This window comes from Nipponia nippon, unplaced genomic scaffold, assembly GCF_047370975.1.
Source record: "Nipponia nippon isolate SJK-2023a ecotype South Korea unplaced genomic scaffold, ASM4737097v1 scaffold_3, whole genome shotgun sequence".
Taxonomy (NCBI): domain Eukaryota; kingdom Metazoa; phylum Chordata; class Aves; order Pelecaniformes; family Threskiornithidae; genus Nipponia; species Nipponia nippon.
The window spans coordinates 92,267,920-92,556,277 of NW_028262347.1; the positions used below are offsets into that span (position 1 = coordinate 92,267,920).

The 288,358-nt window shown below is 42.1% G+C and overlaps 4 protein-coding genes across 18 annotated transcripts; 2 read left to right on the forward strand and 2 right to left on the reverse strand.

The window, feature by feature from the left end:
• Positions 1-1,111: 1,111 nt before the first annotated feature.
• JMJD1C (jumonji domain containing 1C) lies at positions 1,112-173,060 on the forward strand. 8 transcript variants are annotated; one of them, XM_087768104.1, is made up of 27 exons: positions 1,119-1,466; positions 57,534-57,698; positions 111,375-111,488; positions 128,916-129,021; positions 133,866-133,990; positions 135,255-135,398; positions 135,517-135,709; positions 135,794-137,469; positions 140,596-140,768; positions 141,099-143,308; positions 146,262-146,463; positions 148,209-148,423; positions 149,447-149,599; positions 152,478-152,567; positions 153,943-154,070; positions 154,252-154,465; positions 154,951-155,165; positions 155,476-155,754; positions 156,154-156,322; positions 157,598-157,688; positions 157,793-157,923; positions 159,110-159,232; positions 160,283-160,422; positions 162,737-162,913; positions 168,355-168,486; positions 168,835-171,543; positions 171,853-173,060. In XM_087768104.1, exons 1-26 carry the CDS (start codon positions 1,314-1,316, stop codon positions 168,922-168,924), a joined length of 7,608 nt encoding a protein of 2,535 aa, XP_087624230.1. In that variant the 5' UTR covers positions 1,119-1,313; the 3' UTR covers positions 168,925-171,543; positions 171,853-173,060. The 8 variants fall into 8 exon arrangements, with proteins under 8 accessions (XP_087624238.1, XP_087624230.1, XP_087624232.1 ...); XM_087768106.1 differs by having other exon boundaries at positions 168,835-172,014; positions 172,933-172,992; XM_087768107.1 differs by having other exon boundaries at positions 172,933-172,948.
• A 1,616-nt stretch (positions 173,061-174,676) lies between these two features.
• Positions 174,677-193,356, reverse strand: NRBF2 (nuclear receptor binding factor 2). Of its 8 annotated transcripts, none has more exons than XR_015707084.1 (7): positions 193,183-193,356; positions 181,769-181,853; positions 180,164-180,204; positions 178,104-178,998; positions 177,179-177,349; positions 176,530-176,925; positions 174,677-175,336 (listed from the first exon to the last, which is right to left on the reverse strand). XR_015707084.1 is itself a non-coding variant. In XM_087768113.1 (4 exons), exons 1-4 carry the CDS (start codon positions 193,234-193,236, stop codon positions 178,285-178,287), a joined length of 894 nt encoding a protein of 297 aa, XP_087624239.1. In that variant the 5' UTR covers positions 193,237-193,356; the 3' UTR covers positions 177,422-178,284. The 8 variants fall into 8 exon arrangements, 1 of the variants encoding a protein (XP_087624239.1); XR_015707082.1 differs by lacking the exon at positions 174,677-175,336 and having other exon boundaries at positions 176,564-176,710; positions 176,791-176,925; XR_015707086.1 differs by lacking the exon at positions 174,677-175,336 and adding an exon at positions 181,474-181,640 and having other exon boundaries at positions 176,791-176,925; positions 193,056-193,188.
• A 75,356-nt stretch (positions 193,357-268,712) lies between these two features.
• Positions 268,713-271,266, forward strand: EGR2 (early growth response 2). The gene is made up of 2 exons (XM_087767815.1): positions 268,713-269,015; positions 269,362-271,266. Exons 1-2 carry the CDS (start codon positions 268,838-268,840, stop codon positions 270,585-270,587), a joined length of 1,404 nt encoding a protein of 467 aa, XP_087623941.1. The 5' UTR covers positions 268,713-268,837; the 3' UTR covers positions 270,588-271,266.
• A 1,718-nt stretch (positions 271,267-272,984) lies between these two features.
• ADO (2-aminoethanethiol dioxygenase) lies at positions 272,985-276,257 on the reverse strand. Its single transcript, XM_087767818.1, has one exon. The coding sequence runs from the start codon at positions 276,151-276,153 to the stop codon at positions 275,395-275,397; it is 759 nt and encodes a 252-aa protein (XP_087623944.1). The 5' UTR covers positions 276,154-276,257; the 3' UTR covers positions 272,985-275,394.
• Positions 276,258-288,358: the final 12,101 nt, after the last annotated feature.

The following is a 288,358-nucleotide window of genomic DNA, read 5'->3' on the forward strand; positions in this document are numbered from 1 at the left end:
CTAAGTTGGCACTCTTGATTTATTGCTTTTGCCTCATGATCTATTTTTCAAAAGCGCACTATTCAAATTTGCTTTCTAGTGCTAGATGACAGATCATTAACCCGCTCTCTTGAGGCAGTAAAGAAAGGCAGAAGTTCGCAAAAGCTACACCTCTAGATAACATGAAGGGAAAAAAACCTCTTAAAAGGCAAACACGGCATTGCTGCAACATGACTACAGGCTTCATGGAAAAAACCCAATAACCTGATAGCAACTGCTACAGAACATGGCTTCGTTATGTGTTACGACCCAAGCTCTTGGCTGAAGCACATGTGAGTCTCTGAGGCGACTGCTCTGATGTCCTCCATCCACTTGCATTCAGAGGCATCAGAGAAAGTCTTCCAGGTCTGAAGCGTTACACCTGTAAAAGCTTAGGATAGGCTGAGCAAGCGGTGCATTCCCGTAGGGCTCTGGGGTCTTGTCTGCAGTAAGGGAAGAGGGCTGGTTGCCCTCGTGCAGCTAACACGAAGCTAACCTGGGGGGGAAGGCCCTGCAGAGGGCAGATCCGGTCCCAGCTCCCCCACCCCGCGAGGGCTGGGCTCAGCAGCACCCTGGGCGCCTGCAGCGCTCCCACCAGCCCTCGGAGCCACGCACCTCCCGTGGGGCGGGGGCGTGACGGGCAGGGGGCAGCCGCTTCCCAGCGCGGGGGGAAGCCCGGCAGAGGCTGGGTCTGAAATCCCGCCCCAGGACCGCAGCTGGGGGGGGGGGGGAGGTTGTCGGTGCCACCGCACCGCGGAGCTGCTTCCCCGGCGGGTGCCCGGGCCCCCTCAGAGCCGCCCCGGCCGGCAGGTGAGGGCCGTGCTCCCCCCGCCGCGGGGGTCCCGGTGCCGCCCCAGCCCCGCTGCCGGTGCCGTCGCGGCCGGACTCTTTGCCGCGCGGCGACGGCGGCCGCTCGCCCCCCTCCCCGCGCGCTGCCTGGCGGAGGGAGACGGCGCGTGGTGCCGGTCTCCATGGCAGTGGGCTGCGTGGGCGGAGTGGTCGGGGCCGCAGCGCGGCGGTGAGCGAGCGCGCGAGGGAGGGAGGGAGCGAGCGAGCGAGCGAGCGAGGGAGCGCGCGCCCCCGGCCCTCCCCCGCCCCTCGGTGTTTGTGTCAGGCTGCTGGCGGCGGCGGAGCGGCCCCGCGGCGCCGGCCCGGCCGAGGGGCGCCGACCCAGCCCGCCGCTGAGGCGAAGAGCCCCGCGCCTGACCCCGCTCCGCGCCGCTCCCGCCATGGGCGGCCCGTAGAGGAGCGGGTTCGGCGGCTGGTGCGGTGCCTGCGCGGCGGCGGCGGCGGCCATGGCGGTGGCGGTGGAGACGCGGCCGGAGCTGGTGGGGAAGCGGTTCTTGTGCGTCGGCGGCGGCGGCGAGGAGCCGCCGGAGAGCGGGCGCTGGCGGGCCGGGGTCATCCGCGCCGTCTCGCAGCGGGACTCCCACAGCCCCGACCTGGCGGTAAGAGCCGCGTCCCGGGCCGGGCAGGGCAGGGGGGGCTGCGGCGGGGCCGAGGCGGCGGCGCGGGGCCTGCGGCGGCGGGGGGCAGCGGGGCGCCCCGGGCGGGCCCGGCGTGACACAGCCCTTCGCCCGGGGGGCGGCGGGTGCGGGGGGACGGTGCGTGTCAGCGCCCCGGCGGCGGGGACGGCTGACGTGGAGCCCGCACCGCCGCCGCCGGGGGTCGGGGCCGGGGCGAGGCGCGCTTCCCCTCAGCGTGTGCGGCCGCGGGGTGGGGGGACGGCGGCGGCGGCGGCCCCCTTCGTGCCCCTGGCGCGGATGCGGCTCCTGGCTGTAGGGGCGGGAGGAGAGGGCGAATACCTGGCCTGGCCACCGAGGGACAAGTCGGTCTGCGCCTGGAGCAGCAGAGCTCGGGCTGGGGGGTGAACGCGCCTGTTCCAGGGGAATGCAGAAACTGTCGTCATGTAGTACGGACCGACTGGGTCTAACGTACTGGATGCGGTAGCGAACGCTGTTATTAAAAGAATGTCATTGTTTCCCTTCCTTTTATGTCCGCTGTCACTGTTTTCCTAAGGGGTGTAGGAATGTGCGTGGAGGTTAGCGAAGGAGCCGGGGTATGTTCTGTTGTGCTCAGACACACTCTCGCTGCGGGGGGGGGGGACGACGGGACACGACCAGGATTTCCTTGGGTTAGTGTTCTGAATGCATAATCTGCGTAAAATGGAGTTTTATTGTGCTCCGTGGACTTGGTCGTTATTTTATTTGTGAATTCTGTGGTCTAACGAGCGATATGTTACTGTTGTGGTTGTCTCCTTCCATGTTTTTATGTTATTTGGTGCTTCTGCAAGCACATTTAAAAATATCACGACTATGTAAATGGGCATTACGTAGGCTGAAAAAAGGAATCACCGAACTGCGCTGGGCAATCCATATTGCTGCTGGCAGGGGGGAGGCATTCACAGCTGAACGCGGTTCGGGGTGGAATGTTGCCTTTTTTACAAACTCATCAAGCAAACAATTGCCTGGTTTTAGAAATTATTGATTGCTTGATACGTGAGAAGTGCGATTCACAAAATTTAAGAATTTTTGCTTTCCTATGTCCCAGGCTTTAAGCTTTGTTTTAGAAACAGAATGTATGTGATACTTGAAATGCTACTTTTTTACTCCATTGTGGGTTGGTTTTTTTTCCGCTCTCTAGCTATAATTCAAGTAGCATGCTGTTTATGCCCTTCTTTATGAAATGGCCTGTGTTTTCAACCTTCGGTTATATGTGAGAATCATCTAGAATGCTTTAGTTTTAGAACCTATTTGGGATGTTATTCTTGTAGGGTAGTATTCTCTAGGATCTATATACAATTATGGAAACACTGAGTAAAGTTTAAGGAGATATTTACTAACATTTACAAGTCAGAGCCATAATTTGTAAACTCTAGGGGCAGAGCTGACAAAGAGAGAAAAGGTGCTAAAACAGGCGTTTCGGGGGTTGTATCTGTTATGTTAAATAGGTAATGTATGGTGCCTCTTGTAAGTACTTGCTCCTCTTCCTAACTTTGGTATCTGAGTGTTTTTCTCTTCAGATACTCTTTCATTGCAATTCTTGGTAATTTAAGGAAGAACTGTCATGTTACGGCTGGTTTCTGAGGCAGGATGACTAAGGGTATGCGTACGTGTCGTAGTGGAGTGCCATTTGGATAGATCCAAACTACCTGAGAAGCAGGATGGATGCGCCAGCCTGCACTTCAGCCTGGGTGCAGTGCAGTGCTAACGTGGCCGTATTCCTTCTGGTATTCTAGCTAGCTACGTAGCACTGCATTATGCTATGTAGATATACTCATAGTCGCCTAGGAGTGCTGGAAGCCTGGGGAGGTTTTGGAAATACTATCTAGGTCTAATGAGGCCCAGACTAGTACTTTACTGGAGCATCGCTGCCCCCTCTAAGTGCAATATTTGGTTTTCATGTTACTTGTTCTCTGTCCCCAAGGCAAAAACAAGTATAAATTGCAAAGAGAGTGGGTAGAGAAAGAAACGGTAAGGTTTCTGTTAGTAACAGGTAGTTTCTGTGAGTTAGGCTCTCCTTTTGCATTTGTAATTAACATTAACCTCTCATTAGTTGATATTTGCTAACATGAGTATCCTCTTCCCCTGCCCCCAGTGAAGGACAAAGGCATTTTTCTGTTAGCCTTGGTTCCACGTATGTTATCCTAGATGGAGTGAGTGCTATTCTTATCCTTCCGTGGCTTTCGTTTTGAGGTGGCCATCCTTGTGAATAGCTCCAGACCCTTCTGCTACTCGTCAGTGGAGTGAAATGGGAATTCTTGTTGACAGTTTCATTGCTTGCCCACAGGGTACAGCATAAAAATGTTGAAATTGACTTTTTGTCAATCCTGTATATTCCCACTCTGAGTGGGATGAATGTTGCAAAAATATAGAAAGTGCCCTCAGCTGCAGGATGGGAGGAGGATGGCAGTGGGCATTTTCAAGATGCTTTGCAGATGACCAGAACTGCGTTACCTTTTAATCCTGGCTTTGGAAGGAAGTATCATTTACGTTGCCTTTGTGTCTTTTCTTTCTTAACAAATGTGAATGCCCCTGTAAGTTTCAACCAATTTAAGAACGAGGAGGGGTCTGAGAAAGATGACCTTCCCCCAGTCTGTGAAAGCTGACATCTGAGGGGCTGTGAGAGCCCTCCTCCCAAAAAACCATAAAGGCAAGGAGGTCACAGCATTTTGTGCGCTCCTCCTGGAAGCCAAGAGGTGGTCTCCAGCTGGCCAACCAGCATGCACTGAGCTTCAGACCAGCTACAGCATATGCTGCCTTTCGCTTAGCACGGTACAGAGATAGGTAGGTGATGGGGGATGGAGCTGATCGTATGTGAAGGTGGGTTTAAGGGCATGAGAAAGAGCTGAGCATTAACAAGAGCATGGGTGAGTATTTAATATGGGAATATAGGGACAAATGGAGAGTTTTATGAGGTGAAGGATCTTAGGGAGACATGGGCAAGCTTAGAGGCAACTGACGTAATTAATGTTAAGTGGCCACAGGGCTTGTAGGAGCAAATCCGCAGGAAACCAAGCTTCATTAGTTCTGCTGTAAACAGAACTACTCATTAAATCAGGAACTCCAGACCTGAAGGCGGGACTAGCTGCTCTCCGCTGGTGAGCAGGCAAATGAACACTCCAGTTTTCATATGCTGCTATGTTTGTTTCATGATTGTATTTTCATAACTAAATTAATAAATATTTTCATAGTTGAAATTATTGTCCTGGTAAGAAAATAAAGAAAAGAACTCAGTTATGCAGTATCTTCTTCCTGATAGGTCTCTCCTACCCCAGGAAAGTATGTTAAATGACTCTTCCCTTATACTTTTGATGATTGCAACATAGCTTATATGTAGTCTCTGTTGTTTCTTAAAATGGATTTAGTTAAATTTTCTTTTTTTTTTTTAGTGAGGAATATGGTGAGAACAACTGGCACTGGTTGCGAGTACTGTTGGTCTTCTGGAATATGAATGCTCTTGCCATTACATGCAGATCCTTCTTGCCAAGATTTGGAACCCATGCCTCTTTCTTAGTCATCCTGTAATGTTTACAGATGTTTAAAAACACCTGCTATACAGGTACAATGTATACAATTTAATCCAGGAGTTTTCTTGATGATTTTCCTGGTCTGAGTCACAACTTGATAGTTAGACCTCTTGATCTTTCATGCAACAGGAATGTTCAAGAATGAAAAGCATTTATGTAAAAATACAAGCAAAAAAAAGTTTCATATACATATATATATATGTGTGTGTGTTTTGCTAGTCATTGAGAGAATTCATAACTATTTTTCTGGCTAAGTAACAGCGGGTGTTGTTAGAGGAAGCTGGGAACTCTATTTTTCCTTGCTGCTAACTGCCTGGAAAAGCCTGTGTGCTGCTCTGATTGCAGTGATAACTCTGGGCAAATAAAGAAACGGCTAGGAGGAAAGAGGTGGAGTCAATGCCATATGATCTCCCTGGTCTTTGCTGTCCCATAAGAATTGCTTTCTGGACCACAGGTTGCAAAATGTCTATTTAATCACTACTGCCAAGATTTAACATGGTGATGGCAGAGGTGTTTTCCTATATTGTGCTTAAAAAGTGATTATTTAGAGGAGTACATTTTAAAAAATAAAAATCAAATTATTAAAAACTATTTTGCTTACTGGAAGTGCTTCAGAGTTCTGTGAATTTTCATGGTCCTGCAGTTGTATATTGAATATAGTCATATATTCAGCTGTATATTTTCTCCACTTGAAAGAGAAAATGGAAATAAGCTTTTAAACACATAATGTGCAACCCTTAATAAAAAGTATAGTTGTAAGTTGCAGTGATTTGTAATTGTGTATTTATTGATGTGTGAGTTTTGCTGCCATGATGTCCATGGACTGGAATACAAAATCAAGAATAGAGTACTTTGGTAGTCTTTAATGTTTTACGATAGGCAAATGTAACATTTCGTAATTGTGCGTAGGGCAATATATTGTGGCAATAAATCACCATGGTAGATATCCTTCATAAAAACTGAAATATTAGTGGTAGTTTGAAGCAGTTGTTTGATTTTTATTTACAGTAAAATTAGTAAGATATAGTGGGGGAAATAATACATAAATAGTTTTGGTAAATTGTGTTTTTTTAGTATCTCATCTTTGGTAATTTGCAAACAAGGAATTGTTAAAAATTCATTATGTCTGGTAAAACCATTTGAAGAGAACAGCGGCAGACTTTGTGTGTCTGTTTTAACTGAATTTGTCCTCACTTAACAGAAGAATGGAAGTTCACAGAATGTAATGGAGACTTATCAGTACTGTACTACAGATAACATGAAAATAATTTGAAATAATTGCTGATAATTTGAAAATAAAAGAAGATATTTTAGAGAAGTACTCTATGTACTGAGAGTTTCTCACTAAAAGATGAAGTTAAATTTGCCTTTGCTGTGTGTGGAGCTGCTCTTACCCAGTCTTTTTACGACCTGTAATTGTTTTAATCGTCCTGCTTCTGCATTCCCAAACTTTCTGAACGCGCTATGGCTTTGTCATACAGGCACAGAATTGCACTTCCGTATTGATTTTCAGTGCAGTGTTTTGTGTTGTCCTCTGTTTTTCTTTCACTGAGTTAGTATTTAAGGAGAAGCTGAATGTATTAATTTTTTGCATGCATTTGAGCTAATGTGTTTAAAAATTAAATAGATTTTTTCACTCCTTATTTTAGAAGTACGTGCTCTGCAGCTTTTACTTGTTAACCCTGAAATAAACTGGAAGATACAGAAATATGCTTTAAACTAGTTGTGCATAGCTTGTTGGTGGTTAATGGAATGTAAAAATACTACATATTTCTATACCAGCATCTGTGTTAAAGATGAAGAACGAGTTGTTGGTGAGGAGCCTGTCACGTTATTTACTCCAGCTATTGGAGATGATGCTAAAAACATGCCAGAGTTTGTCATGTCACTGCTACCGCTGGATCCAGACAAGGAGTGTTGTTGTAGGATGCATTTTGTGTGTCTTTTGAAGCTGGTTTGAAAGGAGTGGGAGAAGCTCAAAGTGCAACAGGGATTTAGACCATTTTCAGTTGTTTCTACTGTTCTGTATCCGTATTGAAGCCAACAAGTCTTGTAAGTTTTGGTGTGTATCAGCTAGGCAATCTTTTCTTGGCTCAGCAGTAAAGAAAACTTCCTATTTCCTTTCTGTGTTTCTAATAAGATTGAGCTTGTCATCCTGTGCCTGTGAATGTCACCTCATCTGTCTTCCAGAGTTAGTTCAGTTAGTGTTCAGGAACGAGTATCTCTTTCATAGTAATTTGACAAAAAGATCAAACACAGGAGTGTTCCTATGAAACTGAATGCAAGGATTCAACGCTTCATACTCTGCCCTTCCCTCCTCATTGCTTTTGTACTAGTAGAAACCTGAATATGTTGTAGATAAGCAAGTAAATATACTGATGGATTTTGAGGAAGGTTTATTTGAATGTCAAGATTGCAAACAGAATTTAGGTGTCCCAAGCTAGGGATTAATCAGTTTATTAATTTGCTGCATAGTTGCAAAGTATGCAGCAGTGAATGAAATATGGAAAAAGGAAGGTTTGATCCAATATCAAAATCTTTCAGGAGGCTTTAAGAAAGATGTATCAGGTGTTTTCTTAATCAAGAAAGCATTCACTTTTGCCTTTTATATGCCATGCATACAAATAATGTATTATTCCACATTCGCATTACATCAAATTTTTCTTGTTCCAGAACTTTGTGTGAATCCTTGGAGGTGTCTCAAAAAAACAGGGCATAGCCATCTTAAAGAGTTTTGAAGAATGAGTAGTCATTTTATAGGAAGCCATTCTTTCTGTGCACATGCCAAGACCTCAACACCTGCTTGAGAACATCAGAACTGTTCTTTAATGTTAAATTGAGCGAATTTTAAAAGTGGTACATTTTAAAATTTGGCCAAATATGAGCTCAACCTTCTCTGGATCCGACGATCAGTGTATTGTAGAGGTGCTTAGTTCCGTCGGTGATCTTGAATTTCTGCTGGGATCAGGCTTGACCTTCCCTTTCAGTAGGACTCAGTAAGCTGCTTCTGCTTGTGCTGGAAGAAAGTAAGTATTGATCACCTGAGAAGTTTACCTGAAGTTGGCAGCAAGATGGTTGTCTCAGAAGAGACACCGCTACGATGTGCTGTTATTGCCCACTTCCATGCTTTGAGCACTGACATTCAGTGCTGCTGCAGGGATGGTTTCCCTCCTAGTCCTACTAGGTGGGGACTGCGGTGTCCTCTGCTTGTATCCAGCTGCTTCTTGGAAGCTGGTAGAGAATTCTAAGCTGAACTAATGCTATGTTGCTTCATTATATTGACTCATCCAGAAAGTTACTGTCGTAAGTTGATGTTATTCCCATGTACCACTAACTTTCATGTTGTAAGATGAAATGAGAGCAGGGGAACCAGAAGAACCTCGGGGATTTTGCTGTGTTTTGCTTTCTAGTCATTTTCTTTAAAAATATTTTCATTGATTTCTTAAATTATTTTACTTCTACTTTAAACAGCTGTTACCACTTTCCAGAGTTAAGTGGAATGGAGCAACTTAATCTGCTCATGGGGAAGTTGCCTCCATGTACATACAGAAACTGCGTTTGAGCTAATTCATGTGCTTTGTTCAGAGCTCCACGGGCACAAAAGATGCGGGGTAAGCATTAAGGCTTTTAGCTTGACCCTCCCATGGCAACATTTTTAGAAGTTTTGGAGACTGTGGTTCCACAGACATTTCTCTTGGTGGCAGTGCTGGCTTAATTTTTTTAACCCTGAGCGGTTTCCTGATCCATTCACCATATGGCACTTCAAGCAGTTGTACTGAGGCTGAGGAGGTGGTATGGGATCGATCAGAGGCAAATGGCTGAGGGTAGGAGCAGCTTAAGCTGGCACCATTTCCAGGAGAAAAGTCTCTGGACCATGGCCTGAATGAAGTGGTTGAAAACTAGCTTAAATACCTTTGTGAGAGTTGCAGTCACTGTAACTAGTAAATGTGTCCTAACCTGCTCAGCTGTAATGCAGGGATTTTGTACTGCAGTTGAATTAATGATATTTATTCACTCAGTATGAATAATTTGTTCTTTCGCTTGAATAAGGAAGTATATGCTAAAAATAAACCATAACATGATCATTTGATGTCTGTTGATGTTATACTGACTTGCAAAAGCAAGTTTTGGAAGAACAGATGTGAAATCAAATGCCTTGAGGGAAACTTAAGCATCTATATGTTAAAATGCATACACCTCTGATGCCTCAGTAAAATATTGCATATAATATTTCTGCATAAATATGATGATCTTTTTGAGTGTTCTGATCAGCACTGATGTTGAAATGATTGCGGTTAGGCTTCACTGCAAGTAACTGACTGCTATGTATGACTACTCAAGTTGACACTGCTGACATAGTAGTTAGGTTGACTCACCAGGTTTTCCTTTTTTTGCTAAGGGAGCAGGGCTCTTTAATGAAATGATGGTTTAAAATCTGGAGTGTGATTGCTCTGTGAAAGGGAGAGCACTTGCTGAGTCATTACCAGGTGGCCCAAGTCAAATCTCTTTAGTCCTGCATGTCTGGCGAGGAGGGAGTGGAAAGCTGTATTTTGGAGGAGTGTTGGCAAAGATGGTTTGTTTTGAAGCAGTCCTCCAGCTTATTTCCTTATTTTTTGCTCTTCTTGGCTTCTCTTCTTTCCTGAAACACAGAATGTAAATTTACTACCTTTCAAAACCAAACAAAACAACCCAAAAGCTGATATCAAACAAAGAAATGTGTTGGGGTAATCATAGGAAATACGTGATTTAAACTGTTCGGTTAGTATAGAAAATCTTGGAGAAAGAGTGACAGGAAATTAGTGAATTCTTAGACTGGAGTTTGTCATTAATCTGTAGTTTTTCTTGCATCCTAATTCTTCCTAAAGCAAACTTGAAGACTACAGTTTCACAGCCTTGGTCGTTATCAGAGGCAGGAGCGAATACATGCGAGCAAGGCATGGTGCGAGCAGTTTTTAGGGGAGAGGTTAATAACTTTTGGGCTATAGACCCACAGTGTTATTTAAAGAGTTAGCAGCTAACAGTGGTCTAGTGCCAACATTTCAGTCAAAAATACAGAAACTGATGTAGTTGAAGACTGAATGTCAGTGAGGTGCTGTGGTCTTAAGAGCTGCTGTTGTGACACTTAGCTATCATACATCTACAATTCTGGCACATAGCTGTACTTCCTCAGTGTTTCCTTATGGTGATTTGGAGCTCAGGGACTTCATCCAGCAGAGATCTTTGGGTTTTGTAGCCCTTGCTGAATTTTTCCTAAATGAATTTGTAGGAAACCTTTTTGAATCCCTGTGAACTTTTCTACATCCTGTGACAAAGAAGGGTCAGGCTTTAACTGCGCGTTGTACTCAGGATTGCTTGCTGTTGTTTCAGACGTGCTTTGGCTCCTGCATTGTGAGGTACAAGTCAACAGTCGCCCCTTGTTTGCCATTTGCGTGACGCTCATGATTTTATTAACTCTGCTGTACTGCTTCATACTCCTCTTTCAGAGCATATGAATGTGGCAATTTTCTTTTACTGTTTCTTAACCTGAGACTCGGAGGTATCTGTTCTGTCTGTCATTCCTACCAACCTTGTCCAAATAAATGTCTGTTTGAACCAGATTATTCCAAAGAGTGTGCAGTTTGTTTGCATATCTTAAATGGCTATCTACACCGAGATGCATATCTTCACGTTATTTCCTTTCTGCAGATTGTTCTGAATAGATTTAATACTGTCAAGTTGAGTTTAAATTTTTTTCAGGAAATAATTTAACATTTTAAATGAGTTTTAAGTTGTAAAAAATTTATTTCTCCACTGGAGTGTATTGATAATTGTTTTTTTCAGTTATGGTAACCAAATTGTCTATTGCAGGTCCATTTAAATTTAGTATACCCAGGTGTTGGTCAAACCTTGGTGGTGATCTATTTAATACCAGTTAAGCAGTGACTAAAGGTTTGTTTGTGGTGTTTTTTTTTTTTTTTTTTTTTTTAAAAAAAAAGGCAGGGGGGTGGCAATGAAATACTTCTGGCTTGCTAACTATTAATCCAGGTGGGCTGTCCTAAAAATACCTGATCCTTCTGTATACTGTCGTATTTTAACGTTTGTATATAGGTCAGAATGTGACATGTGAATATTTTTAGACAATGTCATGACCACTTTTTAATTTGATGGGTAGCTTTTCTGTATAATGGGGTACTCACCTCCTTATGCGTCATCTTTTAAAAGAGATAATCAATTTTGACTCATTGAAAGAAATTTCAATGTCTTTGTATAAATAGAAAATGTTTCAAGTGCTTTGATACTTTGTATCCTATTTTTCCTTTAGAAATTTGTAGTCTAGATTAATCTGTTCCTTTTGTTATCTATAGCTTTCTACAAAATTTCGACTTACGTCAGGTCTAAGACTACATAAAATATAAAATGAAAAATCTCATTTGATAAATTATTCATTGACTCATTTACTTTCTAATTCCATCAGATGGGTTCGTTTGAAACTGAATGTAGTACTTTCATAAAGCATTGTAAAGATGTTATATTTTAAAATGGAAGGACTTGGCTTTCTGTTGACACTCGGAAAAATGGCTTGTTCACACAACTTAATTCTTTTTTTTTTTTTTTTTTTTGAGTTCTGTAGTAGTGTCTTGTCCAGGTAAAGTGAGATGTGTGTGTACATTTTGGCGTATTTTTTTCCTCTGTCAAAATTTTTTGACATTGAATGGATTTTCTGTTATCTAATTTTGATTATTTTTAAAAAAATATTTTAGCTTTCAGATACATTTGAGCGTGGCTCATGTTTCAGTAACATGACAAAGTTGATTGCTGCTCACTGACTGGTTTCGAATGTGATAAACAGAATACAAGTTAAGTCTTAAGTTTGCCCATATGTTACTTTTCTACTAAAATAATGAGCAATGAAGAGCTAAGTAATGGCAGAACTTAATAGGGCTCTTCAGTCGGTACCTTTGAAATGGATGAAGTCTGCATCTCCAGAGGTTCTTAGGTTTGTTGGCTGAGGAAGAAGGATAGCATTCAATACCATTTTATGTATATTCTAAGGTACCTTTTATGTTATGGTAGTTTACCTGTTTCCGGGTACCTGGAACTTGTGAATTGAGGAGTGTTTACTGGTATATTTGAAAGAGTTTAGAGCTTCAGTGGAAATGAGCAATTAGTTCTAGGTCTGTGTCTTTCCTTCCTTTCTTATAGAAGTCTGGTTTTGGTCTGGAGTTTAGCATGCCTACGCTTCAAGAAGTATGTCTTCAGCTGAGAAGAGGACAATGTAAGGACATGCAGAATGGCTCTTGGGGATCTTAGGACTGAGTTGGCGGTATTTGGAGTGGGGAAAGAATGGAAAAGAACACATTTTAATTTTTTTATTTTATTTGCTGAAAACCTTTTGATCAGTTCTTGAGCTTTCTTTGATCAGTGCTTCTTATGGAAAGACTGGGCAGGCACATACAGGAGCTAGAGTGTATGGGTCAATCAGCAGAGGAGGCAAGGAAAGAAGAGGACCATGATGGTTTAGATGTAGAAACTCATACACAGTTTGATGTAAATTGCAGACAGAAGGAGCCTTCCTTTTGTCACAAAAGTCAGCATCCCTTCCTGCGAGGCTTCTGGCTCCTGAAACAGTGGGTCCATTCTCTAACACCAGGAAATACTAAGAAATTTGTAAAGAAAAAAAATTTAAATGTTGAAGTTCAGTACCTGCATTCACAGTTTTACTCAAAGCTAATGGTTCCTTAAACTCAGAAAAACAAAATCTCAAAAAGCATTGATTACTTAGAAAGCAGAGATGAAGCTGGTATTGCTGTTTCATTAATCATAGCTTGGGCCATGTGCAGTTCTTTTTCCTAAGGCTGTCAGTTTGGCATTCCTCAGGGCAGTTGTAGAACTGAGCTTTTTTGCAGCTCTTCTTGATTGCTTTGTTTCCTTCTCTTCCGAGGACTTATCTGCATTTGCTTGTTAGTTGTCAGATTTTCGCTGTAAGGGAGACTCATTTGTAACGTAGCAGGCGTGCGCTGCTCTTACGTGGGACTGCATTTACAGGACAGAGAGCCTGAACTCAAACCTTACTTCATAGCAAGGCAGCTGGGATAGATAACTGTAGGCTGGCAGTCTCAACACTGTGGAGGATACACAGCAGCGTAATTCTGGGAGTTGAAAAGTCACGTCTTTGAGACTGCTTCCCAAAAACGTATTGTGGTGGAGGGAGATGTTGCCTGATACCATGGTAGGTTTGGACTACCTGTGGATCACAGAAAAGTGTTTCTGAGCGTGTCTTTGCTAATGCAGTCAAGTTGTCCCTGAATTTGGGCTGCTTGGTTGGCTGCCCTTTCAGCTGATTTGTAACTAAGGCTGCTGTTGAATTCTGTTAGTTATGAGGGCTCAAACAGGCAGGTAGCCTTGATGGGGATTAGTTTATCAGATGTCTAGTGAAGTGCAAACTCTGACTGCAGCTTTATCCACCCTCAGGCTATTCAAACTCTCTCTACAGTGTGAGCTTATTGTCTGAACCGATGGAGCTACAGAATTAACCTTTTCCTTCAGTGTGGAGTTGGTTTGTTTTTTTTCCTTCAGAGCTTAGAAGACAATGGTGTCTAACTTAAATATGGGAGTGTATCACTGAAAGCTACTTCTAATGAATACCAGGTGCTTTTTTCACTGCATCGCTGTTGGCTTTGCCCACATCCGATACCTTTCTTTATTGGGCCTGTCAGCTGGGCAGTGGCAGCACGAGGTTTGGAACTGCAGGCATGGCAATTAGGCAAGCAGCCGGCTCACCATCAGTAAAGTGTATGGATTTGCAAGTGACTTGTTTTGCAAGCCTCTTGTAAGAAATTCACGTGTGGACAGAAACTTCCAGATCTTCTGAAATTTGGCAATAGCTTAGAGTTAATAGGGAAGTCTTGACTGGAAAACATGCTTGAAAAAATGCATAGAAACAGTAGTAGAAAGTAATAAAAAAATTGTGAGGTAGTGAGATATTGTCTATTAGTATTGGTATTTATAGTGATAAAAACTAGAGGTATTTCACAAAAAAAAAAGAATATATCCACTTTGCTACAGAACTTGAAAATTGCTGTTGTAGTACTTATACTGTGAAGTATGCAGGACTTTATCTCTGCTATGTTTTGTTGGTATTGTTGGTTGGGAGAAGAGAGCTAGGATTGTGGGTTCTGTGGTGTACAGCACTTGTAGTAGTGGTGAAGGCTGTTACGGTGAGCGGTAATGACGGACTAGGGGCGGTATATGCTGTTAAGTTGTGCTTTGAAATATTTTTCTGTTTCTCTATTGGTTGCTTCTGTATAGTCCTTTTAACTGTTTCCCAACACTTTATTAATGTTACTTAAAATGGAAAATACTTGCTCAAATACTCTAATGAAAGATTTTACTAACAATCTGGAAGAAAATAGTCCTGTAAGCAGAGTAATGCCAAATGGGTTAACAGTTTGAAGGGTGGTTAGCCTGTGACATTGGGTGAAACTTGCAGTGGTTTATAACTTTGTGTGCATTATGGGAAGTGCACACCTGGGGAAAAATATACAACAAAGTTTTTTCTACAGGTTGTAATGTATAAAAATAAATTAAAGAAATCTTTAAACATTTTCACAGAGCAGTTAATATAATTGCCATTCCAACTAAAAGGCATTGTGGAGGTGCTTTGAAATGAGTGCTATAACATCCCCATGCACCTTGCTGCGTTCTGTGTTTTTTCTTACCTTCTAATGTTAGAAATATCAAACCAATATCAAGGTAGCCAGCATGAGAAAATTGGCAATGGTAAGTGTTATGCAGGGAGAAGATGTCTTACTGTCATGTAAATATAAGTAGGAGAAGATTAGACTGTGTTCTTTCTGGATGCATGAGTCAAAATTATTGACACTGATTTTAATCTTATCTTATCCCGTATAAAACGCTCTATCTGATGTTGTCCTAGCCCTGTTTAGCATTTCCTGTTCCCTACCTACCCCACTGATGAGCTATATTTTAATTTCTCCTTAGGTGACAACTCTATTGCATCTTTCTATGGTCGGAGTACTTCAGGCTTCTCATAAACATCTTGTTCTGTCCTCACAATTGGAAGACTTCCAGTAAACCTCCCTTTTCTCAGGCAATAAGACATTGTTAGCAAACTAATAACTTCAATTTTTAATGTGAAGCTCAAACCTACTGAAACTGTTGGTCGCCCGTCTTAAAGACATCAAGGTTGCTTCTGTTAGCAGTAGATGGTTACGCAGATCTGTTGGCTGTTTGGTTCTACAGGTAATAAATGGCACAAAGATTTAGTAGTGGTGTGTTTTTGCTGAAGGTGATCTGACAGATTTGGGAGGGTTAACTTCAAAAATGGATTTGTGTGTATGTGATTTTGTTTGTCTGAAGGTAAGACTGAGATGTTCTAGGGTAAATAGACTGTGAATTGCATGATAAACTTCTGCCAAGTCTCAGTGCTGGAATTGCTGAGATTACCGTTTCTGTGTCCATGCAACTCTGTTTACTTTGTAGGACACTCTTTGACCAAGACCTCGCTGTGGTAGGTGCTGTGCAAACACAGAGCTAAAATTGTCTGTGCCTCAGAGTTTATGAAATCCGGAAGGACAAGGAGCTGAAATGAGGTTTATAATGATGTGTTGTTTGTGTACAGCAGCCTAACCTTTGGGAAATCTTGTGACAGAGAAGAGGTAGGAGAGGTTTTTGAGGTGTATAACCAAGTAGCTCTACCAGTGTTTCTTCGTTATGTGTGTCAAACATGAAGGATAGCCAGGGATGAAACTCGGAGGTGGCAGGCTCAAACTGTTTTTTTTTTTTCTTTCTTTTTTTTTTTAAAGCAGCCTACGACAGAGGTTTTGGTTAAGTATGGATCAGAAACAGGACTTGGCATTTGTAGCTGAGTCTGAAGACTTTGAAACCAAGCCCCAGTAAGTTATGTTGATAGAGAAAAGAGGCAGAATGATGTAGAAAAGACAGATGCTGTCATTGTGACGTAGTAGAATGATTATTGTGTAGCAGCGTTGTGAGAGGATGTGTGTGGAGCAGAGTTCTGTGACGTCCAAAGGAAAAAAATCATCTAATAAGTGAGGTGAGAACCTAGGTAAGACTTAAATACAGGTCTGAGGGTAGGGACGTTGGAGGAGTTGATAGAAACAGCATTGGGATGAACACTGAAAGCTCAGTCTTAGCCATGTTGTGCTTCAGGGTGCAAACTATGCAAGTCAGTGTTAGTGAGTGAGTTTAAATGGCATTTGTGACCCTAAACATAGGGTTGTTCTAAGTAGTCTGATTCAGCTCCTATTTTAAGTACGTTCTGGATTTTTTTTTTTCCGCAGCACAGAGAATGTATTTTTCATTTCCATCACACATGTTCTGTTTCTGTGGTATGAACTTGGGAAATAATTTTTGAAATGGATTGCACTAGTGATTTTTTTTTTTAACTGTGTGCAGACCATTTGTGGTCTAGGAAACTAAGTGGTAAGTGGAACCAGCATGCCTCTATAGTATTTCTAGTGAAAGTTTACGTGAATACTGATCTCGGAAAGTTTGAATGCTAACAATAGATTTTTAGTCCTAAAGGCTTTGAGATCACTTTATTTGAATGTTTTTCTGATAGAATCATAGAACCGTTAAGGTTGGAAAAGACCCTTAAGATCATCGAGTCCAACCATTAACCTATCACTGCCAAGTCCACCACTAAACCATGTCCTTAAGCACCACGTCTACCCGTCTTTTAAATACCTCCAGGGATGGAGACTCAACCACTTCCCTGGGCAGCCTGGTCCAATGCCTGACTACGCTTTCGGTGAAGAAGTTTTTCCTAATATCCAACCTAAACCTCCCCTGGTGCAGCTTGAGGCCATTTCCTCTCATCCTATCGCTTGTTATTTGGGAAAAGAGACTGACCCCCACCTCACTACAACCTCCTTTCAGGTAGTTGTACAGAGCAATAAGGTCTCCCCTCAGCCTCCTCTTCTCCAGGCTGAACAACCCCACTTCCCTCAGCTGCTCCTCATAAGTCTTGTGCTCTAGAACCTTCACCAGCTTTGTTGCCTTTCTTTGGACATGCTCCAGCACCTTGATGCCCTTCTTATAGTGAGGGGCCCAAAACCGAACACAGTACTCGAGGTGTGGCCTCACCAGTGCCGAGTACAGGGGCACTATCACCTCCCTGGTCCCACTGGCCACGCTATTCTTGATACAGGCCAGGGTGCCATTGGCCTTCTTGGCCACCTGGGCACACTGCTGGCTCATGTTCAGGTGGCTGTCAACCAACACCCCCAGGTCCTTTCCTGCCAGGCAGCTCTCCAGCCACTCCTCCCCAAGCCTGTAGCATTGCATGGGGTTGTTGTGACTGAAGTGCAGGACCCGGCACTGAGCCTTGTTGAATCTCATGCAGTTGGCCCCAGCCCATCGATCCAGCCTGTCCAAAATGATGATTTAGTAGGCCCACAGTCATTGACATCTTGAAAATACAAGGATTGGTGGCAACTTGAGTTGCCAGCAGGCTTTTTCATATATTACTTGTGATATGAGTTGTGTGTTATGTTATAGATGTGGCAAAGACCTCTTGGTTTTCACTTTACTGTAGAGATTTGAATAATTGGGAGTGGCAAAAGAGTTGAGTAATAATCAAATTAACCTGGATTGCCTAAACATGTAATAGTTGAGGTCCTTTTTCTGTGAGGAACTGACTAATTTGTCAAGATGTCAAATTGGTCAGAAGCCAAGCTAATCACTTCTGTGGGTTGCATCAAGAAAGACAGAAGAAATGCTCCATATGTTCTGATTTGTATTCATTCAGTTTTGCCTAACAAAATTTTAGGTGTTAAGTAGGGTTTGTGACACCTTCTTGTTTTAACATCTCCAACCTGTGAAAGTGGTAAAACATGATGAAATCTGGACTGCACTATCATTAAATGCCCTCATGATTTAGTTCTTAATTCCTCCACAGGAGGACAATCTTACAGAGTTGCCAGGGGAGGCAAAAGTGTCAATGTGCTTGCAGTACTCTGAGGTTTTATGCCTCTTGAACTGGGAGGGAATAGTTATCCTAATTTGATAAATTTGGAGTTGCTATGAATATTTTATATTGACCAAGTTATTGGAATGCTTAACTGTGTGAACATATTGGTTTAGTTTAATGGGGAAGAGGAGGTGGAGGTGTCTGGGGAAAATAGGCAGAACAGAAAGAATTCTGTGTCTTGACAGAGAATTTGAGTGCTGCTAAGCCAGTGACTCTGTCATCCCTTGTGTTTTTTTTCTTTGCTTTTTTTTTTCTTCTTTGTTTTTAATTAAGCCTACGGGACTGGTGTTGTTCAGAAGGACCAAAGCTGGATATGTAGAAGAAGGGGTTTTTTTCATGTTTTCAACTCCCACTCATAAGAGTGGGTTGTAATAATTCAAGGATTCAGACTGAGGTGTAGGAGTCCTGAAAAATGGGTGTGCCTGAAAAAATCAAGATAGCCTTAAGTATCATCACAAGATGTTAAAATAGACATTCTCTAGACTTATTTCTCAAACTTTCTTCTCTGTGCTTAAATAAAGATAGGAAATCAGTTTAGTCACAGGTTCCTAAAAAGATCATCTAAAGTATCAAAGTCGGTAAAGGAGGTGATGAAGGATACTAAGGACAGTTATCACAGGGTTTTGTCAAAGAGCATGATCAGGGGAATTGGATGTATGGACAGGTTCTGTTGCAGCATCTGGGTCCCTGGAGGTGGATGTGCTGAACCATGAGTGGGAGCAAAAGCTAGTTCTGTAACTAAAGCCAAATTCTACTTTTCTTGAATTCACTGCTCAGAGAATTGGTGAAGTTTTTCTGCCTTATCCTGTTATGGTGGGAGGGAATCCTCCTTTGTAAGGAAAAGTCTTTATGAACTGGATTGATGGCAGCTTTTGTATCCTCTGTTTATGGTGTGTGTATATATAGTAGGCTGTCAATTAAAAGGGCAACTGAGAAGGGAGATCATCTAGATTGGGCAAATGTGAAGAAAAAACAGGAGCCCTAGCAAGGTGGACGTTATTGCATGACTGTATTAGAGTGTAGGCAAACCAAGTTTCAAAGGTAGAGAAACTATTATTAAATGTTTTGGTGTAGGTGGTGGTGGGAACAACTAGACAAGCTTTTCGGCATCCAAGTCTTTGTCTTTGAAATGGAAGTAATGGGGATGAGGGGATGGGAAGAGAGAGTGAAAGAAGTGCTAAAATAAGTTTATCTTCCAGGGAAAGAAAAATAATGTAGTTTGATGTTTGGAACATTGAAGAAGTGAATGGAGGGGAGTAAAATTACTGGGTTTACGTCACTTTCTATCTACTGAGTTAATGGTTTTGGTATTCAGTGAAGTTTATTCCCAGGCTTATTTTCTGGAATACGTTTTGTAGGTTTCCCTTATGGATCAGGGCAGAGAGCGCAGAGATGATTATTTCCCGAGTGATGTCCCACTCTAGCAGCTGGATATTTCTGTCCTTTGTAAATGTCTCTTTAATGAGCTCCACTATTAGAGTGGCTGCTTAGCTTCCATTAGGCATGTAGTGCATTGGATGAGGAATGTTACATTCTGGAAAGTGCAGGTGCAAGATCCCAGGATTTTGATGTCTGTGTTGCAGAATGTGTTTACTGTGGTGGCATTAGATGTGCTGGCAATTCATTGTCTGGTGCTAATGTAGCCGCTAAGCATTGGGACGGGAGCCAGCCTAGTATTTTTGTGCAAAAGAGAACCCTCTAAAACAAAAGCAAAAACGCAAACTGATTTATGATCTTTTGTGCTAAGTTGTAATCTGTTTATTCACCATCAGTCCTGCTCACAATTTAACCAGTTGTCATGTATTGACTGAGAATTTTGACAAACAGTAGGTTGCAGTAACTTGTGGGTTTGAACGCTCAGGTGCTGCTCGTATTCATGTTCACAGATCGCTCTGTCCAACTGCTTTCTCATGTTTTCTTAGCTGGTCTTTGCCGACCTGTCTTCCAGGGTTGGTTTTGCTAATGTGGTACTCTAGGCTAATAAATCTGTTGCCAGTTAAGTACCAAAACTCTTGAGTTTACTTAGGCAAATGAACTGCTGCACTGCAGATGCAAGGCAGCTGCAGATCCCCTGTAATTGGCACTTGCTGGTATATTCTGTTCTGGTTTATTGATGAAACTAATCATAGAAAAGAAAATCTAGGTTTCTTATGTTAGAAATGTCTCTTTACTTGTCAGTGCAGTATATAGCACAGTGAAATCCTGAGCCGTAATTAGTATTCAGCACTGTTGGCAATAGAAGTAATCCATTTAGATGATCTAGTGATAATGATCTCTTGAATAATTGAAGCTATGAAGCTGTGTTGTAGGTTGTCTTGCTGGGTTTTCAAAATACATTTAACGGAAGCATATTTTCCAGAAAAGGCATTTAGGCTTGATTTGAATGTTCTGAATAGTGAATCTTCCATCTTCCTTTGTTAGTGATTAATCATTGTTGTTAAAATAGCATTGTATTTCCTATTGAGAAGCACAACAGGGTGAATTTCAAGTCCTGTGATTCCCCTCTCACTGCTCTGCTGCCTGCTACCAAGTCTCTGTCTGAAGTTATTGTGAGTCTTGCTTTTAGTACTTGAGCAAAAGCCTTGTGATTTACAAATTGAAAAGTCCATGAGATCTTGGAATCCTCCAGTGCTGTCCAGAGGCAGACTTTCAGTATGAAAGAAATGTAGCTGAATTTTAAAGTGAATAACGTTTCATTGAAGTATCGAGCTTTTTGAGAGAAACAAAGCATCAATGATCATTGCTGGTGCTTGGCTTGTTTTTCAAAGTCAACTGTGCTTAGTGCAGCTGAGAACTAATGGAACAGATTTGCAGCCTATTAGAAAGAAACTCAGTTCCTCAGTTCATCTGGCACTGTCTTCCCCAAACTGGAGCTCATACTGGGGCAAAACATCTTTATGAAAATTGAATGTACATGTTTGCTGTGAGACTTCCTGCTGCCCAGAGTCTTTAATTAATTCCTTGAGGATATCAATTTATTAACATTCTGCTAATGAAAAGCTGTCTGATGTAGCATTAGGTTTTTGTCATGCAAAGATGCTTTTTCGAAAAAGTCTCAGATCCTGGTGGCTCAGACAGCATTATCACTCTCTTCTCAGCAGATGATTTGTTTGGATCATGTAAACATACCTTGCCTTCACAAACAGCAAAGAAGAAAAGAATCACATACTAGTTTTCTATGAAACTTAGGTATCTGTATATATGTAGCTTGGGGGACTGCTGACTGTGCAGACACTTTATTGCTGATAAGAAATAAAGCTTACTTGTGATTTTAGGCAGAGAATAAAGATAAATTAAAAAACCAAAACAAAACCAAACCCAAACAAACAAAAAACCCCAAACAACTTGGAAGGACCCCCAGTCATGACTTTGTCTTAGTAGCCTATTACTATCTGGTGTCTTCCTGTGAAGTATTTCCTGGTAATATTTGTGAGTTAGTCATGTTTCTCTCTCTTTTAGTAATCTGAGTATATGGCACTAAACAGATTTTCCTGCCTATTTTCAGTAACTTTTCAGCATTCTTCTCCGTTCTCCTTTTTTTTTAGCATGTTTTTAAAAATGTGGATATCAGAGATGGATGCAATACAAAACATATGTTGGATAAAATAATTTTGTTGTTTTCTGTTTCTGATGTTCCCTAAAGTTTCATTAATTTGACATTGCATTACTCAGAGGAATGCTGCCCTGCTATAGTCAACTGTATAGCTCATGATCAGTGCTGTTCACGATCGTAAACCGTTTACCCACTCCCAACATAAATTTTTTCCTGTTTGTCTTTTTCCATAATGATCTCCTGTACTCTAAATATAACCTTTCTTGTGTTTGGATGCATGACTGCACTTCTCCACTGTGGGTATGTTAAAATTTTGACAAACAGTCCCTGAGCGTGAGGGCCAAACATTGAATTTGATCCTCCTGGAGGGAGTCTGCAAGCTCTGATATGGCAAATTCAGTGTTTCAGCAAACACTGGCTTGTGAGCAGCAGGTCATATCTTTTAGTGGAAACAGCTCTCAGGCCCCGATTTGGACTGAGCCTCTCTCAAAATGACTGTGCACCCACTGTTAGTCAGCCACAAGGGCAGAAAGCTGCCGCCTGGCTTCTGCTGAACTCCAGACTGGCAGAGCTCAGAGCAAGGAGCAGGTATCCACTGTCTCTCACTAAGGCAAGATGCTGTAAATCATCGGTGTCTTTTGGCGTCCCGTGTCTGTGAAAGTTGGGCTTTGGGCTCCTGCTGAGTTCCAAACTCGATGGGAATGGGAAGGTGGGAGGAAAAATATTACCAGCATGCTTAACTTCAAGTGTAACGGGAAAAAATAATACTATCCCAAACACTTTGAGAAGTTGCCAGCTTCTGTTCTAGAAACAGAAATGGAACAGTGAGCTGTGCTGGTTTCTCAGGCTGGAGAACGAAGTGGGGTTTTTTGTTGTTTTTTGTTTGTTTTTTTTTGTTGTTGTTTGTTTGGGTTTTTTTTAGATTTGTTAACGTTTACATTTTTCCAGGGTTTTTACTTTTAATCCCAGAGGTAGTGAATTGCTACATTCAAATCCCCGAATAAAACAAAACACCAGAAAGAAGCAAGTTAACACTTAAGCACATGCAGTATTTTTTTTATGTGGTTATGACTCCAGATTTATCATCTTTCTTGTTCCACTTCTGTTCTAGTAAGTGGACCACCATCCTACTATCTGCAGTTTTTGTTGTAGAACTGTCCCGATTGGCTTTCCACCCTCACATTTCTTGTTGTGGCTCTGGACACCTTTACAAATAGTTCTCTACATGTGTTTTATTTCTGTATCTGCAATATATTTCTCATATGGGTTATTTTGAAATCATGTCGTCAATTTCTAAATTATTTGTGAACTTAATGTCACTAAAAATCTTCTGTTAATGGTTCTTTACCTTTTTATTTTCTGTCTTTATGCAACACCCACTTGCGTGGACAGCCTTCTCCACTCTTTGAGAGGCTTGACAGACCAGGGCCAGCTGTGATCAAATATGCCCTTCTTACGAAATACATTCCAAACTACGAGACCCACCTCACTTGAGAAAGGCCAGCACATAAGTGGTGAGGCCCAGCACTAGGGCTGGACTCTTTAGCTCCTTCTTGCTTTGTGGAGCCTGTGAGTGGGGTGGCGGCAGGGGAACGGGACCGCACAAGTCCAGCTCTGTGAACCAGCTGCAGCAAGGACGTGGTGAGGAGAGTGGGGGTAACCGCAGCACTGCAATGGCTGCAGCTCCCCTCCTTGTAGCATCCCCACTTTGCTTCAGCACTGGCATTCTCATCCCGATTTGCTCTTTACTCTTCTCATAGCTCTGCGATGCCTGGCATTGCCCACGGTATATTCTGAAAATAGTGCCAGTGTGATCCAGCCCTTCTCCCTGCAGACAGTCTCCCCTGTTTTCCTCTATCCCTTTGTCCTCCTGTCATTCTGGAAAACAGATAGCAGTTACTGTGTATTTCACCGAGGAAGAGTGCACCTGAAAGGGCAGATCAATACTCTTTGAAATGTCTGCCTAGGGAATGGGAAGAAAGTGGGATCAGCCAAATTGATTTGCTTAGACATGAATAGAGGGCTCCACCTAGGCCACTAGTGTACTGAACATAAAAAAACCCCTAAAACACAAAACCCCACCAAAAAACCAAACCAACCCGCACTTGGCACTCAGCAAAATTCTGTGCCATGCCTTGCTTATTAATACAGTATTGACTGCTTACTGATTGCCAGTTTTCTGAAGTGAGGTGGAAAGAAGCTGGAACCACTGTCTTGACATAAGAGACTGGCTTTCACAGGACTCTTTCCAGAGGAAACTTATTTATCATTTCTTCCTAGTGAAGAAACTTCATTAGGTATGCATGACTTGCATTTCCCCTCCCTCCCCAATGTTGCTGCAGACTGAATAAGATCTGCACTTATGTTTTATTGAATATTGTCTGTAAATTGTTTGGCATAAAACATCCTGTTTCAGAAGGACCTACTTTTAAAATGAGTGTTTATCTAGAAGAAACCTTTTGAATTTTCAAACAGCTCTCATGATAATAAGTGCTGTATTGCTGGAAAGATGTGCTGTGTGGTCTTCATATAAAATTTCTCTCTGAAAGTGAGATTTCAAGGTAAGGATTCTGAACTGTGGAGCTATTACTGGTATACTGTAGTATAATGGTCTCATATGCAGTTGTGATTTAGTAAGCTGTACAAGATTTCAAGCTGTCTGCATTGCAGCCTTTTTGTTATTAATAGTTAATGATCTTCTTCTCCGGCTGTAAGCAGATCCTTGCTTTCAACCTCCCCCCCCCCCCCCCCCCCCAGGACCTTACGTTTTGCCCTTTTAAACTGGGAGGGGGCAAATAGGTACAATTGCTTTCAGAGCTATGGGAGCTGTTTTATAGGTAGTCTGAACAGATTTTGCTTGAGAACAATGCAAGCTGCCCTCTCTCAGGTCTGTTAGGCTTGCCTTGGCTGCGATGCTGGCCTGTAGGCATGCTTATCATCCAAACACTGATCATCTTGCATGGCAGTGCAGTGCGCTGGCTTTAGCCTGCTGATGACCCTGGATTATGTTCTTGTTCATGACATGTCTGCAGCGAGTGCAAGGTTCCAATTATATTTGCCTTCAGGCGGTTCTCAAGAGATGGGGGGGGGGGGGGGAGGAGAGGGCAGGGAAGAAGAGAAATCATTTGTGTAACTTAGAAAAGTCTTTGGAAAGACTGTTTCAGGGAAGAAATCTGAATTCCTAGTGGAATCCTTATCTCAGACTTGTAAATCACAAATACAAATAAATACAAAATTTGAAACGACCTCTTGGTTTTTTTGATTCTTTTTTTCCTTCACAAAAGGGACACTGCAAACTTGATCTGTTTTTGTTTTAAAGATAACTTAAGGAGAGACTACATCCCTGAAAAAAGATAATTTTAATGTCTTGTACTTTAGAAACAAACTGGACAACAGAACCCTGAACAGGAACAGTGGAAAAGGCTTTATTTTGCCACGGGTTTTTCTTTTTTTCTGATTAAATAATGTCACCAAAGCTGCTTGGCCAATACGTTCTTTTTCTTTACCTCTGTGCTTGCCTGTTATCTCTTCAGTTTCAATTTACTTCAGCTTTGCTACTGCTTTTACTGGTAAGTAGTCTCTTTCAAGGCATGGGGGCAGAGAAGGCGTGAACTATTCACATAGCAGTGAATGGGTGATATTGTCATGCCAAATGTATGACAACATAAACTATAATTGAGCCATCAATAAGACTTTGGAAATGACTATTCATAGCTTGCCCTGCAAACAGATATTAAAGAAAAAAAGACATTATGTTTTCAGTTACAGCAACGGTCGTACGAGTTTAATTTGTCTTTTCAGATAGAAAATTTTCCCACTAAATTTTTAAAAACAACATGTGAAGAGAAGAATTTTCCAAAACTTTGTTTGGAGCCTGTTGGTCATAACTTTCACAGTAGTGTTCAGGCAACTGGTGTAGTTCCTTATTTGCATTTTGAAAACTAATTCAAATGGAAAGATGTTTGCTTTGATTTTTTTTTTCAAAATATTTTCATTCTTATACCTAAAAGCAATGCAAAATTTAGAATTTTCAAAAGTGAAGTTATTGTCTTTGCTACTACTGAATTAGCAAGTTAGTCTAAGTCAAGAGTCACTGTTGGCAGACACCCTTTGCATGGGAGGTTTGGCAAGTTTTCACCAACAATACACATAAGGGATTGTGTGTGGAGTCTTCATGTCAGCGTGCTGTTCACAAGGGCGTAAAGGGCATTTTGAACTATCAGTATGTTCTACAATGCTTGGGCAGAGAGTTGGAGTGAACTCATTGTGCCCTGTATCAGGAAGGTTTGTTCCTGTAAACAGTATGGCTACAGTGAGTGTTGTTTCTTCATGTAGTTTTATGCGAACAACTAGAAAGAAATAGCCTTCTAGTTTGTAGCAGTGTACTGTTTTAGCGTACTCTGTTTAGAAGAGAGATCTGTGTCACTGGTGGGCCCCAAGAAAGCAGCAGGATGTCTGCAAAACTTCATGGCCTCTCTATTTGAAAAATAATCTAAATTTGATTAAGATGCTCTGTGGAAGACATACTGAATGCTGTCAGTGGTCCAGAACATTTGGGAGCCACTTAGATAATAAATAATTAGGCATAGCCAGTTCCCTCAGTGAGATTTTATAGACTGTTCCTCTTACTGAGCAGGGCTCCATCTATGTTTTAGGACACTTGGAGTTTAGAGGTGGATTTCTAAGGGAACATATGTAGAAGGCAAGGGAGCATTGTGTAGAAAGGTACCTCAATGGGAAATGGAAATGAAAGAATTCAGATCTAGAGAGTCATAGAAAGCCTGTTTAACTTGAACCCAAATATCTATAACCAGCACGTCCATTTGAACTCAGTGGATCAGAGGGACTTTCAGAAGCTTCAGGATGTTCTGTAGAAAGGGTGCTGTGACTGGTGATTTGATGGCTTTAATGGATGCCATCCATCATCAGTTTTTTGTAATCAACGATTCGGTTTGCTTTAAGGAGAGACAAACAATCTTCAATGTTATGAATTTTGTCTCAAGGACAAAGGAAGAAAAGACCTATTAATTGGAAGTTGCATCTTGCATTGACTAAGATAAAGAAAACCCGATCCTCTCATGAGTGTTTGCATGTGCTTTGATGTTGCAGACATCAGTATTACAGTCACTGTGTATTTGGAATTGCCAGCAAGAGAGTGCTTACTACTTATTTGCAGTGCATTGACTTGTGACATACCCTAATCTAAACCAACTTCATTCAGCAACAGGACATGCAGCTCCTTTTTACTTTGAGCAGCTTTAACTGGTACCACAGCTCTCAATACCTCATATTTTGACGTGTGGCAAAAAAGTAGTCTGCTTTTCTGGCTTTGACTCTACCTATAGCAGTGCTTTTGTTAGCTTTCATGCACAGCAGAGTGTGCTAGTGGTGTTCACTGCTAGTGGTGTTCACTGACTGAGGGCTTGTGACTTGGGGGAACGTGTGGAAGTGGGAAGTCTGAAAAAAATAATATTTATGCAGTTGGGATGTAAGAGGCATGAGATAGAAAGAAGCTTTGTATCTCTGCACTGAAGACAGATTAATAAAAGGGAGGAGAAAGCTGTTAACTTTTAAGGGTGCAGTGCTGTGCCTCAGTGCAGTACTCGAGTAAGAACTGCAGCTAAGTGACTCAACTTAGAATATAGCTTGCTTGAGATCTTTCTTTTCCTTGATGCTCTTTCAGGAGAGGAAGATCTTTAAATGCCTCTCTTTTTTACAGGTCTTAAACCAGCTTTCTGGCTGTAGCTATCAAAGCTGGCTTTTTATGGTTCCCTCAAAGTTGACTGGTAAACCAAGACTTTATTCCTTTGTTCTCAGCTATGGCCCTAATAAGAGGAGTGATATCAGTGAAGTAAAACGGGTGGTTCATTAAAGGTGTTTCTTAGCCCTGTCCTGACAGAGATTTCAATATGCAGATGACCCCTGTGCTAGGTAAGTAACTTTAAATAGAGGGCTTTCAAGAGCTATTAAAAAGAACCAAGAGTCTTTAAATTCTTTTAGAAATGGTGCAGTCCTCCTCACACCAGCAGACATCAATCCCAATGCCTTATTAGTACCTCTCAATCAGCTGCTTAAAATAGAGTAGTTTTACCATGAAAGATGGTATTTTAAAGCCTGCCAAAGATCTGTGGGCCACACTATCTTCTGTTTCCACATCATCACACCATGCTAACCACATAAATTGGATACCTTCCAAGGGGTTTGAGTATCTTTACAGTACTCTGCAATTCTTTCTAGCAGCCATGGCAATTAGAAATTAAAACAACAATGCATAAAAGAAGTTTGATCTTGTAGGCAGATGGATATCAGTAAGTTTTTTTTTTTTTTCCTCTCTTGTCTTCCTACCCCCCCTTTATTTTCCAGACAGAACAGTTTATTATTGAGCTGTACTATCAAAATTCGCTGGGGAAACAATCACTGATTCCTCTGTCAAACCAACAGGGAGCTTGATAGCAAACTTTGCCAGATTGTTCTGGGTAACCATTAATTGTCAGAGCAATGCTTCAGTCTCTTGGTGTAGCAGATACTGGTATTATTACAAAGATAAATTCCCGATGAGCAATATTTTGGTATTCCCCAAGAGATACTATGTGATAATGCAGTAACTCTACTTTGAACAAATTTTTATGTAGTGCAAAAACAGGTGAAACTTTGGCATGGTTTAAAGACTCAAATACTTTACTCATCACTGGTCTTTGTGGTTAAGCAGCTCACACAATTTTATGAGCTATCCGCTGGTAACAAAGTCTGTAGGTGTAGTTACCCATTGACATGAAGATGCCTGCATCATCCCTTGTCAGAAAAGAGTCATTTGTGCTTTGTTTTCCCTAGAGACCTGCAGGTCAGCGTTAAAAGGTCAAATCTGTCTGTCCCAGTCTGTGTAATTTTCTACAGTGGTCTTGGGGTTCCAGAGTGTAAAAGGTTTCCATCAAGGTTCATTTCAAATGCAGAGCTATTTGTTGTTAAGCTTACAAGCCACCCACAACCAGCAATAAGTAGATGTAATTGCATGCATTCAAATGTGCACATACGTGATACTACTTACAAGGATTGCACTGGTGCATCAGCCATTTTTTAAAGAAGTAAATGTAAGAGTTTGTTTTTAATGGTGAACAAAGCGAGAAAAAAATTGTCTTGGAAATGTATTCACTCTTTCATTGCCTGCCAGTCATTTGATCAATGATTGTTAAATTTCACGAGTTTTTCTTAACACAACCAACCAGTCGCAAACATGAAGATCCCTCTGTCTGATCCTGTGTGAAAAATGGAGGTGTTCTGAGGAACGGCTGGGTAGGTCAGTGTTACATGAACGGGGAAGTAAATAACTTGTCCAAAGCAGCCCAGGTGTGGGAATGGTTGTAAATCTGAAACATTTCATGGATGTGGAGAGGTTGACAAATTACATGACCTTCTTTGTGGTAGAACCTCTGGTTCATAAAATAGTTTGTAAGACAGTCTGTTCTGAGCCCAGTGCCCCTCAAATGAGTAATCCCTCAAGTAGATTTGCTGCTTCTACAGAGATCTGTATTCTGGCAGGAGGAAAGGCCCAGTGTTGGTTGTGGAGCCTGGCTCAACTGGTCTGTTACTCTTATGGGACTGTTAAAGGCCCAGGTAATCTCACTAGTTCTGGAACAGCCTCACTGGTTCTGTTTATCAGACCTTGTACAGCAAGATATCTATGGTTATAGCATTATTTTTTGACAGAGAAACAATCACACTTAAGATCTCATAAATTGCCTGAGACCCTCTCTGTCTTCAGTCCAGAGTGCTTCTCTCTTGCTCGTCAGACTGAAGCAAAATGATGCAGTTTGATTATTTGAAATGCTGTATTTGTGTAGAGCAAGATCTATTTGCTTAATGCCTAGACTGTTTTGTTTCTTTTGATTGTAGGAAGAGTAGTTTTTGGCACACCCTACTGAAGTGGATTACAGATTGAGGCATAACAACAAATGATATCAACAAATGCTCCACTGTATGTTGGAAGTTGTTCAGCTAGGTCTCAGACTGTCTTCATAGCTTATTTCAGTGAGGTTCCTGTGGTGAGGGGTTGGAGAGAGTCTATGTGGTCTTGGTGTGTGCGTTAACCAAACAATGTGCTGATGGAAACACTGAGAACAGATGCAATGAGTTAGCTCTCTGATCTTTCAGCTGAATTTCTAGCTTCCATCTCCTACACGACCAAGCTGCTAAGTAAGAGTCACGTGCATGGATACTTGAACAAAAAGCTGTTACTTAACGTAACTATTGTACTTGGAAATTTTCTGTACTTGTTGATCCAGCAACTTGCCCTCTGCTCGTGCAGCTCAGTTTATTTGCACTGGGGCCCATGTGGCAGCGCGGGTTGCCTTGACCCTTACGTGCTTGAGCCTGGGAGTGTGAGGGCAGGGAGAGTGCTTGTGTGACCTCTAATGGAGGCTGCTGAAGAGAATTTCACTTATGTTGAATGTGTACATTCATTATGAGTAGGATCCATATCTATAAAATAACCTGAATTGTAGTTACTACTTTAGCATAACTTTGAAGTAATTATACTGTGATGTAAATGTTTTTGGCAAAGATGAAGCGGACATAAATGTTTATTTCAGTATTTGAATAGATTTACTGAAACTGCAGAATCGTTCTGCTTTCATGTGATTTTTTTTTTTAAATATAATCCTAGAATGTGAATTCAATACAAGTGTACCTGAAGAAGCCTCTTGCAATTGATATTCTTTACTCCAGTAAAATAATTACATTGTTTGCTTTAAGTTATGTTATTTAAAAAGTTTAAGCTCCCTTTGACAAGGAAATACGGTCTGGTCTCTGGAGGTTATTTAGTAGATGTGGTAGACCATTCTGTTTACAAGTTCATATAGCAAACATTCACAAATTTCTATTGGTAGGGAACTAAAAAACCAAATGAACCTTGAATTATACATGTTTTTATTGCTGTCCACTTCTAGATCCCCATTTTCCCACCTTCTCAATATTAGCAAGCATTTTCAAAAGAAAATTGTGTTGCTATATCGAGTCCTTTTTTGATGAAGTCTGCATTACGCAGTTCTTTCCAGTTGCATTTGGATATACAATGTTACAGAAATACATCATTCAAGTATAGTGGATTTAACTTGTTTCTCTGCTTTAAAATGATTCTTGCCTTTCACATCAAAACCTATGCGTGTTTACTGCTTGCTTACTTTGTCTTCTTGTATGGGCTTTCCAAAACATGTTTAATTCTTTCCACTTAAAAGAAGAATTCATAGATATTTTCCTAGTCAGGTAGGCATATCTTTTGTTCGTGTTGACTGCTGTTGCATGCCTGTGTTGATTCCTAGCTGCAGGAAAATCAAACTGTCATGAGACTCTCTTTGTAGACTTTGCTTTCAGCTCTCAAGTAAGGTAGTTTGCTGACTAAAGCAGTGATGATCTAACTTTAAAATGCTAGCTTCACCTAATAATAAATTCCATTTCTTCATCGTAAGCCTATTGCCATTACGGATATTTTTGTTCTCTGGGAGAAAGTTGATCGGTAGTTTCTGTCTGACCCATTTAATTGTTGGAAGAAATCTGATGCCCGACTCTTGCCATTTTGGCAGTCTCACAAAAGGGCTAAATTATTCTGCGAGTCCTGACTTGCCAGATGTATGAAAATATCTCTCTGCACAGATAAATCAACAAGCTACTGCATTATTTTTGGATCTAGTACTGCTGGGCAGGTATGGTATTCCTAGGTAAAGAACCCCCAGTCTTTTCAGAAGGAAGCTTGCCAGGCTGTTATCAGACTTCCTTACTTCCTGAGTTTCTGGCTTTCCCAGACAGCATCCTAACCCATTTCAAAATGTTTTAGGCTTCTGTGTCCGAAGGGGGAAGTAAGTGACTTGTTTTGTGTGCATGTATGTGTATGTATGTATATATATATATATATATATGAAGTGACCTGGTAGCAGCTAGCTGTTTGATGTTTTTGCCAAGAGGCTTTTAGATGCTAAAAGATGTCCCTTTTCCTAAAAGGCTGTAAAAGGCACTCTAGCTGCAGAAGTTAAAGTTTTGTTTTACACCCCCCCCCCCCCCAAGTGTTTAAATCATTACTTTTTGTGCCCCATATTTTTTCTTGGCAGTATGTCAGAACAATTGACTGTGATCACTTAAAAAATGCCTGTATCCCTCCATCACCACGTCAGTGATGGTGCGGCACACAGGGGCTGTTGATTCCAGCTGACCCCCAGCTGCTGTCAACTCAACATGCTGTCCTAGCATTGATGTATTGCTCACATTCTTTGCAGGATCACCATTGCTGTTGGTTGACAAGCCCTTTTGCCTGCTTGCAAGGCCATACTTGAATTTTATTGGTTAGAGGAGCTTGTGAGAGATTGGGGAAGATGCTCTAAATGCTGCTTATATGTATGTCCTTGTAAAGGTTTTTACAGTGGCTTGATTACGTCTCGAAGAAGAGTATTTGAAGTGAGTTTGTGTCTCTCCTGTCAAGTACAATCCCAGGAGCTTCTGATTCTGTTTTTCCAATGTATTTTCTTGTGTTATTGCTGCTTAGACATCCCCCTTAAAATGATTAATTATATGAACTGTATCCATACTCTTCAGGAGAAGAAAAGGTGGGGTTTTTTTCCCCTTCAGTTGGCAGAAACATAATTTTAAAGGTCTGCTCTCTAGAAGTATTCGGGTGTCTGGCCAAGAGTTTGTCAAGAATGCAGAGAAACTGTTATTTCCTGCTTTATAAATGTTAACATAGGTGGGAGGCAGTTACTAGGTAGTAGATACACTGTCCTGGAAAATGGTTATATAGTAAAAGAAAGAATTGAGACCTGTTATGCTGAGTTTTTTCACTTTTCTCTTTATCCATTTTTACAGGCATTTTGATTTGTAGTAGCATGGTTTGAAGTAAAGACTGCATAGTGTAGTAGATACTGGATGGCTGAAAGTGCTTAGTCTGGTGTTGCTGCTTTAAGTCTATTGACTTTAAAAACAACTGCTTCATCTCTCTATGATTAAACTAGAAAATTGGGGAAGTTTCTAGACTTCATTGGAAAGAAAAAAACATACATACTTGAAGAACCTCATTTGCTGTGCACATCTTCCTAGATAAGAATTTCCACTTTTCTCTAACATTTAGGCTTGCTTTCTCTGCCCCTTCTCCTCCCGCTCTACCAGCTTCTCTTACTGGCAGTTTTGGAGGACTGTACTAGTGGGCACGTCTTCCCGTGCCCTTCAAGGGCAAAGCCCTCCAGCAGTTTGTCTCATTATGTTTAATTGGGTTTGTGTTCTTTTTTTCTTCCAGCCTGGTGTTAGGACAGATGCAAAGGAAATTGGGACAGTGGTGGGGAAGCTTAAGTATTTCCTTACTTTTGTCTTGTCTGTCCATCCACTCTCACTGATACTTGAATCTCTTGACCATTTTCAGTGAAATATATGGTGCATGAAACTATGATAACTAAAGACAACTTTTTTCATGCAGAATTCAATGAAAACTAAATTCAATGAAAACTAATGTTTGGGTAAGTGGATGGGAGTCCAAATTAATACTTTGCATACAAAGGCACGGGATGCTCAGCAGGTGATGATTTAATTTGGTCACAAACCAGTTGTGCAGTCATGCATGTGCTTAAGCCACAGCATGTGCCGTCGTATCCCCAGCAGTCCAGGCTGAGTAAAACTACAGGGTAGAGTGTTGTGGAGGTAAGCTTACAGGGTGAGAGGGGAAGAAACTTTGGGATGTAGTAAGAGATTGGAGTGTGTTATGGGAGGAGCTCAATTTTGCAGCTCCATAGGGAATTCAGAGTAATATGATGAGAGTATATTTGGGAACATAACAAACCATACACTTATTTTCTGCTTCTGGGAAAAAAGTTAGTTCTAAAAAAAAAAACCAAAACACCCAAAAGTCATAAGAAGGCAGTGAGTGATGTGGAAGGTGTGTCCTATATAAGCCACTGTTAATCAGTGTAAACAATGAAGCAAGATCTAATCTCTAAAGCAGTTTATGTATGTGATGTGGAGAATGTAACAGATTTTTTTTTTTTTCCCTAATGCCTGCACCCAGGTAACATGGTTCAAAATTGCACTACCACAAATTTTCTCTATACTGGCATGAAAATGTCATAGAAAGACTTTGCGAAATCTGTTCATCCTTCATGAAGTCTCAGCTGTTAGGTGATGACTAAATCACCTTTCAAATTACAGCAGCATAAACTGAAATAAGAGACTAAACAATTATTAAATGAGCACAGCCTCCTCCCCCACCCCCCAGTATTGTTTTTGTTAGGTCTTTGCCTTCTTTTGCAGGTGGAAGGAAAATTGAAATGTTTCATTGGGTTTCTGTAAGAATTAATGACCTGGAATATGTCCACACTGCTTGTTGGGCTTGAGCTATGCAGAAACGCAAGCCAGGCAAACCTGCCAAAGTAGCATTCATTGTTGTCTATGGTATACCTTAGTATTTGCATCCATGCCTTTATTTCTATTAAGTGTTGAATGCTAAAAATTTGGGAACGTAGACTTTGAAACATCAGAGTAAAGCTCCCTAGGAAAAGCCTTGAAGTACTAATTCTTTGGACTTATTTCTTCTTTCCTTTTTTTCCTACCACACGTTTAGAGTTAGCTGACCATATGATGCTGTTTTGTCTCAGCTCATTTCTTCTGTGAAATTGTACTGGCAGGCCAGCTGATAGATGAATTAAATAAGAAGTCGATGATTACAGTTTGTAGGTTTATGCGATGCTACTCTGAGAAATAATTGAATGCTGCCTGGGTATTTAATGAAATATGGAAAGGTGCTAATTCTGGGAGGTAAGAATAAAGTGAGTGTTCTTGTCAGATTTGGTAATTGTAATACTCTTGCCTGTCTGTCAAGCAATCCTGAATATGCTTGCGTTTCTAGAATAAGGGAATTGTCACAACACTAAAAGCAGTGAGGTACTTCAAAGATACGGGATGAACAGCAGTGAATCAAGAACTTATGTATTAAAAAAAAAAAAAAGAAAAAAAAAAAAGAAAAAAGCAGGCTATCTTGGGACTCTGAGTGTTTCCCCTCTGTTTTCTGGTGATGAATTACTTGAGTGGAAGAACCTATATAGCTGTGAAAGTAAGTAGCTGTTGCCATCTGGAAGCTTGCTTTATTAGTCTGAGAGAGTCTGGGTTTGATACTGCTAAGTCCCTTCAGTCATTGGATTGCAAGGGGTAGATCTCTAATTGTTAGAGTTGATCACTAATAGGTTGTGAGTATAACTGGGTATAATGAGTATAACAATTACACTTAGATATTAATGTTCTTTAGTTATACTGTAGCCATTGCTAGAGTGCATGTCAACTGTATTTAACCTCTTAGATGCTGGTAACTTGTCACCTGTATGAGATATTGGCCCTGCAGGGTCTGTGAATTACTGGTCAGATAATGATGCCAGAGCAGTGATACAATCTGGCACTTGCAAGCTTGGGCATGGTAAAACCTTTTCCTTGCGTTTCATGGGTTTATTGCATTAGTGCATCTGTTGTAACAATATATTCTTTGTACCGTGTGAACTGTACAAAGTGATAATTTAATTTCCTGATCTGCATAAGCAGAAGATGTTACATTAATCCCATTTTATCTCCAGTGAAATAAGTAGTACAGCATGTATGATGGCAGTTTCGGCTGTACCTGTTGACGTTAACAGTGCAAATACATGTTCTGCTTTATGGATTTTGCCCAGCTGTTGGACGTGCAATGTGGACTTTCTCTTAGTTACCTCGGCAGAACGGGGACTTGGGTGGTTTGGTTTTTTTTTCTTCTTTCCCATTCTGCTTTTTTTATCTTCTGAAGGAGTAAATTGGTCTAATTGTTATGTTATATGGCATGCTTGATTAACTCTACAGACTGCCGCCTTTCTCGACAGTTTTAACTAGAAATCTAACTATTTGTATGCTCATGGATTAGAATGTAATCATGTTTTCTAAGTTGATTTATTTTTGATACTTCAGTTAAACTTTCTTATAACTGAGTATTCACGGACTTGCAAGTGGGGAGAGGAGGAAGTATTGCAAGTGCTGTGTGCAAGAATATTTAATGAAACAAACCCCATCGAATTAGCTGGCTGCCTAGCATGCTTCTCAAAATGTTGAAAAAGGTATGAAACTGAAGTGCAAAAAACCTGCAGGCATCTCTGAGATAAAAGCACCTTGGAAGCTCTAGTTAAGAGTATCGTTTATGTCATTTCATAGTGTTTTGTATTCTTTGTTATTCCAGTGCAAAATGTAATTAAAGATAAAGGCTGCAAAATGAAGCACTAAAATGTCAGGAAATGGTAATGCTATCAACTCAGCTGAACAATCCTACCTGCCACATTTTGTAGCTTTAATGCATTGCAGCAAAATCTTAAGGACTACTAAATTAAGGTAGAGAATTTGATCGGTAATTTAGGATGGGGGAAGAATGTAATCATAACCCAAACAACTGGAGTAGTAAAACCATGAACTTCAGAATAGTGTTTTAAACCGACTATTGCATAGCAATTTTTAACAGAAGATTTAAAGGAAAATGCATTTGGCCACGTCTGTTGTTTAAAGCCTGCATTTACCTGACTTTGCAGTTATAGTAAGTGTAATTAATTACATATTTTGAACTTAAAAAGGTTGTTTTGTAAGTCTGTGTCATGTCGGCTGTGTAGCCTCCTCCCCCCCCCCCAGTCTTCCCCCAGTAAAATGCTTCCTTTGATTCTAAATTAGTGACTTGACTCAGCCTTTATGTAGTTCTCTTATGGCACTTTCTTTGGCTTGACCCATCTTTCACACTCCGTGTAGGCAGTGTTCTTACCCAGTTCATACAAAAGAAAATCCCTAAAGAGTGAATCGATGTTAAATAAAGTAGACTTTTAACAATTCGGAGGGTCAGATTGACTGGCATGTGATAGCTGGTTTATGCATTCTGGAGCTACAAAGCAACTGGAGAATGCAGAGCCAGTTTAGACAGATTTACAGCTGCTTTGCCTCACTGGCTCAGGGCAGCAGGACCCGCAGTTTATTTTCATTCTTGATGTTTTGTGAACTCCTGAATTTTCTCATTTCCTTTTTTCACGCTTCAAATACGTATGTATTTCCTCCTTCCATGTATCCATCTTGTTGGCTAATTCAGATGCAGCAGGTTTGAGGATGTTTAGGACTGAGATTAGTTTTTAGGGAAAGGATCCTAAAAGCGTGTTTCCCTCCATTGTGCCTGCAACTTCTCATTTTTCAGTCTGATTGTTCAGGCAGTTGTGGCTTCAAAGATGGCCACTATTTGCCTTCTGTTTTCGCTGCTGGGAATGAAGCCAATTGCCCCCAGGGGAGAAAGTGGCTTCCTATCTGTAGGGATATAGATTATGACTTTGAGAAAGGATGAAAGCGAGGTAACAGTTATTCTTTGCTGAGAGGCAGCCTATGGCATCCGTCCTTCTGAGAGCGTAAGTAAATGGCAGCTGTTGTGGAAAAAGGGCAATTGTTTTGAGAGGTTCTCTGGAGAACATTATTTTTCATTCTCTGAAGAGCCATGGGAGAAAATTGCTGCTAAATCTAAGTTTCTTCTCATAGCCTCTCCATTTCACTAAATAAACTGTAAGATATTAATCCTAAATATACATGCATGGAGGTGATTTGGGGAGCAATTCTGCACATATTTAAAGAACGTTTTACATCCTTTGAACTAGTGAACTTTTGAGAATTCTTTAAAAAAATAATCCATTCAGTACAGAATGAGTAAGTGCTGTAATTCTGTAGGGGATAACTATAGTTATGCATGACTAGAAGCTTTAAATCTTAGGTTTCAGTACTGAACTTCTTCCCTACTATTTGAAGCTAGAGTAGCGTCTATCTAATGGTGACCTACTTGTGCTTTTCTTGGCTTAGTCACTTACTGTACAGCTCTTTGGGAAGCAGCATTTAGGCAGCTTTTTTTCCTCTCTTCCCTCTGCTTAATGAGTAAATTTGTGACTTCTCTGGTACAGTTCACTCACTGGTACAAGGTGACATTGTGACTCAGGTGTGTTACTGAGGGTTGTTACTGATGACTTCAGTAATTTGCTTCTCGGTGGATTCCCTTAAAAGCAGCGTGAGTGACCCACGTTAAGAGAGTAAAGCAGAGCAAGCTGATGAGTCTCTGGACATGCACTGCAGTGCAGAGCAGATGTACTTGAGCTGGGTTTAAGCTGTCGTAGCCACGGTAACATGGAGTTCAAAGTAAATGCTTTGGCAGTTGGCCTGCGCCCATAAAACTGGTCTTTGCAGATCTTCTAGCTCACTTCTAACATCTCTCTTCCTCCTTTGTTGGCTAACATCCAAGCTGTACACTAAATCAGTAAAGGTAGTGTTGGCGCAGTCTGCGTGTGCAGTTTACATTTATCAGGCATTACAGGCACTTGCTGTCTTAACGTACTGCTTTGTGGGGCTAATATTATGTCATCAAAAAAACTCTGGAAACTGTTATTAATGGCTTAAAACCTCTCTAAGGTAGAGGTGGATCTACATGTACTGGAAAGCTGGAGAAATTAACCCTATTTGGTATCTTTCCCAAAAGTAAATTCTGCTGACTGTTTATAATACAGCTCCGTTTCAGTACTGAGAGAGAGTTAAGCATGCCTTTGTCCTCCTTTCTGTAAAAGTGTAAGTAATAGGAATGCCAGGCCAATACTCTCCCACGTGTGTGTGGAGATGTCAACTAGTGCAAGTAATTTGGGCTCATATATATTCTATATTCCCATCTGGCCAGGCTGCTTCTTGACTATGATATTTGCTTAAATAAAAACTGTACTCAAATATGTGAATGCAATTGGTAATGTTTGCATATAAAAGCACCCAAATTCTGCAGGCTGTCATGGTTATAGGATATTATTGATCTATGATCCTTATACTGAATTGCTGTTGAAGCGTATGTTGTTATGTTTCTTCCCTTATGGGCGATATGCTGCTTCTAAACATACTTTGAAGAGACCCCTTTGTAATGGCAAGTTGTCCAGACCTTCTGGAAGAAACATAGAGCGTGACAGAAACTTTTATTGGTCATTACGCACTTCCCTGAAGCATCTCCATACAGAAGTTTGTTCATTTTCTTGGCTTCTCTTGAATGGAGAGATGGTTGAATGACTGAAAGTTAGGAGACTGCTGGATCCTGATGGGCCTTTCTGGGGCTGCCTTCTTTTTTTTTTTTTTTTTTTTTTTTTTCTTGTGTGACAAAACTCTGTACCCCTAAGTGTCCCACAAAACTGGGATCCACAAACACTGACAGCTAGGTGAGACAAGAAAAAATCATGAAAAAAAGCTGCTCAAAGGAGCCGAAGGCATTTTTCAAAGATTAAGTGAAACTAGTATGGAGAAATAACTGTCTCCTTGAAATATCCTATAGTCCTATTGCTGTCGGCTTTAATAAAAGAAATTTGAAAAGTCTTTTCTTTGAGAGACATTTAAATTCAATTTTAGTAACTTCATTTTTGTGTCTTGGATAATACCAAGTTTTATCATGACATTAAAACTTTTTGGTAGGTATTTGTTGTAGCAGCAGCTTGTGCTTTTGTTGTTTTGCTGTTGCTGTCATGAAACACCACTTTCCAGTGAGCCTGGTCTTGCTGGGGGAGTGCTGGTCCCCTCTCCCATGCCCCATTATATGGGACTCTGCTGTACAGTCCTCTGCTTTCACACAGGATAATGCCTTCTCTGATCCACGGATGGTACTGATGCCTGGCGTGGTAGTTCTGCTCTGATCTGCTGAGGGAGTGGTCCCTCGGTAAGGGGGAGCGTGGTTCACCTCGGGCACTGGAGTTGAGAGGCCATTTGGTAGCTCTGTCCCAGCTGTGACAAGGAGGACTGGGGGTCAGGAGCCAAGCTGTGAGGGCCGCGGGGCTAGGACTGCAGCATTGCACAGCGGGGGCTACAGCACAAGGCTGTCGACTGTGTGGCGACATGATTAGCTAGTAATAACTGTATTTTTTTAATTGGATATTGCCTCCTCATAGGATTGCCCTGCAACCATGCCATTGCTGTATCAGCTGTTGAGATAAAAGGAATGCAGGAGCATATTTCTGCTGAATTTATTGGAGTGTCTACTGACTTATCCTTCCTTTTCTTATCCATGTTGGCTCTGAAGTTAAAATGGATTTTCCTTAACAACAACAAAAAATTGTAAAAGAAGCCTAAAATTGTAGTTTGAAGATCATTTAGTGACACACAATTAAAAAAAAATTCCCCAAATTCCATCAGATTGCTTTGTTATTGGCCCTTCTCTCCTGTTTGCAGAAGGCTTTTCTTGCAAATCAATACCAGATAATCCGTATATAAAATAATGTTTTATCTGTACAAATAGAACAAGCTCAGCTTTTCAGCAGCATCAGAATCGATCATTTATTTCTTCTGTGTAGGTTCTTCCTAAAGCATTGGTTTTATGGCATGTGATAAGCTGTTGAAATGTAAGCATGTTGTTTTTAGCAGGAGCCAACAATTCCTTAATCTGTTAGGATATTGGGATTATATTTCTGAGGTTGCTTAGTAAGGATTTTAGGGCGGAATTTTATGATTTCAGGCTGTTTTTTAACTCTAAGATCTGTTTGTTTTAGAACTCAGTAGGGGTGGGGGTTTTTTTTGAAGTCACTGAGTTGAGACAAAGTCACCAAATGTGTGAATATTCAGTTTTCTGAAATGTTGTTTTTATGATGATTAACATTTAAATAAAACCCCCTTTTGTTTAAGTAAATATACATTCATTTTTTTCCTCTGTAATGTTTCTCTGTATGTGGTATGGGCTGCACGCTATTTAACAATGCAGAAAAATGGGTTAGCGTTAAGTAACTCTGTTTCTGCTATAAAAAGCAAAACTAGAATAAATCTGAACAGCCATTGCCAGGTAGACGAGTACTATGTGGCGACGGGAGCGAGGACTTTGCTGGTAGTGTTTTGGAAGATTTCAGGCTGAGTTTCTTTGCTTATGTAAAACAGCGGTCTTTGTTTGGTGCTTCCAATGGCGCTGGGAGTGTTGTGTAGCTTCATTGATTGGTTCCATGCAGTGGAAATCTGACCTTTAGCAGATGTTTGAGAAATTGCCAGCATTCAGAGTGATCAGCAGACTAGACAGTTTTTTCCTTGTTATGTCGATGAGAACTTCCATTAGATTAGTAATGTGCGTGACAATGTTAAGCTTTTAAATGATTAGTAAACTTTCTGAAACAAGGCAGGTTTTCCTGCAGTGTAGAGCTGCATCAAGTCATTTATTTTCTCATATACGTAATTTTGCTAATTGGTTACCTAATACAGATACTTTGATAATTTAAGTGGTGTAGTGTGTTTTTGGTTTTTGTTTTTTTTTTTTTTTTGTAGTAAAGACACTTAGATTTTAAGTAAGTTTTGATTTGTCTGTATTTTTCTTAAAAGGTCAGTTTTAGCATGCTGTTATAGCATCCATTTGGGATAAATGCTTTCAAAGAAAAAAGAACAAGCTTAAATGGGCTGGGGAGGGGGAGGCAGCAGTGAAACATATCCCATCTGGAGCATTTGGCTTGGAACAGGATGTTGCATGACTCCATGTGAAGTCTGCTCTCACGAACAGTATCCTAAGTAATGTAGGAGATTCAGCTGCTTAGTGGTGGGAGTTTAGCATGAAATGAGGTCTGTTTTCTCAAACTCCAACGGTTAGAACTACAGGAAAGAGGTGGGACTTAATAAGAGATTTATGTGATGAATAACTCAACAACACCAGCAGTTGCCAGATTAAACCCTTTCCTGCAGGTGCTGGCTTTCCTCAGAGCTCTACAATTGTTTTTCAGTGTGTTGCATGTGGGAAGAAAAATTATTTAAAGGATTAGAGGTTTAATATGAAAAAAATATGACTAAGTTGCATATTTCTGGTTTTAAATTTAAAAATCAAGTAATTGCGAGAGGATTGATCTTGTCTTGGTATTAGATATCTTGCATACTTGTGTGCTTTTCTGGGGGGTGGGTGGGGTTTTTCCTTTATTTATTAACGTCTTCAGTGCAGAAAACATGTTAAGAAACCAGCCTGTATTGAAAGCAAGAGATAGTCTTAACTGAACAACCAGTCCTGCCATTGTGGACTCTTGGGCAAAATGTATCCTGTGAATATATGCGTTTTTTTTTAATCAAAGTTTGAAGGGAAGGGGTGTGATGGTAAGAGAAGCCACACACATTAGAAAGCCTGGAAATCTTTGCCCTTTGCTCTCAGTGCTCAAGAACACTTAATTTTTTCAGTGCTATGGAACTTGTCAGGTATGTTTCTTTATTTTTATGATTCCCATGAATTTGTGCCAAAATTCCTTGGCAGCTCATTTTGGTATCTAATAATCTATGTAATAAATCATATTAAGTTTTTTTGGATATATGCAATATTCTGATCCATTCTTATGAGCGAAACTAGAAAAGCTCTCCTTGCCTGTGTAGTGCATTTAATGTTACTTCTGGATCTTGTTTATTCAGCTTTCATCTCCTGATCTAAACATGAGGTAGTGGGAGATGGTAGCAACTCGTACTGTTTCCCTGAGTGGGTTCGATGTTTGTTTCTGTCAGGTTCATCAGTAATCTCCTCCTTCCCATCCTGAGAGAGACTTAAGAATGGGTTTTAGCTGTGGCATTCTGTCCTCCCTCTTTTTTTCTGTGCAGTGACTGGGGAATAAAGCATATTGGCTTTACTGGGTTTGTGGGAAGTGAAATGCATGAGAGAAGCATGGTGCTCTACCCCCGCCCTGCAGTTCGTTTTCATACATACACTGAATAAAAATATTGGTATATGTATTTGTCTGCAATGTTGAGAACTATTGCATATTCAAAGTATATTGCAGTTTCATGATTGCAGACCTTGACTATGCTTAATACTCTTAATAGGTTACAACGTGATGTATTTATTTGTATCACAGTGAAATAAATGTATCAAAAGCTGTGAGAAAGCCAATTGTTACTTTCAAAAGTATTCATTCCATATTCTTCTAATTTATTGCAGTATTAATGTTTGTTGACAGTAGAAGACAGACATTGCTGTCTTGCATTTTTGTCTTGGATGCTAAGTGAAGTTTCACATGAGTAAGAATCATTCCTTTCTGATTCACAGTAAGTTTACTGCAGCACAAGGTATATTATGCATACAATTTGCAAGGAAATGAGACTGATTGTTAGAAATAACATCCAGATTTTAAGTAGTCCATACAGTGAAGTAGAAGTCATTTGGTAAGGCAAGGCAGCAACCTTAGTTGGCATTCCCTGATATGTTTTGAAAACAGATTCACTTCTTTATCATTATCAATGAATACTTCAGTTATCTTACACCACTAAGAGTTCTGCAGCTGGTGACTCCTTCAGTCAAAAATATCTTCTTACAGTGTGTTCATTTTCCTGAAGGGAACACTTGTGTCCCTTGACTTGAAGAGTAATTTTATTGCTCCTTCCCAAGGGGAATGGGAACAAGTATGATGCGAGTATGCTGTATCTTCTCTTGCACTGATTTATCATAATACAGTAGACTTGTCAAATGTAGGTTCACTCAGGGAAGGCTGTGGTTGCTTGAGTTACCTCTGGAGGTCATAAAGGCCCTACTTATTTACTTGATTTTTTTCCGGAAGTCTTGTCTGTATTCTGTGTAACTGTAACAGTAGGTGTACAATCCATTTCAGTTCGTGGTTTTTTTTGCTTGTTTTCAAGATGTTTCCTTATTCAGAAAACTTGAAGTAGATGAGGTGTGTTAATATTTGTCACAAAAAAAAGAACTTGCTTATGTTGATACATTTCTTTAAAGATTCTGATTAAAATTTAATTTTAAGTGACTATCAGGATTACAAGGAGCTCCTTGGAAAACGTAATTGCAAATGCAGAATGAGTGCTAAAAATCTGGGGGAAGTTGTTCTGCATTTTTTGTATATAGCAATGGTTGAATCAGGGGATACATAAAACTATGTCTTAATTTTAAATCAGCAAGATGATAGTGGGGAGGTAAAGGGGAGAAAGGAGGACGTGAAGAGTACCAGTCCTCATATTTGTACTTCAGGCTTCACATTTTAATTATTCAATTCTATAAAGGATTTAAGTAACTTTTATAAATATCAGAGTTAATGCAGTAGGTACATTTGTCATATGTATCATTTCTAGCATTAAAAGCTGAGCTGCACATACAGCAAACCTTTTTTTTTTTGTTCCAGAAACTTGCACAGATGGTGAGAAAATTATGTACAGTTCTGAATTAATGCTTTTTTTATTCTCTTCTCTGCAGCATGCATTTTGAATTGCAGGGAGGATTTTTTTTAATCCCAGGCACAGCCCTTGTAGTTACAGCCTCTAAATCATTGTGCATAAACAAACTTTCTTTTAATTTATCATCATCATCTTTAAAATGCCATTTATTCAAAAATATTATCCTTGCTGCTGTTACAGGGAATGTCTGTTTGAGTTTTTCACTAGTTAAGTTACCCAGAGATAGCTAATGCAGTAATTAAGGTTATTAATTTGGTTCATTAGGCAGCTTTTGATGTATACTCATTGCCAGTGTTTTGTTCTTATGTCTTTACTTCTGGGCTTAAGCATTAAGGGTTTGATTGTGTTATCTGTTGGATCTATTGTTCTGTTGGTGTTATCAATGGATCTATTGTTCTTCCTTAAAAAGATCTTTGCAAGAAATTACTAGGAGAACAGAAAATGTGTAACATTAGGTTGTCTTCACTTCTTTGTTTGAGTTGTAGTACATTGGAGATTTCTAGGACAATTTCTAATTAAAAAAAAAAAGAAAAAGGTGTACTCTAAGCTTTTTTAAAAAAAATCTTGCAATTATGGTAAAAATCATAAACGTTTCTCTGTAGTTTGGAGAATTGTGGTACTGAAATAAATTAGTTAATACTTAGGATGTAAAAGGTTGAATGACCTTCCTCACATACTTGAGAAATTTTGTTGCAGGACAAAAAATAACGTTAGATGAGAGAGCAAAAATATATCTTCCGAAAAATACTAGTAGACAAGCATGTTGAGAGAGGGTTTTCATGTATGTATCATGAATTATTTCTGTAACCTTAAGTGCTTTCCACCCCTATATTCCAGAAGCTTTTACGCATCAATAATTCTATTCATTTGAAGCAGTCCTTCCTATGCTGTAGCCTTAGCATCAGCAACAGCAACACAGTGGGCAGTTGTTCAGAGGAGCTGGTCATCTTTGTATTTCTGTGATCCAGCGTGGTTTGTATTGTAACATCTTAGTCGCACTTGAAAACCCACTGACATTAATCTCCATTACACTTAGTATCATGTAAACATATAATTTCAGTTCCCAAAGAGTTTGTGGTCAAAACAGGCAACACTAGGTTGAAGTGATTGTATTCCTGTCCTAGTGTATGGGTACTAACGCACAAAGATTGAGACTTGCCCACTATCATGAACTGAGTGCAGAAATTCCCAATTCAATATCAATGTCTAAAGTTTGGGTTTTTTTTTTTAAAAAACAAACAAACAACTATTAGAAGACTTTTGAAGTACATTGACAAAAGATAAGTATTTGGTCAAGTTGGGATCAAATTGTCTGTGCACATTACTAATGAGTCTTTATTCTGATGTAAGACATCTCCTGAAGAGTGTGAAATGGAAAAGATGATTGCCTAAATTACTTATGGTCCTGCTGTATTTCTTTGTAATTTATGTATTATTTATAGAGTTGTGATTTTTTTTTTTTTTGTCAGAAATTTCAGATATCTGTGACTGAGGAGTGGCCATTATGGCAAAGAAGAGGTTGAGGACATGGATTAAGACAGTTGGGAAAACCCAGGAAGCCATGTTTGCGTTCCTCCTCCTGCTCCCAAGATGTTGCTTACTTTTGGCAGGATGTTTCCTGATGTCTTGTTCAGTCACATGCACCACCACCCCTGGTCTTAATCTCCTCCTTTTAATCCTTTTACTAATACTTGGAGGTAGCTCAGTTCAGAGTTAGAATGAACCTTGATCCCAGCTTGTGGACACTTACGCACTGGTGTACTGCTACTGTAATGACCCAGTTCTTCTCTATAAAGTCTAGCCTTGCAATTTGGTATCAAACAGAAAAATAAAGGAAGATCATCTACAGCTGAAAAGTTTTAATCCTTTGAAGTTTCAGTCTGTGCATACAGATTTTATTTTTCTTCTCTAATGCTGCGGTTAATCCATAGGAAAGAAGTAGACTTCTGTAAGTTTTGTTTATGAATGCTTTGTTAGCAGGTGTCTTCAAGCTTTTAGCTACATCAGAAAGATTATATGAGAGTCTATTTTTGAATGAGTGATGACTCTCCAGTGTGAAGGACTAGCCAAAGATCAACAATGTGAAGGAAACGGAGATGTAGTTTTGAAAGATGACTTGCAGTTGAGATTGAAACCCAAAGGCTGGAATGGTAACAAGAAGTCATCTCTGACTAAAACAACAATAGTAATTCAGCTTGCGAGGTAGCACTGAATACAATCACAACACTAAAGACGACGACTTTAAAGATTCAGGTTTCCAGAAATGAAAATGGAACACAACAGCAGAAGTGAAATATCTCTGCGTCTTAGCTAGGAAGAACTTAGAAACTGTTTGTCTTTATTATACTGATTAGAGGTGATTTAGGCAGTACTAAGAGAAACAGTTTGTAGACTGTGGTTATAGATAGCATGTTAAGCAGAGGAAAGAGGACAGCAAGTTACTATTAAGGCAGTAAAATGTTCTTCTCTGATAAGAGAGAAAGCTTTAAAGTAATTGATACAGAATCATAGAATCACTTAGGTTGGAAAAGACGCTTAAGATCATAGAGTCCAGCCATTAACCCAGCACTGCCAAGTCCACCACTAAATGATGTCCCTGACCACCACATCTACCTGTCTTTTAAAAACCTCCAGGGATGGGGACTCCACCACTTCCCTGGGCAGCCTGTTCCAGTGCCTGACTACCTTTTCAGTGAAGAAGTTTTTCCTAATATCCAATCTAAACCTCCCCTGGTGCAACTTGAGGCTGTACAGCCTGCATGCACTGTTCTCGTGTTTCGTAGTCTCATACTCCAACACAGGCGTATGGTCTTGATTTTACTTTACAGGAACATGATTTCCCTGCCAAAAATGTTTAGAAGATGTAACATTCAACTCCAACATGGTTCAGGAAGCACTCTGCACTCAAACCACATAAGTCTTCTCTGCAAGTTAATTTTTTAAAACTGAACAAAGAATAAGCGTGAAGCTTTTAGGCTCATGAATCTCAATTCTCATTTCAGTGGAGGAAAGGAGGCTAGAAACATTCAATACCTGAACCAAGGACTACTAATATCTTTAGCTGAAGTTTCAGAAAGTAGTCTACCAGTTTGATCAATAAAATTTAAATGTGTATTTACTTTTTAAAAAATAGCAATTAATATGATTTTCTGAACATTGTATTGTTTTAGTACTGTGCACTGCAGTCATCAACACAAGTAACTGAAATAGACATAGCATGTTCACTCAAACTTTGTGTAAAACCTCTGGAGTCAATGGGAGGTTTTCTGTTTATTTCAATGAGATCTGATTTAATTCTGGTGGAGAATAAAGTAATGCATGAAACAGTTTGGAAAAGAACAGAGAACAAATGTCAAGTGTGTTAGAAAATATGCTCGTTATCTCCCTTTAATTGGTTTTATAGCTAAAAAGGATTGATACATATTATTGCTATTATGTGATACATTAGAATATAGTTACAGGGCTACCAGAATCAAAACTATCATTGTAAAATATTCTGTAATACTTTGTGAATGATCTGCAACATACAGACAAACAACAGATTCTGGTTTACAGAGCATAAGTGTACACAAATGGAAATGTCTAGACATTACTTTCCATACATTGATAAATGCACAAAGCCCACTAACTTCCCCACTCAAATATTCTAGTCCTCTTATGAAGGAAGAAACATCTGGAAAATATCTTCCAACATTTTAGTGGATAATCAGTGAAGTAGGTAAATATTCCACTAAATTTCTTTTACCTTTCAGGATTCTTGTCTTGATGCTTTTGAAGATAATAATAATAATAATAATTATACTACTACTACTACTACTATTTTCTCATCTACTTGATAAGATTTGTTTAGTTGGCTTGTTGCTTAAGGCTACTAATCTTGGGTATAAGAGCAAATACTGCGTTGTCGTCGGAACGCAGAAAATCACCATTTTGTAGTTGATATTAATTTATAAAAAATACAATATACTGTGTCTTTTTGGTAGATGAACTTTTCTCTTGGTTTCCCAATTACTCTTTTAATAGTTCTCCATAGCTCTCTTAATTCCTGTAAGCTGACCAAAGAACAGCAATGAATTGTGCGAGGTTGTGTGATTGTGTTCCTGCTGTTGGTATGAACTAGGCCTTGAGAAAATGTCTCTGGTCCAAACAGAATCTGCTGACCAGCTTCCTCTGGTGTTGTCTGTCACTGTGCTAAAGCTTTGCTGATGTCTCTTTGGTATCCCTGGCTTTATCTGACAAAAAGGAAATTGTTTGTGAGCCCACTCCTGGTTTGCTTGGCCTGCTGTCTGGGGAATGATGTGGACACACAGAGCAGCTGAGAAGCACTTGTCTTTTTCCTTAGTCTGGATTTCAAGGTACAGGTATCAAAAGTTCAACTCAAAACCTTGCTTTTCTTTTGCTGTCTCTTCTTTGTTTGACCTCAGAGATTTGCTGTTGAAAAGTACAGTGTTTATTCAGGCTCTGCACTGTGGTTTTGGGAGGACATCACTTTTCATACCAACATACAAAACAGATTGAACCCCAGTCTGGATAGATACTGATAAATACTTCTAGGTCCAGGTCTGATCTAGGGGTTAGTACTTTGAACCTTGGAAAGGTGACTGTTTTGGCTCCTCACCTGTTGAAGAGAGCTAATTGGATTGTCTTGGTAGAAATGGGGAAAGCCTTGTGCTTCTAGCACTTCTATTGATTTCCTCTAGCAGTGGTTCAGGTTTGGGCTATTCAGCTGGAGTGAGATATCAGAAAAACTCACGCAATCATTGTAGCTTTCTCCTTAGGTCCTGGTCGTCTCCTTAGGTTATGTGCGTTCAGACTGTCCCAGGAGGACTGAAGTTGTCCTGTTTCCTTGTGAGTGGCTTTACAGCCATACCTTGTGAGCTAAGGCTATAGCCAGGTGATTCAGTGAAGTTTCCTGCCTCAAGAAAGGTAGATTTCTGTTTGTAGCTAGCTTGGATTTTGGGGAGGAGGAACAATAGCAAATCATGAATTCTAAGTAGGAAGTAACCTGTTCGTTTCACCACGCACCTTAATTCAGCCTCTTGTAGTGCTTTGTGTCTGCTGACAACCTGCTAGACAAACTTTATCTTCATTAACGAGCCATAGCACTGTAAAAATTGACTGAAAGCCGTTAACATTTAACAATTAATAATGAGTATTTTAAATGGATTTATCTCTATTCAGTTGTTTTTTAGTCAGATCTTCAAATATGAGATATATGCGGTTTAAAAACAGCATAATCTTTTTTGAATTGAGACTTAGCAATAATGTTTTCCTTATTAAATGACAGGTGTTGGTCTTTTTAGTGTGACATTAAAAATGTGCATATATGCACATATGAATTGCTTTTAACTAGCCATCTAAATAACTAAATAGTTAAATTTTTCATTGTTTTTTTGTTCACCTTCTCTAAAATCACAAATGTCTGATTTGAACACAAAATTCCCTCTATTTTTAAATTGAATATGTAGGCTTTCTATAGTATGTATGCTTCTTAACAATTTTTTAGAAATTAACATTTAGAAATTCAGATCTAGTAAGAAAAGTTTCCTAAGTTTCTGATGATGTATGATAGCAAAGAGGATTTGAACCATTTTTTTCCAAGCCTGAAGGACCAGGAATTTTTTGTGTAGTGTGTATATTCTAGCTAGTTGTTGCTATCATTTAATAGTTTATGCTTTCTTAAAATTGTGAGTCACTTCTATTTCTAATTTTAGATGAGTAATTCAGTGTATTTTTGGCATGTAAAACATTTTTAAAATGGGGCTACTTGAGTTTGGTTTCTTTAAGTCCAGTACAGTCAAGATTTAATTTCTGGTTTGCATGTCACTTCACTTTGCTGTTAAGATCTGAATTTGGAAAAAGATTTGCAAAATAGGTATGTCAAGTATTTTAAATACCAAAGGGATCCAAATAGCTTTAAAAATAAAATTTGGCAGCCCTGTGGATTATCTTTTTATCAAGGAAAATTCTTTTTTGAGAAACTCATTTAAAACTCTGAATCGCATACAAGTAGTATGGGCGGGTTTTTGTGCAAATTGATGTAGTTCATATTTTATCCCTTTAGCTTTCTCTTTGGAATATGCATTTTAAATTGAGGGATGAAAGACGCATGCGTGTGTTAAATGTTTTTCTTTATTTTTCAAAAGATGGTATTGGGGCATCCAAGTAGGATGTTTTTTTTTTTTTTTTTTTATTCTGTCGTTTTCCCTGCAATCTTACTTTGTACTCTACATGATCGGCTGGTTGCTTAGCAATCCAAGCTAGAGACTGCAGCAGGCTCTTGCAATAGTACTGGCATTTTTCTTCAGTTTTGCAACCATTTTTCTCTGCATTTCTTCTGCAAAAGCTACTTTATTGTCAGTGTTCAAGCATGTATTTCAGGGAATGCAGAATTAGGGTTTCAAAATTAACCATAAACCGTACATATTAATCATTTCTATGTTTGTTCCCCCACAATGTATTTTGAGACTGTTTGCTTGAAATAAATAATTGTTTTTGTTTGAAGGCCTCTGTGTTTGTAGGATTTTTATGTTTTAAAGCTTGATAGAAGGAAGCTACCTTGAAAATTCATGTTTATTGAAGCATGTATTTGCTACATCTGGTCCTGTTCCCTGCTGCACATGGCATATATTTGACATGTCTCCCAGCAAGTGTGTATCTCCTGTTTATTCAGAAGCCTGTTGAGAGAATAGGGTTGTCTTCCTTATTATTCCATGTACGAAGTGTATTGAGCCATGTTGGCAGTTAAAGTATGGCCTCAGCTTGAGTGTGTCACTGTGTGTCTCGAGCGTGGATACAGGCTCCTCTATATAGTTTTATAAATTGTGAGCAGATGATCCTGAGGCTGCACATTTTATTTTTTCCTCAGTAATGAGAGTAGTGGTTTTGGAGGGCTTGTCTCTTTGTATTTCAGAGGAGCTGTAGCTGGGTGCTGTTATGCAGGGTCTTTCAGTGGTTTACAAGAAATAAGTATTGGTCCATTCCTGCTGGACAGACTAGAACCATCATGCCGCAAAAAAAAGGAGATTTCCAGGCAGTTCTGAACCAACAGAGACTTAATACCCTGCAGATAATGAACTAGCCTCTTTGTACACTTCAACTTCCCAGGTTATAACTGAGGACTGCATCTGGGATAATATGCCTATTCCATTTTCTCTTGAATAAACAGAGAATTTAAGTCTTCAGAATGAGTGTGATGTCTCACGGTAGTAGTGTGCGTCAAAGGGGATTTAATCTTTGAGGAGTCGTCCTTTTGACTTCCACAACTCATCTGAAAGTAGCAGGGCTTTCTCTTTCCGTTTAAGAGAAAATTAGTTTTTCTGCCATTAAATTTTTTGTTACCACTTGCAAGCTCCACAAATAATCAAAACAGATGTGCAGATCTGAACACTTGTCCAAACATTTTCAGGTGTTTTCTTTAAGTGCTGAAATAGCATAAAATAACCAACACTATTAATTTGTCCCATCTTCTAAGGAGCTTTCAGTGTTCTTTCTTGTAAAATGTGTCTGATTCTACAGCTTTTTTCCTAGTGCTCAAGAGTTAGATGCAGGTTTACGTTCCTTAAATGGTGTAAGAATTGTAAAAATCTGATTAAGGAACATACACCAGTTTTGCCAAGAACATTTTCAGGTCTTCTAAAGACTTACTGTGGCATTGTGGGTGTCTACTCACCCCTGCTAAAAAATATACAGTACTCTTGGTATTTTGTCAAAAGTAAATACTTTCTTGTCTACAAATATAAGTGAAATTTTGTACTTAGGAATGAATGTCTGATTTGCTGTAAAAATGCTGGCAATTTTTAAGAATACTCGGAGGCAATAAACCCCATCTTTTAATCCTAAAGCATTTGATAGTTTAAGACCAGTCTATTGCCATTATTCCAGCTGATCCGGGTGGTTTTAGGCTGCGCGGACTGATGCCAGTGTATTTTCAAATACTCTTTTCCTCTACTGTTTTGCTTGTAGAGTTTGTAAAATGCAAATGTATAGCATTTCAATGTATATAGGAAAGGGTAGGATGATTCTTTTATGAGCTCTTTTTAATGTAGAGTCGCTATGAAATGCTAATGTGAAGGACTGGGGAAATTTTGGTAGCATAGAACAACATTGCAAGCCCTTTATTAAACAAAAAACCCTACTGCTGTCTTTGGTTGCTATTTCACTGCTTTTCCATGCGGAAATGGGTAGCACTTGTATAACACAGTAATAATTTTACTGTGTTAAGCTGTTTTGCTTTATAGTAAATTGTGCTTTGATTGCATTTGATTAGTTAAAGATATATTTGGAAAGACTTGACTGCTGGGTAATGCCACTTCCATCAAAGAAACAATCTGAAAAAACCTGAGAAGGCAAGGATATTGGAAACAGGATGGGAAGATTAAGTTTTATAAAAACACTCGTATTGGCTCCATTCCCTGTGTACTTACAACTAGCTTTAGTTTATACCAGTTAGATATTTGGCTGTTGCATCCATCTCAATAAGTAGATGGAGAAGTTTTTCAAAGCCTAGTGTACTTTGTTTTAATTTTCAACTTCATACAATGCTAAAAAAGCCCACTGGAGCTAAGCAAGCTGGGGGAGCTGTGTGGGGTTCAGACCTCCAGAAACCTTCCTGCCGATTTCAAACCCACGTCGCTGCCAGTGGTGGTTCGGTTTGGGATACGTGGACTCACTGCCTCCATCCACCTCTGCGGGCGGCAGGGGGAGGCACCGGCTGCTTGCTTGGCTCCTTGGGTTTTCTTTTCTGAAGGTAGATTTTTCTTTCAAAACCAGGAAACTCTCAGCACCCTCTTTACTGGGCCAAGAGTAAGCCAGAACAGGAAATATTTTTTCCTCCGATGATGATACTGTGGGTTTTAAAAACAAAACACACCCACCCACCCCCCTCCCAACTTGTAAAAGATTTTATTTATTGCCATTGAAATGTGTTTTTTTATACTTGCATATTTACAAGTAAATTTCTGCAAAGCTACATACAAGGCGTACATTCTTATAGTTACCTGACCATACATTGCAGGTTGCAAAATTGACTCTGACAGCTAGTTTTGGATGCTTGATTACATGCTAAGAGTTTTAGGTCTATCTTTTAAGTTGTGTAACTAAGAGTTTTGAATTTCATGGGTTATTTTTAGCACCTGGGTTTTGAGTTCTCAACTCTTAAAAATGGAATATAGAGTACATATGCATTATAATTGCACACAGTGTAATATTCTGTCTCTTTCTTTTAATTTAAAAATGTTATGAATGAAACCCAGTGGGATGTTCTCTGGGACTCACCTTGAAGTCAGTAGCCAAATTTGCGTAGACGAAAGACTATTCGATGTGGTACAAAAGTAGAAGTGTTTTCTTTGCTGTATTAAAAACATCTTAAGAAAGACTAATTTTTTTTTTTTTCTAGAAATAAATATTTTGCTAACAATCTTTAGGTGATAAAGGGGAAACTGTACACTCCTCCCTTAGGAAAGAAAACAGAACTTGCGTTCTGTTAAATACAAATCAGGTGTATGGATCATTTTAGCACACGGGGTTAGAAACTTAGTAAATAAATGCTGTACAGCACTCTCTTTTCTTGTTACTAGAGATTACTTTGCCTTAAAATGATGCAAGTTTTTAGTGGTTCTTGTAGCTGTATTGCCTGGACCTCTTCCAGGGCAAACCTAACCTGAAGTCAGCCTTTGGATTGTTAATACTGCGGTTGTCTTCAGCACTAACCAGCCCGTGGGCTACGCATACGGTACGGTAGCGTGGGGGAGTTACAAACAGCATCCACCCACTCAGGTGGTTTCAAAAAAGTGGACAGTGCGTGGCCTGTGCTTTTTAGCATTTTAAGTCAAATTTGCTGGAAGTCAGCATTGCTTTGGTGACAGTTTAAAGGGTTTCAGAATTTGTTTGGTCAGGCGTATTTATTTAGAGCAGAAGTTACTGGAAAACTCTGGATCACAGTGCTGCATGTAGAGAATTTCTCCATGATTGTTGTGTGTTGGCTTTGAAACAGCAATATTTTGTTGCAATTGTTTGGCTGACTCAATTGGAAATTAATTTGTTGTCTTGCTTTGCTTGGAAAAGCATGCTGAAAGCTTATGCTGCTTCCTGTTGGAAAATAGTAGTGAGTTACAAAGTTAGCACATTAATGCCAATTATAAATATAATATCATCCCAGTGGGAATTTCTCCTTTCTATGCAAGTGAATGCATACATGGTGATAAGACTTCAGCCACTCTGGGAACACAAATTTCTGTATAGCTGACAAGGCAAGGAAGCAAAATTTGGCTGAAAAATCTCAAAATCAACATTCATTCTTAGGGAGGCAAATGTTGTAGAGTTTCGTGCTGTACAGAGTTTCGTCAGTGAAGCAAGAAAGATTAAATATTTTCAGCCTTTGCACTCCTTAAGGGGTCTAACTTTGGCTCTACATTTTATTTTGCTGGCATAGGTTGCTGGATTGCTTCCTTTCCTTCTTCTCTCCCCTTTTTACTCCCTTTCATAAATTGTGCTGCTTGGAATACCGCTCTTCTCTGTGCGGTAGGTCAGTGTGCAGAGAAGGAGTGAGCCTGTGTTCTTTAGAGGCTTTACTGTTGCCTTAGAAAAAGGATTTTCCCGATTTAAGTATTTCCTAGCAAAAAAGAGAACGGGCGAAGGATTGGGCTCAGTGTTTCGTCTGTGTTGTTTCTGCCTTTCAAAAATGAACTTTGAAATGCCAGCAGATAGTTAATAGTTTTGGCATCAAAACCTGAATGTGGTGGAAGCTGGCAGAAGTAATTCCCAAGTAAGGTTGTGTGTGTATCGTACTAGAGGAGGAATATGGTGCCCTGGGCAATGGCAGACTGGCTCTGCGCCACGCTCCATTCTCCACTTTTCTTGGAACTGCTCCTTTGAAGATCTAATTATACGGTGCCAGGAGACTCTGCAGATAGCTCAGCAATAACTCCCACTGTCGTTGCACCGGATTTCAGTTTATTTGGGGTGCAAAACTTGCACACAAACACTAGATTGTATCACAGTTATCCACAAGTTTTGGCTAGTGTCCAGAAGATACAGTATGTTTTAGTGTGGCAGTTTCTAAACTGCTAACTCCGGTTTACTTATCTGTGTTTTTCAAAAACATTTATTCACTTGATTCCCCTTGCCTCCTTTTTTTTTAAATTCACTGCTGTGTGAGGTCTGGTGCTTAACCTCTTACACCCTGTTATAGTCTACCCAAGTAAAATGTCTTTCCAAATATTAAAATAAAATTATTTGCCTAGTCCAGAATAATTGAGTTGAATTTGCAGGAGGAGGGGCCAGGAGGAAGGTGACTTTAGAGAATTATTCTTGACTGTAGTGTCACTGAAGGTTGTCTTTAAATTTTGTCATTTGATCAATTGCGGAAATAAATGTCTCTTTAGAAGGGTTCAAACCAGCTGCAAAATACAAGGTACTGCTGCTAAGATGATTTGAGATATGATGTGCTTTCCTGCCAGTGCTTTAAAGCATTACTATGTTTACTGTGAACTCTGTTTTGATTGAGAAATTATTATTCTGCAACTTTATTATGTGTTTTAAAATCAATTTATAGAAATGAAGTTATTAAAAAGTGCTTTTTAGTGAAAGGTGCCAATTGACAATTTTTAGTTTTGAGGTTTTGCTGCTGTTTTCTACTTGCTTTGTTAGAATAACAGGCAACAGCTGTAATAATGAAGAATTGAGGTGAGAGGATAATTTTATATACAAACTGTTCCTGTAGGGCAGATTCTAATGCCACTGCAAAGACTAGCAGTGGTTTCCTGATGGTTTCAGTGAGTGAAATGGGCAAAGGGAAAAGGTAAAAGAGTAGTTGCGTTGATGAACCAGGTGATGCAGAGATGGGGGATGACTGTGATCAGCCAGGGTAACTGAAATGTCGGAGGAGTGGCAGCAGGCAAATGGCAGAAATTCCAGATGTTGAGGTGGTGAATCCAGAGGGAAACCTCTGCCCTTGGGAAATAAAAAAGGAACAGTATTTCATGCAGACAACTGCCCTGCGCACACTCTACTTTGACCCAGCGATTAAGACCAGGCAAGAAAGAAAATGAGTAGTAAGATGAGAGATAAGAGGTGGAACGATCAGTTGGTGGTGAATACGATATTGTGACAATGAGTGTGCACAATGACAGGGATGGTCAGGTCTCAGTATTTGGTAGAGGGGTGGATGAAAAGGCCTGGGGTGTGCAGTGAGCGATAGGTGTGGTTAGTCAGAGTAGTGAGCAGTTCATAGGGGTTGTGAGGAGGGGGAACAGTGAAATAAATGGATAGACTGAGTGTAGCTTGACAGGAGAAGAAAATACTTTCTTCCTTTTTATTTGGACAAATTTTAAGTGGAGATGCAATAATTGGCTGTCATAGAAGAAAGTAACTGCAGTAAGTTATCTTAATCTGATGCTTTAAAGGGGGAAGGGAAAAGGAAGGGAGTGTGTAGGAACAGAATGGGAGTAATATGGATTAAAAAAAAGTATCTGGGGGGGGGACTGGGATGATGAATTTTGATACAGGAGTGAGAAGAGGCTTGGTGCAAATTTAAGTTGTGTACACAGAAGGGAGAAGGACAAGATGAGAAGGAGCACTATGTAGTACACGTTTGGAAAGTGTGAGACAGAAAGTCTAGACGAGGAAGTATGTTGCAGGCCTAAAATTAACCAAAGTTAAAAAGAATATTTCTGTGGCAGTGATTTAAGTTCTCAGAAGCAGATAGAGGAAGAAACTCCAGTTTCAGAAGTTGCCTTGGGTGTGGCTGGGAGCTGAAATTCAGGAGGGTAGCAAAGCATCTTCCCTTCTTCTCCAGCTTGTGTGACAAGCAGTGATTTTTTTTTTTTTTATAATGCCAGCTGTTTTTTCTTAGGAATTTTCTCATAATTTGGAAAAGAAAACAATTGATTATGTTGATTTAAAAAAAAAAAATCTGTAATTTTGAAATGTAGTGGGTTTAGAAGAGTTTCTGTTTGCTAATGCACATAGCTTTTTGGATAGCTTTTTGGCTCCGAGTTCCCTCTTTCCTTTACAAGAGGACACAAAAGGTTTGGCGTATTTAGCTTAGTGAATGCAGCTGAGGGAGGGTATGGTTGTTCTCTAAGAATGTGTTGGGGAGAACTGTATAACCTACAAGACAGGGATGGCACAAGATCAAATAGTTGCAAACTGGCTCCAAATCAATGTAGCTGGAAACAAAAAGTGTGTCGTTGGTGGCCGCGCCCCCCCCCCCCCCCCCCCCCCCCCAAGCAGGATTCCAGAAGGACGGAAATGGCAAGCAACTGAGCTGCTTCTGTTAGGTTCTGTGTTTTGGCCTTGCTTGTAGTAGCAGGGTCTGCAGGCTCAGGATGTCCTTTCTGGTTCTGTTCCAAATGGCTTTTTTTTCTTGAAGCAGTGTTTCTTTGGTTGGTTTGTATTATATGACAAGTATTTGAACTGAGAATGAGAAGTATTCTTAAAACTTACAGCTGTATGTATTACTTGAATGATACTAGTAAATACTTAGTGTTCTGCTTTTCATTCATGAGATAAGATACCCAATGTTAACAGTAATGTTTTAGCAAATGTAACCCTCCTCTCTTCAGCACAAATGCACTGCCAAGGAAAATGTCTTCTGTGGTGCAGGAACTGATCATATAATTTAAATACTGTAACAGTAAAACGGGTAATGTTAAGCTCATGCATTAAATTTTAAAGCACATGCTTTCAAAAGCGCATGTAGATGCACACATGCTGCATATATGTAATAATGTATGTCCATTCCTGTTCTTAAATTTCCCCAGGTATATGTGGAATTTGATGACCTTGAATGGGAAAAGCGAGAATGGGTTAAAGTTTATGAAGATTTTGCAACCTTCTTGGTGGAGTACCAGCTGGTCTGGGCGAAAAGAAAGGATCCAAGCCAGACTCAGGGATCAAAGATCAAGCAAATTCAATGGCCTGCATTGGTAAGATACTTGAGCAATTGCATTTACTAAACTATTTTAATCTCTTTCATTCTGTTCTTCTTAGGAAACTGTCTAGGTTACTTAAGTGGTGGTGGAAAGTGGTGAGTACGGAGCGGGAGGAGGAGGAGGGTAAGAAAAGGATAAGAAAATACTGATAAAGCATGTTTGTGTTGAAAGGGTGGGAGTGATGTGATAATAATCACGCATATTCCTTTTTGAATCAACTTAGAGCACGGCAAAACTAGTGTCTGAGTGACATAATAGAACTAGTGGCACTTTACACTTTACTACACATGTGGCACAAAGCATCTTACAAATATGAACTTACCAGCAACACATCTTACTGCTCTATGGAGGATTGAAACTAAGGTGAAAAATAAACCCTTAAGTTTCTGATGCCTTCTTTGTGGGAGTTGAGTGTATCTAGAATTCAGGTCAGAGTTCAGAAAGGTGAGAAAAATGAACAAAGATCAATAAAGCAAATGATAATTGCTTGCTTGTTTTATGAGATGATACTTGTGACTCTTGTTCTTTCTGGATCAATGCCCAAACATTAAAGCTGCCGAGAGAACTGCTAGGAGGTTGTGTCCGTTTTCGACATGCCTTTAGATAGACCTGATGAATACTAAGGATCTGATGAGAGAATCTAATAAGCAATAAACATGTATTCCTTTTTTCTCCAAAGAAACAAGTAGTGCTCTCAAAGTCTTCAGAAGAGCGAAATACATATGAGATTTCAGGAACCTACTATATTGGATGTTTTTGCTTTGTAGAGAATTGGGGAAGATTTCTCACAGACTGGCAGGTGAAAGGGAGCTCCAACAAATTTGTCAAAATGGTGAAGGGAAGTCTTAGATATATTTGATATTAAGCTTAGTATCTGTAACTTCAGTCTTGGGTTTCTAGAAATTTTTAGTTGTAATGAATTTAGATGATGGTATTTTTTTTTTCTCTCTGGACTTCAGCTGTATCTGTGTTTCATTTAAATATTTCCTTTGTATTCTCATATCTCAACTTGATGGACTTTCTGAAATGCTGTCGCATGATTATTTTTCTGGAGCTGTGGTTGGAACAGTCATGCTGAAGGTCATGAAGCAGGCTGTTCAAGAAAGCTTAGTGGTAGAAGAGATGCATGGATGGTTTAGGATGGACTTACCTCCTCTTCAGTTAATATTCCTACTTGACTCACCTTGTTTGTTTGTGCTAATGTGCTTGAGTAAAACAAGGGACTTTCTGGATGTACAGGCTGTCTTGTATATTTACTTGTACGGGCAAATTTTCTGTTTTATGTTAGTGTATCCTTGAGCAAGGATTTTTAGTTTTAGCCAGTCACGTCATTTGCTCTTTGAAGTCATGGTTCTCTCCTTGATTGAAATGGGTATTTTAAAATCTGTTAGCAACTTAGAACTTAGTATCCAAGTACTCTGCTATTTTACATGCTTTTAATCTCGCCCTCTAGGACAGAGATCCTTCTTGTGTTTAGAAGGGGTGTATTTCTGGAAAGTATTCTAGTCTGGCTGCTGATCCTGTCCCCAAGTTAAAAGTATGTCTTTGTTTGCTAATGTGTGAAAATGTTTTAGTTGCACCTTTCTCTCAGTAGAGACTTTTTTTCAAACTTGTGCTCATCCAGCAGAAGGCAGAAACATTTTTTTTCCCTTCCATCTCCATCTTATCAATTTTTTTATTCTTGTTTTAATGTTTATGTTCTTGAGGTAGCTGATAGGTGTGAGAAGGAAGGTTTGCAAAAGATCCATCTCCTGCATTTACAATTAAAAAATTGAAATCATATAGTCCAAAGTGGGGCTCAAATAGCTTGTCGGGTCACAGTTTCCAGATGTTAAAGATGACAAGTTCTCAGCATTTGTACTTGGCCTGCCTACAAATGTTCTAGCAATTGTTTTCTGAGTCAAAGCCTCCAGTCATCCCTTCCAGAAAATCTGTATTTGAGGGAAAGTGTGGATACAGGATATTAACTCTAGTTAGAGCAGATTCCTTCCATAGAGACCTCCCAAAGTTCTGCTCTGTGTAGCTATACTGAGCATGCCAGGCCTTGGGGAACAGGGAGAGTGCTCAAATTGCCGTAATACTTTTGGGGTTTGTTTTCAGGCTATCTGAACACTCTGCTGTAGTGGGGTGGATGACCTCTATGAAGGCTTGAGGGTTTTTTTTGGTCAAAACAAGACTTATTAAAAATAGGAAAGCAATGGAAAATTGATTTGCCGAACAGCAATGGGAATATCTGCGCTTTTATGTGAAATCCTGAGTGTGGATGTGATAATGCACACTTTTTGGAAAAGTTGAGTCTTGCTGTAGTTATTAAAGGAAAAGTGTCAATCTTTCCCATGCATGCGAACTATATTTAAAAAAAAATCATTCATGTACTTGGCTATCTTGTCTTCGTATTAAATACCAAAATAAAAGTTTCTGGTACAACTTTATTTCAGATGCTAACATGTATGCAACAAAGCAATATTTAAGTATATTTTATGTAGTAGTTCTACAGGAGCTTTGCCTTTAGTGGAGTGAATGGAAGGTGCTTGTTTTAGATGGTTATCACTACCTGTTCTTCTCTTCTTTGATCAACATACTCTATATTTACTGTATGGTATTCAAACCTGATCAGAAGACAAGGTCTGTAATTTCCTGTGGGACTTTCTATGGGCAGTCATCAGTCTAGTATCTGTGTACTTCATAATTACTGATTTCTTTTATTACTCAATTGTGTGATACGATGTAATCTCCACTTTATAGATGAAACTGTTAGAATGCGAGTTGGTCACAATTGTTTGCTGTTTTTAAATGCCTGAATGCCTGTGGTATAGCTGTTACTGAAAGCGCAGTGTCCACTGACCTTGTGTAGCTGTGCTTTAAGATTTTAGGCTCTTAGGTCAGGTGCTGAGAAAGTGAGGAAATGAGTAGTATTACTTCTTTCTCCTTGTTTAGAAACTTGGTTACAGAGGAAGGATAGATTATCCCCTGAACTCAGTTTCTCCCATGATGAGGTTATCTTTTCTTTTAGTAGAGTTCCTGCCTCATTCACGCAGAAGGTGAAAAGTTGACCATAAATGAGTCTGGAGTCCTACTGGCAGCAACATGCTTCATCGTATCAGGGTCACTCTGATGTTGACTAGATACCTGTTTCTGGGCCACTGCAAATCTGTGAAAGAGAGAGAAGTGTAGTGCCTCAGCTTGTTCATGCTGTAATTAAATGCTTTTCCTTCTTGTGAGATGATTTTCTGGAAAGAGTGGAGAACTTCTTGGCTGCCTAGCTGACTGCTATAATTGGAAATGACCCTGCATGTGGGGTATTTACAAGCATAGAAGAAAAGACTCAAGAAGCATAAAGAAATGGCAATGGTGATAAGTGATGTCAGCGTAAATGTAGCCTGGATATTAGGGAAGAGAGTGTTTGGTATACAACACTTGTTTACCTCAAGTAACGGAGATGCTTTACAGATGTCAGTGCAGAAGAAAACTTCTTGTTCAAAGAGGCAGCATAGGAAAAAATGAAAGTATGGATTTTGAAAACTTAAGAAGTGTAGATAGTGGAAATGAGTAGTATGTCTTTCTACATAAAGGGATTAAGAAAAGTAGCCTAGATAAGGTGTTAAATGGAAGGCATCAGCTTAATTTGGTAAACAAGGCGGGGGTGTCACAAAGATACAAAAAGAAGAGAGTGATGGGCTCAAAGTAATGGGCTAGGAGAATTACCAGTACTTCAAAAATGAGGCAAAATTGGTTTTTGAATTCCTCAGGAAACAACTTTAAAGCAATTGAGATGATGGATAAAAATTCTTGATCTGAGGGTAGATAAGGATAGTTGTATTTTAGGGGGAGTAAATTAATCTCCCTGATGTAGAAATAGTTTGGGTACTAGGATGGTAGCGATCAGTGATAAAATCATGCCAATGATACAGTTCAGTCTGAAGTCTTAGGAGTATGATGGTATCCCCTTAGCAGCCAAGAAGGGAGATGGAAGTAAGTATGTGGGCAGGGTGACAAATTGGAGCAAAAGTTTTAATGTGGACAGAATAGAATGCTTCTCTGAGCTGTCACTTTGAATTTAATTACTGTCTCTCTAATTGAATATTAAAATATCTAGAAATAAAGTGTAGAGGGAGAAAAAGAGAAGACTAAGGACAGAAGCCGCTAGAGACATTTTAGAGAATAATAGAATAATGTGGAAGAAAAGTTTAAGGTGATAGACTAACTAGGAGAGGACACCATGGTAGAAACTTAGATAGCAGTTCACTTTTTTAAGAGCATCAATTTTATATATTTAAGGTATAGGAAGGTGTGGACTGAGTGCCTTAATTTTGTTTGGGAAGAGGGTTTTGGAAACTTCACTAATGTACTGAAATAAAAATTTATCATTGACGGTCTACAGATAGAAATAAAAGAAAGAAATTTAAGATGGGCATTTTAAGGGGCATGTTCCATCAGCTTGGAAAGAAAATAATGGAAGAAGGGTAGTTGAAAATGCAATTAAGATTATAGGCATTTAAGATGGATAGATTATGCCAAGTTTGTACTTTCAGGAAAAGGACCTAGGAGAATACAAGAGGTTGGAAAGAAAAGGATTGGAATTGGAGATAGGGAAAAGTGAATGCATTGAATGGGAGCGCGCATGAGAAACTTCGGCTCTTGCAACAAGAAAGGAAGGGACAGACTATTGTAGAACAGGGGAAGGAAAAGTATTATCTTATTTTGGCCTTTTCCTTTTGGAAGAAACTGGCGGTCTTGTGCAGGGTAGGTGTCAGAGGAGGAAACAGTATGACTCAGTCTAATGTGATGAAAAAAAAACAGGACTGGGGAATGGTACATTTAGCTGGCAGGGCAGAGCTGGGTGCTTGGGAAGGCTACATACAGCATGGGTGACGGGTCGGGGGGTTTGTGTGTTCTACTGGGTATGGTTTGTTTTGTAAAGTATGTGTTGCCTGTTGTTATACCTGTAAATAAAAGGGCTGCTTGTGAATTCAGTATGTATTCTATATAATAAATCAGAAGAATCCATACTAATTCTCTGTTGGTTTGAATATGGAGACAGTGCTTTGCTAGCTTTACAGTACTGACCTTGTCAAACACCAGATTTGCCCTATGGTGTCAACTAATAAAAAGGTCTGCAATAACTGTATCACTTCCAGTTTCAGTGCTGGCATACAGCAAGAACTCGTTCTCCTGCAATTGCATGTTTCTGAAGAGTATGTATATAAAAACTAAAATATGTTTCATGAGGAGATCCTGAATATGCTTGTCTCCTAAGGTAGGGTAGCTGCAGGAGCAACTGAGTCTCCCCCCACCCGCTCCCCCCCCAGGAGGGGGGGAAAAAAAAAAAAAAAGAGTGTGTGTCTGTTTGCCTGTCTCTTTTTCTTGGAACAAGTGAAGTCATTGCTAAACCAGTGGCTTGAGAACAATCTTTCCTGGGACTCTGTCCAGGGCTCTGCAAGAATACAGAGCTTTAGCCAGGCTTATAACAAAACCAGGGACAAAGAGTGGGTCTTCGTTGGCAATGACTAACTCTTTTCCACTGTGAGAATCTGGAGCTGATTTATGGTGGATAGTGCCAGTGGCACCTGTGGGACTGTGGGCCTTCAGTCTGACCATCATGCTAATGAGGAGGTTGTCTTGCAAAAGAATGAGATGAGGTTTGTTCTGGGTGGTAGTGGATGTGTTTATTCTGGTTAGATGTGAATGAACCCATATGTTCATGTGCTGACTGCATGTTAGGGTACTTGGTGGTAAAGTATAAGAGTAGAAGTGTTCATGGACATGTGGAGGATAGACTTGTCCTCTGACCTTATGTAGCCTTTCCCCCCTCCCTCCCTGCCCCTCTGTCCCAGCTGTCAACTGCAGAATTCTTTTGCTTGTCCACATTCTGCTTCAGCTGGCTTGATTGTATTGGATTATAAAGCAAATACTTATAAAGTGCCAGTTTATTGGCATTTGTGTCACTATTAAAGAAGAAAGTGTACAGATTGAAGAACAAGCTTCTATAGAGCTTCCAGAGATTCTTGAGACAAATCAAATTCTTTATTTTTGGCATGATGATGGAAAGTAGAACAGGTCCCTTGTTCATTCCTGTTTATACCGTGACGCACTACCACTTTTTCATTCTCTCAAGGATTTGTTTTCTTCCTTGTCTTGATGGTCTAATTTTAGCATTTCTGAGTAAGTTTCTCTTTTATAGGTTGGTCCCATGGATCAGACTGATCCCCTTCAAAGTCGGGAGTTTCTGTAGATACTGCTAACGTTCCCCCTGCATATTCAGTTACTTCACTGCAGCCTGTTCTCCTCCCTCTGCACAATGAAAAATAGAGGTGTACACTGCCAGATACTGCGATTAAATCCTCAGCAGACACTCAAAATACTCTAGCAGTAAAAAGAAATAAGTTCACAAAGGATTACTGTGTATATGGAAAGCAAGGCAGAGAGAAGACTCAGTCTCCTGAGTCCTAAAAATAACTTTGAGGATATTTCATATTTGAAGGGAGGAAGTGCTGTAGCTTCCAGGAAAAACAATCAAAAACCAATAGTGGATTTTTTCAGCTTCTCCATTCCCTGCATCAGAATTCTAGTGCTTGTGTACCTTGCTAATCAGGGGTAAAGATGAGATACACATAACAGAGGAGAAAATGGTTGGAAACTGTCAGCTTCTTGGAAAAGATTTAAGACACTTTAGAGCTTGGGGAACAGAAAATTTAAGTAACTGACTCAGCAGAGCATAAATGACCTGATTTTTGCTGCATTGTGAAAGACAGTAACATGCAGAAACAGCACTTGGAGATGGTTCAAAGATTATTTTGCTGGAGAGTACGTTACTGTAATATTCCCACAGAACATAAACGTCTCAAGCAGTACCACATCCCGCCTGTGTACTTTGGCACTTGCTTTTTTTAAACTACTGCTTACTGGGAGCCACTGCTTTCCACACAGCATTCTAAGCAGAGGCCATTACCTTCCCAGGACATGCCCCAAATGAACAGCAATAAACTGAAATCTGCCTCCCCAGATGCTCCCTTGTGAAATATGGGTGTTGTCCTGTGGCTTCCCGCTCTGGAAATGAGTGACGGAGTGGAAAGCCTCACTGCAGTGCTGACTTGGATGTGGCCCTGGTACTTTCTGTGCACTTTACACTACTGCATTGTTCCAAAGTCTTTTGTCTCAAGGTGTTATCTAATGGCAAGCTTGTACTTAATTTTTGGTTTTTACTTTCTTCTTGTTAAACTTGCACTTCTAAGCAATGGAGACCCTTTTTATTTGAAAGGGTTTAGTTTTGTAAAAGCATGCTTCCATATATAAAATTCATCATATATTTTTTGTAGTGAAGTGCTATGCCTAGAATTGTTTTTAATGTCGAATTCATTTACAGGAGTGCTAGAATTCCAAACAAAATAGAGTATTTTCTAGACCTTAGCCTTAAAATAACAGTAAGCACAAGTCATTTTGATGATACGGGCCTGGGAGTTGCCATTTGGGCAGCTCCTCTAGAGAAAGCTGCTTTAGTATGTCACAGCATCCTGGAGGTCTCGGTACTTCAGGTTCTTTCCTGCTGGTAAAGCATTTCTCCTTATTCTCCAAGGATTATGCAAATTAACCAGATATTGTTTAGCGTCCTTCAGCTGCAACACTGCACAGGACTCCCAGTTGAGTGGGTGTCTGTCACTTGCACATGTTCAAAAGACAGATAGCAATGAAATGCTGGTAATAATTTGTATGTGTTTCTGTAAAAGATAGATATAAAGCTTCTCGGAGTTCCATATCGAAGCTAGGCAGTTGAAGCAGACCAGAGCAGCCACAGTTGCAGGGAGCTCAGTGCAAGATAACTGCTTGGATATTGATTTTTATAACTGCTGCTGAAACCTATATTGGTTCAGTATATGGTTATATTCCTGTTGATACCCTAGTCAACTAGATCAAAGTTAGTGTAGGTGTATCTGAACTGCATTCATACTTCCAGCTTCAGTGTTGACCTACTCCACAGCTTCATCAGGTATAAAAGCAAAGAGCTATGCTGGGTCCTGTGGAATTGACTGGGAAGTCCTAAGTCTGATTTTTTTTTTTTTTCTCATAGCATTTATGAGAACAAATTTTCCATTTGTGCTGAAGAAAACAAATTACTTTGTAGCTCTCTAGATCATCTGAACTTCTTCAATGAACTAGAAGGATCAGCACAACTTTGGAGATACAGTGGTGAGCAGAATATAGGCGCATGGATGCAGTTGGTTATTTCAGCACAGTATTTTGGAAATTCAGCTTCCAGAGCTTGGGCTTTGGAAGAATGACTGAATGCATGCGGTGCCTTTTGTGTACCTCTATCAGTCTGGTCACTCACAGTCTGTTTGCTGTTTATATAAAGTATGACTTACAAATATATACATTTTATATATGTGTATATATGTACGGGTATGTATTTATAGATGTGTGTGTATATAGAGTTATACACACAAATATGTTTTTCTCTCTATATATTAAAAACATTTAAAAAAAAGCTCCTGACCTATACCTGTTGAGAGGCTGTACAGTGAGGGAAGGATGTCAGCGTGGTACTTGTCCTCCATCTGAATGGTGGCTGTCCAGAATGAGGAAAGCTGTGCCAGAAGTCTTCCATCCACAATCAACTGCTCAGTGTTTTTCTTGTGATGGTGGGGAGGAGCAGCTGGGCTTTACACCTGTCAAATCCACTTGGCAGCTAATTTCGAAAACCACCCACTGTTAAAATCTCCACTGCTGCTTCTGTGCATTAATGACTTGTCAGCTGTGCAGTACTGAAGCACTGCTCTCTTCATGCTGACTTGAGTAAGATGAGTTATGGAAGGCGTAATTAGAGTTTTATGAGTTTCTTGTTCTTCTTTCCCAGAATTCCAGCAGCTTCTTCTGGATTTCATCGTGAATCCCGTGATGTGTTGTATGAAGTCTCAATATCCACCTTAAACCTATAGCAGCATGGAGAACCCACCCAAAATGTGAAGCACGTTTTCTGAAAAAGTATTTCAGTAGTTTACATGTTACTGTTTGGATACACGTGGCCTTGTGGGAATAGAGTCTGTTCTCCTACAGCTGAGACATAGGAGTTTCAGGTGAAATTGATGTCTGGATGAAGTCAAAATGTTGCAGTTGGGGCCACACACTGTGATTTGCTAGGTTAGGGTGAAAGTTCTGCATTTTGCAAAGTACTGAAAATCTGAAGGAAGCTTTTTTGATGGCACTAAGAAAGCATATACTTCAGCTCCACCTAAATTTTGGTTATTGGCATGTAAACAAGGTGATTGTTGCTTCTAAGGTCTCCTTTTCTATGGAGTGACTCCAGAGAGCATTTTTGTCATGTCATGATTGCATCACGGTATTTTAGCTTCTCAGTCTACCACAGAACCGGCGCCCATGAAACAATACTCTCTTGATTTCTGGGAATTTCTGGTAGCGCTTTACTTTTTTACAGCAGTAGCAGCAGGTCTTGTCACTGGGTATGATCTTTCACAATTTTGAATAAGTTGAATAAGTGATGGTGGGGGATCTTGTGTTGCTAGATTCAAAAAGAGACTTGACAACATGGATTGGGGAGAAGACACAGAGGAAGACTTTAGTCCTTTGGGCCCTTGTGGTGTGGAAAAGGATGTTAATATTTGGGATAACAAGGAAATTGAACTGAAAAAAAGGGTCGTTTCTTCACTTCATGGGGCGAATGTGTTATTCGTGTCACTGGTTAGGCTCTTGGGAGGAAAAGGTTGTCTCTTTTATGTGATTTTCACAAAGCCTGGGGGGGGGGGGGGGGGGGCGGGTCTCACCTCTGCAGCCCAGAATTGGAGCTCAGTAGTGCTATGGTCGTAATTTTTAAAGTGCTTCTGCTTTGCAAACAGGTTAAAAACAAAACAAAAACCTAACTTCCTTTCAGCTCAATCTGTTACGGATGTGGTTGCACACTGAATTTAACCAATCTCTCACTGATGCTGAAAGGGACAGTGCTACTACCTGCCCTTTTTGATACTTTGGCTTAAAACCCCCTCAATTTCAGTTAGGTTCGCAAGCTCTGTCTCCTAAGGTGTGTACACACACTCATGCGCGCCCCCCCTCCCCCCCCCCCCAATATTCTGTTATAGTTTACACTAAGCTCTTGTGAACTAAGCAGGGATATATGTGAGAATTAAGTGCTATTGTTTATTACTATTATGTATTGTCTGTACTTGGATAGTATTGATCACTTCTGTTTTATTAAATATTTTGATTTCATTCTGTCATTCTCTGCTCTCAGGGCTCTGCATTTGAAAAAGAGTTTGAAATGAGATCTCGGTAGTTAGCTACCATTAACAGAAACTTCTTTTGCTGGCAGATGTTGCAGGCCTTCAGTTACACTAAAACAGACTAAATCAAGTACTTGGAGCAACAGATTGTCTTTTTTTTTTTCTTTGTCATAGCTGCTAGAGCATTATAAATGGGCTCTTGCATGATACATTTATCATAAGCAATCTGTTCTACTCTATGGCAGTTTCTTGAGGACCACGAAAAGTCAAATGTCCACAGTAACCTCATAGACTGCTTAAGTTGTTCTAGCAATGATTGGATGTTGTACATCTAGTATGCTTACTTCTTAAATTTATCTTAATTTCTAAGGAGAAAACTGAACATAGGAAAGAAGTTCAGGAACAGCCTGTCAGCTTCAGGTATTTAACCTGCATGAGGAGGCTAGCTGGGATAGAATCTATGTTTTATAGCTTTAGTGTCCTAAAATTTCTGGTAACTTCATTTTTTGACAAAGCGACTAGCATCCTTATTTTCTGAAAAAAACAAACTCTTGAGTAGTAAAACTAGTATGTCTTCTATTCCTGGCTTCACTGTCATAACAGCAGTGTCCTGAAGTACTTGCCAGTTCCTTTCAGGTGCGTGTTTGTATGGGAACACGTGTTACTTTCTGAATTTGATGTTGCAGCATTTATGTTGACAAGGATTTCACCAGCGTTTCTGAAGCCCTTCTCAGATTTGGTGGCTCTGCATGTGCCCCAGCTGGCCAGGAGGAACAGAAGCGTTGGTTGGCCGCAGGTCGTGCCACTCATGAAGAGAAGAATTAAGATGCAATTAGGCAATAACCACAGGCTAATTGGAATTGTGAGGGAGTATTGACGGGGAGAGAAGGAAGCTGCTGAAGGCACAGGTTTGTTTCTTCTGCTGAACAGTTTTCTTCTCTTTTTTTTGTAATAAAAGAAAAAGAATACAGTTTTTATTTTACATGCCGCATCCAATTGCCTGCAGTGGGTTCAAAATCCATTCTCCCTGTGAGCACACAGAGGCCAGGGCTGGGAGCATATTGTTTTACTACTTCCTTTCTCGTACCCTCGGATTAACATCCTTCCAGCTGCTGGCCAAATCAGGAAGTTGAGTCAAGGGCTAGAAATGGCAAATGCACTTTCAACGACTTCTTAAAAGAAAAAGCAAAAACTTAAACTGAAAACGTTTGTGTTTCTCTTTGCAATGTGTGTCCTGTTAGGATGATGTCAGTCTTAGGCAAATGATGAACAACACTGAAACCGTTTAATTTTTTGAAATTCATCAGGTATTGAGAAACAACCACTTTGTTTTATCTGTGGTTTTACAACACTTCTGCTTTTCTACCCTCTGCTGCGTGGAATATTCACATAAATGGGGGAAGGACATACAGTGAAACTTAGTTTTATGTTTGACGTTGTTTCTTCCTATCTCATCTGCTCTTCCTTGCAGTAAAGCTTGAGGTTACTTTAACAATAGTTATTGATTATTCTTTAAGATACTTTATCTTTAGTGTGCGTTGCATGTTTAAAGCGTTATTACATAGAATATCTTTAATACTGGAAAGTGAATCAATGTCAAGAACTGTAAATTTAGGGCTATATCAAGTCTTTAGGAACCAAAACAATTTCAGAAAAGTATTCATTAGACTGACTTTATAAGCAATCAAAATAGTCTACTATTGATTAGGGAATGGGTCTTTGAAAATAATATCCTTTAGCAGTGATTAATATTTTACTAGAGAAACATGGCTGACCTCATCTAACCCTGAATAAGTCTGACTTCTTATTTACAGATAGGTGAATTATTAACACAATTAACGATATAGTGTTTATTTTTTGTCTACTGACTGTCATAGGGTCTGCATCAGTCATGGGTAGAAAAAAGTATTTTATCAAGCTTTTTGGTCTCCTATTAGCTGCTTTTGTGTTCCTTTTTGATTACTTTATGGAAAAGACTTGGTCCATTAGTTAAGCAGTTGTTAGAAATTTACATGAAACCTCTCAATATTCAATTTTTGAACAGAATTGGTCGAGAAAAAAATGAACTATTCTTATGTATAATGCATAACTCTTGACCGAGTATTTTAATTTTAAATTTCTCATCAGTTTTGAGTCTAAGACATTGGGTAAGTACCTTATTTCTGTTAATAAATGATGCAGAAATTTCTGTTCATGGCTTTAGTTTCAGATGGCTTTGAAAAATTCTTACATATTTCATTGAAGGGCTTTGCTGGGATATTAAATACATATTCTGAATTGCTACAAACTGTATTAGTACCATCACAATAGGAGTAAAATACTGATTTGTAGGGCTGACTGAATGGATGCCTTTGGAATCACTGAAACGTTTAGCTGAATCCTGAAATGAGCCGAATAGTACTTCTTATTGTTGGTTGATGAATTTAGCTATTTCGAAAGTATAATAATAAAGCTATATTAATACGAATACAACCAAAATCCATTTATGCGTTTTATAGAAATTTTTTACATTAATTTTACATTTAAGACTATAACTGGCTTTCTAGAGAACAATGTTCCTATGTATTTTGGTGTCTTTGCCTGGAATAGGCTGCATTTGTTCTAACACCAGGCTCAAGCCTTTTGGTTTTGGTATTTCTATTTGTCCAGGTATGGTGTTGCTTATAGTACTTTTACTATTCTAAATTACAATGCTTTTAGTACTCATAGTACTAAAAGTATTCTAAATGATTAATAAATTTTTTTTATTGCTTTTAAATTTAAAGCCAACTTCTCTTTCATATCATGATTATCTAAAGTACTACAGAAATGCCAGGGTGTATCTTTGTAGCTTACAGAAATACTAGTTTGAAGATGCACCAAAACACATTCCCTTTCGGGAATCTCGTTAGTAGTGGATTGTACGTGATTGTAGTGTACATGAAGAGTTCTTGACACCTCTGTAAACAGCAGCTACAAGTTTGCCAGGATCAGATCCATACTGAAGTTTGAGGCAAGATGCTTATAGTTTTAATTTTGAAGACTGGGCAGCACCTCTGGCTTTCAGAGTGTCTCCTTCTGTAGATTACCTAGGACAGACCTAATCGATACTGTTTTACTTTTTGAGTAAGAAGCATTTACAAGGTGGTTTGAGAGCTGGTAAGGAATTTGCTACTGATCCTTTATTGGCAAGTAGAGTGATAGGTATTTGTGCACAGTCGTCTTCTAAGACTCATGGTGCAATTAATTCATATGGGGAGAATGAGAAATATTTGGGGCCATTTATTGATGATTGTGGGAGCATTAAATTAAGTCAGAGAAGTCTTCTGGAACTTTGTCACATTGGAAATAATGTAAAACTAAAATGAAATCACTGTACATTTTATTTATGAAGTACTTAGGGCTTTATGGATGTTATCCTACTTCCTAGTAAGATACTATCTTCTGTCCTGTGGAAAAGAAGCAGTTATGGGTTTTAGATTGCATCAGAATTTATTTGTAGCGAACTGACTTCTGTCAGGCATCACCTAGACAGACAGAATTGTATGAACCTCTGCTGGGCGCCGTCAAGTTTGCTGGTGAAGGTACCTGCAGACAGCAGCAGTATCTGATTAGTCAAGACTGGTGCAGTCCTAGCAGAATAATGTGTTCGACTTGATTTGCAGGTGAAGGGATTGCAGATGATTTTGATAAGCCTGACCAGTATGTGTAGTGCATGGAGAACCTGCTGTGACTCTTCACTTCTTTTCCTTCCCCTCCAAAATGTGATCAGGTAGAAACGCAGCTCTGCCGTCTGTCTGAATGTGCAGCAATTTGTGTTTCCTTTAGACGTGCATAATCTCAGATGACCTTTTCTTAAGGAAGATTTTATGCAGTTTTCCACATGCTCTCGTATTAAGTCTTGATCTTCTGTCCTTTACATATATAACCTATATCTTGGCAGTTAATCTGCATATATAAGCGCTGTGGTATTCATACTAGTAGAAGGTTATGCTTATGGGGGGCTTGATGGCATTCGTAACTGATCATATGGTTTTTCTGTGACGAGCTATTTTCCTGTGTTCTGTCAAAATACCCAGTGAACTGTGATTAATCATATTTTGGCACATGGCTCTGAAATTACTGCCATTGCCGTAGAATGTCGATTTTGACATCTTTGGCTGCTGCAATTGCACAGTCTTTTAATGATAGACGTACTTGGAGTTCCTTCAGTGCAAATGACATTATTGGCACACAAGAGATTATATTTTAGATAATTTATTAGAATAACCACTGTACCTTTTATTAGGCCTTCTAAACCCTCCTCTGAATATCTAACCTAAGCTTCCGTTCAAAGTGGCAATATGACCAATGCTATCTCCTTAAACATTAGAAATGCATATACCAACAAATGAAAGCAGGAAAGGTGAATGTTCCACACCTCCAGGCAGGGGAGGTTAATACTAGTGGATGTCATTTGACTGGTTCTGTATCTGCTTGCCTTTTGGTAATACGGTGTATGACATCTTACCTACCAAGAGAATTAGAAAACTGTAAGTCGTTCTGTGCCTGCCTGCCTGCCCCAGGTCTTTGTGTTATTTTAAGACAATTTTGGGTAGAAGGGGAGACAGACTGGCTTTTTCCCTGGTTTTACAGGATTCTAAACACTTCCTTTTATATATTAATGGTATTTTAACATATACTTTAGTATATGTATTTATACTGTGGCACTGATGTTTGTTGTTTTTTGTTTGTTTGTTTTAATTTAAGTAATTTAATTGTATAAAGAAAGTACAGGTCTGTTACTTAGTTGTTGGCACAGTAAGACTATGAAAGGTAGTCAATAGTTAGTTACTTTCTCTTGGGGAAATGTTTTTCTTTAACATACATGGACCTTTTTCACTGGTTTTAACCAGGGTCTTAGCATATACATTGTGAGTTTAAAGCATTAGCTGCAGTTTGCTTTCTCAGCACTGTTTCAATATAGTTCTTTCAACTAATATAATCCAGATTTTTGCTGGTTGCCTTTAGAGTTTGTCTTTGACAAGAACTAAAAAATCTGTTCATTTTCATAAGTGAGAGATGAAGATGGGAGATAACAGGAAAGTCATTGCAAGATTTATAAAACACAGTAAATTCTGAATAATGTTGTTATGTTGGCCAGCAATAACGTTTTGACTATCAAAAGTAAATGGAGAAAACCCAGTAACTGTTCATATCGAATTTCTTGTGGAAAATAAGCCATTAGGCCAAAGCAGATACTTGCTTCTCTCTTGAAATTCTGTTTTCAACCACGATCCAAAACTGTGAGGAGCCAAAGAATATTGGTAACCATGTATGCAGGTAAAAACAGTAATGTTAATTTATCAGAAACTGAGTCTTATTTTCCATTTCGAAGGTAGACGTGAGAATGTGGGTATGAACTACCCACAAATTAACTGTAATAAGTAAGGCTAATAATTTTTTTTTTAAAGCAATGTTATCTTCAAACAGCCTTTCCATCAGAGTAGTGGAAATAAGAAGTTAAAAAAATCCATATGTAAAATGATTTTCAATCTTGTATGTTTTCAACTGTTGTAATTGCAGACAAAACTTGTGTTCTCTTTGTTCTTTACATTTTACTGCTCATTGAACTGTCTTGCAGGTTTGTCACCCTCTTGAGGGATGAGCTTGCAAGTGGGAGCAGTTGTAGAGTGGGGGAAATAACGTAGTTCCTGACTGCGACCAAGTGATGAAATTCATCAGCAAAAATGTCATCTTTATGCTGTATGTGGAGAAAGGCCAGAATTTCCACCACATGGACTCAGTAGTGCTCTGCTTTGAGATTAACGGGGCAGTTTACAGATCTGAGTTGTTTCTCGAGACTCATGCAATCAACGATTTGCAGCCTGTGAATAGTTCTAGGCTCAGCTTGCAACCATGAAGGCTGGAAATAGAATTTTATTAATAAGTCATTCTCTGGAGTAGTTTTGTGGCAGGAGGTGAGTTCAGTTGTGATTTCTTATGATCCCTAGGCATAGAAATAGTAAAGAAGACACCCCCTCCCTACCCCCCACCCTGATTTTGTCTGATTTCCAATTTTGATAAGATTTTAGCAGTCATGCAAAAATTTGGCTATACGTTACTCTATAATTCCTCTTCTGTCTACTGGGATTGCTGCTCAGCCGAGAAAGGAGGATTCAGTCGCTTCTTCCTTTGCTTCCAGGATGTGCTGCTTCTTTTGAAAAAGGAGGTTGTATCTCGCTGTTTGAAAGGAGATACCATCAGTAATGGGATAGATGTGAAAGCAGTAGAGTTGTCTACTTGAACTGCTCGTATTTGGTTCCAAGCTATGACTGGTGCCTGGTTTAATTCTCCGCTACTGTTTGATAACAGTGCAAGCAATCTTGGTGCTTCTAGAGCTGTCTGAGGGGCTTGTGTTGGGACTGAGACTGCTGGCAGGGGAAAAAAGGCAATTGGGAATTCATCAGTAAAGAACAAAAAAAAACCTTGGGTGTGAGGGGAACCGGGGAAAGAATGCAGACATCACAGTGCAGTTGTGCTGTTTACCATTTCTTCTGGTTGTTTTGATTGTTTTTCTCCTGTTTCAGCATCAACTTTTGTTTGTCTAGATTGAATTTGTTAGCATCTAAGACTCAGTCTCCAGCAGCTGCTAGTTCACTCTTTTCCTGCCTGTAGCCAGAACGAGGTATATACTAAAACAGCTTTTTCAGGCAAGTGACTGCCAGAATGTAAGGTCGTCATCTACCAAATTCAGAGAACTGTTGCAGGAGCTCACTGGTGTCAAAAGGGGGAGTCTTTGTTCTCCCTGTCCTCCGCAAGAAGAGACTGAAGGTGGTTCAAATGATTCTGCTCTTTCACCAGAGCACATAGATCCCACTTGCTGAGATAAATAGAATCATAGAATATCTGGTGGTAGCTGTTGTCTCTGTTTTACCTTTGAAAGGAGGATTACTGCTGCCACAGAAGATGGCAGATCAGAATGGGATGGAGTCCAGTGGGTTTTTCCTTTTGCTCCTTTGTAGTGATGTTTTCATGCTGTCATTTTTGCCATTCTTGGAGGAAAGGATGGGAGAGAATCCCTTGCCTTGATTCTGGGTGAGGTGTTGAATAGAGGAGTGGGTACTGAAAGGAGTATGTATGTTTGTTTGTCTAGAGTCCCAGATTACCAGTGACGTACTTGTACAGCTTTCATCAGAGCTCTCGGAAGAAAAACTGAAAGCGGGAAACCCGCCACGCTACTTCTGCGTAACAGATTAAGGAACTGGGGTAGTGGTCACAGACAGAACAATGTTACCGTTTCACAAATTCTTCGTAATATAATCTGGGTTTGAGGTCCCTTTTCTGCGATGCCTACAAATTCCTCGCTTCGGACACGTATGATGCTGAAGGGATACACTTGTTCAGCTCCGTTCTCTTCATCATCAGTTCTGTTCCTCATTTTGCTAGGTCTTGTGCAAGGTTCCATTTCACAAGACTGATGACTGTAGGGAGGTCATCTTGGCCGGATTGGAGATGTTCTCCATGTAATATAGAGAAGGCTTTTCATTCCCAGTATTTCCTAACCCTTTAGGAACTGAGCAGTGAGCTGCACAACCTCTTCTTAAGTGGTTTTAGAATAGGCTAACCAGATTTCTGAAGAAATTCACAGATGTATATAACAATCTTGTGATGAGTTTCTTCCTGTGGCCATAAGAGATAAAAGGTCCTCTGGACCATGCTTTTGAATCCTGTGCCGGTAGTGCAATTTGCCAGGGCAGTGTGTAGAACATGCTCTTTGAGGTCGGGCACAGGGCTTAGAGTACGTTTAGACACCTCGTCCTCTGCCACCTCCTGATTGCTAGAGCTTTGTCTTAAAACCAAAGGTTTCTCACTAGCTTCAAATCTCCCTTCTCAAAGCACTGCCCTTGTGAGAACTCCACCGTCTGCTGAGAATTCAGCTTTAGTAACCTTAATTTTGTAAAGAAACTTGAAACCATGATAGTCTAGACAAAAAAAACTCAGACATTACAAATGTAGACACAACGTGTCAATGTGCCATTTGTTCCTTCTCTCTCTTTCCCTTTACAGTTCCTGAGAGCCATTTGGTATTTGTTCAGTGTCCTGGATCCTCAATCCCCTCTTGTGCTGTTCAGCTGTGTTTTTGTGGTGCTGGTACCTGCCGTGTGCGTAGGGTGCGTGCCCCTTATATAGCTGTGCTTTCCATGTCAGTCAGTCCAGGGACAGTGGACCGAGAGCTTTGCATTTTCTGTTGAGTACAGGATTGTTAACAACGGAATACCTCCTTTAAGTAGTCTTTGTTATCCTCAGAGGACAGGATGTTTCCGTTGTTCACTCACTCTCCACAGCTCCCTTTTTGAAGTTGAACGCCATGTTCCAATATTGCCTGTACGTGGCCAGTCACAGCAGTTCACAGGACGCAGCGTATGCAGCTGTCTCCAGAAGATGCTTCACTAAAGTGAAGCAGTGCACATTTACATGAGACAGCTTGTGTTCAGTCACCTGACAAGGGTGCAATCTCCATGGCTAAAATGCAGGCCTTTCCCATGTCTGCTGATGTGCCTTTGTTGCAGCTTTGCTGTCTGGCTAGTAACAAAGCTGCTGGAGGGCCTTCAGCGAAAGGAAGTGGGTTGTGGCTGCTTGAACCACTCTCCTATCCTGTCCCTACGCAGCTGGAGAGGCTGGCACTCTCGCTTGCTCTGAGTCACGGGTGACTTATTCTGTGATGCTCTCAGGTATCCCAGGATGGGAGCTGACTCCTCACAAAATCCCATTCGGGGCTGGTGGTGCAGTCCCCAATGTGCTGTGCTCTGACATGTCACAGGAATGAGTTATAGCTCTGGCAGGAGCATTCACTGGACCTTCTAAGAGCTTGATTATTACCACAAAGCTCATCATGCTCCTGTGACGCTGAACGCCACATTTAAGCCTCTTGTTCATCTTCAGTTTGACAGAGGGAGGACCATTATTTGGATGGGAGGGGAATAAGTTACTCAATGAGTATAAGCCACTCTCAGAAGTACATTATAGAGGTTAACAGTTTTTTGGAAGGTATTTTGCCTATGTATTGACAGTTTCTTTATGTGTTTTTAATGGCAAAAACATGGTAAATTGATATTTATTACAGTATGCAGGCTGTCTTAATTTGACAAAGTTCTTATTGATTATAAAAACAGGAAGAGGCAGGAAGAGGCTCAATAAGCTAAACACCAAAACAGCATGATGACTTACTGCATCCTGAACTTATGGAGGACAAGTTGGGGAAAGGGATTAAAAAAAATAGAGAGGTATACAGATAGATATGTAAATAAATGGATATTTCTGTTCATCAAGCCATGGAGTGCTAAAGGTCTATATATATTGGTCATGCAGTTGACATCATCCTTTAATGATAACTTTTTTTGGGGAAAAAATGAGTTCTAAATTTATATTCACGGATTACGGTACAGATCTCAAGCATCACCGGAGAAAATTGTTGTAGCCACGTAAAATGTACACACAATTATTTACTGATCTCCATATTAATACCAGTTTCAAAATATATTTTCTGTCCTCATTATTTATTGCTTTACCAGAAAAAAACTCCCACAACTTAAATCACTGAAAACTGAAAGTTAAACTCCTTGCTAGTGAAACCTTTAAATTCTAGGCAGCAAGATCGATTCTTCTAGTTTGAGAGTCTGCATTATACCATAGGAAGGGACTAATTCATCATATATAAAAATGTCAGGAGATAAAAAGACTTGGTTTGCCTCATGGATTTGTTCTTTCTTTAAGAAAGAAAATATTAGAGTTAGGAAATGCTGCTCTCTCCGGATGACAGTATTCTCTTGAAAAACACTGTAAATGATAGGTAAGCATGTAGCGGCTATTTCGAGGGTGGTAATGAGCAGTGGAAATTAATACATTTTTCATGACTTGTTTCCAGCACTGTAGGTTAATGGAGTCGATAGTGTCTCTTTATTGAGGAACCACATCCTGTCTGGTTGAAAGGGATGGGATTATTAGCCAAGTCTGTCTCTCTCCGACTTTCTCGTCAAGACAGGAACTGCTTCCTGCCATGCTGTCTGGCAGCATTGCTCAAAAGCTCTTCTGTCACATGTCCTCCTTTCTACCAAAGGCACTGGCTCCTTCTCTGAAGGGTCGAGATGAATGTTAGATTCTGTGAAACCTGAAGGTGTTTTTTGGACGTGGTTTTAACGACTTTTGATGTCAGTGCTTTCCCTGCGGTCTGCTGGTAACAAACAGTTGATGCAAAACACTGGCATCTCTTTACCTTACTTTGGGGTCAGGCATCTCTGATGTTTCTTTTGGGTGCTTACATGGTCAAAAAGATGTGTGTTTTTACTGAAGGTGGTAAATTTGTAACATCCTTACTGAGGTTGAAAGGCAAGTTGCTATACGCAGAATTATACTAGAGGTTATTTGCATGTAATATTCACAGAAGAGCAGACTTAGAATTTACTGTCTGCTAATGTTGATCTGTTCTTTTGATTTTGGCAATATGCTGTGTATGAATCATATTTAATGGCACAGAGAAGGCACTGCACTCTGCGAGGGAATGAGGCGGTGCGTATTGCATCTGTTTGAGTCAGCAGCCAGCGTGTTCTGCTGCAGCTCTTGTCGGAACAGTCTGGAGGTTATTTGAGGGTACGGTGAGTCACGGTGGTGCCTTCTTCGCTGATCATTAGTCTACAGGGTGACATGTGTCTCTAGCGCAAAGCTCTCTTCGTTTGGTTGTAAGAAAATTATTTAAAATAAAAAAGAAAGTGTGATTACTTGAAAAGGATTTCTGGTTATAAGGGGGGGAAATATCCCCATAGTATAAGTATGTCATATTTCTAGGTAGTGAGGGACTCATTTGCAGGTGGAAAGATTTCCTTAATGTGCCCCAGGTCTAGCCATTCCATTTCTATAGGACTTGCACTTTCTTTATATAAAAACAAATCTGGCTGATATATCCCTAATACTGTATATGAACTTACTGCTTGAGCTGACTAGATAGTTCTTTAAATGTAAGACCAGAATTTTGTAGGAAGCATAAGTATGAAATTAATTATGCATTAATTCTGGTTGCAGCCACCTCTCCTGTACAATTCTGTGAATAACAATGCAAGTAGAAATTCATCCCAGTTTCATTTAACCATTACGGGAAAACCTATGAGCAGCTGAAGCGAGAAGTACTGTAATTTCTCTTGCTAAAGTGGTAAGAGCAGTGAAAGCAGAAAGAGGCCAACTGGGATTAACCATAAGAAAAGCATACTTCCTTTCAGAACTAAAAATAAAACCTGTGAATCCTGAGTACCAAAACTTGTCTACCAAATAATTATGATGCTCATTTACATAGTCTTTCATCTCCTTCTAGGGACTGGTCTGAACAGTCTTCTGTTAAAAACTGTTCCAGCTTCTGTGGTTGCCTTGCAGCACAGGTTTTTAAGCTCCTTAGCTCAAAAGGCATCTGATGAGGTAGGTTGGTTTTGAGCAAGGTCTTCTGGGTTTGTGTTCTGTGGCAGCCTGCCAGAGTTTCTGGTTCATCAGTTACTGGGAGGAAGATAGCTGCTTGGCTTCTGAGCAGCAAAGCACTTGGTATTCAGTTTTGGAAGCTTAACAAGATCCTCATCTCAGGCTACCGTTTTGTTTTAGGAGTATATTTTAGAGTAAGAGAATACATGTAGTTCCAGACAGGGGCTCCATTCCTGCTGCTCTTTCGTTCACTTCATTTGGTTAGTAAGTGAAATATAAAAGTTCAAATTAGACTTGTGATCTTTGTGGGGTCAGTATACTTCCACATGATGGAGTTTCTGTAATATTGGTTTCCATTTTGAGTTTAGGAGATCACAGACCACACAACTGATACTTTTAAAGCCATTATTCAGGTTGCAAAGTCAGCCATTGAAAAATTGGAAAACATTTTTGTTTTCCTATGTGTGGATGAAGCTGGAGGATTAAGTTGCCTGTGCAAATTTTCAGTTCTCTGTTCCTGAACTTTAGAATTTTTTTTTTACTCTTAACTGAATAAAATTCTAATTAGAGTCACATATGTAATGAAAGGATGTCAGCATCTATGCCTAATGTTCTTTCTCAGTCATCTCTCAAAATCCGACTGATAGATGATCCACCAGTTTGTCTGTCAACAGTGTAAGATGGCCCTTATCTGGAGCCTAATGAGTCACTATGCATTTTCCATCTTTCTCAAACTCTTGAGTATTTTTAAATTTTAAATAATGCAGATGATGTATCTTTATTCTCCCTTCTGCCCACTACCCTGCGCTTGGTGCTGGGAATTGTCCAGAACATGCTTATTCCTAAGAACTGAAAAGTTTACTTAATAGCTAGGATGGATAAAAGATGAAAATTTCTGTGGAGTTCTACAAAACAGCATGGTGGAATATGGCAGAGAGCATTATATGAGATCTAATTTAATAACTGTAGCTGAAACATAGCTGATTAAATTGTATGTTATGTGAAATACTTCAGAGTGTCTTTCAGTTATTCTGCATAAAAGTACTTTAAATACTTAAAAAATTAAGAGTATGGATTTTTATTGTATTTTTGTTGCACTAAAAAAAAAAAAAAGCTGAGCAAATAGTATCTTGATACATGGTATATTAAATGTTAGGCAGGAACTGAGTTCTTCCGTTCCATCACTGGTGTTATAAAAATAGAAATGATCAGGTATCTTTTTAATATAAGCATCACTTTTTTTTAATGTTTACTTTAGGTCAGGAGTTATATAAGGCTTATTCCTAGTACTCCTCATACATAATTTCTGCTCTACTTTCTAATGCCCCAAATAGTTTTCTGGTTAAAAAGCATTAATTATGAAGACAGCTATACCTTGTTTTCCTCCTTCATAAAAATTCATATCAATAATGCTGTGTGTTCAGCTGAAATTGAAGTTGGGTCAATTGATTGTCTTATGCCAGTATAGCACGGAATTCAAGCATGCTTTTAAACTCTGAAAAGAAACAATATTTTTATTTATACTAAAAGCCATTGTTGGAGAATAAACTACAATACCTATGTCTCCCTTTCTGTCCAAAAGGGATTTGTTGATAGATGCTTGATGGGATGTTGTTGCCATTAAGAATGCATTCTTACAATCTAAAACCTTATAAATGCTGTCTTTAAATGTTCAGGAAACATAAAGGAAATTTTTCTCTTCCTTGGCTGAAGTGTATAGGGGTCCTTTGTATGATCTTGAAAATAATATCAGTATATCTTTCTCCTGCTCAGTCTGCATTTTGACAAGCTGCTTTGCTGGCAAACATCCTTTTGAACAGCCTCAGGAAGTATTTTCATGTGAAGTTCACCCAAGGCAATGATTCAAATTGCTGATTTGGTGTTTGTGCAGGACATCAAGGTGAGATTTATCAACACACAAAGACTTTGTGAAATAACTAATGAAACTGGAAAAAGTATGGCAGTTTCTCTGGTAAGAGGTATGGATTTCTGGTGGTCTAAAAATACCGTATGCTTGCAGATTTCCTTGTTGTAAGTCATCAATTGGTCTACTGTCTTTTTATGGTCGTATCTTTTGATACTCTCTCTCCCTATAAGCCTTGTCTGTCTAATATTTTGTCTGTAAGGCTATGAAGATTTTACAGTAAACTTAAATAAAGCTTTTGTACGGCAAAAATTACTTCAGCTTTTTTTTGCATTAAAAGTGTTCATCTAAGCCATCTTTTTAACTTTTGACAGTAACAAGGGAATTGAAAACGTTACTACAGCCTTCTTTCTCAAATAATATAGATCTTTACAAATGCAAGCTTGTTTCAGGACCCTAGAGTAATACTGTCAACTTAAAAATGTTTGGTGGTTTGTTTTTTTTTTTTTTTTTTTTTTTTTATTATTATTATTATTTTGGCTTGTACCCGTCTCCCAAATGAGGCACACATTGATTTCATACAAGTGTTGACAGTGTCAATTACTAATGGAAACACGATGTTCTGGTAGATCAGCTGTTAATCTAAAATAACATTATTTCTAATTTCAAATTGGTATGAGCTTGGAATTCCATAAAACGAAGAAATTCCTTTGTCAAACTCTCCACTTTGATGTAAGCCTCTCTGTGAAGCTCTTTCATTCAGAAATGCATTGATGGCATTTTTTTAAAAATTATTTTGGTACTGGAATACCAGTAGCCCTCAAATTATTAAGTCTAGATGCACACTGTTTACTAAGCATTTTAGCACCATTCTAAAGAGCAGGTAGTGGTCATATGCCCTGAATTGACCTTAACTATGGCTTGCTGTTTCCGTCTTGGTCTTAGCTCTAGTGATCAGCTGAATAGCAGCAAGCAATAGAAAAAGAGTAAGAACGAGGACAAAGCAAAAACAAAAATTCTGTCACTGTAGAAACTAACAGTGCATGTCTACCTGGCATAGTCAATGCAGTCTGGTTACCTCAAGGATTGTATAGTAGAACCGTAGAAGTAAAGAGGGTCAAAAGAAAATACTGAGTAGGTGGTAACTTCTCCTCAGGAGTCTTAAACAGGCTTGTGTTCTCCAGCTTGGAAGAAGGCTGATGGTGGGGGGCAGACTTTTGTATGGCAATGGATGCTATTTAGATAGCACATCGCAAATGATTGCCTTGAAGTACCAATGGATGCCCAGTGAAACATTGGAAGAGCAGGTTCACAACAAGCAAAAGGAAGTACTTTATCCACTTTACCAGGGGGAATAATAAAGTTATTGCCACATTGCCCTTGCCGCCGAATGCTGTGCTATTGTGGTAAAAAATGTACATGGATATGGCAAGCGGTTATGCTGACTCAGGGAGAGGACGATGAAATAGGATGCGGACTCTGGCTCAGGAAGTCGGTCCGTAAACCGCTGTTTGCCAGTAGCTGCTAGATCATTCTGTGTGCCCCCTTCCGTTTTCGAGGAGGGGAAAGGGGGGAGGAACTGCTGAAACCAGGTAGTGACCCTGTCTGACCTAGTGTCACTGCTCGTATTCTTGTGAAGGAATAGATGGGAATAACAGTAGTTAGTAGTTCCTTCTGCTCTTATACACCACTTAGACAAGATTTTGTTGGCTAGCTTCGTTACGAAGTATTTCTTTTTTTCCCTTTTAGGTTTCTGATTTTTTTTTTTTCTTGTAACATCCTTTGATGTGGTTTAAGGAGCTATATGTGTGGTCAGAGAGGGAATTCTGCTGTTCCATTTTGACATGCTTTTTTCAAGTCTCTGCCCTCTTGGAAGTTTCTCTTCATGCCCTCTTGTGCCCCTGCATTAAAGTGAACAACTCTCTAGTGATTTCATCCTCCTCAATGAAGACAGGATAGATGATGTTAACAGCATAAAGAAATGAAGCTGTAAAGTCAAATTTCTGGGCCTTCCCAGTTTGCTTTCCTTCCCCTTACTGGCATCAGAAGTTGATCAGCATTGCTTCAGCAGCTGCCTGGGTTGTGAACTCTCATGGCTCTCCCCAGCCCCTTCGTGACTGTCCCAGCTTTAATTGCGTAGCATGAGCTGCTACGCATGGCCGTGGGTATTTGTCAGCCTGAAGTATTTCTTACCTAAGACTTCAAAGCACGGCATGTATCTGAGAGTGGCTTTCTGACAAATAAGCTTCATCCAGATCTTCTGTGACTAGTTAGAGGTATACTGTACCAGGAAAAAAAAACACAAACCCATACAGCAAGACAAAATAGTCCGTAGTTTTCCGTTTGTGATTTTCATGGTTTTGGCAGGAAATCCATGTAATCCCTATGTTTAGATATGGTTTATTTTGAGCTTTGGAAATGCAAGGTAATTTTTCCTTTCTAGCCTGAATTAGTCTCTGCAAGGAAAATAAAGAAACAAACCCAAACAATAAAGCTGTTAATGACGTTTAGCTTCAAACTCATCATATCTCAGCCTGTGTTGAGGGCTACCACTTACATGTCTGTCAGGCACAGAGATAAAACCAGTGTTTCATCAGCTCCCTGACGGCCTTCTACACACAGAGCCTCATCAGCCTTGGGGACTTCGTATGAAAGAGTCTTTGGTTTGAACGTACAATTATCCAGTGCTACTCTGTGCGCCTTGAAGAGAAAAATGGAGCTACTTGAAGACAACTTCCTGCCATCAGTCCCTGTTAATAGACATGTGCAATCAGCTGCTTTGCAACCATCAGAAAAAGCAAAAGAATTAGTGGGGATGCCAGATGAAGAAGGTACCAGCTAACCTGATGACCGAATTAGCTGCCACAAAGCCTTGCCAAAAAGAGGGCTTGAAATCTCAGGTACTGAGAGAATTGATACAAGGAAGCAATTTTTACTTTTGCAAAAAATCAAAAGTTCAGAGTAGTACAATAACATGATACTGCCACAGAGTTTCCTGCGTACAGTCTTTTGTAAGCTGTTTTCAAGGAATGGTAGTCTGTGATCTTCCCATACGCACTTGCTGGCAGTCATTTTCAGCCTTCATCTACCCACCTGAATGTTCTCAAGTAACAGGAATATGGATTAAGCTTTTATGTTGTAGGTCAGTACTTTGAAGTCTTAGCTATAAGGTATAAATTGAGACATGACATAGGCAGTCCTCAGTTACACTTCCATACTTCAAAAATCCCCACACAAATTTGAGCACCTGTGTTGAAGGAATACAGTAGGAGCACAGCACCTGAATCCTGCCTCTACATTTAAACACTCTTCGTTTAAATGCTCAAACATACCATGTTTTCACTGGTTAGGGTTCTACGTATGTTATGGTGGAGGGAAACAAATTTTCATTGTCTCGGGTGGGTGCAAATCCAGAGACGTTTAGGTAGAGCTCTTCAGGTGAGCCCCAAGTTGTCTTCTGTGCCAGAAGCCAGGCTGTGCAATTCATGCAAGGATATGCAGGCTACTGCAGCCTGTGCACCGGGATAATGAGCACTGGATAAACTATACCAGGCACTTAAAATTTCACATGTACAGTAAGTAAACATCCACCTGGCATGCTTTGTGTTTTCTGATAGTGGTGTGGATGTTTTGATAGCAACTCTGCATGTTGAGACCTGTGATTAAAAGCTGCTTTTTTTTCAGCCCCACCCCGGGTTGCTTGTGTCAGTCAGAGTGTTTCTCATGTTTGAGGTTTCCCAGCCGGGATGATTATCTCTGTGGGGCTGGAAGAGGTTTCTCTGAATGTAGAGAAACATGCAGGGATGATGCAGGTACTGCTTTGGTCTGCTACCTCACACCTGCAGTTTTGAGGAAGACTGAATCTTTATTTTTTTCCTTTAGTAATTCTGAAAAAAAATCTCATGTTTGGAAATGAAGTCCTGAAATGTGGTGTGAATGTAACAAATAGAGGGACATCTGCTTGCTTCTTCAGAGAAGCAGAAGCAGTAGATCGGGAAGTTATAAGAGGAACCATATACTGCAATAAAAGAGTAAATGCCAAAACACATGACTTTTCAGGGAGCCTTGCCAGCACCAGTCCAACAGAAGACTTCTTGTAGGAAAAAGAAGTGTGCAGTTGCTTACCAGCCTAGCCCAGGACTTCCTAGCCTTTGCGATAAGGTTGAGATTTCCTCACATCAGAAGTGTGCTAGTAAAAAGAATGTGAATTTTTGCTACTTACAAACAGAGGAGGGTTGCTGATATGTTTAACATAAGGGCCCCGTGATGCTGTCTCTGCTTCTGTAGGAGAGCAGCACTTACTAAGGCAGTTTTAGGAACCTAGAGCAGCTTGTCACCCTGTGGTGATAAGCCACAGCATCAGAGCCTGGCTGTAACACAGGCTATGGCTACTGGAGCAAATGATGTGGAGCAGCACGGCAGACAGGCGGGGTGCGATGCCCTCACCGTGCACGCTCTGGGCATTTTCTCTGGACTGCTGTTGTCTCATCTCCCAGGCAGGAGCTCCCGGTGGCGGTGGGAGTGTGGTGGGAGCTCCTCGGGAGCACGCCTGGCATGGATCTCTCTCACAGGCATGCAGTTTGCGTTCCCGGTGCCACGCAGGGCCGAGTGTGGGGGGTTGTTCCTGACTACACCCTGGCACCAAACTGGCAGGCTCATGCAGGCACAACTGCAGTTCCTTCAGTCTGGCTCTAAGGAAATGTAAATACATTGGCTACATCAGTTGACTGCTTCTGCTACCTTTATGGTACAAGCAACTCTAAATGTAAATAGATTAATTTCATGGACAGACTCTTACCAATGCACCACAATTGTTTTAAATAACTTCTGTTAAGAGTAAGAAAGTAGATAACCTACAGTTATGGAAAATAATCTGAGGCCCAAGTTAGTTGCTTTCTAATCGCTTACCATACAAATATAGTTACATGTTAAGCTTATTTATACAGCATGTGCAAAAAAAATTAAGCTGGTTACTTCTTCCCAGACCTATGTTAGTTCAGTTCTTAGTATAGGAACAGATCTTTTTCCAGGCATGCTTTTCTGAGAAGCATCTAATCATACTTAATGCTCTTCAATATAACCTATCTTCATTTTCTTAATCTATTATGGGAAAAAAAGGGTCACTCATTCACATACATGAGTTTTAGCTAGCTAAATTGACACTATAACACAATAAGCCTTTTATTTTAATAAGTGCAAGGATCTGCATAATTTTTTCTTACTTTAACCATTAAAAAGTTAACATTTACTATTACTTTGTGGTACCCAGAAGAAAACATACTGTGTGATAATTTTATTTTAAAAAAATAAACTTAATGGTTAATTTAGTAAGTTTTGATTGGTCCTATTTCACCCCTTTTCTTTGTAAATATGAGAATTTGAGCATTTAATTAACAAACATGAATGCTTCTGAAATTGATGGTCATCTAGGCTCCACTTTTAGTGTGGGAAAAACTGTAGTAATTTCAGATGTCTCAATGTGGTAACTGTTGTCAAAACAGACTACCCACGGGAATCCTTTTGCAAAACTTGGTATAAAAATCTGTTTTCTCTGGATTAAATGCTGCCCTTCACTGAAGACTGTACAGACTTCAGAGCTGATGGCTGATACCCTCTAAAATTCAGTACTTCGTGCTGTGGAGAATAATATTCATTGTCCTAATGCAAGAGTTTTTTCCCCCAGTCAACTGTAATAATATGGTAGAGGTAGAAATAGCTTTCATTTCCAACCGAGAAGTCCATTTAAATTAGTAAACCAAATGGATTAGACCATCAGCCCTTGTTAGATGGTTGAGGTAACCACAGAAATCCCTTTCCCTGCTGGACCGTAGTTTTGCTGCTGATGTGGGAGGTAGGAGAGAGAGGTTCAGGTTCCTGCTTCAGAGGGAGGAGTAATGAAAACTGCTCTGAAGCAGACGGAAGAGGATCTTGAAACTGGGCTTCCCTTTTCAAATGTTGGCATTCCTCTACTCCACTGCCCACTTGTGCAACAGGCAGAAAAACTAGCAAGCGATTCAGTAGATGTTAGAGATGCAAAAGTAACGAAACAGGACTGATTTTCAGGCAGAAATTGTTTAATGTTAGCAGATGTCTTTTGCTAATATATAAAACCTGACGGAATCCAGACTGTACAAATGTTCAAGAATACCCCCCCATCCCAGTCCACCCCAGAGGGCATGGAGGGAAGCTCTAGAGCTTAATTGGCTGTTTTGCACATAATGGAGAATCTGGTTTGGGTGCTCCTAATCTCTGTATTGAACTTGCCTGTCAGCAAGCTGAAATTCAATTCTTGCTCATGCTTTTTAATTCCTAAAATGACAGGCAAAATATATTAATGTGTATTATCTGAGCTGCATCCCTTAGGAAGCATTCATAGACATCAACCTTTTGTATGGAGTGTCCTCCTCTTGAATGAGAGTTTGGTTTCGAAAGCGTTGCTGGGGGAATTAAAAAAAAAAAAAGAAAAAGAAAAAAGTTAATTCAGTGTACTTTCACAGCTGCATTGAATGTGGCCTGTGAGTATCCACTGCATGCTCAGGTAAGGAGCAGTGGTGAAAGGAGTGCTGGCACACCACGCTTACTGTGGGCTGACTGGCTTCTGCTTTCCAGCCACATTGCTACAAAGCAGTATGGAGAAGAGTGGCTGTACTGCTGCTCCCTGCTGTACTCCTGCTAAAAGTCAGGTTATGGTCTACCTTCTGCAGCACAATACCTCCCCAGCAAAGTGTGCATGAATATATAGATGTATTTTTCTCTTTCCCATCCTTATCAAGCTACTTTGGTCCTTAAAATGTAATTTTTAGCCCAATGTTGGAGTTCTCTGCTTGGAAAAGCTAGATAGTGCAGCAGAATGCCAACTCCAATAAAGTATGCATTTTATATTAGTAAAACTAATCTAATCTAGAGTTCAGTCTAGAGTTCAGTGGTATGTGTCTGTGCTTCATAGAGAAAACACTTTCAAAAAAGGTCTAAGTTTTTACATGTGAGAAGTAGAGCTGCAAGGTGTTACGAGACCGGAGAACAAAAAGGATGGGTTTAACTTTTTCTCTAAAATAATCATGTCTGAAAGAATGTATACTGAAATTGGAGTTGGCAGGATGGTTTAGCAAGAAGGCAGGCAAGTATTTCAGTAACTTGCCAATGTTCTGCTAAATGTTTAAACCTATGTAACAGGTCAGTTCCTCTTCATGGCTATATGGCCGCACGTTAAGATTACATGCGTGTTGCATACTATTGGGAATTACATTTTTCCAGCCTAATCAATTGTTATGCTCCAGTCTTGTGACTAATTCAATATATTTTATATTAATCCTTTTTTCCCCTCCTACTGCATGTGTATGAATCAAAATAGTTTCTAATATGAAGTTCATCACACTGTGCATAGCGCAGCTTTGCTGAGCATGTTGCATTTTTTTCTACTTATCTGTCCTAGAGGATCTGGTGTCTGGTTAAAATTGAAATGAAAATAAATGGGATGTGTTTGGAATGGAACATCTGGAGTTGCTGGATGTTTTAGACACTAAATAAATGAGTTAGGGTCACCTTGACTATTTTTAATAAATGCACACTGGGAACATTTCAGGGACAAAGAAAATGAGACGGAATGAAAGGCAAAAATGAAGTAGGAGTAATTTTCACTCATAGAGTCTACTTTAAAATACTGTGTTTCACTTGCAGAGGATCAGCTTTCTAAAGTCTGTGTCAGTGACCAAAAGTAAGGAAGTAACTGAAGTATAACAGAGTTTGGGGCAGGGGGGGGGAAATGCAATGAGAGAAAAATCCTCAATATTTTTGTGAAGTAATAGGTGGAATAAGGCTTGTGGAAGAGCTAATATATTTTATTGGATTGACAGATACAGAAGGAATTAAACTGCTAAGCTTTAATAATGCAAATTCTTCTTTAGTTCTGAAATAGAACTGTCAATCTTCATCCTTAGACCTTAATAACTACAACACCACTACTATAACAGATATCTGGTGTCATTATAATGTTTTAATTCATTTCTGTTTGAAAGGTCATAAATAAAAAGCTGATAATGGAATGAATAGCTTTGTCCTTTTAATTTCTTTAAAGATCTAGAACTTAACTAGTTAAACTTTACTTTCCAATTTTATATGCCTCCCATCTTCTACAAGATTAGTTTTAATTTTGATGTTATAATTACATTTGATACTCATCGTCATTACATATAAATTTCATTCACTTCGCTCTCTTTCGCCACCCATACTCATGTTCAGGAGCTTCTGTACCAACTTCATATGAGTTCTTTTGCCCTTCAACTGAAGCACGTTACTATCCTCAAAAGAAAGGTGGTACTTCTAAATATAGAAACCTAATTTAGATTCTGCTATGACAACTAGTGGTCCATTACTTTTTCATTACAATGATGAGGTATTTATTTCTGAAGTCCATTGATATGTTACTTAAGTCATCTTTTAGCTTGAAGGCAGAGAAAAAGTAGCCAGTGGGGGGAAGGCACAATTCTTGTAAACATACTTGAGTTTGAGAGATCTTCCATAGCTAGAATATCTCTGTTCCATCTCCCTAAACTGGACACGTATTTTCTTCTGTCATTAAAACCACTATTATAACCACTTAATACAAAGCATCTTAACTTCTGCTGAAAATAAACTCAAAACCATGGATATATTTTTCTTTATCCCCTTTCTTTTCAGGATTAGCAGACTTACAAACTCAGGCATAGCTCAGTTATAGAGAAACTTACAGAGAAACTGTTTGAGGGACTGAATAATGACTGGGAGAGAGAAATGAAACATTTCTATGCAGGTATGCCAGAGTGATTTTTTTGGTAAGGAAAAGTAGTTCTAAAAGTAGGTATGCTTCTTTCTCAAAAAGTTCTTATCTTTCATATTCATTGGAAAACATCCCCACTTCTTTTTTGTACCAGAACAGGTTGGGGCGGGGGAAGGTATGTTTTTTGCTTTTTATAGACCAAATGGCTATGTGATTCACAGCTGGGATTTTTGACCAGAAATGGGTCATTCATTTTATAGATTCTCCTGAAGTAATTCAATGTATGATGTTATAGCAGTGTGAAATAGAGGGGGGGGGTGGGGGGGAAGTGTCCTAGAGATTTAGTGCTTGCCCTGTTGTCTAGCTCCATTTGTGGGTCTTGGTCTGAAAGAGCTCTCTTTCAGAGAAAAATAAAAACCTGTCAGTGAGAGTTGCTCTTTTGTTCCCTCAATACTTAGCTAATGTAAAGCTTTTTCTTGTTACTTTGGGAGTGGGGAAGGGAGTAAAGTTCTTAAAATCATTTTACAGATACGAGAATATAAAGACCAAAGGGAGGCTTCGTTTTTAAACTTCCATCCATTGCTTGCTTTATATCTTGAATGAGCACAGCTTGAGGATATCTTAAATAGGGGTAAAAAAAACCCCAAACTTTTGAATAGTCCTAGATTTTATGCTGTTATCTGATTTATTGATAGTTTTGTATCAGTTATGCCTGGCTTGTTGGGCCAAAAAAGAATAATGTAATTTAAAAAGTCAATTGAAATACTGTTAGAAAAAACTGAACGTGATTAGGCGGATTAAAAAAGATAAATTACAGGAGCTGTACTGAGTTGAAAGGCAAAAAAAATGACAGTGTTCCTCATCCTCATGTAAGTATGCTGTATCTTGCAAATGGCAAAGGTACTGAGAAGTGATACAGGCCAGGAAAGAGAGGAAGGTGTCAGACAGAACAGCGTTATGGGGAGAGTGCGGAGAGTGCACGGGTGGTTTCTGCTTTGATGCTGTTGAGAACAGGTAGTACTTTTAGAAATAAAGTACTGCTTTATTTAACAGGAGGCCTATTTTCAATGATGGAGAGAAGGTAGTGAGGTAGAGAGAAGCCCGACTCCTCAGTTTATCATTTAGTACTCAAGCATTTTACAGAGTGAAGCTCTTTTTTTTCACACCAGTTGGCTGGTTGGTTTTGTGGCCCAGGTACAAAAAAAGCAGTAAGTCATCTTGGTAGAAAACAGCGGAATGTTGCAATTTCCAGCTTCCTAGGGGGACGTGTGATGGTAGTACACAGAGCTTTCTGTTCTTGTTAATCCATTGCCAGCTGTTGTGCCCGTTGACTCTTTCTCACCCTTCTGGTGGTTCTTTTCCTGGCCCCTGTGCCTCCTCCTCAGTTTACATCTTCCTTTTCCTTTAGTGCTGTGTGCCAGCAATGGGGGACACTTTCTGTTCTGATTTCGGAGGCCACGGCCCTCTCTAGTCAGGAACAGTGATTGCCAGGAAGGGAAACAGCCCCTTGCTTGCAAGCATTTCTCAGTTAAACATCTGTGAACTCTTCTTCCTTTTTTATTTTTTTTTTTGAGGCCTCTAACTGTGCCAAATTTGGATAGACTTCCATGGGAATAGCCGAAGCAGACATCTTTGACACGTCCAGTTTTTTATAAAGCATTGAGCTTTTAGTAGAGGTCAACAAAGCCAACATAGGACCCTTTCCCAGGGGGCTGGGATGCAAATCTTCTTTCTTGAGGATCAGTCACTAGTGTTTGATATGAATGTAATTTATGGATAGCATTTGAACTTGAGTGTGAGACTGATTCCTGCTGCTAACCACAGCTGAACTAAATGAAGGGTTGAAGTTCCTTTAGACAAAAGGTTTCAAAAGTCAAGCAGCTGATAAGTAGTTGCTGTGTAACTGGTGAGCATATCAAGGGAGTTTAGTGTGCGTCCTTTTTGAAGGCAAGGACTTGAAGGAGATGAGAGTTAATAATCAAGGGAGCAGTGGAGGAAACCTGAAAAATGGCAGATTTAATAAAGATGACTAAATATAGTATCCATGAAATCACTAATACAGTTCAAAATGAAGGGGGGGGGGGGGGGAGAAAAGGAGGGGAGGCTCAAGATGCAACTAGCGATGAGGCTGGAACTTAAACCAGATCCAAGAATTAAGAGAAGGCTCATGTGGCTGAGAAATTGCAGACTTCTTGGTGGGACTTTTGATGTTGCTGAATGGGAAGATAAGGAAGAATGAGAAAGCTGAGAAAGATCCTGAAGGGATTTGAGTGGGAGTGGGAAGGAAAGACTCCATCATTAGCCTTCATGATAGGATAAACGACAGCAAATTTTCTAGCATGTGCATACCATCTACAGATGTGCATACCGTACCAGAGAAGACGTAAGAGTAGATGGTCTGATGATCTTAAGTGGAATTATGGTCCCTGGAGGAGAGAGCCCTGAGGAGATCACTCTTACTACTGGCTCTGCCACCAAGTACCTAGAAAAATTGCCTTTAGAGAAGAAGGCTAGTGCAATGGCTGGGAACTTCAGCATAAGATAAAAAGCTTTGACCAACGTATGCAACTTCCATTCAGGCTTTAGCTCTTAGCAGAGAGCTGTTGGGTAAACCTTTGTTTCTGTCTCAGCATGTGGAGAAGTGCCAGTGCATAGGAAACTAGTACTAATTGAGAAGGAAAAGAGCTCCAAGATTAAGGAAAATGATAGTCAGGCATTGCAGCTAGGGAAGGGTTTCCACTGGATAATGGGATGTGGTTACTAAGAAACAACTGAAATGTTGTGTATACATATTGAGAGCCTGGACAACAAAATGGAGAAATCCGAGCTTCTGATAGAGGTCGGGATATAAAACATCTGAGTATCAGAAGCATGGTCGAATGCTCTTAATAACTGGACTAGATGTACTTAAAGTGCTTTGTGCTGTTCAGAAATAACCGAACAAAAGCAAAAGTTGTGCAGTAGTAATTACACAGTAGACTAGAAAAGAATACCTTGGCGTAAAAAGGACAGACCGAAATCATTTTGGCTCAGAATTGCTTTGGAGAAAGATGACAGAAGGAGTAAAGAATCCATTGTTAGCCTCAGGGTTAGACTCGAATAGGGATAGGGATCTCTGTAGTGTTGTTAGATAAACACTGCTTGTTATGAGGTGGTTTACTTTCCCAGGTAGAGATTAGAGAAGAAATGATAGGGCCAAGGTATTCCTGGGTTTGATTGCTGGCAAGTTTCTTCCTTAAACTAGTCACTGAACCAACAGGAAATCAGTGTTGCTTCAGACTTCGTTTTGAAAAGCAATGAGGATATTCTAGAAAATAATTTTGGATTGAGGCTTCAGTTTCACTTTATGCTTAATCAGCTGCTGAAAGAGCTGGCTTCACTCTTCCTGCCCCCGTCTAGCTGACCCTAGCAGTCACGCAGCCAAGGCGTGTGAGCTACATCAGCAAGGTGACTCTAGAGAAAATGAGTCAGTCGGGGTGGGGGGGTGAGCTCCGGTGGATCAGGCTGCCAGGGGAGGTAGAGCGAGTGCTTGGGGCTGGTGAGGCGTTCAGAACCTTCCCATTCAGTGGCAGTTTACAGTTAAATCAGATTAAGTGAAACTTAAAATTGCACCCTTAGTAATCATGAGTTGATTCAGTTTGAAATACGTGAAAAAATATAGGAAAGTTGGTTTGGAATTTAGATTTTGAATCTTAGTGGCAAATTTACATAAGTAAAGCTGATCACAGGTGTAAGGAGCCTGCGGATTCAATTTCTTGAAGTCACAGATATGTAAAATTTGTCTGGAAACTGAATCTCAAGTAAGGATGAGTTCTCCTGGTCTGCAAACCAAAATGGATGAATAGCCAACCTGAAGATATATAGTAAGACTAATACAGGAATCCTGTGAGCAATGGGGCAGGTGGACGGGACAGGATGACTTAATTCCCATTTCTTTGTTTCTACAAGTTGACTTTGATCTTGCAAATGATGTGAAAACAAATAAAAAGAAGAAGCTTTTGTATGGTGAGAAGGGTAGAGAATAGCAATAATACACAACTAAAACATTTAATATTTTTGGCTTAATTTTCAGTAAGGATGTTGATAACTACAGAGGAAAAGGCAAGATGCATAATGAGAATAAGAGAATGGAAATTACTACAACTAGAAGGAACTTAAGGATCGTAAAATACTTAGACCAAGAGAAATTTCCACCTCAGAATTAGGAAAGAATTAGGATTGATTGTAACTAGTTTAGCTAATCTTTCCTTCAGGGTGGTACCAATGATTGGAGAAAGCAGTGCCAGCATAAAGAAGGGGAAAGGAAGAATTATGCAAGCAATTAAAAGACTGCCAGTCTGCCCTCACAATATATAAAGTTTTGGAAGGCTTTTTTTTTTTTTTTTTTTTTTTTTTTTTTTTTTTTGCGGGGGGAGAATAATCAAAGATTTGGGAGATTAAAGAAAATGAAGTAAAATACAATATACCTACTTCAAAGAGCAAATTTTAGTGACCCAATACCTGTCTTCCAGAAGAATCAATTTTCTAGACAAGGAAGGCCAGCCTGTGGCCTTCAGGTCAGGCATGATCTGCCAGAACCATTCCCAAGGTCTGCAGGTAAATCTTCCCGTTCAGGTCCATCGGTGGGAATTTGCAGGCTGGGATTAGCGCGGGCAGGGGAGCTGGTACCTCACAGCTCTCGAGAGTGCCAGAATATTGCTGCCGGGGAGCGAGGTCTTGAGACTCTTCCTTTTGCATTGCGGCCCCCAGAGGACCAACGGTTTGTAGCTGTTGAGAGAAGCCATGAAGTAGGTGATGTTCATTGGTCAGAGAAGCTGGGCAGAGAGGCAGATGGCATAATAAAAGCAGACTTAAATATAGCATTAATTTGGGCATGTGTTTCTAAATGCTGTTTTATTTGGAGGAGGTAAGTGACCCTGCAGATACTCTAGAATCATAAGACTGAAAAAGACCTTGAGATCATCTAATCTAAATTAAGGCCGTTAAAACTTGTTGTGTCTGCTGTAGAGATTAAGAAATTATTCCTTGCAGCATCCTGTTTTCATAGCTGGAGACACACCCAGCTCTGTTTTCCCCTCCCAGTCTCTTCAGTCTGTATTCATCCATGGTATTGTCCAAAACTGTGCTCATTTTATTGCTCTCTTTTGAGCACATACCTGTCTTGAAGAACAATATCCAAAACTCTGCTCGCTTTATAGTACTCCAGCTGAGGCTTTATGAATGCTGAACACAGGTTGTACTAACATTCATATACCCCAGTACTGTGTTTGCATTTTTACAGCATGATACCGTTAACTCACAGCAGTTCATAAATTGAACCTAACTTCTCTCTTTTTCTGTGGAATTTCTCCTTAGCCAGTTGTTCGCCATTCAGTATTTCTGCTGTTGACTCCTCCTGCCTACGTGCAGTGTTTTGCATGGCATCTTTTTTTCTCACACCACTTGTCCAGTTTGTCTTTTTGTCCTCCAATATAATTTGCAGTCCCACCGAGCTGGTTGTTTGTCATTTAATAAGTGTAGTCTCTGTTCTATCATCTAATGAAAATAGCGAGTAAGAGCAGACCCAGTGTAGGTGACTTTGGGAGCTGCATTCTAGGTACATATTTTGCCAGTGAGCTACTGATGATTTCTGAATGTTTTGGCAGTTTTTTGTTTTGGTTATTCCTTTTTTCTTGGTATGCATCCACATTAGTTTTATTTGGGTCTAATCGATTTAGCTTATGTATGTGCATATCGTGGGAGACAGTGTCAAAAACCTTATTTAAGTCAGAATATAGATCTGCTTCTCAGGTCTGCTCTTCTATTTGTAAAGGAAATTTGATTTGACATAATGTATTATTTTCAAATTCATGCTGGCTTTTACTCATTGTCTGGTTTTCTTTTAAGTGTTTGCAAATAGACTGGTTGTATCTGCTGTGTGTTTCCTCCCCTTCCCCTTAACCATGGGCTATTCTTGTCATCAGCACCTTGAAAAGCTACATCATGGACCCACTTGAACAAAAACGTTCGTCGGCTTTGTTAGGAGGCAAGAAAATGCAATTAGTATCATTCATCTAGACTTTTGTAATGCATTCCACAGTATGTCAAGTGATGAACAATCAGAGGAAGATGGGGATTAGTAGTGGGAACACTAAATGAGATAGGAATTGGCTTATAAGATGTTAGCTATGTGGTGTTGAAATAGGTGGAGCAGTGTAGTGGTGAAATAGGTCTGGCTACCAATGGTTGTTCACACATTTTGGGAATGACTTGCTTATTGTTTTCGCTACAATGTTTGGACTAATTGATTAAATCTGTGGATGGTACAGAATAGGAGGAGCCCTTAACACAGAGGGTGAAGGTTTTTATGCAACTAAAATTTAATGACCTTGAGAAACGAAGTAATAGAAATGGAACAAAACGTGACTGCATAAACCACAAAGTGGTGGATTTAGGAGCAGATGGCAAATGTAGACGAGAGCTTATCCGGCAGAAGCACTGGCATGGAGAAGGTCCAGGCCTTCTGGCCAGTCAGAGGAGGACTGCGAACCTGCTGTGTGACATGGAGATGATCGCAGGTGTGATGCCGGGACGCGCGAGACCTATCTTCCTGGAATAGAGGCATGCAGGTGTCCCCATACATCTGTCCCCGAGAGTGCTTTTAAACTAACATACATAATTCTGGTCAGCCATGCTAGAGAAAGATAAATTCAAACCGAACAGGATACAGGGGAGGAGGATGATGAAAACCAGGGTGCAGAAGTACAATCTAACATGAGAGATTAAGTGGGAGTAGATAATGTAGGCTAGTAACAGTCATGTATGCTAGTATGGGAGGAATGAGGGAATGTAATTAATGCTATAAATAGATCTCAGAGGTAAATACTGTCTAATATACTATACAAACGGATCCAGAAGATCCTGAATTCACAATACAGGCCTGAGACACAAATTTGAAAAAAAGCAGAGGGGTACATCGCTTCTTTCTAGCATACCAGTAAGTTTGAACTTGGAAAAGAAATGCATTTCGCATTTAGTGGGAAACTTCTAAGTGAGACATATTTGTGTGACCTTTCAGGAACCCTAGAGAAAGGAGATGAACAAGATCTGGATCATTTCGATTTTATCTTTAAACTCACAGCTGTCACAGTTTGAAGATGAGTGAATTTATAAAAAGCGGAAAACTTGTTATCTCAGAGAGAAATGCTTTCAACACCATCTGTCCTGTGTTTTCCTGAAAGGAAAAAAAAGTGTTTGTCCATCAAGGTTGCTACTGGACAAGCATGTAGGAGGGCAGATGCGAGAATCTAAAAATAGCACGGGGGGGGGGGGGGGGGAATATCCATTATGATATCTAGGTTATTTTCTAATTTGTTTACTAGATAGACTGATAGTGTTTCAACATTATTTCAGCATTATCCTGATGCTGGGATATATTGACGAAAACCCCATCTGTTCCATCAGACTTTATTTTCAAATGTAAACTTTTAACCTCGACTTATTAGTAGTTTATGCCTGTAAGGTTTTTGTCTTTGAGAAGTTCTCCCAGACCTTTTATACTAAAGAGTCAGGAATCAAACCAGTGTATTAGCAACTATATCTCAGTGTAGGAGGCACGACAAAGTCACAATATGATTATAAAACAATCATAGCAGGAAAAAATACTGCTCAAGAAGGTTAAAAGATACTTCTGTATATAGTCTGAAACTAGATTGTATCTCTCCCTGCTGATGTAACACACGAAGGTGAGGTGAACAGTCTGATATTTTTATTTGAGTATGTACTAGCATGTTGTCTCAGTAAGATGGAGCTTTTACAAATATCTTTTAAAACACAATGCATCCATGTTGCTTATTATTTAAGTCTTAGTGTTTGGAAATATGCAAATACTACTTTTAAGATAAGATACTCTTATGCTTAAAGTGTACTTGTTTAGGATATAAAAAGGATGTATCGCAAAACATAGAGAAATGTCCAAGGACGACCTTATTCCCAACAAGCTGAGACTGAGAGAAAACGGAGGCACTGAATCCAAAACGAGTAATCCTCTCCTGCCCTGAATGGCCTTTCCCTATTAAGAGAATCCAGAGATAGCCAGATAGAAAGCCTGCAGAACTGGCAAATGGGGTTCCTGATTTTTTGGAGGCAGTGGAAGTAGAGAAGGAGGAAGGAATAGAAGTTGTAGTCTTTTAACTATTCACCAAAAAAACCCCATTCTGAACATATTGCAAATTGAATGTGCTTATTCCACAGCTCTTATTCCACCTGACAAACAGTGAAATACCTTGCTGTCAGTAAAAGAGAGTAAATATAAAGACTGCAGGAAAGGCCTTGAGGAGTCTTTTTGCTTCTCAGAAATGGAATCCAAATTTATGTGTAACAACTTCATCCATATGGTAATCTGAAGCAGGTATTTCCCTCTTTCAGCTTCTGCAGGATGTATTCTTCTAAAATACTGCTCTCTGTTCTTGATATTTTTTCAAGATTTTTATACTTCACCTTTTGTATGTTTTTGAGGCTTTTGTTATTCCAGATAGCTCCAAACAGGAGCTCCTATTTAACATATCTTTTTCTCCTGATCCCAGCTCTGTTTCAAGAGCCAATTCCACTCCCCGTAGACACTTTCTACTTAACCGAGTTATTACAGCCTACTCAAATGACCATTTTATAGCATGATATCAAGAATATGTTGTGTGCCCTGGGTGTGCCGTCAGGCATATGGGGAACATTTGATATTACAAGAGTCACTTGGTTACTGTCGTAGGGCTGTGGGAATGGAAAATACTGGCACGGGTGCATTCTCACCACTGCTGTAATGGAGGAAGTGATGCCTGGAGCGAGGCTCCCTCAGAACCGCACCCCGTTTCGCCTCCGATGGAGCCAGTGGCTTGTTTCCAGGAGGCGGCCCTGGACTGAAGGGCCTGCCGGCAGCCTGAGCAATCAGGGAGCCCGAACTGCAGCGGGAAGCCAAGTTTTCTGTGGCGAGGATGCACCCGAGTTGTTTTGGAGAAGAGCAAATAGAAAAATGCAAAATAAAATACAGAAGAGAGGAAGCTGACTAAGCTGGTGAATAAGATGCCTTAGACAAAGGAAAGAGAGAGGGAGTGGCAGGGGGAGAAGAACTGAAAAATCAGCAGAATTGAGGGGAAAAAAAGTAGTGCTCTGGAAATCAAAGTTAACAAGGATGTAGGGGGTGAGATGGGAAAAGATGAGGCAGGTATTTAAGCTCTGGGGAATAAAACCAGAAAGGGACCTTATGAAAGCTGGATCTGGGTGACTCTCAGGAAGCGAGATGTGCTTGAGAGAGGCAATTGGGAATGCGGTATGAGAGAGGCAGGAAATAGCAGGAGGGTGAAAGGTGGAGTCCTCTTCTGTAATGGACTTCGGTTAGTGGGAAGTATGAGAGGGAGGCAGTGCTGGATGCTGAATCAGAAGAGCTGCAGTTCAGTGGATGTAAGAAGCCCGAAACTGATGTTCTCAATCAGGTTGTTTTTCTGGAGGTGAGGCTAGAAGGAGGCCGGGTAAATGAGTGTTGCATCCAGTAAGTTCAGGGGCGAAAGGATGCAAGAACGTTGTGAATGTTGGCGATAGGGTTGGAAGAAGAGAGTAAAGCCAAGAAATGAGTTGGAGGGAGTTTGGCATTATTATGAGGGAAGCAAGAAGGCTGAAGAAGCGTGAATACTGAAAAACATGGATGGCACCCAAGTTAAAAAGGGTTTGATGAATATTGCAGAAGGAGTGTGGGTAAGAACATTATGATCTTGAAGCTGTTGTGCTTGCTTTGTGGAAGACAGAATCCAGTCCCAAGGTTAATGACTGTTGTGGCACATTACCACGACACTTGGAAACACATGTGAAAGTCCAGGATTTCGTTGTGCAATGAGTTGTAGAACAAACGCAGAATGAAAAGGGTTCTTTTCTCCATGGAGTTAAAATCTGAGGTTTCAGCAAAGCAGAGTTTTAAGGAGAAAATGGAAAGATGTCAATGAATCAGCTTTGCAAGCGTTCCCAGTAAACTGTTCCTGAAACTGATAAATGAGCAATAGTAGGATTGGGAGATGCTGTTTCCGAAAGCGCAGTTTGATGTGATGGGACTGCTGGGGGAAGGAGTGCAAAGAGTGGACAATGTGGGCTGGAGGTGTTTGTGACAGCATTTTGAGTGGATCTGAACATGTATGCGTTCATTAAGGCCAGAGAAAAGGAGGCTTCAGTAATCAAAATCCAGGATGAGTGTAGGCTGGTGCTCTGAACTATGGGAATGCGTAGAAAAACATATGTTTTATAAGCTTTATAAGAAAGATCTGCAAGAGTTTCATGTAACCTGGACCTAGAAGTGAGAGAGCGCATGTCACGCTTAAAGATGACATTGATGTTACTGGATTTGAGTGAGTGGCAGGGTCACAGCATTTTTGCTTGGCTAACCAAGGGAGAGGGCATAGGAAAATACAAGCCTGTTATAGTGATGCTGGGCTTGGATGACAGACATTCACAAAGCGATGCCTGAGAGACTGCTCAATATTTTGTCTTTGGACATAAATCTTGAGTTAGAGCACTGTTCTGTAGGTTTCAAATATAAGGATTTGTATCTGTAAATGGCATAATGCAGAGGCTAGGTAGAGAGAAAAATGTCAGTGACAGGCTGCTAACAGAAACTGCATTAGGGGAAGCTGTAGAAGGGGCTAGGAAGAAAAGAAACTAGGGTCAGCAGTTGTGAAAAATACTATTTAGGTAGCTTAGACCTGAAAGAAAGAGTTGAATTTGTACAAAGGATTGGGGTTTTGTAACAGGGGAAATGAAAGCAACTTAGTCTGAAATTATTTGTCAACATTCAAAATTTGTAGTTTCTGAAGTTTGCAGATCATTTAAACACTAGCAGCAAACTTCAGCAAATAAGAAAACTCACGTGATACTATTGCCTGTAATGATGACTTATTTTTTTTTTAATGCCGTGCTTCAGGTTTTTCTTTTACCAAGATTATCGGTCTCCTGTTGCAGCAGGGACACTAATTCAGCCACAAAAATAACGCAAGTTTACTAACAGAGCTTATTCCCAGAGCCGCGATTACAGTACTGATATGATGAAGTAGATGGGGATGAAGTAATGGGGAAAATTGCACAGTCATGTTGATGCATGCAGCATTAAACCCCATGGTGCTTGCCCAAGGGAGGACAAAAGTGATTTTAAAAGTTGATTTAAAATATTGCAAAGATAGAAACCATATTTTAAATTGGATTAATTTGAAATATACCGAAAAATCAGTTAGCGCCGATACACGAGTGTATTCGTTGTATTGTTGCCCATGTTCCTTCATGTACACTGTTGTCCTCAGCTTCTCAGTTTTGAAAATTACTACATACAGCCGGTGAACTTTTTGCATGTCTGGATGTCTCCAAGTGAGATTTGCCCACCTCCATAACCAAAAAGGAGAGTTTAAATGAAGAATTTGCCAAATGAACTGGCGCCTAAATGCCAGTTACTCTATTTTACGTGTTGCAGCCTTATGATGATTATTTCACACACGTTAATTCCTCCTTTGGACTTTGGCTTCTGCACTGAAGTACACCATTTGAACTCAGTTGGTTTGCACAAATATGTAATCAGAAAGTTAATTTCTCCACTAACATGAGACTGACTGTAGCTCTGCTCCTACACTGTGCTATTTCTGCAGGGGTATTGCTATGAAACAGTTCTGCTTGCTAAGCAAATGTAGGGCAGCACACACAGGAAGAAGCTAAGTAGAAAAACGCTGATTTAAATGATGAAGACTGATTTAAATAACTTTCATTTGTTTTAAAGTTTAAATATTTACTCATTTGCAATATTTACATGTGCTCTATCCTTGCCAGCAGCATCGCACACATGGGTTTCTCGGGTGAGGTGCGGGGAAGGAGCATGGTTTGCAGTTAACGGGGTTTACTACCTTCAAGCACCGTAAAGAGGGTTACAGCAGAACCCCCCCAGTCTGTGTGTGCTTTAGTTTCCCGATGTCCTTGCGGTGTTTCTGGCAGCGCGGTGCCAGTAGCCTCCCAGAAGGGCAGTGACTCATGGCCCGGGCGCTGGCTGGCGGCCAGCCCGCGAATACAAGGGCTGCAGCTGGTGGCGGCCCCGGCCCCCACCGGCCTCCGCCAGCCCTGCCCAGGCACCAGCCGCCCAGCAAACGCCTCTGTGTCGGGGCGCTCGAGTGAAAAACCTGCCAGTGTTTTAAAGGGGAAAAATAAAAGAAAAAAAGAACAGCTCTTGCAAAACTGTGCCAGCACAACCCGGCATGCCTTCCGCCTCAAAGCAAACAAAAAAACAAACCGAAAACCTCCAGCAGAGGAAGGCGAAGCTGTACACCACCTGGAATTTTTCATGCGGTCCCTAAAAATACAAAACCTGCAGTATTGCCATCCTCTCATGCATGGCCTGAGCCTGGGGTGTGCTGCTGCGGCACACCGGAGGAACGCGTTGCCGTAGTTGACGATACGACTGCGATTTTTGGAAGGGAATGTTTGCGTTTTTCCGTCGATTTTCATGATTATCTGCAGTTCTAGCGATTATCTGCAAAATAGGGCACACTGTGTTACCAGTAATACATGGATCCTGTGGCAGCGAGCCAAGACAGTAATTGAAGGTCAGGGATTGTTTGCCGAGTGCAGTTCAGTGTGCTGCCTGATTCCATAGGGGACTGGCAGTGCCAAAGAACAAAGGCAGCTCTGTTCTGCAAGCTTATAGTATGGCTTGTTTGACAGAGTTCAGGCCCGATTGTGAGGCGAAGCAAACAGTAGTTGGAAACAGCGCTAAAATAATGTGACTATTAAATAAGCCGCTCTAAAGTGTAGTTTTTTGCAAATGTCATAACCGGGCTTGGATAGGAATGTTTTCCATAGGCTTTGGGACTCTTAAGACACTAATTTCCAAAATTTTTGTTTAAAAATCAGTGTTAGTGCCTTTACATGGCAACTCTGTGTTTTGTTAAGAATACACACATACATATCGCGGTAAATTTATTAAGCTGTAATGATGTAAACGTCGTTTTATGTTGCCTTAGCATATTTAACATTAGCAATTGCACCAGTAGCAACTTCATTATTTTTTTATACTCTCAAAAGGTGTTTTCCCACTTGGCGGGTTTTTACTGATACCGTCTTTAAGTGAAACCCTTGGAAGTAGAGTTGCTGGGTTAGTATTCCACACGTAGCTGGTGCCACTTGAGAGTTTTTAGCAAAATCCCTCTGTGGTAATGAAGAGGTGGTGCTGCGCTGGGTATTAATATTCTTTGTTACTAAGTCGCAGTCTATTAATAAAGCTTTGTCCAAACAGGCAAACTTGCCTGTCCTCCAGACAGTCTTGTGATTTGTATTTTAACAGTGTCTGTCTTGGATATTATTAAGGATTGCCTGCTTTGACAGTTGCACTACATACTGCGCAGCTATCACAGCACCATTAGTTTAATAGTAGCATGAAGTATGTTGTGCTCTGTAATAGGCATTATTCGTTTGCCGTTCCTGAAATAACTCCTAGTGTTTGGACTCTTACTTTGAGAGAAATGCTAAAACAAACCCCTGAAACCGTATGAGAGAGGAACGAATTTGGTGGTAGTAGTAGTATGTCTTTGGGATGTTCGGTACTTCTTGGAGGTAATATAAAATGCACTTTAAAAGTTAAATTGGAGATCATAAGAGTACAGAATTAAGTTTGGAAAAAATACTTTATTTCTTGACTACGTGGCAAAGTCTGAGTTCAGGATATTTCCGTGTGTCAGCCATTACTGATAGGCTGAGTTTTATTTTTCAGAGGTGTTGAGGTCTCTGAACCAACCGAGTCCATGAAGGACTCCCCCACTCACTTGACAAGCTTCCCGGTTGCTGTTTGGCGGCAGAGGATGGGCACAGTGATGCAGGCTGTGGCCCCAGGCGTGGAGTAAGGATACATTTTAGTCTCTGCTACTGCCTGACCTGTCTGGGTGCCAATGAAAAGCGGCTGAGGGATTGTTTCCCCCGACCCTGGGGGAGGTGGGCCGGAGAAGAAAGAACTGGAAAGAAATCGGGTCAAAATGGTGCCACTAAGATGTTTGGTTTAATTTTTTTCTCTGGAGATGAGGAAGTGCAGCCCGGCCGCGGCCTGGCTGGGGCAGGGGGTGTGTTTTGGGGGAGCCGAGGGGGTTAGCGAGCCCCATACTCTGCTGGCGGTAGAAGGTGGCCTTTCTCTGGCTAGCCCTAAGGGCGAGCGGATCTGGTGAGGGGCTGCGGGGTTGTGGGGTCAGCGGGGCTGTGCACGGGGGTGCCGGAGACGAGAGGAGCAACTGTCCGGCCTGGGTGGTCAGGAATAGATGGAGGCTGCTCAGGGCACCTCCGCCTCCCCGCAGCCTCGCTGCCATATAAGGCTGCTCAGCAGCCTCGGGCTGGGAGACCACTTAAAAGGGAAAATCAATACAATGAACCGCCTCTACTAGTGTCCCTTCAAAGCAAAATCCAGTTTTGCAGTTACATGGTTTGGGCGTAGGCTGGGCAGTGTCCAAAAACCGCGTACAGGTAGCCTGGTTCTTGCCCTGCTTGTGTGCGTGCAGTGTCAGGAACTGTTGTGGAAGAAATCCAGTTGCCGGAGAAAGGTCCGTGGTGCGTAGAGAGCCTTCTAGTTCAACTTTAATTTTTAACTGTACTTAAGTATTTTATTATTTCAGAGCTCAGTATTTTACAGCATTCCAGTACACCTTTAAGCTTACATCATTTGGAATAATTCAAGATGAGAACAGAGAGGTAGTCATGCATTGATTTCCCATTATTCTCATACTTTCTTGGCAAACTACACGCTTTGTGTTTTTTCCATGAAATAAAAATGTACAGCTGTTTATGTTTAAAGGGTTCAGAGGAAGTAAATGCCTCTATCCCAACCTCCCTTGTGATTGTTTTTCATCCATGCTGGTGTATGTGAGCTAAACCCAAGGAATGCATTACAGGCGTTATTGCTAAATTTCTGTTTGGAAACCATTTTCTCATTAGATAGTGCACCATGCTCTTCTTTCCCCCTGGACTGCTCAGGGGAATTGATGTTTTTATGTAAACTGTAAACAACTAGTTGGTTAGTGCCATTAACTTTGTACAACAGGAGGAAAACACGTTTTGTGGTGGTTTTTTTTGTTGTTTTTTTTTTTTTTTTTTTTGTCAGCAGGAGAAAATAGGCTGTACGCTGAAAATTAGAGAATTGTGCTTGAGAATGTTTTGCACCAGTTTATGGGCTGCAAATACTTGCTGCTGGCGGCGGAGTGTGCTGTTAGTGACAGGCTTTCGGGTGAGCAGCCCCTGTGCCGGGGGGCGCGGAGGGGCGCGGAGCCGCCCAGGGCTGCCGGCTGTCCCCCGCCCTGCGGGGCGCTCCCCTCGCCGCCCTCTGCTCCGCCTGCCTCTGGACCGGCATCAGGCGCTGAGCTCATGCCTCACCCGCCCTTCCTTTTTTGTTTTTTTTTTGGGTTTTTTTTTTTTTGGGGGGTGGGGGGTGGGGGTGTGAATGTGGACAGAACGGTCGCCACCGTTGGCTGACTTCAGAAAGCCCACCCGAGGGCGGGATCGGGAAAGGCTTTCCGAGGGCAGACCCGGCGCCGCGGGGGCTTTGCGGGGGGAGGGAGGGCTTCAGGCCGTAAACTGGGCTTCAGGTTTTGCAGGGTGCCGAGGTCCGGCGTGGGCCGGGCGGCCCCCGGCTGCCCGTGCGCCGGCCCCGATCCCGGGCCGCCGCCACACGTGGCCCGCGGCTCCGCCCCCGCGGGACGTGGCCGCTTCCCCGCCCCCGCGGGCCGCGCCTGCCGAGCGCCGCCCCTTCCCGCCGGCGTGCTCCTCTCGCTCGGCTCCCGGCGGCGCGGCGCGGCTCCCGGCGGCTCGGCTCGGCTCGGCTCGGCTCGGCGCGTCCCGTCCCGTCCCGGCTCCTCCCCGCCCCGGCAGAGCGCCGCCATGGCCGGCACCGCGCACCGCGCGCTCGCCCTTATGTAAGCGGCGGCGGCGGCGCGCCATGACCCAGCAGCGGGGACGCGCCGGGGCCTCCGCGGCGGGCCCAGCTGCGCGCTAGCCCGCGCCGGCCCCACAAAGGGCGGGCGGCGAGCCCGCCGCCTCCTCCCCTCCGCCGGCCCCGCCCCCGGCGCGGCCACCCGGCCCGGCCCGACCCGGAAGCGGCGCGGCGAGAACCATTTTCCTTGTGAGTTCAAAGGCGGAGGCGGGCGCGGAGGTCCCGCGGGCCGGGCCGGGCCGGGCCGCGGGGCGCCGAGCGAGGTGCGTACCGACGGGCGGGGGGATCGGCTGGGCTCCGGCGGGGGGGAATCCGCCGCCATGACGCGGGGGGGCGCCTCCGCGGCTTGCTCCGCGGGACACCCCCCTCCCCCCGCGGACATTTTAACTTTCCGAGGGGCCCCGCGCGTCTTTGTTTGCCCTCCGAGGGCGCGGGGGCGGAGCGGGGCGCGCCCCCGTCCCCCCCAGCCCCGTCCCCGCCGTGTGCGGAGCGGCGCACGTGACGCGCGGGCTTCCGCGGGCGCGGGGCAGCGCGGAGGCGGCGCGGCACGCGGCCGGCGGCGGCTTTGTGCGGGGAGCGCAGGCCGTGGGCCGCCGAGGCGGGCCGGGGGCACCGTGAGTACCGGACGCCCCCCTGCCCCGGGGGAGCCGCGCAGGGGCGGCCTGCGCCCTTCGGAAAAACGGGAAACACCTAGTTTAAGAAATCGATTTTTTTTTTTTTTTTTTTTTTTTGGTTAGGGGGGTTGAATTTCCGCCGTTAACGCTGGCTGCTGAACTTCAGGGGCTCGTTGCCCGGCCGTTACAAAACAGCCGCGGTAGTCGCTGCAGCGGCGTGCGCGCTGCCATGCGGCGCCCCCGCCGGGGAGGGGTCCGGCGGCCGTGCCTCCTCCTGCGGGGCGCTCCGCTCCCGCGGCCCGCCGGCCGCTGCCCGCCGCTTGCCGGCTCCGACACCCCCTCCGGGGAAGGGCCGAGAGAGTTCCCCCCGGAACGACGCCTCGGCTGGAAATGGGCTCTTCCCTAGGGAACGCAGGCAACGTAGTCTGGAAATGAGAAAAGTCGATGCTCGATTTTTATGTCAAATCTGCTTTATTTATCTTCAGCTCTTTTCCACTCGGTAGTTCTGCCTTTGAGCACAAACCATGGCAACAAACAGGCGTTGGAAGAGAGCTATAGCTATTTTGAATGATTAAGTGTCATAATGAAAAGGTGCCAGTGTTTGCGCTATTGCAGACTAAACAGCGAGGCTAAAGAACAATATGTGGAGAAGTTCGCTGAATAGCACGTATAAATAAAGTTTACACGATCTTTTCGGTTTTTGTGGTTTTAAGAGGAAAACCTATACTATGTTACGGATTTTAGTTTAAGAATAGCTTTCCTGAGTGAATTTTTAACAGTTTGTTACGGTATAAATTCCTCTAGAGATATTAAAAAAAAAAAAAAAAAAAAAAAGGGTAAGTGCCGTACATGTGCATAGGAAGATGCGCTTTTGCGGTGTGAGGAGCAGGCTTCAGGCGCCGGGTGCCCAGCGAAGCAGGCCGCAAGCTCCAGCGAGGCAGACGAGGCAGTAGCGGTACGTGCGGGATGAGCCGAGCGGCAGCTGCGAGCTCAGCTGCAACCCGAGCGTTTGCTGGAAGGAGCCTGCTGGGTGTCACAGCCTGGCAGCGCCGGGCTGCAGCAGCCGGGGGCGGTCAGCAGCTCGCAGCCGAGGTGCGGAGGCTCCCGGAGCCCTTGGCCGGTGCCAGGGAACTGCCTGCTCACATGGTGGGGGCGGCTTACCACGTCTACAGCTGCTTAATTGCATTAGGCAGAGATAAAAATGCACTGTGTGCTTGCTCAGTACTGCTTCCTCGGGAAAGCGGGGCCTGTGGTTGCCATGGGGGTTTTGAAACGATAAATAAATAGATGAGTTCTGTTACTGGGCGTTAGAAAAAGCAGACTGAGTAATCTGCTGTATTCACGAGTATTCGGTGAATGCCATCGAATGGTTTTGAGGTTGTTTGCTGTGAACTGATGGTACTTCATGTTTTCTAAAAATCTGTTTGGATTTTGGCAATCACAGAATCATTTAGGTTGGAAAAGACTTTTAAGAACATTGAGTCCAACCGTTAACCTCCTAAACCAACTCTTCTTCTCAGTCTCAGAACTGTGCCAGATGCCTCCCGTAGGCAGGTTATTTCTGCATGAGCTGGGGTAAAATCATGGGGAGATGAGGGGGAGCAGAGTAAGAAATATGTTTTATTCATATCGGGGAACTTGGTAGCAAACCAACCAAAGTGTGTGTATGTGTTCGTCTAGCTGCCTTTGGCCAAGCAGGGAAATCTGGTGGAGAAAAAAATGGGATTTTTTTCAAGCAGCTGCTTAGAAGAGTGGTGAAGTCAGATGTCACTTAAAATTGAGTGCTTGAGTCCTTTGCCTAATTGTGGTCTTCAGGGAGTTGGGTTAACGTAGATGGTAAAAGGAAGTTTTATGCAAGTTTGAAAGGGAGATTTTTGTTTGAAGAGGTTCAGTTTTTTCTGGTTTCAGTAGTATGCCTGATTGTCCCTAGGGTTGTCCTCCGCTTTGGGAATGGAAAGAGGGAGCGCCTTCCTCTGAAAGTCTGCAAGGAGCTCGTTGGACCTTCTTACATCTATTTTCATGTTGTTACATGTCTCACATGCTTGCCTCTAGTAGCTGACTCTTGCCTGCTCTGCTCTTAGTCTTTTTTTCTTTGTCCATATGCGATGCGTGGTGTGAAGCTGGTCATGTCTTTCGTCTTAAGATTTTTCAAATCCCTAGCCTGTCCCGTTTGGAGTATCTCCTTGGTGGCCTGCCTATCTCCTGGAGCTGATGGAGTCTGGACTTTGCTTTCCCGAGAAGGCCTGCTTTTTTTAAAGGGTGGGGCTTTGTTGTTCTTTGATAGTGGGAATGTTTTCTAATAGCGTCTGAAAAATCTCAAGTTGTGTGCGGCAGAGCAGCCATCTGCGTATGAGGTGGCATGTGACATGGCGTAGTTTTGCTTTATTTATTTACATATTTTTCCTCTGTGCTTGTGGGACAGCCTGTGTCCTCCACATGCGTATTTTGGGGGCGTTGGCCTGTCTAGAGGCTTAGATCTGTGAAAGCAAATGAGAAGGCATTCCGTTTCTCTTCTCAGAATAATCATGCTCACAGATCTATATTTGGAACTAGTTCTTTTAATACCAGCAGTAAGATAAACCGGTGGCTCACACGTACCTTAATCTGTAGCGTTGTCTGAATCCTGAAAGATAGCTGCTAGCCACATTCCACACGGTTTCGTTTCAGCTAATGATGTGGTATGTCCTGTTGTTTGTAGTCGGAAACGGGTTTCTTGACCTGCATAATAGCACAGAAAGTTAGAAAGGAGCCAGCGTGGAAAAAGTAGAACAGTGTCTGCGAAGATGCGGGGGCAGATTAAGAACTGAAAGACTACAACGTTGACTTTTTTAAAGAAAAGTTTGTCCGCTTGCGAATTTGTACACTCAAGGCTTTGCAGTTTCGTGATGCGAACTCCACCCTCTCTTAACTCGAACCATTAGCCGATACAAGATCCATTATAGAAAAGTGATGCAAGAGCAAAGGCCCTTTCTTAACTATTAGAGGTTAAATAATTATTTACTATTCAGATCCTGTAGTTAGCATATTATCATGTTCTCCTGCCCCTCCAGCCCTTTCATCTAGTTACCCTGTTGTTGAGATGGCTGAATGGCTGATAGGGTTTTTTTTTTTTTTTTCCTTGCTCACAAGAGAAAGGGTAACAGCTGAAGTGAAACCTTAAATAAAATGGAAACAAGAATGCGGTACACTAAATCTGAGCATTTGTAGAGTTGGATGTATTTATTAGAAAGTATTAGGTATCTCCAATGAAGTATTCTCTCGTTTGTTAAGTGCTGAAGCTCCAGAGAGGCTTGAGTTATATTTAGCCTAATCACAAGGCAACACCTTTGTAAAGTAGGTAATGAAGTCTGATAAAACCTTGAGTGCATCTCTTACGAGCTGCCTGCAGACTGGCTGAGGGCAGGTCACCGACTCTGCCGCTGCTCCGCTTAGGTGACTTTTGTCAAGTTACGGGATTGCTTCGTGCCTCGGTTTCCCCATCTGTAAGTAGGCGGCCATGATCCTGCCCTCCCCTTGTAAGTACTTGGGGGTCTGTTGCTGCGGGGTGTTGCATGTGAGCTAGTGATGTCCTGTTGTGATAGCAGCACCTTAACAGATGTTGGTGTAGCATTTGCACAACGCTTCATGTGGTTTGACCTGCCCTTGTTTCTCCTCTTTGTCTTTTCGTCCTGCATTTTAAATTTAGAACCGGTCTCAAAGGGCTTTTTTCTTTTCCTGTTTTCCCTCATTACTATTTTTTTTTGTCCTGTAGAATAACTTTCCTCTATTTTTTTCTGTCCCTCCGTGTTTTTTCCCCTTATATCCTGCATGTTCTTTCTGCTGGTCGTTTCTTTTGTTCACCCGTGCCTTCCTCTTGCTGTTCCCATCTGTCTTCAGAGCGGCATTTTCTCTCCCCTCCATCCGCTGGGATTTCCTTTTCACCTGACTCATCCCCTCTCGGTACATCCCCGCTCAGTCACACTCTCCTTGCGCTTCTGTTCCAGGAAACCCAGCCAGCAGGGAAGGGGACTGCCTGCTCGTCCCCTCTCGGGGGAGACCCGCTGAAGTCATGGCTCCCTCCCCACTCGCTGCTGCATCCCACTGCGCCTGGCCGAGGCGGGCTGCTTCGGGCAGAGACTGTACGGGGGCATGGAGGAGCCCGTTATTCCCTGCTCCCCTTTCTCCGTGCCTGGCGTTTGCAGTGGGGCCGGGAGGTTTCCTGCTTCCTCCCACATGCTGGGGAAGCAGGAAACCTCCCGGCCCTGCTGCAGAAGCCTCGGGACCGGGCGCTGTCCTCTCCAAAGCCGTTGCGCCGGAGCAGCCGGTTGCTGCAGGGAGGAGCGGCTGCGGGGGCGGCAGGCAGCAGAGTCAGAACAGATGCAGAGACGGGCAGGGAAATGAGATGGTTGACTCGAGGCAAGGTGAACGATTTCAGAACAGGAAGGCGGGGAGCGTTTTCACGTCTGCAGTCGGTTTCCACTTCAGCGTCCTTACTGTAATTACCACTGCGCTAGCTAGTCCTGCAGGCAGAAGGAGAGGATCTGCGTGCTAAGCTGTATGTTTAAGATACAATCGTGCTCCTGTACTTTGAGCTTCTGTGGTAAACACTCTTGCTCAAGCACAATGAGGGAAAGGAAGAATGTATGGTATAGTTCCCTTTTCTAGCTGGTTTTCCACCAACGGCACAAAGGAAAAACGACAAACCAAAAAATCCTCCTTTCTTGTATAATTAGTAATTGTTATTCTGTTTTAACTTGTTTTGATGGAAGAATTACGTCAGTGTTTATACAGTCCTGGGGGTTTGATGTGCTGAGCTTTTTTTAATTGGTTAATTTTCTTTTCTTTTTTCCCAATAGACATTCAAGCCCTTGGTTGGAAAAAGTGTATACAATTCAATTACTGCAGTAGAATTCCTTGTGGACAAACAGCTGGATTTTATAACTGAAGATAGTGCCTTTCAGCCCTATCAGGTAAGAAATTTGGTTAGTGTATGAGTACTGTCTATTTAGCTTAGTTAAAATCCATGTGTTTATTATTTTTAAGTGCATTTTGCAGTCAAGTTCTGTGTTACAGGAACAATTTCCTATTATTGGCAGAGATTGTTGCTCATTTTGTGAAAGGTTATATTGGATACTGTATCTGATTCTAGTGAATCTGATCATGTCAAGGAGTGCTATGCAATTAATATTGAACCACCTTTAAGTAAAATACCTGAGCCCTTTAAAGGTTAATCAGTACCATTAATTGTAGGGCAGATAAAAGACAGTATCCATCCTTCTGAAGCTGGGCTTTCATTTCTAGGTCTTTGCACTACTACAGTGATATCTGACTTACGGGTTTTTTTTTTGAGTGAATAGCAGAAAATGTTAACTTTTTAAAAAGAAATCCCACTTTCTCTTGCTGTTGTTTCTAAGCCTGCTAAAATTTCCAGTATCCTCGATTTTAATGCCTTCTTCATTAATTAGAAACACATTAATATATTGCTGTGTGTGTATTTAAAGAACAAGAGGAACAATAACACCCCCCCCCCCCCAAAGGTCTAAAAATCTCTTCTGTGACAAATAGAAAGACATTCGATTCTTCAACTTGTGCTGAACTGATTGCAATTAGAATAGCCATAAATTCTTTCTTACGGTTGGGATGGTACACTGCGGTGATACAGAAATAGTACTTTGAGACTTGGAATAACAGATGGCCCTGAATAAATGCTATGTAATTTTGTCCTGACACCCCTTCTTCCCTCCTCCTTCACCAAGATGTTTTTTTCCCAATACCAAATATAGAGCTAAAAAAAGAGAAGCGACTGAGAGAGAATGCTGGGGAAAGGAGAGGGAGGCTCAGTTTGTGGAAGGGCTGGTGCTTTTGTGTGTCTGTGGTGGGGAAGCCAAACGAGTTCAACGCTTCTCATCAGGGTGAGGTTACATGTTATGACTCGAGCTGCTCGAACAGCTTGGCTCTGCTGCAAAGGACAATTCCCACTCTCAGACCCCACGCTAGCATCTTCAGCCTTCTAAACGAGCACAACCTTGATTTTCAAAAATGGGAGGGGGCGGCAGGGGAAGCGTGTGATGTTGGTGAGCTGAGCTGGATTAGCCCAGGGTGCAGCGAGTGCTGTGGCTTCCTCTAGGGAGGGGGTCAGGATGACGCAGCGCAGAGTGGGATATCCTCCTTTGGCAGCAGCGACCTCTTAAATCAGCTGAGCCGTGAAGTGTAAATTCACCCTCAGAGTCCAGCCGCAATCTTACAGATTCATTTTACAAAGCAAATACTTGTGCTAGCGTTTGCCCTTTGCCTGAGATCTATCAAGATCGTGTCTCCAATAACGTTCATTCCAGTAACAGTAATCAATCTCCTTTTGGCAATGGATCATTTCTTACGAGATGAGCTGAGCAAAACAAATTGAACATATAGAAGGACTGCCTTTTGTAAAAAAACAATCTTATTGCCAGGCCTGGCTGGCAGTAACATAGCAATGCTATATGCATTTTAGGTCCTTCGCTTCAAGGAGTATTTACTGATACAGTATTAGACACAGAAGCACCTTGATTTGGGAAGGTGCATACAAACTGAAGGTGTCATTTTTGAAAATGTCATACGAACAGCTGGCTTTATAATATCTTGGTAGATAATACCGTAATTAACAGCATTAGCAACTTTGGTTTTAAGAGATGTTGACCAAAAACTGGTACAAAGCAGTAGCTTGTGAAAAATAGTTCCAGATATAAGGTTGGTTTCCCTAGCTCCTGGCCTCCATTTTTGACATGTAGAGGGCAACTGTGTGCGAGAGGTGGGATTGTTTCCCCCTCTCATGGAGCAAACAGCTGTCTATTAAAGCCTGAGATGCAGGATACTGATCTGTATCAATCATAAGTAGTTTGGAGACAAGAGTTACCTAAATTGTTTGTTTTAACATTGCAAGAAGGCTGCTGACAGAGATTCCTTTTAAGTACTAAAACATCCAGAATTTGCATCTTAACTGGATATTGCTCAGATCTTGAACGTAGATACATAAAATAACATTGAGCTTTCATCAAATAAAGATTTCTTCATTTGAACGATTATGAGAAGTTTTAGAAATTACTTCCATAGGCATGTCTGTTTGCAGGGGTAGCGATGTCTCATTGCCAAGTTTTACGAGTTAATTGTACAAATAAGAACTTTAGTGAATGATAATGTCTTTAAGAGAACGGAAACTATTTTTTTAAAATATGCTCACTGAATTATGTAGCAGCAGTGTGTTAGGCAGAAATATTAAATTTATCATTATGAGACAGTTTTCTCCTGAAAGATACCTGAAGTGGGAGGATTGTCTCTATTCATTTGTTTTACTTGGTTTGTTTTGTTAATGCTGGAAATTCAGTCACTTAATGTAAGGTAGTTTTTACTTGCACTTTTTTTCTGGAAGGCCATCCTTTTCTTTGCTATGAAAACAGGTCCTAGCTACATCTTTGGTAAACTTCCTGTGAAAATCTACTTTTCTAAAAAGAAGAAAAAAAAATAGCCTTTTCGCTCCTGTGTTTGGTCTGGAATACTGTTAACCTGCTTTTGAGCAGGTTACAGAACTGAGGAGCCATTCTTTGCAGAGATGAGTTAACTTTGAGTCTTTCTAAATGTGTTTAGTTTTTGGTTTAAGCTCTCATGGCTGTACATTTTCAATATGAAGTCCTTGGAGACCATGGTGATCTAAACACTTTTTTATTGCATTTTGCTGTTAGTGCCTAAAATTCCAGTACCTTTCTGCCAAAACAAACAAAGTTTGAATCTGTGTGGGAAGAGTCCATTTCACTTCAGATACAATTCTTAACTACTGAGTAATTTTTCCCATTGCTGCGTATACTCGTAATACTAGTAATGGGCAGCAGAGGAGCGCTTGGTATGACTTCTGCTCAGATCAGTTCTGATCAGAAAGTGCAGTGCTGTTTAACATAACTATTGGGCTGAAGGTCTTCGTGAATAAGGTGGTGCTGTCCAGTTTAAAGGTGACAACTGCTCAAGGCAAAGAAAACAGCACACTTGGCACCCTTTTAGTCTTGGCAGGAAAAACAAAGTTTGAGTAGGCAAAGAACTAAATTACTGCCCTTACCAGAAGTGGTTCTTCCAGAACAGGAGTAAAAGAGACTTTGGCAGGACTCGCTGGGGAATCGTGAACCACAGATTCCCATGCCATGCCTGCTCTTTGCATAAATAAACATGTTTCAATTGTTAAGAGATTCAACAACCTTCGTAAGAGCTAGATGAATATCATTATTAAAAGTAGGGTATGCAGCTGCCTTTTTTTTTTACTAGCCTTTTTCCATTTTTTCGTATCTTCACAAGGTTTTCTATAGCAAGTATTGCACTTGTCAGTGAATTTGTTCTTTACAGCTAAATGTGTTATGTGATTTTTCTTTTCCCTTATGTGTGTACTGCTTTGAATCCTGCCCTGCTCGGTAAAAATTCCTTGGCTTCTGTATGTGCGGTGCCTTAAACACCAACCTACAACTTGTTTCCGGTGTCTTTTATCTCTGTTGCTTCATAGAGGATGCAAACGGTATTATTGTCTACGTGAAACTTGTGTGTGACTGAGAATGACTCATCCATTAATCTGGGATGGTCAGACCATTTAGTAGTGTAGTTCTTTTTATGGTGGTGACAAGGGGATCTTGAGGAAAAAGCAGATAGGAACATTTGCTGTGGTACTTTGCTTAGCAATGAAGTGAAAATTATGTTCCTTTGCAGGAATGATGGACGTAAAATTTACAACATGCATTTTCTATGTCAAACTAGTATCCGTAGGAAACGGAGTCTTGAAATGTGATGTGTAAGTTAGGTCCTCAATATTTTTCTACTTTACATTCACAGTATATCATGTATATTGTGACTAAGTAAAAATTGACAAATGTGGTAGGTTTTATAGTGGCTCTTGCTATAGATTGAAAATGAACCTATTTTTAAATATGTTTGTTATTAAAATATTTTAAGCACAACTACAGTAAGCCTACACAATTACAAGTGTGACCTAAATTAAACAATTAGAATTGAAATGGTTTTCTGTAATAAGTTACTTATACTATTCTGTGACAGCTATGTGTCTATTTGTTATGATACACGTAGTAAGTTCAGCAGCAGCAAAGCTGATCATGCCTTAATTTGTTTAAGCATCGTAGTTTACTTGAAGGACTATAGATGGGGATGTGAAGCATTAAAGTGCAGCATATGGTATGTGTGACCTCATCAGTGTGGTGTTTTTGTCTGGGTGGTGGTTGGCAGTACCCGTCACGGGCACTATGGGGCTGAAGTGTGTGATTCTGCTGTTACTGGCCGAAGCAGCTGGAGTCAACTGCATTACACTTTGGACAAGCAAATAAAGAATAACAAAAAGTGGATTATATTGTGTTTTTCCATAGTAAAATACACTTATGGAGAGACCTGGAAAGACTCCGCTTTGCCCAAGCAGTCAGTGCGTTTCAGCTGCCTGTCTGGGTCGGGCAGAGCAGGGTGCATGATAGTTTATATATTTCCAAATACACACGTGCACACGCACGCGCACACACACACGTGTGTGTGATAATATATTTCCAAAGGGTTTGTGAGCACACAGCACTTGAACAAATGAGCGCAGCTGAGCCACGGCAAAGAATTCAAATTAAGTTCCTTCACAATCATTAAACTTCCTGCAAAGAGGGTATTTCACTACTTGAGGAAGGAAGTGGAAAGATGTGCACACAGTCTTCAAAAAGTCCTCCTGCATACTGGGGTTAAAAAAACCCAAACAAACAACAAAAAAAAACCAAAGAAAAAAAACCCCGCTAAGAATGAGTCAAGAACACACTTTGGTTCTCTTTGGTGGAATCTTGAATCCGCCCTACTTACTCACATTCTCCTTCAGAACAACCTTTTCTTTCTTCTTTTTTCTTTTTAAAAAAAACGATAAGCCTCGTTGCCTTAGTGTTTCAAAATGGTGAGGTCTGTCTGTCTACCTCTGTGCTGAAGGTTGCAGATGTAAAGATAGGGCTCTGAAAAATCCCCTGTGGGAGGTGTTACATGCACAGTGATAGGCGTGTGTACTTTGCTCTTTTTGTAAACGTGCATTGCATGTCTGAGAGCTGACAGGTCAAATGTCTAACACGCCTTCAAGGTTGTTGAAGTAATAATAATAAACTTTCTCACTAATCATGAAATAGGTACCTTGGATTCAGGATCTAATGCTGCGGCTAATCTTACTTGATCTGTTACAAATTCAAGTTCTGTATGCCACGAAGTAAGGCTTGAGAAAAGGGCATTGTGCAACTCTGTTACTCTCCTTTTCTGTTTATTATGGGCAGACGTTGGGTATTTCAGGCCTGGATGCTTTGGGGTTTCATGACTTGTTTGCTCATAAGAGCAAGCCAGTCGTGTAACGTGGCTTGTCTGGTAAGGACATGTACACAAAAAATTCTTTAAACATCTTGAAACAGGGATAAAATAATATTTTTCTGTCTGTATTTTAAGCACCCCGTAATCATACAGTGCCCTCATCTTTCAGACTTCTCTTACTTTAAACTTCAGGCTTAAAAATAGTTACTGCAGCTGAAAACTGCTTTTCCCATAAACTTGTACCTCCACTGACCAGGCGGGCAGCAGCTTTTGGGTTGGTCCCACCCTTTGAGGTTGACAGAAGCAGCTCGGGAACTCCTGGTGCCGGCCAGCTGGCAGCCGCGGCCGTCATGTGCTCGCCTCCCGCTTTCGTTTCCTCCACGGGCGACAGAGGCACGCATGACTTTCTGCATCTTTAACTCAGCATCGTCTTTGAGAGCCGTCCCTATTCTTCCCTGTGTCTCTGGTGTCTGGACCACCCATAAGCAGTCCAGCTGGCTTCTCTGGCAGCGTTGTGAAGAGCAGTGGTCTAAACAGCTTGTTACTGACACATCTATGTTTAAGTGTATGCTTCCAATGTGAGGGGAAGCAAAAGGCTGCCTCCAGCTAGAAGTGGGTCAGATGAGTCATACTAGTCCTTGCTCCCAGTTACACGTGTGGGTCAGAAGAGTTTCATGGGAGTGCTCGCAAGGAGAGAGGAATGAGGGAGGAGGGATTGGCACCCTCCATTTGTAGAGCCCCAGAGGGAGACGTACATCATCTCTCCTAAGCCTGTGTTTGTGCCTCCCTTTGAAAAAGAGCTGCTTCCCTGAGGATTTCATCTGTCTTTTTTTCTCAAAATAGATTTCTTAAGAAATAAGGGCTTTAGTCACTTTTTTGTCTCTCTCAGGGAGGTTTGACACAGGAGTGGAGTTCTTCCAGATCTGACAACCCTTGGGGAAATGAGTGGCATGGAGGGGAGGCCATCAGTCAGGAGGCAGGCGTGGCTCTTCCAGGTAGTAGGAGTGAGTTTAGGTGGAACAGCTGAAGGCTGTGGGAAGGTACATGAGGAGGAAGGGGAAAAGAGTTGTGAGGTCCCTGGGATAAGCTGAGGTTGCTACAGTGGAGGTAGGTCTCAAATCCATAGGAAAACAGGTTTCCTTCCACTGTTGTAGAGAAACTTGTTTTACTCGTCCTACAATTTTTCAAAAATCATGGTCGGTTAAGTGATTTGACTTCATTAATCCTACTCCAGGAGATAGCATTGAAATAAATAATTTAAAAGTTAGAAATTCAAAACAGAACAGATGGAACAAAACTTGTTTCTTCTTTGAAGGTGAAGATCAAATCCTTTCACTGAAGTATCTTAGTACTTCTCAAAAGAAGTCTTGGGATTACTGAATTTACAAATCCATCCAGTGTTTCTGGGTAAGGAGCTTCCTGTGTTTGATCACAAATGATTACTTTTTTCACCAGTAAAAGCCCATGGAAAATACTGCTCAGTAGTACCAGAAGGGTGCCTATCCTTGGTTCCGTTTCCTTAAAATTTCCAATACTCACATTTGATTTATTAAAAATGAAAGTTTAAAGTATTTTTCTTATGCGATGTTCTTGACCAACAGTATTTTCATAATCCAGACACAAAGTCAGCTCCTAGAGTAATCTGTTTCACTTTATAACCAGATGGTGCTTTGCCAGTATCTTGCTTTCCCAAATAGTTGCTGTATGTTGGAATTGGGAATCCTTAGTGCTTTGGAGAACTCTGAAGCGTCAATGAGGGTAAAATCCCGCAGTCATTGCATGAGAGTGCTTACCCAAGGAGGGAAAAGAGTAGGCCTTCCTGCATTTCAGGTAGGGGGGAAATTGAGTTTCATTGAAATGTATTGTTACCAGAATTCAGCTTTAGCTTGATGTGATAAACATAATAGCTCATTTGATGAAGTGCTCATGGTTTTGTTTGCGTTCATTCCGTCCTGTGATACAACATTGCTTTGTTCAAGGCTGCTGCTCTGTAACTTTTTATTACAAAGTGTATTTTTGAAATTACACCTAATTGTAGTCTAGGGTTAGTGCTTCATGAGAACTGCTCCACAGCCTTCAGCAAGCTGCAGTTAGTAGAGGTTGAGAGCTGTAGCAGTTCCAGGTGTGTATATGGAATTCCTTTTCCAGGCCAGGCATCTGGGGAGAAACTCAAGGAATTTTATACAAATTTTACACAAACTTGAATTTTTTTTCAATTAAAACCAAGTATGAATCTCATTATTTTCTTAGACATTGGAATAACTTTACTAGTAAAACAAAAAGTGCAGTAGTTGTTTTGATGTAGAGGGCTTGGTGTACAGTACATTGCCTGATCAAACTTCATGTCTTCTTGACAGTATACTACATAATTAAATATAGTTCTGAAGGTTTTTTTACTACCATGGTTTGTAAATACTGATCCCCCCCTTCAATCTAGCAAATATTTCCTGTCTTTTTAATTGAATAAAAATTAACTATTCCTGTTTTTCCCCTGCATCCCCCTCTTCTTGTGTGGGTCTGCCAGCATTACTGGGAGTAGTATTTTAGTATGCTTTTGCTGAGCAAATGGGTTTGAAGCACAGTAATTGTGCATCTCAGAAATTAATCTGCATTTTATGATTTTAGTAGTGAATTTTAAGCATGCAGTTCAGAAATTATATTTCAACCGTAGAGGCTGAGTTTTTACCCAGTGTGAATGTTTTCTTCCCTTTTGCTATCTTCTTTTTACCACTCCATGCCACTTTGGTATACAACAGATAAAATCAGGTTAAAGCAGATTTTGGTATGCATAAGACTTGGTGGCTAAAGTATGGTGCTTGACAGGCTCTTCTTCCTCCCCCCCCCCCCCCGCCAAGTGATGTAGTTCAGTCTTGAATTATGTTTTTAGTAGGAATTTTTTGGTTCTGTGTGCTAGTAGATTTATCGATGGAAAAAGTATTGTGAAATAGACGAGCATTGTATCAATTTTAAATACTGAATGACTTTTGTAAGTTTACCCCAAGGAACTTACTGGAGCAACAACTGAAACATCCCTGTTTTCTGGTTAGCAATTTAATCTTTCCTCTTTGCAAGACCATTATTCATCTGTTCTATAAAAGGCACAGCCACTGCTTTCTGCAGAGTTGCAGAGAGCTGTAGTGTTAATCCAAATATGACATACATCCCAGCTGGTCAGGCCTCTTGTTATTTATAGGGAAAATTCCTCAAATGGCTCCAGCAGGTCAGAATGGAGCTCTTGGCAGAGAATAAGCACGTGATGATGGCTGCATTGCTTCTGATGCTGTCTTGGAGCAGAAGCAGCATTTCCACATTTGCACAGTGATGGGCCAGACGGTCTGCACCGTATCCCTGAGACCAGAGAAGTTTGTTCTTCTGAATGAAATTCTGCAAGAAAATGTGCTAATTGTTTTTCCAACCCAGATGTATTGCTTCTGTGCAGTGCTGCCTTAAACCCTATTAGAAATTAACTTTTCAAAGTTCTGTGCAAATACAGCGCTACTTGTTTAAAACGTGAGAGAAATGTGTTTTATTCTGAACTACTTCCATATTATCAGCATGTTGGCCAACACTGTTAGGTAGCACTGTTGTAAGAGACGCGTTTACAAACAAACCCCAGAAAACCACTTGAAAATAAAACATTAGTGTAATAGTAATTAAGTGGACCGATCTCCGCTGAAGCTGGCTTTCAAGAACATTTTGAAGTTATCTGATGTGTTCTTTCCTCTTGACAAAAAAAAATGGTTAAGATATTTTTATTGTTGGGAAGGATTTGAATCTGCCCATAACCCTCACGAGTTATGGGGAGGGAAAGAAGCTGAAAAGTTGTATGTTCCCAGAGCTCCTGTTTGATAAATAGGATTAAGGATATTTGCGGAAGAGACTGGGTAGCTCTGTGACGGCTGGTAATCTAAGTTGGTGGTAGTTCAGATTACAGAGCAGAGAGTCATTCACGAGAGTGGGATACTCTGATGCGGATTTCTAAGAGGTGGTGTTGATTCTAGGAGCTGTTGTCAGTCTGCCACGTATTGGATAGTGTTTTTACAGTTTTCTTCTGCACATTTGAATTGAGAGACCTTTGCTCTTTAATACAGTAAGCTCTTAGTTATCAGTAGTCTCATCAAATAACACTGTGTTGCTGAGTAATGCAAGTGATAAAGGATTTGATGGAGGTAACTACCATGAGATAAGAGATGAACTATCCGGTCTATTATTATCTGTGGTGGCGGTATACTTTTTCCAACTCTGCCAGTTCAAGCTGCCGCAAGTAACTTCTGCCGTCCCTGATGGAAGGAAGATGTGTCTTCTGTAAAACGGTCAGCCTCTGGGCAGGAACTGATCTCTTGGCTTGATTTCTGGGGGCGTTATTGCCTTTATAGCAGCCCACTAGTCCAGACAACAGATGATGAACAGAATGTACTTTATTTTTTGCTTAAAGACACCTCCATCCATACAGCTCGTCCTTCAGCTGCTATGATTTGGGGAGTTGTTAGATACCTTTTGAAAGCTGTTCACAATTCACAGGGTGTCTGGGTCTCAGTTTAAATTTTAATATCAATGTACAAAAGATTTTTCTCCAATCTACCCACTTAGCTGCTTCCCTTGTTTAGCATCAACTTCACTCTGCTAATTGCTTGCTTCAGGGAAATGTCTGCACTTTGAGGTTTCTTTTCCCATAGTGGCATTGAGTGGCTTCGTAAGTGACTCGAAGGCTTGTTCCAGTATCACCACATGACTTGGGAGTTACTGGTTGAGTGGGGTAGGACCAGTACTCCCTCCCTGTTTCTCTTAGGAGTAGATAAAACAAAATGCGAAATTGGGACAAAGTTGCATATTGCTGAGATGGTCGTGATAAATGTACAGAGCCTGCAGTGAGGAAGGGGAAGGAAATGTGATTCAGTGGAAAACAAAAGCAAACGTATGGTTGTGTCATCAAAATGAGGGAGAAGATGGACATGGAGCAGTGCCTTACACTTGACCTTTCATTTGCTTGTACATGGAGAAGAACCAAACACAAACGGTCACGGCGCTCTAAGAGGAAGCTGACAGCCCACCAGGTTTCCACTTGTTTGGGGAAGTCAGATCAGATACTGAAAGATACATCTGTCACTCCACGAGATTTTGCTTTTCTGACCCAGATTGTCCCAGCTGCTCAAGGAGAGAGTGACATAACCCGTGAGCATAAGGGTCATCTATTTTTTTTTTTAAACCTCTATTTTCAAATGCAAATGCAAAACTATTGTAGAAGTCACTAGAGCAGTTTTTGGGTTGTTCTGTGACAATATCTGCCTGGCCCAGGTTTGGTTTTGCTTATCCGTTGGTGGCTGCTTGCTTCCTTGCTGCATGCTCGTTCCGTATGCTGCTCTCGTTTACTTTCTGCCTTTCCATACCAGATTCTCATCTACAGATAGAGGAATAACGAGCCAACTTGTAAAAAGCAAGTTTTCTGGTACCTGTGACATTGGTAGTCTTATAGGAAGGCAAATATCTCTTGTTTATTTTTGTGTTTGTGAGTTAAAATCAGGGAAAATACTTGATTATGAGTCAGATTTTTTTCCTGTACATTTATGTTCCTAACTTTAGTGTATTTTCCGTAGAATAATCTTTTATATTTTTAATAGAAATTTTCTGGTATTCTTAGGGGTGTGAGTTATTCTTCCAGAACTGAACTAATTGGTGCAATGATGCTTCTTCAAGCCTGAAATCATCACTTGGAGGAGCGTACGCAGCCCTGCTCCCCTAATTCTCAAACCTGATAATTAGAATTTTAAAATCAGTGTCAACTCTTTAATTATTGAACAGGTGGAATGAGGAAGGAAGTAGGAGTGTGTGGGGAGAAGTATTAGGCATAGGGAAGAGTGGGAAGCAAAAGAAAAATCGTTGATAGCTTTTCCTGAGAGATGTTAAGTTTACTGACAGTTGGAAAATTACTATATTTTTAGTGCTCATCTTTTTTTCCCTGTAGCTTTAACTTTCTACTTACAGAAACAGTTGTTGCTGTTAGACACTGAAAATAACCCCTGATCTTAAATGTTTGTGGTCTGAAATGTCTATAAACATTTGTCCTTTTCTGAACAATGCATTCAGAGCCCCTTGTTGGGAAGGGATTAGTTATCCCTGTTCTCTGGCCTGGCCTCTGCACGCAGGGAGAGCATCCCTGCCCCTCCCTGCCTTTTCCCATGCGGCGTGCCTCTGCGCACGTGCGAGCAGGGCTGACCTCAGCTCGACTTTGTTTCTGATTTAGGGGTCAGGGTTGTGCCTTCAAGCTTGACTTAACTGGTTCAGATGTAGCCCAGCAGCTGCCGGGTTTGAATGAGGTAAATTGTGACCGTGCGCTCAGAACAGCAGAAAATAGGTCAAGTGTGGGCTGGGTTTACATAGAAAGCGCTAGCGTCGCCTGGTAAGCCTAAGCCTCTTCTCTCCGCTCAGACAAAGCCGTTTAAGGTAAACTGGGAAGTTACCATCTCCCCAGAAAACTTTCTAGCCTTCTGTAGCCTTGGTGTTTCTGGCTAGCATTGCCCTTCACGAGAAGCCTGGAGCAGGAGGGAGGCTGCCCTAGTTACAGGGGCGAGCGGCAGGTCGGGTCGATGTCTTCCCCCTGGAGCCGTCCCCTCTGGAAAGGCATTTCTTGGCTGGCTTGTGCGGAGCAGCACAGCCCTGCAGCCTTCAGCGCCTCTCTGACCTCCTGCCCACCAGCTGCGGTGGCGTGGCAGCTGGGGTAGCCTTTCACTTGTCAGAAAGGAATAAGGAACATACTGTTTACCAGCAATTTATGCATGCGTATGTGTCTAGAAAGGTGGGTGAAGCAACAGAAGATCTGTATATTTTAGTCTCGGCTAAATTTTGATGATTTCCCTGTAGGGTTTTGGTGTGGTCCGTGTGGCCTTGGCAGCGCTTGCCTGGTGATACCCTTGGGGGTGTCAGTTCCTGCCAGTTTCTCTGTGTTTTAGTTAGATTCTCATATTTTGCAACTGGAAAAAAGTCTTGTAGCATGGCAGAGGGATAGTACCAACTAATAGGTGATGATGTTGTTAAGATTTTTCGTATTCTGCCTATTCAGATTTTATGTAACTGTTTTGTTTTGTGGGGTTTTTTCCCTGCTTGCTCTGATGTCAGGCAGGACAATATTAAGATTGAAGGTTTGTTAAAAAGTTATAATCAGTGAAAGAGATTACAGATCAGTGATACAATCAGATATGTCAGGTGACACAATCAGTGAAAGATAAAAAAGGAAGAAGAAAGAAAAGGCAGGCTAGTTACCAAGGAATGAAAATAATAATGAAAGAAATTTTTTTATGGGAGAAAATAATCTTCTAAAAGATGGCATTAGAGGACTAGTATAAATTCTCAGCAGTCTAGATTTAAAAAAAAAAAAAAACAAAAAACTTTTTGCTGCCACTGCTCTCTGAAGACTGTTGGGGCAATTGGTAGGCAGGTGTTGACTTATCTTGCTCCTCGTTTTTCAGACTGCAATTTCCAAATTGAATTTCTATGCAGCTGAAGTTCCATGCAGTTGTAAAAATTATTTGGTGCAAAGGGGGGTGGGGGCGTCAAGTGAGGGGACTAATTTTATAGAAACTGATTTCAAGATATTCACTCATGAAACAAGAAGAAAACTGAAGGTTCAAGCTTTTGACACTTTGATGTCTGAATTTTTCACTTGCATCGTTTGAATTTAAATGAGGTCCCTCTACCATTAAAGTACTAACAAAATGCTTGTTTTCGTGTGCAGCATATACTGTATAAACAATGTAAACAGGACTCTCAAGTTGGTTATGTACTAGTTTCTGTTTAATTCGTGTCCTAAATTATCAAAACCTCTAAGCAGCCAGAGGAAGCTATAGTTAATTAAGCCACAGATGGTGAGGACTAATGTGGTGTTGACCTTTGCGAGGACTGCAAAATCTACTTAGTCTTTCTCTGTAAAACACCAGCTGAAATGAGTTCCTACTGATATTAGAAAGATGTCCTTGATGCATTGAAGCCAAATGCAGAGACGCTGTGGCCAAGGAGGCACTTTCCCAGATAAACGTTTGCCGGTTCTAATGCATGGCATCTGTTGAGGCTTGGTCTTCAGGTCTCCAATTTAAGCCTTTCTTGTGGCAAAAGTCACTGTTTTTCCAGGACTGGTTTTCGTGGAATGCATATTGTCAGTTCCTCACTGAAAATGGAGCGTTGACAGGTGACTGGAGTTTCTGTACCCTCCTGTAAGCAGCATGCAGGCTGTGTGATTTGGTTTAGGGGCAGCTACTTGAATCTGCTTTTTAGTTGTTGCTTTGTGTTCCAGGGTTTCATCTCTCGATTTAATGAACTCATTTCTGCCCCTAAAGTTTGTGAAGAATGACTGGGAGAAGTATTTTAAAATGCTGAGGAAACATCTTGCTTCAATAGTGCAAGTCTTGTTTGGAAGGCAGAGAGCTGTGGAAACATGCAGGCATTCCCACCACACACGTGCCCAGCGGCCCAAAGTGGAAAAGGAGCTTGTGGTCATTTGTGCCTTTCAGAAGGCACTTTGTATGGTATTTGGGCAACATCCAGGTTTGGCTCATCCACGGATGCCTCTCAGTATCTTGGACAGTATTTTGTTTGTGGATGGGGCTTGAGTAGGAGAATTCTGTATTTATTTGGATTTTGGCTTGGTTTTCTGTAGGTACTGTCTTTGAAATTCCTGTTTGTTTTGTGACTTAAAGGAATTTAGAAGCATTATAAGTGATCTGGACTTGTTCACCTGTGGCTTTGATAAATTACAGTTGTCCAAACAAGCTTTCTGAAAATGCTTCTTTGAACAAATATTTTTGCTTGCTGGTTAGAGCGGCGTAGTATCTTAACCTGATGGTATGGTCTATAGTTTCCAACCTGTTCCATCATTTTGCTCCAGAAGAAAGAACAGATATACTCAGAAAAACACTGAATCACTTTGTTATTTGGGAAAATTTTCATTCTTTATTCTTCTTAGGACTTCCTAGGAGTCAAGCACGTCCCTAGCAGGTGAGAATTCTCACCTAGAGAGATGTGCAGCCGACTCAAGTATTCTTTGGATAATTACAGCAGGAAGTCCCCTGCACCTGAAGTGAATTCCTCTTCTGGTCTGGAAAGAAGGAAGAATAGCAGCAAAGATCTAAAAAACCTGACATAGATTGGCAAGCTTCTGATAGTCATGTTGCTTCACGTGACTGTCTTCCAGAAGGGCAGGAAGGATTATCTCGACCATATCTTTCTAGCCCATATGCCCTTTGTCTGCTCCCCAGTATTGCATATAGTCACTTGTCGAGCAAGGGGCACTGCCGTATGAAGTACATAAAGAACTTTCTACAGTAGATTTAAAGAAGAAAATTGCAGTCCTGTTTATTTGATTTGCATTTCCTAAGGGTTTCAGACCAGCTTTAACATCCTCCTGGAGGAGGTATTCTAGGACTTGTGGAAAAACTAGTCTAGGAGAGGGTACCATACTTACTTTTGTGAGTGAAACTACTTTCAGATGAGGAAAAGTCTGGAGGAAAATCCTACAGTGCATTTAATTCTTCTGTTGGTTTGTCTGTCAGTCTTGCTGCTTGGACCAAGGAGGGGAAAACTGAAGGCCGTAATTGCCAAGGTTCAAATCTGTAGACAGAGTTGTTGATTCTTGAGCAATACAAATACAGGGTAATGAAAAAGACTGGGCGCTGCAGAGTCATCTGCTCGCCTTCAGTGCTAAGACAGGGAAGAGACTGCAAGTCATCAGCCTTGCTTGTTGCCCTGTCTCCTTGTTTTTGCCAGAGTTTGTGGTATGTGCTAAAGCAGTGTGCTTAAGGCCATCTTTGAGATGAGCTCATCTTTCTCCAAGAGTGAGGAAAGAAGTAGAAAACGGACTTTGCAGCCTTCTTTTCTAAGTGTTCACACCAGGCACTCTCAGTCAAAGGTATTGATATGTCATGGCTCGGAATAGGAGATAGAACAAAAGAGGTTCAGATGTACTGTCTGTAGGATCACCAGTATCTTCAGTGTCAAGTTCAAAGAAGGCAAAGATACTTAAGAAGGATGTGAAATCTAAAAAAAGAAAAGCAGCAGTGTGTGTTGCCTTCAGAAACAAATCAAAAGTGGCTCCAGATGACATAGAGACTCAAAAACTTTGCATAAAGAACTCATCGAAGTAGAATAACGTTAAGAGTAACAGGTCTGACTTCATGGTACCTAATCAATGTATGTAGTCTTGAAACAAAAATAAAAATTTTCATAGATGGGACTGAAGGAATTATTCAGAATGTACGAGATCTGCATATTAACTGCATTTTTAAGTCAGCCACACTTCCAGTATTGCAGTGCCTCAGTCTGTTGCTTAGGTCTAATGCTTGTGGATCTGAGAGGGGAATTTTTTGGTACAGGAATCTCTTGCAGCTGCTGTGAAAGAGAGTGCATGGGAAGGAGGACAGATGAATGATCATCACACAGCTCCAGTTCCAGGGTCTGTTGGGTTCCCCTGGCAAATCATTCCCTCTTTCCAGAGTTGGTGTTGCTCCTGTATGTAGGATCAATGCAAAAATGGATTTGCACAGGAAAGTAGAACAGCTAATACCCTTTTTAGATTGCCTCGGGAGAGGAAGTGTTTTGCTAGTCTGCCATCCTTGAATAAGTTTTAGTGTTGACTCTCTTGTGCCTCTGATAATGCTAACGACATGCTTGCCTGGTTCATGTTTTTAACTTGGTGGTAGAGGTCCTGTTGATCTTCCCCTTCAGTTATACTTTGTTCTGCTTTACATCTATTAAAACGATCATCTTGACCATTCCTTTTGAATCCTTTTCAGAAGTGTAAGGAGAGAGAGTGATTTTCTGTAATAACTGAAGCATTGATGCATTCTCCATAATGGAGCACAGCAAATCTTCAAGTGTCAGGAAGTGAATTTTGAATTTGCAATAGACATCCTGTGATCAGTGGGTTAGCAGGAATAATCTCATCCAGATGAATAGAGAGAAATTGCTCATGTCACTTGAGGGCCTGGCAGCAATGCATGATTCCCTGAGTGCTGCTTGTATCTTTATATTCTGTGGCTGCAGCTCTTCATAATAAATTGTGAAACATCAAGGAACTTGTTGGAGATTAAGGAAAGAAATTACTTGATCTCAGCTGCAGTACTGATAAAACATTTTACATTTTGTATGTGGAGAGTCGCTCTGATTATTTTAGCTGTCTGAAGTTCTCTTGGCACAAATGAATGTTCCTGCGGCTCGTGGATTTCCAAGACCATCTTCTGCACGAGGAGTTGCCAGGCTGCGGTGCAGCTTTATTTCTCTGCCATAGCCTCAAAGGCAGAAATAGCAAGTTTGCTCTGAAATAAAGAGAACTAAGTATTCTATAAGTCTAGAGATGAATGATGATTTAAGCCATGCTTTTAAGGATATGAACCAGATTTTGTGCCTAGTTTTTCCTTGTTAGGAGGACAGTGCCACCAAAGGTGTCTTAATTTCCCAGATGATGTCCTACTCAGTGAAAAAGAACCTTTTCCAGGAGAACTGAATACAATAAAAATTAAAGCATGTCTTATTTGAAATTACTTAATTAACAAAGGCCTACGTACTTTAAAATCAGTAATGGTGTTATTCTCAGAATGTTTGTTTCTCTTAAAATACAGCTATCTCTTATGAATTATCTTTGTGGGTTTTATATCTATGTTTATGCTCAATATGTCCCTAGTAAATTTTACAGATACGGAAAACAGATTTTTTTTTTTTTTTTTTAAAATGCATTTAATCATTATTTAAACAATTCTTTCTGCATACCTGTAAACATTGAAGTCTTTACAGGGCAATTTTAGCTTGTAGTAAGACAGTATTTATGAAAGTGTGATCCTATTAATAGCTTACAAGTCTGGCCACATGTAGGATCTGACATACCATGTTCCCATGAAATAACTTCTGGCACTATGTTGCGCTTTTTAAGTTTTTTCTAAAAATAACACAGGGATTTGTAGGCAATCAGTAAAATTAGCATCAAACGACTTAACATTGTACTCTAAAATACATCTAGGAAAATAAACAGAAATGTTACAAGTAAACATAACATATGGTTCTTTTTTTAATCTCTACTTTAGGACGACGTAGACAGTCTAAACCCAGTTCTCAGGGATAACCCGCAGTTACATGAGGAGGTAAAAGCCTGGGTAAAGGAACAAAAGGTTCAGGAGATTTTTATGCAAGGTAATTATGTGGGAAACTGTGTTTATTTTATTCTGTGTTAGCTAGTTTAAGGCCATTAGTTGTGTGGGGCTCATCCCATAGCATTTGCAATACAACGGAGAATATATTTCTAACTTGGAAGTTATTTTTCAGACGTATTTGTTAATTCCAGAAAACAAGACTATGTAAGAAGCTGTGCATGACTTCTTCAGACTGTTCTTAACTTGTTTGATGTCTTAGTGATTACAGCAAAAGCTGAATATCACTAGTCTGAACGTAGATATTTTGTAAAATTTGTTGTGAAAATAAGTGTGTATGAATGGCAACCACGCACCTTTTGGCATGTTTAAAAAACTGTTCTGTGCTCTGTTAGTGTTACTATTACGTGTGATAACTTCTCCAATATCTGTCTGTGCTTGTAGTTCTTCACAGTTCTGTCACAGATGAAGAACACTTTCAGATCCCCACCCCACACCCTCACCCCTGATTGAAAAGTGCCTTTCAAATCAGTTACAATTTTGTAACTTGATTCTAATGCTGGAAGGTTGCAGCAAATGCATACATCATTTTAAGCTGTAGATACAAGTTACATGAAAACTAGTATGATTAGAATAAATTATTTTAGCTCAATCCTGCTGATAATAAAAATATTATATGCATTTGCAGTATATTATTTAACTTTACGCAGAGCTGACAGGCAGCTCTACAGAGGGATTCCTAGCAATGAGGGGCAGAAACTAACCTCTGTGGGTCTGGATTAAAATCCCCAGGCAAGCAGTAAAGCAATTTGAGGACAAAAATGCTTAAGCAGTCATTCTGTAAATTAAGATGGGGAGGAGAGCAGTAAATAATCTGATATTATAAGGATGGTGCTGAGGTTTGCTTGCTGTCTGGTTTCTTTCATAAAACTAAGATTAGAAGACCAAAGGAATATGGTAAGTATAATATTGAAGTTACAGTAAAAAACTTGTGTCTTTCCTTCTGGGGAGTTTTTAATTTAACTAGATGTGATTATTCTTACGGACAGAGAAAGAATGCTGAAAAAAGCAATGCGTGGAATCGCGTGGATAGTAAGTTGGTACGTCAGTGTTAGTCATTTTAGATTTTATCTTAATATCCTCAGATACAACATAAATTAATAGTCTGTTGATGAAATTTGCAGCCCAAACTGGATTGAGAGGTGGTATGAAATCAAATTAGGGCTATATGAAAAGGAAACTAAACTTGAGCTTGTTTATTGTATTTCATTAGAGTAACAATAATAAGACAATTATAAAAGCCTCTGTGTACACTGGTACAGAATCAATACTTGAGCAAAGGCCCAGGAATATTGAAGTAGTCATCTAAATGAAATTGCCAGCCCATCATCCACAGAACTCATTTACATCCCATCATTCCAGGAGCTGTATTTTTGTCTTTATATACATAATTTTATATAATTTCTCAAACAGATGTTTGGATGCTTCGAAGTGCACAAGTTAAGAGTATTTTAGATTATGAGATGAATCTAATCCAAACATCCTTGCAGCCTAGCTCTCCTCATCTAAGGAGAAGCTGCAGTTCAAATGCACTTGCTCACCTGATGTGACGCAGTGTGGCCCGAGGAGGGACACGCTTCCTCAGGCAGTGACGTGCCATCCACCGCGTGGGCCTTTGCGGTGCCACCGCCTCAGCCCCGCGGGACAGCGGTCAGCTGGCGGAGACTGCTGTCACGTTCTCCTGGGGCATAATCTGCTCCTGGCCACGGAGACTTTGTGTTTGGCTCAAACCTTGCAGTGGCTTACAGACAGCCCTCTAGCAGTGCTAGCTGCTGTAATCTAGTCATGTTATCCCTCCTTTCTCCTCCCCTCCCTTCTCTGGTTTTCTTCACCTTCTCCGTTATTACCATTTTCCTGTTCCCTGCAATTTAAGCAACATTTTCAGTTCTACCTTGTCTAGACGCATCTATTAAGGTTGTTACCATATTCTCTTACTTCATCCTCTACAGCGTTTTTAGAATCCAGCCTTTTCCTTGTTGTCTCATGATGCTGAAGCCGTCATCTCGTATCTTAGTGTTTTCTACTTTGACTATCACCGTTAAAATGCAGTTTAAGAGGAGGGTTGGAGAAAAATATTAAAATCAGATTCTGAATGTTTGAAAAGAAACATGCCAATTTGAGGAGGGGGAATTTTAGTCAAAACTGGTCCAATTATTCACAAGAATGAGACTAAGGAAAAAAATTGGCCCTCGTGACCTTTTCTTTGGGCGGCAGTCACAGCAGCATGCTTCGCAGTAGAGATTGTAGGTTTGGCAGGAAAGTAGTTTATTCCTTGTTTCAAAAAAACCAAACTCCTCCCAAACTTGGCCAAGTTGAAAGCTTTTGGGACAAATAAAACCAGTTCAAGGAACATAGTAAAGTGTCTTTTGATTTTTAACAATTAAAATCTTTGAATTTTTCTTCCTATTAGATTTATTATCACTACAATCTCTGAGGCTGCGTGCATAATACTCTTGAAACACTGAGTGTGCTTCAGCCCTGAAGATAGTTCCTGATAGTACTGCACAGGCTGTTTCAACAATGTGTAGCTGAGCATGATTCAGCCAGGGCCTGGAGACAAAGCCAGGCTTTTCCTGTAATGGCTGCTTGTGGCTGGGCTGGGCCGGGCTGGAGCTGAGCTGTCCCGTGTCGTATGACCGCAGTTTAATCTTTCTCCTTCCTGACACCCCAGCAGCACGTAAGAACCCCACCCCCCCCTGTTTTTAAAGGTAGATAAAGTCTCTTTTAAAAATAGATAGGAAACAGCTGGGATGAAGGGCAGGCACAGATTATAACAAGGAGTAAGAGGAAAGAAACTGGCACTGGGTCAGTGCAGAAGAGCGTAAGAGAAGCTGGAAGCTGATGGAGAAGGGAGGATGCAGCTTGTAAGCTGAGAAGACTGGGAAAGGACTTGGAAGCCAGTGGCCTGGAATTCTAAATGCTAAAATGAGACAAGAAGCTGGGGAGAGGCTGGTTCTGGTTATGCAAGAGACTGAAAATCATTGTGCAGTTAACAGTAGAATGCAAGAGAGGAGGAGCTGGGATAGGAAAGTAGGAATGGGAAATTTGCACGAAGAGACTTTTACTGAGAATGTCTGAACAAGGCAGAGCTTTGGGACAGCCATGAAAAGTTTGAGACACGTTGGGTTGGGTCAGACAGCCAGAAGTGTGGGAGCTGAGCTGGAGGCGTTTTGCAGGGGCATATGGAGTAAGGGTTGGAGAGAAGCCATCAGGAAATGTGTCCCCACGGGAACTCTGTCTCGTCCAAGACCAGGAATGTGAGACATAAGCTTGTAGATTCTTCCTCTTTTTCTGCCCGTATGTATCGGTGATTGGCAGTGCCCGTGCTGGCGCGCTTCTGACCCTTGTCTGTGCAGCTGGAAATGTGCTCTGGGGATGAGTCGACACCGGTAGCTCAGAGGGTTCACTGGGTCTTGAGGTTTCAGTTGTGCAGTGAATGTTGTGGATGTGGGTGAAAGAAGGGTGCCGTTGCAATGTGTTTCTGTTTCCCAGCTGTTTTAAAATTTAGATAATCACATGCAGAAGGTATTTCAGAAGGCTAAGGTTCCAAAATTAAACCCTAAGACGACTTGGAAATGTCTAAATTATTTCTGCTTTTGCACTTCTCTTGATCTCTCAAATGTTGACGTTAAACACAGTCCTTATGATCACAAGCTTTCTCATGCAGAGAGTATAATGGACACAGTCATGTGAATATGGATATTTTACTAGAGAAAGCTGTCACCTGCGAGGTCCCTGGCCTGTTGGCTGCAGATGTTTGAGCTTACTTAATGTACTGGGCAGGGATTGGGAAAAAAGCGATCTTTAGGAAAGATGGGGGAATTCTGGCCTTGCCTGTGAGGTTGAGCAACTAGGCACTCTTAAATCATGTAAGTCAAGCTTTTTGTAGGTTGTCACTGACTGGTTTTGCTTCTGTCCCTGTATGCCTGACTTGGAGTTTGGTTGCGGAAGTAGCGAAACCCACACAGTCGGAACTGAACTCGGTGGCAGTGCTGCTTGGTCATTCAAAATGCTATATGAACACTAAGTGTGATGAAACTTAGGGTCCCAGTGATCAAATGATACACTGAACATGAATAAAATTGATGACTCAATTTCTGGGTCTTGAAACCAACTACAAAATAAGTACTGTATCATACTGTCTCCCCACTGCCGTGGGCTTTTCGAGGCGAATTAAACTGATCTTCGCAAAGGTACAGCGTTGCAGGGTTTCTTTGCAGTTGATACATCTGAAAACAGGAGCTAAAGTCTTCATAGCGTGTGTGTTTTTGAGCATTCTTTGTGGCCATAGCAGGGACGGGATCATTCGGCTGCCTTTCCGACTGCTGTAATGGAGAGAAACTCTGTGGTCACTTATGGGAAAGACTTGGCAGATGCAGAGCCTAACCACCAAGATGTAAATCTTTTCGCCAGCAAAGCATCTGGGCATGTGACTAGCCTGTTAAATAGCTTCTGTATAACCTGCTGCTGCCACTTTCTAGCCTTTCAGATTACTTTTCTATGGTTGCTGTTTGTAGGCAGGAATTTTCCCATCGTTTGTCATCATGGTTGCAGAAAGATTTAGTTAGATAAGAAAATTGTATGTTGAAAATGTTAGCATAATTGACCTTAAAGCATACTTAAATGTACCATTTGCATTTCAAAATGTCTTCCTGAATAAAAAAGTAAAATCCACAGGCAGTGCTGTGCCAGAATTGCCTGTAGTTTGCTGTCCGTGCCACGCGCACTACATGTTTGCTGTGAAGCTTAAAGAACCAGGAAATCCCATTTATACTTTTTTTTTTTCTGAATTCCTCAATGGCTTTTTTATTTCTTCCCCTTCTAAAGGTCCGTACTCCTTAAATGGTTATAGGGTGAGAGTGTACAGACAAGATTCTGCCACCCAGTGGTTTACTGGTATCATTACTCATCATGATCTCTTCACCCGCACTATGGTTGTTATGAATGACCAGGTGAGTTTGTTATGTGATACTCGGAAAACAAACTTCAAGTAAACTACATGCTGGGAGTTTTTAAATTTTTCTATGGTACTCTGAAATACACTGAGTTGTTCAGTTCCGGCAGGGCAAGTCTATTACCATGCTGAAACTACAGCATGACTTTGCATTCGACTAGCAGTTAAAACCATCCTGAAGCTGAACGTTTGTGCAATGGTATGATTAATACCAGTCCTACAGTTTTGCTTTTCTTCTGCTGTCGCTATTTGACTAGTGAAGTCTTTGAAGTGAAGTGATCTAGTTTTAAGAACTGGTCTTCCCTGTCAGCTCTGTTGAGAATCTCTTTTCTCAACGCTGAAATGTTTTAGCACTGCAGTAGCGATTACTTCTCCCAAGCAAATGAAATATCCACTTTCTGCAATTTATTGAATTAAGCATTTACTGCAGCCCTAATTAACATTTACTGTGGTGGGTTTTAGTTGTATTTCTAAAGTTGATGTTACAAAAAGAATTAATGCTGGCATTTTTAGTGGCAGTAATGAATTCTATTTCAGGAGACCAGAGTACTGACTCAATGTTAATATAGTGAATGACCCATCTACCTTGAAATGACTGACAAAATCATGTGTGACAGTAAAGATTTAAGACTAGTCTAATGCTCAAATACATTCTTTCCCTTAATTTGCTCTAATTAATTTTCCCCAAATGTTATTTTTTTCACTTTGTGATACATTGGTTAAAGATCGGGTTAGCATTTCCTTCTTTCTGAAATATCATCCCTCACTAGTAACACTCTGCCAGACTTAGAGTTCTTCTGTTCGGTCATTTTGGTTCCTTTCTTTCAGCAGTTTTGCTTCTGTTGGGACCAATATTGTAATGTGCTTCTGCAGTTATTTTATAGTATATTAAATAAATTTTACAAAATATTTGTATATTGTAATTGCTACTTAAGGGTTACCCTATGAAGAGCTCAGTGTCTTTTAATTTCAAATTTGCAGGTCAGTGAAGGGGAAGGAAGTGGTGGTGGGGTACTTTTTCTTTAAAAAAAAAAAGTTATTTTTACAGTGATATGTAAAGACAGAAACACTCTGGTTTTACGCTATTCCCAGCCTTTGTTGAGAGTCATATGTCAATTCTGCTTGTCGGGATGAAGTAGGCTTTTCTCTGAGTAGTCTTTAGCACACAAAATAGGCTGGTGAACAGCGATACAGAAAATACAGATTGGGCAGTGTCTGAACATCTGCTGATTATTATTTTTTTCTTTTTTTTAATAAACCAGGTGTTAGAACCTCAGAATGTTGATCCTTCTATGGTTCAGATGACCTTTCTAGATGATGTTGTTCACTCTTTGTTGAAAGGTGAAAATATTGGCATCACTTCACGCCGACGGTCTCGTTCCAACCAGAACAGCAACACAGTCCACGTAGATACATTTATCTTTTTACCTAAGTATTTTCGTATATTGCGAATATTAAAAATACATGTTTAAAGTTGCTAATTAAAATTGCATTTAAGGCCATTAATCACAAAATTATTTTCAGGGTCATTATACGCGTGCGCAAGCAAATAGTCCCAGACCAGCAATGAATTCCCAAACTGCAGCACCAAAACAGAATTCTCACCAGCACCAGCAACAGAGGAATACTCGGCCAAATAAGAGGAAAGGCTCTGATAGCAGCATGCCTGATGAAGAGAAGATGAAAGAAGAAAGATACGATTATATAGGTCGAGGAGGTAAAAGCAGTTATTGGAAAGGGAGGGAGAGCTTCTTAAAATATTAGACTGAAAATGTGATAGACATGTTTTTATCTTTTACAGAAAATCCCAAAAACAAAAATAAACACTTCCTTAGTAAAAGAAGAAAACCTGAAGAGGATGAAAAAAAATTAAATATGAAGAGACTGCGGACAGACAATATCTCAGATTACTCTGAGAGCAGTGACTCAGAAATTTCGAATAAAAGATTGACAGATTCGTCCTCAGAGCAGAATTCGGAAAATGAGTTAAAAAGCAAGAACACTTCAAAGATAAATGGAGAAGAAGGAAAATCCCAAACTATTGAGGGAGTAGAACAGACACTAACAGACAGACGGTCTCCATGGGATGAAATACAGGAGGATAAAAAACACGAAGAGACAGAAAGACTGAAGTCATCCTTCTTAGATCAGCAGGAAAAATCTTCACTCCATGCAGCAGAGCAGCCAACACCTTATGAGCAGAATGCCAAGGATCCACATGTTCAAGAGTGCAATGCAGAAAAGCATCATACTGCGGAAGTAAAAAATGAGCAATTTGTACCCAGACCTCCTACTCCAAAATGTGTTGTTGACATTACTAATGAAAACAACTCCGAAAAGGAGAGCCAGGATAATGCTGCGAGTACCTTTGGTTTGCAAACGGTTCAGAAAATAGAGTCTCACAGCAGCGATTTAAAACAGCAGTTTTCAAATGCAAATTTCCTTGAAGCAAGAAAACAGGAAGCTGATCAAAGTTGGGTTAGCAGTGTTGTTAACAAAACGGATTTGATACAACCTGGGGTTGTAAAAACATTATCAGTAAATGAACACTTAAATCCTGAAAAAGAAAAAGTGCAGTATGGCTCGTTTATGTCTTCGTTAAACGTAGCTTCTCTAGCAGAAGAGAGTAAACTGCATAAACAAAGTCCAGTCCCCGATTCTGTGAAGTCAAAACCTAGTGCTTCAGTTGATCATCCTAAAACAAAGTCACCTGATGTTAAGCCTAAATTCACCCAATCTTCTGATACTGTGAAGTCTAAGGTTAGTTCCCAAAACAGCCATGCCTCTGGATTAACAAGGTCAGCCAATAAAACTGATCATGATTTGCCTAGGTCTAGTTTTCATCCGGTTCCAGCTAGAGTTAGTGCTCTAGAAGCTACTAAAAGTCCTCTTATCATTGACAAGAATGAACATTTCACGGTGTACAGGGACCCCACTCTGATTGGACAAGAAACAGGAACTAATCACATTTCACCTTATTTGCATCAGCATAATTATCCTCTGCATTCCTCATCCCACCGAACCTGTTTAAATCCAAACACTCATCATCCTGCATTAACTGGTTCATCCCATCTGCTAGCTGGGTCTTCAGCTCAGGCTCCCTTGTCCGCTATTAACACTCACCCCCTTAGTACCGCATCTCACCATTCTGTTCATCACCCTCATCTACTTCCTGCAGTGTTACCCGGAGTGCCTGCTGCCTCCTTGCTGGGTGGCCATCCGCGACTAGAGACTGCTCATGCTAGCAGCTTAAGCCATTTGGCATTAGCACACCAGCAGCAGCAACAGATGTTACAACACCAGTCTCCACATCTTCTTGGACAAGCTCATCCTTCTGCTTCCTATAATCAGCTAGGGCTTTATCCAATTATTTGGCAGTATCCAAACGGAACACATGCTTACTCAGGACTCGGTCTGCCCTCCTCCAAATGGGTCCACCCAGAAACTCCTGTTAACGCGGAGGCTTCCTTGAGAAGGGTAAGTCGTGCTCGTTTCTTAATGAAGTATTTAGCTGGGGCTGGTGTCTCCCAGTAGTGCTTTTCTAGGTACAGACTCGGTAGCTTGTATCGCACTGAGTGTGCGTTGACGGTCGGGCTTTTGAGTAGGCACAGAACTAACTAGGAGTACCACTGTCTCACAGTGGACGTGAGTAGGGAGTTCTTTCAGACCTTGATTTCCGAAGTATTTTAAAGTAAGACAAAATGTTTGGTTTTAGTTTATGACCAAGTGAGGTCAACCAGCTGGTTTGGGACCTCAAGTTCACTGGCTGAATATTTGCTACCTCAAGCTATGAAAACCATTAGGTAAGTTAAATACTAGGAGAGGTAGGACAGTCATCTTCTCAGTGAAATTTGCTGTATGCTTGCTTAAATAATGGAGAAAGGCTGAGACAGAAGGAGTCCTAAATCCAGTGGGAAGTTCTGAAGAGAAATACTCTAGCATTTATAGATCTTCCTTGCACTGTACACCCATTTCTCTTGTCTTTACACCTATCTGTGTACCCTCTCTTGGCATATCTTTTTCTCCCCTTCTGTTCCTGTTGACACACATCCCTGCCTTCCCATCTGCTTTCTACTCCTCTGTATTCAAGTCAGGGTGATTCCTCTGTCTGTATGCTGTGTATAACCACTGAAGTCTCAGAAGAAATGGTTTGTGTTTTTCAGCCTAGCGCCCAGTGCGGTGGCGGTGTTTGGCAGGCAGACATGGCAATTACAGGAAAAGTTTTCTCAGCTCCTGCAGGCTTGGGATACGGCATGCTCATTGCAGGCACCTTAGAGGAACAGTGTAAGATGAAGCATGTGTAGTGCAGACAGAAACTTTGGAGAGCTTTACTGCCAGCTTCAATCAAACCTCCGCTGAGCATGTGCATACTGATTTTTAGAGGCTTACAACTTGGCCTAATTTGGGCAGATTTTCACAGGGACCACAAAAGGCATGTTGCTGACAGTGGTCCTTCTGCCAAATTGTAAGCCTTTGCGTCAAAGCTTGGAGTTTCTGAATGGTTATAGAGATTTTTTTTTTTTTTCTTTTACATCATGGGGAAAGCTATTCTTCCTCAGCCTCGTTTTTGAGAAAAGCCAAACCATTGTGGCTAAGTCTTTCCCAAACAGTCAGTTTGAGTTGGCCTTGTAATATGAAGTCAGTTTGATCTAAAATGTGATTGAGTCAAACGCAGCAGAGAAGAAAAGCCTAAGAGAAAACTATAGGTGGATTTTTCTTTTCATGTTGCTGCCTGCTCCACCCCATGCTGAAGTCCATTTTGAAGAACTTATGATAGACTGTTTTCACTTTGGCTGCCTGAAGTATGCAGCCCTGCATACTGAGGCACGTAGCTTTTTAATTATGTTGATATGTGGCAATTGTCTTGTGGTGACTTGTCTTCTGGCTCTCGCACTGGAGGCCTTTTTTAAATACGTCTTAGAAACCCAGAATGGGCGTTTCCAAAGTCAGTTTGTACGGATGCCACGATTGAAGAAAGGGGTCTGTTTCAGCTGTAACAGCAGCAGCGGCCACCCTCGGCTCAGGGCTGAGCCATGTCTGTGTGCTGAAGGAAGCGTTGCCCCAAAGCCCACCTTTTCCTACCCATTTGCAGGTGGCTGTGGCAGCTCCCGTCTTTGGGCTGGGCCGTAGATGGTTGCAGGTGGAGTCACGAAGCTGTTTGGGCAACGCTTGGTGCTCAAGCAGATGTTCCCCAACTCCTCTAGGGAGAAGGTGACGGGCCTTTTTTGCATAATACTTTAATACAGCTTACAGGCTATTCGTGGGAACTCACCACAGCGTGGGAACTTCTGGCCTAGGAAACATGTGCACTAAAACTGTTAACGCAAACCCAAGCGGTTGCTTTAAATATTCAAAAGTACAGAAATCAGAACTTCAAAGTTGTAGCACCTGCAAATCTATTCTGTGCTGGCGTGCGTGTGTCATGAGAGCTCTTGGCTCCCCTTCTGCTGCAGCAGTTCTCAACGGGGAGTCGCCAAGGCTGGGGAGAAGGAGAAAGGCTGGGGAGAAGGAGAGGGATGGGCTGGTGAGGAGCAGAGGAGGGGAAGAAGTTCTGGGTAGTGCCAGGAGTTAAGGATGGAGCAGCACCGAGGGGCTTTGGGTTGCGCACGAGAGCTCTGCTCGCTCTTGTCCCAGCCCCTTCTTGGCTCGTCCCTAGCACTTGAGCACCTCTTCAACAGGATGCCCTGCCTTTCCACTCCTCTGCACGTGTTTCTCATAAGCATGTCTCGGAGGAGAGAGGGAAAGGGGAGAGAGGCGGAGAGCTGCTCTGGGTCTTTTCTGCAGAGTTGTTGCGCAAGTTTCAGAGAAGATATGAAAATAGAAACTTACCCAAGTAGTCAATTAAAAAACGGTTTCATAAATTAAGACGATTATGGTGTGTGTAAACGAGGAGGTTGGTATTGCTCACCTTTTGGGTATTTAGGTACACAGCGCAAAATTGTGCGTACTGTGCATTCGCCGTGCTGCAAAGAATAGCAGGCGTGTACGTTTATGGTGTTAATAGTGTGCTGCTGATGAAATTATGCCAAATAAAAATGCCTGGCAAAATAAAGCAGATTAATTAGGATTATCATACTTAATCATTTGGTTGGGGGGAGGAGAGGAACCATCCAGGAAAGAGATACTTCTATCCCTTATATTGAGATATGTTATGAAGCTGGAGATTAAATTGTTTTCCAGAACTACTAAACGTATTTGTCTTTTAAAAGAAATACTTCTTGCAATTCATTGAAGAGCTAATGGTCTGTTTACTAGTAACTGAAGTGCTGTCAGACTGTCACTGGTTTGCTAATTTTGATGAGCTTGAGATACCGTTCTGAAAATAACTGTTCATGGTGAATACTTGAAAATCAAACGGTTCTAAGAATGCTTCTGAAACATGTGAACTATTTTGTATGCTACAGGTCCAGGGGAAGTACAATCAGATGTTCCATTTGATCAAAAAGTGACTTAAAACGTTAAATTTTATTTACTGTGTGTGATTTGATGCTGAAATACATTACTTCACTCTGATCATTGGTAGGACTTGATAGGGTAATTCTTGTGGTCCCATGATTATTTCGAAATCTGATTTTATTTTTTTGTTTTGGTTGGTGTTAACAGAATACTCCCAGCCCGTGGTTACACCAGCCCACCCCAGTGACTTCAGCTGACAGCCTTGGTTTACTGAGTCACATTCCTGTGCGACCGTCCAGTGCAGATCCCCTTCGGCCTCTCAAACTGACAACGCATTCCAGCCCGCCGTTGTCCAAAAGTATCGTAGAGCATCACAAAGAGTAAGTTTGCTGTTTAACTCTGTGTGAGAGGGTACATTTCAGCAAGTGATGTTGTCTTCTAGCTTCCTTTTATTTTATTTGTAAACATGGGTGCCTGTGATAGAGAAAAGCCTGTCAGTGTGCTGCAAAACAGACTCTGCCCTGTTGACTTGGAATGGTACTTGAGTTCCTGAGTCATCTGAAGACTTTTGAAAATTGTACCTAATATAAAGAAAAGTTTATTTTGTGTTAATAGATAACTTTGTTCGGAGCATGGGAAGAAAGGTCTTCTGTTTAGCACGTTGCGCTACATTCAGACTAACCTGTGTCTGCTTAACCTTTTTCAAACAGAGAACTGGAGAGGAAAGCATTTATTGAACCTTTACGTTCTGTTACAACTGCACCAGTAAAGACGGAGCTAGAGCAAAGCAGAACGCAGACAGCAAAGGAGAGCCATATGCACAGACATTTTGCAGATCCAGTGTTGAACCAGCTGTCAAGGCCACCACAGGAGACTGGGGAGCGACTGAGCAAATACAAAGAAGAACACAGACGGATACTCCAAGAAAGTATTGAAGTTGCTCCTTTTACAGCTAAAATAAAGGCACTGGAGGGAGAGAGAGAGAACTATTCTAGGGTAACATCCTTATCTTCAAGTCCCAAATGCCATTCAGTAAAGTACGAGAAAGACGCCGAACGCTCTGTGTCAGAACTGTATAAAATGAAGCATTCAGTTCCACAGAGTTTGCCGCAGAGTAACTATTTCACCACCTTGTCTAACAGTGTAGTAAATGAACCTCCAAGATCGTACCCCTCGAAGGAAGCTTCAAGTGTGTATGTTGATAAGCAAAGTAATTGTCCTTCAACAGCAGCTAGTCCCCAGTCTCTCCCCTCTTACATTTCTTCTCTTTCAAAACCTCCACCTTTAATTAAGCACCAACCAGAGAGTGAAGGCTCTGTGAGCAAGATACCTGAGCAGCTTTCACAGTCGGTGCAGTCTCACTCTGTAAATTCTTTCCGAAGTGACAGCAGGAGCCCTACTCAGTTGTCAGTCTCGTCTTCAAATACACTCCGGAGTATGCCTGCCTTGCATAGAGCCCCCGTGTTTCACCCCCCTGTGCACCAGAACCTGGAGAAGAAGGAAAGCAGCTATAGCAGTCTTTCACCTCCGACTCTAACCCCTGTTCAACCCGTTAATGCTGGTGGTGGCAAAATACAGGAGTTGCAGAAACCACCAACTTTAGTACCTGAGCCTAAGGAAGCTCAGACTGTTTACAAGGGCACTTCTGAACAGAATTTATCAGAAATGTGGAAGTCCAATAATGCCCCAAATAATGAAAAAGTGGATTGGCACGTTGAAAGAATGAGTGGAAAGTCGCAGTCCGCTACAGCATCTGTTATTGTGCGTCCTCCTTCTAGCACGAAATACGATAGCGTACCAGTAATGCAGCCTGCTTCCAAAGATCGAGTTAGTGAGAGATCTTCAGCTGTGACAAATCAAGCAGATTGCCTAAAAACAGCGGAAGCCAGGGAGACTGGAAGAATCATTCTGCCAAATATGAACTCAGACAGTGCTCGCACACAGTATGAAAAGAAATTTCCAGCTGTCTCACAAGGCAGCGTTCCTTGTGCTGTCACCCCTACCACAACTATGATCTGCAGTACCAAAACGGATGTTACCGCATCAGCAGCAACAACTACCAGCGTGTCAAGCTGGGGTAGTTCTGAAGTGACTTACTCCTTATCGAACACTGTCTTGGCCTGCGCACCGCTGGAGTGTACTGCCTCGAGAGCGGCAAGTCAGGCGGTGGCGCAGACCCAGGAATGCAAGGTCAGCACTCCAGCTCCGGTTACGCCCGCCGCTGGCAAGACAGGCAGCGCTGCTCAGCCCAGCTCGGGATTCTCCACCTCCACTGACTTTGTCCATTTGAAAAAGCACAAGGCAGCCTTGGCTGCAGCTCAGTTTAAAAGTAGTAACACCAGTGAGACCGAGTCCAACTCTGTGAAAAATCAGACATTTTCAACCTCTCTCTCCCTAGACAGTGCTATCGTCTGTAATACAATAAACAAAGCGAACTCTGTAGGCAGTGGGCAAACTTCCCAGACGAGTCAGCCAAACTACCACACTAAACTGAAAAAGGCTTGGCTAACAAGACATTCGGAGGAAGATAAAAACACTAATAAAAAAGAGAATTCAGGGAACAGTGTTTCAGAAATTATTAAGCCATGTACTGTCAATTTAATAGCTTCTACATCAAATGATTTGCAAAATAACATAGATAGTAAAATCTTGGCAGATAAGTTTGCGAAAGAAGATAAGCACCCTAGGAGAAAAGCAAAACGAACTTACGAGTCTGGCTCTGAAAGCGGAGACTCTGATGAAAGCGAGAGCAAGTCAGAGCAAAGGACTAAACGGCAGCCCAAGCCAACTTACAAAAAGAAACAAAATGATTTGCAGAAAAAAAAGGGTGATACAGAGGAAGAAGTAAAACCGAATGGTGTTCTTAGCAGGAGTGCCAAAGAAAAAAGCAAGCTGAAGTTACAGAGCGGCAGTAATAGCAGTGAGTATATTAATCTGATTTGGAAGAGACAGACTAATGTGAAGCCTAACAGTGTTAATCCTGGAGGGTTTGTCGTGCCCGATAGCTGGGAAGAGAGTTAAAAAGCATGCTTGTGTAAATGAGTAGGTCCAGATTTATCTGTCTCGAGGCCATTTGAAATATCCTGGTTTAAGAAAATCAGCATTTTTTATATATATACGTTAACAAACTGGTTCTTGGCCTAAAAATGGGCAGTAAACGAACTGGTTTATGCTGTCCATCAGAATTCAACAGACGGGTGCATATAGTTGTGCCACTTGTAGTGAGAGAGAGATATATATTTTAAAAGATCTAATGCACTTATTTTTAGAGTGCTACTGGAGGGAGAGATTCTCTATTGTTGAACTTGAATTCATCCTTTGATCAGGAAGCCAGAGGCAGTTCCTTGAGAGCCTGATGCCACTCTGTTTTGATTTGGTTAATTTAATGAAAGGTTTGAGGGAGAGTCATTTCACACTCCTAACTAGCATTAGTATTACATGGTGTTAACATCCCTCTTGTTTAGGGAATAAAGAAATTTAGGGAAATACAAATTTCAATTTAAATGTAATGCTGTAGCATGTAGCAGATTATAACTAGATTTATCTGAAAAGAGAAACTGGTCTGCCAACTTGAGGGATTTTATTTAAGAACTTTGCTTATTTTTTTTATCCCAATTTATTCTTCTCCAAGGACTATTCTTTTGTCTTTGTTCTGGTTGAGTATGAGAAAGTCTACCATTAAATTACTTTTCGCAAGAATTTGTAAGTACAGGTAGTAAGAAAATGAGTACTGCTCCCTGTAATTACATCCTCTGTCTTTTCACTGCCTAGCGTATAGAGTTACTCTTCTGGTATCTGAGAGTACTTGATGCCTAAGTTGTACCGGGTGCGGGAAGTGTTGCAGTCTGTCTGAGGTATTCGGGCTTGGGTCCAGTGATAGTAGTAGTAGTTTCGGGTTTTTTTTCTCCAACTAAAGGGAAGATCAAGGAGAACATGTCTATAAAGTCTTTCTTGGTTTCACTTCCTAAGGAAACTGTAAATACATAGGTGTAACATGTTAGCTCTTTATGACCTTTGTATTGTTGCAAAAGATTTTTTTGTAGGTTTGTTGTAGAAGGTTTGCTAACTTAAGGGAAGGCAGTCACTTCTTGTTTTGGCTAGTGGTACCTGAGTATGAAATGATAGATGATAATACATTATGGAACTTAGGTCTGGAAACGGGTAGGAGTTGGTATTACGTTCTGTTGTGAGTCGCACAGCCTGTGTCCTGCACGTTAACAGGTTGGGCCTGTCCTGTGGTAGCAGCCTCCTGTGCTTGCCATCCTCTCTCGAAATCTTAATAGACCTGGGGTCTTTCTGCCCATTTCTCTTACTTGACCCATTAAATAGATGAGTGTTTCTGATACTCCTCTCAATTTATCTTGGGGGAGCTTCATTATAATTTCTGAGAGAGAGGTGGTCGGATATTTTCTTACGAAAAGGACTTTCCACAAAGATTTGCACAAAAGCATAATCAACCTTGAGGAGCTTTCAGGAAAGCACAGGTCCCCATGGGATGGCTGCCTGGGCTCCCTGTAGGCAGCTGAAGGTAATTGTGCTTCAGGTTCCAGGGCTTAGTGGCAGTTTCACAACATGGGTGGTATCTGGATGCTGCCAGGCTTGAAAACTGCTTTGTCCCAATGCTGTTTCGGAAAGCCCTGGGAGCCTGTGCGCTAGCCAGAGCGTTCAAAGCTCCAGGCTGCAAGGCTCCCTCCTGCAAAGCAAGGCATTTTACAGTCCTGCAAGTGTTGGGGGTCTTCCAATTTCCTGCCCACAGAGCTTGAATTCTAGCAGCTCCCAGATGACTCCCAGGATCTCTGGTTCCAAGGCAGGAAACATTATTTTGGGCTAGCAAACCTGTACTTTGGCCTTTTCTACTCTCAGGTTTTAATCCAGTTACCATCATGCTCCTCAGATGAATTGGGAGTGCATTTTGTAGGCCGTGAACTGTTGCTTGCAAAGTTTGCACGAGTCATCTCTGGCAAAATACAGATCTGAACCCAAGTACCAAGTCCAAAGTTAGCACCCTGACCTCCCTATCATTCTACATCAGATCCCTGTTTACAGGACATGAACTTTCAAGAGTAGTGGTAGATGAAATGACAGATACTCGTATCTATCTGCAGATAAAACTGGTGCCACTTTTAAAAGTCATTAAAATGAAAGCCTGGTTAAATAACAACATGGTTCAGTTTCAAAATGTGTACGTGAAAATTGCACATACTACTCGGTAGATTTGCTCCTCGTGTTACTTGCTGTTGGATCTGCTGACTTTCATATCGAAAATAGAATTGTAGTGCTTAGACTTGCAAAGCCAACAAACTTGACAGAGAATAAATGGATTCTGTTCTTCCTTATGCCAGATATTTTACATTAAGTTCACATGAGTTACATGTGAATAGAGCTGCTCTTCTGTAATCATATCTGTAACCGTCAGCAAAAATAAATTTTGAAGAAGTAGGATTTTTTTTTTTAAGCTCTGCTTTTGTTCATTAAATTGTTGCCTTTTTTGCATACATCTTCACTTGAAACAATTCAAATTGTTCTTTCTTGGGGTATTGTATTTCTTTGCTTGTTTTGTAAGAAGGAGATTATGAAGATGGTTTTAGTGGAATACTTGGTGAACGATACACCTAATGTAAGAGCAAATACAGTGTCCTAGGTATTTCTAGTAGCTCAGCAGGTAGTTAACTGTGCTCCTGCCTGTGTAAGTCTAATTGGTAGCTATGCTTTTTAAACTTCGGTGCTGACAGGCGGACAAATGGAAGTAATAATGAAGTATGTTATGCAGGTAACAAATGTAGTTTCAGAAATGTTGAATGCTGACTGATCTGACTGGATGCTGTGAATAAGGGCTGCCAGTACCTCATCTGAAACTCTCCTTACTTTTGCAGCTGGTATACCTCGCTCAGTGTTAAAAGATTGGCGCAAAGTAAAGAAGCTGAAGCAAACGGGAGAGTCCTTTTTGCAGGATGATTCTTGCTCTGAAATAGGACCAAATTTGCAAAAATGCAGAGAATGTAGGTTAATAAGAAGTAAGAAAGGAGAAGAACCAACTCACTCACCAGTATTTTGTAGATTTTACTACTTTCGGCGGTAAGTACAGCTATTTCCTGACAATGTGGAGTTTTAACTTTTAAAAATAACACTGACAAAGGACTTGCATGCTTGAAAGCTTGTCTGATTTTTCTAGATCAGTCAGTCTGCCTGATAAAAGGCACCATCTAATTTAACAGTATTTACATTTGTATTTCTTATTTCTTTTGTGGATTGACTTCATTCCTGTTTAAAGCTTTATAGCAGAGACATCAGAACAGCTGCCCAGCGTACCTTAGGCAAGCAGAAAATACAGCACATCACCATTACACAGGTGTCTGACATTTGAAGTGGGATTTTCAAAAGCCAAGCTTCACTTATTCTGGACAAGTTGTACAACCACAGAGTTGCACTAATTCATAATTGTTCTTATGCCAGTATGTGGTGGGAATGCTGCTCAGGGTTTTTTGGGGAGTGTTCTGAGGACAGAGGAGTTGTGACCTCCCTTTTCACAATTAATGTCCAATCAAGGAAAACCTCAGGAGTCGGGAAGAAAATTTCCCAGGATGCAGCGTAGCACGTGTGGCGCAGGCAGAACAGCTATCGAGACAGAACACAACGGCTTTAATTTGCACGTGGTCTGTGTTGTCAGTATATATCCAACTCATTTTGGACAGGGAATTGTTCCCTGGATTGGGTTTAATTTTTTATAATGAAGCTTTAGTTACAAGGCTTTGTAGTCCTACAGGAATCATTTCAGGGTTGGACTTGGAATACCTTCTGCATAAGAATATTTGCTTCCTAATGTGGCAATGTTGGAGTTTTGGGTTTTTTCTCCTATGTAAAGGAGAGAACATCAGTGATAAAGTTTTGCCAACATTTTAAAACACAGTTATGGAATTTAAAAATTGGAATGTTTTGAATATATTGTGGAAAATTTTACAGCCGTTTAATTATTTTCATTGTGTTTACATAGTAGGGCTTGAATTGTAAATGAAGTTTGCACTACTGTTGGAAGTCGTCATTGTAACTGAAAATTCATCAGTTCTTGTTCATTAAATACACATCTGAGTATCATTTTTGGTACTTAGTTCTGAATTCAGGACTATTGTACTGGCATTGCTGTAAAATTCCTTAACTATTATAATAATCACATACGTATAATGAATTATCCCCTATTATGCAAGATGGAATAATTAATTGTTACTGCTTATAAATAGGCTAAATATAGACAGGGTCAGTGGAATGGTATTGGGTAGAATAACAGGAAAGCCTGTAGTTATTTTAAAGGTCACAAATTAGTGGATACAAAAAAGTTACTTTGTGTTAGTGATTTGTTCTACCTAGAAAGACATAAATACAGTGTTTGAACTCCTGTTTTCTGAGTATGAGAGCAGTGGGATAGAAAGATCTATAAAATATGAGTCAGACTGAGTGACTGCTGTCACAGACACTCCAAAAATTAAAGGTGAGGCATAGGTGGAACCAAACTTTGGCCAAAAAAAGAGATTTTTCTTGTCTGCAATTTTAAAGCAGTAATAAATGTTACAGAGAGAGAATGATGGGTAAACTGAATGCAAAAAGTGCCTAAAAAGTTAGTTTTAGTTTTTGTGCTTCCTTACTGTTCATTTTAAAACCATTTTTGGCAGTAGGATTTATTTCTAAATTAAAAAATATGGCAGGATGGTAGAGAAGGTAAAGAAAACTTACTTGTAAGACACAAGTAGTAAGGTAAATTAGCAAGTAAACTATAAGTCACAGAATATAATGTTATATGCAGTTAAACTATCTGCTTTCATTTTTAGGTTATCCTTTAGTAAGAACGGAGTGGTTAGGATAGATGGTTTCTCCTCTCCTGATCAGTATGATGACGAAGCACTGAGTTTATGGACACATGAAAACTATGAAGATGATGAACTGGACCTAGAAACTTCTAAATACATTCTAGATATCATAGGTGATAAATTTTGTCAGTTAGTAACATCTGAGAAAACAGCCATGTCCTGGGTGAAAAAAGATGGTAAGGAAATCTCAAATGCTCTCAAGTGTTCTGCAGTTTTACTGAAGTGTTTGTGTTCATCATGATCCATTGCTTCCTTTCAAGTAGCTCACTTCACCAGACCGTCGTGCTGGATTTTCCTAGGCTATTTTGTAAGAGGGTATGTCGGGAAGGGGCAGGGACCTTCCTCAGTAAGCCAAGCCCGTTCCCCCTCCCTGCGCTGGTGGCTGTGCTGGGCTAGGGCCAGGCTGCTGTTGGGGTTGGAGCAGCCTCAGTTCCCAGCTTGGCCTCCAGCAGCCAAAGCAGCCAGCTCCAAGCCAAGGCCCACAGCGAGCCAGGTACAGACTCCTGCCAACAGACACTGTGTTTCTGACGTGTCTCCTTCCCAAAACAAAGGAGAATAATGTGACAGCGTGGGCCCTGCAGAGTGTGTGCTAACACCCTTGCCTCCTCCCCACCAAAGCCACAGTTAGTCCATCCTTCTGGCCCACAGCAGGTGGGCACACAGGCTTTAAATGGGCTGGTGGCTCTGTTAATTCCAGGCAATCTGAGGAGGAGGTGGGGCATAAAGCAGAAGTACTAGCCAGGTCTCCAGGACAGGCACCTCCCTTCCGTTCTGCCAACTTTAACCCATCCGACTCACCAGTTTGTCTGCCCTTGAGATTAAACATGTCCCTTAGGCAGTCAGGTGAAAAACCCAGCTCTCTTCATTGCATAGGGTTAAAAGTATATGTTAAAGAAGTTGTTCTTTGTACTTGCAACCCACTCATGTTGAGCAGGAATATTCCTTCTGTATTACTTTAGTCTGTGTTTTTTGGATGCTTTAATTTCTTTATAGTGTATTGATATTGCATTGATGGGGATGCTGTGTAATGCAACTAAGGGGGTAGATGTTGATGGTCTGTTTATGAAGGATTGCTTTCCTCCCCCCACATCCAGTTGAGTCTCAGGGGGAAATTATGAATGCTTCATCTATAAAGACCATTCATTCTGTGCTTTGCATTTAAATTTCAGTCCTTTTATTCTGCTTATTTTGTATTTCAGCCAAAATTGCATGGAAGAGAGCAGTGAGAGGAGTCCGTGAGATGTGTGATGCATGTGAAGCCACATTATTTAACATTCATTGGGTCTGCCAAAAATGTGGATTTGTGGTCTGCCTAGATTGTTACAAGGCAAAGGAAAGAAAAAGTTCTAGAGGTCAGTTCTTTATGAACTAGAGTATTGTATATGCTGTGTATTCTCATTTGTTATACAGCTGCTGATCCACTAGTGTAACTGCCTTTCTGTACAGTATTAAATTACTGCTTGTGTGTTTTGGTTTCTCTTAGATCTTTTTCGTCTCCTTTTTTGTCAGTATATGTAGAATCAGTCATTCAGAAAGCAACTGCCGTGAAGGCTATTTTAGGTCTTTGTCCACTTTTCAGTCTTTTTGTGTGGATTGTCTTGGATTGCTTGTGCCTTGCCCCTCAAGGTTAAATCTTGTTCTTCAGCTGTGAGATTGGCACTCCATTACACCTCCCTTGCTTTATGGTAACTCACTGCTGTTAAGACTTGCCTTGATTTGAGTGCTTTCTGGAGTCTTCCCTTCAGAAGTACATGGTTTGTCATATTGACTTAACAGCCTACTTTTTTATTGTTAAAAAAAAAAAGTGAGGTGGAGAAAAGTACTTCACAGAGTATTTAAAATGAGTGTTAATGGAGGTTTCACAATCCAGCAGCCTACACACATACTCGGTTTAATCTCATTCCTGTGCTTTTTAATGGAAATGTCTAGTTTAGTCTGTAGTGAAGTATAACAGGACTGACTTGCAAACCTGTGATTTCTGAGTGACCCAGCCTGGTTGCAGTTGAAAGGAGGAATGGCTTGGAAGATCGATCTGGTCATTCAGCCCTCGGCTGTGACATGGGTGCTCAGGCAGCTTGTTGGGAAGGGCTGCCTTCCCCTGGGTGGCAGGCATTGTGCCCTGGCACAGTCCTGCGGTCAAACGCTGCGCCAGGAACTGATTCAAATATAAAGCTGTTTTGAAAAGCATTTCCATGTTTGTCATAGCAGAATAATGTCACAGATGTGAAATGTTAGTAAAATAAAGTTTAACTGTTAGATGGTAAATCTTTAATAAATGGAGAGACTCATCCACTTTGTCCTTGGCTTGTAGCGAGACCCTCCTACACTGCGGTTATAGAATGTTCCCAGAGACTTCCATCAAAGCCTGAAGTTTCTAGGGAGCTAATGTCGGTGTTTTCCAACACCAAGAACAGTCATTAATGCTTTAATGCTGGAGGCTGCTTCAGCAGCTCTTAACTGGTTGAGGTCTGTGTGTGTGTGTGCATGTGTGTGCATCCATCTGACGTGGCTTGGGATATATGCCGAACATTATTTACCGTAGTGGGAACATGCAGTAAGAAGCTTTTTATAGTGTGCGTGTTAACCAGCCAGGAAAATTTTAGTAAAATGTCTTCAAAGCTTAAAAAAGCAGTATACAGAAGCAGGCTTCTTTTCAGTCTTCTAACAGGGAAGACTTTCTCCTTACTGTTCGTCACAACATTACATACAAAAGCAGAAGTACGATAGCTTCCCTCTCTGTGGCTTTATTTCTAATGATGCGGTAGGATTCGTGTGAACTATCTCCTTTGGCACTCTCTTACAAAGTTCAGAACCACCCACCCATCTCTATATAATAGCACTTCATATTACACCATTTTTCCTGGAACTGGAAGTTGTTTTTACAGTTGCTAAATGTAACGCAGAATACACTGGTTTCCCCCTGCTTCAGCAGGAATATTAGGGGTTTAGATATTCCATATTCAGATATTTATCAATGACTTCTCTCATTACTTTACTACATGAATGAATGAATGTGTATCCGTTGTTATCTTCAGACAGTTCATGGCACCATCAAGTGGAATGCCATGTTATGGCATTTCAGTGATAAAATACTTCAAGTAGATATATGCTGTTTCGTTTTTTGATTTGATTTATGTTTGTGTCCAGTTACATATGTCAATGTTTTAGGTGTTACAAAAAACTACAAAATAGCTAACAAATCTAATACTTATCTGAAAGGAACATTTGGTACGTTGTGTATCTATAACAGTGCAAGAAAATAATGCTTTAAATGTGCTAAATGCTTCCTTTAGTGTACTCTCCTTAGTTTACATTGCTAGAGCTGAGCAAACTAGTAAAAAGATTTGAAGGGTCTCTTAAAACTAGCAGTTCAGTGGATAGCATACAAGACTGGGGGAGAGAGAAATCTCATTTGTATTTCTGCCCCAAAATCATGTAGCAGATCGGTGACTGCTTGCTTGGTCAGACATTTTTTTGCTCTTGTTCTTCCTCTTGTCTTGTCTTTACACTGCATATTTTTCTGGCAGGGATATTCTTCCTGAAACTTTATAGAAAGCCTCTTTCTCCTACCAGTTAGGCCCTCTCTGCTGCCACAAACGATTTTCAACCAGTACATACAGACTTGTGGTTTCATGGTTGCTTTAATCTGACATAAATCCATGATGCAACTTCCCTCTCCTTTGTGCCACCAGTAACATCAGTGCAGCTGAAAGGTAGGCCAAATCAGAGAATTGATTCAGTTAAAAATTCACCCTTTTGGCTTGCTTGGCCCTCTCTGGTTGAAGACAGCCACTTTTAGTTGGAGTGTGGATTGTGTCAAATTAAATTGGTCATACAGCCACAGCCTAATTGTGTCTCTTCTGTGTTAGAATTCGTCAAGGGCGTCTCACTGCCTCAGTTGCAACTGTACAGGACTTCGGCTTATGCTAAATTGGCAACTCTCTAAATGTAATAAAGGGAATATACTTCAAAACTTCGAAGTTATTGGCAAGGGTTTGTGTTACAGATGTGCTATTTCAGATTTCAGTATCGTTAAAACTCTTCATTCTTTTCCTTATTGTGAAAAGTAGCTGTTGTATGCAGATCTTTGTCACACAGCGTACCAGGACAGAAGCCTTACGTTATGTGTAGGAAACAGTTTCTAACTAAAACAAATCTGAAAAATGTTAGTTAGCTTGCTTTGTGTACCACTGTAAGTGAAGTAAAACAATTGGCAATGTTATTTTGCAGATAAGGAGTTATATGCCTGGATGAAGTGTGTGAAGGGACAGCCTCATGATCACAAACACCTGATGCCAACACAGATTATTCCAGGCTCTGGTAAGACCTGCAAACAAGCAGGATGTGTTTTTTCCCAGGTCTTTCTGTGAAGACAGGCCAGAGTTGTTTCTTGAAACTTCTCATTTTCCATCTAAAAACATGTGAATTGTGTCAAATCATTGCAGGAAGGCAAGTGATTCTGGACAGTTAACAGCAAGGTGCACAGATGATGAGAGAAAGAGGAGTATGCTGCCAGATGTCTTGAAGGGATTTCAGGGACAGGCAGTGAAGAAATTCAGGGTGGTTTTTTGTGACTGTTTGTACTTTTTCAGAACAGAATAAAGCAGCCAGAATGTACTTAATAAATCTCACCTTAGCTATTAAAGTAGTACTGCTAAGGAGCATTATGTGGTAACAGATTTCTGGGGATTTGGTTTTCACTGTTTTCTGTCGTGTGTTGTCTGTCATGTCCACCCCCACCCCAAAAGTAAAAAGAAAAGATTCATGTGTGGTTTTGGTTGGACATCTTATTGAGCATCTTAAAGCAAAATGCAGTAAAGGAGCTTGTGATAAATGAAAAACTAAACAGTAATCCTAAACCCAGCCAAATTCAGTATTTTTCTTATAACCAAACAAGTTTTATGAAGAAGTGTGGTTAGGTGTGGTAGTTGTTGCTAGTGCAACTTTACTTGTGATCTCTGGCAGCACTGATGCAGAGCAGAGAATAAAAAACTCAAATGTGCCTTTAAACTTGTTAAGCAAATTCCCAAGTTATTTTAAGCTGGTAATACGGATCCAGTCATTATTTTATGGGTTGTTGCATGTTAGTTCAGGTAGAAATGAAGGTTGGTTAGATTCCATAATAAATTCAAATTGTGGCATTCCCCAGAACAGGTTCCAGACTGAAACTGGTTTTAATTTTAAATTGTGAAGTGAACCACTCATCTGGAAACAGCATAGTGAAGACTGCCTACATAACCTCAGTTTTGCTCTTCTGTGCGTACCCATTACCAAACAGCCTTAAATTACATGATCACATACTAATTTTTTTGTCAAGACGTGGCTCACTTCAGTTTGTAGTTTGACAGTTTTATTAAATGAAGCAATGATGCACCAGTTGAACAATGAGGAGTAAATAACGAATGACTGGCTTGCTTGTTGTGTGCTGTGCAATGGGAATGCAGAGTAAAGGTTAGATTAGTCAGAAGAGTAGTATGCAATTATTTAATTAAAGACCATGTCTTTTTCTGCACCAGCTTTAAGGTAAACTGGACAGTCTTTTATAGTATTTTTGAGTGTTAAATTTAGCATTTTTAATAGTTTAAATTTTAAAAGGGTTTGGAGATAGCATTTTAGCATCACAGTGTGTGTATTGTAAAGAGGGTCACAAAATGATTGAGCGCTGCTGATGCTTTTCTTCTTAATTGTCTTCTAGTGTTGACAGATCTTCTGGACGCTATGCACAATATTAGAGAAAAATTTGAAATTAAATCCCATTGTCAGTGTACCAGCAAGCAGAGCACGCAAGCTGGCAAGCTCCCTGCAATGAATGGTGTGTCTCAGGTGAGTCTAAAATGGGCATATGCGTTGCGGTTTGCTCAGATGTTCGGATTCTTGTGGATTTTTATATTTGAATAGTACCAGTTGCATTTTAATTTGCATATGCGATGGTTAAATGCTAGCCTTGTCTTTGAAATACATTAAAGGAAAGTTACATGCTTAAAAATAAATTTATTCTTCACAGGTTTTGCAGAATGTCCTTAACCACAGTAATAAAATTTCTCTGTGCATGCCTGAGTCTCAACAGCAGAATACTCCTCAAAAGTCCGAGACAAATGGTAATACAAGTCCAAGGAGTGATGTAAGCACAGACAGCAAGTTAACACCGCCTGAATCCCAGTCACCGCTGCATTGGTTAGCTGATCTTGCAGAGCAGAAAGCCAGAGAAGAAAAGAAAGGTATATGTTTGAAATTGTTGTATCGTGTCCATGACTTTGGGGGCACCAGTGATGCGTAGTTGAATTAATTAGGAAAAATTCACAGTTTTCTGTTCAACAAAAATAAAAGATTATGTTCTTTTCCCCCTTAATTTTAATCTTGAAACTGCAATGCCTTCTCCTGGTGGCATCAGAATCTGTTACCAGAAGAGCCACTAGTGGAACGCATGTGTAGTGTGGCAGTATTTCCAGCTACAGCATCTCTCATTTGTGACAGGTACTCACTCAGCTGCATGTCTGAGATGCTAAGGAAGGCCTTTTCATGGTCACACTGTTTGACTGCATTTTGAAGGATCTAGTTCATCCTCTGGTGTGTTTTCAGGTGAATAAAGCACTAGTGCTACAGTATATATTACGACCACTATAAAATGCAGGATACTGGTGCTGTTCCTATGTCTGCGTCATGATACAACAGCATAAACTTCCAATGATTATTGTTGTTTTAGAGAACAAAGAATGTCCTTCTGGAAAACACTCAAAGGAAGAGAAAGACCAGGATAATTTGGAGTCCCAAAACTGCAAAAGCTCCCCTCCTGCATCCCAGAACAATGAGCAGGGCTCAACCTTACGAGATTTGTTAACTACAACAGCAGGCAAACTGCGTCTAGGTTCCACAGATGCTGGTATTGCTTTTGCTCCAGTTTACTCTACAGGAACAGCAGTAAGTGTTTACAAGATACATGTTTTTTATATCAGTATTTGAAAATCTCTGTCATTTGTAAAACGTCCGTGAAGTTCGATAAAGCCTTAACCTGACAAAGCAAAGGAAGATTCCAATATATTGAGTTCTGTGATAACTGTATATTTCTAACTTTTTCCATGTAAGAATGCGTGCGGTTTTCTACAACGGAAGTAGGTAACTGCAGGCTTCTAATTGGTAATGAAATGTTGTCATTCTACTGCAAAAGGAATTGCATTAACTTTATTTACTTTTACATTGTTTAAGCATACATTTGTTTGTTTTCTGCCAGAGTGGCAAGAGTGGAAGGACTGTGCCAAACATTCTTGATGACATAATTGCTTCAGTAGTAGAAAACAAGATTCCACCAAATAGAGCACCAAAGATAAACGTAAAACCTGAAATAAAAGATGAGCCAAAGGATGATAGAAAATGTATTCAGGATGACTGCAGTAAACTGTACAGTGATATTCAGTATTCGTGGATCTGTGATAAGCATGTTTTGTGGCTCAGAGACCATAAAAACAACAACAACTGGAAACTCTTCAAAGAGTGCTGGAAACAAGGAAGGGTAGGTATTGAGCCGTTCAGTCTATAAAGTGACTTCAGTATGAACTCTGGGGGAGTTGTGTTAAAGGACAAATTTGCCTAACTCCATGTTTGAAAATGTATTGTTAGCAGTGGGCAAAAGCTTGTCAGGTGTAGCCCACATATGAACCTTGTGTAGTTTAAGCTTCAGTTAACTGCTAATAATAAATAAGAAATTACTGTTAGGGAGATTCAAATTCCAAAAAGATGTGTGTATACATCTTTGGTATGGTTGCTGTTGGAGGAAGTGTTAACAGCTCAGTAGGGCCAAGGTCTTCAGTGTGTGTTTCGGATGCATTTGTATTCCAGTTTAATCGAAGGAGGTGTTTACTTCTGAAAGGATAAGTATTGATTTTTTTTTTTTTTTTTTTTCCCCCCCCAGCCTGTTTTAGTGTCCGGTATGCATAAGAAAATGAACTTCAGCCTGTGGAAAGCTGAGTCAATTAGTCTAGATTTTGGAAACCAGCAAGCTGATATCTTAAATTGCAAAGACAGTATTATTTCAAACACCAATGTCAAGGAGTTCTGGGATGGTTTTGAAGATGTTTCAAGTACGTTACTTTAAATGTATTATTCCATTGATTCTGAACACGTTCAATGTTAGAAACTGCAGTTAAAAATACTCTTTATGGATCTTGAGACTTTGAAGAAACTTTAATTTAAAAAGAAAGCTCTGGCTAATCTGTTTTGAAAGAATGTGATGGAAACTTGTACCTTTGCAGAATTAAAGATACGCTAATACACTAGTTAGGTCTGACTAAGAAACCAAACAAATGTCATTGTTCCTCAACTAGTTGAGTCTCATCTGAGTTTGCAGATGACACCAAGTTGGCCGGGAGTGTCGATCTGCTGGAGGGTAGGAAGCCCCTACAGAGGGACCTGGACAGGCTGCGTCGTTGGGCCAGGGCCAACTGTACGAGATTCAACGAGGCTCAGTGCCGGGTCCTGTACTTCAGTCACAACAACCCCGTGCAACGCTACAGGCTTGGGGAGGAGTGGCTGGAGAGCTGCCTGGCAGGAAAGGACCTGGGGGTGTTGGTCGACAGCTGCCTGAACATGAGCCAGCAGTGTGCCCAGATGGCCAAGAGGGCCAATGGCATCCTGGCCTGTATCAGGAATAGTATGGCCAGTGGGACCAGGGAGGTGATAGTGCCCCTGTACTCGGCACTGGTGAGGCCACACCTCGAGTACTGTGTTCAGTTTTGGGTCCCTCACTACAGGAAGGACAATGAGGTGCTGGAGCGTGTCCAGAGAAGGGCAACGAAGCTGCTGAAGGGTCTAGAGCACAAGACTTATGAGGAGCGGCTGAGGGAAGTGGGGTTGTTCAGCCTGGAGAAGAGGAGGCTGAGGGGAGACCTTATTGCTCTGTACAACTACCTGAAAGGAGGTTGTAGCGAGGTGGGGGTTGGTCTCTTCTCCCAAGTAACAAGCGATAGGATGAGAAGAAACGGCCTCAAGCTGCGCCAGGGGAAGTTTAGGTTGGATATTAGGAAAAACTTCTTCACCGAAAGGGTGGTCAAGCATTGGAACAGGCTGCCCAGGGAAGTGGTTGAGTCTCCATCCCTAGAGGTATTTAAAGGACGGGTAGATGTGGTGCTCGAGGACATGGTTTAGTGGTGGACTTGGCAGCGCTAGGTTGACGGTTGGACTCGATGATCTTAAGGGCCTTTTCCAACATTAATGATTCTATGATTCAAAATTAGTTATCTCCTGGTTTATGGATGAAATCTTTATAGACAAGTTAAGAATTCAGTTATATGTTTTAGCTTAATAAAGTACAACAACTACGGTGTATTAGTTTTTAGTAATTTCTGTGTTACTTGCAGAACGGCAGAAAATAAAAAATGGGGAAACAGCTCTACTAAAACTGAAAGACTGGCCTTCTGGTGAAGATTTCAAGGCTATGATGCCAGCAAGGTATTTGAGTTTGATATTAGATATTCTTAAGTCAATCTCCATGTTGTTTTTTTTCTCTGTGTGTAATGGCACAAATGCAATCACATTCTTCTTTTCTCCTCCAGATATGAGGACTTATTAAAAAGTTTACCCTTGCCTGAATATTGTAGTCCAGAAGGAAAACTAAACTTGGCTTCTCATCTGCCAGGATTTTTTGTCCGTCCAGATTTGGGACCCAGACTATGCAGTGCATATGGTGAGTATGCCCTTGAAGTGTAGCAGTTATCCCTTCCCCTAGAAGTATAGAATACCACATGTTATAATGCTTAACAGAAAGCTGAGCTTGCTTGGAGGATAATTGTTCACTGAATGTAGGAGAATACTTTATTGACTTGCATATTAACAGTACATGCACCTCAGGCATGAGAGTTTTATTTGCCTCTGTGTTTCTTTCTGTCTTGTCTTGTGCTGTTATAGTCTTCTGCAGCATATAAATGGTTAGCTGCGTTTACACAAAGAGAGATCCTGTCTTTAATAATGCCATATGACAGAATACTTGATGAAGTATTATTGTGTTTATAATTCTGGTCATAAATAAATCTTGGCGTTTTTCTCATAATTAGTGTTTGTATTGTATGCTATACACTCAAAAACCTCTTTAGAAAAGGTGGTTTCCCTCAGACCATTTCCAGCTGCTCCTTCTTTGGCAAACAGATTTGTTCAAATCTGTTTTACAAATTGTTGTAATAGGACAAGAAATGAGTTGTAATTTGTAGCATGATGGCTTTGATTTAAAAACTTCTTCAGTTGTCCTTTGAAGTAAACATATTAACGATAGTGATCAAGGCATGGGTCTGAAGAACTGAATCATTAATGACACTTTTATGTAATACTGCTGCAAGGCTTAGTGTTCTGAAATGTCCTTTTGACTTAAGCATGTATGTTTTCACCTCTTAGAACTAAAATTAATTTTCCTCTTTGCTTGGGGATTTCTTTTGGTTAAGACCTTGGCTTATAGCCAGGCATAAAAGTGACACATTTGATTCGGTAACCTTGTCTATTCACTGTACTTATATTCTGCCCTGAACAACCCAGAAAGTTGAAAGATTGGGAAGGAACGTAGTGGTCAGGAAACATCTTTGATTATTCTGCTGAAATGTGTTTTGTTCCGATACAGCTGCTATGTAGGGACAATTACCTGGGCTAAGAGATATCTCAAGGTCTGTGTTAAAAATCAACATTTTCTTGTTTAGCAAGTGCAGCAAAAGCACATTTGTAGTTTGTGTATCTCAGTATTTTCACGTTAAAGCCTGCTGTACATAAAATGCTTTTCTGTGATGCTTGTTGTACTTTCAGAAATTTCTTCTTAGTTAGCTGTTGCACATTTCTGTTTGAAAGTGAATATGCAATACAACAAATCTTAATTTTATCTTGTAACATAGGTGTGGCTGCTACTAAAGACCATGATATAGGAACCACAAATCTCCATATTGAAGTTTCTGATGTTGTGAACATCCTTGTTTATGTTGGCATAGCAAAAGGGAACGGAGTACTTTCCAAATCAGGTAAAGGGAAGTTTAATCTAAGTGGTGTAGATGGGCTGAATGATCTGCCGCTTTTAAAATTGACACTGTTCTTTTGAAGGGGATGAAAGATGTCCATAAGTACTTGCTTAAACCTGAGAGATTCTTTGTTTCAAGAACTTGCACACACATTAATTCTGCATAAAATACACTTCAGTTCATGAATTATGAAACGGTATTTCAAACTCTTTTTGCTTTTTTTGCCATTACTTATAATTGATGTACCAGTCCTGTGCTGGGTCTGGCAGAGCTAATGAAAGTGCAGGATGAAGGATTTTCTCTGGAAGCTGTGGTAGTTCTAACAATTATGTCAGGATGATGTATTTGCCAAACCTTCTGTTTATTCTGCTCCCTCTGGATGCACTGTGTTTGCTCTATTGAATTTGGACTGTAATATAATTTTTCAGCACTGGAGAGCTTAAATTGGTGTATGTTAGTCCTCTGTACGAGGTTTATTGCTTATGTGAAACAGTCTTTAAATCACTGAAATAGTTTTGTTTCTTTCCCCTTATTCTTTTGTCCTCTCATTCCATAATCAGCAAATGTAGATTTTGGGTGAGACTAATAGAGCTGCGGTAAGGTTTGCTGTCTTTCATCTGCTTTGTTTTCACTTGCGTATGCGCTGAGTTAATAGCAGCAAAACTTCAGCATATTGGGAAAGCTCTAACTTCGTGACTAGAAGCTGCAGAACAGCACGCAAAACACTGCTTTTGCTGACTGCAGGAAAAAACCTTTTTCATATTTCAGTTTTTTGGTGCCAGTCCTGCTTGTTTATTTCAGGTAGGAGAATGTGTTCTATAAAAATCAAGAGATGTAAAAAAGTTTAAAAATTAAACATTATTTTTAAGGTATTTATGGCATTTATGTTCTAGTAACTAATTACAAACACTGAACAGGAGGATCACCTGGGGCTTCTGTTGTATTCAGCAAACTTTTATCTGTTCGGTTTCACACAAGAAGTTCGAAAAGAAGGTGTTTAGTTTCAGTTTTTCCTCTGTCTGACTTTAAAAAAATATTTTTGTTGAATCTTAGGAGTTTTGAAGAAGTTTGAAGAAGAAGATTTGGATGACCTTTTAAGGAAGCGGTTGAAAGATTCAAGCGAATTACCAGGTGCTTTATGGCACATTTATGCTGGCAAAGATGCTGACAAGATAAGGGAGTTTCTGCAAAAGGTTAGATTTATAATAGATATTTTATAATCTAAGTAACTGGTAAATCAAAGGGGGCTGGCAAAAACCACGAACACCACCCCTATGCTTAGGGAAGGGGGCAAGCAAAATTCTCTCCTTTATAGCACATAAAATAAACTATAATTGACCTGCTACATCAGTCAACAAATTAAATACATTACGTGATACGTACTCACCTCTTACAGGTAGCCTGCAAACTCTGAACACTCAGGAGGGCATGGAGATCTAGTCCTGTCCTTCTCTAATACAAAGGATAATTTTATTTTCTTAGTATTAGCATTTGTAGGCCAATGTTTTTCTGTCACTGATCCATTCTTGCACTATCAGATGCTGAAATTTTTGTGAATTGTCCCATGCAAAAAAACCCAACCTTGCAACCCAGCAGCCACCGATCTTCATAAGGACTCTGTGTTACATCAGTTAGCTCAAAGAACATGCCTTGGCTCTTAGTGAAGATGAAAGCAGTGGGGGATAATGTACCCAAGGGCAGCAAACTTGTTCAGCGTTAACTGTGGTGCAGCTCTTCCTTTGGCAGCATGCGATGAACAAGTTAGAGCCACATCAGAACCTTTCAGGTTCCTACATCATGTAGGATGAATATCCACCACTGGGCCATTGATAGTCATCAATGGCATTAAATTTCGAGATACCATCTTGGAAGCAGTTTTCTGTGCCCTGTCTTTGGCATGTTTTCATGTTCTAGAAGGTGGTCTTGATGGATGACATAAAAATACCAAAATATCACTGAAGTGGTTGCTCGAGGAAAAGAAGTCTTCACTGTTTTCTACTGTGGGGAAAAAAAATCAGATGAGTTTTAACTGGCTAAACCAAAGGGGTCCATAAACAGGCTGGAGGCCAAGGTCTCTACTGCGAGCAGGAAGAGCCTAAGAAATTCAGCAGTAAAGATGCTCTTGGACAATAAGGCAGTGTTTCAGTCCCAGGGCAGCTGTCCTCTGGTGACTCAAACATTTGCTCTTTGGCAAGCTGAGCTGTGGTGAAAAATGAGCACTAGTAAACAAAATACAGCTAGTGCCAGGAGATTATGAATTATACAGCGAGGCTTTTCTGTTCATTCAAAAAGTAGATGTTCATAAAGTAGAGGGTGGCTCTTCAGTTTGGAAAAGAGAGTTGTGAACAAAGTCACAATTCATGAATGCAAGGGAACAGGTGGACAATGAGTATTATTTGGCGTTTCTTCTTTCAGAGCAATTAAAGGATATTGTGAAACCTCTGAGCAGCAGGTTTAAAACGGAAGCACTTAAGACGCTATGTAATAAAGTTTGTCATTTGCTGTCGCAGCTTGCCATGGTATCCAAAATGATTTGTGTACTGCCTTGTATTTTTGGTGTGGTGGTATTTCTGAAATACTAAATTGGAGATTAATTGATGACTAGACCTTGGGACCACTTTGCCTGCTGATAAGAGAGAAAATCTCACTATCTCGTTTAGTACAGAAGAAAGGTAGTAATACACAAGAACACGTTCAAGCTCTGCATCACGTAATTAAGTATATTTCATATCAATATGAATAAAAATCTTACGTTTTTAATGAGAGAATTGTCTCCTGAGTCATGACAGATGGATTCGATACGTGTTTAGTCACTTTTTTTCTTTACTCACTATGATTCATTAATTAGCAATTGATTAAGGGTAATATTTGTTCCTCTGTAGTTAATTTGATGAGAAATGGTTGTTGCAGTTAAGTCTACCACTGTCAGGAAGTATTTTTTTTTTTTACGTTCATCATTTTTTTCCCAGTTTTTTGATGGGATGGTAGGAAAATAACTTCGTACCACAGAGTGGTTGAGATTGGAAGGGGACCTCTTGAGGTCCTTTTGTCCAGCCCTGTGCTCAAGCAGAGTCACCTAGAGCAGGTTGTCCAGGACCGTATGACTATTAGTTTTATCTGCTGCTTTTTTCCTGAGCTGAGGTGGTGGTGGTGAGTGTCTGTGTCAGAACTGAAGGTTGTAAGCCTGAGGAATTGGCAGCATAGGAACTCTTGAGGTCGCATTTTATTTTCTTGATGAAAGTCGTCACACAGAGTGTGTTGCTTATTAATAGATTATTGTGCTGAGTTCTTTAAAGCTCTACATTTTGGAGTGGGAGTTCTGCAGACGTCTTCAGTTCAGTGGGACTTCCCAGTTCCTTTGAGGTTCTTTTGAATACCTAACTAAAATTCTTGTTTGGGTATTTGGAACACAGTAGTGTTGCTTCATAAGTTAGGTATACTTACAGCTTATCAGCAAAAGGTTCAGCTTCTTTTGACAGTGACTTGGGATCTTTTCTGTGCTTACAGATAGCAAAAGAGCAAGGCTTAGAAGTTTTACCAGAGCATGATCCAATTCGTGATCAGAGTTGGTATGTGAACAAAAAACTTCGCCAAAGACTTCTTGAAGAATACGGAGTAAAAACCTGTACGGTTATTCAGTTTCTTGGTGATGCTATTATTCTACCAGCAGGAGCACTTCATCAGGTAATGTACATTGTTTAAAGACACACAGGATTAAATAACGTAAATACAATAACATAACTTTTTTTTCAAAGACATAACTACATCTGTACTCAGATTTTATTTTCTTACTGGTAGCTGTTAGTGTATAGGAATGTATAATAAGGTACATCTGCTTGTGTAGATGACTAGCTGGTACTAACATACAGCAACTTGAACGCTTGAAATAATACTCTTCCTTTTTAACTTTAAAATGAAAAATGAGCAGGCTATTATGAACCACTTTTTTTCCACTTTTCATTTCACTAGTAAATTCCTAAATAAAATGGTGTTAGTTATGGCAAAGTCAGGTTAGGTTTTGTTTTTTTTTTCTTCTAAACCAAAAGTTAACCTAACCCCAGAGAGGCAGGGAGAGCAACCCTAAAATAAAAATACCTGGGTGCCAGGTGTCATTGTTTCAGTCTTCAGCCGCAGGAGACTTCTAGAGACAGCTTGGGTGTAACAAGATGTTTCTGTAACAGGATTTGGAGGTGGTTTTCCCACTGCACATTAACTTCCTTTTTACACAGAAGGTACATCAATAACCAGGAGTCATCATTGTCCCTTCAGTGGCTTCCCTTACCATCAGAAAGTGATATCACCTTTGCCAGCAGCTGGGCTGATTTAATTCTTAGTTACGTAAGAAAAAGTACTGCCCAGTAGGGCAGTTGTGGAGAAGCGGTATGAATTTGTGTGGCAAGCTTCAGTCCTCTGAAGCACATAGGGTTTGGTACTTTATTTTGTTGGGTGCTTCTTTTTCTCACAGTCTGCAAACTGCTTCTCTTTGGTGAAAAGAGGAAGAAAGCACAAGTGTTTGGACACAATTTTTTGGCCAGTTCTAGATTTATTTATTTCTTCACTCCATGAACCTTTTCCTGTTCCAACAGGAAACGGAGCCTGCTTTCTTGCTGTCTTGCCAGCTGTCAAGCACTACTAATTAGGTAGCTGACTATCGAGGAATGAGGAGCATCCCCACCCTGCAGTAGGGGTTGTAAACCATCTTGCTGTTAAAGATCTATCATTGATCTCCACACGGGTTCAAGCGAGGCCAGGCCTTTCTGAAGATGCTGCTATTTGGTTTCTGATCTGCAGATCAGCTTCCAACCGCTGCCTCTTCTGGGCAGAGAGGAAGCAATGGCTTACCATGTCGCCATGACCAGGGCGGTAGGGTTTTCTCTGTGGAAAAAAATGACTGGGTTGTAGTGATGACAGGTGTTACGTCCCTAATCTGTCTGCTGGCTGTGTCAGTTGCCTGGGCATTGAAAGCAACAGGTACCTTACCCAGACTAGACTGCTTTGTCGTTCCAGTGAGTCTTGAGGTGGGTTTCACATGGTGGTATGTTAACCCTGGACGATCTGTGTGGATTTGTTTTCTGGCAAAAGAAAGAAAAAAACCACAAAACCAAACAAACCCAAACCCAGGTGACCAAACCTTGGGTTGTCGTAGGTTGCCTTTCCCTGTACCATGTCTCCAGGGCTTGATGTTGCTTCACAGAGGTGAAGGAACGTCTGGCATTGATGTTATTCTTAGCTCCTGTTAGGCTAAAGCAGTTAGGACTCCCGGAGTTGATAAGATCTGTATTTTATCCTCCAGTAACCTTACTCTGATCTCTTGAAACAAGGGAGATATCCCAGATACAAGAATGGAAAGGGAACCCACAGAAAATAACAAACATGCTGGGAAATTTGTTTTGTATAGCAGGTAGAATTACATAAAGGCATACAGAATATAAAACATGAAGGGATGGGACTGTTCCAGGCTTCCCTGCAGTTCATAGGCTTAAAGGACCCAAAATAAGACCACTCGTATCTTTATCTCCTTGGCTTTAAACTCCAGATTGCTTTTGAAGTGGTAAAGTTCTAGCTTCTGGCACCAAGGAGTTAATAACATGGTGTTTTTAAACCTTAGTGGGTGAAGCTGAGAACCTTTTCATCTTCAGTAAGAAGTTCCTGTGAATCTGCCACGTAGGAGGAAATAAAAGCATCGTGTTCTTTCATGTACGTGTAGAGTACTCTCTATATAGAGGTGCATAAATACTGACCTTAGGGATCAGCACCAACACTTCATATATACAAAGCACATTTAAACACTTCAAAATAAGTCTGAACAAGAATACATACCAGGTGAAGTTTACATGTTAAGTGTTTCAGATTTACGTGCACATCATGAGTCTTTAATAATTAAAACTGGATGAGAGTTGATACTAAATTTGGTGGTAAATTAACATTTTTATTTTTATTTGCTCCTTGGTAGTGTTGTGGAGCAGAGGAAATCAGGCTGAGCAGTGGAGTTAGGGAGCCTGGCTGCCTGTGGTCACTGCATAGTGTAGCTCAGGCACTTCCATCCTGGAGCCAGTTAGGATTGTTGTCACGCTGCTGCTTCTGACGTGCTGGTCTGGAATTGTACTGCTCTAACATGGAGGAGGTTGTGTGTATTTCTTCTGTATATTCTTTTTTTTTTTTTCCTAGCTTCTATGGACTCATGGCTAGCCTTTAAAGTAACTTGTTCTTAGTATTTTATGGTAGCATAAAGCTTTCTTCTTGCTTCCCAGGTTTCCCCCTCCTCCCTGTGTACTTGCAGGCAGCAGTCACATCCCCCTTGTGATCGTTTCAGTAGGCAAAGTCAAACTGTTCCAGTGGTGGGGTGGGAGGGAGAGCCTCTCCTGTGAGCTGTGACGGTCAGAGTAGGCTTGTCAGTACCTCTTGCAGAGGCAATTGGTCTCTTGGGGGAGAACCAGAAATAGATACAACGTTGGACTGGTCTCCTCTGCAGATGCTTCCCTGAATGTACTGTGAGTGATGCACTCTAGGATTGTATCTCCTTTCTTCTTGGCTGTGCAAGTAGGGGAGCTCAGAAGTGTCCCCCACTTTACAAACATCTGGCCACCTTTTCTCTCTGGCACTTGGAACAGCGAGCCCTGCGCTCTCCTTGGAAACTTCCCCAGCTAAAAAAGGGTGGATTTTACTGTTCTTTTTAATGATTCGCTCTTTCTGCTGCTCCGCTGTGGGTCATCCTGTATCACAGTCGTCCTCGAGGGATGCCCTCCCTGGTTTTAATTTGGTGACTCCAAATTGGTAAAATATTTTAGTGATAAATTAAAAGCCAGAAATACTTGAGTCGGTGATTGAAATGTGTTGTTCAGGCTACATGCAAAACTTGTTCATAGTAGAACAGGTTATTATTATGTTTTTTACGGTGGTATTATCTTGATGTAACAGCAGGATTATTATATTGTAAAATAACATGCTGGAGGTAATGTGACATCCTGGCGATGTTACGATAAGGATGTAGGATAAAGGTCTGGGAGTTGCGTATCTACAGCTGCTGGGCTGAGCGCTGGCCCCGCAGCCGCGCGGGAAGTGGCTCATCCTCGGCGTAAGGATGGGAGGGAGACAGCTGTGCTGCGAGGAGCCGCGGCCGTGGGGGCAGACGGCCCTTTCCTCCTTGCCCGCTCGCCTTTCCCACCCCGGCCCGGGTCTGAGGCTTTTCCGACGCTCCGCCCGTCTCCCGGGCCCTGCTGGAAACCTCTGCTCTGCGTGGGCGGGGGGCGAAGCTGTTCTCTCGGTTCAGCTGGAACTGGCGCAGTTGTGGGAGTGCTGTAGTCCTCGCCCCGTGAACCTCAGGGGAATCGTTGCTAAACATACTTATTTGTGTGTGTCACTGTATCGGCGTGTATTATAAATAGAACTGCCTATGGGCTGTCAGCAGGGCATTCCCATGTTAAGTACGAGACCGGACGGGTAAAAATCTGTCTTCCCCCCCCAAAGACTTGCACACCGATAAGACAGGCTCTGGAAGGGAAGGAGGTTTAAGGCACAGCAGAATGGAAGATCTAAGGGCAACAAATATTGCCTGTTCTGCAATGAAGGGAGAGGGAATCAGTAAAATCTTGTCTCAGCGAGGAGAAAGTGAGAGAGTGGTGTGGGATTTGCATTTGGGTGCAAAGGGAACCAGGGGCGGGTAGAGACTTGAAACAGGCGAGAAGCCTGCGAGGGAGGAGAGGGGGCTGGAGCCGGCAGCCCGGCTGCGCAGCGCAGAGATGTTTCAGCCGAAGCTCGAGGAAATTCCCCGAGTGCTGGTGGGAGCCTCGCGGCGGCACTTCTGCAGCTGTTTCCTTGCTCCTGGCTTTCTGCCGTTAGCAAATTGTGTGGCATCAACAAACTCTCTTCGTCTCCGGAATGGTTTCTCTGTTGATTAATCTGCAGGAGGGAACAGCACTGCATTGTCCTTGACGATTACGAGGCTGCAGAAACCCCATGTACACCAGCAGTGTTGCGCTAGGGGTTAACCTCTGGGATTTCACTTGTAAAGGGGCAAGCTGACCTTATAAAATCAGACTTGGGCAGTGTTTTTGAAGAAGAAAATAATTTTTAAATGAAGTGCTGTGTCCTCAGCTCAGCTTGAAAAACATTCAAGTGTTTTTTGAATGTCGGGTATCACAATGGAAATTGTCTGCATGGAGTATGCATTAAAAAACTGTAGATTTTACTAGGCTTGAGCTTAAAATATGCAGATATTCATCAGTACCGAGCAGGGTGGGACTGTTTGCTTGCGAGGATGGCAAAGGCGTTCCCTCTCCACCCCGCCAGGTTTTGGTTGCAGAATTGATGTTGCACAACTTTATGAGCAGTTAGAATTTGGGGAAACAAGGTTTTTGACATCCTGAAGAAACAGTGTAATTTCTAAGGAAAACCTGATGCTGTATGTTTCAGAAGAGGACAAACAGGAGTTGGCAGTCAGGTCACAGCCAGGCAGCGTTTTTCCCTTTCCCCTGTCCTCCAGGTATGACCTGGGTGGCAGGAGATGCTCTCCCTTTCTCTCAGTAGTTACCTCTTATCAGAAAAAAGTGTTTAGGGAAAAAGGAAAGTGCTTTATTTTCTTCCCCTTCTGAACCTGCCCCTTTGTTCATGGGTTTTTTTTTCTTTTAAATATTTCCACGGGCAATTACTTTTCCGCGAACGTGGCAAGTTGCGCCTGGCAGAGTGTGGGTGCAAGCTTCCAGCGTGTCTGCGTGGCCTGAGGAGCCGGGTCCTGCAGGGCTAGGCTGGCGCGGAGTCGGTTTGCGGCGTCGGAAATGGAAATGGCTGTGCAGCAGTAGTACGCGGCAGCGGTGCCCGGGCAGCTGGTAGAAGGGTGGAATAACACACCAGAGTACGTTGAATTAATGTCGGAGCCGACTACAGGAAGAAGCGCCGGAGCGCGGGCAGATGTGCGTTGTTCAAAGTGTACCTTTTGCCAGAAGCTAACTTAGATTTAAGTCGAATGCAGTTAATTGCTCTCTACATAAAAGGTATAACGACGCCCTTTAGTCTGATAAGCCTGTGGTTTAAGACATCTCAAGGCCCACTCTTTTCTCAGGTATCTCTGCCAAAGAATAACCCCAAAATACTAATTATCAGTCTCCTCTTCTTCTTGTTTTGGATAGGTGCAAAATTTTCACAGCTGCGTTCAAGTAACTGAAGACTTTGTGTCTCCAGAACATCTTGTACAGTCATTTCACTTAACGCAGGAGCTGAGGCTGTCAAAGGAAGAAATCAATTACGATGATAAACTGCAGGTAGGAAATGAATTCTGCTCTGGAAGCGGTGGCGAAGGCAGGGCGTGCTCAGGCTCATTGAAATGCGGAGCAGTGCGTGGAGCTACTTCCTCGCCGCTGTTCACACAGAATAACAATGAGCAGCAGCGTGAATGCCAGGGGTGTAAATGACTCTCCCTTGAGTTGCTGGTTTTATTTATTTCACGCTACGTTTTAAAATGTGTAAAAAGGTGTTTCCTTTTGCACTGGCTTGATGCAGCCTGCCTTTTTTTTTCCATCCACTAGGCGTAGGGCTCAGTCCTAAAGACGGTTACTTTGAAGAGTTCCGTAGCTGTAGGCCTTACTAAAATGTGTCTGCTGTTCTTGCAGGTTAAAAATATCTTGTATCATGCAGTTAAAGAAATGGTGAGAGCTTTGAAGATTCACGAAGGTGAAATGGAAGATATGGATGAAAACTAAGCGCGCTCTGCTTTTTTGTGTTAACATCAAATGGAGGTTCTTTTTTCTAATAGGTGAACAGTATGCACACTAATTTAAGCTTCACAAACCATCAGTGCCAAGAAAACATAGTCATCGTATCGTACTTGTTAATGACACTGCAACGGTAGAGCTTCATATCACAGCCACTGTGATTACATGTTAGATTTGCAACCAATTAAGCAGCGTTCTGCTGTCCTGTATTATAATGTACATGGAGTTTGTGAAATGTCAAAGATTTAAGATGATGTATTTATTTTTGGAAAAAAACCACAAAATTCTATGCTATATTGTTGATCAAATGTAAATGTGACTTGTACAGTTTGCTAAAATAATTCAGATATTTTTCACTACATTGAGACAGTTACTGTGAGAGTAGGACACAAACACCAGCTATTGCCTGCATTTGGGATCTTGCTGAGTCCGCACAGCAGTCATGTCATAATCTGAAAATTACTGCCAAATAATTGTAAACTTTGTAAAATATAAAGTATATAAAGTAGATATTAAATACAGACACTTCAGTATTTTATTGAAGCTATTCAGTGTACAATTAAACGTTTTCAAAAGGTGTAATTTATTTAAAAATTGTCTCATTTTGGTAAAATTTATGTGAACTTTTAAAGCTAAATATTAAACTTAATATGCTATGTAAATATATACATATATACATTCAATGATGTATTTTTTTAAAACATTGGCTTGCTTTAATTTGTTAAAAGTGCAAGTGTTACACATGCTTTGTACATTGAAGTTGAAAGGGGTTTTACATTTTCCATTAAAATGACTTTATCAAATGTTGTCTTGTTGTGTTCGTTTTTTTATGTCTGTGGCCACGGGCGACAGCCCGCGTCGTCCCTTCGCGGTAACTGCAAACGCATCTCCGATGGCAACGCTCGAAATGTTCTGCCGCGGTTCCCGCGCGCCGCTCTGCCCTCTCCGGGTTTGAGACAAAACTGCCAGGGGAAGCGCTGGAGCGCAGCTCCGATGGCTGAGCCAGAAAGAACCTCTCCTTCAGAATAAATCAATTTAAACATCGCTTATGTTCTGTCTTTAATAAGCCAGCACTTACTTTGGGCAAAGGGGGAAAGGAGTTTCTATAGAGCAATTTTTTTTTTTTTTTTTTTAATAGCATCTTGGCTCTTTACGGTTCAAGTAATACCGCAAAATAATGGATGTTTAAAAAGAAAAGATTTGTATCTGGTTTTATTTAATAATGATAAATGTTAGACAGTTGAGCAGAATTCCAGCTCTTGGAGTTAGTTTGAAAAGTTAAAGTGTACATGGATTTAATTTATTAAAACTATTTGAATGTTTAGATGTGATAGGAAATGTTAGGTGCAGCTGTTCGCTAGCTCGTGACGCGTCCGCAAGGGGATAGTAACGAGCCTGGTTCCTGCTCCCAGTGCAACAAAGTCTGACTGCGTTCTGGGCCACCAAAAAAAAAAAACCCCAAAACAACCAACCAACAAAAAACCCCTTATAAATTATCTTAAGAAATAGTGAAAAAGTAAAGCAAATGCAGTTCTTTATTTAGTTGGTTTGAAAACTTGGAATTTGTTTGACGTTGCAAAGAAATAGGTCGGGGTTGATGTTGCTGTGCTTGCCAGTTGATTCTCAGCTTGGGATGCGGTTCTGGGCAGCGCCCTTCGTTTACGCTGGGTGTAGCACAGAACGAGAGCCTTGGCTGAAGATGCAGAACCTGCCCGTGTACGTTTGCTCCATGACGAGTGGGCTTCAGTCACACATACTGTTTTTTTTGAGTTCAGGATATGTAAATGAGCGAATTTTAATCCAAGTCTAAGTATTTTTCCCCCAGATTGAGTTTTGGTGAGGTACTTTTAACGTTTGTGAAATTCCTTGAGGCTGCTGACGTTTGCATTCCTGCCGCAGATGGTCGTATCCCCCCTCGGTTTTGTTTCTGCACAAAGAGCAGTCGCTGGGGCCTGGCCCACAGCTGTCAGCACGGCTCGCCCCTTGCGCTGGGGCGCCTTTGTAGCCGAATTGAAGGGAATGGGTTGGTTTCCGCCGGGTTGCTATCGGGAAGGGTCAGGTTGCTCTGTCTGCCCTGGCCAAAGCCTCGGGCTTCCTGCTCCGCCTCTTCTGAAAGGCGCTCAGGTGCTCCGCTGCCAGCGACTGCGCAGCCGGCAGCACCCCGGGCTTCCAGGCCTGAGCTCTGGCACCGTCCTTGGGGCCCCACGGGGCACCGATGGCTGCCCCTGCCGCCCCCAGCGCTCACAGACCTGGGGAGGGATCCCTGCGTCTGCCTGCGAGATCGAAGAAGTTCTTGCCTCCTCGGGTGGTAACTGAAGGAGCCGCCGAACAGAGGCTAATTTGTATTTCCAAGCGTGAATATTAAAGTTCTTCCTTTGTGACCTTTTTCCTGCCACCTTTGCTGATGGATCCTTAAGTGTGTGACAGAGTTGTTGATCTGCACAAACGTGTGGATGAAACGGATGGTGATGCAGCGAGAATCCTCCCAAAGAAAAGCCTGAGAGATTGTCAGGATTTTAAGACAAAAAGTCTCCTTTTGGAGAGGCAAAACCGATGGGCTCAAGCTGCAGTGTTGCGTGGCGTCCTGCACAGTCACTGGTCACTGGGGTAAGTAGATCTTCGCTGCTTTCGTAGCAAAGATAAATTGATAAAGTAATTTGAACTGCATAAACAGGATTTCACTGTAGAGTTTTAACTATCCACTCGATTTGTTTAGTAGAGTTTATCTATAGTAAATTGATACGGTAGTTGCACCCGATGTATCGTTTTAAAATTCTGTGGTTAATGGGTAAATCCAATGGATTTGCAATGCATAAAAACATAACCTGATGCATTTTGCAAATCGCTTTGGGAATTGCTGCGGGCGTGGATGGGACGGCCTCATAAACTGCCTGCAACAATGCCAGCCTTTCCCAGGATCTAATGGGAGGGGAAGAAGCCAAAAGCGAGCAAACAAGGAAAACGTGGCACCAGCTGAGCGTGACGGGGAGTGCTGTAAAGCGTTTATTGCCGTCGACTGGAAAAGACTCTGCAAGTCGCATGCTGCATGCATTAGCAGACCATGAGAAGTCGTTAAAGGTAACAGCTACTCCAAATACCACTAAAAGAGGCCAAAAAATCTTTTTTTTTTTTAAGCACTTCGTGCACCAAATTCAGTTTATTCAGTATCTTAACATTCCTGGCTCCGTCACAGGGAAGCGGAGCTCCCCGCTGCCCTTCGGGGATGGGAGCAGAAGGGCTGGCGTTGGGCTGGCTGCCAGCACGACCCGAGATTTGCACAGCTCACGTCCGAGACTGAAGAGGGGTTTGTGGGGAGGTGTTCTGTTTTCAGGTTAGGTTTTCCCTCGACCGCTTCCATGTTCTGCGAGGCGTTCCTGGGCATGTTTTTCCCATCTTCCTTTCCTAAAGACTCTTCAGGAGGTTTTCTCGTCTACAATCTCAACTATTTTAGGACAGCCAAAAGTATTCAATGAGAGCAGCTGAAGCTGTTTGAGTGCAGGAACACTGTCAACTCCTAGAAGAAGAATGTGAAGTACCGTGTCATCTTTTGCCACCTTCCTGTTGAGACCAAGCTTGTCTTGATCTGCTGTGCTTCCGTGAAACTCTTCCTTTCTTTTTTACTGTCCTTTGAAAGCTCAAAGTCATCAAAACCGCAAGCCCTGCTCTCCACACACACCTTCCTTCCCTCGCCCCTTTCCAGCTCCTCACCATCATTTCCATCCGCTGCACTGCCGTACGGTAAACGACCACGGCAATTTTCTTCCTATTGTAACCACAGGGGTAACTAACGAAGAGTAAGTAATTAGCAAAGAATAAAGTGGGGCTGCTACGACCTGAAGTATTTCAGCATGGCTGGCTGTGTATGTGGTTTAGCTGAACCAGAAGTTCTGGGATCGCTGGAATTGCCGGCGGTGAAACCGTGGTCCCCGTGGTGCAGGTCAGACGTAGGGGGTTATAACAGTCTGATTTTAAAATCTATTTATTCTACTCTTCCAGCTTGACGGCGATGGCTCAGCTCTGTGTGTGTAAACCGAACCCCCCTCTGATCAGCGCGATGTTCTCATGCTCTCTGACCTTTTCGGTAGGTGGCAATTCTGATCGTACCCTCTCCCGTGACATCCCGTCAAGCCCTCTCCTGCTCTCACAGCTGACGGCCCTCCCCGCCCCGCGCCCCTAACTGGGAATTTCCCTTCCTTCCTCCATCCACAGCCACCGTTGCCCTGTTCTGCTGCTCTCCTGAGCAGGATGTTTGTGCTCTCCCCCACATCCGCGCCGGAGGAGCTGCCTCTCCCCGTTGAGACTCCTGGACTAAGGCTTTGCTGTGCCTTCCCCTCCTAACCCCCGGCTCTGCCTCAAACAATGCCAGCTCTCCGCTGTGCTCCCGCTTTCCACCTTCCGACGTGCGCTTTGTTAGCAGGAGCGCCGCTTTTCCCTCTCCGCCTTTGTGTTCCCCTGATACGCGTGCCCCAGGAGGGCAGGGGAGCGCTCGGTGGCGTGGGGGCTCCTCTGAGGCAGCCTCCGCCGCCACGTCCCTTTCTTTCCATCTCAGCAGGGCGACCTAGGAAACTCTGACCGAGGAGCAGATGATCTGTAGCGTTAGCAGCACACCCAAACTAACCTCTGCGCTTTTTTTCATTTGTTCTCGTAGGTTTTGAAAAGGAAGTTACGGTCTATATATAGCTAGTAGGAAAATCTTGCCTCACAGCAAATTGAAGACGTGTTTTACCTGAGGTGTTGCATGCAAACAGTTGCATTTTAAACACGGGCCTTTCTAAAGCCAAGTGGTAGAGAGAAGGATTTTCACTGTTATGTTTCAAAGTGAACATTTCTGGTCCCTTCCAACTGTACCAATACAATATATTCCTGACACAGATGCCTGTTTCTTTTTCCAGTCCCTGGGCATGTGGTTTTATCGTAGCTCTGTGCTTCCTTAGTGGAATTAAAGAGTAGGGTTTAGTAGCTCTGAGGCAGGAAATCCTGTATTTTCACAGCTCTAAGGATTTCATACTGTTTGATCTCAATAATACCTTAACTCCTGCAGCAAACGGGCCTGAGGGACCACTTCAAATGATTACAAGACAAAAAGCCTGGGTAAGTTTGGGTTACTTCTGGTAAAACAAACATGGGAGAGAAAGGAGGTGGAGGGAAAGACGGCCGTAGCTCTGAGTCTTTACGGAGCAACGAACTTCTTTTTATACAGTTGAACTCCACGGGCCACATACTCGGGCAGAAAGGTCTGGCAAATACCCGATTTGTGGCAGCCACGCTACCACCCTGATTACTTTTGAAGAGTTTGATGATTGATTTTGTTTCCTACTGTACTTTTAGTCCAATTCAGTAAGGGTTTTTATTAGCTGTTGTGGCCATACTTGCTTTTCTCCATCTGTTTTGCTGGCGAGGCTGCTTTCACAGAACCGTAGTCCAGCCCAGGTTGGCAGGGACCTCGAAAGATCGTCTGGTCCAGCCCTTCGTGGGAAAGGGAGCCGAGATGAGGTGTAGTCCCCACCACTGAAAGCAGGCCAACAGGAACTGCAGATGGCTAAAGAGCTGCTGCTGACAGGAGAGCAGGAAGGAGTTCAAGGCCAGAGCTCCTGGAAATGGAAATGCTCTCAGAGGAAGAGGTCACAAGATCCTCTTTTCCCTTCATCTAAAACCAAAATGTAAAACCCAACGCTTCGATATTTTGGTTTCAGCTGTCGTCGTAAGCAGCAACCGGTGGTGCAGTCTGCAGATTTTATTCTCAGGAGACTCCACGTTGCTTCCGAGTTGCCTTTCTTCGGTTTCTCCTTCTGTGGAGATATAGCCAGAGATCGGGTAACTACCATTTCTTTTTGCAGAGCATATGTTGGCTATAGTCAACAGGGATAATATTTCTATGTTCCAAGACAAGGGTGGTTTCTGTGGTAAAGCGAAGTCTATGAATAGAAGTCAGTGTCTGGACGCATGCTTAAAATTGGTTCTTGGTGAGACACTTTGAAATCACGGGCCACGGAAGTTTTTAGTTCTGTCCAGTATAAAACAATACGGATCAGGCTCCCCACTGACGGGAATCTTCCCGCGTGCTGTGCCGGGCTTTGGTTACACGCTGCGATCACCGACACCTTACCGCGTTGTTGTTGCTGCTACAGTTCGTGCAAAATCGCTTACTCTCCGCGTAGCGCTCAGCTGCCGCGCCTTTTCCTTGTTCTTGAAGGGCTTGGGGAAGCAGCCGGTTGCGGCCACGAAGGCAAGGCGGCGGCGCGGCCGGGGGAAAGAGCAGGGCGCGGGGCTCCCGCCAGGTGGCGGTCGGTGGCCACCAAAGGCTGCGGTCGGTGGCAACCAAAGGCTGCAGCCAGCGGCCGCCCCGCCTCGGCCCGCCCCCGCCGCTGGCATCGTTTCACGACGCCAGAAGGCGAACAAGCTGAAAAGCAATCATCATTTGAAACAGTTTTAAATTGTTGGGGCACAAACTAGTTGCTGACAGACACTGGAGAAGAATTTCCTTAGATTTACCACTCTATATCTATAAAACTTGTCCTCTAGTGGAGAGTATTCACTATACAACCTCTCATTCTTTAACCGGACTGTGTAACTGCTTACCTCCGAATTCAGACTGAAGAACTCCTTACTTGGAAAAATTAAAATATTTCATCTTATTTCATACACTTAGCTTTTTCCCTGGAATGTAAATAATTTTATAAGGAAACGCCATTATTCAACGGGTTCTCAGCTGTAGGGTGTTTTACGGATGTCCCGTGCTGTGCCGAAAGGGGCGATGCTACGGGCTCCCGCACGCCCGTCCGTCTGTAGGCTTCACGGCTGACTGGCGGCGCTGCTGCCGGGAAGGGAGGGAAAGAGGAGGCTGGGGGTGCCAGGGCTCTCCTTTCAGCAGGAGCACCTGCGTTGCGCACCAGGCCACGGGCTGACTCCTCACTGGTGTCGCCTGCTCCAGCTCTAGGACGGTCTCTGTATTACACAGAGGTATTCAGCTTTCCACATCACCTCCCTGGGGCTGGCGTTACGCTAGCAGTAATGCTGGCAGTGCTTATACTGCAGCTCAGCACTCCTATCCTATTAACGTGAACGTTGCGCCCATTCATTTTCCTTTCTGCATCACTCACGGGAGTGGAAAACTCGTGCTAAGCCACACTGCCTGGAGTTTGATTTCAGCAGCAGTCATGTGTTGAGTAGGCAGACTGCAAGAACAAACATTTGCATTGCAGGAGAGAGGAAAGTTTTAACACTACTTTCAGAAGTAGCATCACAGAGTTTTGCTCCTGCTTGGCTATCTTCCTACAGAGAAGCAGCTTCCTTCGGATCTGGTGTTTTGTTTATGCAGCTGTATATGAAGGGACAGTTCAGTCTTAAAAACAGAAGGCAGAGCTTGCAGTTCCCCTACCTCCCCCCTGCCCTCGGAAAAATCCTGACTCTTCAGCAGAGGTAGCCAGGCTAAAAATTGCTTCCTTCTCCTATAGCTGCTGTTTGCAGAGAGAGCTGAAATGTCTGTCTGTAGCTAACAGCCCTTGGCTACCATCCCTGGCAGCGACATGAGATAGGTGCTTAAACAATTTTAGTTCCTTCTTGTGAGCACAAAGCATTCTTTGCTTTACTTACATGCATAGAAACGCTACGCTCCACTGCCTCGTTACCTGTAGCAGCCAGCCAGGCAGGTGACGGTGGAGAACGTCATTTGCCCTTTTGCGGGAGCAGCGAGCTGGGGCTGACCTGGACCCAGGTTACCTCATCGCAGCTGTTCTGCGGGGCCAGGTGCTAAACTGCTCCAACTGAAAAATAACTTTTTTTCCCCAGCAAGATTAGTTTCCTGCTACAGTTCAGCACAGTAAGTTAGGACCTCCTCTAATGAACTTGTCTTACCTTTGTTTCCATAGGCTTTTTCTAGCCTCCAGTCCCTACTCTCCTTCAAGCAAGCACAGGAGACACCAGGTATACAGAGGTAAGGGGAGAATTTGCACAGCAGTAAGGTGTTCTGGCCACAATTCCACGTCTATTCTGGAAGAAAAATGTACCCTTAGATAGCAAGCTTACCTTGTAACAAACAGCACAAGAGTAACTTAAAAGGGGGTAGCTTGCAACACTTCATACTTTTCATTAATCAGTAACAGCTAAAGTTAACTAACTTAACACACTGCAACACCCCCCTGGGGAAAGCCTGGCTTCAGGTAAGCTGTGGGGGAGGGCAGGAGCTGGGTGAGGAGGGCCGCACCGCCCTCCGCAGAGGCCAAAACCCTGCATGGGTACGCACAGCTCTCGCGGCGCGGTGCGTTCAGCTCCGGGTAGCCGGTCCCCCAGCAAACGCGTGGTGCTGCTTCCTCTGACGCTGCAGCGCTCTGTAGGTGTTCGAAGCCAGCTACCAGCCAAGTCACTTCACACATAGGCAAGGCCCTCTGAATTCATCCCAGCTTTCCCGTATTTGCTGGATGATGAACACAGAAGTTCAACTGTATGTGTGTACTAACGCTGTTAGTATAAAACTTGATTTGTTTTTTTATAGTCTGCAACATTTGTAGAGATTTAACACACGTTTAGTGTCAAAACACCTTGGTTTTTATTTTCATATCCTTTTTGAATCAGGTTAAGCTGTAAACAATTTCTTTTTCAATCAAATACTGCCAGCTAGAATTACTTCCATTCGTGCATCACTGAAAACAAAAAGGGTATTTTTCCTTACGTATAGATTTTTCTTTTTTAAACAATGTCACTTTATACAGAAACCAATCGCTAGATTTGATGCACCCTGATTAGTTATGTAAACAGATAACCCAAAAAAACTCGTCAGCAGAACTAATAAGTTGGTTCCTTCATAGAATGGAAATTAAAATCTCCCCTGCCTTGAGGTTAACACGGTCAGGAGTATAGAGCGTGGCACATAAATCCATCTAGGAGGTGTATAAATTGCACTGTATCTGAATTAACAAAGTTATGCATAATGAAATGCACAGTTTAAATTCATGCTAGAAAGCATTTTTCAATATGAAGTGGCAGCCGACTGGCAACCATAACAGTTAGGTTCTGCACCATCATTTATGGCATTATAGATAACTATTACCTATAGCATACTTTAAAACCCTGAAGGATTGTGTTACTTGAGACATTCTCCAGGCAGTCATTTGGTTTGAAACATTGGGAGAAAGACTAAAGAGTTTGCCATCCTATACCGATTATGGTACCTTTAACTTTTATGAAGTAGATCAGATATCATATGTATTTCACAGTAACAATGTTGCTTTAATGCCTTTTCTCCAACAGTAGGATTGTGTTAAGATGTTTCTGCCCTCAGATCACCATTGTCCCGGTGATTTTTCCCTTTTCTTAAGTTTGGGTAACTACATTGAGCACTTTTCCTGGGTTTTAACTATTCATAAGTCCTTTCAGTATATCTTCGGAGAGTTCCAGCAGAGGGAGTTCAGGGGACGGGATGTCCAGGGGGGGAAGGTTGGGTATTGGAATGTCCTTTGCCTTCCCAGCAGTTGTTGCAAACTTCTGCCAAGTTGCAGCTGAAGAAGTGTCTGAGTGTTGCTGCAGACCCCACAACTCTGACTTCTCAACAAAGTCAGCATCTACATCCAACTCCTTGTCTACTGGAGATTTTTGGAGTCTAGCTCTTTCTGCTTTTAACTGCTTATTCTCTCTCCTCAATCTCTCATTTTCAGCTACAAGAAATTCTACGTGCCGTTTCAAATCTGCAATTTTGGTTGCCTGCTCTTCTATTATTGTTTTGTCATCTTTTGGAGCTTTACTCCCAATACATGCTTCTACCGGCTCCTTTTTTTTCTGAAGCAGAAATAACAGTGTATCCGGGTCCCTGTCAAAGACACCCTGAATATCCTGTGGATGTTTCTCTGTGGAAGGGCTGTATTTCTGAGTAACAGGAACCAGTAAGTTTTGATCGTCAGAGTCTTCAGCAGATGGCTTATAAGAAGTCTGAAGATGTGCAGCTATTTCCTTCTCAGCATTCTGCTGGGCTTTCAGCTTTTCCTCCCTCTTTGCCCTTTTCCACCTCTCCTGGATGAGCAGTAACTGTTTCATGTGACTATCCCTTTGTAATTCCAGTGATAGCTGAGCCTGAGTGAGAACAAGATTAAACAATTTAATTGGTGATCCCTAATCCCACCTGAATATTCAGGCAAGTAAAGTTGCACGCATGTAAATATTTACATAAACAGCATCACGGCATGCCCGAGGGAGGGGGAGGAGCTTTCGTTATTCAGATACTAAATCCAACAAGAAGCGATCTCTGCTTGTACAATGCAACAGATTCAGATACGTCACCCAAATCTAGCATAACTACTAGTATTGTGAAGGACTGAGTTACCATTAGGTCTTTCAGGTTGGTTGGTTGGTTTTTGTTTTTAAGTCGCTGACCAGGCTGTGATAATACCTCTGAACGGAGGCACTAACAGTTTAACTGACCTACGGCCAGCACCAAGAAGGAAGACATTCACTTGGGACGCACAGCCACGCTTTAGCTAAGTAATACAAACTATTTGTATGCTTCTGTGATGGTATCTGCGTAGACATATGAATAACACCCAACACTAAGCAGAAAAGTGTTCCAAGGCCAGACACGGTCCCAAATGATTCAGCCATATTTAATGAAGGGGGTGGTGGCATTGTGGTTAATAACTCACAGGAACCACCTGGGTAAGAAGCTACCATTTGTCTACCAGAATGACCCTTTGGAGGAAAGACAGATATCTGATCTCCAAGGGTTATTTGCTTTGATAATATTGGCTAAACTCAAAGCCTGCTGCTATAAAAGTGCTGAGCAGACTACCACATTCACAGATAGATTTGTGCAGTAAATAAGGAAAGGTGTAGGGCTGTTGTTCTGGAGGTCCCCCAGTCAGGATTAATAAAACCAAAATTACAGATGAGATGCTCAGCTTTGCGTCTCAGCAAAACAGCCTAAGTGCCTCACAGCAAAAGTTAAATATGAAACTAGTTTTATCACCTACTTGAAGATGCCTTGCAGACTAGAAACCATTGTTGGAGAACCCTTGGATGGCTTAGTAGTTCTCTTGTCCCTGCTCCACGTAGACTTGGAAAAACTCTCAAGGAAGACTAGCATCACTGCACTCCTAAAACCCCTGGTGCAGTTGCCATGGGTTCAGAAAACTATGCAGAGGCTGACGCCCAAGAGGGGTATGAGCAGTCAGGGCACAATATGACACACGGGCACACAAGAGAGCTATGGCCGATTCTGGCATCTGCTGCACTTTGGTCTCACCTGCTCTGACTGGGTCAGCTTCATAGCGTCTGTAAGGTATGCTGCAGAAAAGAAAATTGATAAACACTTAGGACAGGGTTACAAAACCCGAATGTTTCCATAAAAGCTAAGAAAAGGCTTCAGACCTTCCATGTTCTGAATTCCCACATAAAAGCAGCAGTCCAGAGGGAACGTATTTACCAAGTTACAGTGGCTGGAAACACCTGCTGTTTTTCAAAAGTCTGAAAAAAATTACTGTAAGATCATGCAATACATGTTACACCCTTGCCATGGCATCCTGTTGGCTCGGGTTGTTCCAATTTGTTTTTAAGAGGAGGACAGCAGCCATTTCCAGAAAGTCCCAGAACAATTTTCCCGTGAAGGGAAGAAACACAGCTAAGGACCAGACTTTCAACATACGAGCATTTTAAGACAAAATGTGGTAAGTAAAATCCTCTTGCCCATGGCACACCAGTATTATGAAGTCATGCTTTTTTAATTATATTCTTGATGAAGAGGTATAGTCCGTAGTTCCCCACTTTTTTCATCAACTTCCCCTCCAACCAGAAAAGGTGCTGGCTTACAGTCAGAGCAGCACTTCAGACTGAGCATATCTTGCTAGTGCTGAAAATGACAAGATGTAAGAAATTCTTAGCTAAATTCGCAAGTTTGTAAGATAATGGCATAGAAACATCAGATGAAGAAAAGCAATAAACATTCAGTGGATTTCTGGGTTTTGTCTTAGTGTACGATGTGAAGGAAACCAAAAAGAAAAGTCTGCATATTAGAATGTAAGTGCTCTCCCTCGTTGCTCTGAGTATTTATAAATACCAGAGAGACTATCAATTTCTCATTTTATGGGGTTTTCTAGAATGCCTGGGTATCTAGGTTACGATGTTCAGAGTAGCCACTTATTTTGTCTCCACATAAGCTCTGTCACTGGAAACGTCCTACTTGTTGCATCAATTAAGACCTCTTTCTTCTTCTGCCAAGCAGTCGCCGCACTGTCAGGCAGCTGATGGATTCCAACACAAGTAATTAAGCGTGACTAGTTAAATGGACAGGTAAACACACAAAGTCTCACTTTGGAGAGGCTGTCAACTGCAGTGTCGAAGCCTGCGATGAAATCTGCTGTTTTGCTTGAGTTCTGGGAAAGCTGAGCTCATCACCTGCTCTTAGCTGTCTTGATTCAGACATTAGGGAAGGGAAGTAAGTACACTTTGGTACGCAAACGTTTGTCTTAAGTATTTCCTCTATCAACAGAGAAAGCAGGTGACTTCAGCTATGAAAGCAGTGAAGAAAATACAAAGCATAAAGTGAAACTGGCTTACAGCAGGTCCCCAACTGCAGTTTGTGCATGACACAAGGTGTTGGCTTCATCTTGAGTCAAGAACTGCCTTCACAGTGATAACCACCCCCAATCAAAACAACTTCGGAAACGTCTGGCTTTAGCTGCTCATATTAGAGAAAAAGTTTCCAAAAGAGTACTTGATCTGGACTGAAAAACAGATTCACATTTTAAGAATAAAAAGAATATTTTGCAAGTAATTAAATATTCTACTGACATGAAGCATGCAAATCTAGAAACTGATTTTAAGAGCTGGAACGTGAGAAATACCTACTCACCAGCAGCTTTTTTGTGACAAGAAATTGCTTCTTCATATTTCCCTGCTGCCAACAAACGGTCTGCTTTTCTGCTCTGCTGGTGAGCCTTAAAATAAAAAGAGCGTTACATCAATGAGGGTTAACCGACGAATAGTTATACCTGTTTTTTTTTAAAATCAGTACATCTAAGAAACTCAGTTCTCAGGCTTTGAGGCTCTTACTCCCTTCCAAACTTTATAATTTTATTTCTTTTTTAGTACTACCTTACAACAATCGGTACTGTACAGGTAAGAACTGAAGTTTGTTAATGCGGCAAAGATGGTGTGTACACAACAAAATCCTTCTGAAGCTGTTCCTCAGAAAGTACACGTTCTCCTTTATAGGCAGGCATTCACTGTAGTCGTGTAAAAAGACCAGTAAGGCCATAAGAAGCTATGAGAAGCTGTAACTATTTAGGATCAATTACCTGGCAGAATGCAAGTTATTTGAATTATGTTACAGATTACAGCTGGTTTGACGTTTTCTGCTGCCCCATGCTCAAGAGGCCTTGCCTCTTGGCTGAAGAAATTGCCAAAGATGTTGGGTTTTTTGTTTGCAGCTTACATCCATTCACGGAAGCAGCACAGCCATAGTTAAAGATATCAAAGTCACGTTGTTGCTGTACAACAGTTAAGTCTATACTAGCATTTGTAAACCACTAAGGCAGACTAAGGATGTTGCTGAAAGCAAGCAATTGATGCAAGTATTTGCATACGCTCAGTAAGAAACAGTATTGCATAACCAGCACTGCAACACTGATGAAAGCAAGTCTTTTTGTCATCACTACAAGACAAGAATTTTACGGTCCTTCCTCCAAGACAAGCTATGTAATATGAAAGGCTACAAGCACTAACGGGCAAGACTGCCAGTAACACAGACCATTCATGACTGCTTTACTACATGTTGAGTTTGAAGTAAACAGACATCAAGTACTGGGCACTGACTCTGTGAAACAATACAAGACACTTAGGAATCTGAAGAAAGTGTTTGCCTGTTTCTCTGTCTTTTAAGATTACTGTTTCTCAAGAGAGCCTTTACCAAATCCATACTGACTGAACCTGTAGGGGAAACAAGAGTTGAAAGCCTGTAATCTGCCTCTGTAATTCTGTCTCTGACCCATGCAAAATTCTCTGTTCCCTCCCTTCACCCAAATAAAGGCATAAAACATATCAGACTTCAGATATTTGGTGAATATAAGTTACTGACTCACTTTAAGCATGTTCCAGGATCAACATAAAAATGAGAGCATTTGTCCCTATCCTAAGATGTTAGAACAGCTGGTTCCCTCTGGGCCTCATGGAATTATACTCTTCTCTCTCTCCTGCAGTCTTGGAAGAAGCATCGAAGGTCAGATAATCCAAACAGGATGGTAACATGATTCTATCAGGACTAACGTGATACTTACTTATACTAACATCCATTTTAAAAATAAGTTTCAAAATGCAGATCAATTTCTTAGTCATCTTTGTCCTCCAAATTGACATATCGCCTACAGTGTTACAGCAAGGTCAATTTTCTACCAGAATTTTAGCAGCCCTGACACCACAGAAGAGAATGACTTCTACAGAAAACACTCTTTCGGGCAACAGCTGCTCTTAGCAGTTATATCACTGCATTTAGACATTTGGCTTTTCTACAACTGATTTCATATGCTAATATGGAATGTTATAAAAAAAAACCAAAAAACCAAACCACACAAAAGCCCCTTCTTGATTCTTCACAACAAATATTTCAGTTGTATTCTTCTTCCTCATGTTCATTCAATCCTTACAGCATTGTCAGCATTCCCTGTTTCTTCTGCCCTGAGGTTAAATAATCTCAGAAGAGGAAGTGTTTTTCTATTGGAAAATCATCTATTTTATGGCCTTTTTCTATGGACTCCTACAAATGACATGCTCGAAAGATAAACTTATTTCCCACGGGAATGAACAAACGTATCAGCTCATATAGAGCCACCTCCTCGGTTATTCATGGCAGCTCATCCAGTTACAAATTAGCTATGTCATGGACATAAAAACACCTGAGCTAGCTCCATGCAAAACAATTTTTCAATAAATTAGTATTGATACAGCTGCTTCTGCAAACTGCATGGGCATGTCTAAAAAAACAGGGAAAGAGGAAACAGGGTAGCTAGAGACAGAAGAGCTAAGAAAGCAATTCAACAAGCTAGGGTCCTGGTTCCATTTATTAGTTTCTACATATAACAATTTGAGTCTGATTGCTTTCAAAGGTTCATATGTTTTAAACTACTGGAGCATGATCTTACTCAAATCACTTGAGCACATGCAGAACATTTTGAGGACGGTCAGTTGTTATTTGATTGAGCAATTCAATTATTTCCATTCTCAATTAACTCCCAGTGAAGCTGAAGGGAGTCTGAAGAAGTTGGGCTAGACCATGAATAAAACTAGGAAAAAAAACAGTCCAGAGATGCTAGCAAAAAGAAAAGCTAGGATTCTCTGATTACAAGGTCAAAATGCCTTTCTTGCTGTTACATCAAAACATATAGATGTCAGGCTCTCTTACTTTGATGCGGAACAGCAGACTTCCCCAGTGGAAACAAGAGGAACCGCAGCAGAGAAAAAAAAAAATCAGTGTTCCAGCACAGCCTTGGTGAGAAAGCTAGGTGTTTTGCAGTCAGTCATGGGGGAGGAATTCCTCATTTTACATGTTTTCCTGCCAGCTTGACAAGGAAATATTTACTCATTTATTCCACCCTGTGAGTGTTTGTTCCAATTAGTTGATTGTGCAAGGACCAAGGAATTTCTCCCATTTTCATGGTACATTATTCACCACCAGCAGTTTGAAGAAAGTAGTGGTGCTGTTTCCTAGCAGCAAGTGAGGAAGCTGCAACAGCAGTACTTGGATGCTTAACAGCCACGTATCATGGATAAGCGTCTACATCTTGTCTAGTCTGCTGGTTTATTCTTAGCGCTCAGTTACACTTAGCCACACAGCGTCCAACCATTGTTAGCAAATCTATTTTGAACTCAGAGTGGCCTGTATCACATTATAAACCTGGCAATGGAAGAATTGGTCCTATAAAGTGAAAAAAATGGCTCTCAAGTTTATCCCTGGTCTGATGTCATGCTAGAGGAAGGTGTTTACACCAACAATTCTGGAGCTGCTATGCTGGTTCCCAACAGATTCAAGCAGGACTGCTTTGACTTTGGTCCTGATGCTGTGGTGATTACAGAAACAGCTGCTGCGTAACTGCAGTGGGTTTATATATCTGATTTCTCTTTCTCCTTCCAGTTGCAGTGCTGGAAATAAATGTAGGATGTGGTGTAAGAATAATTATAATTTATTAACAAGCTATGGAATTGAAGGGCAGAAGCAGTTTGACAACTACTTCCAGATGTCCCTCCCAATCCAGACGAGCAGGAATTCCCAGTAGGCAAATGGACAGGTGTAACAACTTGACTCTCGTAAGAGGAAGCAGGTGTGAGGGAACAATGACCAAGCTAAAAAGCTTCCTCACGTTGCTCTAACATATTTGGTTCTTAAGGGATTCATGCATGCCTTATTGCGTCACTTGAACCACTCTGGATCAACTATAGGAGCAGGTAAGCTAGACAGCTTTCCTCAAATTTTCCAACTGTAGCTGAGATGTTAAGGAATGATACTCACATTCGTAAGTTTGTCCTGCTATTCCAAAGAAATGTTTCTATTTGATTCTCCACCCAACTAACCTAAACCATTGACTATATAATCTCTAAGCAACAGAATAAAAAAACAATCAAACAACTCTCTAAAACAGCAATGCAAGTCTCCTCTTTGCCTAGAACTTTCTTTAGCAGCCCAAAAATTAACACTCAACTTTTTTTTTTTCCCAAATATAAACTAGATAATGATGTGACTGCAGGCCATGAGCAAGAAAGCCATAAGGCCCACTTGCCAGATTTCTTACCACTCCCTCAAACTAAAATATAAAAATGCTCATTTTCTTTCTAGAGATCATGCACCATTACAACTTAAAAGGATTACCACCATATGATCCTAGCTTAGGTTGGGGGGTGGAAAGCTGCTGCTTTTCCCATGTGATTCCAGTTGATGACTAGCTATTCTAGAAAGAAGAGTAACAGGAAAAAACCTGCTCAATCCTACAATATTTTTAAAAGGCAGATGTAGTGCTACGCATTTTCAGACAGGGTAAGTCTACTACCCTCTCCTAAGAGCAGTAATTTGCAACAGTTCTGTAGCTGAGGTAGATAGTCTTGTGTATGTTTTGTTTTTCTTTGTTCCCCTAATGGGAACAGCTCTTCACTGGACAAAGCCTTGCACAAGATGTTAAGCTTACAGCCTTCTTTGTTTACTGTAAGGGACTCTCTAGAAAGTGATATATTTTAATATGATTATGAAGCATAAACTACATTGCCTTACTTACTAATAAAGTTACAAATGAAGGCAGGGAAACCCAGCTGCTAAAATGATGGGGCCTGAGGAAAGCTAGCTGCCAAAGAAGGTCTGTCTAATATAACAGTTTGTAACTATTTTAAGTGCAACCACTGTTTGCTGCTAACATCATCCATTTTATGCTATGGACTGAGGATACCAGTTATCTTTGCCAGAAAGGATCAATACCTATCCTCTCTTACTGCTAAAAGCAAAGATGAAGGTATTTTTTTGAGAGATGAGGGATCTGTTTGAGGATTTGTTTCCCTAAGGATGCAGGGCTGTTCTTCTAAGCATGTATATGGGAGAAAGGAAGAGTCAGAAAGTGCACGTTGCATTGCTTCCACATTGCACAAGAGTGCTAAGTGTCTTCCACCTGGACGTTTACAGCAGCAGGCCACAAAGGGTGGGATGAGGTGGTGCACCCCACCCCACAAGCACTCTGTCAGTGCTACACACACAGAAGTCTCTTTCAAACCCATTCTTACCAGGAAATAGCGAACTTAGAAAGGTGTGAATGCGTATGTCTGCATATCCATTGAAAAATGGAATTAAGAGAGAATCCAAGTAGAAAACTTGACCTGACAGGTCCAAGAATAAACTATGTATGGCCATCCATTTTTTAAAAAATTTAAAAAAAAAAAGTGCAATCATGATGAATAAAGCTCAGAGTGACTATGGAAAATGCTTGTATTTACAGGCAGTTACACTAGAAGTGAAAATAATAGAGAGTTGTACTGTAACTTATGCTAAATAATGGGACTATATTTGCCACTAAGCCTAAATAAATGGTAATATGTGTAGCTTTATCAACAGAAGCAAGCCCCCTTAAAAATACTCCTCGTATTCTGTAGAGAAAGATAGAGTTGACTGAAGGAGAAACAAAAAATGGCAGAACCCATTGTGGCTGCACAACCAATACCACTACCCACATGTTAGCTCAATTTTCTGTCTTTGAAAGCCTGTACTTAGCAAGGTTGACAGAACAATGACTCAACTGTAAATTACATGTTAGTGTGACTATAGAGCAAAATAAGTATGTGAAACTCTCATTGAGAATGTATTCTCAATATTAACAGACTCCTCACTCACTTTGTATTGAGCTGTAAAGATGTTGAAGTTCAACTTGCTTATAAGCAATAGTATTAGAATTTAAATAGGTGGGCAGACAAGCAACCAGTTGTTTAGCCAACCAACATTAATTCAATGAATAGCTCTAATTGACTACGTGTGTGTTCCCAACCTACTCCAAATTTAAGATAAAATGGTTAGTCTGAGTTCCTCACCATGCAAATGCAATTAAGAGATCTGGAATGAAACCAACTCACATTCATACTGCTCAGGTTAAGTGGAGCCTTCAAAACCCCATACAGGCATAGCTGCAGCTCTTTCCCGGATCACCTGCAACTTCATTAAAGGTGTGGTATCCCTTTACCTAATGCATAGTCAAATCAACCTCATTCTCTTCCTTTTCTTCCATTTAGTATGATAAAAGCACTAAATGCTTCAACTTGCTTGTCAGAGCCATTTTGTATACCTACAGTTCTCAGCTGCTTTGGTAATGCTTTTCTTCTGCCCCTATATAGTGCTGCAGCTGGTACTACACAAGTCTTCCTAACTGGAGGTTATAAGCTAAATGAGAACAGTCCCACTGCCCTGATAATAAACAAAAACAATCTGAGCTCCTATATGTAGCCCTAAACCACATGGCTCAAGCTGTTACAGCAACGGAGCTACCCCTCAGTAGGGACAACTGAATAATCGCAACAAATGGTCCAGTAAACAAACCATTCCAGGAGCAATAGTTTCAAACAAGTGGGGCAGAAAGGCTTCAGCCATGACTTCAGTCTGCCACCTCCCCAGGCTTCTATGGAACAGCTTCGTTTGGGTCTTTAAACTGTTAGGCACGCTTACTCAGAGCTGAACTGCACAGCTTGATGATATGCGTGTAATGCCAGTGCGACGCAGCAGAAAGGCACTGCTGGTAGGTACCAAAACAGCATAGACACCAGTGAGGAAATGATGCTTCTGTCAACCACCTGTAGCTTAGCTAATTATGTTTTTGACTGGGAGCTACTACAAGTTGTTATATGCGCAACCTGGAACAGTTGTGTGTTGTGCTTTAGTAGTAGTTATATGACTGCATACAACATTGTTGAGCTTTTCCAAGGAGGCTATTACCAATCTGGCTGTTCAGCTGAGTATCTGATGCATCACCTCAGCACCTCCAGTCACTTTACTCAGACAGATATGCTGCTGCCTCTGCGGGTTCACACCTTATGTTTCCCTTAGCTGAAATGAATAGCCCCATACAGATCATGTTGTTACCAGGAAAACCAGGACAAGGCTTTCACCACTGTGGTAAAACCAGACTTTGTGTTAGACATGTCTATATAATGATACTTCCACTTTTATTACCTAAAAGCTTGCTTTCTCTAGTTTGAGTTCAGAATTGAGTGCATCTGCCTCTTTTTTTTCATTTTAGATTGGAAGAGCAAGTATAGCAGCTTTCAGGTTAAGCTCTATAAAAAAACCAAACAAACAACAAACAAAACAAAGAAAACAAACTCGATTCAGTGGATGTTTCTGTAGATTAACATCATATTCCTGTTTTTCCAATCAAAATAAAAGGTGCAGGCTGGCATTAAGTCTCAAACACGTTGGCCCATGTGGCTTAAATCCTTTGGCCTCTGGTAAACTTTCATAGATGCTTTCTGTTTTCTCCTCGTACTCTTCCATATTGCATATTTATTCTGCTTGTTATTTTGCCCTCATGTGAATGTAGTGTTCACCTCACTTCTAAACCATTTCTTAAAGTAGACTGTTGATTGGCTTGCACTGGAATGGTTGCTACCAATGTCTTACAGCATGAATATTAAAAGTTTCCATTATATGAGATTCTTGCAATATACATTTTGTTGCTATTCTCACTCCAGCCACTGGTCCGTGCTTTCTGTTTTTCATCAAAACAACAACTGTTCAAGCTGGATCCCTTACACTTCAAGAAACTTATAGGCAATAGATATTCACCAGATTTTTGGATTGTATCTTATTATAAATGATACAAAGTGCTACTACCTTGTAGGAAGAATACAAGGTAGAGGTGGTGCGGCTCCTTAGCATATATCCTACAGGAAGATACTGAGGCATTAAAGTAGAATCTGCAGCGTTAACTTCATTTTTTTTTTTTTTTTGTTACAGGAGGTCTTTTCTTATGAGACTTCATGCTTTTGCAGTAAAAGTTTTAATTTTTTAAAGAACGTTGTCTAGTTTATGGCACTAGATTATGTGTGAAACAAGTATTCAGCAGGACTAGACAGCCGCTATATGGTTGCTTGCAGGTGCAGGGACTGCACTTAGTCCATACCAGTTTTAAGTTCCACAGCACAACCTAAATATTTTATTTGTAGGGTTGAAGAACTGCCTTCGTTATTAGTAAAAGCATAAGGATCAGGGCTTTAACCCATTCTTTCAAGATTAGATGATGTTTCTCATCTGCAAAGCACACAATAGACTAAGGGGGAGGAGGGATGGAGGGAAAAGGGCAAGAGGAAGAGAAAAAATGAGTGGTCAAGTATCAGAGCTGGCCCAAAACACTTTCCCATGGCTCTAACAACTCAGTTGACGGCAACAGATTTTGGAAAAGTTGTTTCAATTTATTCCTAAATGAAGTATCACTGGATACAACGAATACCTCAAGAACAGCTCAGTGAAAAAAATCAAATCAGCAGTTAGTATTGTAGCACAAGGCCTAGAAGGGTTAAAAGAAGGAAAGATGGGGTTAGACTCGGCATGATTATTTGTTAAGCATGCAACGATGGCACAGAAGGTATACAAAAAGATAAGAATAACTTTAAAAGGGAAAGAAAAAAATGGGGTCTGAAGAACTAAAGCCCAAATTCTAAAAAGATAGGTCCATTTCTCATTGAAGTCATTCGACCTGAAGGTCAACGACTAAAACTTCCATTAAACAAAAAACACTGTAGTTACAGATTTATTTTTTTTTTAAACAGATCTGGAAAGCAAATCAGTTTTTGTCTAGTGCCATCTACAGAAGTAAATCAGTGAATTAGGGAAAATAAAATATAATTAAACTTAAGAAAAAGAAATATCATTGATAGTTTAGGGCATTAAGACCCAGACGCATAAAGATAAAATATTATTTTGACAGAAATGTATCTTTCAGAAGGTAGAAAAAGACTGTAATTGCAGTCAGCCGAATACAAGCAGCTATGGCATGCCACCCATAATTAGGAAGGCTAAGCAAGTAGTCAAATATATAAACAATAACTGAACCTGAAAGCCACCAATACAAGTGATTAAGTGTACCTGGTGTGCTACATGTTGACAGAGAAATGGAGACATTAGGATACTGCAAAACTACGAAGAATTTTTTTTTTTTTTCCAGATCAGCTCCCCAGGATAGTATCCGTGGACAGTACCTGTGCTTTCCAGTAACTAAGACTAGATGCTCAAATACACAACTAATGAACAAGTTTTACGGGACAAAGCAACATCCAAGAACTATAGCAAATTCAAATGAAAAGCCTTAACTAAAGAAAAATCAATTTCACAAAAATTAGTAAGCCATGGTATATTGAAAGAAGGAAAATGTCTTGTACTTAAGTCATTGATAGCAGATAAATAAGCCTAATGATTAGTGTATCTAAAACCACTTTGTAGTTTAGGGGGTTTTTTGTTTGGTTGGATTTTTTTTCCTCTATGACGGTTTGGCATCTTTGGAAAAAGTTGTGCTTTTTCAATCCGCAGGAACTAGGCTTAGGTAAGAGAAGAGATTTATAGGAGAAGCAAGTGAAATACATGACACTGGATAGTATCAAAAACTTAAATGAACATTCTTATATTGGAGGTTGGCACTTTCCCTAAATGTTGTTGCAAACCTCAAACTCAGCTGCAGAGAAGGACTATGAATAGGAGAGCTTTGCAAAATTCTAGTTACTCCTGTTCATGTCCTTGTAAAAATGTAGGCATGCTCTAACCATGGTACTGTGCCCATTCAGACTCCTGTCATGGTATAGTTTTCATGGTGCTTGACACAACCTGAAAAGACAGGTCATTTTTCTATATAAGATGATCCATGAATATATTGTGCAGCAGTTCCAAGAAATTTTTTGTATTTGAGGGTACTCTTTAAAAGGGAGAAGAACATATGCACAGGCAACTTCATAATTTTCTGTACAAAACTATATAAAGCAACTTTTTTCCTGTATCATCCGTTATGCAGAAGTGTCTTGATCTTATTGTTAGCATGGTGCTAGACAGGTGCAGTAACTGCACACCCTATTGTGGTCAGAGGATCATCAACCAGGCTTTAGTCATACTCTTGTCACTCCTAACAATCCTTACTAAGTGCTCTCAGTAAGAAACACTAATTAGTGATATATGCACTGCCACAAAGTTGCTACTTTCAGCCATTTACTAGTGAATATTTAATTATCATTTTCTCCTTAGAAGCTCATGCACTAGATCTACTTTTAAAAAGGTTTTTATAGTGCCTGTGAAATAGCTATAGTTCATCCCTCCTGCATTACCATGCTGCAAGTTTGTCTGACTTTAAACCCATCATATCAACAAGGTACAAGAGCTTTCTACTTCCATATTTCAATCAGGCCTCTGGTATAGAGAGTAATAAGTCTGAGACAGCATGATGCAGACATACCCAGAGTGGTTCTGCACCATCAGTTCAGATCTAAATAGACCATCTTCCTGCTACACTGTCAGCCCTAGTTCCATGGGCGGCCTGCAATGCCAATTTTACGAGCCCTTCTGAAACTAGAGAGAGCAATCCAGAAATACCTGACTGACTCTGTATGGAGCAAGCAAGGATTTGTCAGGGCTGACACCAAGCTGGAGCAAATAAGCTCTGATTAAATACTAAACTGACACAAGTCTCTGAGGTTTGCATGGCAATGTCTAAACAATTTCTGGATCAAACTCATTCCTGGAAGCGCTGCAGCTGTATTCCTGGTGTGCTGCTCCTGGCTAATTGGGACTGCTAGCTAGCTTTCTAAGGGAATGCTCTGTGCATCACCACATCCGAGGCACAGTCAAGATACAGCTTTGATAAAGTCCACAAGGCAGCAGAGAATTAACTGTTCCTGACCCTAGATCTTGTCTATGTGACAGAAACCTACCCATTTAGGCTGTTTAAAATCTGATTAGCTTTTGTGAAGAAGCATTTTTCAGACATCTGTGTTTCAGTTAAAGTTCCTTAGAGATTTAGTTTAAGCAGAGTAATTACTGATTTAAGATTTTAAGGCATTTCGCCTTCTGAAATTAAAAGAAGCATCTAGTCAGTAGCGGGCCCTGATCAGTCTCTAAAACTCTTTAAACTCACATAGATATGGTCTGTGTCATCTAGACGTTTCCTTCCAAACTTCCCCTGTGTTTGCAACTTGGGCCAAACTTAACACCACCACCCCCCATCTAAACATGCCGCTACACGGCCCCCTGAGTTGCTTCCTCTCTGGCGGTGCTCCCAGCTGCTGCCGGGCACGGAGCAGCCCGGCTCCCGCCGTGTGCCGCCCCAGCCCGGGCCCTGCGGTGCGGCAGCTCCCTCCCGTACAGCAGCGGGGCAGCGCTGCGCGGCCTGGCCATCGCTTCCCCCGCCTCTCAGCCACCGGACCGGGTTGCGGCGAGCCCAGCCCCTCGCCTAAAAGCCGCCTCAAGTCCGGGACTCGGCTCCGCTCCCCTCCGGCCAGGCCAGGGCCCGGTGCCGCCGCGGCAGGGCCTGGCACAAGCCCTGAACAGGTGCTGGGGGGGGGGGGGGGGGGGCGGACGGACGGACACGACACACGGGACGGAGAGGGCCCTATTTACTGTTCAAGTAGCGCTCCTCCGCCCGGTTACCCACCGGTGAGAAGGGAGGGGCGTCACCCCCTCCCCGCCGCGGGCGCTGGCCGCCGCCTGAGGGCCGAGAGCGGCGGCAGGACCGGCTGACGGGACGCCCCCCGCCCTGCCCCCCGCGGCCGCGCGCTCACCAGGTTGAGGGGCCCCTCCATCACTTCCATGGACGGCGGGGGCTGCGGGCACATGGGCGCGGAGGCGGCCTGCTACGCCGCTCCCGGTGCCGGTGCCGCCGCCGCTCCTCCCGCGTCCCCGCCCCGGCGGGTTGTAAACACGGCGGTCGCTTCCGCCCGGCCCGTACCGGGCGGCGCCTCGCGAGAGCCTCCCGGTCGCGCGAGACTCGGGCAGCGTCGCCGGGGCAACGGGCGCCGCTCCTGGCCCCGCCCCGCCCCTCCAACCGCCGTCCTCGCGCCGCCCCAACGGCCGTTCTTCCCGCCCGCGGCCGCGCGTGCCGGCGGCGCCTCTCCCGCTCCCCTTCCGAGGGGGAAAAGCGCCCGGCGCGGCCGCGAAGCGCGGCGGTAAAAGCGCCCCTCGCCGCAGGGCAGCGAGGCCGGGGCCGGTATCAGAGAGGTCAGGCAGGCGAGCCACAGCCGCGAGTGGCAGCGAGAAGCGCCCTTCCCTTGCGACGGTGCAAAACCATCTCCTGCCCTGGAGAGCGTAGTTCTGCCCGGAGGTGCGTTATCCAGTCCAAGCAAAGGTGATGGGGCCCGGGCTGTTGTTTCAGCCCTGGGCACAAAGCTAGTCAGGATGGCGGCCGGTTCAGCTCTCTCCATGCGGGGGAGAAGAAACAGCTGTTGTTCTTCGTGGCTCTTCATTGCAGGAATTGCAGTATATGGAAACAGGTGACAATGACAATGATACCAAAATTGCCGTATCACCATGTGTGTGCTAACAAGATAGTAGTATTAATGATTCAAAATAAACTTTCTTGAGAAAGATTGACTGAGCAGGGCACTGAACAGCAAATAAGCTGACCAGCTAACTTACTGACCGTCATGATCATCCTTATCCATACGACGTTGTGTTTTGTGAAGACTATGGAGAAGAAAACTGTCATAAAAGGATTGCGCATAACTTTCTTCGGTGGAAGTAAGGATGGCATGAGTTCACAGGAACATGGCAGTAATAGACTGAAAGGGGAACGAGGGCAAGAAAAAAAGGGGAGAGAGAAGAAGATAGAACGTAGGGGGGAAGATGAGACACCTAGAAAACAAGAAGTCAAAAAGCTAATTACCAGCAAGTAAAGAAAGTCTGGGATTCCCCTTATACCCTTTGTAGGTGTGATCCTCAGACATGAGTGGCGTCTGTGGGTCTCTGAGGGAGCCTACATGGCCTGATATGCCGTAGCTCTCAGCTATCTCTGCTATGGGGACTAGCTTTGCAACACAGGAGTGCTGGGGGGAGTTTTCCTTCCAACATATGTGGTTAGACAAGATAGTCTCTTCAGGCAAGGAGCTTCCAAAAGACACTTTGCTAGTTCCTGTTTTCATTTGCAAGAATTTATCTATCACTTGGTTTAATTGTATATCACCAAGTCAGATCCTATGCAGTGCACAGTGGTTTTGATCTAGAGCCCGCTGATGGAATAGTAGATAGGTGAAGTTGTCCTGTATCAGTCATTGAAGGGATAGGTCAGCCAGGGTGAAGAAGAAAGGCTACTTGGTGCTTCACTGCCAGTACTTACACTCGGACATATGAGATGATAAAATGTAATTGTTTTGTTGTACCGAACTGTTGTGTTTGCCTTCCTCTTAGCTCATGAACACACACTTATGAAGAGGTAACATTTATCTCTCAGCTGTAGGAGGATAGCTCCCATCTTGACCATCCCACTTAGTCACTGTTCATAATGACAAGCCATTCTCTAACCCTTAGCCCCGTGCTGCCTGGCCTTTTTATCTCTCTTGCTGGTAGTGCTACAATACGAAAAAGTCTCCCAAAGGTCTTTACATCTGAGCACAAAACTTGGTTGTTCAATTATTAATGAAGTTATACTGAGTTGATGTGTCACAATTTACTGATTCTCTTGCATCTGTACGTGAGATCTCACACACTTAGCTTGTTGATTGTCCTTTTCCATACTGCATTAATCCAGAGGCAAATTTTGATGATCTTGCTAAATACTATGTAGGATGAGATTTTAGATACCCTGGCAGTTAAATTGCATGCTGTCAAGCTGCTATTTCTAGCCACTTTACTAACTCTTTTTTTCATCTTTGGTGACTGAACTAGAGATTTTATTTATTTAAACTATATTGCTGATCTGTTTGTGTATAATTTTTAATTTTGCATAAAATGTTTGACTTGTGACAGGTAGCTGCATAGCTGGTTTTTACTATGTGCTTATCAGTTCTCCATAAATCATACCAATTTGCTAAAAGAGATCATTAGAACAAACACTTTCTTAGAAATAAAACAAACTAGTTCTGAAAAATGTTTTCCATTACTCCTGCTGCTGGCTCAGGAAAGACAATTTCATTTATTGGCTTTTAAGAGACAGTCAATGTTCATTTCAGGACACATTGTCTTTAGCGGAAAAAGGAGTAAGATGCTGGGCCAATTTACCGCTTGTGGAATGGGAGCTGAAGGAGCGAGGAATATTGTATCAACCAAATAAAGGTTTTAGGAGCCATGTTGCTGAGGCAAGCCAATGTGTTACAGCGTGCCCGTTGTTCATGTAACCATCAGCAGTCATTACTCTTCCTCCAGCAAGGCTGGCAGTGGCTGTAAGCCCCTCTGGGGACCTGGCCATGCCTCTTCTCATCCAGGGACTGCTAGCAGATGCTTAAATGGGGCATTTTCCTTGACTCGTGCGTCAATGTTTTGTTTCCTATATCTAAATCTGATCAAAATCTGAAGACAAATAAAAAGAAATCTGACAAGATTATGTCTTAAAATCTCATATTTTAAAAACTGCTAGTGATATGCAGGATTTGCTTCAGAACCATCAATGTTGCCATTTGCAATGCTGTATTCAACTTATTTAGGTTCTAGTGTGATTTTTTTTCCCCTGGTGGGTAGGTAGTACTTTTTTGCTTTGGCAAAATGAAAATATCATTGTGCCCTGGTCCTTCAAGATGCATCATGTTGGCAATTCCTGAAGTGGCTGTGGAAAGCAAGTAAAACCTGTAATATTATCTGTGTAACATTAGTTGCAATGTGATGTAGTGATGTTATTGCTAGTTCAAAATCTAAATTTGTATGGAAGTCCTGCTATACTCAGAGAATGGTCTTGGGAGACTGTGGATTTTTGTCCAAAATTCCAAGATCCTGGAGTGCTGAATGTCACATATTCATTCCAGATGGCGTGCTAACCTCCATTGCACTGGACTGAAAATGGCTACCATTTTCCACCAGTGTCTACAGAGTTGTTCTAAGAGATTTAAAGTTGCCCTCCAGAGAAAACAGAACCATAGTAAATAGTCTACTACGTTATCTGTAAACTCATCAATGAAAACAGGATGATTATTTCTTTTCATTACCATCCTTTCTGTGTTTTACATGTTTTGCTCCTCCCTAGGGGCTGCATGGGAATAGCATGTTGACTGTATAAGTATAAATTAAATGTTTGTCTAAAAGAAGAACGATTAAAATGTAATTCTGGGCAGGATGTGCCTGTCAGCAGGAAGCTTCCTAAAATACCCTGTGTTTTAAGAGTGGAATTTTGGAGTAGGAGGGAAGTGTAGAATTGCTATTTACCTGTCTGATGCTGCTTTTGACACACATGATGAGCCAGCTTCATTTGACTGTCACCTCCTTAGGAGGCAGAATTCCTCAGCCCACACTTTGCTTAGCATTGACTACTTCTTTATTTACTCTTTGTGCCTTTGCATTTTATCTGGACTGTGCATTTTCAGTTAAGCTCCAGTTAAAGACAGGCTTCTCAGTCATGGCATTGTAGGAGGGCCCACAGAGCCTCCCACACAGTGCCTTCCTCAAAGAAAGATGGGGATGTCTGTTTCTTTGAAGAAGCACTTTTTAAACAAAAGGGATTCCCCTATGCCTCTGACAATTTATTTCCCACCACACATGTACAGAGCCATCGGACTGATGGGCCTCCCTTCATTTGTCAGATTTTTCAGAATAACTGGATTTCAGCATCTCCCCCTAGATGTGCCGTGTCTCTTTGGGTTGCCTCTGGGGAATGCCTGAGAGGAGCTGTGGGCAAGGCAGTGCATGAAGGAGGGCTTTGACAACTGGGGCTGAAGGAACCTCATTCAGAGAGCTGGGAGGTTCAGGACAGTGAAATCTTGGAGAAGGTGTAAACTAAATGAAAACCTTTTCCTGTTGCCTTTCCCCCTTCTTTTGTGTCTATTTGGATTTTGGCTTCTCAAGGTTCTCTGTGACTTTTTCCCTTATAATTACATGTGGTCAGCAATCAGAACCAGAACCTCAAAGAACGAGTCATTAAAATGGGCAGAAAACTTGCAATTGGAATGCCTTGGCATGAGAATTTTGTTTCTGAAAGGGCTTCAGCACAGCTTAGAAATCGGCAACCACAGTTTGGCACTTCCCTTAGCTACCAGAGCAACTGATAGAATTAGAAACCAGTCAGATTTGCGGGGAAGAAAGAACTGGTGAGTTAAAAAACAAGAACACAACCAAGACCATGTCTGAATAAATTTCCAGTCATCTGTACATAGACCATTTATTGAGAAAGATAAGAAAAGAAAACCTAAATTTTCATAATCCTGATTACATGCAGAGGATTGACCCAGATGCATGATTTTAGCTGTATTTATTATATTTAAACACAATGTATGCCTTCACATGTGTTTACTGAAAAGAGGAACCACAACCATTTAAATTAAATGTGTTTTTAAATATTCCTGTTTAAAAAAGAAACTATTGGATTCCTGCATACTAAGAAGTAATGTATATGACTGTGGTGCTCTAGAATTAATTAGGTCTCTTATTTTAGTTTTAGAATCAAGAAGATATTTTCTCATTGCTTGCAGAATAAAATAGCTAAATCCTCTGCTTAGATCTGAAAGTCGTTTCGCCCACAGCAATCAAACTAATATTTTCTTTATAGCTCATTCGCTCTGTAAGCTTTCTGCTGATTTCATTAGGCTTTAGATCAGGTTCCAAGTAACTAATTATATTTATAGTGTGATTTCTTTGCTTAGTACAACTAATTTAGGTAAAGGAGTTGGTGGGAATGGTGAAAGGCTAAGTAGTATTCCTTTGCATTACTTTGTCCAGGTGCAAGATACCAGGAAACCTCTGTTTGTCTTTGTCTTTGTAAGCTCTCAGTATTAAGCTGAGCAGAAACTTTCCTATTTTCAGTATTTTGTGAGAGCATAATGATGAACAGTTGATATACTGACTTTTTCTTTTGTATTGACTAGGGCTGATGTATTTCTGACAGCAAAATGGGGGGCAGAAGGAGCTGGCCATTTGAAAGTGGTGATGAGGAATCAGACTTGGATATGCAAGGATGTCCCTGTTTTTCACGCATGCTCCATCGCCCTAAGTTTCTTCCTAACATTTCTTAATACATATTCTCTCCTACAGCTCTACTGTAAAGCCACCACCCTCCCTTTCATCACTTTCCCACCCTTGCCACAAATCCCCTCTCACCTATAACCCACAGGCCTGCCCTTATTTCCCCAACTCTGAACTGCTGCTCCACTCATGCTCATCTTTGAAAGGGCCAGTGCTGCATCATTGCTTCTGTTACTGTCTTCCTAAATTCTGCCACAGGCAGCTGAATAATGCTTCTCTCAGCTGGCCCTATCCACAAAAATAAAGAACCTTCAGCTTTGGTTTCTGGGGATTTAAAAAGCTTGAACAAAGGTAGGTTTGTTTAGCAGCTTTACTTTGCTAAACAATATGAAGGTTCTATTCTTGCATCACTAGCACTAATTCCTTTCTCTTTTTCTAAACTGGCTCTCTAACTCTGCAGCTGTGTTCCTCAATCTGGACGGAAAATTTTTCCCTTCCTTGCCCATACAAATTACTTCTTTTTTGAAATCCAATGAACATCACCTGTCCTGTGTGCTCAGTCAGAAATTTTCTGGTTTGTTTTGTTTTTCCTCTCTCAGACTGAAATGCAAAGAAATAGGCCCATTTCAAGTTGACTTTCTGACCAGAGGTCTGATATTTGACACAACCCTGTAGACTACAAGGCTATGTTGGGTCTTTAAAACCTGGACTTGGATTTTAACAGAGGATTCCTGTGGAAGCCAGCAGTTTTTTGGAGGCCTGAGCCATAACATCACGCTCTGTGATCTAAAGTTTTCTGAGGACCTTGAGTTACCTCTTTTTTTTCTGGTATGTTTCCCTTCCTGAGAAAAGCAAGAGCTGCAAGACTGACTTATAATATACTCATTCAATTAATCAAGTGAGAGTGAATCAAACCTTTCCAGGCAATTTTGTTTGAAGTGTCTGCACTCTTCTCTGCATCGCATGAGGTGCCAACACCAGTGGGAGTTTGCCTGAGGTAAGAGCTGTGGGTTTGGATGTATTCTTCCATTTTTATTAGGTCTTACACTCACAGGAATTTTGTGCTTTTTAATCTTGTAACTGTACAAAACTTATCTGGGTGTGGAGGAAGATAACTTAGTGATTTGCTTTAATTATTCTCATAACTGTTCACATTATGTTATATGAGCTAGTCACACTTAAAAAATTCCAAACCCATTTTTACAGCAAGAAGTGTTTAACTGAAATCCTTGTGCCATAGATCTAACCAGTATGAAACCAGTAGCTCAGCTGAGCTACCAAGATGCATCAATACTCAGAGCTCCTTCCCAGTTGATCCCAGTTGGTCATTAATTTAATTGTATCCATTTTAGCATTTTAATTTCCTTTTCTCTCTCCCTTTATTATCTGTATGCTTTCCCTTGAAATACTTTATATGAAATGACATCTAGCAAAAAGCAAGTTGTGAAAAAAAATTCCAGCTAAACATGTTGAATATTTATTGCTCTTAATCTTCAGAGTACAGCTGCAGAGTTGAGTAGTACTTATTTGGAGTGCACTAGTACTGAGATTTCCCTTGCTGGTAAGCATGTCCACATAATACAAGGCAGTCTTACACCCCTTATAATCTTTCAAGACAAGAAAAGGGATTGAAAGTGAAACAAGGACATGAAGAGGCAAACAGGCTTTGGAAAAGTCTCATGGCAAGTACTATGCAATGCGCTACATTTTTGAATACAATTAATTAAGCGGTTAAGCAGGACTTGTACACTACTTCACATACTCAGAATAAGATCCAGTGACGTCTGATATCTTGGCATCAGAGTCTACCAAAGAGATGGTCATATGACAAGGCTGTTTCCATTTCTGTTTTTAAGGTACAAACAAATGAAAAAAGAGACCTGTTTGGTCTGTACCATGGGACTGAAATTCTATGCAAGTGTAGTCATGGATTATAACACTAAAAGTTTAGAATGAAACCCTGAGAATATCTATTTCTAGGAGCTCTAAATTCTTTGGAATAAGTTTTTCCAGTACAGATTATTGCTTGAATTGTTTTGTTGCGGTCTTTTTGCTAGTATTCCCTCCAGTATTGGTATTTAGGGTTCATCATTTAGCTTCTAAAGGGCCATCTAACTCTCATAAGATGGAGTTTATTCTCTGGGTAAAAGTAACTTGTTCGTTATAAAAAAGAATAATGCCTCAAAATTGTAAGTTGACTCTTTCAGTTGTGGGGGACGGGGAGGTGGATATCCAAGGCAGGCATAGGACAACATAAGCAAATCCCATCTGACTTTTCACTAGAACAGGAAGTGTAAGTAGATAAATACAGTTAGCTCTCTTTCAGTTTCAAACACAGCAGTAGAATGCTGGTTCAGTGTTTTATTTCCTTGCTGCCAGTTAAAAATGCAATGTAGAATTATTGCCAAATATGAGTTCCAAATTTTCAGATGAACAGGTTCATTACTGACTTAAAGCTGAAAAGAAACCTGCTGTCTGCAGCAGTCGAGGCACATTCTCTGGTTTTCCAGGATGAAACCATCTTACATTTGCAGGTCTAGGCTGTGAACACTAACCCCCATCTACCTCCCTGTCCACTTTCTGGAAAGTGACAATAGTGTAATTCAGGTAGAAATGAACAGACCAAGTGTATTCCGTGTGCCTGACGCCCTACTGCTCAGATCATAGCACGATTTTAAATACATTGGGCTAATTTTTCCCAGCTGTACTGAGGAATAATGTTTTTTTCACTACACAGGCCATCATCTTTTGGGAAAGGCCCTTGTGCAGAATATATGTTAATCCATGCTTTTGAAAGAATGAGACAACTTGCAGTAGAAGCAAACAAAACATTCATATCAGTTTCAGACAGCGGAATACTTTTGATGGATCCAATATTCAGCCTTTGGCTGGAAGGCAATTTTAAAAGAACCAACTAGTTAAACTTGAGATACTTCTATTTCCTCATAAGATTTACTTCTCTTCCTTAATCTGTAACTCTCCATAGTGAGTTTCTCTAACCATCAATATGACAGTACAGCAATATTGCCTCATCAGTCATGATTTACTTAATGTTTTCTGAATTTAGTAATATTTGATTAAAATTTAATGTGAACATATCATATCATGCCACATATATTATTGCATCCATTAATCAGGTAACCATAATAATGAAATGTCGGAAGATTGGATGAAAAAGGAGCTGAAGTCTTTGATATATGTTTGGCATGGTTTTGTGAGTGATTAACGAAAAGATATCCAGTCAATTGTGTAAAGCTTCATTAATATACATTTACAATCATCCATGTACTGCATCATCAGATATTTTTAACCTTAGTTAAACTTGATTTTTTAATTTACTGAATGACACTAAATATTAATAATCTTGAAAAATATATAGTATTCTATTAACTCCCATAATGCCAGAATGATTCATAATGTGTCTTAATGCTTTTGTAACAAAATATGTACTAAAAATATTGTCAGAGTTAATGGATCAGTTTTGTTATAGGTGGAATAACAAATGCTTTATGCATGGCTCTATAAACCTCAAATTACTCAATTGTATTAGAATAAATGTAAGTCAGTATTTCCATCTGCTTTTTTAATATGCAAAGGTAACATATGACCTAATCTAGCAAAGCATATACTCCAGTTTGGTAGAGGAGGTATTGAAGACAGTAAGACTTGAGTTCATACTCATAAGTATTTCATTAAACATATAAAGACTTTCCAGATCTAAAAAAAACCCTTTAAATCCACAGGCTTCAGCTCATGAAGCAAGATAAGGACATGTTCTCCAGGTAAACTTTGAGACGTGTCATTGTTTTCCTGATATTTGTGGCAAGAAGCAGGTAAGGCACTGATCCTACAGCCTGGATCTGTGTAGGAAATTCTTTATTGTGCGATGGATCTCAGTGGAGCTGTTTGTAGAAGCAGGAGTGCACACACGGATCTTCAGCTGTGTGTGTTCTTGCACTCAGAGCTGGATGGAAAACAGATCAGAACACATGTTTCATTTGTAACATGCTGAATGTTCCCCGTGACTTGTGGTATGTGTCACTCATTGTATATGACATGAAATGCACTTACAGTGTGTTCTGGAGTCCCATGTTGAAAAGCTGCAGCTGTTGTATGTCTGTTATTTGCCTCATATCTTCTCTTACTTTTTGTGAGAATTTAATTTATTTAGTTTTCATTTATTGATTACCATGAATCATGGAGAACGCCATCATTTGTTTGCTGCAGCTGCAGGTATATAAGTACATCTTTACACTACAACAACTTCAAAAGCCAGACCTCTTCAAAATATTTTCAGAACAGAGGTGCCAAGTGTTTTTTAAGGTGACTTGTGATTTTGAAGTGTATTTGGTTGGAAGCTGTACACTGATCGCTAAACTGAAATATTACCACTTTGGAAGGCTGCTTGGAGATCATCATTGTGTGGTGTTAATCTGGATAAGCGCTGTGCAGTATATCAGCATCCAGTCTATATTTTTATCCCACAATGTCTTGTCTTCAGCTGATTCAAGGATGATTTCTTCAGTAGTGTCTAGTGGGCAAAAGCTGATAGCAGTCATAGGCTACTTGGATAACAGCTTAGTTCTGAGCAAGGTGGATGAGTGTACCCATCAATCTACTGATAAAGGGCATTAAAAACAGTCAGGCCAGGATCTATGGATCTTCTAAACTAAATTCAGCCAAAAAGCCCATGCAGCTCCATCTGGCACCTATTCTATTAAGAAAGGTGAAACTATGAATTGAAGAAAAAATGATGAGGCTGGTTACTACCAATCTCACTGCACACTAGCCTCTTTTTCCCTCTAACCTGCTTACTTGGAGACTGGCAGAGACATAAGTAAAATAATTATTGTTCCACCTATAATAAAATGATCCACCCTGCCGACAATATTTTTAATGCATTCTTTATGTTAAAAAAAAATCTAGTGTGAGTGCACAAGCTCTGTATAGTGTTGCACCACTTACTTCACGCCACTTAGTTCACATGCTACCTTTAGCACCAATAGGTCTCAGCTTGTGTCTTGAGTATGCAGACTGGTGATGAAGAAAAACACATTGAGTACTTTCTCTACGTAGCTGTGAGGAAGAATTCAGAAGACACAGGGTGCAGAATTCTTTCCTGGGCTTAGGTGGACTTCTGAAAATGAATTTGCTTCTGAGCTCCTGTCAGTTAGACTAGCCATAACTCATTTTCTGTGGCTGTTAATCCTGCCTGTGAGGGGGTAGGGATAGTCATTTTCTTTGTAGCTGAAAGCAGGAACAGCATCATAACAAATAATGACTTTAGGATAAGCCTAAATGGATGAACTGCAATTGCAGTTGTCCTTCAAAATTAAGAACGAGAGGACAAAAAATGCAGAAAATATGATCTAAACTAATATTACTTTCAGCTTTTGTGAGTCCTCTCTAGCCTAGGACCTGTAAAGGCTTGTAAATGCTAAGGTAATGGATGTTGAAACATCTGCATTAAGCAGTTATTTATTCACATTTTTACAGGTGGGGAAATTGGAAGCACTGGACACAAGTGTCCCTTGTACAGCTAGCAGGAACAGAACAGTGGGTTATACCCCAGAGACCTGTGCTTTGACTTTTAGACAATGCAATTCATCACTATAATAGCACATTGCGTCTAACGTGCATTTCCAGTCTTTTCTGTAAAGCAAGCTCTTTTCCTTCACATTCACAGATTTGGGATAGGAGAAAACCCATCAGAGATTTGGTGACTTTAAACAGTGTTTCATCTTTTTGTCTTTAATTATAGCTGGACAAATGATGTCAAGTGTAGGCATGGAAAGCCATGGACAGGAACTCCTAAGAGTCTATAGAAAGATTCTGTTTGGGTCATTTTTTTTTGATGGAAGGGATGAGAAGAAGTTGTCTTTGGGAATGTGGCAATTGCTGCAGAGCACTTAAAGTTATTTCCTCCTAGTAACATCTGTTTTTCAGGAAAGAAAAATGCTGAGATTATGCTACAGCCTGGAGCTCTAGCATGTCGATGAGGTAGACGGAGTCCAAATAAATTAACTGTTGTCAGACTCTGATTCCCGTGACTGGGATTTTAAGTGTTTGGGAAAAAATGGTCTCATGTATTTGGAAAATTGTAGCCTGTTTTGGCAAGGAAAGTGAGCAGATCAGAGCCTGTTTCTCATGTCATCAAAGTGTTTGAGAACTTGCCCTCTGCTGAGATGGAAGGGAACTTTCTGCAAAATTAAAAGTGTTTGTTACATCTGTCTAAAATGTGCAGCCTTTTTCTTGATGTAAGAAGATTTGCACGGCTTCGATCTGCTCTTCTGGGCAAGGGAGGCCTGCCTTTTAGCAGTGTTGTGGTTTAACCCCGGTTGTCAACTAAGTACCGCACAGCCACTCGCTCACCCTCCCCACCCCTTGTGGGATGGGGTAGAGAATCAGGGGGAAAAAAAAGTAAAATTCGTAGGTTGAGATAAAGACAGTTTAATAGGACAGCAAAGGAAGATATTAATAATAATAATAATAATAATAATAATAATAATAATAATAATAATAATAATAATAATAATAGACTATACAAAACAAGTGTTGCACAATGCAATTGCTCACCACCCACTGACTGATGCCCAGCCCGTCCCTGAGCAGTGATCGCTGCCCCCCGGCCAGCTCCCCCCAGTTTATATACTGAGCATGACATCATACGGTATGGAATAGCCCTTTGGCCAGTCTGGATCAGCTGTCCTGGCTGTGCCCCCTCCCAGCTTCTTGTGCACCATGCAGAGCATGGGAAGCTGAAAAGTCCTTGACTAGTGTAAGCACTGCTCAGCAACAACTAAAGCATTGGTGTGTTATCAACATTATTCTCATCCTAAATCCAAAACACAGCACTATACCAACTACTAGGAAGAAAATTAACTTTATCCCAGCTGAAACCAGGACAAGCAGTCAAAGGGGATTTCTTTCAGGGATGAACTCTGAGAGTTCCTTGGTTTTATGTTGCTGGATTATGTAAATATTGGTGCGGGGCTTCAGGAAAAAGAGCAATGTGAATTTGCCAGTGCTAATGTTCTTGTCCTGTCTCTCTGCAGCAATCTCTGATATGATGAATGATCTGTTGCAAATACTTTTAATTATTCCTTAATATTATGGATGCAAAAAGAGGAGGAGGGTATTGTTTATGGCAGACTGCAGCTTGCAAGTTGAGAATGATTTGCTCATGTTCATACTTCTACATTTTTATATTCAGATCCAATGTCTCTCTGGTGGGCCTATGAGAATGATGGGGAAATGCCTCTTACACTAAGCTTGGGATGTGAAGATGAACTTTATTCTGTTCTATTCCCTTCCATTTTTATAGACTTGACATTACGTTTTTCAGCACGGTATTTGAGAACCTAATGTTGCGTTAAGCACAGGTGGTTTGTTCTCCTTACCCTTGCAACTGACTGGGAGAGGAACTGCATGCAGCATAGGTTCTTGTGTACAGCCTAGGTAGGGCTTTAAATAGGTGCTGTAGGGCTTTAGTTTGTTTATTTGGAAATGAGGGTGCTGCTGTGTGTAAATCAGGGAGACCAAGGTGATGAAAGATTACTTAGGAGAGGGTGATTTAGTTGGGATAACTCATAGATAACAATTTGTGCCTCACACTGAGAACCGGCCATTGAGAAATTTCTGTCTCTTCTGTACAAACACACAGCCACTCAGTAGAGGTCCCTTTGTGCAGCACTGAGCTGAGTTACAGTACCTGAAATTTCAAATGACAAAAGAATCTTGCTGTCAGACTCTCTCTGCTGAGCTGCTGATACAAAGGGCTGTGGGAGGCGAGTAGGAACACCAAAGCGTCTTCAATTGTTATCAGATAGCTGTTCACAGAAAGGTCTTCCCAGAGTTTGCTGCATAGAAAGCACAACCCACACATCATTGTTATTCATTCGTTCAGTTTAAGAGGCTTGTTTTTCACAGATGTGCTCTTCCTGTTTGGCATTTGTAACTGAGGATTGTTGTTAGTTGAAGAAAAGTGTCATCCAACTATGAATTGAGATTTTCAGCTGATTCATGAACACCTTTGTTAACTACAGCATAAAAAGGAATATGGCTGAGTGTGAAATGTAGGTTAAGCTGTATTTCTACCCCAGTATATTATACTACTCTGGAAGGGTGAAAAAGAAATCTTAATTAACAGTTATGCAAAAATTTCCTGCCCATTTTTATCTCAAATAAAATTAGTAAAGCAATTAGAAGATGGAGGTAATTGCTATGTATTAGCCTCTCTTATTCATATGGAGCCTATATATAGAGAGATGTATATATGGATTTTAAAATAATTAACTAAAATTGCTATACATGGCAAGTAAAGTAAGCAATCAGTATGTTTTAGTAAGCCTTTCATGTGAGAAAATTGGCCAGACATGCTAAGAAAGGGCGGTAAAACTTGGGAGAAGGGGAGGAAATGAATTATCTCAGAATAATGGGACCAGAGCCATTCATGCATGTATAGCAGATAATTTATGGGGCTTACATTAATGTGAATCTTGAAAGTTTTGATATCTAAGTTAATGCTACAGCCAAGTAGCATGATCACAGATAAGCAGCTGTTTATTGTTGTTCCAGGGAATAACGATCAGATACGAGTTATTTCTGCCCAAGTGTTCCTCAGCATATACATGTCATCTCATTTCTAGCTTTAGTAAAAGCATCTAGATTTTTTAAAAAAGTAATACAAATGCTTTTTAAAAATAATTTTAAAATAGTTCTTCATACCAAAGTGTAACTGTGAAAACAGTTCTAAATTGTCATGTCTGATTTGACAAAGCAGCTTCCTTTTGGCAGATGGATTAAATGTGCTCTCTGACAGTCCCAGTCACATCTGTATCTGGCTGGGTACTCCACCTCTAGGAATTCACACTCTTCTGAAACAACACTAGGCATGAATCTGGCTACTCTTCAGAAGGCTATCCTTGCTTAGGCCTTCTTAGATCACGGTGACTTTTTAAATGGTAAGGTTATCTTTTTAATCCATAAAAGTTCTCCTAAAATTGATAAGCACAGAAAAAATGCTCATAATTAAAACAAAAAGGCGAAATAACCGCATTTGCCAATACAACAAACTCCGAGTGCAATTTTGCAGCAGAGCGAGAAGCCAACGTATAACCTCTGAAAATCAGTTTACTAAATTAAGTGTAAAATAATTATTCTGAGTTATTTAATCGACTTTTCATTCTCAAGGTTTTATTTTATTTTTGCAAGATTCTTTTTAAACCTAATATCAAAGATCTAATTTCCTGTACCTGAGCATTGTCAACACATTGGAGAGAAACATACAAATGGGAATCAAATTTATTCACTCTGTAAATTACTGCTATATTTAACATTGAGTGTTCTGGTATTCTTGGAAATCTTCCTTTTCAGTGAAGTTATCACTAAGAAGCCAGCAAACCAGTTTGAGTGGTATTGATATGATATGTGTTCAGTTGGAAAGAATGAGTGAAAGAGGGAAGAGACATCTGGACGGTGTTACTTCCTCAAAGAAAATATATACACTCCATCATATGGTAGAATGAAGCACCAGAGTGACTTTCCTGATGCTGCGCAAATTGTTGTTCCTCAGCACATCCAATTTCTGTTCTGAGGCATGATTTTCAAGATCTCTTCACTACTAAATCCAGACATATCAAACAAATTGCTCCCCTTCAAGACTCTGAAGATGACTTGGCTCAGGCTGAGATTTACAGGGGCAGAGGCTGGAATCTTTCTGGCAGCTGTCCCCAGCTAATGACCTCCTGTCCGTCCTGGGGAAGAAGGGTACTGGCAGCGTGGCCTTAGTTCCAGTCAGTCCTCCCGTTACCCAGTGTGGGGTATAGCTGCTATGCTTCCTTCCCAAATGTCCACAGTCCGTGTCCGGGTCTCATTCCTGTGTAGTGTAAGGGAACAGTACAGGTGTGCTCTCACGCCTTCAGCCCACAAGCCAGGATGGCCATGGGACTCATCACCCTGAGAACAAAGCATGAGACCTCTCTTTGCATTAGCTTTTCTCACAAGGACTTTCCCAAATGTGCAGAGCAACAGGGAGCCCCAAAGCAGCCTGTCTCCTTGTCCCTTTCCAAAGTCACCTCCTGGAAGCATCATCTCATAATGGGGACTGATTGCCCGTTTGATCTTGGCGAGCCTCAGTTTCGCACTAAACCATGCAGACGCCTCAGGGCAACCACAGTAACACTTCTAACTGGGAGTATTAGTGCATACATGGGTTCCCGCACAGTCTCTGTTCTGTAGTTAAACACCTTAAATAACCCTTGGAAATTATTCTGGCTGTATTCAAAAGTGGTAGCCTAGCAACTGATTTTTTTTTTTTTTTTTTTTTTTTTACCAAACAGTGAAGGAAGTGAGTTCTAATCCTCTTGAGGGTGCTGTTTATTAAAATTTCCACCATGGAAATTACAGAGTATCTTCCTCTTTCCTGAAACAATTCTGAACTAGTTGCAACAGAAACATTTCATCTGGTTGAGATGTTAGAAATAGATGTTAGAGATGGCAAGCAAAGAAAGCTTTCCTTTTTCCAGAAAACATAAAAGCATGAGGTTTGTTAGTGCATGTATTAAATAATGGCTTTATACAATGAGGTTAGAGAGGAGAGGATATAGGCTGTTTGAGTGCTCTATATAATGGATCAAGAACCCATAATGAGAATTAGGGTGCCTTGTAAATGTGTTGCAGTCACATTATCAAGATTAAATGGGATTGCCCCATCAGCAGTGTGGTGACAAGGAGTTGATATTCTTTAGCCCATTCTGGACTGCCCTTTCCTGTGGTTGGTGAGGGCTGCACTCCATGGGAAGTGATCTGCTTGTAGCCCATGTTACCGGAGCAGGGGAACTAGATGAAGGTTAACTGGCATTTTAAATTTGACCATCTTAGATGCCCATCTTAGAAAAGGGCAATTATACAGATTTCTTTTTTTTTTTCCTGCTGAAGATGTATGTTCTCTCTTGTTCTTTGTTAATATAAAATGTCTTGTTAATATAGAGCATCTCTGCACAGTGTAGGCATTTAAGTCTCAATCCATTAAAGGACTTCATCCTGGTCATACTATCCTTGACTTGAAAAATGCTTCTGGCTTCAGGGGGAGTACACAAAAAATTAAATCTGAGTCTTTATGCTTTACTGTGCTGCACCCTGAGAGGCTTCTTTTGCGGACAAATGTGTACTTGGCTATGTATCTTGAAATTTGTCATTTCACACCTGAATTGATGATATTGAGTCATTTTCACTATACGTGCAAGCTGTTTGGAACTGTATTCTGTTAATGATTCCTTTAATGTCTGACACATGGAAGCCAATTAGAAGTCCTTGCATATCTTTTGCATGTGTTTCAGACTTTGGTGATCCTGGAATGTCACAATTTGATCAGTTAATCACTGTTTTTAATATCCACCTCCTTTTCTATAGTGTTTCATTGATATACCCTATTGCAGAAATTATCCACCGATGTTCAGTTTACTCACCATATTGTAACTGCGCTTCCTCTCCCTTGCATTGTACCCATTGGCCATAGGTTATTCAGAGGCTGCTTTAGGGAAGGAGATGCCAGAAAGAAGTAGTGAAAGATGTAGTGACAACAGAAATTCAAATGCTCAGTGGTCCCTGTTGACCACTTTAAGTGGAGACAATGACATTAATCATATCTACAGTAAATATGCTAAATATCAGTAGTAGGTTAATTTTATAAAATTGTAATGATTATCTGTTGATAGCTGAGCCATGTCCAAATGTATAGTAATAACCTTGTTACTCTGAGAGCTTCTGTTGTATCTAAGATGCCCCTTTTTCCTCCACACTAACAATATGCATCCAGCGTGTCAACCCAGACAGGTTTTGAATAATCCTGTCGGCAAAGGTACAACAGGAGTAGCTATGGCCCTGAAATAAATACGCAGATGCACACAGATAAGCAGCTGTAACACAGGACATGGTAGCACACACAGCCTACTAGCCATTGCTCCCTGGATGGTGGCAGACCCTGTCCAGCCCCAGATACTCACACCTGTGCCAGGTCAAGGCACAAATTCAGTGTTTCATTGTGGGAGCTTGACAGTTTCTGGGCTGGGAGGTGAGGAGGGACACCAGAGGGCTCCTGGAGAGTTTCTCCCAGCGCTGGCTGAAATGTTTAGTTGTGACATCACACTTGCATATGTGTGCCATAGACATGCAGGGTGTAAAGTATTGAAGGCTCTGGCCTTGCTCTGGCAAAATATCTATGCCAGTCTCACTGTACGTCATACTCTGAGCCCAAGACCTCACAGTGAACTCATGTCTCAAACTTGGCACCTGAAGGTCTGTGGTTCATAGAGCATAAATTCCTAGAGAGGTCCCATCTTGCAGCTCAAGCTATAGGGCAGGAGAGACAGCACGGCATGATGCTGTGGCTGAGGCCAGAGTACTGTTCAGCTGAGCGCAGTATCCAAAGGAACCACGGGAGGGAATACACTTCCCAGCTCCAGCTGAGCAGTGGTCCTTTTTATTGTCTGACCTGACAAATGACCTGCTGCAGGTCAGAGCAGAAGACACATGAAGGGTCTGCGTTAGCTGGTGCTTAACTTTAAGTGCTTATATAGTTACTAATGTTGCTATGAATACTCTGAAATAGTATTGAAGCTCCTTGGTGTTTCAAGCCCACACTGCTCCACCCCTTGCAAGCCCATGCCCAGGGAAAAATTATTCTAAATCCTCCGATGTCCAAATTCCAAATTCAAATGGAATGAATTACAAAATTGCATGCAAATGTTTTCCAGGATTAAAACAGTTTTTTACAATGAAATCTTAAAATTGTTATAAAGTAACTACTATAAACCAACAAATTATTTTAAACTAGTTTGCAACACAATAAATCTGGAAGTAATGCATTGGCTCGCGCTTCAGAATCAGCAAATTAATCAGGGATCATGGTTTCTGACAGGCTTTGCTGTTCAAGAGCTCAAGGGACCACGTTCCATTTGGAATGGGAAGAAGCTGGTATAAGGCACCATCACTTGAAAAGCAGGGCGAAAGACAGTCATTGAACCACCCACCAGTCAGCAGGACAAGGATGCTGGCTGTGTGTCACCAGGAGAGAAGAAGAGAAATATCTCCTGTCTCCCTTTGCAATGGTTCATGCTAGTTACCTGGAACAGGCCTTTCCATTTGAACATCTCCATACCCACACGCTAGATGAGAACGCAAGATTAAAGAGGAAATCTCGTTCTGCCATCTCAAGAGCAAATCTATCATTGGCGTGGCTTGTCTTCATAATACAAGCGTAAGTGAAATTTTGTAAATGCTTTTCATTTTAATAATTAGAAGTTATCTAAGTGAAGGAAGGCATTTTTAATAGTGATTTTGCTTTTTAAAGCTGGGAAGGGGAAGAGAGGAATATGCCAAAGGCCAAATCAATGGAATTTTTGTGTGAGTTAAAGAGGCATGAAGGATTTGATGGTCCAGCCTTATCAATGTTACAAAACATGGGGCAGGTACTTGTATTAGAACCAAACAGCATCAACTCAGAATAGGACAAGTCATATTTAAAAGGGAGATGATGTACTGTAAATGTGACAGAGAACCTCATACTCCTCTAAAATGTTTGAACGTTAGAAGAATCCATTAAGCTGTATTATAAACAGTTATAGAGCCAAGTGAACCCCATTACTGAAAAGTATGCTTTGCTGTCTATCCCTGTAATGACACAAGTCAGCCTTGGATTTATCATATAAATACCGCTTAAGAAAGATTTTAAAACGATGAGCAATTTAATAAAAATGTTTGATGTAAAACCACACACTGAATTAAAAAAGGAAAGGATTGCATCCTTGAAGAGGCTGTGAAGAACAGAAAACTTCACGAATTCTTGTGTTTAACATTACTTTTTAATATCCTTGCATTAAAAATGAATGATTACTTTTTAATATTACTTGTAACCAGCTATCCCCTACCGTATAGATACATTTCTTGTATGATTTTATTATATGCTCAATAATAGTACCTATAAGCTCAGATTTCTTTTGAATATAAATGATTAGAAACAATATCTACCCTAAAGCATCTTTAATGTCATTATAGATGGGTAGGAGTAAATTAAGCGGTATTTAGCCACCAAAGTCTTTAATTTCATTGCATTTGAGTAGGAGTTAGACATTATGAGGTCCAATTAAAAAAGTCACTAATGTTTTTACATCTGAGTAGGAGTAAATTAAACAAAATCACTCCTGAGCTGCTAATATCATTTTAATTGAATGTCATTCAGTTTCTAACTGCTGTTACAACACAGTAGATAATGAGTCAAGCTCAACAAATCATCTGAGCTCCAGGTACCATGGCTACTAGGGGTGATGGTAGAGTTTAGGGATGGAGAGGGAAACTGTTGGAAGTTAGGAAGCTGACAGGAATGATAGCAGACCTGACATCTCTTGGCTGATGAGACCTATGTTCATCTAAAAATATCACCCTAACAAGAGCTAATCTAGCAAGGCTGCAAGCCAGGTCATTATTTCTAGTGTTCAGACATTAAAAAAAAAAAAAGGAAAAAAAGCATTTATCCAGAAGATGCGATTTACAGAGTGAACGCTAGAAAGGCTAATTCCATTTATTCACACCTCATGAATAATTCATTGTTTGATTTAATGTTAATCTTGATGATGAGACAATGGTGAAACAATACTAGACAATATATAGACTTAAATATGTGAAAAATAAAGAATCATATCCTATCACAAGCATTATTATTTTTTGATCTATAACAGATAATATTGCATTTTCCTCATACCTGGAAATCTTTTCACTTTGGTAAATAGAAGGTTTAAGACAAGCTGTGGCACTTCGTATAGAGACTGTTAAAGAGACTAGAGTGAAAAATACCCTTCATTGAAACTCAAATTACTGTAAAACAGTAGATATTTTCCCCTAACAGCAGTTCAACCCGTTAGAGAATGCTAGGCTTCCATCAGGAAAAGCTGCAGAGTTTTAAACCTGTTATTAATTTGTGAGCATCAGATCTGTTCTGATGTTGCTGTACGTGTACATGCCTGACTGCTAAGAGCAAATATTCTTTTAAAATATGCATTTAATGTAAGACCCAAGATACCAGGGTCTCCTGACGGAAGCTCAACACCTTGTTCCAAACTCAAGCTAGTTGTTGGCTTCATTTGGCCTATGTGATCAAACGCTCCTGCCTCTTTGCAGAAAATGGTGAGGGCAAAGACGTCATTCTGGTCTATGTGTGTGCATGTATCTGGAGCTGCTTCTTGCTCATATTATGTGTTCAGAAAGTTCCATCAACTATCTCTTGGCTAGGTAATCAAACAGATGGAAATTTGCAGTTCTGTTTCTTTCTTATATATGGGACAACTGGAGGAAGTCCACTTTAGCAGATACCATAGACCTGCCTTTCCTCTTACCTCCCTGCAAGACTGAGGCTCCTTCAAAGGATCTGAGACATACTGCTTGTTCTTCCTTCATGGGTAGGGAGAAAGTCAGTGCTGCTGGACAGGGGGAGCAGCTGCAGAACGGTAAAATGTCTTTCCAGGGGCTTGAAGATACCCTGTTATGAAAGGATGGGTTGCAGGTAGCCACAGCAGCCCCCTCTTCCTCAGGGCCTCTCCTGCAGCCCCTCTCTCCAGATAACAAGATGTACCAAGTGGCTAGAGCAGTCACAGGAGAGACGTCTTGTGGCTTTCCAGGATGGAGTGCCCCCTATTCTCCATCCTAAAGGTTAGTTACCTAGCCCAGGCACTGCTAGGTAGATTTGAGGTAAATTCCAGCAATGTGCTTTTGGCCATAGATCATACCCCAATTTTTGCAGGGAGCTGTCTGTGTTGCTATTCTGGTAATGAAAACATTGTGCTGGAACTGATCCTGTGCCAATGGATGATTCTGAAAATTGTCCAGACTCTGAGAGCAGCATGGGTCTGTGGAGGTAACTGCAGAATTTCAGTTGTAGGATAGGAAAGTTACAATTCCCTCTTGGCAGAAAGGACAGAATTTCCCAGCGCCAAGGACGCTGTTTTTTCCAGTGCTTCAAATATGATGCTTTGACAAAAATGACTATTGTCAAACTCTGCTTCTTCCTAAGTATTTCTCTTATTTAATTGTGAGATTCTCCATTGACTCTTTCAGTTATAACCAGCTATGTGTCAGTCTGTAATTCTGGTATCTTTTACCTGTCTTACAATAAATGGATGTCTGACTAGACATTCTGCACAACTTGAAATAAGTGGATGAAGAAAAAGTCACTGTCAGTGGATGTAAAGAGGGAGGCAATCCACTAGACTCTGGTGAACCTCTCAAATGAAAGGCTGGAGTTTGGGTCAGTTAGGGAAAGAGGATGGGAGGTACAATTGTTCATTTAGGTAGGCTTTCCTTTTAGAACTGATTTTCAAATGAGCAAATATGAGCAGAAATTCCTGCTGGGGTTTCAAGTCTGGCTACTTTTTGCATTCACCTTCCATGATGTGGAACACCAAGGAGCCCCGGTCCTAAATTTTGGTTCAGTATTCCCAGCAGGCAAGAGAGCAAGCTCTGTGAATCAAGACTTAAGGCTTTTATGCAGGGTGTGTGAAGAAAAGTTTGAGATTGAGCGTGGGCTAAGCTCTCTGTGTAGATGTATTGTTGCAAACATGCTTTGGGACATACCAAATTATATTGTTACTTGGGGGAACAATGATGAAATGTTTTGACGTAGCCTTTTGTCTTTTCTGTGTAGATTGCACTTGAACATGTTACAGCTTGTTTTAACTAATATGTTTCATAGGTTGGTTGTGTCTTATGTCTGTGAAGTTCCAGTGATAACACTGCAAAAATAATTACTAAAAAAACCCTTAGAGCGTCTACTTGGGGAACACTAATGACTCCTGAGGAACTTAATGACTTCTGTCATGTTAAGATTTACTAAGTAGGTAGGATTTTAGTTTTTGAAATGCAAGGATACAGATCTCACTTTGGAATACTGGTTAATGCCATGTCTGTCGCTAAGCGGCAATTTGTGGAACATTTTGCATCTGCACACAAAGTTGTTTCAGTTGCTTTCTGTGTCTGTCAACCATAGAACAACAGAACTTCTTCAAGAGGTCTAAGGAATACTAACTCAGTATTAAAATATTAGACCTGGATCTTAGTTTCCTGAAAAAAAACCCACCCAAACCTCTCATTGCAGTCTTCTGTTGCCATTCTTCTCATTCTTCCATTGCACTTTCAACATCCCAGAGTCTAAGGGATTTGTGAATTGCACTTAGAAGCGCTATAGAACTGGGGCAGGTTCCCAGGTAAAGAACAAAGCTCTCTTACCCACACAAGCATTTCTAGGGTAGAAGAATGTATGGCTGATACTTCTGCTTGCAAGGAGAGCAGTTTGGTTCAGTGAAGAAAGTTGTCACAGTGTAGTAGAAGATATAAGTCATAAATGTTTTCAATTAATTTTTTTCTCATGTCAATCCTGATTTGAGCACTTGCTTCCCTGAATTGCTTTTGGTTGGTCAGGGAAAGTTCCTTAGCTGTTCAAGTGTCCACTCTCTCTGATTTAGCAGTCCTTTGGGAGGCTTTTATCTTAAGCTTAAAAAGGTTGATCAAAACCATCTTTCCTTTCAAATGGGCCACTTTAAATCAATAGGTATATATTTCTCAAAAATTTCTAGGTGTAGATATGGTTAGGTATGTCTTACGTAAATTTAGATTACTAATGAATCAGCCTTTTGCCTCATGTTGCTCTTGCAGTCAAGCACTTAGTTTCCTATCTCAGAAATATTTATATCCTTCGTAGCTGAAAAGTCAAGTTTTGCTTGGTGTCTGTTAGTTCAGAGCTGAGGAACTCTTTCCCCTGTGACTGGAACACGTAAGCTATTCTCAGCATGTAACACACAGATACCTCTGAAGTGCGTGGGCACAAAATCAGGTAGAAGAGCTCTTGAAAATGCATCTGGTTTCAAACAAGGAACTTTAGTTTTTTTCTGTAACTATAAGTTACAGAATTAGTTTGATGGTAAGAGTTATGTTTACAGTGTGTTCTTATTTCTTGCTTTGAAGTGTGGCAGTAAATGTACAAATCAAACTACTCATTGAATTAATCACAGGTGAATCTAGTTTGACCTTTTGCAAATGACAGTACATTCAGTGCTAGCTGAAGGCAGGAATGGTGATCTTGAGAGAGCTGTTTGTTCACAAAGGTAGAAGGAAATCACAGAACTGGCTCTTTATGCCCTCTGCCCAGCCATGACCTGCAGAAAGCCAAAACAGTGAGGTACTGGGGACTCTGTGCCTGAACCACCTCCCCTGTAAACTGATGTGCCAGAGCTGGTGAAGTTATTGCAGGTTTTGCACTATTCTGACGGGTGAAAAAAATCATTACAGATTATGATATCCACACTGTCTGCTGCAGGCATTCACTTTGTATGTATTTCAGAGCACTTACAGCTGGAGCCACATTAGGCGAGCCTGAGTTTCACCTGGGTACTCTGGGTGTCTACCTGCTTGTGAAGTATTTGGGCTAGAGAGAAATCTGGACCATTAAAGGTCTTTATATGAAGGACCCAGAGCTGGTACTTTCAAGGAGGAGGGAAGACTGCTAATCCCTTTCCCCCATGCTCTGTGGTCCTTGTACCCTGCCTGCTTGGGCATGGCAGTGCTGCCTGTGACCCATTGTCCTGGCTGAGTCTCAAGGAAGAAGAGATGCTGCGACTTTCCCTATGCAGGTGGCTAACAGTTGTAAGTGGGACCTTGTCTTTCTTTAGGGGTACTCTGGGGAACATGCACGCAGCACTTACATCCTAGATTTGAGCCCAGACAGGCAAATTCTCTGCATATTCAGCTGAAGAAAGATGCCCTCAGAGTACAATTTATGGCATTTAAGTCAGATGCTTAAAATTAGACAGTCTGTATGCATCTTGGTAGCCTTCCTCTGTCTGTATTTTGTATACTAACCTGAAAACCTGGATGATAGGAACTTAATGCTTCCTGAGCCTGCAGGCAAGACTGGCTAGATGATCCACTGCATGGATACTCACACACAAATGCACTGTGTTGTCTTTCATCAGCTCTGCTAGGGAACAACAGGACTAAGACTTGTGAAGTCTGCTGCCCCTGCGTCTCTGTCTTTCCCAGGCATGCATTCATCAGAAGTACTGCTCAGATAGTACTGTTTTGCTTACCGTCTTACAGGATGCAGCAAAGCAAAGTTTTGCCTGCAGTTTGCTACACAATGTTATCCTTAGCAGTCAGCAGTTTGTGATCAGCTGAGAGAGTTTTATATGACTTAGTGGTGACTTTAGATTTAGAGATCCAAAAACATAGAAAAGAAAGAGAAGCTTTTTGTGCTTTTGTCCTGGTGTACTTTTAAAAGTTTTGCTTATTTATTTGTACCCCTTTAGATAAAACTGCAAAACGACCTTTTAAACTTGAACAAATCTGAGTGCAGCGTGGATTAGTGCATTCTGAGTGCAAGTTAGATTAAACCCCAAATTATTTAATCAAAATCAATAGTATATCACAGATTTAAATAGAGCTCTTTAGAAAGTAGGTCACAAGCTAAAGCTTCAGATTAGTTTAACGACTTGCATAGGAAAGTACATACCTATACTTACAGTTATTTTCTCTCAGGATCTCAAATTTCACAGTCTATGTACCTGTGTGATAAACATGAATAGACGCTGGCAAAGGGACATCACAGTGCAAATACCTTTTTCCTTTTTATGAGGTTTAGATAGATTCATTCTTGATCAAACTGATAAAAGTTGAGTTCAGGCAGTCAACAACTCAAAAGAAATGTAGTTGTCACAATGGGTTTCCAAAGATAGTCTTCCCATGTACAACACACGAGACTTAACAGTTCTGGTATCCAGGTGGAATATGTCTGTGGTTCCCTGGTATAAACTGAGTACAATACATCGCTTTTAACGTCTTGTTCTGAGTATCCTGGATATGTTTAGAAAATGTTGGTGCCAGCTGGCAGATTGCTGGTGAGGCTGAATACATGAGGCTGCCATTCTTTCAGTGTCGTTACAGGCCCATCATTCCTTCATCCATCCTTCTCGTCCCTGTAATTCGAGAGAGATGCTTTGCCTGCACCTTCTCTTGTCTTGATTTTCCCAGGCCTGGCTTTCTTTATCAATCATCACCTTTGCTGCAAATTTTTATTGTAGGATTTTTTTTTTTTTAATCGAATTCAGGCAATTAGTTTCTCTTTTTTCCTAGCTAATTGCTTTTACGTTAGTCTCACTAATCCATAAGTGCCAGTAGTCTCTGAGATACTGGATCTCATTTAACTTCCAAAGAAGCAGAAGAGAGCTAAAACAAGAAAAATGTCACAGCATAAACAGACAACAGAAGGGAAGAAAAAACTAGATAAAACAGTTTCTTATCCTCCTGCTTTACATTCATTCACTCAGCCATATCACATGTAACATGAGAGCATTATCATCTCTTGAAACTTACTTATCGCAAGCAGAGTGATAAGTAGATCCCCCTTAATTTACACAGTTGCACAAAGTCACAGAGCCTGAGGAGAGAGGATTACCTTCCTGCCCAATAACTATTACAGGGTTAAAGGTGCCATTGTTTGTTAGTAGAGACAGTCAATGTTATTTCAATATTTTTTTTCCTCAGAAAATGAGAGTATGAAATCAAAGCTGGTTGGAGTTTTTTTGGGTTTTTTTGTTTGTTTGGTTGGTTGGTTTTGTTTGTTTGTTTGTTTGCTTTTAAGAAAGTAAGTATGACTTAACATAGTATTTGTTTAAAAAATGCAGAAGAAAAGCTTTGAAACTATGGAAATGTTTCTTTGGATATTTTTTAAATTAAAAGTTATTTTAGTCCAAGTGACTTTTCACTTAGGAATTTAAATTGATTTAAAAAAATCAAAGCAAAATGTTTAAAAAATCTTGAAGGATTTTGATTGACTTAATCTGTGTTGTATCTGGGTCTCCATTTGTGGAAAGTTTCATCTTTTTATTCTGATTCCATTATTTTCTAAAAATAGAGGGCATATTGAAGAAACTTAAGTATTATAATTTGAGCCATTGAGAGGAAAAGCTAATACTCAGACTTGAAATTATATTACCCCATTTACTTGAACAGGGAGCAAAAAAATTCGGATTTTGCACAAGTTCTAGTTCATAGGAGCACTTGGTGATAAGAGTAAAAAAAAAATCTCAGGCTATGTACATAGGGAGTTTCACTGAGAAAAGAGGAGATCGAAGAATCAGAAGATAATTTCCTTGCTCAGAGGCACAAACCCCTTCCAGCCAGTGCCGCTTCAAAATTTTTGCTCTTTTTGAAAGGTATCCCATCAGCTTCCCAAATTAGTTCCAAATTTCAGAGCAGATTTGGATTTGCTTTTGCTTTAAAGAAGTGGGATAAGCTTTATCGTTTCCAACTGGTTAAGCGAGAGACTGATCTATTTTATCCATCTCAATCATAGTTAGCCCAACCCTGAAGTTATTTGTTAGCCTAAGGAAAAGGAAGTAACAAGGGAGAATCAAAATTTTGGAGCAGAACGTTTATTAAACATTGACAAAAGCACTAGAACTTCAGATTTCAGTCCTTGCCTTTTATAAGTTAATACTAGTAGCAAATTCTTTACAGTTAAAAAAGTTATTACCAAATTATTGTGCAACTGGAGAAATAACATATTTTTTTCTGTGTCAGAGACTTGGGTAGGAAAATTTCCATTTAAAATAAAACAAACCAGACTCTAGTGTATCCTAATGCCTTGGGATACAGTAGAAGAAATGAAACAAAATGGCTCACTGTCAAAGTCTATAGCACCACATTGACTTAAGCAGAACTCTGCAATGGGGAATTCTGTTTTCAAGTTATCACATAGTATAATGTAGACAGTTTTGAAACATAGGTTTTGGAACTCATGCATATACTTTTGCAATTTATTCAGAAGATTTATGTTGTATCATGCTATTTAGTTGCAGGTATCTGTGTTAAGCTGATATTCATAGGTTGGTATTTGAAATATCATGACTTCAGGCGTTGTATATACTCTAATTGTCCCTCAGGACTCTCATAACCTATATGAGCAACATTTGCAATAGTTTAAAAAGATCTGAACAGATAATTAGAAGTGACAGTTATGAAGTTTTAAATAAAATATTTCCCTTTCAAAACCAAACCAGGTGAAATGGAAGCTATATGCTAGGTTGATTTGAACAAACTTCTCATTCTTAATTAATATGTTTTAGGGTTCCAAGATTAAAATAGTCTATCTTACAGAATTAAAAATTCATCTGTGCTGTTCAAAACAAAAGATTTCAATTCCAAACCAAATGTGAAGTAAAAATGTAACAATAAGATGTTGTCCTTTTTAGAAATTAATAGAATATTACAAATGGCATGATGGAAATTTTGGATTTTTTTCATTCAGAAAATGTGTGAGATTCTGGCATTTTGCTTGCGTTTGAGACAGGAGCTGTTTTGAGATTTTATATTCTCACAAAATGGAGAAAACATTTCATTCTGGGTAGAAATTATAAATGTAGTGAGGGTAGCTCTGTGATTTATCCTTCCCAGAAGCATTGACCTGGTGGATGAGTCTGAGCGTGAAAATGTAAAAGGTATCAGTGACAGCAAATGTAAAGACAGTTCTTTATCCAGACATTCATCTCTGAACATGGGTGTAGTGGAGAAACTATTTGGCTCATGCCTGCTTAAGGCTTACCATATCCACTGTTGCCCTTGATATTTTGTAAGCTATTTTTCCAAATAACATTTGCATACTGAAGTATTCTGTTGCCTGAGACTCACTATCATATGAGTCTCAGAGAAACGGCAAAATCAGCTGATACACAAAATTTCAGAGGTGAAAACTGGGGACAGTTTCTCATAAATCAAAAAGGTAAATGCCAGAGAATGAAAAGAAATATAACTTATAGTATAATTTCGAAGGTAGCTATCTGATTGAGGAGTTTTTGCCTGCTGTGGATATATTCATCATAACAGAAAATTATTTTGTAGTCAAACTGTCAATGCTATACAAAACTGCTCAAAGAATCCTAACTGTAAGGACAATTGTTAAGCACACACATAAGGGAAGATACTTATGTTCGCAAGCCTTTGCTCTCATGGAAAGAAGCCAGCCATAGTGTAGTACTAATTATTAGTACAGAGCTGCTTACTTTTCTCATATCGGTATAAATAATAATGGTGAGAAATACACTGTCCTTGAATTTCTTTTGGTGATTGCCTACACAGTGGGTAGCAATGCTAACCCTCTTTCCTCCAACCCCCCAATGCATGGTCCCCACACAGTGATTTTATATAACAGCCTGGCATGGACAGGATTAGGCCATCACGGCAAAGCAGACACTTTTGTTTATCTCCACCAGCCAGAAGATGTTTAAAGGGCCCTCAGCCCACAGACCGTCATACAGACAGTCAACCTCATCTTCATATTGCTACTCTTACTGGAGGATTGGTCTTGTGGTCATCCTGCTATGGCTGCAAAGCTAGTGCAGCAGAGGATGCAGCAGATGAGCATGGGATGGATACCTTTAGTGCTAGGGGGAAAAAGACTGCTCCTCCAAAAAGCTGAGTATTTCCCTCCTACCTGGGAGCAGTTCAGGGCATTTAATACCTCACAGGAACATTGCAAATCCAGCCAGCTAGTTAACATTGCTAATACTTTTGAGCGGGTCAGCTGAAAATGGTGATTATTTGTACAGTAGATGAATAACGGATAGGCTTGCTGTTTTTAGTTTAGAGCATATTTTGTGGTTTAATGGTTTCTGACAAGCAATATGAACAAATGCTAAATTGAAAAAGGCAATAATATATGGAAGCTCACAAATGTGAGTGTCAGTGGCAGCAATTCATTCTTTCTTGTTTGCTACCCAGCCACCTCTCATTATGTTATTCTTCATGTCTTAAAGTTGTCCAATTCCAGGAACAAATCAATACCAGGGAAATCCTTTTGTCTTCTTCTAAGGCATAACATGTAAAGAAAGCTCAGTCAATATGTCTTTTAATAACATCTCATGGAAATGCCTGGATTTCCCTTCATGTTCTATAATTAATTGAGCTCCTTGCCACCCACAACGTATAGCTGTTCCCCTCTATAATTCTCTTTTGGCTTAATTGTCATTTGTTTTTCTGTTCTATTTGTCTTTAGCTATTTCTCTCTTTTCTTTTTTTTTATGGTGTTAGATGTGCTTTGTACTTAGTTTTATCTTTCTGTGCTTTTGCTTCTAAATGTCAGCATAATTTTTCTGCCTTATAATATCGGAGATGTTATAACCATCAATCAGTCCAATAGAAGAGCAGAAAAGATTAGATACCATTTATCTGTATTGGTTGCCCATTGTAATGACCCAGTGGACAACATGAACAGATAATCTGTTGCTTTGATGGAAACTAATTATTCTTAAGAGTGACAGCGTCGAAATAGCTTTTGTGACATTGTTTTTAAAAATGATGACTACCTAGTCATTCTTAGTGTAAGACTGCAATTCCGTGCCATTCCTCAATGATTTCCCTATATAAGCAGCAGGAAACCTAGATTTTTTTTTTATTTTTTTTTTAAGGAAAGAACCCTATTTGCAGAGACAAAAATATCTGACATCCCATGTAAAATGCCTATTAAATTTAATACAGAAACCACTGCGCTAGCTGCTGAAAAGTAAAAGTGCACTGCCATCTTATTTCTGTCGCGTGTAGTTGATCTTGTTGTTCTGTGAATATGAAGCCTGTTTTATTTTGACAGCTAATGGTTCTGCTAGTGTAGTGTGCTGGCATTTCACCTCTTGAAAAGAAAGTTTCCTGAAGCTAAAATATATGTCTAATTGAATGATGGAATTAAAAGCAAGTGATACAGTTAAAAATAGCTGCTTCCATCCTTTCCAGGCACATGTAAATCACACAACTTTTACTCCATGTCAATTAAAGGACTAGGGGGGAAAAAAAAGGCAAAAAGTAACTGTGCCTTGCAAAAACTTTACAGAACCTCCTTAAAAATTGCCTGTGTGAGGACTCGGTAAATGGCAGGATTCTTCAGTGTGTCCTGAAACTCAGTACACTCAAGCTGTTGTTGACTAGGCAGGCATAAGGGAAGAGTTTGGGGAACTGGGTCTCCTCACTGGTACAGGTCATCTCTCTGTGACCTCAAACATTTACGTAGTTACTGGGCTGTGAGTGCCATGTGATGGGTGGTAAGTGCTTGCATAGCAGGTGCTGTGAGCCTCAGCCAGAAGACAGTAGCTTCTTGAGTGTCCTACCACTGTTGCTAAGCTTGTGAAACTGATGGCCTTTGGGGCAAATTGAACAGCTGAAGTGCTCTTCAATAGGTTTGCTTTCAGTGGGCCCACTAGGTGTGAGCTGCGGCAGCTGAAGGGCTGGTGCTGCTCCTACTCCCAGAGGTGTGTGATGGGCAGCTGGAGATGGCAGTGTTTTCATCCCTGCTGTCTGGCGAATTATTGACACATCGGGGAGGAAGCAGAGGGATATCCCTGTGTTCCTAATCAAATGAAGGGAGATACTAAGATGAGAAAGTTAAGCTGACTCCCTTTAGGTAGATGAGTGCCTTTTCAGTGCTGTCACTTGATTTCTCTGGTCAATAAGAGTGGGATGTCTGGAGACACTACCGATGACCTGGTCTGGTCAAAGCGTCACGTTGGCCATTTTCATGGTCAGCTCTGACATGACTTAATCTCACTTGGGCTGTTGTAAATCGAGATGTCAGTTCCACCATGCTGCGAACCCATGTAAATGGGATCATGAAACTTGGATCTCTGCCCAGCACTAAGCGCAGATCACTGCCAGAGGTCTGTGCTCTTCTGTGGTCTCAGTGGGCCTAACCACAAATTGAAATGGCTGAAGAAATTTGAAGGCTTTGTGGCAATATCAAGGCTTGATTACTGTGCCCCTCTCTGCAATACTTTCTTGAAGGGATGTAAAAAGAAAGCTCAGAGGTCAGAAGAATGGGCTTACTAATTTGAACAGTTAAAACTGATGCATATTGTCAATACTGTAATAGCCAGCACTGGACTAAAGTTGTTTTCATGGGCACTAATGAAAATTTCTTACATAGTTATGTGGAGTCAGGAGCAAGGGGTAGGTATAGAAGTCTAGACTGTTAACTAACTAATAACCTAAAATAACCTAAATGATTATAAATATATATATAAATAACCTAAAATAACCTAACCTCATAAAGAAAATTAAATACTCCATGGCAAAGCTCCTAGAAATCCTTTTGAAGCATCTGAGAATTAAATTGTGGTGGTATTTCAGGATGGAAAGAGTCAATGGTACAAAAGATTTCAGATGGTTTTGCAGTGAACACAGCACATTGGAAATACATACTTTAAGAAGCACGCTTACTTCAGTGTGGTCTCTGCAGCCAGTTCTCTGGCATTCAGACCAGTCCACCTCTACTTTTTCTTCCACAAGTCTCTCTTCTTCCCTCTGTAAAAGCAACGTAAACCTACAGACTGAGAATTTTGCTGATTGCTAGAAAGTGTTTTTTGCAGGAGTTTTCAGCAAGGTATGCTTTAATCCTGTATATGTGCTTTATTAGAAATAAATTCAGTAGAGACATCTCTATACACATTTCAAATGTGCTTGTATGTGTGTATGTATTTTTTTTAAAAAGTCTCATAGAAATTCCGCCATTTCTTTTTCTTAAATTCTTAAATTGCTCTGGTTGTAGAGCCTGCTGTAATCAGCCCTTTTTAAAATATACAAAGCAATCTGTCATCTTCTACGCAGCATTTCAGATCTTTCCAAAGTGTCTATCTTAGCATCACTGAAAGAAAAAAACCTGATGTTAAGAATTGCAAAGTTAATGGTTAATCAACAGTGTCTGGTCCCCATCCATGGGACATCTTGTAGAACAATCAAGCCCCGCTCCGTCATAGTCCCAAGCAGTGATTGCTTCTGCATCCTATGAGGCATGAGGCACTAGGGATGAAGATGGAACACCTCAGTAGCTAATTAAACAAGGCAACTTACAACCAAAGTACATGCCTGGCTAAATAGGCTGGAGTGCAGAGTCTGTCAAGCTGATCTGTCTTTAAATGCTTTGCAGCCTTCACTGTACCTGGTTGAACATTAACATCCCAAATTTGCTGATTTTCACCAATATCCTACCACATGCAGAGAACTAGCTGAAAGGAAGCTGGTATTTTTTGTAATGTAGTTCCTTGAAGCATTATCCTAAAAAAGACATCAATCTTCACTGTTGCAAAGAAACAGCACAAGATGTTTTAAACATTTTGAAGGGAAAATGCACTGTCTGTACTTTCCTATTTCTCTTCTACTATTTCTTCACTCACTGGAATGTATGTTTTTTATAAGAATTCAGAAAAGAAATACCTAAAGAAAATGAAGGAACAGTAACAAAGTAAGTTATCTGCTGTTCCCTGCCTGTTCACAACTTTTCTAACCTTGTCTGTGGCTGAGTCTTTTAAAATTATCCTATCTGTACATTTTAAAGGTCACCAGGACCTCTTTCTGAAGAGCCAGTGAAGAGAGCTATGCAAAATAAAAAGCAGGAATAAATACAGGGGAAAAGCTTTTCCACAAAGCATTTTATCTTCATCTTCTGATCCTGTCTGGATCAAAAGAAATACATATGCAAAATCTAAAGGAAATAAGCAAAATATTTGTTGGAAATAGATATTGAAAAAGGACTGGGGGGTTGACCAAAAATACAGATGTTGAAACGAATGTAAGGAAAAACAGCATCAAGAAGCTGCAGCTAGTGCGGTTGTGAATAACAATCATCTCTGAGAGAAGACAGCAGAGATCAGACTGGTATTCCAAAAATCTGTGGAAAAGTCTGTGCCTTAATAGAAAGATGTCAGTGTAGAGAAAAAATATTTAGCAAATTTGGCAATAGTTACTAGTATCTGGGCAGAGCTGAAAATGAAATTTTCCTTTCTGTAGGAAAGGTTGTATCTCTAACGTGAAAAGATCTCCTTAAATTTATGCATTATCCTTGGACAAAGAACTGTGCAAAGCATTTGGAATATACAATATTGGGGCCCAAGACTCCTAGATGTTTTCAATAAGGAGTTAAGTTCTTGTTAAGAGTTAAGATTCCTCAGAATAACTGGAGAGTTTGGAAGGTTTGGGGTGAGCACCTAATTGACATGGGAGAACTTTGGCAAGAATTAGCACTGACTGTACCAGTGGAAGAGTAGGAATGGTTTTGAGTGGAGGATTTTGACCATCTATTTTGAGTGATATGAATTTTAAGGGATAAAAGCAGTTAACATGAAACATGAAGATGCTTGTGCAGATAACTGGTTATAATGTGCAGGAGAGCTGTCATGAGGAACTGTTTGATATGGTGGAGGAATGGAACAAATATGGCAGGATGGAAGTATAAAATGTACATACTTACATTCAGGAGCCCTTCCAGGGTATGCAGTGGTGTTCTTAGGAAATACTGGCAGTCCTGTAACATCATAATTAAAGGCAGGTAAAATTTATGAAAGTTCATGAGTGAGACTGGCAATCAAACCCTCCCTTCAAAAAGGGTTTAGGCCACAGAAGGATCTGCAGTGTCTGAGCTGAAATCAGGATGTCATATGCAGGATACACAACTAGTCCTTGAGCAATGACTGGGCTCCAAGCCTTACTTTAAGTGCTAGGCTACAGTTCATACCCTCACTTGTCTCTGGCCCGCTCTTGTGAAGCAGCTTAAACTGCTGGATCATTGGGCTGGGGCCAACTGCATGAGATTCAACAAGGCTAAGTGCCGGGTCCTGCACTTCAGTCACAACAACCCCATGCAATGCTACAGGCTTGGGGAGGAGTGGCTGGAAAGCTGCCTGGCAGGAAAGGACCTGGGGGTGTTGGTTGACAGCCGCCTGAACATGAGCCAGCAGTGTGTTCAGGTGGCCAAGAGGGCCAATGGCATCCTGGCTTGTATCAGTAATAGTGTGGCCACCAGGACCAGGGAGGTGATAGTGCCCCTGTACTCGGCATTGATGAGGCTGCACCTCGAGTACTGTGTTCAGTTTTGGGCTCCTCACTACAAGAAGGACAACGAGGTGCTGAAGCGTGTCCAGAGAAGAGCAATGAAGCTGCTGAAGGTTCTAGAGCACAAGTCTTATGAGGAGAGGCTGAGGGAAGTGGGGTTGTTCAGCCTGGAGAAGAGGAGGCTGAGGGGAGACCTTATTGCTCTGTACAACTACCTGAAAGGAGGTTGTAGCGAGGTGGGGGTTGGTCTCTTCTCCCAAGTAACAAGCGATAGGATGAGAGGAAACGGCCTCAAGCTGTGCCAGGGGAAGTTTAGGTTGGATATTAGGAAAAACTTCTTCACCGAAAGGGTGGTCAAGCATTGGACCAGGCTGCCCAGGGAAGCGGTTGAGTCTCCATCCCTAGAGGTATTTAAAGAACGGATAGATGTGGTGCTCTGGTTTAGTGGTGGACTTGGTAGTGATAGGTTAATGGTTGGACTCGATGATCTTAAGGGTCTTTTCCAACCTTAACGATTCTATGATTCTATGATTAAACGGGAAGGCTGGAAAGTGCCCATACTGCTGAGGAGGTGGGGTGATGGAGGCTTTTCAGACGGAGCCGAATACAGTTTCATGCATGTGGCAACTGCAAGCCTATGGCATGGAAGTGCACGTTATTACATGTAGTTAACTCACCTCCTGTGCTGAGGAGTGTTGTACAGAAGGAATAGTCTCTGCATTGCTTGTTACAGAAAGACACTCTGAGCAAGTCCTTCCTTGCGTGCTTTGACAAGATCCCGGTTTTGTAATCATAAAAGCTCCTGGATGATTGTTTCTGCCCCCAATAAATTACTTTGGGTTTGTATAAATGTCTCAGTCCTCAAATGTCTATTTCTATTTATTTTTTTCAAGGCTAAGATATTTCTAAAGCTGCATTTGATGACAGAGACCTTTTATAGAAAATGGTAGGGAAAGCTAAATTTTACTAAACCATTGGCCAAGGAAGTACACTATAAAAATACTGACATAGGCTAAAGTCTGGAAGTGCAGATGCATCATTGCAATAACTCTCATCTTAATTGTCTGTTTTCTGTTAAATCAGTGAGAAAATGCAAATTGCCATAATTGGAATGAGATCGGACTTCATTTATATTCTACATAGCTGAAGTGGTTTGTGAATATTTTTCCCTACAAAAAAATGCCTTGCGAGATATAGAAAATATTCACAGCAGTTATCAGATAAGTGGAGATATTGCTGCTTTCAGTGCAGTAATTCAAAATGGAAAATGCTCTGACTGAACCTGAAGCTAAAATAAAAGCATCAGGGATTTGGTTTACCCCAGTACTCCCCATTCTCCTCTTTTTTTCCTTATGGGAAGAAGGGAAAAAATCCCCCAAACAGAAAACCAAGCCATCAAAACTTTTTTTTTTTTAATTTAGTTTGTTTCAAATCCTTTTTTGCACCTGTGTACATTCCTAAGATCAAACAAAAGCTATCACAAAGTAAGTGGAAAAGGATTTACTCCTATTGGCATTATTTGAATTTTGCTGCTTGTGTCATCCAGTGCAAAACTGGCACATGACTGAGTCAGACAGTCTGTCTTTGTTCAGTAAAAAGCATCTTTCAAATCAGGTGATCTATCAGCCATGTTTTCAAAGGCAGTAAGGTGCTTAATGCCCATGTATCTCCTGGCAGGTGTGAAGATTTCCCTAATCATTCTGCATTAGTGTAAATAACTGCCCAAATCACAATGTATAGTGAATCAGTCCCTAAGGCTTGATCTCATACCACTTGCATTTCAACTTCAGGGAGAGCATTATGTGTGTAAGGAGAGAAGAAGTGATGCCCCATTTGTACAGTGGAGCTCAATTTTGGTCTGAGTACCGAACGTGCAGAGTTTGGCTAATAGCAGTCAAAGTTTTCTCGTTACGTTGATATTCACTGAAACACCTAAACTAACCCTGAACTGATAAAATTAGAAGTGGAATCAGCAGAATGCTGCAAGACAATATTTCATTTCCTGCACATGTTTTTCCTGCTAATAAACATCTGCCAGAAAGGACTCCATGGGGGCAAGAACATCTGAAATACAGAAAATTTAAAGAAGTATTCTTCCGTGTTGCTAATGACTTGGTCAACTGAGAGCATGAAACACAGCTCATTTTTGTTTGTTGTTAGGCAAAACATGCTTGATTCCTAAGTGCAGAAAATATGAGCTTTTGATATCACTACTTAGTCTAATTGACTCATCTGAGTCCTGTTTGAACCCTATGATTCATCATTTTTCAAATTAGTAGGGACATAGGTAGGATAATCTGTGGATATAATCAGTAAAACATTCACAATGCTTTCCACTGTAATGGATTATCCTGTCATTTACAGTATCTCTTATTTCTGTTATTATCGGGGCTTCACATCCCAATTAAAAGCCTCATTAGTTCGTTCCTGAGGAAGCTGCCCCTCTGCATTGCTGCTGACAGCTGAAGGAAGTGTGTCAGCTTGTTGTGTGGAGCATTATTTGCTTGAAGTTGGCAGCTCGCTTTAGCATAGCCATCTTCCCGCTACATAGGAGATACTTAAGTGTCAAGCGTTTTCAGGCCATCCATCTTCTTTGGCCATTCCACCCACCCATGCTCGAGCCACATCCACCAGTGCTGGTGCCCCTCTCTGCCTTCCCTTTGTCATTATGTCATTGTCAGTTGTTCAGTTTATTCAGTGATTAATCATCATTTGGATGGTTCTGCTGGGAGTAAACAGAAAAGGGGGTATTCCTGCAGGTGGTTTCTCTCTGATTAGTTAAAGCCACAATGGCTGGCTGCTGAGCCTTTGTTTCGGTTTCTTCTGAAGATTGCACGGGCTTTTTCCTTACCAGAATTTAACCGGGTTGGTAACTGTGGGCCTGCCTCGGGTATCCTACTGGTGTATGCCGAAAATTAGACCTGTTAAGCTCGGAGGATTTGTGCTGGTCTAACAGAGGAATTGGCTCTTTTGCAAAGATTGGTGGAAGGTTTTTGCAAGGAGTCCCTTGTTACGTGTCCACACTAGCCCTGTTACAGGTTTAGCAGCAGAGCTTTACACTATTCATTCAGAAACACTTGCCTGGCTGCTTTGTGTGTAAAAGAGAAAATGTCGCCCAGAAGATAGGGGCAGTTCAGCATCTCAGTTCTCCTTTGTATTTGGACCAACTATTTGATGAAATCAAGTAATAATAATTTTCAATAACCTCTGAGAAGGGGGGATGGTGATATTCAAAACTGGAAAACAAGGGAGCTCTTCTAAGCTTTGCTTGTGTCTTCTGCACAATGGCTTAAATGCAACTGTTTCTAATAAAGCACAGTTAGTTTTGCACCTTTTTGGGTCCCATGAAAAGTCATATAAATATTCCATGTGTTCTGTCTACTTCTGTATTCCTTGACAATCATAACTTACCAAAACTTACGTTCAGTTAGAAAGCTGGTTGATGACAGTAACAGCTATGCCATGGTTCCAGATCTGTTAGTTTGCCTGAGTATTAAATTGCTCTTCATATTTCTCTTGCAGATTAATATTTCTTTTTATGCTGCAGCAGCTTTTAATGTCATCAAAAGGAGACAAGATGAATAAGATATGTGTGGGAGGATGAAGCAGTGGTCACTCAAAGTACCCTGCTGTTTACTCTGGCTGTAGAGTTTATAGTCCCTCCCACAGGGCAGCTGGCACCGGGCTATGATTTTAGTACTTGCATTATTTGCAATTCACAGCCTCCAGTCATGAAATGACAAACTCTGAGCATTCAGGTAAACTTGCAGCAGCTGTATTCTGACAGGCAGACTCGCGAATGTGATGGGTAACTCTTGAGTGACATGGTGAAAGGATACTTTTTTTGCATGCTTACTGTTTGTTTTATTATATGCGTAAGAAAGGGTGGATGGGTGGGTAACTGTGGGTGGAAACGGCGTGAAGAGCAGCACAGCTAGACTTACTGAAACCTGAAGAAGATGCAGTCAGGGGCTTAGGTGGTTGTATGTTTAACCAAAAGCATTCTCAATTTTTGCGCAAAAAGCCCTTCTTTTGGTGTTTTTTACCCTGATTCGCAAGGGCTCTGCTCCACACCTTCTCCACAGGCAGGAAGTGAAAGGCAAGAAATCCAAGGCAAGCAAATAGCAGTGGTGAATGGAATAGCTTTAAGAAGAGTTTTGTCATGCAGACCTGCTATTCTAGCTTGACTGGGTACAGCCATAGTGAGCATTCCTCTGCCTGGGAATGATTCTCCGGGGGTGTTTCAAAGAGTGAAAAAGCAGCCTGCATGCCCTTTATTGTCCCAAGGCCTAAGCTAGGACATTTCGGGGGAGGCAGGAGGGTTAAGACAGGCCAGCAGTCGTATGTATAAGTCTGTACATGGGCCCGCGTCCACACCAAGTATGCAGGCATGGGTGGTAGGTAATGTGCCAACAACTGCTGTTCTAAGCTGCACCAGCATCTCTTCAGTTCTGCTGAAATCATGAGTCAAATGAAGGGGAAAAAAAAAAAGAAAAAGCAAGCTGAAAAGTCATTAAGATTTTGAAAACCAGTTGTTTGAGGGTTTATTTGCCCATACTCCTCAGAGTTTCTGGAAAGTCTCTGTCTAACATTTCTCACCAAGGCCAAATCTGCTGCCTAGCAGCATTTGAAAAAATGAATTTTCAGGATTTTTCCAGAATGGTATGCCTCTAAGAGGGAGCTGCACCTTGAGGAAAAGCACCAAAACCCGCATGGCTTTTAGTAACATTGCAAGACCTGGCAATACCACTAGCTGTCACTATGAGAGGTCTCACCCACCTGGTTGCATATGCAGAGCTCTCTTACTGTTTGTGTCTGTCAAGCTCCTCTTATTCTTGTCTCCCAGCGTACCTCCACAGGTGGGGATGCATATCTGCAAACATGAGGCCTTTGGCTTTTGCAAACCTGAGTAATTGTGTGGTCCAAAATGGGAGGCTTGGACTAAAAGTCTGGCAGGAGGAAGCCTTGAAAGCCAGGTCTTGCCAATCAACAAGACTTTTCTTCCAGGAGTTGCCTGGGACACACAAAGAAGGAGCCTCCTCCGGCAGTTCTAGTCTTGGCCCTTCTTTGCGCTTACTCTGTATTATCAGAAAAACCTGGCTGTAAAACACTTGTCACTCACAGTATTCATGTTTTTTCCAATTAATATCTGACTCATGCTATATGCCAGCTATTTCAGAGTCTTTTGCAACTACTCATTTATTGGTGTACATAAAATAAATAAATTAAAAATTCAATTAAAAGGCCTAGATGGTAACAGAGCTTTATAGAGACTTATTCAGAACAAAGTGCTATGGGAAAGAATTGAATTGCATTTTTAGGGCTCACGTGGGTGTTTTGGATGACGTTTACAAGGTTGGCTGCAGTTTGTTTTTCATGAAACATAAGAAAATGACAAAGATGGTGGCACGGTGTAGCTATCACAAGACCTCTTGCCCTCCTGGTGCTTCCCGTCCCTTGTCATCCCGCAGCCAGCATGGAGGAGCAGCAGTCAGCAAAGGGCAGAGGCCAGGGACTCCTGGGGATACAAGGGACTTTTCCCCTTTGGAGCAGCAGGCGTCTTCTCTTTCTCCCCGCAAAGCAAAAGCCTTCAGGAGGTGTAGCCAAAAGTCATCCTAGCTGTTGGGGTCAGCATGGGGTGCACTTACTTTTACTGGACCCAGTCCTGCATTTGGTGGTGGGGTGGTGGCTCCCCAGGGCCATGAGCAGTCCCTCCACCCCAGGGCCAGGTGGTCCTTGCAGCCTCAGGAGCTGGGAGGACCACAATAGCTAATTAAAGCTTTTGTGTTGGATGCTTTTAACATTAAAATTTTCCCTCCATGGTTATTTTTATTTACTCAAGCTCTACTTAGTGCCTCATAAAACTAGGTTAATATGCCTTTACCATGTTGTTATGGTTATTGTTTTTTAACCAAGCTACAAAATCAGGTGGACTTTGTATGCAAGCATAGGCTTTACATTTTTCAGTGAAAGGTAGGTTAGTTTTTAAAGCATGGAAATTAAGTTGGTGTGTTGTCCATAAAAAGCAACTAATTTGCCAACTATTTATTTGAAAAGTATCATTATTCTTTTAATTGCAGATGTTGGTATGAAATTTTTTTTAAAGGTTTGACTTAAAAGAAAAACACTTAAAGAAATGAGGTGACAGACAGAGACAAGCAGATCAATGAAGCAAGCTGACTACAGGCAGTAGATACTAATTTAAGAAATAGCAAATTATCATTACATTAAATATACGAAAGAAAGTACTTATACTCTGGCTTATGCCAGAGAATCTGTACGTACTGAGGTATTTCAGAAGGTGATTGGTTTTGTTAATTGATTAATGCTGATAATATGCCTGGTACTGTACAGTGAGCTCTATCCTGTTGATAATAGCACAGCCCCATCAGTGTAAAAACTATACTAAATTAATATATAGCTGCAGGTGACATGGCATCCTATTTTTGCATAAATCAAATGTGCACTCTGATCCAGCTCCTTCAAAACTCTTAGATGCTTTCCCTCAGACCTCCTGTCACTGGAGCCATTTTGGGAATGGGGCATGATGCTGTGATTAATTCTAGTTCAAGCAGCTATTTTTAGCATTTGCATATTTCCTATACAGCAGAGCCCAAGCCTTCTCTCAGATGAAATCGGAACTGATCAGGTCACATGTGATCTGTGTCTGAAGGATGCTGGAACAGTAAAGGAGTGTCATGCTTCAAAATGACAGAAAAGCCACTGATCCTAGTCTCCTCTATTTTTAAACATGATTAAACCGTATATATATATTTTTTTAAAAACACACACACACACACACACACACACACATATATATATAATATAGAAGAATATATTTTTCTGTTCTTGTTGGTTTGGTGGGTTTTTTTAGATCTTGGGAGCCAAAGAGTAACACCCAAGTTATATCTTACCCTTCCTATACTGGTGTGCTTTTTGGAAGTAAGATCTTTTTGGAAACAGGACTTAATTGGTTTTGTCCACTTAGACCTCATGAAGTGTTAAGTTGACTTTATGTGGCAGTGGGTCAGCAGTGCAGCTACATTACTGAAGAGCTGAGGGTCTTCCTCTTTGTAGCTAATGATCCAGTCCTCTCACCACTTACTCTAACCAAACTGTCCGTTGTTAATGGCACTGAATTTTTCACAAATGGGAACATCTTAATATACTGAAAAAATTCATCTGTTAATATTTTACTTCAAGGATTTTTTTTTCCAGTTATTTTCATTGTTTCCAACAATGTCTTTTATGATCATATAATGGTACTGCATAAATCCTCAAGTGAACTCATTAATGCGTATCGGGTTCATCAGTACATAAATAGCTTCCACTGTGTGTAGTAGACAGACCACGTTTGTGTGCTGGAGCAGGCAAGTAATGTCGATTGTCTTTATTCATTCTCACACTCTCACTTCTTACTGCTCTAAAAGTTTCTACTTACATGTTCTCCCCTGTTGATGCAATTTTAACTCAGGTGATGAGTGAAAGGACAACTTTTGGTTTCTCAAATAAAATAATGAAGAAAAACAATTGGTTAACTAAGCACTGTTACCTTTATGATACATTAATTATTAAGGAAAAGATGATATGGATCAAAAGTACAAAAGCTTCTTAATTAAGTGCAGTTAAAGGAGCAGTTTTCTGGGAACAAGAGAACAATGAAACGTAAATGTGTGTACAAAAATATGCCCCAGAAATGATTTGCAAATGGGCTCATTGTGAAAAAAAGGAAGTGTATTTAGCTGAGAACATGGAAGACTTTGAACTGCGTGAGGACTATTTCTGTATGAATACTTCTTCCCATAATGATGAAAAGGGAAATAGACACTGACTGGCATCTCCTTTCTGGCCCAGTAAAACTGATGAAAGCTTCTCAGCCAAAACCATAGCCAACTGGAAAACAGAAGTTTGTTCAAAATTTTTTTTTTCCTTGGGTAAAGGGTGTAGATTTTGATGGAAAATGTTCTTGTCATTAAATGTAGGAATTTCAGTGCCTTGGATCTTTTATTCAGAATCACTGATTACATGTCTAAGTCTTAATTTCACGCCCCCCCCGCCCCGTGGTGACTTTCCAAGGCACCTATCTTCTCAGACTTCAGAGAAATGACAGAGCAGCAGAAGGGAGAAAATGAAAGTATTTCTCATTATGCAAATCTTAGTAGCTGATGGTAGCAAAAATGTATTTTTGCTTCTGTGGGCTCAAATGTCCAGCTTCTAGGCCAGATCCCTCCCCAAACCAGACACAAACAGAGATTGGCCTGCAAAGGCTAAGAAGCTAGAATAAATAAAAAAGTAGCAAAATTAAGAGAATTACCTGGTTAACTAAGAATCCTTCATATGAATATATATTGCAGCTTGGGGTACTGTCCCTCAGCTGATAAAATGTTTTATAGCAATGATCATAAAACCACATGTCATTTCCTTTGTTTATATTCTTTTTGAGCTTTGAGACTATGCTCAGGAGATCTTGAATTGTGTCTCCCGAAATGACAAACCTACACAATTCAAGTGTTGTCATACGATAGGTGTATGAAAGAGCGGAAATCTTGCAGATCCCGCTGGCAACATTGATGCCAATAGCGTTGGCTGGAGGTGCAAATGTTCCTGCCGGAGCCGTTGCGGTGGAAATGTGCACCAGATGAACAGCTGCCCTCCTCGCTCAGCAGGCAGATTCGGCGTGCTGAAATAGCTGCTACATAAAGCACGGAGAGAAAAGAGCAGATAAACGCTATTTCAGCTGTAAAACACAGGAAGATGTGTTTCCCATTGTAACTATAAAAAGTATTTTAATATTTATGTAGCATTTATTCTCATCTCTATGAGTGGGGGATTTATATAGATTACTTGCTGTACATAAAGATAGGAAAATACCCCAAATATTCCGTTATGTTGTTTATTCCTCCACAAGCATCCATTACACAGTTTATTTTCCAATTAATCCTTACTATCAAACAAATGTTATTCTCCTTCTCCATCCCCAATGGTAACTTCCTTCCTGTGAAACAGTTTTTCAGTGGGTGAATTAATGAAATGACGCTTGGTGATTTTGTTGCTGTTATAAGAATAATCATATGACAGCAACTGGGAACCATGCTATTTAAGAAAGACCATTCGCAGAAAGAGAAAATGCAGTAGTCTTCCAAAAGATGATTTTCATGGCAGATTGTAACCGAGATGTGTGTGTCTGAATGAGGGAAAGTAAGAGATAAAGAAATGGAAGTGATTTGTTATTTCTCCTCTTCCCCAGTTTTAGACTTATTTTAGTGTGGCCCCTCCCCAAAGCTTCCCATAGAAACTGAACTGTGAAAGATGGATAAATGGGTTATTTAAAGGTAGAAAACAAGGAGCAAAAATAAATGATTGGGTTGCTCAATGGAGAGATGTCACAGGAGAGTCTTTTGGGAACTAGTGCTTGTCCTGGGCTGTTCTACATCTTCGTACAGGATCGCTTGTAAAGTGGGTGATGGTGTAGTGAGTGTCTTCACTGATGTGACGTTATTTAGGACAGTTAAAGAAAAATATTGAAAAAATAAAGGCTTTAAAAGATGTACAGAACAGGTTCATGCTATAGAGTGTCTAGGAAATAAAAAAGGCAGAGGAAATTCAGTACAGATTGAAGTAAATTAATGTACATGAGGAAAACACACCTGGTACTGCATGCACAGTAATGGGCTCTGAACTGATTACTGTCACAATAGCGTTATCACGCATCTTGAAAACATTTAGTCAGTGCTCAGTAGTGACAAAAACCAAACAAAATTAGGAAAAGAGAAGGAAACAGAAGATAGAAAAAACGGTTTGGTCATTGCAGTAAACCATGAGTGCCGTTGAAAGGCTAGCACTTCTCTGCATGGAAGAGAGCTAATGGAGGAAGAGATTATAGAAAGCTGTAAAATCCTGACAGCTATGAAAAAAATGCATAGGGAATTACTATTCCTTGTCTCCTCCTATACACCTACCAGGAGCCATCAAAAAAAGTGATCAGATTACAGACTGAAAACAAGCAAAAGTAGTTATTTCTCCACTCAGTGTGCAGTTAAACTCTGGAAGTCACCACCACAGGATGCTGTGGATTGTAGCAGCCTTACATGGTTCAAAAAGCAATTAGAAAAATCAATGGAAGAAAACCCCATCTGCTAAATCCAAAGATGCTCTGCCTGGCTCGGGAAGCTCCTAAGCTGCAAATTGCTGCAGGGTGAGAAAGTGTGCCCTAGACGTAGCATTATATATCTACCCTGTTTTGTCTTCTTTCTGACAACCTGCCACCGGCTGTGGCTCGGACACAGGGTGGCTAACCACCTGACTTGCAGAGGTTGTTACTGTCAGGTGATTGGTACAGTCAGGAAGGGGGAAGAAGTAGCTTGCCTTTCCTCAGAGCTGTGGAGGTCTAATTACAATGGGTAGTAAAGGGCTAAATGGTAAGACAGCTCCTTGATGCATTTTCAGAAAGGAAGTAAGTAGTGATTTTGGAAGAAGAGATGGAGCAAAATACACTGAGATGGGAAAAGCCGAGCCTTTTGAGAATGTTGAGAATCATCTTGGCTATTAGTGTTGGCTTTTGCAAGGAGGAGGTGGGCGTCACTGTGTTTTCACAGAGAGTTATCTGTTTGAGGCATGTGAAAACTGCTGCTGCAAAGAGCTGAGGTAGGTCATTACCTGCCACAGTGACCATGGCATGGCTTAGAGCCAGGAGAGGCTCACCTCCTCCTGTCCTGCACAGGCGAACCTCAGCAAGAAGCTGACTTGTCAGGGCTATTTGCAGGGAGATTGGGGTGAGCTCTCAGGACCTACTTCCACATGTACAGTCAGAGTGTGCAGTGACACTGGCTATGAAACCTCGCGCGAGTGGAGGTTTGCAAGGTTGGATCCACAAACAGCCTGGTGGGTTTTGGTTATATTCTCATCTGTTTAGGTAAAGGTGAACTTATTTTATTCAATTTCTTATTCAAATTTATATTTGCCTTAGGAGGAATGAGAGTTTTGCTTTACTCTCCAGAGAAGAATGCAAATAGATGGGAGGTATGTTTTTTTACATATTGAGTATCTGGTGGCTTAAAGGTTGAGCTCAGTTGCATAACCCGAGGGCTACATGTCTTGGTGTACTGAACAATTACAAAGAAGTCATTGTTTTCTGATATTCCTTTTTTTTTTTAAAGTAAAATTCACATTTGAAATCTCTTTTGAGCAATGCTTTGAAGTTGAGTGTAGCTCCCAGATGTGGGTAATCTTAATGCTAATTTACTGTACAACAATGTGCATTATTAAAGGACATGTGAATGATTCATCCGGTGAATGAAGAAAAATTATTCCAAATGATTATTGATGAGTTAATCAAGATAGCCACGTCAACTTTCTTTTGTCCATTAGTGTGAACAGTATTTCACAATCATAATAATAAGAGCCAAATGTTAATGGCTGAGGTAATCAGACCCTAATGAAGAGCAGTGAAAAGTGTTCTCTTTAAATTGTTTACAGTTTTCATAATCACTGGAGTGGTCAGTTGGTCCCATGATTCTTCATATTTCATAATGTATGTTTACTATCAGCTTTTGTTTTTAATTTCCTTTTTCTTTCTCCAGAAGGTGAGTGAACAGAGAAATTAAGAAGCATAATGCTGTGTAATAGCATAACAAATAAAGCTCATTTTGTAACATGAATTCTTTCTAAGAGAAAAGGATTTTACACCTGGAATTATAGGTAGCTAGGAGCCTTCTTCTGCCTTTAATTTCTGTTCTTCATAGAATTCTTTTGTTGAAAATAATCACTATCATTTTTAAGAGCTCAGCATAGGCTTAAGCTTTATCCAGCAGACAAAGACCCTTGACTGCTTTGGTGTAGGAGCCTTTTGGGGAAGAATATTTTAACTGCTGTCTACCTTTCCCAAGTTCTATGCTTGTGATCCACAAATATGCAGTTCAGGAACTGGTTTGTGTGACTGATCCTGTGAGTAAATTTACTCAAATGGCTTTTCGGGATCAGTGCCTTTCTCCTTGCTTGTGTACTTGACTTGCCTTTCTCTCCCTGTAGTGTCTGAGACCGTTCTTTCAAAGTACGTTTGCTATTTCAATGTAACTTTCGAAAAAACAATAAAAATGATATAATTTTGTGTCATTTTAGGCCAACAGACTTGCCAAGTACTTGTAGTTCTGATTGGTCTACAAAAGATCCATCCAGCTTCCTCCCTCTTTTCCCAAGTGATGAAACTTTCTAGCACTGTCTAATAAAATCGAGACCATTAGTGTAACAGATCAAAAGCCACAAAATTAGAAAGCATCACAGGAATGTCCTAGGTCACTGCAGTGGCAGCAGATAGCAATAAAAAGGGGGAAAAAAGCAGTTTGGCCTGGGGGGAAATGCCTTTCTGACTCCAGTGGTCCTTTCCAGTTCTCTTTCCTGGACAAAAACCTTTCCATCTACAAGTCCCTCATTTGATGGATTACTCTGAAGGCTGGAAGGGGTAACTTGAATAGTTCAGCTACTTGCAGTTTGTAAGGTGGGAAGAACACAATGTAACTTTGCCATGCCACGTATCTGCACCAACTCTGATACCATTTCTGACCGGGGACATGGCATCGTCAAATCATTCCTCGGGCTGCTAGGGGCCATGGACCAGACTGGAAAAGACCTTTCATCAGCAGGCCCAAGCCCAACTAGGCTACATCCTACAGACTACTCAAACCTCATCTGCGCAGCCGGATTGCCTGTCACTGTTGTCTGGGTGCTCGTTGCAAGGGACGGGGGAATGCAATTAACCTGCCTGCTGAAATGCTGCCTTGCTTGCAGCTCCCCAGAAACATCTCTTCTGCTTCTTTGTGTGGCAGACGTAGGAACCTTGTGGGCTTGGCCCACTGGGCAAACTCTCAAAACATTGCAGCATGTGCTTCAGGGGAATGGCAACTGTGGACCATGATGCATCTTTAAAACGCCCCAAACAGGATAATAGATGCAGATAGGTATTTCAGCAGCTGCTGAATTTGTAATGACGCTCACTGAAGAAGGATTCAGCAATGATGTCCCGCTGAAGGTTGTGAGAAAGTTTAAAATTTGACTGATCTCTAGGTACACATGTCTACAATAAGGAACAAACCTGACATGGCAAGGAGTTGAGCTGGCTGTGAGAGACCTTGATCAACATCTCCAGTAGATCCAGTGCAGGCAACAGCACATGGTCCTGGCTGCGCAGGCAGCGTGGTGCAGTAAAGATGCATCAGTGTCCTCCTCTAAAGGTCTCCAAGAGGTGTTTGCCAACTGACTGCTGGATGACTCTGCCAGTGTCTGCACAATGCCAGGTAAAGTGTGTGGCACCAGGGGAAGGAAGCTACCAGGTGAGACTGACCTTATTCTTGCAGGAGGCTGAGGTGTCCTCAGAGCTGGGGGGAATAGAAACCTTCTGCTTTTACTGTCAGATGCATGTCCAAGCCCGTTGCCCTTGAGGGGAACTATTGGGCAGGAATACAAAATCTCCTACTGTTTAGAGCCTGCCCAGGCTGCAAGGAGGCGGCTGGCATTCTTCTTTGTGGTTTAAAACATTTTATTTATTTTTCAGACTCAACTCTGGGAATATCCTTGGAAATCCGGGGAATAGCTGTATCTGGGGACGCATAAACATGCTGATAATTACAGGAGTTATTTGCTGTGACTCTTACCCACCACAATAACTTGAGATGGTAGAGACAGTTATAGTGTCAAATGAGAAGTGAGAAGGAAGATCTGACAACTTTATTATGGTTATCGCTGTTTGAGAAGCCACTAAGCAACTAGTAAGTGTACACTGTATTTAGCATGTCTTGCTGTTTCCTCCCAAAAGAGAGAGCATCTTGGATTGTTAGAATTAATGGCGCTGTAGTGTAGGTCAGAAACAAACTAAGAAATAGAAAGTAGAGGCAAAATTTGCCTTGAAATTATTCAGAACTCTCTGAGGTGTATGTGCACAGCATCAGGAAGGCCTGGGGGGTGATATTTTTCCTGTTAGGGGCTTGCAAATAATAACTTTACTTTTCATGTTCTGTTAGCTTCTGTTGCTAAGCTGAATTTGCCCTGGTGCATGTGTGTGCATTTGCTTGTGCTGTCTAGGGATGGAGGAAAAATGCAAGCACATTTTTGGAAAGTGTGGCCTGTCTAAGGCGTAAGTGTACATGTGACACCAGGCACTGTCACATATAAATGAGAAGGACCAACTTGTCCTAGCCTGATGATAGCAACTTTTGAAATCAAGCTTGTCTGGCAAGCTATAGAATAGAGGTAGTCCTGTAAGTTCAGAGTCCCTCTGACTTCTGGGTACTGAGGGTTTTGGAAAGTGAATTTCATAACTAGTTCTCATTTTATGTCCTGAAATGACCTGGTAAAAACATAAGATGTGGCCTTTCCCAGAGTCTGGTGGGAATGAAAATCAGATCTGGAGCCAAATCCTATTAGCACATCTGTACTGAAAAGAGAAGATTGTACTTCTGTGCTATAATCGTCTGATATACTTGTATACTGTACACTCTACCTAAGAGTAAGCTCTCTTATGCTGTTTCATGCAAGAGTAAACTTGGGATGAACTGCCTTAATGGGAATTTCCTGAGTCTTGATCTTGACCCTGCCATGCTACTTATTCCTTCTCACTTACGTAATGCTTATTTTTTTATAAACACCATTACGCTGTATAAGCTATTAGTAGGAGACTCAAATTATCGCTTGGGTAAGCTTTTGTCTCCTTTTTTCTGTTTTTCTTTGCATTATCTGACCTTTAGAAAAATACAATTAAAATACATTTTCTGCTGTACATAAATGATTTTAAATGAATTGTTTACTAGAGATATGACATTTACATGCACTGTGAGTTACTTATGCATGTGAAAGAAGAGATTAAGAGAGCTTTTTTTTATATCAGGTGTACCGTATCACATTTCTATTAAGCATCCACCTGTGATCAATGGCCTTGTAAGACCTTTGATGTTTGATTTACAGGTTACAATCAAATTTCTTGCCCATTGCTGTGCTGCTGCTGATTTTACCTTTAAACGCTTGCTATCTTCTTGAGACACTTGTTTGTGAACTTAGCCAGAGATGCAACATGATGCTGAATTCTACTGTATCTCTGCGAGTCATTAATTTCAACTGATTCATGTCCCCATCTGGTTCCTTCTGAGGATGGTGCCACCTTTGATTGAACCAAAGCTTTGCACTCACACAATATGTAATTTGTGTAAATGTATATAGTGTTTAGCTCTCATGCTCTTAGTAATCAATCTGCCTGTGGCAAAGGCCTGTCTTCCCCCAGGGAGGGAAGTGGGGCAGCAATGGTGTTCTTGAAAACAGCAGTCTGGGATTGCTGATGGCTTACGGCAGCAGCCTGATGCCGTACTCCTGCTGGAAGATCAGCACTCTGAGTTGTAGGAATAAAAAGCAGGACTCAGTCTCTGAGAGAAAGTGCGGCCCATGAGATGAGGCAAGCCAGCACAGAGTATTTCATGCTCATTCCCTGCAACCTCCTCTTGCAGCTTCATGCCTGACTCCTCCTGTGTTTGGAACAAAGTCCTGTTCTCTTACATATCTAATCAAGCACGACACATAAGCAGCTGGCTGTAACCCAGCATGAGACTGAGGGTGTATGTGAGAAAGATGGAGGTAAAACAAGGTAGGTGAAAGCCCTCCTCAAGGTTTTTGGACCACTCCAGTGTCTTCCAAAGATATAAAAATTGCTATTTACAAAGTGAGACAGCAATCAGCCTCTTCCCATCCTTGCGGCCTGCATCAGCAAGGTGCTTCTAAAAAACATACGAAATACGACACTGGATTTTTACATTTTTCTGTTTCTTCTATGCTTGGCTTGGCAGATGTGTCTGTGTACCCATTCAATCTGCTTCCATGCATCTTCTGCAAATACCAATATGCAGCATGTAGTCCTTGCATTCATGTTTCCCCATTTACAGGCTGCTCTTAGTTCTTCTGCTGTCCTGCCTTAAAGCCCTTCCCAAATGGAGGTCAGGCAATGGCAGGTATATCTCTGAACTCACAAAATGGGAAACTTCAAGCTTCGAGGGGTGTCTTTGTTACAGCCAAATCCTCTGCCAATTTATTTCAGCTGTGATAAAATCTTAGCTTGCTTTCTTTGAGAAACATGATCTGTCAAATAATTCAGTGTGTTTTTTTTTCTTTTCCCCAAAGTTTCTTCTTTTTTTTTCTAAAACAAGAAGATAACTTACGATTTAGCCAGTCTACATTTTTCCTGGACCTGACCATTAATTTTGCTAAAAGGAAGAAAAGTACAGGGAGTACCACTGACCATAAAAGGGCAGCTTTTGTGTTTCATGGACTTAGCTGTTCATATCTGACTAGATGTTCATATCTCTTTGCTGCTTCAATTCCAGCAAATACTGGGATTGAATTTGGCAAATTAACATCATAATGTCAATGTCAAGACCCATTACAATAAAAAGAGAGTGTTCTTATTTGCAAGGTAGTGTCTTAACAGCCTGGTTGCAGAGGAACACTTTCCCTTCTTGAATTCCTAAGAAGGCAACTGAAATGCCATTTTTCCTGCTCCCATCACAATCTTCTAGCTTAATTTTTCAGAAGCGCCTAGGTAAGCTGTTTTTCATTCCCGTGGTTTTGTTCAATGACTTCAGCTGAGGAAGGCTGGCACCTGCTTGAAGTTGCACCTGGCAACTTCAAAATTTTCTTTGTTTTTCTTTTCTTGAGAGGAGAGTGTGATTATGCCATCTGGATAATCTCCCATCTGGCTCTCTGCAGCTTTCAGCTGGCTCTGAGGGCCCTGTCCCGCTCCAGTTGTATCACAACAAGGTTTGTTACCATAATTTCATTGTGCTCACCTGCATGTCAGAGAGTTGGGTCTTAAAGGCCTCATTTAACCATGACATTTAAACGGGTTCTTTCTCCTGATTGTGAGGACTGGCATGTCTGTTTGCAGTCCTTAATCTGGTAAATACCCTTGTAAAATCAAAGGAGCAGTGCCCGTGCTTAAACTAAGTGACCAAAACAGGGCCGTTAGCATCAATACAGGTGACTTAGCAGGACTGCTAACTAATGCTAGGCTTCTGCAGACTGTTATTGGAAATAACATGTTTTGTACTGATTGTGCTTAGCTAAAGAAGTTTCTGGGTATATCTGTTGTTGGAGTAACATCCAGAAGTGTATTCAAGCAAAAGTCCCTAATCTGTGCCCTTGGATCCACCCTGCCAGCACCTTGAGCTTATGGCAGATGAAAATGTTCGACGTGTTGCAGGATCTGATTAGTTGTTTGCATGCCATTTTAACACAAAGCTATTGGCCTCCCTTTGCTTTGAAGAATGATATTTTCCACTTTTTCATGGCTGTTAAAACCAAATGTAACGGCTGGTGGTTTACAGCGCTGAGACTGCTGCATGGGGATGTTGGTGGGGAAGTTTGTCAATGGGTTCTCAGAAAGGCTCAGGATGCGCAGTGTTAGGAAACCTGAGCCATCAGCTGTCTCCGCATTTAAGAAAATTGTTCCAAGTTTCTTGTAGTTCCCAGTGCAGAGAATGAATTAATTATAAAATTACATGCTTAAAAGAGTTATTTTGGGGCTTATAAAATCTGAATAAAACCAAATAGGAATGATTCAATTTTTTATATAAAGGACTTCTTCCAGGAATATTTGATTGCTTAACTACAGTCCTCACTAATTCCTACCACTCTGCTTGGGGAAAATAGACTCCTAAAATAGCAGTTTTAAATCGTCTTCACTATCCCTTCCTTTTAATTTCTTTTTGCTGTGACACTACCTTCGTTGTGTAGTCCCATCAACACACCGCGGTAACAACATAACACTGTCTTCCAAATATAGCTTTGCTGAGGAATGTCTTTTCCTGACAGTTAGTATTTGGCTTTCTTGCTCCTTTAGCCCCTCCTTTTGGAGCTGAGTGGCTGTTCTGCCAGCTTTGGGTAAGGCGAGTGTGTGTTTGTGTGTGTGTGCGCGCGGTGCGGGGGGTGTCCTTTTTGGCACCACTGTGTCAGTATAATTGATGTTTTGCTGTGGGTTAAACTGATAAAATAAATATCTCCTATTCAATAACATATACTGCAGTGATTTTTAAACTTTATCATGCAATTTAAGGTGGTATGTCTCAGTAATGAAAAAAATTATATTTCTAGTAATAGCATTTTATATTCACTTTAAAGTGTTGTGGATTCAAAAGTCTGTAGTGCTAGGTTTTAAGAAGATGACATGGCTTTTCAAGGGCAATTGCACTGTTTTATTGTTCAGTACTGATTTACGTTTTAAACCAAACTTAAACACAACTGAACAGTTTTGAACAAGAAAGAAACAGCAAGGTAGACTGAAATATTTTTCAGTTGTTTTTTTTTTTTTTTTTTAAGCAGGCGACTTTTTGGAAGGCTGTATTCTGCAATCTCCAAAATGTTTAAGTTGCTGTCGTGTGAACTCATGTGAGAGGAGGAAGACAGAGAACTCAAGTGCCTCATTCTATAGTGTGAAATGAAGTTTGTGGGTGGACTTTTCACAGGGCTGCATTATGCTTTGTGTCCCCGTGACACACTGGTTAAATGGACAGGACGAGCCTTTGTAGTTTTGCAATGTCCCATTGTTGTTCAGCACATAAGGACAGCGCGGTATTGGTGCAGCTGTTCATAAACTGGTGATTGGAAAACCATGTGCAGGGCAAGACAGAAAATGCTATATCATAATTTTGAGTCTGAGTCTTGAAGATGCTTCTGGCAATGTGAAACACTCCCTTTCCTTGAAAACATGATTACCTCTCATCCTCATTGTGTGATGCTGCAGATGGAGACGGTGTAGAGCATCTATTAGCAATTCAGATACACAGGGCTGAGGCTGAAGTTTTGATCTTTTATGCTCTCCGAGGATCTCTGAAGAGTATTTTTGGCCTGGGGGTTTTACACAGCCCTATTTTGTGAGAAATGCTGAGCTCCTGTTTCTTTTCTTTCTGCTTTGCTGAGGGTGGGGTTCTGAAAGCCACTGCTGAAAACTTCAGTTGTAGCCTATCTTTTTGAAGTAGTTGCATTTTAAATACTTTGTGAGCTTAAAGTATTCTAATTTCCCCTGGAATAATAAGCACCTTTCTCTAACAGTAGCCGAGAGGAGACTACCTAACAACACTTTTCACGCACACTCCCCAGCTCATGCGAAATCTCATACCCCAGGGTACCAGACCTGTTTTGCACTGCTGACCTGGACATTAACCATTACCTTTAACTTCAGCAAGGAAGGAAGAGTTTGGCCTGAACTGCGGATTTGGGATGTTTGCTAGTAGGCAGGGGTGCATAAACCAATAACTAGATCTCTTCATCTGTTGAAGCTGCCACCTTGCAAGAGGGGCTCCTGGGAGCTTTTGCTGTTGAGTCCCAGAGAGCTGGTGCCATGCAGGGAGAGCAAACTGAAAGGTCAAGAGGACGTCAGGTATGTGTTCACCTGAGGTGTTTCAGATGTCCTGGAACAGCCATACCAAAACACTAGGATGCATTGACACCTTCCCACATTCCTTGCCCAGGCTATGGAGTGGGGGAGCACCACTTTGTGGCATTTTAACACTGATCCTGAGAAGTCTAGCTGTTTGTCTGACAGGGCTATGTTGGTGGTTTTGAAATTTAGTTTTCCTGTATACTGAAAGGCTCATTTTCTGGATACTCCCAGGTTTTATCATGGTCGTCGAAATTCAGTGTAAGAGGACGGATCTGTCCTTGCTATTATTTACTCATAGGTGCTTGGTTCAGGAAGCAGCTATCTCGGAACAAGGTGAAAATATCAACTGACATGTTGATCACAGTGAAGACAATATGTCACATGTATATTTCTTCTGCTGAATGTGTACAAATATGGGACTCATGAGATGACACTTGCTGTTCCACTGGCTGCCTTGTAAAAGATTAAAGCTTGGAGTAGTTTGATTCATTCCAGTGTAGCAGAGTCCATTGCTAGTATGTGACCAGAGGCACTGAGACAAAGGATGATCTTCAGAACGTGTTAACTGCAGGGGAGCGGGGGCGACTTTCACAGAGGTCACAGAAAAGGGTCCGTCCCAGCTCGGTGGGTAAGTGATCTCCCTGCAGGAGACAGCAAATGCTGCTTTTACATACGTGAGGCTCTTATTTGCTCATGATATGACAGTACAAAAGACAATCAAAATGAGTTAATATATTCATTCTTTTCTTTTTTCTCTGTCTTGATGAGTCATTGTAATTACTGAAAACTAATATATTTTTCCAACATTAAAATATTGCATTGGGCTATCAATATTCTAGTGTACTTTTTCATGTTCAGAATGTGGAAGGGGATTGCTAGAAGATAACTTCCTGTATTTAATTAAGTAGCTTATATGTACATGGTACTTTTCAGAAAAATGAAATGAATAATCTCAGAAAGGATATTGTCAGGGTGCAGAGTATGAAATGATATATTGCACTGTCTTACCTTATCATTATTTTCCATTAATGAAAATCTTAAAAAAACAAAAAAACAAAATCATGAAATGGTTATTCAATAATTTTACCAGCGAATGTTCTCACATCTGTGTACTTTCGTTTTTTCTTACAACCAGAAAATACTGCCTACCAAAACCCTGTTGGTCCTTTTATCTCTGCGCAGGGTCACCTGGAATGATCTCAGCATTTCCATACAAGTAGTAAAGAGCTCCTCTTTCCAGTGTCAGACTTGCTTTCTGGCCCAACAGGTATGGGAGTACGTGCTGAGTTTCTATTACTGTGAATTACATATTTACAATTTTTAAAGCACCTCTTTTCAGAAGCAAATTAAACTCTTTGGACAGGATTTATAAAGTTATTGAGGTTCCTAAAATGCAGATAAACTCTAGCTGGGGCTTTTAAAATATGTGTTAGGACTCCAAGATACTTCTGAGAATCCAGGTTAGTTCATACTTGCATGTTTGGGCCAAATGCGGCCCTGAGTCACTTCATGAGGACAGGATTTAGGAACCACTGTCACTTGGAGATGTGTCCAAAAGCATGCAAATAATTTGCTGAATAAGACCAGGCTTTAAAAAGTGTGTGTTTCAATGTTTTGTTTCATCTGGCTGCCAGACTGCCGTGCTTTGAATTCTACAGTATGTGTATGGCTGGCTGAATTTCAGTACCACATTTCCTGAATATGCAGGCTTTGTGCAGAAAATGGTGGACTTCACTGCTGGCACCAATGTATGAAAGGAGAGTTTTCTTAGAAGCTGCCTGACATGTCGCCCAAAGTCCCTTAAGGTAGCCGCTGTGCTGGTGAGCCTGGGCTTGGCTGGACTCTCATAAGCAAGCAGCTTTAGACTCTCTGTTGTTATGATGTCCTAAGCTGTCTGAGATAATATCTCAGGCTAGCATGTAAAGCCCTATATAAGTGCTAAATATTCCCAAAAGTCTGTTTGTCTTTGTGGGTGTCCTTGTTCCTTGCTGAAAAAGAAGAGAGTGCCATTAACGTGTTTTATAGAAAAACTAGCCAATCTTTGCTTTTTTCCACCTATTTCCTTCTCAGTCAGGAGAAAAAAAAAAATCAGCCTTTTGATGACCAAGGTACTGGGTACACTCACAGGTTGTACATGTCGTGTTTTTGGAGTTCTCGGCATTGCCAGGACAAGAGCTTTAGGATTATGAACAGCTTTAGGGTGCAGCTCTTTAGCAACAAGGCTGTCTGCAAAGCTGCTGTTGCAGTATCTTTAAGCAAACTGAACTCTTCTAACCTGATGGTTGGATTAGGAATAAGGACTAAGTTTCTCTAAGTTTCTCCCGTTTTGATATGATTTGGGAGTATTTCGGGCTGGATATATTACAGTCAGAGCTTTGCAGTTGCTGTGTTTCATGGCAAGTGTACTTATTGTTAAAAGACAACCTAGATCCCGTTCAGAAGCACATTGGGTCCGCTGAAGTAACAATGTATTTGTTAGAATTAATTTCAATGGTAAATCCCCAACACAAGCAGATGTGCAGCTTGGTGGCTGAGACTTGTTCAGTGCGCAACACACACACAGGCAGCACCCGCTGTTCAGCATCTGCCACATACAGGTGATCAGCCCGCAGCTGGTCTGACTCACAGGTGAGGACGTAGCGCGGGAGAGCATCCTCGCTGCCATGCAGCAGCCAGGAGCATTTATTATCTGGCAGGTCCACCCTTTCCCTCAATCAAAGGAGCCCTGCCTGAAAGCACAGGCTTTGCCAATACAAAGTTCATATAATACACAAACAGAGAGCACATGTTCTATTATGAAGAGTAATTGGATGAGGATATAACTATTGAAACACTGCACTGGGAGTTCTGATTTACTTGCATGCAGATAATTTGTACTCCAATCCAGCGCAACACTTGGATGTATGTTTAACTGTAAGTCTGTGAGCCTCATTGAAGAAGTATTAAACGGAGCACTTGCAGAAGCATTGATAAGATCATGGTCGTACTGGTGAGAGACGAGGAAGCATCCTTGTGGATGGATACACAGGAATGGTGCCTTCTTTTTGTGTTTTTACAAGACAGACAAACAAACAAAAATTGCCTAGAGTAGAATAAAAATCATAATGGCAGAAAGATGCCGTGAAAAGCCTGACATTCTTCTAGTGTTTGGCAGCCTTCGTAACAATGCACGTTGTTCTATGGCAGCGTGTCAGCCACCCAGAGTATTTAGATCAGCAGCAGGGAGATTCATGATCCTGCAAGAAAATTTATAATTGTGACAAAAATGGAATGAAATCCAATTTCCCTCCTTTTTACGTATTTTATCTTGAATTGTACCTTATGTGACAGGACTGCAATTAATATCTCTTGTAAAACAGAAGGCTCGTTAAATTGGTCTCATTATGGTTGCTGAGGTTGTGTGCTGCTGCTGAAAGGGATTCCCCCATTATCTGTGTTTGACACGTACTCCTAATCAACCAGGCCAATTCTGCTTTATCAAAGGTCTGTCACATGAGTGGAGATAATATTTATTCTGACTCGTACTATTAGCGTAAAAAATGTAGGTTGCGTTGGCAGACACATAACCCTCTGTCACAAATGGCTACGCAGAGCGTTTATTGAGGTGTTCCCTTTCTGCAAAGGTGATTCTAAATATAGCCCGCTTCACCTTTCAGTACAGGGGATGCAGGTCATTTTCGTTTTTGAAAACCTCTACTTTTAAGGGATATTTATGAAATTAAATTTAAATAGACTGTGAGGAAATCTCATGGCAAGAAGTGTTAAGGAGCAAGATTAATATCAATTCTGCAATTTCCTCAACAATTTATTGACCAAAAAAAAATCCAGCAGCCCTACATATCCAGCTTGTTTTGGAAGCTTGTTAGCAATAAATGTTCTCCTTTCTGAGAGGTCTTAATATCTATCACAATATTACCTCATTTGTTGAAAATTTTCTGAACGCTTGGTTTTGCTTTATATCGATACTCAGGGAGACAGACATTTTCTGTGTTTATAGAACTGTTCATAGAAAATTGATGAGTGAGTTTTAACAGTTCTTACTTTAGTCTGTTGGGTTTACACAAATGCAAAGCTTAACAACATCACCCGTAAAAGGTTTGCAGAGATATTTTCATGCTGTTACAGTGTTTTGTGTTCAAAAGAAACATTCATAGCTGTAATGCATCCTCATATGTTTGTATGAGAAACCACCTACCCCAAACCACAAATGAAATGCTCTCTCAGTTACATGTAAGAAATTTTGGATAGCAGGTAGATCCATACAAATGCTATATATATATACACGTGTGTGTATGTGTGTGTGTATATATATATATATATAACACCTATACAAATGCTACAGACTTATTTTTGCTTCTTCATTCTTTTCCTTATATATACTGCATCTGTTGCCAGGGGAGGATGCTTCCTCGTCTCCAGTAATACAAAGCAGTTTCCAATTTGAGGGAGAAGATGGGAACTGGGAGGAAGGGGAATTGACGATGCTCATGCCAACTGTTGGAATGATGCTGCAACACCCTGACCAGGACCGATGGCTGGGAGAATGACAGAGAAATGAGGTGCAAGGGTGTTGTTGGCTATGCGAGTCCTCCTTTGGTTGTTTAAACCCCCTTTTTTTTTTACATCAGCATAATTTTTCTTAGATTACCATGAAACTGAGAGAACGCTGACCTGCATTTTGCAACAGGCCCCTTGATAGAGCAATGGTGAATATTGGCTGATACTTCAGACAAGGTAAATGAAGCCAGGAGAAAACAAGCATCCCCAGAAGGTGGTGAAGGAATACGATTGCTGCAGAAGTCACTGTCACATCAAGGAGGAAGGTGAGGAGTGGTAAGGGTGCTGAGCCTGAATGAAAGCTAATACTGTCCTGCAAGTGCCTGGAAGAAGTTTTTGCAGGAGGGCCCTTACAAGCACAGGTTAGCGCCAGATCTCTTGGCCTCCCCCTTCCTTTTGTCTTGGGGCCGATGGCGCAAACTCTGCGTGTCTAGGAATCAAATGATTTCCCAGTCATTATTCTGTGCCTGGGAAAGCTTTATCTGCTAATGAGGGCCTTACGTTTATGATTTGCTCCGCTATGCAGAAAAGCTTCAACTGGGACTGTAATTCAGAAGACATTTGCCGCCTCCTACAAGAGATGGTCTGAGTCAGTATGTTGATGCCAAGAGATCAGGCCCTTTATTCCTTGCTGAGAAGGGAAATTTCTTTTTTCTTTCTCTCTTTCTTTGCCTTCCAAGGTGAAAAGCTCTGTATTGTTTCTCTGGTCCTACACAGAATGATGGAGGAATAGCTGTATTTTACAAATGAACAGAGACAGAACGCCACACAAGAAAGACTTTAGTCTGATTGTTCTTAGGTACAGTGTGTAGAACGTTGAAATATCATATAGAGATCTCATATGCTAAATCAGTCAATCACAACTTGGAAATTATTAATGCATTTTTAGCCAAAACATCCAAAACAGGTGAAACTAAAAGTGAAATGAGGTTTCTGATCATGTAGATAATAATCTTTCCCTTTTGCAGACTCATCTTCCATGAGCTCCCAGTATTGTGTGTACTTCTAACACTGCGTAGCTTGGTGCATAATTAATGAGCTTAGTATAATGCCATGTTTGTTTATTCATACCTACTTCAGATTTATTAGATGAAATATCCTGAAAGTCAGTGTTGGAAATCAGAAAGCATGGAGCTAGTCTTTTGATGAATAATTTGTTGAGAAGTTGATGCTTTTGCAGACGTAAATCATCAGTTAAATAAACATGACTATAGACAACAGAATGGTCCTGGTGGGGTAGTCTCTGCACCCTGCAGCTCAACCAGTCCCATTCGCACAAGGTTCCTGCAGGTTTTGTGGAGCTGCTGCCTTGTACATGCAATGATCTGCTTGTCAGCTGCACGGTGGCAGCTGGTGGCAGTCTGGGTTAGCAGGAATGCCTCAGGTGTTGCTGTGCTGGGAACAGAACAGTCATCGGCTGCATCTTACTTTGGGGGGGGGGGGGGGGGAATTGCTCCTTGCTTCAGTAGGGTTTGGAGCCAGACCTCTTTTTAGTTATTTACAGTAGTCAAAGAAGAGGATACCTACATGAACTGCAGTTTGCATGAATTATCAGAGCACAACTCTGCTTGTGCTTTCAAATTTTCATTCATTTATATTGCACAATGTATTGTCTTAAGCACTTTGCAAGATGTGGCAGGAAGGATGCAGAAACATGGGGCTGTGTTTCCTGCAGTAAGTCCATCTTTCCCTCTTCAGTAGACTGAGGTCTCAAAGGGAAAGTCCAAGAGTCAATAAGGGCAGGGGATGACTCAGTTAACAGGGCTGAGTGGACAAATGCTGGGCAAGCCATAAGTCCAGGCATGGTCTGATGTTCTGTAGGAACTTCTGAACATAATTAACAAACAACAGAGGCCAAATACTTTCCTCTGAGTCTTCCTAATCTGGAGGAAAGAATGGAAAGAAAAATCTTGCATGTGCAGAGCGCAGAGATGTGCATTATCCCGAAACAGTGGGGCTGAAAATAAAACTTTTAAGTGTTTAGGGCAAGGATGAACCTTAAAAAAAGTCTTTCATTTAGAGATCTGGAAAACTGGAGAAACAGAGGTGAAGATCTCCATTTGCACTGAGAGCTGATTTCTCGAGGTCAGTGATACTGGGGTCAGTTTTGACCGGTTGTGGAGGACTTCTGTTTTTTTAATAATTGCACAGAGACATCTCAATATTTTGTCAAGAGAATGTAATGAAACCAAAGGGCAGAGGTTTATCTGAAAATACTGAAGCGAAATATTTGTGTTGTGAATGTTAGACTGTAGGAGTAAGGCTGGTATTTTGCCAGAAAATGTGATTTTTGGGGAATTCTGTGGAAATCTCAAGATATTATAAACAAAAGCTGTCTGGCAACAGGTATGAAATCCAATGTTTTTATCTTCTGAAATAGACTTATTTAAGAAATACTACAGATATGTGAACAATTGAACAGTGCAGGGGGTGGCGGAGGAACTCCTGAGCTTCCTTTAATCGTCCTTTGATTTCCTCCTGACCAATCTCATTTAAGTATCAAGATGACTAATTTCTAACTGCACCCAGCTAAAAAGAGAATTGTTGCTTTTTACTCTGTTTAAATTTTAAGCTTGATGTAGATTTTTAGAAAGGAATGTCTTTATGGAAATTGGCAATGCCAATAGACTTGCAGTTTCAAAGGAAACTCAATTCAGGCTTCATCAGTACAGTTACTAATATATATACATATAAAAATATATATATGTGTGTGTGTGTGTATATACACACACTCTGCTGCACTTTTATTTTAGAAAGAACTCAAAGAAATTAGGCTTCAATTCAGCTACTTATCTAAATATTCCCCATAGGTAGATATGTACTCAGCTGACTAGCCGCTAAATTGATAGCTGCCCTAGAAATTTTGTCCTTACACTTTAATATCACAAAGGTCTTCTGTTTTAATTCCTTATACATAAGGAAAAACAGAATGGGTTCCAGTGCAAATAGGACAAGAAAATGGGATGCACATGTGTGTGAAGTTAAACATATGTGTAAGTGCTCAAAGTACTGCAGCCTGTATTAATAAAAATTACAGATTTGATAATTTTCAGTTACTTTTTCTCTTAATGGCTTTTTATTCATGTTTGGAAATATATTTTATTTTAGACTTTATACAGTATTTCAGATTGCACAAAACATACAGTTCTTATTTGTAGAGCAAACAGAACAAGCCATTATGCTGGAGAACTGCTCTGTGCCTGCCTGAGTCTTCTCCCAGTTTCTCTTAGTTATTACAGACAGCTTGAAATGGCTTGCTTTTTTGTGCTTATACACAATGCTTATCTTGCATCCATATTTTCTATCCTCTAGATCATACTATATGAAAACAGTGTGAAAGTTAAAAGTGATTTTGGCAACGTATCAAAGTTATTTCAGGAGTAATCTTGTTCGTAATTTTCTATTAATAGGTAGTATTTTTATAATAAATTATTTTTTTCTGGCAGTCATTATTCGTCAAAAAGGATTTTTGTGTTTCTCCAAATGGGTAGCTCAGTGCCTTTTTATTGGCTCTAAGCCTAAACTTCAGCAAGTGTGAGATCAAGTATACCAGAAAAATCCTTTGTCCATTGCTAAACCTTATGAAATTGTAGATCAAAAGAATTTTCCTATCTTACAAGGACTGTGGTACTATTCATGGGCTAAAAATGACTGTCAAAGTAATAAAACAACTACTGTTGTCAGGGAAAGATTAAAAGCAGCAGCTGGATTGTACACAGTCAACTTTAAAATCTTTCTCTACGAAGGTAGGTGCTTTAGAAAATGATCTGGCTTTTCAGTTGATTTGCCATGATTGGCAGCCCCATAAAATGGCTACTGACACAGGAACTTGCAAAAGAAAGAAGCCTTTTTTTCCCTATAAAGAGAATATTCTGCTTCTTGCCTTCTCCCAAATTGGACTCTGCTCTTGGAAGTGAGATGTAATGCAAGTGTCATGGCGATGATGGGTGCCAGCCTTTTCCTCTGTTTTATCCAATTTACCTATCCTCTCTTTTTCTGAAATCATCCCTGCTGTCAGTTTTCTGCAGCTTGTATTTTAACCTATGTTCTTCTTACTATTTTAGTTTTGTTCCTTGAGTTCATCTGTACATTTTTGCAATTCTCCTTAAATTCAGTATATTGCAACATTGGCTTCCATGTAATTTTTCCAAGATCATAATCAGCTGGAACAGTACCAAATGTATCTAATCTCCATTCAAAGTCTACCTTTACCCCTGGTATCAAGGAGTGAATTTTTTTAATTGTCTCCAAACTTCTAGACATCCCACTCCGCAGATTAGCATGTGTGCAATCTTTGAAACTTTATTTATGCAAGGTCAGTGTAATGGTTTCTTTAATTAATTCCTTTCTTCCCGTTTTCATTATCTTTCTTATTTCTAGTCATCCAGACTTTCTTGTTCTGCTGAATGACGTAGACTATCTTTGTACCCGTATCACAAGATTTTGCCATCTACTTTGCACTTGCTGGTGATTTTTCCCAGCTTGTTGTCGTCTTTGGGGTTTTCTTTCCCTATACCTTTTTGATTTATATTTATTTCTTAAGTTCTTCCCTCAAATATTTCTGATTTATTAACTTGGAGGGTAGTTTATCTTTCTTTCATCCTGACAGCACCATTGGAAATCAACTAAATGCTTTGCCAACCCTTTTCTTCTCTCTGGCTTCTGATTCTAGGCCTCCTAGTAGATCAGATTGTAATCCTGGGCTCCACGTTCCCCTGTGAACATCGCTGTACCTCTCCTCACCTCTGCTTGGCTTGATTAACAAATATAAGTCCTGTTTGTCTGTGCTGTTTTCCCTTAGGGTTATATGCGATGGAGTTATGAAATGGACAGCTTTGTTCCACTATGCCCTTTTTTCCAGGCACTGGTCTTAAAACCATGCATGTGTTTGGCTTGAATACATGCATGTTGCATAATTTGTCACAACTCAAATTCATTAGTGGTGGATGTGCCAGGCCTGTAACGTGCCCCGTTGGTAAGCATGTAGGTTTTCTTCTTGCCCATTCAGATGCTGGGCTTGGAACATACTGCCCCACAGTTATCAGGTAACATCAGCAGTGTTCTTCATATCTGTGCTCAGGATGGAAAACTTCAGCTGGGAGCCGAAAGTCACTGCCCCTTCTGATCTCTTTTCAGTGCCCTGCCTGAAAAACACAAGCTCCTACAGTAGGTCATGGTTGAGCTGATTCAGAAGGAATGGTGTGCAGAAGAGCTGCTGAGTAGGAGAGGCGCTGGATGCGTCCGCTGACACAATGGCAGGCAATGTGGTCCACCCCCTCCGCAGTTATCCTGCTTACAAACTCCCTTTACCCAAATCTATAAGCACCACTGTCTGAATGCCTTTAGCTTCTTTTTGGGCTTAAGCTCTAACAGCGGCACCAAACCTCACCCTTGCTGACCGTGGACCTTGAAAAAGAAAAGAAAAGAACAATGTCTGATGGTTTTTTCAGATCTTTCTGAAGGAGAAATACAGATAAAAGCAAAGCTCTTTGTGACTGATTTTTTTTCACTATCTACTTGAAAGGCAGTGGGTCAGAATTAAGGCATTTTTGCTGCGGAGGAAATGTGTGGGATGTTGGCTGCAAGCCAGTAGCCACTAACATCCCTGCTGCACTAGGAATACTTGAATGAAGTGGGTGTCAACCTCGGGAGAGCGGGCAGCACTACCTACATCAGAGGAAAACCTCTTCATTGAGATTCAAGGAGTAAAAATATTGAATGGAGATAAACCGGTTTGGTAGATTTTTCTGTGAGGGACAGTGAAAATGCAAGAATCGTCATCCAGTCTGGACGAACATCCTCTAGGGTCCTGTGCCTGTCAGGTTCCATTCATTCTGCAGGAGAAGAGACCTATACAGTCCCTGACTTCTCTGACGATTTCCAAGTTTCATCTTCTAGTTCTGTTTTCTCAGCACACAGAATGATGAAATAACATCCGGAAACTTTCAGCCAGTCGTCCTTGCTACAGCCAGCCTTTTAGTATTTTTTTCCCAAAACCAGAATAAAGATCTGAAGTGTGTCAAATGCTTCTATAGAATATAATTTATCCAGACACTCATCCTGCTTGTGTCCAGCTGAATATCCACTGGGGAAAAAAAACCCTGATTTCTAGAGTTCCTTTTTACCACTAAATTATGAATCTAAAGGATCAAACAGAATACTCCCAGTGTTGTCTTTCTTATTGTTATCTGCCCTAGTTGCAGAGTTAGCCATCTCGCTGAGTCAGTCACCAGTTCTATCCAGTCTAAATATGACCACATTTTTCTTGAATCAAGTCCATCATCAAAACATTATGCCTGTGAAATAGTTTTTCTTTCCAGCTCCAGTAATGTGATATGTAAGCAACAGATTTTTTTTTTTTTCTGAAACTATGGATCTGTTCTCAGCATGCATAAGGGAAAGGAGATTCCCGTCTTATTCGTGACGTCACTGAATTATTAGGAAGTAATACATTCATTTTTTTCAAACAAGGAAAATGGCAATGATGGAAAAAGGGAAGGAAGTGTTTTGGCTAAGTGTTGGCACTGTGGACAAAAGTGGCCATATAAAGACAGAATGGCTAGAATAGAGCATCACTAGTACTTTAAAAAGCTCTTCTCCTCACATGGAAAATAAAGAGATGCTGGACAAGTGACAAAAGTACTTCTGTGTAAATCTAGACGTTTACATGGTAGTGATGATTTAGATTTTGGACACCGTTGTGTATGTTGGCTCAAACATGTCTGGTCTAATAACACTAAGGTTACAGAAAGCTAGGGGCTAGGGAATCCAAAATGACAGCTAACTGACACGGGTGAAAAAAGTGAATCTGAGCAGGATTTGGGAAAACTAGAGCCATGAACTGGAGCAGGTCTACCAAAGCAGACAAGGTAATTATTAGCTTTGGTTTTATTATGGATAATAGCTTTGTGTTGACAACGTGCCTTTCAAATTCTGGTTTGGGGAATGACCTGTAAGAATGTGTTTGTGGACAATTGGTTTGCAGTGTCCTACCTCCTGGGCAGAAAGCCTGGGGCGGGGAAACAGCTTTAGTGCCTCAGGCCTGTGTAGTTCCTGTGGCTGGTGAACTGAAAATCACCAACCAACAGGGCAGGGCTATCTGGGTTGATGGGTAATGTCTGGTATGAATCAAGCCTGTAAGATCAGGGAGAGAAACATACTTGCTAGAGCAGAACTAATTGTTGGACTTCTAATGAGCTGGAAAAGTGAATTAGGGCTGCAGCTCAAAAAAAGGGGTGAGGCTGAGGAAATGTGCAGCCAGGAGAGCCCATTTACCGATGGACGTGGTGGAAGTTGCAATTGCAGAGGTAAGTGTGGACACCTGTGAGAAGACACAGAACAGAGCCAGGAGTCAAAGTCCGAGATGAGGAGAAGGTCCTGGAAGAAAGCGTAATGGCAGCAACATAGGAAGGAGAGAAGGAACGATGCAGAGAAGGTTTGGATGCAATATTGGAAGATGCTTAGACACTTCAGCAAAAAAAATGGTCTGAGGGGTAAAATACTCAGGAAAGTGGTAGAAAAGAACGTAACTGTAATGTCTTCTACTGTGAAGAACCTTTCTTTTTCCGAGATCCCTGGGTAGCAAGCAGCAAATTAGCAAATCCTCAAAATGAATTTTGAAAGTATCCACACTTTCTGCTCTGAGAGAAAAGTTTCAAACATCTAACATAGTTTTTGTAAGGAAAAGGAAAATGTGCCGGAGGGCTGAGAGTTCTTAAAACCAAGTTATAAACCTTTGAAAATAGGATTTTATAATGGAAATGCAGAGATCATTAACTATTGTAAGCACCTCTAAGAATGACACCTCTATAGTAAATTACATTCAAATTAATATAAAACTGTAAAGATTCCCTGACAGCTTTGATTATGTAAGTTGATTTTAGTAGTTAAATGTTGACTTTCTATAATGCATTCTCCAAATATTATACTGAATGCTGCATCATATATAACAATTACCATGTCACAGTGCTATTTTGTGTAAATTAAATTATTGACAGCAATATAATTTTGTATTCACTTTATTATTTTGATTCATTTTTCTGTCAAAATATACAATGACTCTTCACTAGATTTAGAAACCAGAAAAACTCTTTAGATGGTGAAGTATTATTCTCCATACATTATTTTTCCTTAGCCTGTAATGAGGTTGGGGGAGAGAGAGGGAAGCAACATTTCATTCCTTCTCTGACATTGTGTGTGTTTTTAGACATGTTGTCAACTTTAAATTGTGTTACAATAAGGGTGCTTATCAGAAAGCCTGCAAAGTCCGTGGCAGCCCTGGTCAGCTTCTCCGGGCGTGCTGCAGACCTGGTGTTTTAGTGTGCTCTAGCACAAGCGCTGTCCTGAATCACAGGACGGGGTTTATGTTATGATGATTATTCACCCTAGCTTTAAGGAAGGTCTGTTGCACATCACAGGGTGAATGCTTCCTGGTCTTTGATATTTCTTATAGATAAAAGTGAGAAACATCATCTGTGCGGTGCTGCTCTTTCTTCACACCTTTTCTTCCCATGTCCTTTGTGGGTTATGGCAACAGCGATTGTCCCTCCTTGGATGCCTGGAAAGTACTTGCAGGCTGTGCTTGTAACTGCACACCGATACTTGTAACACAGCACTTAAAGTTTTCTCATTAACCCTCCTCCAGAGGCACAGCCTGTCAGCTCCTCACGACCTGCTCAAACCTAGAGTGCAGAAGCTGGGACACCAGCTGCATCTTCCTACTGGAGCTCAGCTCTTCTCCAGGCAGGTACCCTGACCTACACTGTGGAGCCCGTCCAGCTGGCTCACTTCATGTAAAGCTCAAAGTCTGCATCAGAAAGACACAGGCAGGCCCCAGAGTGACTCTGAAACATGGGTTTGGGCGTTGTCCTACAAGGTGGAAGAAATGGGCTCAGCTGCATTCAGGCAGAAAAGGGGGCTGAATCCAGCACGTCACACACTATGGGCAAGGACTCTAACTATAAAAATTCCCTCCATTCTGAGTGGTGGTAGAAAGGCTCAGGGAATGCTCATCTTCTCAGCTGGTCCAGACCAAGGGGGTTGGGGAAAGCCTACTTTGCAAATCTCAGTGGGGTTTAGTTATGGCTTAGATGCAGCCAAGCCTTAGTCACATCTGTATCTGCTCAATAATAAAAAGCAAAGGCACATTGGCACTCCTGAGAGCCCAGGAAGCAGTTTCTGGTCCCTGGGCCAGTGAGTGCAGACTTGTTTGTGGCCATACAGCTGTGGCCTAGCTCCCTCGTCAGCAGGCTGGCCCAGGTCTGTGCCCCCTGTAGTGGCCTGGGAGCCTTAAACCTAAAGATTGTTTTCCAGATGCTCTTTGCAGTTGTGTTATTCAGCTGTACTGGGCATGTGGAGTTGAGGAGGCTGAGAGGAAAGCTGCAAGTTGCCAGCATAGTGAGGATGGGACAGGGGATGAGAGGTAACAGGGGAGGGATAAATCCTCTCCGAGTTCACCATGGATCTAGCAGTGTTCTCCAAATACGTCAAAGTTCATTTGTCTGTTGACCTGAGGTTGGGAACACAGAAATAAAATCTATTCGCTTTCTATGGCAGCACAAAATTGCAAAACTTCACCTGATACCGATGAAATATGCTCAGCCATTGCACTTGCATTTAATTCAGCGTGAAATGTTATCATGTTTTTCTGTCTGCAGCATACACCAAATTCCCTTGTGCTCAGTTTTAAGGGACAGAAGCCCAAAGAGACACTTGGCAGTCTGTTGTGGATTAGTGGTAGTGCTGAAAGTAGATGTCACTTCTTGGCCTGGATCATTTCTTTTTCACTTTGCTTAGCCTCTGTTTGATATGGCACATTCAGGATGTGTGGTGGCATTAGTAGCAGTAGTAGTGTGGGCATGGAAAAGAGTCTGTTTGCTTGAAGACTGTTTTTCTATTAGATGGTTTGATAGAAAAACATTAGAGCTCTGTCAGCCTTGCCCTCCGAAGACATTGGTATTGACATGTATTCTGTTGGCAAACTGGATGTATTAACAATTACTGCAGAGACAATTGTGGAGCCCCACTTCAGCATGATTATTTGTGTTAGCTGGTTTATAAAATCCCAGGAAGTCATCGATGGATGGAAGAATCATTTCCTTCTAGCTTCTTGTCTAACGTTTAGCAGCCATCCCTCCTTTAAATGTTTAACTTGTAAGGAAAGATCTTGTCCCTGCATCTTTCTGCATGTAGTTTCATTTATCTTTCCCTGTATGAAGCAGTTTCACACACAAACACATGTATAGCAGTACGGTTTTAATAGAACCGGCTTCACTTGGGAGCAGACAAATAGACTTGGGTCTTTTTCTGGCACAGGCACAAAACGCGAAAGCCATGATGCTGAATTTCTCATTTGACCTCATTTCTTGTTTGGTTTGCCGATGTGGGAGTTAATCGTATAAACACAGAAATAGGGAAGACAGGGAGAAATACATTCTGTGCTGTCCTGTTCACGTAGCTCTGGTTCTCGCTGGCTTTGTTAACGTATTGCTTACAGCACTTTAAATGGCAGGGGTGATGAGGAACAGGTGGTGATGAGAAGGAGTTAATGTGAGAAGACATGGAGAAATCATGTTGCTCGATAGGAAATTGTTCCTCCCAGCATACTTCTGTGCTAGCCCATACAAGTGGGACTCTATAACGGTATCCTGTGACTACACCAGAAGATACAACGGCATTGAGTTCAAGTGTTAAACAAGTATATATCCTGTTTCAGCTAATTCTGGCATCTGAGATTTTAGGTGGCAGTCAATCCGCTTGATGTGTGAGTGCCCAAACGTTGTGGTGATGAGCTAGGCCTTGTTAGGGCCTCAGGTTACTAACCTGGAGAGAGGAATTTTGCACAAAAGGAGGATTTAAAGCTAAAACAGAGCAAACAAGAACTAATAGCTGCCTAAGTTATCCAGAGAGTTGGGAAAGACGAACCTGCTGGGCAGGTATTCCCTAACAATATCATTTTGACTTTACTAGCCTGCCTTCTCCTCAGTGTATCCTCTATTTGTTCAAAGAAAATCATCTGCTCCTCTCAGTTATTTCAAAGTAAAGTCACAAGAATAGCTTGTTCCCACTCTATTCCAAATATAGCTGTTGGCAGCAATTGCTGAGATAAGGGGGAAGGAAAAGGAACTACCAAGGAAGAGGAAAGGCAGGAGGGGGAAGAGAAAAGAGAGAGCTGAAAAGGTTGGACAATAGAGAGTAAGGAGAGACACGTGAATGAGAAGGGAGGTGAAAGAATAAGGACAATACACCGCAGCAGAGAAAATAAATCAAAGATAGAAACAAACTCCTGCAAAACAGGTGGAAGCAGCCCAAATACAGAACAAAAAGGACCATGCCCACCCTCAGAAGCGGTTTGAGTTTTAGCCTTGAAAAGTAACCAAACCTTAAATAAAATCATGTCCAATTTTGACTTTCACTCAGATTGCAGGGGTTAGAGCATCAGAAAACTTATGCTAATTTACACCGCTTGAAGATCTGGCCCTAGAAATTTTAAAGCAAAACATGTTGCTTATTTTAATCTCTTGTGGAATTTTTTTTAAAAAAATCTCTGCTCCAATAAACTTTGTTGGCAGTTTCTGACAGAAAGCCATCCATTGGGTAACTTTGCTGAAAATGAACCTGAACACCCTTCTCCTTGGGAGTTCGCAGTCAGGATGGTCTTCTGGTGAGACTGGAGCATGTAGACATGCCCTCGGGAGCAGACAACAAATGATGATAAAAACTGAGGAAAAGCCAGAACCACGCTCAGACTGACTGACCCAGAGCAAAGCACTGAGGGTTTTCAAGGCTCAAGACGGACTGGTTTAGGACCAAAGCACAGAGAAATCAGACATAAATGGAAACAGGTTCTGAGATGTGGCGCATAGACAGGGCAAATGAAACGAGTCCTTGGCAATCCAGAAATCCTATGAATGGCTCCAGCTTCCCTGAAGGGGTGGGAAGTTTCTGAGAAACACCCCACAGAGCTCTTCTGCTTCTCTTCTCAGAAGACTGCTTGGAAAATTGTGCCAGTTTTGCTTTTGCTCCTTGGCTGCTGAAAAGAGATGCCATACGTGACCTTACTCCCCAGCTGAGTATAAAAAGCCGTACCCGGTTCTGAAGGCACTGTTTCCTATAAACTGAGTATGTCCCTTCTGACAAGCTTTCTAAGTACTCAAACACTAGGTAATGGGACCAACAGGAGAACTGCAAAAGGTGACACTTGCTATGCTTCTTTTATTTCAGTCCTTCAAGGAAGAAGGCCACTTGCATCGTTAAGGGATGTGCTCGACTAGTCTCTCTCTGGACTAACAACCCAGTGCAGCCGTGGGACAAGGCGGTATTTACACAAAGCACAGGAGACGCATTAGAGCAGGAAATACACGGGTAAGTGAAACTAGTCTCGGAAGAAAGGACTGGAAAGTAGAGCTTAGCAGTCAGACTATTGCTATTCAGAAACAAAGTTGTCATTATTTTGAGAGTCTTGTCACATGAATGATATGTGTATCCGAGTTATTTTCCCTGTTCTGAGAAGCAACTTTTTTTTTTTTTTTTTGTTCCCCCAGCAAGCATCACGCAGAGCTGATATTTTAGCCTTTCGTCAGCGATGCCCCCTCTGTGGCTTGCTCCCAGCACCTCTCTGGGGTACGCCGCCTTCGTCCTGACACCGTTAGGGCTACGGGGCTCACAGCCTGCGGGACTGCCCTGGCCGGCGTCTCTAACCCAACGGGGCTATGCTTTGGTCTCTCTACAGGCAGTGGCGTAAAGCTTCAGGGGTGCGGTTAGGCGGTGAAACAGCAGCAGCACTGCGCCCAGCGCACCGCGTTGTGCTCGGCGGCCGCGTCCTCGGCGGCTCCCGGGAGCGCCTTCCCCCAGGAGAGGGCAGTGGAGCCCGCACACGCTCCCCGCTCGCCGGCTGCGGGCAGCCTCCTTCCCCTCGGCTCTTACGTGGGGAACGAAAGGGAGAGCAGAGGTAGGACTACGGATTTAATCCATGTGCTAGGAACCGTGTACGGGAATATCCGGGAAATGTTCTGCACGTTTAATAACGAGAATAGGTTTGGGGCAAACAAGTGTGGTGTTGCTTTTATTTGGCTGGAAGTTTTCTCTGTCACATGTACTTGTTTACAGCCACACAGACTTAAACTAGTAACTTGCTGATTCCACACAGGTTGGTTTAATTCCTAAAGCCCGAATTAGAAAATGTTATTGACATTTAAATAACCCTTCAGGATGCTGCTAAGGCTCTCTCGAGCCAAATCCTCACAATAAAGTCATTTACTTATTTCAAATTTACAGGCATTCATCCTAAGACAACAAGCAGCCTTGGCTGAGAACCGTGGAGTGTGGTTTCAAGGTACTGTAATTAAGGGCAGACTGGGATGCCTTCTCCTCTACTCTTTAACCATCCCCTTCCCCTAGCACGCCAGCAGTCAGGCAGCTGTTTTCTGTAGGTGCATGTTTACAGCAGGTTTCCCTGGCTGGGTACCAGGTTTCGGTGACCGGCCAGCACAGGCTCAGAGCCTGTATCAGGCCTGTGAGGGGCAGGCGAGCTAGATTTAAGGGAAGTGGCTTTTGCCTGCAGCCTGGGAATCCAGCAGACACCCCTGGCAAAACGAAAGGTATAAGTAAACCAGCATTTCTTCCTGCGAGGACATGCCAGATCTCTCTACCCCCAGTGAAAAGGGGCAAATTTAGGAAACTCTGAAATCCGGCTTTGGACAGAGGAACTTCTCTTTTACGTGAAACATAACAACCCCAACCTGAATCTAGCCCAGACTTAGGACAGACGTCCCTTGCTGTTGTCAGAGGACAAGTTCACTCACCTCCTATCCAGGAACAAGTCCCTGCTCCCAGCTAAGTCCCCACTCCCAAGGGCGCCTGCTGAGCTGGGGCCACCTTAATGTTCCCGAAAGCAGCAGGGTGCACAGTGGAAGTGGCAGGGTGCGTTTCCCAAGCAGGCCTACTAGCATCGCTGCTGTTAGCACACGAGGTCGGTCGAGTTTTGCTACAAAAGCATAGTAACCCCCCAGAAGGATGACTCAAATGTGTGATGTTAAGCTGGTTAAATGGTGCTGCCAGCTCCGCAAATGGCGAGCTGCCTTTTCTTCCTCAGCCACTCTCAAGCTCCGGTATGGAGGCAAGGACGATTTTATTTCTACAGCTCCTGTCTCAGGTCCTTGTTGTAGAGAATGACTGCAGGAAAATACACCCGGTGCAACGTCAGCTAGCACCTTGTTAAAAGAACAAATACAATAAATCCAAAGGGGGCTGGTTTCAAAGAAATTGGGAATAAAAGAGAAGTTCTGCCCTTCAGCTCTGAACCCTCCTCAGTCAGTGCTATATCCTGTCAGCCATGCCGTGCGCGTACGAGGCGCAGCTCCTGTCTTGGAGCGAGTGGGGCTTTGGCAATTTACACCAGCAATCTGTCTGTCATATGAAACCACGTGGTTTATAGGAACCACAGGAATCAGTAGGATTTTTTGCATGGAAGGCTCATTGACGTCAGTGCGAGTTGGATGGTCTAACCCTCGGAATCTGGTATAATCAGCCAAACGGGGATCAAAGGCACAAAGCACATGCAAAGCACTACAGCAGGAATATCTGAAAAGGGACCAGAAACATTTGAGTTTCATCTGTCAACATCTTCCTGAAGACCAAGCATTAACTACGTTTCCATCTTGCCCTGGACCAGATCCTGCCGCATTCAGACAAAGCCCCCATTGAGAGAAGTCGAGTGACTTGATTGTCTGTGTAAAAGCTGGAAATCAGACACAATTTACCCCATTCTTGAGAAGGCGTTTAAAATTAACCAACAAAGTCAACTAATAGTAGTATTTCTTTGGTGAAGTTAGCCAGAAGGTACATGAAATTTTATTTATGTCAGTCTTTCATTGAATCCTTCTCCGTAGTGGAAGAACATTAAATTCACCAAGTTAGTTCAAAGGTGGAACTGAGACGTGCGGAGGTTAAGGTGGGAGGTGAAACCTTGGTTCTTCTTTCTCCTGTGTGCGTTATGATTTAGTGTCATCAGTGGGCATGTGGTATTTTCAAATAATACAGGAAGATGTTATAGAGTGCCCCTAAAACCCGTATCTGATACATCCGCGGCTTCTTGCGGTAAGGAGGATACTGTACTTAGAGCTACCTGCTTCTCAAATTCATGTAAAGTAACCTGCCCCACCGCACAACAGATTCCAATATTTTGTTCTTTCATAGTAGCGATTAGACCAATTATAGCTCAGCTGTAATGGAAAGGTACAATACAATTGCTCCTACTTCTCAGTCAAATTTCCCAGAACCTGTCTCTCTCTCTGTCTCTCTGTCACAATTTAACTTTTAAATTGAGATGGGTCTTTTAAACGAAAATATCTAGAATCCTACTGAAATTGAACACGAGCTTGCTTTCAACTAAATCTCATATGCCAAACTGTATTGGCTGTACATTAAGTACTACAAAGGACTGGTAACAAAATCTACATTAAAAAACACTAGGTCTTACATGTTTACTAATTACTGCGCACACTGCCCCGATCACCCATAAAGGAAAATATCGAGGTTTACTGTTCCTTAGCAAGTATGACAAAATGCCCCTAAAACTTTTACTTTTCCAGGCACACTCCTGTCTAGCCCGGGCTCTGCGGTGACCAGACAAGTAGTGAACCCAGAGCATCACCAAAGCCAGTGAAACAAAAGTGGAGCAACTGAGGAGAGAGCCTTTCTCAGCTGGGGTGCGAGGCGTGGCACGGATCAAGAGGGGCCTGGGAGACAGACGCCCGCTGACAGCATTTGGGGCCCGAGGCAGAGGTAAGCGCACCCGCCACGGGGACACCCCAGCGTGCCACGCTTCTGTGGCGTGTGCTGTAATGTACTAAAACCTGTAGATATTAGTATCTGCAGCTGAAAATGAAAGCGAAGAGTTTTCAAGCCTTCCTCTGTATTGTCTGGCTTGTTGCTTTGGAACAGGCGTGTGCTTTTGTGGCACCTCTCATATGTTGCCGTGGCTTGCTGCTGCCGGGGTTGTCAATGGGTTTGTTTTTTCGCAGACCACTGAAAAGGGGCCTTGCACGCTACAGACCATATGTGAGAGTCGCTTTCCTAAACGCAGGAATAAACAGCCGTGAGATGAAATATTCCTAAGTAATGGGATTAGTGACATGAACGTAGCATGGGATACAGCTTTCAAAAATAATTACATCTGACACCCTCATCAGCAAGAAGATGTAGGGGCTGCAAGCTCTGAGCTTGGGAACAGCATATGAAAGATTGGCTTCTCCTGGGAAGGGAGGCACAAGGGAGGTTATTTTTAGTACTTTGAAAAAAGAAAAAAAAGAAAAAAGCGCTAGAATTTAAGCACTCTTTGGTTTGATACCCTCATTAGGGAGGAGAGCGTAGGGAAAGAAAAGCAAAAACGGGAGTGGGAGTGGGACCGAGGATGGGGCCTCGGGAAGCGGGACACGGCAGTGGAAGCAAGAGCAGGGAGGGAACGGCGGGGACGGGACGGGGGGGAGGGGGGCGGCGGGGGGGTCGCCCCCCGCCGCCCCCCTCCGCCCCGTCCCGTCCCCGGTTGCGCCCGTCGGTACAATAACAAGCCACCGACGGCGGAGCAGGCGGTTCCGTTTTGGCGACGGTATATATAGATCAGACACTTTCCAAAAAAAGCAGCGACGCTCCGCTCGGCGCCTCTTTCCACCCGTAATTCAGAAAAAAAAAAAAAAAAAAAAAAAGAAAAGAAATATTTTCTCTTTTTTTTTTTTTTAAGAAAGGAGAAGCCGGATTCCGTGAATGCGGCTGTTTTCTGACCCGCCGCCGCTTTGCGGTTACGGGCTGCTGAGAAAGTGAGCGGGGTCCGGCGGGGCGGCCCCGGGACCTCCTCTGCTTTTCCGAGCTTTTTTAACATTTTCCGGAACGAGCCCTAAAAAGGGCAGGCGGGGCGGGGCCGGATCCTCGCCTTTTTAGGACAAGGGCCGCGCCACCGGAATACCCCCCTGGGCGGCGCGGCGGGGCGGCGGCGGCGGCGGGGCGCTGCCGGCGCGGCGGGGGCCGAGCGGGGCCCGGGGCGGGTCGGGGCCGCCCCCGCGGGGCGCGGAAGGCGGGCGGGTCGGGGCGGGCGCGGGGCGGCGGGTCCCGCACGCGGGCGCCCACGTGACCGCCGGGCCCCGTTCCTCAGTCCTTATATGGGCAGTGACGTCCCGGGCATTCAGGGGGCCCCCATAAATACTTACCGCCAGACTTGTCCTCCAGCGCGAGCTGCGGCGGGAGCGCGGCTCTCCCGGGGCACCGCGGGCACCCCAGCGCCGCGACGGGGCGGCCGCCCGCCCGCCCGCCCGCACATGCCTCCCCGCCCGCCGCGCCGGCCGCCCGCCGTCCCCCCGCGCCGGTAGTGGGAGGCAGGGGGAAGCGCCCCCTCCTCTCCCTCTCCCGCTCTCCCCTCCCCGCCCCGGGCGCGCACCGCTGGCCGGGAGCGCCGCTCCCCCGGCCGCCCCGCCGCCCCCATGATGACCGCCAAGGCGGTGGACAAGATCCCGGTGACCCTCGGCGGGTTCGTGCACCAGCTCCCCGAGGGCATTTACCCCGCGGATGACATCTCCGCCGCGCTGCCAACTTCGGTCGCGATCTTCCCCAATGCCGACCTGGCAGGGCCGTTTGACCAGATGAGCGGTGTGGCCGGAGGTAAGCGGAGCCCGCGCGGCCGCGCAGGTGCGGGGCCGGGCCGCCCGCGGAGGGCGGCGGCGGGCGGGCGGGCGGGCGGGGGGGGGGCCGGACTGGGACGGGGGCCGCGGCCCCCCGGGGCTCGCCCGCCGCCCGGCCGGGGCGGCCCCGGCGCCCCTCGCGGCTGCCCGGCTCGGGGGAAAAGTTGAGGCCGGCGCGGAGCCCCCGCAGCCGGAGCGCAACATGTGGGCGCCGCAGCCCCGCGCCGGGCCGGGCGGCGAGCGGCACCGGGAGCGGGAGCAGGAGCGGTGCCGGGCCGCCCGGCGGGCGGCGGCGCGGAGGGCTGACCGGCTCCTTGCCCCCGCAGACGGCATGATCAACGTGGACATGGGCGACAAGCGGGCCCTGGACCTGCCCTACGGCGGCGGCTTCGCGCCCAACGCCCCGGCCTCCCGCAACCAGACCTTCACCTACATGGGCAAATTCTCCATCGACCCGCAGTACCCCGGCGCCGGCTGCTACCCCGAGGGCATCATCAACATCGTGAGCGCGGGGATCCTGCAGGGGGTCAGCACGCCCTCCTCCGCCGCCTCCTCCGCCTCCTCCGCCGCCTCCTCCGCCTCCTCCTCGGCCACCGCCGCCTCCGCCGCCTCCCCCAACCCGCTGGCCGGGGCCCTCGGCTGCACCATGGCGCAGGGCCAGCCGGCCGACCTGGAGCACCTCTACTCGCCGCCGCCGCCGCCCTACTCGGGCTGCGGCGACCTGTACCCGCAGGACCCCTCCTCGGCCTTCCTGCCCGCCGCCGGCGGCGGGGCGCTGCCGTTCCCCCCGCCGCCCTCCTACCCCTCCCCGAAGGCGGCGGCGGCCGACGGCGGGCTCTTCACCATGATCCCCGAGTACGGCGGCTTCTTCCCGCCGCCCCAGTGCCAGCGGGAGCTGCACGCCGGCCCCGACCGCAAGCCCTTCCCCTGCCCCCTCGACTCGCTCCGCGTCCCGCCGCCCCTCACGCCGCTCTCCACCATCCGCAACTTCACCATGGGGGCGCCCCCGGCGGGCGCCGCCCCCGGCACCGCTCCCGGCGGCGGCGGGGGCGAGGGCGCGGGCGCCCGGCTGCCCGCCGGCGCCTACAGCCCGCACCACCTGCCGCTGCGGCCCATCCTGCGGCCCCGCAAGTACCCCAACCGGCCCAGCAAGACGCCGGTCCACGAGCGGCCCTACCCCTGCCCCGCCGAGGGCTGCGACCGCCGCTTCTCCCGCTCCGACGAGCTCACCCGGCACATCCGCATCCACACGGGCCACAAGCCCTTCCAGTGCCGCATCTGCATGCGGAACTTCAGCCGCAGCGACCACCTCACCACCCACATCCGCACGCACACCGGCGAGAAGCCCTTCGCCTGCGACTTCTGCGGCAGGAAGTTCGCCCGCTCCGACGAGAGGAAGCGGCACACCAAGATCCACCTGCGCCAGAAGGAGCGGAAAGGAGCCGCCGCCGCCGCCGCCGCCGCCGCCGCCGCCGGCGGGTGCCCGCAGCCCGGCGGCGGGAGCGGCGCCGCCGCCCTGGCCCCCTGCGCGGCGCGGACGCGGACGCCCTGAGGGCGCGGAGGACCCAGCGCGGAGCCGCCGCCGAGCGCGGCGGGGCGCGGAGCCCGGCGGGGCGCGATGGGCACCCGGCGGCGCCGCGGGGCTCCCCCGGGCCGGAGCGGGGCGGGCCGGGCCGGGGCGGGCCGGGCCGGCGGGTGTACATAGGGGCTGCGGCGGGAGGATGGATGCATGCAGTGCCGTCGTGGTGAGGTGTCCTTGGTGCCTTGTGTGGTGTAGAGCCCGGTCCCCTGTCTGCATGTGGGGGGTGCCTTACCGATCCGCTCCGACGACAGCGGCGACACCGAGGCCGGAAAGTTTTCCCTCCCTGGTTTTAGTATGGCTGTACATTTCTGCCTATTAATATTGGGATTTTTTTTTTTTTTTAGAGACTATATTTTTGTACGCACTGGTTTGGGGTTTTGGTTTTGTTTTTCTTTTTTGGTGACTTCAAAGTGTTACGTTTGTAGTAGGACTTGGGACCGGGATGTACATAACTCTGGCTGGAACCGACGCCCGTTGTCCGCCGGGAGCCGGCGCGCAGCAGATAACACGAATAATGCACAACCACTAACGGGAGCTGGAAGGAGAGAGGGTTTCTTTCTGGCCACTCTGTAAATAAACTTTTCGACAATAGGGTCGGTGCTTACAACGTTTATAAAAGACGACAAATAAATCTCTTAATTATGCTAAACTGACACCTTTATTTCCGTAGGTTCCCCGGCCCGGCCCGGGGGAGTGGGCGCCTCCCGCCCGTCCCCGGGCCGCGCCGGACCCCGGCGGCGGGGGGGGGAGCTGCGGGGCCGCCGGGCCCGGGCGCACCGCACCGCACCGCCTCGGCGCGGAAAACCAGCGTCCCCGGCCCCGCCGCACAAACACTCGCTCTCGGGCGCGGGGGATTTCCCTCGGAGACGCGAGACGGGATAATATGAACCGGAGAGCGGGGTGGGTTTTTTTGACTCACTTTCTGTTTTGTTCCGCGGTTACGATCCGCCCCAGGCGACCTCCCCGAGTGGGCTCGGAACAGCGAGCACCGACGGCCGCTGCCCGGGGAAGGCGGCTCCCGGCGGCGCGGGGCTGCGCGGGGGCCCGGGGGCGGCGGCGCTCACCCCCGCGGCACCGCCGGGCTTTTTCTGCTGAACCCATCTGGCCGCAACATCGCGCCTTTTTTTTTTAACCTATTTTGATTATTGTTTTTTAAGATGTTATCCTGGCCTGGCCCCGCCGGGGCCCACCCTCGGGTCCTGCCGTCGGTGCAGGGCTGTAGCGGCCCCCGGTACGGCCCGCACCGCACCGCGCAGGTGGGCCGTGCAGGACGGACCTCGCCGCCAATGCCGCAGCCCAGCACCGCAGGGAGCGGGGGCAAAGCCCTCGCCCAGCCGCTCCCAGCCTCCGCTTGCCCCGGTGCCGGGTCCTGCTGCGCAAAGGCCCAGCGGCACCTGCCTGCTCTGCCTGAAACGCCCTGCTCCCCGTCTCTGGAACGGGCACTGGCTTTGGGGGCAGCTGCTCTTTGCTTGGGAAAGGCGGTCAGCGGTAACTGAAGCGACGTGCCTGGTTTTGAATCGGACGTGAAGCAGGCTTCCAAAGCCGGGCACGGAGCAGACGGAGAAGCTGCAGAACGACACCAGCTCCAGAGCCACCACGCTCACCACCCCACCGTCCACCTTAGGAGCACAAGCAAGCCTTCGCCGCCCCTGCCGCATCTCTTGGCGGGTTGCAGCTTCGCCAGCTGATCCCGCGTGCTCCTGGCCCCCAGAAGAGACCACGACTCGCTGCCGGAGGCATGTCACACGGGAGCGCAACCCCACGGGAGCCACGGCCTCCTCAGTCGGCATCGGTGGGCTGCGGTACAGGGAGGCGGACAAGGATCCAGTGGTCTCAGCCTGCTGGGCTGCCGGAGGTACTGCCACGGCCTCGGATAACCACAGCTCGGCCGCAGCCAGAGCGTCGTGAGCGAAATTGGGATCCCGGCTACCCAGGCGCGCAATCCGAGGCTCCACTCGCACTCTCCAAACTACTGTCTGCAGCCACGCTACAAAATTAAAAACCCAGTCAAAAGCAAAACGGGATAAACAACACAGAAATTGTAAATGAGCTGCGTTAAGGAAACTGCCGATGCCTAGCATACAGCTGCAAGAGACCCTTACATCGTGTAATAGCATCAGCGATCTTAACCCCATGCCTTTGCCTTACAGTACCAGCCAGCTTCAAAAGCGGTAACGCTGCAGGTGCCTGGATTTGCCCGCAGGGAGCCGGTGGAAGATTTGGGCCGAGAACCCAGTGTTACGCGTCGCCTTTCAAAGAAAGGCCAGTCGCACCGCTCGGGCTGTTCGGCAAAAGAAACTTGCGCTCTGTACCATACTTGGTTCCAGACTGTCGTACTTGTGAAGGAAAGTAATGACTGGTCAGTGGTGAGATATTCTGTATTTATTCTATAATTCAGCAATAACAGTAATTTTGCTGTTGTGAAAACACAATAACCAGACTGCAGAGAGAAGGAACGGCATTACAGACTTACTTAAACCTTCCGCTTACAGATATCCAGAACATATGAAGTAAGTTTCAGTTACTGAGTAAGCAAGAAGTTACACAAAGAGGCTTTTCTTTAATGCATCTCAGGTTTTCTTTGCTATTATTTTTCCTGGCTTTAATACTTTGATGCTAACACCTTTATTAAAAAAAAAAAAAAAAAAAAAAGTTTTTGCCGTGGTTGTTAACAGCACTCCGCAGTGTAAGGAACCATGCTGTCCTCTACAGAAAGATGCATTAAAGTCCTGTCCCATTAAACATCTCGACTAGGTTTTACACACAGAGAAAAAAATTAAAAACCAAGCAGAAAGACCTAAGGGGAGGATGGAGCAGATGAGATAAAAAAATGCTCTCTGTCGCAGTTTGTTTTTCCAGTACAGCTGTTTGCATGCACCACTGCTATCTTCTTTGTGGACTTCTGAAAAAGGATGATGGTCTTCATTAGCATCGGAGAGAGTTAGAAACAGGCTGTAACACAGGGAGGCATTGCGTTATAGTTAATGACTACATTCGATAGAGAATTGTTGCACATTAACTACTGCTAAGCTGCAGGGGAATTCCAGGAAAAACAGGTAAGCCAGCTGCAGAAATATCAGACACTTTAAAGTGCTGTAAGAATAAATGGAAATCGCCTGAAATAATTTCCACCAATTTTTCCTTGCAAAAGAATTAATCTGTGCATGCATAATGCTGACTGTATTTTACATTCATTCTTTTGCAGGCAAAAAAAAAAAAAAAAAAAAAAAAGGCAATGCCGTATCAGAATAATTTCAAAATTCACACATACAAGTCACTGTACAGGAAAAGCAAGTCTGCTTTTATAAATACACAAAGAAAAATTAAAGCCAGTTGTGGAGCGATTTCTGGAGCAGGTTGGTACATCACTTAGGAGGTTGGTAAGTCGTGTTTTCTTATTCAAATTCCCAAGAGGGCTGAGGCTGCCCCGGCCTGGCTCTGTGGTACGAAGCGTGCGTTAGGATGAACAGGCACGAGGCCAGTCCCTGCAGTACAGACCGAGTATTTCACCTATAGAAAAAGTTTCTCCCATTAGAAAGATCGTGTCCCCTGCCATGGACAAACTGTGTCTCCAGACTGCTTCCATCATAGCAAGGCGAAATTCACGGTGTCTCTTCTATGCTACGTTTATTTAAAAGCCTTATGAAAAAGTAGTCTTTATAAATAGTATAAAGAGGGAAACCGCAAGGCTTCAAAAGCCCAAAGCGTTCACTTGTCCATATAAAAACACAGACCATGCTTTAAAGAGAAGACATCAGGTCAAATCTTAGCTGTACCTAGGGTATGCTGTATATATAGGGTTTGCAAATACGTCATGTTTCTAGAAAAGTTTCCATGACGCACCAGTGGATAACTGGTTTTTCTCTTAAGATGCCCCCAGTTTCTGCTACCCTCCGCCACTGCTGCACGAGAGGTTCCAAGCGAGGTTAATTAGCAGCTGACTAGTCTTCTCCTAGCCGAAGGAAATATGCATAGACGTACTCTGTAATTCGCAGTTGCAATAGCAAGATCTTATACGCAACGCTTTAAGGAACTGTTAAAAAGTAGTTCTGAACCTGACAGCGTCCCTTTGGAGCGGGAATTCCCTTAACTCCGGCCCTGGGGATTACTGGCGTTTACTGGAGGAGCGTGTCCCGGCTCAGGAGTTGTTCTGGGTTTGTTTTTTGCTAGCAGGGCACAGCTCTTGCCGAGACTCGCTCTGGAGACGGAGCCCCCGGAGGCCGCAGCCAGACCAGCCCCCTGCCCAGGCTGGGTGGGCACGCTCCGCCGGCCCACCAGCGCCCGCCGCCTCCGGTGCTGGAAGCCCCACCGGGAGAGGCCGGGGCACCCCGCAACAATTCCTATGGCCTTGGCTCTCCCTGCCGGAGCCCGGTCCCCCCTCGCTGGCGTGCGGCCCTGTTTACACAGGACGCCGGATTGTTTTCCCCCAGCCGTTCGGCCGAGCAGAAGCGTGACCGTGCTGCTCCTCCACGTCAGCCCGCAGGACACAAGCGCGCTCTGGTGCTCTGTGGCCCCCGGCTCGCAAAGAGGGGCAGGCCGGCGGAAAGCGGACGGCCTGGACTCGCAGCGCTCCCGAGGGGCCCCCGCCAGCAGCCGCGGTCCCGCCGGCCGGGCGCGGGGCACCGGGCAAAGCGCAGCCGTGGTTCCGCCGGTGCTGCCCGCCGGGGCCGGGGCCGGGAGGCCGGTCCGTGAGGCGGGCCCGGCGAGAAGGCCGGCCGGCCGGGCGGGGGGCGGCGGCGGGCTCTCGCCAACCGTCCCAAGGGCCGCCGCCGCCTGCTCAGAGGCAGACGCGGGGCCCGGGGTAGGGCTCTCCCCCGCACCAGAAGTCGGCGGCCTGCGGGGTCTCCATCAGCCACACCTCCCGCGGCAGCCCGGGCGGCTCGGCGCCGGCCGGCGGCGGCGGCCCCTCCAGCAGGCGGTAGTAGTGGCAGTCCCGGCCGTGCTGGGGGTCGTAGGGCGGCGCCAGGATGTCGAGGAAGGCAGCGGGCCCGTCCACGGCGTCGATCTGGTGGAGGTTGTCGGTGTGCGGCGAGAGCAGGCAGGGCGGGGAGGCCGGCGTGTACTGCTGGCGGGAGCGGAACAGGGCGCGGTGGCAGGGCCCGCCGGCGGCGGCGGCGGCAGCGGCGGGGGGCGGCGGGGCGGCGGCGGCGGCGGGGGGCAGCGTGTCCATGCAGGCGATGCGCAGCGTGCCGTACAGCACCTTCAGCATGCCGTTCATGCCCGGGTGGTCGTGCAGCGGGATGCAGGCGCCGCTCCGCAGCAGGAACACGCCCATGCTGAAGCTCTCCGTCTCGCAGATGTGCATGTAGCTGACGGGCGGCACCGCGCCGGCCCACGGCAGCCCCCCGCCCGCCGCCGCCGCCGCCGCCGCCGGCCCCCGCGGGGCCAAGTGCAAGTCCTCGGCGCGCACCTCGTCCAGCAGCTGCTGCAGCCGGTGCAGGTTCTCCCCGAAGGCCGGCCCCGCCGGGCTGCGGAAGGTGATCCGCGCCTGCCGCGCCACCCGCTGGATCAGGGAGGCCATGTTGTCCCGGGGCATGGCGGCGCCCGGCCCGGCCCCGCCGCGCCCGGCCGCGGCAGGCGGTCCCCCCGCCGCCGCTTCCGCCTCCTCCCCCCGCCCCGCCGCGCAGGCGCCGCCGCGCCGCCGTGCACCACGGGGCCCGTAGTCCTGCCCGCCGCCGCCCCGCAGCCCTGCCGCTCCCCAGGGGCCCGGGGGGACGCGCAGCCGGGGGCGGCGGGACGGGGCGGCCCGGGGGCGGCGGCGGAGGGGGGAGGACTGGGGCTCCCAGCAGGGCCGGCGGAGGTGAGTGGCCGGCGGGGGCTGCGCCCGGCGGGGCGGGGAGCGGGGCGGCGGGGCCGGCCGGCGCCCGGAGGTGTGCGGCGGCAGCGCCTGCGGCCGCCATCTAAGATGGCGCCGCGGGGGGCGAGGCGAGGCCTGCGGGAGGGGGCCGCAGCCCCGGCCCCAGCGGCCAGGCGCCGAGGGGCGGCGGCGGGCGAGGCCGCCTGCCCGCCGGTTGCGGGGGCCCGGGCACAGGCAGAGGCACGGCCGCGCTGCCCCCGCTCCCCTGCCGGCGGGCCGGCGGTCTGGCCCGCCCGGGGCTGGGCGCAGCGCCCTGCCTGCCGGGGACGGGGAGCCGCAGTAACGAGCACAGTTCCCGCGCCGCCCGTACGTTCCCGCGTTTATGTTCGTAACGAAGACGGTTCCCGCGCCGCCCGCGCGGCTGCGGGGGGGCGAGGAGGAGGCGGGAGGAGCTTTGTACTTGGCTCGAGCTTAGCCGCGTAAAACCGCGCAGGGTCGCGCAAGTAGAGCGTCACGGACGTGTAACGGGGTGCCTAAACGGTTTGGTTTTGGTCGCTCGCTGCTCGTTGCGGCGAAGCCCTTTTGGCAAATCTATCAGCTTTCAACTTGCCTGCCGACACCGCCGCTCCCACTGGGGTACGGGACCGGGGTCTTGCTGTACGGCGTGCGCTGTCCCCCGTGCGTCTCCTTAGCGTCGCTTTTGAGCGTGATTGTATCTGAACTCATTATCTTTAACCACAGATGAACATCGAACGAGCACGTGGAGTTCCAGACGCTGATCCTCGGAGAATCCACGTGTGACACAAAGGACGGATAATCTTTTGGCTCGGTTGCAGCCCGGAGGAGCCTGCGGGTGGTTGTTTGGGGCTGATGTACAAAAAAGGGTACAGCACTTGTTCTGCCAGGGCGTTACACGCAACGTTTTATTTCATTTATATACACGTGGCAACGATCCTGTTACCCTCTCTCTAATATGCATGACTGCGCGTAGCAGATCACGCCTAGAAGGTATCGTGGTTTCGAAGCCAGACATTAACCTGTTAGCGATGGGATTTGTTAAACAAAGTTAGGCTCTGATCACAAAAGTATGCAGGCTCGCACCACCTTGAGTGCAATTATTTAAGCAGGTGTTCAGCACCGAAGTACCGTGGTAGGTCTAGGCCCAGCTGGGGTTAGGATTCTGAAAAACAGGCGACTGATAATACTCAATCAAGTAGGACTCCAGTGGCTGCAGCCCACCAGGTTAAAAAATTTCATTTAAAAACAAGGTAAACCAATGTGTTTTCTTGATTAGAGGCAAACTCAAGTCTTAAGGTATGCGTTAAATGTAAGTAAGATATATGTGGCCTTATAGTATTTTTACATATTATACACGAATCAGAAATATTGTACATGAACCAGAGATATAGATGTTGCGGGCCTGTGATGGCCCGGTAGAAGACAAAATACTGATACTGTAAACAAAGACCGGTGCCTTGAATCTCTCTTCCCAAACCTATTTCCCTCCCTCTATAAATAAGTTTGGTGCGCAGGACGCAAATTTAGGTCATGGCATTATTGCTTCCTCTTCGTAGAGGAGGATGTTCATTCGAGTTGCTGCTTTCGAGTTCTACCTGCAGCTACAAAGCCTTGCACTCTTCAGCTGTTTCATGTTCACACGCCGATGTTTTAAGTCATTTCTCTCTCCAGTGCCAGTGTTGGGAGCACGGGGTGAAGATCAGGTGAGCGTTTCTATACCTGGCAGGAGCAGGACTGCCTGGCGGGATGCTGAGGATGAGAGGGGAAACGTCTTGAGTTGAGAGGTAGAGGCTTTAATGGCCTGTGAGCTTTTCTGTATCGGAGTGGACCGCTGAGGACACCGACAGCCTCGCTGCTGCTGCCTTGATTGGCAACTGGCATTTTGTCAGAAGCCAAGGGATTTGGAAGGGTCCATGTTCAGCGTGCTCTTCTATTCAGTCCCCTTCTGCAGGGGCAGTCAATTTAATCGTGGAGGTGCGGACTGGAATTTTTGGCAGTTATCGTTACCAGTGATAATGATAAATTATCTCTCTATAGGCTTAAGCTATCCAGTTGTGTCCTGCCTCAGCAATTACATTTTATGCTTGCAAGTGATTGCTAGAATGCTCACTTTTGAACACACTGGTTCTTTTTCTATGCGGCACAAAAATAAACTGTTTTGTGGAAACAGAAATGCTTGGTATCAGTAGGACGTTGTGCGCTTGGAGTAACATGCAGTTGTAAGAAAGATCGGGATGGAAAACCAGGATCCCGAGTTCTGATCTTAGCCTGATCTTGACTCGCTGGGTGGCATTAGGTGAATTACTTGACCCTTTTAGTGCTTATCACTCTGTAAACCATGAATCACACGTCCTGTGTACAAGGATGTTTATTAAGATTTTAAGAACATCTTTATGGAAACGTTCCCGGTGCCATGTTACGTTGGTGATAAGGTTTATATTTTGCATAACTGATCACCTTATGATCCTCAGTGGTTTTTAACTACTGTATTGATTTCAATTTCTAACAGATACAGACAAAAATATGTCCTTGGCACTTAACGTTCCAGTTAAATGCTATATCACACCCACATTTTTCAGTGCAGTAATATTAAAAAAAACCCAAATAACAAAACCCAACCTCAAAAGAAAAGCAAGCTGTCCTGCCCACTGACAATTAAACTGACATGCTTTTTCTTCTGAAAGGCCGTATTCTCAGCTGGCCTCTACCATCTTGAGTGCACGTGAAGAAAAAAAAAAAAAACATCACGGTGTAGTTGCTTGGCTGGGCTTTGAGACTGCTTTGTGTCGGTGATGCAATGACCAAAGTTCAGCCCAGTGGTTTTATGATACAACCAGTATGAGGGAGGTCAGGTTCAGGTTACGGTTTTGGTCTCTTGCTGTGTTTGTTTTTTTTTTTCCCCACACACAGAAAGAGAATGTGTTGAGAAGTGTTACAGCTATTTTCTCCTGCCCAACCCTCCCCCTCCTTCTAGGCTCCTCTCCTTTCTACCTGAACTCTTCTGTGGGAATGAGAGTTTTTCAGCTTCTCGCTTCTTTGTTGCTGTTTTACAGTTCCCCCCAAGTTTGTGAAATATCCCTTGCTCGTTTTCACTTTCATCTAGGGGTTGCTTCCCAGATTCTCTTAATTTGGTTTGAGAAGTTAGAATTACCCGTAACCATCAGGTCAAACAACAGTCTTGAAGGGATGAAAATGACAGCCGCCTGCTTAGAAGGTCAGTTGTTAGCTGTAATTAAAGGTTGTGTCGATGCTAGAAGATTTCACAAGGTGTACAACTTGGACAAGCAGTACAGAAACCATCCTCCGTTAAAATGTTGCCAACGGCTGCAGATGTGTGTTTACATAGGACAAAAAAATAAGAATCTGTGTCAAAGAACACCTTTTTTGCACTGTTCCTGCCACCGGTTCTGCAAGGGTATATGTTTTTTTTTTTTTCATAGCTACCACCAAACAACATGTCTGTAATATTTGCTGGCTCTCCAGTAATGGCTTACGTAAAAGAAAGTTGGCTATCAGTTATTCATCAGAGAATTTATATATCCGTAGAAACACAGAGGAGTGCTAGATATAACTGTACTGAAATCAAAAGGGGAATTAGGTTCATATATATACCAAGCTTCAAACAGATCTATGTAACATTAAGACTCCCACCCACCTTTTTACCACTTCTTTACCGACACACATCCTGTATTCCATTAACCACGTAATTCACCCCTTGCTGCACTCTTCATGTGTTGTAGCCTCTCTGTTAAATGCACTAGTTCTATATAAAGCACATCATTAATGAGTTTTATTGACAGTTTGCTACTGAACAGCCTAGAGCAGGAGTTGGAGTGACTCAGAGGAGGAAAGGCTGTGCAGCATGCAACTCCCCGTGCATGAATTGGCAGAGATCTGATCTTCTCGTTCTGAGCTTAGCTCCACAGATTTCCACTGGTGCAAATCAGATCCGTGCTGACGTCTCTGACGCCGCCCAGGTTAGGCTGTGGTGATGGGTGCTGTGAGTTAGTCGTGGCCTTATTCCTTCTGAACTCTCTGACTGTCTAGGACCAGTCCTGGCTGCGAGGAAGACGACGTTCACTTGCATGGTGTCACTCTTAGCCACTGCGGCTGCAGAGCTGCGAGATACTTTCGCCAGTTGTATGCAGCCGTGACCAAAAGAAAGAGAGAGAGAGGGAGAAATCCCTTAATGGCTGTGGAAAGAGTTATTACTTGACATTTCTAAGTTTTTCATGTATCTTTAATGTTTTCTAAAGGTAATCTGATTATATAATCTGGGAAAAATATGACCTTTATGTCTAAAACTTAAAAATACATTCAAGAATATTGTTGAAGTGTCCACAATCCTGGGTGCTCAGATACGGTCAGGAAGGTAAAAAAAGATTTTTTTAATAATTACTGAGATGAAGGAAACCCACAGCTCAATTTGCAAGTGTAATTCTGAGTCCGCAAAAAGCTGTATTGTCACTCTTTCTTATTACTGGCATAACTTTGAAAATAAAATATCAACAGGAATGCGTATGGATACTGTGTTATGAAGAATGTAATTAGAAACAAACGGGAATCGTTGATTAAACTGGTTAATCTTATAATGCACAGAACACCGTAATTTGGACCATCACTTTTAGTCTTTTACCTGACAGCAGAAGAGACGCAGTTAAAGATGTGGTCTGTTTACTTGTGATTTCTTCCCTGCGTATCTTTATCTCTGGCTGTATTAAAATCATTTTATATTTATTTTACATAAGTGCATCCAAAAGCAGCAAAATGCATAGAAGTCATTTATCATTTTATTGATGTAGCTTACTGTTAATTTAAATGCTGACACTACCTGTTGGGAAAATTGAAATCTGTTTCCTGGGATAGTTGGTACGGAATGAACGGCACACGTGGCTGTAGTCCCGATGCTTTATGAGCACGAGGGGTTTGTCTCCTCCCTGGCAGGTCCCGGCTAGCGGTGCAGTGGGGCACCCTGAGTCCATCCCGCTGTGGCGGGGACCGCGCCAGGCAGTTCCCTGGGCTCGGAGCATGGCGCTCTCCACCATTTTTGAAACCGCTTCCCTGTAGGTCCTTTGAATTCTGTCACCGTCACTGGCTGCCAGACCCGTAAGGCCCCTCCGGCCTCTATTACATCAGTGCCGAACTCCACTTGGTGGTTTTTTTTTTTCCTCTCTCTGTTACTTTTTCAGAGAATCCCGAGGGTCCTGTTTGGTTGCTCAGTGAGAGAGCGGAGGGTGGGAGAAAGCTTGCAAGGTCACCTCTGTTTGGAAGCAGCTCCCTTGGCCTTCAGCCCTCCCCATAGCAGCTGGCTTTCAAATGGCAAGAGAAGGTTTTGCTGATACGACCCAGGGGAAGGGCCCGCTTAGCGTACAAAGACTCTGCAGAGTCCTCGTGGTCAGGCAGCGGTGAGAAAAGCTGCTCCCTTGCGGGGAAAGCCGTATGTTTCTCTGCACGTCTGTTCTCCCATTATCTCTGATTCAGTGCCATATTTACTTTCGCCTGCTTTGAGATAGGTGCGGTATATAAGCGCTTTTGTACTAGGGTAGGGTGTGATCCTGCTCTGTTGGAGAGTTGGAAGTAGGTAGCTTACTAACTGGGGTCCCAGAGGGTGTGAGGTGTGGGTCTGCCACTGCTTGGGCTACGCTAAGTAGTGATCACACACCAACTTCTAGGCCACCTTACTAGCCAGGTCTAAAGTAATCCTATTTCTGTGGCTTAAAGAGTTACTGCTGTGCAGCTGAGTCACTGTAACCCGCTTGGTGCTCACTCATAGCCTTCCCTCACTGCCAAAAATGCTTTAGCACAGGCTATCTTTAAGCTAAGCCTTTCTATTTCACAATCACGAGTGAGGACTCGTTATGGTCGTCACACAGGTGATAAGCAGTAACGCATGAAGCCATAGTAACTTGGTTGCCTTTGGTTATACGGGTAACACATTATTTTAAGAATCTCTTTCCAGCAAGAGAGAGAACTTTTTAATTTCTTAACGATTTGGGGTCAAATTTATCCCTGGGTTAATCCATAGTGCTAAATTTAAGAAGGAAAGAGTAAGTAATTTTTAAGTAATAGTCAAGGAACATTTTTCTATTTCAAATAAATAGCATACATTTTTTCATGGAAAGACTTAGTGTTCAGCAGAAAAAGAGGTGAATGGTAAAATTCAGTAGGTAAGGTGTTCAGTGGGACAGGGAAATTTCTTTCAATGTTTTCAGGTGTTTGTAGTGTTTAGGCTAATCGGTAAATCCAGTAAAATCCTTCTTTGGCCCATAGGTAAAGGGTCCGTATTAAACTCGAGGCCTCTGGGAGGAGGACGTAAATTTTATGCAAGTGTGTGAACAAGGGAGGTGGACTGCGAAGAAAAAGGCCAGGACCCACAGGACTGTTAGAGCCGCCCACGCAGCGGTGTTGATCTCTCTTTGAGCTGCGGTTATCAACCAGGATTTGACTACTTCCAAGACAAAAGTCTTAAACTACAAGAACATCAGTTAGAAAATGTTGGCGATTAGTTCGTAGAGGAAAACGGCGAGGGAAAAGAGAAGGAAGGAGGAGATGCCAGCGTGGATGAACGAGGTCAGGAGGACGTTCCAGAGAAGCAGCACGCGGAGGTGAGCTGGTATTTGGATGTGCAGGGAATGAGGCAAGGAGGCAACAGGGCGGTCTGGTTCCGTGACACACAGCTGCAGGATGAACAGCTGTTAAAGGGAACATACAAAGGCATTTGGAAAACCAGTGCTATGCGTAGGCTAGGTTTCGAAGTCTGGATTGAAATGATGATATCAAAATTTTAGTTTCTTTAAAAATGAAGAAGGTAGTTTTAATGGTGTGTTCGAGGACAAAGTGAAAAGTCACAAGTTTGGAAATGACAAATGCTTGCCAGAGCTATAAACATGACCTTCACTGGTTGTGCTCTAGTACTCAGAGTATTTACATGACCACATGCTCTTTTTCAGTTAGAATAATATACTTGTCAGTAACATACCACTTCTGCACTATGCTACAGCGTGCATAGGTATATCTTCAGATGGTTGAGGAAAAAACCCAAATGTTACCAAGGTATAAAGGGAAATTAGTTCAGATATTTAGTATCTAGATTTTACTTTTGCATTTCACAGCATGGTAGCAAAAGCGTGGCAGATTTTTCTTGGAAAATTAGGATGCATTCCAGCAGAAACTGATGCAGAGACTCAGCTTTTTCCTGAAAAACAGCTTCCGCTACTCCCCATAGCTAAGTATTTAGATCTTGCAGGATCAGGGCCTAACAAGCCACACATCCTCCGTACTCTTTTTTTTTTTCCTCCAGGAAAACAAAACTCTCCATGTCTCCATGTTAAAATGATTGGAAATTGAACTTAGGGGGATCTAGCATGTGATTACTTTTTTTAGACAGGATTTTCTTCGTAGCTGAATTGGACTGAGTCTTTTTTTTCTCCCAAACCAGATGGTAAGTGATTCAGTACTTTTAGCAGTAGAAAAATGATTTGTTTTCTTTCCTCAGTAGTTGGTGTGAATGTACTTTTCTTTATCTATTTACATATTATGTAAACACATTTTGCCAGCATTTATGTACATAGTTTACAGTCCTAATCCTGCAGAAAGCCCTGTATAGGCAAGGCCTTGCACGCAGGAGGAGTTGACCTTGCTTACAGAGAGCTGTTTGCGTGGAACTCCTGGCAGGGTTGTAACTGTATTTGTATTTTTATGTATAGACTTAAATTTATGCCGCTGTACGAGGACGCCAACAGAACCGTAAGTCCACAAAACAGTTGAATAACTTTGTGCGCTTTGCTTTTTTTTTACCTAACAAAGTCTCTGGGGATGCCCTTGATCGCTTCTGCTGTCTTCCTGTGGCAGGCTGTAGTCCTTGTGACTTCTGCGTTAAAGCTAAAAACCTTGTCCTTTTTACAGAGCGTCGGGGCGAGTTCTTCCTGGTGTGCAGGGGGAGCGAGGGCCTCAGTCGTGTGACCTTTTGGACTTGTCCTGATGCTACTAGGGGGACTTTGGAAGGGATTCCAGTAACGGTGAGAAATATTCGGGAGAGTATTAAAAAAAAAACCTTCTTTCACATGTGTATCTGATTTCTCAAGGTTATCTGCATCTGTGTTTGTGTGTGTATATACAATGTTAAAACTGAATGCTAAATGCAGCGTTGTTCCTTGGTTTGTGCTGAATAAAATATACACGTAAACCATGTATGTGCCGTGTCAGCATATGGGTATTTGAGGCAGAATGGAAGGATCTGAAGCTGATACTACATTACAGGGAAATAGTATGTTATAGTGTCCAGCCACTGATTCCTTATACAAGAAGGTTCAAGCAAGGTTGCCCAAGCAGCCTTACAGTTGTCCTTTCCAAGCAGTTAAGAGCTGTTTTGTAAATTTGACGTGCTTTTCCCCTAGCTTTGTCTGAGAATTAAAACCTTGAATGCATAGAGTCATCCTGCTGCTTTACTGAGATGATAATACTCTACTTCAAAAACAGCAGCCAGTTTCTCTGTCTACAAATCTGGCTGTACGCAGTTGGAATGGGATTATCGGATTCTCTTCTTGGTTCTCACCTCGTCTACGCACGCTTCAGCTGAGTCACTGGGGGTTTGCGCACAGAGGAGCTGGCCCCTTGCCTTGTCTTCCAGGTTTACCAGAGAGTTGAAACCCAGTTTCTAGCATCTCCCACTTGAAAAATGTGACAATCTTCTGCTTCCGTGAATTCCAGTAGGGGAAAAAAAAGACACGTGAATTAGTATCAGGAATACTGTGCTGTGGCATGTCAATGTTTTCTCTAATTATTCGGTGGAAGAGTGGCAGAAGAGGGCCCTTGGAACTAGCACTGTTTTTTTGTCATGGGTCAGTAGTCAAACTGGGGTGATTCACTGTGCCTCGTATTTGTGTAATAATTTACTTTTCCCTTTATGCAAGGGGAAGGTTTGGGGGAGTTTGCCTCGTGGGCTATGTGGCTGTTGATGCGGTCACGCACGGTGGCAGAAAACTGCGTCCGCAGAAGGACAGATAATCCTGCGGGATGCTGCTGCATGGGGTGGCGTGTGGATCCCGCCGGAGGTCAGGCTGCCTGCTGGCAGGAACCAGAGCTTGTTTGGCCAGCGTACGTACCGAGGGCTCTACCTCTGGACGTCCCTCGCCCCAGTCACTAACAGTCACATTTTTTATAACTGGGAATTGCTTCATTACATTACCAGGAACCATAAAAGCACAAAGCAATGGTTACGAACTTCTAAACGCTGTCTCTGTAGAAGAGCAGAACAATAAGTCCGAACCCAGCTGTCGTGAGCGTGCAGGGACAGTGGGATTAAGGATTTCTGTTCTCTCAGACTGTTGCCGTGCGTGCTGTTGCTCTCGATGTAGTTGCCTCCTGACTGGCTGCAGAGCGGTTGCTTCCCGGGGCCACGGTTCCTGCCGTCCCCTGGCACCTCGCTGCCTGTTCCCTCGCTGGCCGGGTGTTGCGCAGGGAATGGCACCATGCCTGGGAGTGTGGCAGTGGCCGTGATGTGTACAGCAAATGAAGGGAGTCCAGGAGAAGTGAAACCAGGTGATCTGTCAGTCAGGGAGAAGGAGGAAAGTCTGCCCTCAGTGCAGAGGGCTCTGAAAAAACGGGGTTAGAGACCAGTTATCTGTTACCTCCTGTGAGCTCCAGGGAGTAAATACTGTGGAGAAAACTTGGCTCAAAGCTTTGAGGACTAAGTAATTGCTGGAAGCTCTAGATTACTTAGGACATAAGCATGCATTTATAAGCACTGGAAGTACTGAAGAGAGTTTCTTTTGGTTTCAGTTAATAATAGGGGACGTTGTGTACAGTTTGTTTGCTTGATGGGTTCATTTTATTGTGTGTAAATACGCCGTAGAAACAATTTTGTCTTTTGTTCAGTGTTACTCAGCTGGCGTGCTTCTTGTAAATCCCCTGAATTAAGGGAAAAAAGTAACCTGCTCCGGTCTGTCTGTGAAACAAGGCCCATTTACAGTGAAGGCCCGTGAGGGATACAGTGGGACTGCAGAGGAGCGAGAGGACGGTGAGCAGCGGAGGCAGCATGTGCAGCAGAGGGGAAACCTGCAGGCCACGTGTGCCACGGGCGCAGCGGCTCGCTGGCGATGTGAGCTGCCTCGGTGAAAAGGGAGCTCTGCTCTCCCGTGTGCGGTACGAAGCTCAGGCTCCACTGGTCTTAGTGGAAATGACGTGGTTTTGCACGAGGGCAAACGAGAGCAGAATCTGGCCAACTGTTAATAGCTTTTTTGTATTTGGGGCTGACATAAAGTGGCTGTGTATGCAAATAATTGTGCAAGTGTGATTCCTGAATGACTTATGAAAGGCGAATTCAATATTTAATTGTTGGAAATACAAACTGTTTGGCACAAATCTCCTGGTTTGGCTGAGCTGTGCTTGACCCGTGACAGAGAGAGCAAAGGTGCTTTTAAGTCCTGGGATCCAAGGGGCCGGTCTGTAATGTAACCCAAAGCAGCGTCAGCGCGTTGGCTGCTTTGTAATTACAGATGCTTATTCTGTGTACAAAACCAGTTGATTCATTATCTTTTATTTCCATTATCTCATCTCAATCTTTATGTGTGAATCTGAGCTATTTTACTTCAAGGGGGTGGCATATAACTAGAATTAAAAAAAAAAAAAGGGGTTGATAACAAGACGTTGGTTGTTTTGATATAAGGATGTTCTGATGTTACCAAAATGATAAAATTGGTTAAATCTATGTGCAGAATCTGAAAGCTTTGTGGGAAGCCTAACAAGTTGAAAGTAACCTTTCTTCTGCTCTGTGCCCTGCATTTCTTGCCATATTTTGACCCGTGCCTCGGAACAAGGATAGTTTAGCTCTTAGGATATAAAAGAGTCAATTACAAGCAATCATGTTGCCGTAGCTTAACACACTGTCACTCCTCAGCTGCGCTTCAGGAACCGGCTGAACTTCAGGAACTCTGCTCTCACGCCCTGTGGTGAAACGATACCTGTTGGCTTCACCCATCTTCCGTGTTGTTAAATTCTTAAACTGTGGTGATCTCACCACAACTTATCAGCTGTCCTCACGCCTAGAGATGTGGTCATCCCATTCAAACTCCTGAAAGCAGAGAATGTGTTTCCTCAGGCCAAGATTTAAAAATGCTTTTGCCTTTCAGAGAGCCTCCAGAATTTGACAAAGTAAACTTTACTTATGCAAGCTCTTCACCCCCCCCCCACCCCCCCCACCCCCCGTCACGTAAAGGTGACAGTACACGTGTGGATGGTGTGGAGAGACATCAGATTTTGTTGGGGCCGAAGTGTGAGCCCAGAGCTGATGGGGTATGTCTGAAAATACTTCCTGGCAAAAGTTGTACTGGCTGAGAATCAGAAGCGCGCATCCAGTTGACATCACTGGAAGATGCACACACAAAGTGAAAGTACTATGTGGCCTTTAAGCTTCTGTTCCTGTGGTACATGAGGTTTTATACTACACAGAAGAATTGAACCATTCACTTTTCTGGGTAACTGAGATAAAACGGGTATCTGTGATCTATTCCAGTCTCCTCTGTCTGGGGTATGCCTCCATGACTTCAACGAAGTGGCACGTATGCACAACAAGAAGGCTCTTTGGATGGAAACACTGTAATGCAGGACTCATTAACTGATGATACTTGATAATTTTTAAAGAGATGAGTACAACAGTTGCTGTTCATCTAGATCATAGAAATAACGTGAGGGAATATGCTCACCAAAGCGAAATGTTCTCTAAAACACTTGCTAACAGGTTACTTATGCTTGTTTACTCCCAAGAGCAGTTATCTTTTTCCCTGAGCCAAATGGAAAATTAGATTTACTTCTTATTTAAGTGTATAAGGAGTAACTGTGAAAATTGGTTGGTCACCAGTGGAAAATCAGACCCAGTGCTTTTTTTCTGTGCTTGGCCAAAGGAAGGGGCATTTCCGTTTTCTGTTGC

Coding starts and splice junctions, on each gene's coding strand:
- JMJD1C (XM_087768104.1), top strand. CDS start 1,314: ATGGCGGTGGCGGTGGAGACGCGGCCGGAGCTGGTGGGGAAGCGGTTC. Junction 148,424..149,446: donor GTCCTGGGTGAAAAAAGATG/GTAAGGAAATCT, acceptor TTTGTATTTCAG/CCAAAATTGCATGGAAGAGA. Junction 154,071..154,251: donor CAATGAATGGTGTGTCTCAG/GTGAGTCTAAAA, acceptor TATTCTTCACAG/GTTTTGCAGAATGTCCTTAA.
- NRBF2 (XM_087768113.1), bottom strand. CDS start 193,236: ATGTGCCCGCAGCCCCCGCCGTCCATGGAAGTGATGGAGGGGCCCCTC. Junction 180,205..181,768: donor TTGTCACAAAAAAGCTGCTG/GTGAGTAGGTAT, acceptor TCTTTTCTGCAG/CATACCTTACAGACGCTATG. Junction 178,999..180,163: donor AGCTGACCCAGTCAGAGCAG/GTGAGACCAAAG, acceptor GTTCTCACTCAG/GCTCAGCTATCACTGGAATT.
- EGR2 (XM_087767815.1), top strand. CDS start 268,838: ATGATGACCGCCAAGGCGGTGGACAAGATCCCGGTGACCCTCGGCGGG. Junction 269,016..269,361: donor GATGAGCGGTGTGGCCGGAG/GTAAGCGGAGCC, acceptor TTGCCCCCGCAG/ACGGCATGATCAACGTGGAC.
- ADO (XM_087767818.1), bottom strand. CDS start 276,153: ATGCCCCGGGACAACATGGCCTCCCTGATCCAGCGGGTGGCGCGGCAG.